This window comes from Thunnus maccoyii, chromosome 7 (genome assembly GCF_910596095.1).
Source record: "Thunnus maccoyii chromosome 7, fThuMac1.1, whole genome shotgun sequence".
Taxonomy (NCBI): Eukaryota; Metazoa; Chordata; class Actinopteri; order Scombriformes; family Scombridae; genus Thunnus; species Thunnus maccoyii.
This window is the reverse complement of record NC_056539.1, coordinates 1,865,540-2,153,897: the sequence shown is the minus strand read 5'-3', so window position 1 is coordinate 2,153,897 and position 288,358 is coordinate 1,865,540. Positions and strand designations below refer to the sequence as shown.

General features: G+C 39.2%; 6 protein-coding genes and 1 long non-coding RNA gene across 26 annotated transcripts; 3 read left to right on the top strand and 4 right to left on the bottom strand.

Annotated features, from left to right (window-relative positions):
• The first annotated feature begins 44,854 nt into the window (after positions 1-44,854).
• Positions 44,855-55,044, top strand: LOC121900556 (aquaporin-4-like). The gene is made up of 5 exons (XM_042416977.1): positions 44,855-44,943; positions 50,062-50,515; positions 51,934-52,098; positions 53,530-53,610; positions 54,569-55,044. Exons 1-5 carry the CDS (start codon positions 44,909-44,911, stop codon positions 54,821-54,823), a joined length of 990 nt encoding a protein of 329 aa, XP_042272911.1. The 5' UTR covers positions 44,855-44,908; the 3' UTR covers positions 54,824-55,044.
• Positions 55,045-59,948: 4,904 nt separating this feature from the next.
• On the bottom strand, positions 59,949-75,552 carry LOC121899877. The gene is made up of 3 exons (XR_006096811.1): positions 75,407-75,552; positions 73,065-73,187; positions 59,949-60,154 (listed from the first exon to the last, which is right to left on the bottom strand). It is a non-coding gene; the product is annotated as an uncharacterized LOC121899877 (long non-coding RNA).
• On the top strand, positions 67,423-91,936 carry LOC121899876. Of its 11 annotated transcripts, XR_006096809.1 has the most exons (8): positions 67,423-70,866; positions 79,887-80,080; positions 83,213-83,357; positions 84,017-84,054; positions 84,383-84,509; positions 84,663-84,831; positions 85,002-85,135; positions 86,690-86,776. XR_006096809.1 is itself a non-coding variant. In XM_042415624.1 (6 exons), exons 1-6 carry the CDS (start codon positions 68,974-68,976, stop codon positions 91,082-91,084), a joined length of 2,790 nt encoding a protein of 929 aa, XP_042271558.1. In that variant the 5' UTR covers positions 67,423-68,973; the 3' UTR covers positions 91,085-91,936. The 11 variants fall into 11 exon arrangements, 7 of the variants coding, with proteins under 7 accessions (XP_042271558.1, XP_042271561.1, XP_042271560.1 ...); XR_006096808.1 differs by lacking the exons at positions 84,017-84,054; positions 84,383-84,509; positions 84,663-84,831; positions 85,002-85,135 and adding exons at positions 88,485-88,659; positions 90,006-90,065; positions 90,952-91,016 and having other exon boundaries at positions 86,690-86,995; XR_006096807.1 differs by lacking the exons at positions 84,017-84,054; positions 84,383-84,509; positions 84,663-84,831; positions 85,002-85,135 and adding exons at positions 88,485-88,663; positions 90,006-90,065; positions 90,952-91,016 and having other exon boundaries at positions 86,690-86,995.
• A 1,733-nt stretch (positions 91,937-93,669) lies between these two features.
• taf4b (TAF4B RNA polymerase II, TATA box binding protein (TBP)-associated factor) lies at positions 93,670-110,946 on the bottom strand. Of its 5 annotated transcripts, none has more exons than XM_042416219.1 (16): positions 110,718-110,946; positions 109,598-110,062; positions 109,248-109,369; positions 107,968-108,093; positions 107,634-107,762; positions 106,957-107,082; positions 106,583-106,672; positions 105,857-105,988; positions 105,470-105,602; positions 104,076-104,160; positions 103,776-103,936; positions 103,290-103,420; positions 98,595-98,720; positions 98,296-98,352; positions 96,065-96,172; positions 93,670-94,234 (listed from the first exon to the last, which is right to left on the bottom strand). In XM_042416219.1, exons 2-16 carry the CDS (start codon positions 110,052-110,054, stop codon positions 94,109-94,111), a joined length of 2,109 nt encoding a protein of 702 aa, XP_042272153.1. In that variant the 5' UTR covers positions 110,055-110,062; positions 110,718-110,946; the 3' UTR covers positions 93,670-94,108. The 5 variants fall into 5 exon arrangements, with proteins under 5 accessions (XP_042272153.1, XP_042272155.1, XP_042272156.1 ...); XM_042416221.1 differs by having other exon boundaries at positions 106,957-107,079; positions 110,718-110,945; XM_042416222.1 differs by having other exon boundaries at positions 107,968-108,075; positions 110,718-110,945.
• A 2,098-nt stretch (positions 110,947-113,044) lies between these two features.
• On the bottom strand, positions 113,045-118,712 carry ddx10 (DEAD (Asp-Glu-Ala-Asp) box polypeptide 10). Its single transcript, XM_042416217.1, has 2 exons — positions 117,134-118,712; positions 113,045-115,166 (listed from the first exon to the last, which is right to left on the bottom strand). The coding sequence occupies exons 1-2, from the start codon at positions 118,484-118,486 to the stop codon at positions 113,985-113,987; spliced, it is 2,535 nt and encodes an 844-aa protein (XP_042272151.1). The 5' UTR covers positions 118,487-118,712; the 3' UTR covers positions 113,045-113,984.
• Positions 118,713-120,976: 2,264 nt separating this feature from the next.
• On the top strand, positions 120,977-233,983 carry szt2 (SZT2 subunit of KICSTOR complex). Of its 6 annotated transcripts, none has more exons than XM_042417808.1 (75): positions 120,977-121,192; positions 121,985-122,110; positions 122,487-122,660; positions 123,191-123,361; positions 123,641-123,763; positions 125,448-125,610; positions 126,843-126,949; positions 127,121-127,331; positions 128,471-128,641; positions 128,776-129,007; positions 129,226-129,355; positions 130,811-130,956; positions 131,158-131,310; positions 131,483-131,597; positions 131,851-132,056; positions 133,141-133,377; positions 134,120-134,198; positions 134,408-134,496; positions 135,482-135,650; positions 135,808-135,925; positions 136,699-136,812; positions 136,931-137,134; positions 137,320-137,414; positions 139,045-139,183; positions 139,291-139,614; positions 141,241-141,448; positions 142,011-142,058; positions 143,711-143,838; positions 144,696-144,963; positions 146,093-146,264; positions 146,458-146,550; positions 146,983-147,061; positions 148,262-148,552; positions 148,823-148,958; positions 149,939-150,055; positions 150,168-150,237; positions 150,489-150,674; positions 151,395-151,625; positions 152,427-152,682; positions 154,511-154,585; positions 156,114-156,252; positions 156,545-156,680; positions 156,906-157,026; positions 157,242-157,394; positions 160,384-160,486; positions 162,303-162,417; positions 163,378-163,465; positions 167,749-167,867; positions 168,145-168,309; positions 170,117-170,201; positions 181,215-181,394; positions 185,329-185,520; positions 186,163-186,362; positions 188,722-188,888; positions 189,952-190,049; positions 190,211-190,343; positions 191,575-191,705; positions 192,945-192,992; positions 194,852-194,973; positions 196,136-196,321; positions 202,321-202,576; positions 202,683-202,762; positions 204,265-204,390; positions 205,537-205,739; positions 206,179-206,275; positions 207,702-207,782; positions 208,953-209,027; positions 216,842-216,907; positions 220,186-220,399; positions 224,153-224,330; positions 224,423-224,545; positions 227,106-227,631; positions 228,421-228,531; positions 229,668-229,736; positions 229,828-233,983. In XM_042417808.1, exons 1-75 carry the CDS (start codon positions 121,169-121,171, stop codon positions 229,969-229,971), a joined length of 11,208 nt encoding a protein of 3,735 aa, XP_042273742.1. In that variant the 5' UTR covers positions 120,977-121,168; the 3' UTR covers positions 229,972-233,983. The 6 variants fall into 6 exon arrangements, with proteins under 6 accessions (XP_042273742.1, XP_042273743.1, XP_042273745.1 ...); XM_042417809.1 differs by having other exon boundaries at positions 137,317-137,414; positions 192,948-192,992; XM_042417807.1 differs by having other exon boundaries at positions 120,978-121,192; positions 137,317-137,414.
• Positions 233,984-234,924: 941 nt separating this feature from the next.
• On the bottom strand, positions 234,925-244,216 carry hyi (hydroxypyruvate isomerase). The gene is made up of 8 exons (XM_042417814.1): positions 243,742-244,216; positions 243,410-243,521; positions 242,050-242,164; positions 239,713-239,791; positions 238,570-238,619; positions 238,419-238,488; positions 235,289-235,423; positions 234,925-235,206 (listed from the first exon to the last, which is right to left on the bottom strand). The coding sequence occupies exons 1-8, from the start codon at positions 243,938-243,940 to the stop codon at positions 235,151-235,153; spliced, it is 816 nt and encodes a 271-aa protein (XP_042273748.1). The 5' UTR covers positions 243,941-244,216; the 3' UTR covers positions 234,925-235,150.
• Between the last annotated feature and the right edge of the window lie 44,142 nt (positions 244,217-288,358).

The following is a 288,358-nucleotide window of genomic DNA, read 5'->3' as shown; positions in this document are numbered from 1 at the left end:
AATGAGAGCACATAATCACACAGCTGTATTTGTTGTTACAGCATGACAGTTCCTCTAATTTGAAATGACCATTTTTGGGCTGCTTTGCTTTCTACTTGAAGGCTACAGGCCAATATTCAATTTGTAACTCTAACATTCTAATGCAGGTTGTGTGCTTAAATAATGAAACACATAAAGTTTCTGTTCAATTGTTAATGTTTATAAAAAAGTTTTTAAATAAAGGAGTGTGTCCTGAATAGGATTGCTGGTTTTGCCATGCTATCAAGGTATTGAGAGTAGTAGAACTTCAGAGGTAATTGCACTATAGTAATGTTGGTACGGGTAGGAGTGCGTTTTGGTTTTTAGTAATAATTCATACATGTAACATATAACCTTTTTCACTGTAACATGTCAAAATGTCTTCTGTAAAAAAGGCCACGGCTATGTCTGAAATCACTCCCTGTTTACTATGGTGCTCTATATTTACCATTTTCCATTTTACTTGCCTATACAAATTCTGTGTGTGAAATCTATGCCCTATATTTCTCTAAAAAAATTCCCACAATATAACAAAAATGTATGTAGTGAGTAAAAACTTTCTGCTAACAATCCCACAATGTAATGCAGTATGTGAAATCTCAATTTACTGTGCATTATGGAATAAACTATTGTGAACTTTGCTGATTTGAACACAGCGGCTAAACAAGATTGATTTTGGTGACCTTTCACTATAGTGGGATTGTTTATATCCCCTGTAATTTCATTCAGAAACAGATTTCACATGGGATATGCAGTACTCAATATATGAAAGATAAAAGCCACATAATGTGCTCTTTCTTTTTTGCCTCTTGGCCTTTAGGCTGGCCTTGCAACTTGCTTTGAAGCTGGTAGAGGCTTGGAGGGTTTTCTGATGCCCAATCTGCAATGTTATAAATAGTAAGGGACTTTTTGAGTGTATCTTTATAGTGCTTGCTATAAATTGCAGCTTGCAGCATATCACGTCTAAAAGCACTGCTATGTATCACAGAGATAATGTGTATTATTTATTGATTTGTTGATCTATTTAGTATTGTTAAAATCTGAATAATATTTTAGATTAAAAAAAACGATGAATAAAATGTCATTTTAGATTGCATGATCGATTTAAAAGATCCAACTAGTGGCTAAATTGTTTCCAGATCGATCTTCTTTAATTTCAAATGAACATGACATGACCTGAAAAAGACCCATAGTGATCGTAATGTTGTCATGTCCATGTGGAATTAAAGATTTCAGAACAATTTAGCAGTGTGCAGATACTCTTTTGTTCTTTTGTGATTTTTTTGTTACTCAGCACCTGCAAAAATGCACATAAAGTTGCCCAGTGTTGAGATGGACATATCAACATTTAAACAAAACTGGTTTACATCCTTGCTAGCAACACTGTAAGGCTGTACTTTAGCACAGTGGTGCTTTGAGCTGAATGTTAATGGATGCTAACAAGCGCACAATAACAATGCTAACATGCTGATGTTTAGCAGGTATAATTTATCATGTTAGTACGCCAACATTTTTAAATTAGCACTAAACGCAAAGTACAAGTGAGGCTGATAGGAATGCCATTAGTTTTGCAGGTATTTAATCATTAATGGAAGTATTGGACAAACTGAATTTTAAATGAAAAGTCAGTGGATCAGCAAAATGATTCATCTTATGGAGACCATGAATGACTGTACCAAATATCATGGCAATCCATCCAGTACTTGTTGTACTTGAGATATTTCAATCTGGACTGAAGTGGTTGACTGACCAACCAACATTAAACCAACATTGCCATCCATAGAGCCCTGTCGCTAGCATGGCTAAATGGTAAATGGTAAGAATGGTAAATAGACTGCATTTATATAGCACCTTGCTGTTCTTCTGACCACTCAAAGCACTTTTATACTACAAGCCACATTCATACACACATTCACACACTAATGGCACAGGCTGCCATTCAAAGTGCCTGCTCATCAGGAGGATTTTTCTAATCAGTCATACACATATTCACACACCAATGGCACAGCCTTTGGGAGCAATTTGGGGTTCAGTATCTGGCCCAAGGACACATATGTGGACTAGATGAGCCGGGAATCAGACTGCTGATTTTCCAATTAGTGGATGACCCATTCTACCTCCTGAGCCACAGCCCGTCCTTGTAAAAACACTTAGAAAAACAAAAGAACAAAAGGAGCTGGAACACACTCTAAGCAAATGAGATCCAAATATACTGTAGGAGAGTCCAGACAAATTGGTTACCATTCATTGTCCAGTTTAGAGTATATGTCTGATAAGTTATCCAGTTCTGGGCCAGTTGGAAAAAACTAAATGGCTCTCATGGTTTGCAGAAAACTGCCATTTCAATATTACAGCAGTAAGATTTCTCTCTTGAAACAGAAAAAAATAGTTTTTTTTTTTCTCTGTAGCAGTGGTAAACATAAAGTGTGAACAAATATATCGAAGTGCCTGCAGTGAAATTCACTGGGACTGGTCTGCTCATGGGAAACAAAAAAGGCCGGGCTGCCTCCTGACCAAAATGCAATGTTCTCAAAGTAAAAAAAACAATGTGTTATATGATGAAGCCACATTTAAGTCAGTGATGTGTTATACCTGGATTGTCAGACTGTCTCTCAGATCCTCCTAGTTTCTGTCTAGTCCCACCAAATTCTTGTACAGATGTGTGACAGACAGGTGGTGTGACTGACTAAAATGCTGGTTTTGGTCCTTAAACTCCTTGCTTGCAGTTTGAGGTGTCCAATCAACAATCAGTTTTAAATACATTTCTTTATATGCATGGCATATAGAGATTGTGGGAAAATGCATTTTGGGCCACAGAATTTTTTTTTTTTTTTTAAATGGCCACTGGGACAAACTCACAGCAAGATGGACTTGCTGCGCAGTATTCAGCTCTGTTAATACATCTATAGTCCTGAGTCTTTTTAAAAACGATACAATTTTTTTTGACAAGCATGCTATCAAATCCCTCCACATGCCACAATCGTTGAGCAGGAAACAGAAGAGGTTTTGTAACACACACATACACAAGACAAGTATTTTAACATAAAAATGAACTAAATCACAACTCCCCCGCAAACACCCACACATACATGTACATACACATTTAGTGAATTAAATAATGCATCCTTACAATCTGGAATAAAGATATACTGCCTGCCATCCTCACTCAGTCTTCATCAACAGAGCAAACTCAAAGCACACAGTAGTGCAAAAACATGTCAACAGAATCAGAATCAGACTCATATATATCAGTAATATCCATGCAGGATATATGCAAGATCAGGATGTATGCAAGATGGCAAAAAGCACACACACACACGCGCACACACACACACACACACACACACACACACACACACACACACACACACACACACACACATACAGTTAAGAGCATGCTAAAGGACATGCTGTAGACTGGACTTGTGTTGATGTGTTAATGGAGGTCACCAGCCACATCGATCTGTTTGTCTCCTACACCTCATCTACCAAGTCTTTTTTTGAGTGTTGTTTTGTGTGTGTTAGAGAGAGGTTGAGTGTGTATGTGTGTGTATGTGTGTGTGTGTGTGTGTGTTAGGATTTGTTAGTGCCAGGAGGGAGCTCTAACCCTTGTTCAATTTAATCAATGAATCAGTCTCATAGTCATAAATTCTTGTCCCAAACAGTGACGTCTGTTTACTGCAGCTCAAAGAAACAACCGAACACTTTTAGGATAAATGAAGACATTTATTAATAACTAAACGTCTTGAGGATACATGATAAAGCATAAGATAATATACAGAAAATAATAAATAAAAAGAAAGTAAAATAAATAAATAAGGTCTATAAATGGTAATAAAAATAGTACAGAAAATTATTCAGCAAGAGTGGAAGTGTGTTACTCGAGGCTTAACTTATTGCAACAGGGAATGCTAAGGGAAAGCTCAGCTTCTTTAAAGAGATGATCTTTCAATTTTAATGTTATTGGACATCAACCCTTGATCACAAAGCCATGTTATGCCTTACTGTTGAGGTGTTTCGTTGTGGTAGAGGTGTCATCTCGGCAGGTCCAGCGTTGTTTGATGCAGCATCACTGGTGGTGTCCATAGATCCAGAGGTGTTGAACACCGGTAAAAGGAGTCAAGCCGTTCCAGGCTGCTCTGAAAGAGTCTGAAAGAGGATTCAGGCTTTGGTTGGCTTAACTTGAGTTGAGTGTGGAATAAAGTTTAATCTGACTACGCTCAAATCTTCAGTGGTGTCTACTTCAAAATAAAATACTGTACATGTTTACTTCAAAATTAAAATACTGTACGTGGAAATACAAGACTTAATGTTACTAATAATCCAAAAACAAATTAACTTGTTGCAATAAAAGATTAAATACGGATATACTTGTTTGAAAAATAAATAAAAGAGATGGCTTAAGAATTTTTTTCTTGGAGGCCAGCTCAAAGAGGAATCTCTTTGAGGCTGTTTTTGTACGTCAGGAGGAGTTTTTGGGATGTTCTAAAGGGTTTTGCACTGAATTATTGATGAATATTCAATTTCTTTGTTCTAGAGGCTTTAGGTGTGGCTGGTGATTTGCAGCCTGCGTCTCCTGAAGTAAAGGAATTTTGGGGAAGTCTAATTCTGAGTTTTACATACAAAAATCACACTTCAAGTCACTGTTGCCTAGTATTTCACATTAAAGCTGTAAATACATTCTTTTCATAATGTTCAAGCATTCATGATATTTTCTGATTAATAACAGTCATGCAGCTTGCATTATATTTGTAAAACCATTCAAGACAACAGTTAAGCAGTTAACATATGATTCATGATAAGTCAGTTCTTCTAATAACATGACAACTTCATATTAACACTTACTATAGTGAAAGGAAATAAAGTTAGGCAACACTTATGTGATCAGATTACTTTCAGAGACATATTCAAATATAAGTTGACATAACTTACTTCATAATATAAAAGCATTCAACGTGACTATTGTTTAACAATAAAAGAAAACTTTAAACTGAAATCCTTCAAACATTATATCTTTACTTATTACTTCAGAAAATTCACTCTTTCAATACAACTACTTGTCTAATTTAACTACCAAAGTACGATTGAGATTAATAGATCAAAAGTTAAACACTCGGGTGATTTTAAAATACAAATACATAGTTACATTAACTCTTAACATAAGGGAATTTATTTATTTATCGTCACTAGAGGGCAGTATTGTTACATGTATTACAAAGGTAATAAAATCAAAGTCCTATATCTCTTTAGTAGATAGTCACACAACTATGAAAGTTATACCATTCCTCTTGTATTTACACAACAAATAACATTACATAACTTGTATAATGATTAGACATCTAATTTACATGAATTTCAGGTTTGACTCAGATTTTCAGGGAGGCTTCACAAAGTGCTCAGGAATAAGATAAGAGAGTCTGTGTTCCATCTAATGTGGGAGTTGTTTTTCTCTGGTCCAAGTGGCCTTAAGGTCAGTTGATGCTTTTAGTTCAGGCCATAATTCAAATTGTTTGTCAGAAATTGTTCCTCAGGAGGTCTTTCTGAGTCTGTTGAGCATCACTGATCAACCCCTACTTTGGAATCCAGACGAGTCTGTCTCTTTCTTCTTCTTAGGAATCAAAGATTAGTTAACACAATTACTCCTACAGTGTTTTGTTCTATACATGCTTTGCATCAATGCGTTGTGTGTTTATTTGAGAAACAGGACTGCATATGTTATCAAAGAAATTGAGAACAATTGCCAAACAGCTTGATCAATAGTTCAACTACACTAAAAAAGTCCAAAGCACCTAGTGGCAGCTCCAGGCTGCAGTGTTCATTACAGCCACAATAAGCAAGAGTTGGATGAAACAAACAACAATGTGCTCATCTAAAATCTGTACCAGTAATGGGCTAAAACGTTTGACACTAAGATGACTCCACAGACAAGGTCATTCAGTTATCAGGATTCTGAGTAGCGTCAATGTGCTCAGTAAATGTATTTGCTCATGTGTGGTAGTACTCTTTGTTGATTGCTGCCTGGTTGCTATCCCTCACAATGATGATGGCAAATGGAGCTTCCATTGACAAACATCCCCCTGCCTGTACTTCTGCCTCACTTCAACCAAGCCATTGCTGGCTGCCAAGCCTCTACCTCTCAGTCCAAGGGCCACCATAAGATGAAGCGCAGTTGTTGTGGAGTAGATCTGGTGACCAGACCTCGCTGAGCAGGGCCAATGATATTAGTGGTTGTTGAGCCTTAATAGTGATAAGTTAAGGAATGTTTAAAATCTGCAGAATAGTGTAGGTAAAGGCTTAAGGTGCTTTCAGAAAGTGAGCTGCTGCCTGTCAGTATCAGTGTTCTGTGTTTTGAATCAACCCCGCTGCCGGCTGCTTCCATTCCTACCAGCCTATACACCAGAGCCCAGTTCTATCTACCTAGCATAATCTAATCAATGCAGCTAAATAGAGCAAGATGTAGCTTAAAAAATATATACATAGCATATAAACTATCATAAACTCTGAGTACAAAGTGCTCCACAATGCGGTATGCATTACAGTCAGTCATATGTCTCTTAGAATGGATCATGTTAACTATTCGCAAAATCTCGCAGTGCCATGTTCTGGTGTGATGGCTTTAGATGAATGGAGAGACCAACTAATATAAAAAAATAATGATCACATAATGTGAAATGTTATTTTGGGACCTGCTGCCATCGGAGAGCCTACAACCTGAACCATTCTTTATTACGTTTTACTTTAATATCAACATGCACCATCTTGATTTCTTTTGGGAACATGAATTGTCTGTCTGTTTGCATGAATGCCTGTCTCACAGCCTTCCAATCTACCCTCCTGTTGATGTGTGTGTGTAAATGAATTATATATGACTTGATAGATTGAGCAGTATTTGCCCTTAAGGAAACCGTGTAGGTGAAGCTCTCCCCTTGCTGCTAACTTCTAAGCGGTTTAATTAAAACAGTGGAAATATCAGCCCAGTTCCCCTCCACAGAGATGCCCAGCGGGGGGTTAAAAGCACCGGAATCAAAAGCTGTCAGCCAATCACACACATCCCACTCAGAAAACCACACATTGGATCAATTACATTATGCTGAAGTACTAATTACCACCGGCATGGGAATAATCAACCAATTAACTCAACGCAGTGTCAGAACCCCATGACGCCTTCAAGCTGAGATAAACAATTCATACACAGCTTCTGAGCCGAGACTTTTACCTGCACACAGCAGGTCACATGATAAAGGCTGAGCAGCTGGTGCTGAAACCTCATAGAGACCATGTCTGTCACATTTATGAAGGTTAACTGGAGAACTGGCTGGTGTAAATGTCTGCTATGAATATCTAACTGCCGGGCTAGATATATATAAAAAAAAAAAAAAGAATTAAAAAACTTGGAAAAGTCTCAAACACATAATGGTGTAGACCATGAGAAGCATGTAAAACCAAATCCTGGAACCATTGTCAGTATATATTTTAAGAGGGGGGAGTAAGAAGAAATTAACAACTACATGTTTTAGCTAATGCTATCTTTACACTTCAAGAACAAGAACTCTTTGTCTCTGACTCTTTGTCAGATGTTCGAATCAGGAATGCCGATTCCATTTCAAAGGCAACTCCTTCAAAGTGCATATTGCAAGACTGACTATGTCATAGGGAGTTGACATGGCTGTTCCTTTTAAAAGAGATGCAGCCTTATTTGACATGAAATGGTTTGTCCTCTCTGACCCTCAGTATCCCACAGTCCATTTAGCACTTGTTACTTCAGTCAGAGACAGTCTTGTCAAGACACTGGTCATTTGAAGCAAATGGTTACACAGATAGATTTGACCAAAGGGCTTTGCTCTTTAAGGGAGAAGCAACAAGGATACTGCTGGGAAAACCAATCCCCTTGCATAAACACACTATAGAACAAATTCAGGTTGACCATCAGACCTTAGCAAGTTGACCTAAAACATAGTACATAGAGGGGGAGTTTCAGGTTGTGGAGCAACAAACGCAGCTGGCATGATGGTATCAACAGAGTGCAATACACACCATCAGCAAATAATGTATCAAAACACCTACACCCATTGTTTTCTATGCAACCCCTACACAAAGGTAGCGTCTTGTCAGCCAATGCAAGATTACCAATTGGGCAAAGAAAGCAACTGCCCTGGAGGCACAGACCACCAGGATTAGCTATAGCACAATAAAAACTGAATTGCCCCCTGCATTATTAACATTTTTAACATTTAATCTTGAGGCTCTTTTGAAGGGGCTTTGTGTCAAACTGTAGATTTAATACCTTTAAAGGGGACATATTATGCTTTTGGGGATATTCTGTAATTTATATATTGTTATGATGTTGGATGTCCATGTCAAGTTCCAAAACATGAGGTGAATGTATGTAAAAATGCTCCATTAAGACAAAGCAGGCAATCCATTCAATAGTTACTATTTTAGTCTGGACCAAAGTGGTGGAATGACCAGCAGACATTGTTATTCCTATAGAGCCATGCCAGTAGTGTGGCTAAAAACTGCACAAAAAATACAATAAAACATGCACATAAGTCAAATATTACAGAATACACAAAACATATGCATCTGTGTTTATATTGGTATTGTTCAGTAATACTGGTCTAGAATATTGAGTTGTATGAAAAGGCTGTTTTCCACCTATAAATCAATCAGCTTCAAAATTGCACGCATTCAGTGTCAGCTTGCTCAACAATGGCAGAATGTCAAATATCTGTCGAGTTGAGAACAAAATCACAGTCAATAAGATGAAGGGCCACTTCCATGACTGTTTGCAAAGTGCTGCTTCCCCAGGCAGTAGTATTGACGAACACAGCAGCCTCTGTGGGAGGACAAATAATCTTAGCTTAATATGGGCTGATAATGTGCTTCAATGGCTTGCACTTCACAGTTATCCTTGTCATATTCGAGGATAGGGGACTGCAGAAGTAAATTATTTGAGGTAATTCCAATGCATTTAGCTGACAGGGACACAGCAGGATGTTCACTTGCTGAATGAACACTTCAGACAGTGTTGCTATGCTGCCTCACAGCTTGTGTTTCAACTTAAGACCAAAGAAATTACTTGGTTTAAGAGAAGTCATGGCCAATGCAAGCCTTAAAGGATATGTTCACTGTTTTTTTGTAAACGTCTGGTCAGTCTGCATTCACTTACAGGTGCAGTTTGTAGGATTTAGTGGCATCTAGTGGAACGGACTTGGCAGAAATTGAATATAATATTCATAAGTATGTTTATAATCACCTGAAAATAAGAATTGTTGTGTTTGTGTTACCTTATTCAGTTGGTTGCAATCTGCAACCTCACCGCTAGATGCCACTAAATCCTACACTGGTCCTTTAATGGTAAAAATGGGTGCAATACTTGCAATACCATAGCTATGATATATTATCAAGAAATATATAGACATCATCTCAGCAAAACAGACAGACCATATCCATCCAGGCTTTACCGATTCCCAACCAGGGGTACCTGTACCCCAGGGGGTTCTTCTGCACTTGCCTGTGGATATGAGGAAAGATTGTACCTCAACTAATTCCAAAGAAAAGTAGAAAATACATTTGATTTTAAAATATCCACATATTGAGTCAGCTGTAACACCTGAACACTGCATGTTGTGATTCAGTGGAAAAACTAATTAACAAGAGAGAAGGGAAGTCTAAACAGTTAACTAAAAGTATTGAATAAAGTGTTGAAATAGTTACCTAAACATAATGGATGAATAGTTGAAATAAAAGATAAATGGTTGATACCGTAATTATATAAAAGTAATGGATAAATTCAGCTTCTGCCACTCCAGGTGGTGGTACCACACTTGAGAAATCTGACCAAACATTGGCAGTTGAACTGTATGAACATTATTGTAACAACTAGTGCAGAGCCCATTCACAACGTGCCTGAGAAGAATTGCATATATATGTATAAATTGACAAACATTTCAATTAAAATGATGAGGATTTAATAAATTAAATGGTTTTAATCCAAGCAGAAGCTTCACCAGTGGGACTAAACTGAGGTTGAACCATAGAAGCAACCACATATATATGTATTAATTGACAATCGTATCAAATAAAATGACATGGACTTAATCAATTAAAGAGGTACTGCACACTAAAGCATGTTTTTTGAGCTGTTAACTAAATTATATGACTGGTATGATGAAACACATCAATGCTGGTGTTAATACTGACACTTACACCAAATTTATAAAAATCTGCATTTCATTGGTTGAAAATGGCTCAACCTGTCATCTGCTGTTTAAAATCAGCCCTGAAAAGGCGGGGCCAATGCTGACGCAGAGTCGACCGTCTGGGAGTTCTCTATGTCATGAAATTTATATAAATGGTAGAATGGTAACACCCACCTCCCCCAACCCTGTGCTCATTTTCATATATATGCTGATTGAGAGAGACAGTTTTAGCTTCAGGAGCTAACAGTCGCTGCAGTGGACAACTTCTGCTCCGCCGTAGACAGCTTCAGCTGACAGGACTTGTCCACTGCGGAGCCTTAATGCCAGTTTCAGTGAAGCTGCATTGTAGCAGACAGGTTCAGCTGACAGGTCCACCGCTGGAGCAACTCTGTCTGCTGCAGAGCAGTGGTGCAGAGCTGCGGTCGGACAGGTTCAGTAACGGCTCCAGTTAAGCCACGATATAACGTTTAAAAAAACATTTTCCGAGCTGATAACTGCAGGAACAGACAGCTCTGTAGTTAAAGAGCTACAGGACAAAATGCGAAATGACTTCTGGCCTGTTTAAATGTCGTTGCACCGTTTGTGTTCCTCTCATTATTATTATATATCGCTGCAGCAACTTCTGCTCCTCTTAGCTGTTCCCCCCTCAGTTCCTCCTCAGCTCTCCGTTCACTCGCCCTCTCTCTCTCTTTTTCTTTTGTCTTTTTTAAAATGAGTCGGGAAACCCAACTCTTTATTTCTGTCATTCACAGGCTTTCTCTCTCTCAGAGAAAGCTTTCCACCACTGTCTCTCCTCACCAGCGCTGTCTCTCTGTCACTCAATCTTGCTCTCAGTTTGCTCACCCTCTCTCCCTCTTTTTTTCTCGTCTTTTTTAAAACGAGTCAGGAAACTCACAACAAAGCCTAACTTATTTTTTAACATTATCAAAGAGAGATGTCGTCCCCTCCTCTCTCTCATGGCAGGGTTGTACAGCTCTGACCATGACATGCAGTAGCAGAGCCCAGAAGCCCCGCCCGCTGCCGCACAGCAGAGTGGCTGACACTTCACTCGTTTATTTCAAGTTTATTAATATTAAACATGTCACGTGTCCAAATTGCACCAAAATTTGACAGTGCACTCCCTTCTAGCCCCAGCAATGCACCTGCCAAGTGTTAAGTATATCAGATTAACAGTTCTTGAGATATGCGAAGGACAAACATACATACACAGACAGACAGACAGAGATTCCTTGCTTTATACAGAGAGATATCCACTTCTAATGAATAGTGTTATTCAATGTCCATTTTAAAATCAATTCAAATGAATACATTTAGAACATGTCAGGTGGTGTCATCTGAGATCATCTGACAGAACTAAAAAGGCTGGGACACCTCTTCTATTAGTAGAATCATACTGTGAGCTGTCATCACCTCCACAGCACCATGTTTACAGTAAACTGTGCTGAACAGCAAACACATATCAGCAGCAAACACTACAGATGGGTGTGGTGGGGACATTAAATCCAGCTGAATAACCAGATCAATAACTATTCAGCCATTGTGGCAGGCTCTGCAGGTGTCAGTTTCTGTCTGTCAGTTTGTCAGCTTGATGGTTAGTCAGCTTTGGCGATCTTAACTTTCCATCAGACCCAATTTTTAATTGGTCTAATACCTTGGACCAAATATCTGTAAAACTAATGACATTCCCATCAGCCTCAGTTGTATCTTGTATCTCTCTATATAAGGCAAGGAAGCTCTGTCTCTCTCTGTCTGTCTGTCTGTCTGTATGTATATATGTATGTATATATGTTCTTCACATATTTTGACAACCATTCATCTGATCTACTTCATACCAGGCAGATGTCTTGCTGGGGATGGAAGGAAATGCAGTGTCAAGTGTGAAGTTGTTTGGAGGAGCGGTTCTCAAGAAACTTATAAAAATACCTCATAAACAACGTTGCCTCTGCTTCTTCTTCTGCCTGTGGAGAACCATTCCTCTGATCGACTTCACACAGTGGGTGTATTGCTGGGGACCCAAGGACGTACAGTGTCAAATTTGTTGCAATTTGGAAATGCAACACATTTAATATTAATAAACTTTGAATAAACAAGTGAACAGCGAGCCACTCAGCTCCATGTCTGAGTGCAGCGGGGGCTGTTTGATATAAACACTGTCACATCACAGCAGGGCGGGGTTTCTGGCCTCTGACTCGACTTCACACCTGGCGGGTGTACTGCTGAGGACCCACGAAAGTGCAGTGTCGAGTGTGAAGTTGTTTGGATAAGCGACATGTTTAATAAACTTTGAATAAACAAGCTAACAGCAACCCACTCAGCTCCGTGTCTGAGTGCAGCGGGGGCTGTTTGATATAAACACCGTCACATCACAGCAGGGCAGGGCTTCTCGGCTCAAAGGCACGCACCCTGCTCAGTTAAGCTGTGAAAGAGAAGAACGAGCATATACAGGAGAAAAAAACAGGTGGAGGCAGTAAAACTAGCCAAAAGGAGTGCATACATGTTTGATTGGCAACAGAATCAACCAATTGAAGGCCATAAACTGCTTCTACAGTTCACCCTCAGTGTAGAAGTGTATGTCTGAATTTAAACTTAATTTATTAATTCCTTATCATTTTAATTGATACATTTGTCTATTGATACACACATGTGCAGTTTTTGAGAAATCGGCCCATGCCGAACATGAACATCTTGAATGGGCACTGCAGTAGTTCAGTGCTAATTAGCAAATACTGCCATGTTAACATGCTAAACTTATAACATATTATACATGCTAAACATCAGCATTGTCATTATCAGCAAGTTAACATTTATGTTATCACAGTGTTCCAGGTTTGGGAGAAAAGGCACAAACAAATACTTTATAAAATGTTTTTTTGTGAAATTTAATAACTTTAGTGTTTAAATTCACATATCACTTAATTTATAGTACTGAAATATTTTACTTTGAAAACTTCAAAAGCTTTATTTCCAGTACAATTTTTTAAGTACCCCAAATACAGGAACTACAACCAATTTTTTTCAAATTCAAATAAGTGCAATTTGGATCTAAAAATTCAACTCAAAAAAATGTGGTTTCTCAAATTGGCTTGGTCAAATTCAGACAGCAAAAAAGTTATGAGGTTCAGACCTGAACATCGGGGATACTATGGATAAGCAATGGCACTTGGATAGAACTGATCTATTACGTTATGCTGCTCATTAATTTCCAGGAACAAAACAATGCACCACTGGTCACCTCCATGTGACCGGTGGCAATAAGATATTCTCAAAACCAGAGCATTGGATGATTCAGTATAGTGGGCATTGTGCTGCTGCTTTTAAGGCCCAGATCAGACAGAACACTTTTTAGCAGCCTGGCTTTTTGTAATTTCTTTCAATGAGAGTAAAGCTTTTTTCTTGTTTTCGAAGGAGGAATTAATTAAAACTGATGGCTATAACATTAACCTATTGTAACCGTATTGCTGAATTTTCAAGCAGACTTTCGTGTTTTTGTGTTGAGAAACGTTAAGGATATCAGATCAATAAAAGAAAACTTTAACATGAGAATTGACAGTGGGTAAAAGCCTTCGAAACAGTGGGTCCTTCTACTCTCAGTTCTCCAATGGGACTGATGCTCAAGGTGTATTAGCGCAGCAAGTGACTTAACATTGGAGTCAATGGACGGCTGGAGCAGTTGCTCTTGGAATCTCAAATTGCAGTGGATGGGTTTAGTTGAAAGCCTGGAGCAGCTCATGCGGATACCAAAGGGCACCTTGTGCATCTGTATGAGATGGAAAGGGAAGGAGTGTGACAAAGTGTCGGTATTTGACAACCTAGGAATGAGAACAGGTTGGATCAAATTCTTTTACTGTTCTGCATCTGTGTGAAAATCATACTAAAAATAATAGGACACTTCCCAGTTATAATGACATACTGTGAAAATTAATTCTCTCACTATAGCAGATCTGCATAGCACCTATGCTCATGAGCTGGTGAGATTTCTTGGAGCAAGGTAGAAATCTGGTACCCTGATATACCACACCGCTCACACGCCCTGCATTCAAGATCTAAGAAGGTCAGCAGGAAAGCTAATTAACTTCTATAGACAGTTATAGGCCAGTGTTTGCAGTGTGAATGGAGATGATCAGCCGGGTGCCCATAACCATCTTACCTATGGTGCAGGAAATTAACCTTCTCATTCGCCTGAGGTGAGGGATTTAGAAGTGGAATAGGTTTAAAAAAGAGAGTTCCATGTTTGCGAGACAAAGCACAAACTTTTACCACTGTCAGCATGTTTCACATACCATACCTTACATATACACTCACTTGCCACTTCATTAGGTGCACCTGTGCAATCTAATGCAAACCAATTCAACAGTTCTGCCATAAATTCTACTTTTATGAAGCTTAAACATTTTCTGTGTTTGTTGACATTGTCAGAAAGGTGATAATTCTACTTTATGTTAATTATTGTTGTAGTGGGTAATGGTGGTGTATTGGAGTGCATTATATTAAAAAATGTTCCTAATATTTTGCATCCCTCATGTATGTTAATGGAGTGTACAAAATATTAGGAACAGATGTGTCTGCGGCAGGAGTAAGAAACGAGAAACGAACGAGTACTTGGTTATTAGTCCAGATCGGACCTCAATTCATTCACCACATAGTTGCTAGCAACTGTTGATTTTGCTCATCCGCATCTAAGCATGCAACAGCTAAACGAGCTATTTAGCTCAAACTTGCAGAGTATGTCTAGTACTTGGGTCAAATTGAAGTTGGATCAACAGAATTTGCTTGTAACCATACTCAGGTGCGGACAAGAACAGACAACTGCCCTTTACAGAAGCGGGTCTCAGTGTTGCTGTTTTGGTCCGCACCAGTACAGTTGCTGTGTTCAGATCTGCTCAAATGAATCATACCAAGAGGAAAACCAACCAGAGTCTTATTCAACTGGACTAAACGAGGCAGGTTTGAAAAGGCCCTTACACTATTTCTTGCACTGGATATACTGGCCTTGATGTAATCCTTCAATCATTGGCAGGCTTAAGATACAGAGTAATGTAACCATGATTACCTCAGTCTGATTCAATCAGAGAACCTTTGCCAGATGTCACCCAACCTGAAATTGTCTGCTGTGGCCCACAGGTCAAGAGGACCTCCCCTCACTCCCGATGGCCAGTCCATCCCTGCTGCTGCCAACTGTGACCATAATGAAAGTAGGCTTTTTGTTGTTGTTGGTATTTGATGCCACTCAAAGCAGAGGGAGACATGCAGTGGGAATATAGTCACAGTTCCACTAATTTCACTTCCGCTTACAGCTTTAAATTGTTTAATTTGAATACCTTTAGAAGAAGAAAAACTATCCAGTATTTCATAAGAATAATAATAATTTGACCCCTTAGATGGGTCCTGGTTGAAAACCACTGGGATGCATTAAGACCCCTGGCTTAGACCAGCAGTTGGCAATAAAGTTGCTGTAGTAGTCTTTCTATTAGTGGGTGGCCTCCTGTCCTTGCTGTGTAGAAATGAATAAAGAAACTGTCTGGCTTCTTGCTGTGCAGAGGCTGCTTGTTCCTTATGTCAAGGAATGTGTGTCTGCAGTGTCTTGGTTATTTAAAAGGACAATCAGTATCAGGAGTGTTTCATCAATATAAAAGCCTTATTATATATAAATATAGAATATAAGGTCTCTCATATAGTGATGGATTACTCATGGAAAGCTGAGTGAATGGTGAGCTCCCCATTTCTGCTCTGAAAGGTTCAATTCATCAGTCAAGAGCTGTCAAACATATTTCTCAGCAACAGCAATGGAGGTTTGGAAATAGGAGTAGACTGCCATTTTATGACCTATTTCTTCCAGATGATCACAGATGAGACACACTGACAGACATGCAGAGGATATGATGGCAGAATATCAAGAAAGCCCAAACAAACATACATTCAGTAATAACCATTTAAGTTAATAGAAAGGAATGTATACTTACTGTATGGTATCCTTAAGATTATCACACAATAGTCTTCTCACTGGCATTTTTGTAGCAATAGCCACTGTGTATTTACATCATGTAACTGTTTCACTGAAGGCTATTTTCCATAGTTGGTGGCACTGTTGCAATCCCATGAAATATTCAAATTGGAATTTACTGGAAGTTAAAGAAAATACAAGTGCACATGTTGAATGTGAAACAAGAGAAGAGCTGAGGGCTACCCTGCTGGCGCTAACAGTATCTTTGTTATTATTTCTGTATATTAAGCAGCTAAATGCTATGTAGCATTTACACAGTATTGACAGAATAGTAATTCCAGATTGGGAGTGTTCTCGCGTTATTCCAACCCTCAACACTGCCTTTATTTAAATATCCAAAATTAAGTACTTTTGTTGCATTATATCTTTGTAGCAGTTTGTTAAAAAAATTAAACCAGACACAAATAAACTGTGTAGTTCCTCTTAAATAGGTTGAATCAATCATGTTAATATCTATTTCAATATTCGATGTAACTGCCAGCAATGGTAGCTTCGCTGACATGACCAGTTTTCTTGTCTAAATACGAAGAGAATACTGCATCAGCCATTTTTCTCACATATAGGCTAACCAGCTAGAATTAACTAGTAATAGAGATTAGTAACTACTAAACTACTTGTTCATGTGGGTTACTCTCTGCTTCATCATTTGATGTATACATTGTTTTAAATTAACTTTTATTCATCATTTATTCTTCATTTTTACTGGGTAGTATACATGCTATTTTATAGCAACATCCTGTTAACAGAATAGACAGTAATTAATAGAACAGAAGGCCCAGGCTCAATTACAGCAGTCACAGGCAGGTACAGGTCTATTGAGAATTATTGAGAACAGTATATTATATAATGCATTAAATGATAAATATAAATGACAACATAATAATGTTAAACAATAGCAGATTTACCTGCAAGTTGAATATTGAATGGATTTATCATGCTGACAGCTGCTCCAACCTCCTCTCCTCCAGGTCCTCCTTCTCTCCAGCACTGTCTCCCTTGTTTGTTAGCTTGTGTGTTTCATGTTACTTCTCTTGTACTTTGCGTAAGACATCATCACACTGCTCCTTTGCAGTCACCGACTGTATAGTTCATTAGCTGATTTTTTTGTACCTGCCTGCCTAGCTGCATGTTAAATATATGTTAAAATGATGCCTCTAATTAAGTGCCCAAGTAAAGCATGCACAATAACTGGGTCCTATACTGGTAAACCTAAATGGAATGCAGACATTATTTATGTCTTTAGTTACAGTTACACCTGTAGTCTAAATGTCTTGTGTGACATGTTTTTGTTTGGATGGACTTGACGCTCACACTGGTCTGAACCTCACTGTGTGAATGTTTCCAAAGTAGGGATGTGCAGCGAGCCCAGTATCTGTATTTGTATCTGTATTTGTTGAGGCAGCAAAATTATTTGTATTTGTATTTATATTTGTATGTGAATAAAAGTGGAAAGAGGCTTCAAAATCCTGTTTGTTTGTTTTTTTTTATTACGCTTTTAATTTTAGAAAATTAAAGTGTTACAATAAGTGTTAATGAATAAACTACCTTATGAAGGAGGTCCCCACACCAGGTCTCGAACTGGAGTCTCCCAGATCATGGACAACTGCGTGACTACTGAGATAAAACTTTACTCATCGCCTCATTGCAGACAGACCTCTACCTATTTATACACCCATAACACAGAGACAGCACACCATGTAACGTGTAGGGAAGAACTTCAAAGAAGGTTCTTGCTTTTCACTTTTCATTTATTGCCTATTTTCACAACCTAACTTTGTGGAAAGGAGAAGGGGAACAACAGGTTATGGAGAGTCCCTTGGTAGCATGTCGCGTGTGTCAAAATAAGGAAAATGTGTGTCATGTAGCAGGTGGATGTGACTCCCCTTGTTGAGACCTGCTGATAGACATAAAAGTGGAGCAGAGGACAGAGACTGAGATAGCGATGTAACCAACCTGCGTGCCGGTATTTTACATGGGCTTTTTTTTCTTCCTGATAACAAATATTTTTTTTAATATTTGTATGAAACAAATATTGATAAAAAAAATTAAAAAAAACACACAATCTGTGCTTTGCTGGATAATGTATTTGTCTTCGGGCACACCACTATTCCAAAGTAAAAAAAAGTCTAAAGGCCTGTCATGAAAAGGGTCAGCACTAGGTAGTCTTCAGTTGTTTGTCAGATTGTCTTTTGAGAATGTTGAACCTGTTTGACTGTGGATGACCTCTGTTTGCTAGCATTCTTGTCAGAGTTAAGTTTCAATTAAATCTTTAAATGCACTTGCTTTAACTCTATATGTGGATGTCCATCCACCCTTTTTTATGCATTTTTTTCAAATTGCGCATAAAAAAAAACGTGAATGGAAACGCTTGTAATCTGATAAAAGTAGAAATATCACATAAAAAGTTTTGTGGATGAGGTGGAAAAGTTGATGTATCAATAAAAGCAAAATGCAACAAAGTGCAATGGAAACAGATTTAGCAAATAAATTATGACATACATGAGTCATGTGACTAAAAGGGGACATATTATGCTTTTCTGATTTTCTGTTATTTATATACTGTTATCATGTCAGAAGCTAAACATGGTCAGAGTTCTAAATCTTGAGGTTAACATATGTAGAAATGCACCCTGCAAGTCAAAAGTCAGGGCTCAACCTGCCCTGACGCTTCGATTGCAAGATTTTTTTCTACCTTGTCAACAAGCTGACGTCGGCTTGCCGTGCATACCCATGAATGACCATCCGTTCCGTAGCCTTGGTTGTTAAGGTTGTTGCTAAGGTGTTTCCATGTGTTGTTCGCGTTGTCGACTCTCATATTTGCGATTGGATTTTATTTCCAACATGTACAGATGTAGAGAAGTTGACATTTCAAGTAAAGAGCAAGAAAAAGTAGTGAAATCCTGCTGCCATTGTTTAGTTTGTTTCATAGTTTGTGGACATAGCCTCCGCAGTCAGCAGCTATCCACTGAGGGGCAGCTTCCAAGAGCTGGCCAATCAGAACAGAGTGGGCTCCTTGGGTCAGGGACCTGAAAGAGACAGGAGCTAAAACAGCCTGTTTCAGACAGAGGCTGAACTGAGGGGCTGCATAAAGGACCAGTACAAGATAAATAAGGAGTCTTTTGGAGACAATAACACTCCTCAAATTAATACAAGAAACAAACATAAATGTAATATTTCCATCAGTTCTCTAATCTCTGAAATTTTCTGAAGAATTTTCTTTTGCTGATATCCTGGAAATTTGGTTAAAATTTGTGCTAAATTTGGATGGAAACCTAGCTATAGACATTTAATACAGGATTCATTAAATATATGTCTTTGAAGGTAAAAACCATTTGGCATTTTGATAAAGAGACATTAAACTTAGGGCTAAACAGTTAAAATGTGCTTTGGTCCTTTGTGCTTTGGTAAGAGTTAAAGTTGTGTTCAAGATGTCCATCTTGTTCTGACAAAGGTACACCACGTTCTCTTCCCCTGTTGCTGTTATTCACAAGCAGGTTATAAAGGTGCGGGTCTGGAGAGTGTTCAGGTTGGTGACATTAGTGAGGAATCTCTGCTGCTGGCAGATGATGTTGTCCTTGTAGCTTCATCAGACTGTAAGGACACTGAGTGTACCACTCAGTACATCATACAGCATTGTTACCAGGATTGCATCAGTACTTGATCATTACCTTACCAGCACTCACTATATTTGTGTCCCCTGAAGTACGGGAGAGTATCATCCCACCAAACTGATAAATAGCTACTGAGTTTTAGTGGCCAGCAGTGGTCAGGTTGAGGGTCAGCAGCTCTAAATCCAGGCCAAAAAAGAGGACCAGTAATTGTAAGGTAAACTGTTTGCAGCTGCTACAAGTAGGTTGGTTCAGGCGTCTCTGTGTAAAGTGGAGGGAGGGAAGGTAGGAGAATTGTGAGATTGATCGCTTTAAGGCTAGCAGCAGTAATGTGGACACTGCATTACATTGTGGTGGTGAAGAGAGCTACAGAGTAAAGCCCTCAATTTACTGGTCAATCTTCATTTTCAACCCTCACCCATGGTCACAAGATTTAGATGGAGACTAAAAGAATACAAGTAGCTGAGATGAGGTTCCTCTGCAGGGCATCCGGCCTCACTCTGCTTGATAGAGAGACAGGTGCATGTTTATACATAGAGGCGAAGAAGCTTCAGGTCTGCAGATGGAAAAAGTCATATTGTATTGAGTGTGATTTCTGTATTCATTCTCTTCTTTTACTCTGTATCCTTGTTTATCACCCTCACACCTCATTTCTCTATCTGTCCTTCATCATCCAAAGCCAATTCCTTTGGGACCGTCTTCCAAGGCAATCAAAAAGCAGTCATATGTGGTGGGAATTTGTGGCTTTTGGTTTCGGCCAGTCACATCATCATAGTCAGACATCAAGAATGAGAGAGATGTCTTTTCCCTAGAGGGCTTCAGTAGTCACTAACTGTTCTCACTTTAAAAGGAGACAGAGCCAGCGCTGTGACTCTGAATATTTCAAATAAACTCAATTTTCTTCCAAAGCATATAACACATACTAGCATTATAACTTAACCATTGTAACTATCAAAATATGTTTAGACACATCAGTTTCTCTCAAACAACTGAAAGCTTTCTGGTAATCCATAAAATAGTACTGACAAAGAACAAAATACATTTTGACTGTTCTTGTTGGGGCTGGGATGCCTGTTGCCATTTGTTTTTTTGGTTGCAGGCTGCAGTAGGCCAAAATAGCTGCATGATCAAAAATAAGCAGTGACATAACTAGCGGACACTAGCATATGTCTAATTATAAATGATTACCCTACGGTAACAAAAGGCTAATTCTATCTAATTAGCATGAAAAAGCAGTTATGACAAGGTCACAAAATAAATAACTGTGTGGTCATAGAGCACCAAAATATTAAAATAATTACACCTTTTTTGCATTCAGCAAATATCCATAGCCTAGAGACCAAATCAGACATCAGGGACTATAGTAGGGGAGAACATGGTAAATAGAGCCAGTGGGTAAAATGAGCCACCCCTTTTATCTAGGTAACCATAAGAAAAAGTAATCATGTGACCACAGATTAAGAAAGTATAGTTCACATTACTCAATCCATCTTGGACTCAAGCACATGGAGAGAGTGGTCAGCAAAACAGTGCAAATAAAATGATTTTTGTCATGCCAAGTGAATTCATCATGTTACTAAAGTTATTAGTCTTGTATCCTAATTAAAAAAGATAAGTTTTGGACATTATTACATGTTAATTTAAGTCAGGGTAAGCTACAAAACAAGGTCATAAACTTAGCATAACCGTGGATCTGAACCACTGTGTGAAACAGTTTTGTCAAAATGGAGGTTGTCTGGTAAAACGTGCCAGTGATGTTGGGGCAAGTTGAGTCAATGGCTCAATTTACCCCCAAAAATTATTTTCTGATATTCTAGAGACTAGAGTCAATATTCATGTTAATGTTTGATCACTGTTACAAGTGTTACAATGTTGATGAATAAATACCTAATTGTTGACTAATGTTAAATTTAAGCCACAAACAAACATGCTGTACATATAGACAGGTGACAAATTAAAGGAAAAGCCGACATAAAGTGTCTTAGTAAGGTGTTGGGCCACCACATGCTGCCAGAACAGCTTCAATACACCTTGGCATTGATTCTACAGTCTCTGAACTCTTCTGGAGAGATGAACATCATTCTTCAAAAAGATATTTCCTCATTTGGTGTTTTGATGATGGTGGTGGAGAGCGCTGTCTAACACATAGATTCAAAATCTCCCATAGGTGTTCAGTTGGTTTGAGATCTGGTGACTGTGAAGGTCATAGCATATGATTCACATCATTTTCATACTCATCAAACCATTCAGTGACCCCTTGTACCCTATGAATGGGGGCATTGTCATCCTGGAAGAGACTACTCCCATCAGGATAGAAATGTTTGATTATAGGATAAAGGTGATCACTCACAACAACTTTGTATTGATTAGCAGTGATCCTTCCCTCTAAGGGGACAATTGGACCCAAACCATGCCAGCAAAATGCCCCTCACAGCATAACAGAGCCCCCAGACCCCCTCACTGTAGGGGTCAAGCACTCAGACCTGGACCAGTTTTTCCTTTAATTTGTCACCTGTCTGTATACACAAAAGCACATTTACACACACATTCTTTCTGTGGCTAACACACAAAGATCACAGTTTAATCTTTACTGAAAGTGTTTAGGTAACATGTTGAACAACAGGACACAAGCATATGGTTTTACTTAAAAGTACAAGTTTTTGTCTTTGTTAATTTTTTAAATTTAATTTTTAATTTGTTATTTTTAATTTTATAATTAATTTGTTTGATTTTGTGTAATTTTTATATCAGTATATAATGGCAACACTATTTACCCCATCCCCACGCTCATTTTACCCCTAACTTGGGGTAAGTTGCGCCATTGGGCTAACTTTTTTTGATGGGTAATTGTTCTTAAACCATAATAACTAGATGACTTGTTTTCATTTCCATGGTTACACAACAACCTGAGGTATATATAGTAACTATTATTTGAAACAAATACACTTTCATTTTGCAGTAAAATCATCATTACCCCGTTCTCCCCTATTGTTCAGTTGATTAACCCAGTTATGATTATGGAAGCTATATTAACTGGTACTGAAATAATTAACTAGATCGTTTTAACTACAGGGTTATGGATACAAATTGGTTTGATTGATTTATGTTAATGTGCAATAAAAAAAACACAAAGTTGCACTGCTGTCGCGTTACCTCTAGTACAACGAGGTATTTATTTTAATTTTTTTGATTTTAATTTTAATTTTAAACAGTTTATACTCATTTTTTACACATTTCTATATAGTTAACCTGTTGGAGGGCCGTGTAGCTGTGCGTAGAAAGAAAAAGAAAAATAGACCAGCCGCATAAAAATAGAGATGAGCTGCGCGATGCCCACACAGGTGCACGCATCTTCCGAGGTTAGTGTAGTAGCTTCAGTTGCTCATAATGTACACATTTTGCTGCAGCAGATGTGTCACACTAGGTCCATGCATGGCGTATTTAGGCCATAAGGAAGCAGAGAAATAAGTTCACGCTCAACTTGACTGCTCACTAATAAATAAATAATAAACTACTAATGAACAACTAATAATAAACAACTAATAAATAAATTGACTATTCCTGAGCAAATTATTAGTTTTCTCCATGAATGCTTTGGACAGAGTCTGCACTTGTTATGAATCAGAGGCCCTTGTTGACATGGTCTTTTCTTCTCTCCGGTGCTGGATGTGGAAAGGTCAAGGCTTGGTGAGCATTCTGTATACTGTCGCCTGTTTGATGGTATTTATCTACTGTTCCTTTTTTGCATATCACAGGATAACATCACTGACTTCAGCTTATGTTGGTTTTGTGTAAAGAGCACAGTGACATTTTTATCACAAGAACTGCAGTCAGTCAGTCAACAAAGGCAGTGGGAGAAGGTAAGCAGAGGTCTGGCAGAATAAATGTATGCTCTCATATACATACATACACAAGATCACATTCAGTGTCTGTGATAGTAATAGTGAGAACAGATAACATTCAGAAAGATATTTCTTTATCTCAGTACAGAGCCTTGAGAATGTCTATGTAATTCTCCAAATCCTTTTTTACCTCTTAATGATTTGAAGGCTGACCATGGAGAGCTGAAATCCCTCTGCAGTTTGGAGGATGGATGGCATTAAATGTTTGCATGAAGGTCTCTTCTAGCCTTAGACCAGCGCCTGCAGGTCTAACTAATTTCATAAACAGCTCTATGATGAGTTGATGAATATTAAAGATTTGAGATATATGTCTAGGAAGCATTTTCAGGGGAACGGTAACGCTTTGAAGACTGATCTGCCATAAATAGATACATATATAAATAAATAGATAGATGTGAACATAGAGACTGTGGGACTTTTGATCTTTTGATTAAATATGACAAGTGTTTGATACCTTTTGTGACTGAATGACAATTTGATTACCTTGATGATCAGACAAAACTGCCATTTTGTTTCAGTTCATTAATTGAGACTTACAATGTGTTCATGTTGGTAGCAGTTGCTAGAAGCAGGTAACTTAGTGTTTTTCACAATAATTGAAAAAAATATGTTGATTTAAGAGTTGCTTGTGGCCATTTTCTTGTCACTATTTTTATGAATGTAGCTAGGTAGTTAGCAAGCTATATAGACAGATAATTTCCCCATCCTTAATCCCACCCTGCAAAGTTCTGATTGACTGATTGTTTCAGCCACCCAGAGCTCCTAATGAGCACAACATCAGACCAATATGAATCACTGAACAAATCAGAGATGTGGGTGGTGATTCCAAAATATGGAACCAACTTCAATTTTAGCTACAGTAGCAATTCTTTTTCAGTGTATGCATTTAATTGATCAACAACACTACCGAGATGACAGGAATGAAGGGAAAGATGGGGAATAACACGCAACAAAGGCTCCCAGTCAGATGCTAATTGGGGACATTGTGGTTCATTGCCAACATTACACTTCAAAACCCCTTCATACTGATTCAACAATGTCTCCATCACTAGGTAAGATATCATGTAGAAAAAGCAGAAAAAATGTATGCAACTTTGTGACTTCCTTGGATTTGTCAGTGTAGATGACTTCCAAGTGAATGCACCTTACTCGAATCAGACATTTTGACCCACCAAACACAGATGTAACTAATAACATTAATGATGGCTGGATACCATTCAGGTGTGTAAGTTCTGTCAGTGTGTGGTCTTGGCATTGTGCGTGCTGACTCACTGTCATGGCTTACTGGGATATTTCAATGGAGCAGAGACATAATAAAAGGGGCACCTCACCATTTTTACAAAAAAAGGTTAGTTTACTCATCAACTCAGCCAATGAAAACAGTTGTATATTATCTTCTGTGTCTCTGAAGGAGTTTGAGAAAAAACTCTAATGTTATTGAAAATAGTGATGCCATCAGGGTTATATCTGTTTGGGATTGGAGAAATTTAGTACAGAAAGCCTAGGGGTGTGGAGTTCTGAAAGATGTGGGCATTTACTGGCATGGAGGATTTAATGAAAGGATACTACATCATTGCTTGCATTATGGGAAATGTAGGATCCAATGTTTCTGCAGTTTGACTACTAGGGACTAAAAGTCAGGATATTTTGGCCTCAGCTGCTTCAATTTTAATCATACTTTTTTAGTCTGTCTCTTGTGAGTCCCCCAACGTTATGGAAGAGCAATACTAAATCACTGTATTACCAGAGGAGTCATTTTAACACCTATTCTTTTTTTGGCAAATATATCTTTAGCCCTTAGGTACTTATTTTTGGTTTTAGCTCATCATAAAACCACAAATAATATTTTCTTTTCAGTCCTTTCCTGCATCCATTGTTTAGATTCTGTTATTCCTTTGAATATGTTGAAGAAACAAAGACAGGAAGTCCCACCACTGAGAAGCCCTGACCATCAAACCCCAGTAATCTTTAGTCATGACTCGGGATTTACGAACAACCAAGAGTCCCCTGCTCACATTTTCAATTTATGTGGAAATATAGCTGACTTAATGGAAAGGTTAATAGAAGAGTCAATAGTGATACGATTAGGGGGCTGTACAGCTTAATGAAAGCCTTTTGATAATTTCCTTATAATTTCAACTCATTTTGGTTACATCAGTCTCTTTAATGTAGAATAAAGTCTTCATTATTATACCATCAAAATGTCAAGCAAGTTCCCCCACTAATTTGTGGTAAGTGCTCTGTCACTGGTGGGTTCCACTGATTTCAGCTGCCTATCATAGTCTGCTTGGGTTATTAAATTGTTTCCAAAGGAATAAAGATTGACCTCCTCTGTGAGTTCAGTGTTACATGAAGCCTCTTCCTTCAGTAAATCAATCGCTAGTTTATTTCTTTCAATCAGGGAAGATTATTTTTGATACTTCTGTTAGGAGAACAGGGTTTTTTCATAAATGAAAGTTTATGGGTAGTAGTAGCCATTAGCTAATGGCTATTGAACTTGCTCCTTCAAACTAATCAATATATAAATAGTCAAAGAAAATTTTGAAAAAGCAGCTCATTGTGGAACTATTTTCAAGGAACAGTGTTGAGTTTCTGAACTCTAGTAGCGCTATGGAGCATTTTTTTTATGAATGAATGAATACATTTTTGAATTGTGTTATATCATCTAAAATGATCCATCCCACATGGGATTACATACCACGGAATAATACACATATAAATAACAACTGCCAGTGATTGACATTCATGTTCCAAACAGAACAGCACAGACTGTAGGTAGTATTGAGAAAAACATGCCTTACACAGAAAATACAAACAAAGAAAAAAAACTATAAACACTACCTATATAAGACATTTTTTCTTAATAATTTATGAGTAGGTTCCATTTAGTTTTTCTCACACACACACACAAGGAAACACATGCACATCCACATATATACAGTCCTGCCAATGGTTTCCAGTGAGCTACAGATGGCTGTAATACACCAATAAATGCATCAATTGACCAACAAAAGCATGGAAGAATACTGCTAGCTAATAAACATGGATGTACACAATATAGGATTTAAATACCTGATAAAAATGTTTTATGAGGAGAGAAATACATTGAGTAAGACTGAATGTAAACATAATGTTTGTTTGTTTGCTTGGAGGATCATCTGGCAATAAATTTAAACCTTGCTCACCCATTGCAGCAATGCAGTGTGATGCCATACAACAACATGTTGCATTGGCCAATCAAATTCTGTTTACATCACAATTGTTGAGACAGAGGATTCAGCGGTCATCAATAAATCTGCATGTCACAATATGCACTTTAAGTGTGTAATGTAATGGGGCACAGCAGTCTGTGACATTATCACTCACCAGCCACTCTACGTTTCTGGAGAGCAGTTTTTAATTTGTCCTTGTGCTCTAAAAGAGATTCACAGTAGAGGAAACGAAGACCGCAGATGGCGAGGATCAGCTTCACCTCCGATCATTTTCTGTATTCAAACAAGCAGAAGATGAAGTGTATGTTTTATGAGTTCATGTCAATCAAACAGACACCTGGCATTCCATTTATAAGTGTTTGCTCCAGACGCTTGAGATTTGCATAAAGCTGAGCTGAGCTCTACATTTGACAAATCCCCTACACTGTTACACTTGCAAATTTGTGACGTTCCCACAGTCCTTTATGAACTTTCTACCACTGTCTGTGTGCAAATGAATGAGGGGTGGAACTATGGAAATTTCCTGAATGCCATTTGCTCTGTCAATTTCTAAAACTTTTACATGGTTTTGGGATGTGTGTATTACCTCTGCCAATGAAACTATGCAGTTTTTAACTTTGACATTGACCTAGTATCTAAGTAGACTAACCAATAAATGTCACAGGTTGACATGGAGCTTTAGTGAAAGTTCACTCAAGAAGACTGTCTTTTAAATACTCAGGTCTGTAGTTTATTTCTCAATCATCTGTCATTCCCATCCCCCATGCATGCTCACTCATAATTTCCTGGCTATCATTGCATGGGGCGTCAACTGAGTTGTCAGCTGTTCACATCAGCTGGTCACATCTGTCCAATAGCACGGTGACACACCTTCATTGTCAGCCTATCATCTTGCGACTTGCGACTTTTTAAATGTTTTCTCCCTCTCTGCTTTTACTGCTTTAATGTTGCTATTATGTGTGTGTGCTGCATACGTACTGCTCATCATGCTTGCTTCCTTTACTGCTGATGCTGCCATTCATATAAAATTCCAAAGCAAACTCGCTGCCCATCAGCCTGATCGTGCTGCTGTGGTCCTCAGGAGATGGCAGGGATCCTGCTTCAGTCATCAAGCTAAGTTTTGCTGCTTGTGCTTACATGTTTATCCAAACATAGCCTGTATGTTAAAGCTCTGCTCAGTCAACATGAGCGTTTCGCTGTCAGTGGAAACTAAGTGTGTAAATATTAAGCATTGTGTGTTCTGGTACTATTTAACACCTGGATTTTGTAGGCTGCTTCACTGTCTGTCATCAAACTTTTAATTTTCCTCTCTTTAGTATCAGCCAAGATCAACATCAACATTTAGGCAGCAGCATTAGCCAGCACATTTTACCACATTTTGCCAGTAAAATGCAATAAAGTCACATGGCAGATTACATCAGCTGTTGCTAATTAACATAATACTGTGAGTAAGATGCTGACTAATGCAGTTTACTAGTCTGTTGTCAGATTTCATTTGCGCTGCGTGATGAGCAGCTTGTGTCAAGCCAAAGATCATCTGTGAGGCAAGATGCTCTATTCACCCCATTTATTGTTATTTGTTTGCTGTCTGCATTAGACTGCATGCCCTCATAGTTCAACAACTCCAGCAGAGTGAGGAGTTTTCTTTAGTGAATCAATCTGGTCGATTTCAGAAAGTGAACACATCTCTGTTCAAATGTATTTCAGTTCATGCATTAGTAAGTGACTGCATCACGATTCAAAGACTCTCCAGTGAGTAGGCTGAGTAACCCTTCACCTCACCGTATCACTGCCAAATTCTCTTCAGTTTTTACAACAGTAAGTGAACACATCACTGTGCAAACATATTTCAGTTCAGTTCATGCATTTCAGTACACACATCAGTAAATCAATACTTCACCATTCAAAGGCATTTGAGTATGTTCATCATGTATTTATGTATGCTGCCCTGCAGGCATTTTTATGGCATTTTATGTGGTGCCTGGGCCCTGTCACCATCCAATCTAAGTTGCGCATGCGCGAGCAGGTCTGCCATCTTGGACAAACCACATGCTGTCACTACAGGATTTGAGTCTATCACACATCCTGATTTTGCCAAGTGATTGTTGTCCTGAGGCCAACATTTTGTATGAAATGTTGAAAAGAACAATAACTGCCTCAGCCAATCAACAGTGGTGATGTCATCACAGAGAGCCCTGCTGCAGATGCTTGCAAAAATTTAAAAAAAAGAAAGAAAGAAAGAAAAAGGTAAAAAGAGCTGTGCAAAGATGCACAAATTACAAGGTGAGACCAACATTAAAGTTTCTGCTACTACAGCTTTATTATTATGAGGATATTAAAATTCATACTTGCCTTTTAGATTAGCATTTTGCCACCATGGAAGTAAGCCAACATTGGCTTGGAAAGGTGAGCTAACAGTTAGTTGGTAGTTGGTACCAGCTAAAACTGACGAGCATTGCTATCTTTCTGGCTCAACAAAACAATCTGAAAGTAATATTTAGATGTTGATATTTTTAAAGCATACCTAGCTAAAATTTAGCTAAATTAATGATTATCATTTCACAAGATTTAGTACAGAGTTGACCATGTTCATGCTCTTAGATACTTACCTCTGTATACTAAACATAGTCATTTTTTGGTCCTTGCAGTTTCACTCCGTTTCACTTCTTCAAGTGCCTTGAATCTGTATTAAAAAATTTGGAGTTTGATGGCTCATCCTGACCTTTGTGTTTTGCAAATGGAGTTGGCTAGCTGCCTAATTGTTGTCTCTTCACCTTAAGAAGGACAGTATACTAAGTTTCTCAGTAAGCAAACACATCTCAGTTCAAATGTATCTCAGTACATTCATCAGTAAGTGACGAGTGTAATTTATGACATTCATTAGCAGTGAATGCTTCACTGTTCATATGGCCCAATGTTCAGCTCAATCTGATTGTCTTCAGTAGTAGCTATGTTAAATGCATTGCTTCAAAGAGTTGTGACATGCAGTCATTATCAAAGCCATCCCATATAGCACTGCACAAGGTTATTGCTCAGCAGCTAAGTGTATGATAATTCTGTGGCTTTTGCTGCTGACCATGTCACTCAGTCACTATATTAAGGGGAGCAACTACTAGTGATTCATTCAGCATCAATGGTGTCTGAGTCTTTCAGCTTTCAATATCTGTTTTTGAGATTCATTCAGGTCATTTGTCTGAATAGGTGCAGTAACACAGCAGTATAAAAGATCTATCAAGAGCTTCCTTTCAACAACTGGGTCAATGGTCATCCTCAGCCTATGCTTCTAATGTGTGTCCTGATGACTCTGCAATAATTGAAGCTCAAAGTTCTCTTAGCCTTGACAGCTATGGTAAGCAATTGCATATAGTTGGTGGCTGGTGGTTTTGTTTTGTCTTGCCTATTATTTAGCTACACTCTTAATTATAATTTCAGGTCACTGCTGACCTCTTTTGGAAGGTCTGCTCAATTTCAGTTCATTGATGACTATTACTGCCTAAGCCTTATATTTACTATGAAGTCATTCCTTAAGACTAGCCATTGCTGGCTAAGGCCCATACATTGCAAAAAGGTTGTGCTAGCTAAATTCAAATTGTTAGCTGTTCAGGTCATTGTGACCATTAGCCATTGCTGGCTGTAATGGAGACTTTTAGTCTTTCAATAAACTGCTTTATGATTCATGTGTTTATACTTAGATATATATGTACAGTGGAAACTTTTTCTTTTGCAGGAGTGTTATCAGAATAGAAACTGGTGGCCTGACCTTCAAACTTAGCTGTTGCTGGCTAAGTTTTTTTCTATTCATTTGTAGTGCACTGTTGACTTTTTTTATATATATATAATCACTAAACACCTATGCTGTAAAAACTTTACTGCATAGTGCTTGTTATTACATTTCATCTTCTGTCCAATAGCATGGTGACACACCTTTATTGTCAGGCTTTCATCTTATGACTGTCTTTTTAAATATGTTTTCTCCCTCTCTGCCTTTAGTGCTTTAATGTTGCTGTTATGCGCGTCCCACCACCTCCCCATCACTACCCAGTCTTCTCACCTTATCAGTCTCATCAGCCACCACCACCACCAGTGTCTGGACTCCACTGGAGGATTTATCTTGCTGTTGCTCAGAACTGATGTCCCTCAATTCAAAATTTCCCTGTAGAGTCTAAGCGCCAAAGACTTTTGACAAGACTTAATCATCAGTATCATCTGTATAAAAAACAATTATCTTTCCCTCATGCACTAGGCTCTCCTGAGTGAAATGTAAGTTGTCAGGTGACATAGCAAGACATGATACAAAGCAAAACTGGATCAAGTAAGAAACATTTTCACATTTGAAATATCAATTTATATGGTAATATGAGGTTAAAATTAAAGTTATCAAGTGAGTTCCACACTAATCACATTTTTCTTTATCAGTAATATGCTGATGATACCCAGCTCTATCTGTCCCTCTCACCTGACAACCCAACTGTCTCAGCGTGGATCTTAGCCTATCCATGTAGAAATATGGATATTTCATGAATGCCACCTACAGCTCAATCTCTCTAAGACTGAACTCCTGATGATCCCAGCCATTCCTTGTGTTCAGCATAATATCAGTATCCAGCTCAGCTCCTCCTCGTTCTCTCCAACAAAATCTGCTAAAAATGTGGACATTGTGATTGATGACCAACTAACTTTCAAGCACGTTACATCTGGTAATGTCGCTTTGCACTACATAACATCAGAGAGATCATGCCTTATCTGAGTCAGTATGCTGTGCAACTCCTTGTACAGGCAGTGGTCATCTCCCATCTTGACTACTGTAACACTACATTCAGGTTTATACACTTTCTCCTTCCCTCCGATCTGCAAACAAACAACAACTAGTCCCACCGTCACTAAGAGGCAGAACGAGTTGCTGAGCTAGATTCAGTCAGCAGAATTCATCTCTGTCTTCAAAAATCACTTGAAGACCTTTCTTTTCCAAGAGCACTTATTCACTTAATACACCCTTTCTCCGTCTGTCATTTACTATGCACTTGTATGTTACTTCATGCTCCTGCAGCCTTGTATCAGGTGGAACACGGAATGAAAAAGTGTTGAATAAGTGAGACACTTATCCATGAAGGCTTCTTCTTGATCTACTGTAGTTTGGATTGTTCCTCATTTGTACGTCTCTTTGGATGACAGCATCTGCCAAATGAATAAATGTAATATTTCAAAGGTCATAATTTAACTTTCACGCTAGCTTATTTCACTGATTCTTGTAGACATTGGACAGTTGCAACTAAATTTACTGCATGGGTCAGTGCTATAGCTAATACAAGCTGGTTTGTTGCTTAGTCTCCTTAGCTCTAAAGTCTTGGCGACATCAATAAGGAAATAAAGTATATATTATATGTTAGTTCAGTAAATCTGCAGCAGTCAGCATGGCACTGCTTCCTACAGCAGATCTGAAAGTTACGTTTTTACTGACTTTTACTTACTTATCGAAGGTACAGATCATGTTGGTGTAAACACTGATGATGTATGAAGATGAGCAGAAAGTAGTTGACGTAGTTGCAAAGCAGCAACTTGAGTGCAAAACTTTCATCTATTGATTGCTAACTCAGAGGAAACTCATGGATCCTCCAGACACCTTCTATAATCATTTTTTAAGTCTGTCAGAATAAGACTGATGAGTGGTACACTAATGAGCTCACCTTTAGAAATTAGGGAAACTCACCAACCCACACTTTGTCATGTAGTTTGGTAAAGGTGCCTCCTGTCATGTAACTAGGCCAAGAACCCCACAGAAACTGAAATACTGAAGGCACATATTTTACTTGGTGTTTTTAGACTTTACCCTTGTCCTGTGAGGACCAGTGGTGGAAAAGTATTCATATCCTTTACTTAAATAAAAGTACAAATACAGCAATATAAAAATACTCCATTACAAGTAAAAATCCTGCATGAAAAATCCTAGTTAAGTAAAAGTACATAAGTAGGCTGTTATGCGCTTGATGTAGTATTGCAGTAAAAGTAGTGGTTTGGTCCTTCTGACTGATGTATTATTATATGTCACATCATGAGATAAGTAATACTGAAGCATCAGTGTGTTTACCTTGTGAAGTAGCTGGATTCGCAAGATCACAAGAGTGTGTGCATGTACATACGGCAGAGGGAGGGGGGGACTGACTGGGAGTGAGAGATGCTTTGCTGAAACATGGTGCGTTAGAGATCTTTTATGTAATTAGGAGAAGTGTAAGCTAGAAAAAAGACCTGTCATAGTGTCACACCACGAGCATGCGCGTTAGCATGCAGGCGTGAGCACCAGGATGTTGACTACAGCTTATTTAATGACCACAGGTGTCACTAATGAGAAGGAATTTCTGATTCCTACATATAGAACCTTTAATCATACATTTCTCTTTAAAAAAAAAAAAGTTTGTTTGTTTTTTGCTAAAATGCTTAGTTTTTTAATTACTTTATTTTTGATATCCAATAATATTTCATATAAAACGCAGAATAAATTTGATGTAAATCTGTTTTGAATTAATGGCAGCAGATTTTTTAAATATTTTTTCAAATATTGTCTCTTCTTTGTTATATTCTACCAAGGCTAGGCTACAGGCTACTGCAGAAATGGAAATAAAATGTAAAAGTGGTGCACATCACAGACACAGATTTCCATTATAATGACAGGCCTTTTTTCCCAGACACTGTCAGGGTAAATTTTACATTGCTTGCCTCATTACTGATTAGACTGTAATAAAATCATTATTATGTTCTGTCCAATTGTCTGTACGCATTTGTACAGTTGGGGTATAATGTTCCATAGTAGCATAAATCCAACAATCACTGTGAGAACACATGGCTTGTATTTTTAAAGGTGTATTGTGAGTGATGTTGATGTCCTCATGCTTGCACATTTCTGAATGAAATCAGACTATATCAGACAGACAGACAGTTGTAATTTCAGCTGTGGTGCACAATAATTACACAGCTTGTACAAAATAAACCCGCACCTCGCTATCTGTACATTGTGTGCATATGTGTGTGAGTGTGTGTATTTCCAATACAAAACATCCAATTCATACATATACTTGTAAACATATCAAAGTACCAACCCACCCCACCCCCAAACACATACACTACAACTACACACACACACACACACACACACACACACTTCACTTGAACACACACAGGAGTGCAACGCAGAGAAAAATACCCAAATTCCCAAGGAGAAATTTGCACACGTTCATATTCAGGAGAGGAGGAAATGATCAGGCTGTGGAAATGTCAGAATCAATCAGCCAATCCTGGACAAGAACAGAAACCCCCATGGTCTGTGAGGCTGACAAGAATGAGAGAGAGTAAGAGAGGGAGAAACAGAGAGAAATAATTGCCTCAGCATAGTTGAAAAGATTTTTTTTTTTCAGAAAATCACAGATAAAGAGAGAGATTGTAATTACCTTAGCTGAGTTTGAAAGTGAGAAAGAGACAAAGCAAAAGCGAGAGAGAGAGAATAATACTGAGACCTCTTACTATGTGACTGTGTTTCTGTTTAGCAGTACTCTACTGCCCTCCGCTGGACTGATTCACTCCTGATAGAACTCCACAAAAGCCAAATCAACTTCTTCAAGTGTGTGGATCTCTACTGGAGGGATGAACAGCATTCTAGCAAAAGATATTTTGTTATTATGCTTTTATTTGTTGTTTTAATGATGGTGGTGGTGATTATTCTGAAATCTCTCATAGGTGATCAATAGGTGATCAATTGAGATCTGCTGACTGTGACAGCCATAGCATATGATTCACATCTTTTTCATACTCATCAAACCATTTAGTGAAGCCTTGGGCCCTGTGGATAACAGCATTGTCATTCCCACAGCATAAAGATGATCACTCTGAATTGATTTGCAGTGACAGTATGCTTCATTTCAAGGAAAATGTACATTATTCATAATTTCCCTAGAAGTCTCTGGGAAATAACCATGTAATTTCAAAATAAAATAGACTTCCAATTAATTCTGATATTGCAAACATGTAAAACATGTCTACAGGAAACATACAATTTGATGTATATGAAGAATAACGATTCCAATAATAAATAATGAATGAATGATGAACTGAGAAAATAGATTATATAAACTCAACACAACTAACCTACCTAACTAAAATACCAGCTTCAGGCACTTGTCTCTATTTTCCCTATAATAAGCACCTAATTACATACCTCTTTCTAGCAAGCTTTAAAGAAATGATTAGGGAAATGATTGGAGAATGGAGGAGTTGACTTTTCCTCCATTTAGTTTTAAGTACTTTTACAAGTGGAATAGAAAATAACTCTTGTGCTTCCATTTCCTCAGAGAATCAGAACAAAGACATTTGCATACAGTCTTTTACTAGTGGTGGGGCATTGCAAGCTTGTAAACAGGGTGCAAGAGAACAAGTGGACCCAAACCATACCAGGAAAATGCCCTCAACAGCATGAAAGAGCCACCAGGTGCCCTCACTGTAGGGATCAAACATTCATGCCAGATATGCACAGATCAATTTTTGTGACTGAAGCCATCCATCTCCCAGTAATGTAACTAATAATAAGTAATGAAACTGTGCAACCAAGACAGGAGTATGGTATGAACCACTGTCCTCTGGTCAGATCTAACATTGCTGTCCCTGTAAAAGGGTTGAGATCTTAATGCATATACTGTGAAGCATTCCTGCTCCTCAACTCATTATCATGAGTTACTAACCACAATCAACCCTGCATGTTTAATTATAACACACTCCAACTCCACTTTATTTTCTGCTGTTCATTCTCACCATACATACATTCTCCATACAACCAATTTGACAACTCAAGAACAATAATGAAAAAGTATGGATGGCAGTCATGATAAGAGCTGGTGAAATGCTCTAAATGTTAAGGATGAGAGCTTCAACGCTTCCTCTCCTGTTCAGTCAGGTGTCACGGCACAGGGAGGACTGCTAAAATGAGCTACTAACAGGCCATCTCATAGGCTAAATGCCAATCAACAAGATGCAGGCCTTATCCGAACCTGAACCTAATTTGTGTTTTGTTTGGTTGTCAATCTCAAGAGGGCAGGTCTTATTAATATGAGCTGGCCACTAGGCAAGAGACACTAGGGCTGAATCCAAATGTCCTCCCTCTGGTCATGTGGATTGACTCCTAGTGGACTTCAGTTGTGCGTACTGTGACATGTTCACCGTCATCACATCAAATCTGCAAGGGGGGTTGCCCAGGAAGGGATATAATGTGCTCTGAGACAGGACTACAGACCTGTGTTTCCATGGAGATTAATTAAAATTTATGATGCTGTAACTCATTTTAAAGTGTTTTTCTGAATAGATCTTAATGGTTTGATTTTGGCAACTTTTGCATTATATGTGCAGGTCTGCTGCTTTACACAGTTCAGTGTGATTCATCCTTTGAACGGCTAAACACTGCTAATGTTAGTCCATATTGACATTAAATCCTCAGCTGAGGACCTTCACATTGTGGATGGACAAACACCAACCTTTGCCCATCTAGTTTAGTAGATAATAATAAACAAATCCACATTATTAAGCCTATAGGAATATTATTCTGCGTATATTACCTGACTCCATCAATTAACTTGTAAGCTACAACAAAAATGAAAAAGCAAATATCATCAAAAATAAACATTTTACATAGCCTATTATCATTATTATTTTAATTACGGATAATAATAATAATAATAATTAGTATTATTATTTTCTTTTACATCATCACTTCCATATTGCTGCAGGATTATGGATAATTTTCTGAGTGAAGTCTGGTGAAGTCTGTACCCCAAGCAGACTCTCTGGAAGTCTGCAGAAAGTCCGCTTGAGGCCCCTTGTGGACTTGATGAATTGTGGGTTTGGACAGACAAAACAAAACAGTAGAGGTTATGAAGGAAGCTTCTGGAAAGTTTTTACACAGAAGTCTGCAGTGCAGATGTATGATGATAGAGCAGAAAACCACTGGACTACAGGACAGACTGTTCATTGAGTCATAACTGGTGAGGTTTAAAGCTTTCAACACAACCATCTAGTTTGAGAAAGTATTTTCCCAAGCACTCAATATCTGGGGATCTCTTGGTAACTGCCAAAGTACCCTAATGGGACACTGTCATGCTTCATTTCTGCCTTAGTGTCACACCAGATTGGCCCTCTGATTAGCCTGACCGCCCCTGAGGTGCAGCTGTTACCCAAACCCTGCTCATGGAAAAGATCCATTTTCATCCCTGTCCCTCACAGACTCCATGCAGCCACTTGAGACCAGTCCCGTGATATGATGGACTATAACTACTCAGACAAGAAAAATGACACGCATCAGCCAGATGTTGGTACTGCAACATACCGTTTTACATTTTGGCCAGACAGGAGGAAATCCTCTTGACTGAAGTGATGGGAGGGATGCTGGGCCAAAAATGAAAATGAAAATAACAAACAAAAAAAGAAGGATGCCCCAAGACTTGAAAACATCTTTTCTGCAGACCTCCTCTGGATCTTTGGATCATTTTTCTACAGGGAGTTGCTGCCCTTTAGCCACAAGAGCATTAGCGAGGTCGACCACTGATGTTGGGTGATAAGGTCTGGCTTGCAGTCAGTGTTGTCTGTGCAGGCCAGTGAAGTTCTTAAAGTTTTTTCTTGTGTTGAGGACATCTTTGAATAAACTACACAGATTGAAAAATGCAAGTGAGCTGTAGAGTGCATACCATGAGTCTCTCAAAGATATTAAAGAAACATAGAACAAAGTTCTCATGAGAGTTTTGTATTATTCATTTCCAAAATTACAGGAATTATCCTCTGCAGACCATGAATACCCACACTAAATTTTAGCTGTTTTGCACTGAACTAAGGTGTTGGATGGACAGTTCAACTAGTCATCACCATCTATATGCCCCCTTTACTGCTTGATGTTGGAAAAGACCTTGAATAATTAGATTCCTTACCCTTCCTTGCCCTTCCAGGATATGTAGCATGTTGTGACTACTTGTGGTCACAGTCAGGCTGAGCTGTTGTAAACTTGTTACTGTTGTGTAACTGACCTGTATCTGATGGGCACACATGGCTTCTCATATCATCTTTGCTGTTTAGTGAAAACAGCAGAAACACCGCAAGACAAAAGCAATACAACACACATTAGAAGTCGCTGCTCCTGGAGCAGCCTGAGGGCTGAGACTGGTGAGTGCAAAATACAGATAACCATCTCTGAAGAATCAATGGGAAAATAAGGGAAGGTATGAAACATCCATTCTTAGGTTGTTTTCCTTTGTTTCTGTGTTTCTTGTATGTTTACCTTCTAACTATTTGAGTTTGTAGGTTATATATTTATAATCATTATTTTGTACCAGAAAACACTGGTTGTGATCAGTTATACTCTCCTCAGAATAGAATCAGTCTGCAGACAGGCTGCGCTCATATTTACACTAATGCTGAGGTATGATCATGATACTTTCTTAACAATCACTTTTCCACACAATATCATCATCAACAATTTACAGCTGAAAGAAAAATAATGAATAAAATAATTCTTACGTTTATAAAGATGGCTAGTATAATTAAGTACTTAAAAATCATGAATGAAACGTGACAAAAATGTCTAAACTATTAAGGATTGTAAATTATCGGTCACAAGGAACCAGCATCTGTCCTTCAAACATTTTTTTCTTACATTTAATCAATAAAATAGAATTAATGAGTGAGATACTTGTGACCTTTCCCTTTATATTTACATCAAAATCCTATAAATAATTAAGGTAACTTGACTTTACTTGACTGTTTAACTAGATTTTTGACATTTTTAAACTGGATTTTAAAAATGTAGTTTTGTTTGTTTGTGTGTTTGTTTGTTTTGTTTTGGATTTTTTTATTGTTTTTTTTTTTTTTCTTTGTCAAAGTGAAAACCTACTAAATCTGTGAAACCAAACCAGCAAAAGAAAAAGATGGGACCACTGTTTCCTGATGATAAATAATAAAACAGAAAAAACAAAGTCTGTCAGCAGACAGGTTACATAAGCCACCACTTAGTTTTAGACAGTGGTCTCATTGTCCCAAGTTTTTTTATTTATTTATTTGTTAATTAACTTTTTGTTCCCATCAACTCACTCACACTTTGCTGTCAGCGCTGTATGTCTGCAAACTGATATTGTGTAATACTTATATAACAGATAGGATGAGGGGTGTATAAGATTGTGTGTGTGTTGTTTGTATGATGTGAGAGGGGGTCTGCTGCTCTGTCAGCTTGCATGAAGAAGCATAAACACTGGCAGCTTTGTGCTTCAGCGGTGTGTCAGTATTTATCCAGGAGGACTGGGGAGGGGGGCTGGGGGGGGGATTGAGGCTCCTCTAGTGAACAATAATACTGACAACATGCAGAGCAGGCTCGCTGGTATACAATCTGCTGTGTTTCTTCTGATAACTGTGTACATGCAGTTCTGACAGGTTGCTTTGCTGTTTCTAAAGTGGGTCTGCACCATTATTAGTACATGCTAATTGAGTATAAGTATATACGGTCCATAATGACGGAGAGAAAAGAGCCTTTATGTTTGCTGCTCCCTCTGAGCGGAACATGTTTCAGTTGGACATAAAAGGTAAAGAATTCATCTCCTACTGTGCAACATTTGGAGGTGAGGGGATCTATGGTAGCTGTTTTCAGCCTTGTGAATCTAGAGTTGCGAAGTGAGTGCAGCTATTTCCAGCTAAAAGGTTTCTGGAATTAAAAATCCCAATCATTTTTCGTGAATGCATAAAACTCTCTTGGTTAAATCATTAGTACAAAAGCTGGACAACTGTGTTAGAAAATATCTGGTTCTTTCATAAAAAGTCAAAGGTACAAGACTGCATAAGTAAAAATTTGGGGGGGGGGGAGTTATCTATGGTGCCAAAGGTGCATTTCAGCAAGAAACAGCCAATCAATGAGTTTAAAATTCTGTCATGTATGTCGCTAACAGCAAGCAGAAGATACAGTAAAGATTACAGTGTTGAGGAAACTAATTTTACAATCTACAGAGTGACTCAGTTTACTTTTAATTTCTAGGACGAGGACTGTCAGCAGCTGTTTGACATCCTGGAGTTAGCATTAGCATTAGCCTGCTGCAGAGCCTCAATGGAAACTGAAGCAAAGTGCATCAAATTGTTCGTTTATCCACAGGAAGCTGTACTTTTGAGGGTCGTCTTTCTCTGTATTTTCCTTTTTCTTGTTGCATGTCAATATTGGCTCAGTGTGTTTCTGTAAAGATTATTGCACTTCTTGTATTAACTATGATAACTTTATTTAATGTGTTTGCTGTGTGTTTGTTTATATATAATTTATCACTAGGATTAGCTTAACATGTAGAACAGACACTTCCACTTCTGTCCTGACATTGAACATACGGCTATTTCACAAACAGCTGACCACCTAGTCTCAGAATGCAGACAGCAGGTAGCAGCAGACGCACAGTGACCTGTGATTATTTACAGGTCGTTGCAAATAATCACATAAAGTCCTCCAAAACAGAAGCAGACTGTATCAGACACTGCTGGTATAACATTGCTTTATATAGCATAACTACTGTATTTGCTCCGGAGAAAATGTGTATGGAGGGGATACACATACGTTGTTTTTGTAACGACCGCCTACATAAACTGCTGATATTGATCAATTTTACATTGTCTTTCTGATCTTATGTCTGTTTTTAATCCTTGATTATTGATTTCAGATTTTCCTCATTGTTACAGAGTGCTACTGAATATAATGTCTTCCACATAGAGATGCACAGAAATATAAAATACACTACTTTTATACTTTTATAGAAGCATTTATAAACTGGATCACTGAGTTCTAAATCAAATCACGTCACTTGAACTGAGACTGGCGTTTGATGCCGTTCTTTCAAATATAGTCTGCAATGAATCCAGATAGCTGCCACAAAACTGTGTGCCAGTGCACACAGTCCAGAGGTGTTCATTTCAAGTTCCTCACAGATGTTTCTGTGTTTTGATTAACTTTGTGAGCTCCACTCTGCAGCAGGTGACCTGCTGGGATCTTACAGGTCCACAAAGACTCCACAAACAAACAAAACAAGAAAAAGCAGAAGCGAGCTGGGACTGAAAATATTCTGTAGGTATATAAATGCATATAAAGATTTAAATTTTCCTGGCTTATGAGCAGGTTTATGATGTAATTTTTCATTACAATTTTTTTATAATACTGTTACTTTTTTTTTTTTTACATTTTATGCCTTAAATCTTGACACTGCAGAGCTGCTGTGATGCTGTAAAGAACCCTTTCCAAAAAGGTTCTCTGTAGACTAAAATGTAGCTTAAATGGTTCTTCTTTCAACCTTGATGGCGCTAATCCTCTAAGATATTTTGAAAAAATCTCTGCACACCTTCGTGTGTGACAAGTGTGATGGAGGAAAGTACAACTTAAAAACAATGAGAAGAAGTCCCGTACACTGTCTCATTTACTGCTGAATTAGGTATATGGGCAGCATCACAACACTTTGAACTTACATTACATAAAGAAATACTTACATAAATTAGAAAGATACAAAATCACACAATATAACAATGACAATAAATCTTAAGCAACATCCATGTAACCCAAAAGCTCTCCAAGGGCCAAAAAAATAGAAAAAAACATGTAAAATAATAGCAAACATTATTCAAGGACACAGTAATCAATATTTCCACAAAAAAAACTCTCTGATGAAGACATATCTGATGACTAGTGAAGGACTATCCTTTATACCACAAATATATTTGGCTTAAAAGTGGATCTGTGTAGATGTTTTAGGCAAATTAAACAAAGATTTTTTTCAGATAACACACTTACCTCACTGTCAAGACTACATCATATACCCCATTTAAGCCTAAGAACACTTTCTGTGCTAATGCAACAAACTCTTCAATAAATACATTTTGTAGAATTGTGGAGCCGGAGGTCATAAAAATGCATGAAAACCCCTATTATTTCTCTGAGAATCAATTTAAAGGTGAAAAAATGTCATTAAAAGAGTTGACAACTGATCAAGATATTGTGATCAAACCTGCTGACAAAGGAGGCGTGATCTGTATACAAGACAGAAAAATATAAACCAGAAATCTCATCCCAGTTGCCTAATGAGTCCTGCTTAAAAAACTTCCTTTAGATCCTACATTGTCACTTCTAAAAGAGATCCACACTTTCCTAGTTGGATTTCTAAATCTGAGTTTGACTTTCCTTTTTTTCAACATCCAGTGTTTTATACACTCCCTAAACCACACCAATCATTAACAAATCCCCCGAGTCATCCCATAGTGGCACAAATAAATTCACGACTAGCTCCTTTTTCAGAATTTGTTGATTTCTTTATTAAACCAGCTGTGCAGACACTGCCAGTCTATAAAAGACTCTACAGACTTCATAAATAAAATCTCTTCTGTAACTGATCTCCCTGAGAATGCTCTTCTACTTCTACGCTCTTCTACATTAGATGTGGCTAGTCTCTATACAAATATACCACATGATGAAGGCTTACAATCGTTAAGTTTTAACTGAAACCAAGCAGAAAATCTCTCTGACCAGTTTATCATTGTCTTGACCACCTTTGTCGTGAAGTACAATTATCTCAGTTTTGACAATGATCTCTGGGACAAGTACAGGCTCAATCTGTGCTCCTAACTATGCCAATTTATACATGGGATTTTTTGAAAGAATTTTTACTTTCCACCCACATAAAAATAGGCATCTTCCCAAAATATTACCGATTCATTGATGACATTTTCTGCATCTTTCAAGGTCATCCAGAGGAGTTGAATCATTTTGTGCATTTGCTAAATGGCTTCAAAAACAATATTCAGTTTACCTTAGAGTTTGTCAGAGAGAAAATACATTTTCTTGAAATGTGGGTTATGATTAATAATGAGGGGCTGTCTACTTTGCTATACTGTAAAGAAACTGATAGAAATACCCTGTTATTGGCTACTAGTGCACATCTCACTCCACTTAAGAAGGGTCTGCCCAAAAGCCAGTTTTACAGGCTGAGGAGATTATGTCAGACCATGCAAGACTACAGAATTTCTCTCACAGGGATATCCCTTTGATTGGATAGAACAAGCATATAACTCAGAACTAGAGAAATCTCACTTCGACCTGTTAAGCAAGAGCCAGAAAAAAAGAAACAATTTTCAGCTACATGTATAACCACCTATTCTCCTTAATGTCATTTTATAAGGTCAGTTTTTATGAAACACTGGCACATATTAAAATCAGACCCTGAGCTATCTCTATTTTTTAACAATGTACTTTTGTTTATATGCATACGTGGGCGAAATTGAAGAGATCATTTAGTTCATACAAATTTATCCCATTAGAGAACTCAGAACAGCTGGGTGCAACAAACTCTTTTATGTCCTCTTGCAAACATTAATTACCAATGTGGGAACTGTGCTCAGTACCACAACACTGTCAAAATGGCAAATTTTTATCTCCCCCTCACAGGAAAAAAGTTTCCTATCAAGAGTGTCATCACATGCACGTTCACTCATGTCATATATATGATATGCTGCCCATGTGGTCTTGCTTATAGGCTAATGGTAAAACTACCAGAAAATTAAAACAAAGAATATGCAAAGAATATATATTCTGATTATTCACATTATTATCCTTGTCTTCCAAGGGACCAAACGATGAACTTCTTCTTTAAGTTATGTTGTAACTTTTAGAGATTTGAATATTTTTCTTAAAGGTCAGTCACGTTGAATGCTACATTTATTATAGAAATAGCCTACCTACCCCAGTTGGTGTATTCTGGAGCTAGGTATTAACAAAAAAGTATAAATTAGTCTTCCCTTTTCTGCAATGCCTTTATTAATATTCACATGTATTCAAATCCCTTACAGTGTTTTTTGAACAACATATGGATTGATTAATTCTATTGGTCCTATACCTAGCCTACATAATGTTTCTTTTACTATGGATGTTACTGTATAGATTCACTGATGAATTGGCATTCATGCCCTTAGTGTTATTTATTTATACTATTGTACATCTTTGACTAGCAACTATCTAATGCCATCTTTTTGACAAATTGAGACTTTTTCCCCCCTAACTTACCTTCCCTTTTGACTTTTCATAGCATGAATTTAATACGTTTGATAAAACTCTAAGATTTTCTAATGTTGAGGTTTTGTCTTGAATCAATGTGACTAATCAAATTACCACACAGTGAATCTGTATTCTGTATCTGTATTCTAGCACAGAAAAACTACACACATTGCCTACAGAGAGTGGGAGGAGATGGGGTGTACTGGACTTGGCAGTCCATTTTCTTTAAATTCTCTCATAGGATAGTGGGCGGTGAAGAGGCAGACAGGAAGCATGGGGAGAGAGAGATGGGTATGATATGCAACTAAAGTCCCTGGCTGGAACTGAACCAGAGACATGCGCAGTAGCTATTCGGCTACCTGGTGCTGCCAAAATCGATAGAATTAAAGTTTTTTAAATTATCAAACTCTGTTATAGAACCATCACAGACCTTGGGCTTCAAGTTACAATTGTATTTTATTGGCTTATCTTTTATTCATTTATTACAGGGACGATGTATATTAATTAGTGATTATGTGCCAGTGTTCTGGTCTGTATAATCTCTGGACATACAGTATGTTACATAACAACCCTAAAGAAAAATGTAAGATTAAAATGAAATCTTGATTAATCATTTAAAAGTCAAAACGAACTTGACAAATGCCAAATTAGTCACTTGCGTAACTAGCTTATTGTTCTAGTCTGACAATAACAAAAATCTAATAATTCGACTAGTATGATTTATCTATCCATTACGTGGGTGAGTCCATGCTGATCTACATTTTTCTGCTGCTCCTTTTATTCCCAACTGATCCCATACAGGTCTGACCAGGATAAACCAGACCCTAACCATAAACACACACGAGCGCACACGCTATAAAAGCCAGTAACCGCCTCCGTGCTGGTGGAGTCATGACGGAGAGCGGCGGGGCTCTGGAGCGCCTGAGGTGAGTACATGCGTAAAGACGCACAGTAGCTGGAAACTGGACTTTAGAGCAGAAGCTTCAACACGGTATGGAGAGGTGTGTTTCGGACTGGATTTAGCTAGTTGTTTTTAACAATAAGCCTGTATACTAATTTCATCATTGATTTGTTGAAAAAACGTGTCTTTAATTGATTCTTTATCTAATAGTTAATGACACTGAACAAATAAGTTTGCAAGTCTTATCACGGTTGATTTAATGATGTGAATAATATCAGATGAAGGGAGTGAATGAGGAACCAAGCCTTTTGTTGCGAATATGACTTTTTTTTCTTAATTACATTACAATTATGGTGAAGGGAAAAACGTAGGTTGCATAATCGCTGTGTGGTTTGAACATTATGAGCTGCAGAATAGTTTGGTTATTTTCTCTTCTTATTGACAAGATCTGCAAAAGGAGAAGACTCTTAGTCATATGCTGACTGATCTATTCTCATGTTGATACCTTTTATTTGTGTGGAGACTTACTACAGGGAATGTTTATACCACAAGTCACTGTAGATTTCAGCACAAACAGCCACGATGAATCAGAGACTGTATTTTAAAACACTTCAAGTATTGACTTAAAGCTGTTAACCTTTTCTGACTTTTTAAATATAACCCTGCCTGTATTGACCTCATAACAGAAAGATGCAGGTTACCTGACCACCTGTACTACTGTTACTACTACTGTTCTTACTGTTCTCTTTCTACTACTGCTTGTGCTTCTGCTATTAGTATGTGTAAAATATATTACTCATATAGCATGTCAATACAGTTAAAAAGTATTTATAACTGCAGATACATTAAAATGTGAGCAATAAATGAACATGTAGCAAATGAATGACAGCCAATTACAAAGAAGAAAATGTATACAGTATGTATACTGTAGTTCAAGTATAAATAAGTCTTAAAAAGTGTAAGTGGCTTTGTTTTTGTGCTCTCATGCATGCACTACAAACCTGACAAGGGCCCCAACACAGTTATTGTATGAAATTCTTGGACTTGCGATGGTGTGACATTGTTCCCAGTTGAATCAAAGGGACAAAGAAAGCACTATAATCTGCAATAAACTGAGTCCAAGGCTGTTGGAAGAGACAGAAAGGATCGTGTGTCTTATAGCATTTATCAAAAAATTTACATATCTTCTTGAGAAGTAAAGATTGATGACTGATGTGATATTATTATGTGGTCATTTATAGGATAAATTGAAATACATAAATATGTTATCAACCTCAGTGTAAATAAGTCTAAAATTAGTTTATGGTCATTCATCTTGAATGCTACCTATGTTTCTGTGTTTATTTGATTATGTTCAGGGTCAGATTAACCCTCGAGGGGGCTCAAGGACAAAAGTGAGATGTGGGCACCTACTCAGCACCCGTTTCTTCCACTCTGCGCATTTTGAGTCCTGTCCTTCAAAAAAAGATGATCAGGATTAGTCGTTAATGCGAGTGCCCCAAAACAAGATATATGTACGCTGAAGTGACAAAAGTCCTCTAGCTGCCGTAGTAATTATGATGGGAGCAAAAAGGAAAATTAGATGATGTTATTATAGAGCAACAAGGTTAGTATAGGGAGGAGGTTGGGGTGGGTGGATGGGTCAACAAAACATCAGACTTTTACACAAGAGATCACTGTTCCGTTCTTATCTCCAACCACTAGTCAAGACTGCTTTTTACAAACTATGACCACCCATTATCCACTAACCTTAACCACGTGGTTATTATTGTAACCATGATGATGACAGTTTCCTAACCTTAACAAAATACTGATTTTAACCCAAACCATGATCTTTCTCTAACCCTAACCAAGTGTTTTTTATGCCTAAACCTAACCTTAACCAAAGCGTTGTCACATCATAAAACATATTTATTTTTTAACAGTGATGTGTAACTGTTCTGGAAGGCTCAGATAAATGATGTCATCCTAATAGTAGGGGCGCCACATCAGAAAACTTGTACAGTAGTGACTGAACTGTGAATGAAGGAAATTTAAAATGAGCAAAAATACCCTGGGGTTTGTAAAGGGTTAGATCAAACAAAACTCTTTTGGAATTAAGAATTGTTTTGGAAGCCATGTTAACAAGGCAGGATTGGAAAGTAAGCAACTGCCTAACCATGTAATTAACTGAAAAAAATTATAAACAGTGTGTTTGCTCATACAGTCTAGCATCTAGCATTTTATTAAATATTGTTCTTACTGGCTAATGCATGGAGAGAGGAAAAAATGGGGGGTCAATAAGGGCCCACGACTTGTTTTTATCCCAGGGCCCTCTAGCAGTTTAATCCAGGCTGTCAACTTCACTAGATTTGCTGTAAGTGAACAATAATAACTTTGATTCAGTGGTTGTCTACATGAGAACTGTACAACACTTCCCTTAGCCACAGACCTACTTGAAATCATAACTCATGATTTAAATCATGATCACAGTTCAGCTAAAAGGCAACACGCGTGTGAAATTGTACAAAATCATGGTGTCACGATTCGATTCAGAATTAAGTTTTGTTTCAAAAATCTATTTGCAATTTCATATATAGAGAAGGGGGGACTATTTTCAGGCACTTACTCCAGTGCACTGTATAACTATAATGAATTGCAACAAGAAATATAGCTAGCAGTTAAGCTAGCTGGTCTAGATGACGATCACTGTCTGACCAAACAAGACAAAGACAGAAAAGTGTGTGAGAAGATGTATCTATTTTATTTTCAAAAGTGAACTCCATTCATGTGGAAGCATGTTACAGTCGCCTGCCTGTATATGAATAATGAAACACCTCTGGCTCACTGTCTTTTGTAGAAACAGCAGCTCAGTATGATGGGAAAAAATAGTACTGTTAGTAACATTAAGGGCCATATTTTCCTGAAATAGGGCATAGGTGCAGATCCAGGTCTTAATTCCTGGCACGTGGCACGTTTGGCTGTGACCAACATATTTTTGCAATTTTCCCAACCATCAGCACTGGTGCACTCTGGACTCAGCCAGGCGCAACGCGGAGGAGAGAGTGAATAGATTATCAGTGGGAGGAATGCATTATGTGCAGGTGGAGTCAGGACGGACTTCAATAATGATGATCACATTAGCTCCTCTCATTCCCTTTAAACACAGCAACAGCTGAAACGAGGGAGAGAGGCTGAGTGAGAAAGAGGAATGAGTTCACCCCTGAAGTTCCAAATAATATTTGGGGTGTCATTCAGGACACCCTAAATATTAATATTCATCAATCCATATATGCTGACAATGGCAGAATGAAAATGAAGCTGATGTGCTTTCATGTGTGCTGCTGCTTATTTTGTGCAAACAATTAATAAAGGACAATAAATCCTTTTAAAACTCCGCAATTGTACTCCTCCATATTTGAAAGTCCTCATTTATATATATATACAATATAGTATATACAATATCCTTAAATAAACAGATACAAAATCAGGTTTAGAAATTTGCTGGTTAGTGTTTGAAAAGCGCACAAGTTCTGTCACTGTTTCCTCCAAATATTTAAATGATGAATGAAGGTATCCACGCTGTGCCAACTGTGCATAAAGTAAGCAGGACTGTGTTTAAACCTATTTTAAAATGATTTCATGAACTTGTTTTATTTGTTCATGGATTTATTCAGGATGTTGATGTAGGCCTACTCTGTTTAGGAAGGAGTGTGCACGGCACAGGACCTCAAGCTGTCAGAGGCTATTTTACACACTGATTACATGGATACTAGGGATGTGCAGAGAGCCCAGTATTTGTATCTATATTTGTATAGGCAGCAAAATTATTTGTATTTCTGTTCAAATAAAAGTGGAAAGAGGCTTGGAAATCCTGATTTTGTTTTTTATTACGCTTTTAATTTTAGAAAATTAAAGTGTTACAGTAAGTGTTCATGAATAAACTACCTTATGAAGGAGGTCCCCACACTGGGTCTCAAACTGGAGTCTCCCAGATCATACACGACTGCTGACTACTGAGCTAAAACTTTACTCATTGCCTCATTGCAGACAGACCTCTACCTATTTATACACCCATAACACAGAGACAGCACACCGTGTAACTTGTAGGGAAAAACTTCAAAAGCGATTATTGCTTTGCACTTTTCACTTCGCATGTGTCAGTAGTTCAGCTTTATCTCTGGGGAACACCTCCAACTCTGAGAGTGATGTCCGAATAAGGAAATGTGCGTCATGTAGCAGGTGGATGTGACTCCCCTCGTTGAGACCTGCTGATAGATGTAACAGTGGAGCAGAGGAGAGAGACTGAGATAGCGATGTAACCGACCTGCACGCTGGTATTTGACATGTTTTTGTTTTTTTTTCCTGAAAACAAATAATTTTTAAAAATATTTGTACGAAATAAATACTCGTCAAAAACCCACTATTTGTGCTTTGCCGATAACAAATTTGTATTCTGGCACACCCCGTAATGGACACCTCCACACACAGACGTGATTACTGCAATATTTGGAGAGTTGATTGTAAGTGGCAAAACTAAAAACTCACTGTAATGATCCTCATGACATGACAGAAAAAATAATTTAATTCTCTAAACTGAGTTTGAGCTTTTATGTAATAAAACTGTCTGGACCGTTTTAATGGAGCTCAGGACGCATCCTGAGGACCGCTGCATTGCTTCAAATTATTTTATTGTTAAACTTGAAATCTGTGAGTAACAGTTTTCCAGTCTGATGTGTAGAAAATACAGAACATTAATTAATGTAGATCCTGAACGATCCTGTCGCCACGTGGGAAGATTGAAATAATTAATAAAGTTTCCTCTGCTGTGCCATCTGTGTGTAAAATGACTGTCTCTTAAATCAGAGACTACAGCTGTTTAATGGACATGGTATATATCCGCCATTCTACAAGTTGTTGTGGGAAACGGAATACGACAGAACATATTTCTGAACTCTGGATCACCAGATAACGTTCATGTGGATGATTTTATTGGCAAGAATCTTCCATAAAAATTGTGTTTTGACTCTCATGTCAATCTGCAGTAAATGAAAAAAAAGTGTAGGAAACTGAAATGGGCAAAACTTAATATAAATGAAAGGTGTTTTGTGATTTTGGAGATTTTCTCTTCTCATTCCTTTTTTTCCTCCCTCTTCCTCTTCAGGAGGTGTTGCTTCCCCTGCCGTAGACCTCACTGTCAGTTCTGGCCTCCTTGTTGCACTGGAGACAAAGTCATGACTGCCTTCAAGGGCATCTGGACTCAGGAGTTCTGGCGCTGTGTGGGGGCCGAGTTCTTCGCCATGCTCCTCTTCGTCCTGCTCAGCCTTGGTTCCACCATCAACTGGGGGGCTGTTGAGGAGGATCCCCCTCCCCGTGATCTGGTGCTCATCTCGCTCTGCTTTGGCCTGAGTATTGCCACAATGGTGCAGTGCTTTGGCCACATCAGTGGTGCTCATATCAACCCAGCAGTCACGGCAGCCATGGTGGTGACCAGGAAGCTCAGTCTGGCCAAAGCAGTCTTTTACCTGTTGGCCCAGTGTGTAGGTGCCATAGTGGGAGCCGCCATTCTGTTCGGGATCACCCCCGCCTCTGTGAGGGGGGGTATGGGGGTCACCATGGTAAGAGGAGAATGCATGTGTTTGACTTTATTTTAAAACATTATCATAGATTATTTCACAGTAATGCTGTCACCTTATTCATTCCTCTGTGATGGCAGATATTTATTTATTAGTTATATCATAATACTCTCTCTAAAGTCCCCCTCCACTCTAAAATGTGTTTATTCTTGTTCCTTCATTTGAATGTTTAAGCTTCACTGTGCAGAATGATGGATGTGCAGAGTTTGTTTTCACATTCATCTGCTGAAAGTGGAAGGTTTCTCTGAGTTCATTGAAAATCTGATTTAAGGGGTGGGCCTATGAGCATGATTGGTGACATCACAACTAGTTTTGAAGCCAGTCCTGATCCAATATTCAACACAAATGTGATATGGAAACTTGAAGCCTCCAGTGCACACACAGTACACCGTGAATGGACTCTCGTGTCCAGCAGTTAAACTTCTGAAATGACATAGATTTGCATATTCATAGACTCTGTAATTTTGAATAAGGTAGGAGTAGATGCTATTTTTAAGAGTTTGACATGGTACAGACACACATTATTTTGTACATCTTAATAAATTTCTGGAGGTGACTGAGCCCTGATCCTAATTTCCAAAATAAATTCACTATTACTATTCTACACTATTCTTGCCTGGAGAAGGAGAAACTAAAAAAAGCGATTAATAGGATTACTTCCAAGCAAACACTTGCCATGAATCTAGTTTACCATCAATCAGCAACAGAGATTACTGGATAAAGACTTATTCTGTAATCTTGAAGTAGAATTTAGTGTAGAAAAGACTGTCTGGGGATGCCAAGGTATCCTTATAGTTATACTGGACACATGCCACATAACTGTCACCACATCATCTGTTTGATTCTGGCTCCAGACCCTTGTTGTCCAAAAATGCAGAAAAATATATCTTAAAAAACGAAAGACTGTGTGCCTTTGCCAAAGTGGCTTGTAGAAATCACATTTACAGGTTATAGCCTTAAGCCAGAAAAATGCTGGAAAAAGCTGATAACTTGCCTGGAGCTATGAATGAATAAATATGTTGTAGTAATGTATTATAATAGAATATAATATAATTGAGTTGATTAGTTCAGAAGAATTTTCTTATGAATCTTGTTGTTTCTTGCTCCCATTGCTTCTCATCCAGCTGGTTTTCTATGGATTTACTGAAGAGGGTAAATATGTCAAAAGTCTTAAAATCAACATGATAAAGTTTTCTTGATGTCACAAAGACCCCATTTCCACCTAGTATTAACATGTTATACCTATCTGGATGTGTTCCAGACGTGGTCCCACTGATCCCATATACGTTCAGATTACAATACGTTCTATGTGTGTTATAACCAGATACAGATCACATACTAGGAGTATTATTATTATGTATTTTTGTGCTGCTCATATTACTTTTGTATTTCCAATACAGGTGAACACGAGCATCTCAGTGGGAAACGCGCTGGTTGTAGAACTTTTCATCACCTTCCAGCTGGTCTTCACTGTGTTCGCTACCTGTGACCACAAACGTAGTGATCTAAAGGGTTCATCTGCTCTGGCCATCGGTCTGTCTGTTTGTATTGGCCACCTGTTTGCTGTAAGTACCCACTTGTCCAGCTGTTACTATACATAGATACATAGAAATCAATAATAAAGCTGTAAAGAGGAAGGGTGTTCAATATCAAAACCATCCATCACTGACACAAATGACTCAAAACACTACACTCACACAGCAATCACAACAGCCCTGCAATAAACACTATTCAGTTTAGGTTGAGATTGTCTTAGAAAAAACATGTTTCTAACTAGCAAAGTGGGTCTTGCGTCTCCACTTGCTGGTTTGGTTCATGTATGTGCAGCAGTGCAAGGTGCAAAAAGGCTGAGTGAAGGTGAATATCGATCAGAGGGTGTGGTGATTAATAAATACACTCTCAGCCAGTCACATTACTGGTCTCATAGCTCTGAAACAGCTGAGCCAATCACAGTGAAGTATGACATTGACAGATCAACAAATGGAAAGAAGCTTATTCATATTTTTTTGTCTGAGTTGCAGAGCAGTATGACATGAACACGTAGCACCATAAATCTGCAGCCAGAGAGAGATGGTGTGGGGTTTTTAACAGTTCATTAGTACAATGACGATAGAAAGAGTGGACAGTCGTGTGTAATGGCAATGCACTCCTGCTGCCTTCAGATGCTGCAGAGATTTAATGTTAAAGTTCACTTAAAGTTACAGAGACGCTTTTCATACAGTATAAAGCAGCTGTTGACAGCAGATACTGTAAGAATCATCCACATTCATTCATAGATAAATGCAGACTGATTTACTGATGTGTTATTTTTGATACCGATTTAAATGCATCTCTACTGAGTGAGGATTGTTCAATGAAATTAGTTTAATTACATTTTGAGCATTATTCTGTTATTGCTGAGCATTTGCATCAGCAGCAGAATGATGTTGCACCAGAAACAAATGTGGTTCTGAGACGTTCTAAGAAGTTCTAGCACCCAGTTTTCACCAAAATACGAGAAACTTGTTTTGTGCTGCTTCATTTGAATTAACAACATTACTGCCTTTACTTTCTGAGAGATAACAGATAGCAGACATTATTAGACCAAAGACTTTAAAATAGGAGACTGCTGTTTGCTGTCCATTTCCTACCCATAGTCAAAATTGGTTTCTTTGACCAAGCAGTTCCTCTTTTATCCCTGAATGATGAAGTTTCTAAGTAATTATTTTAACCCATTTTAAGCATGATCTTTGTTCAGACCTTAACAAGTAGTTTTGGTGGCTAAACTTAACCAGACCTTAACCATAGTGTTGTCACATGATACAACTCTAATATGAATATTTTCAAAATGATTTGGGAAGGCACTGACACCATTTCTACCTGTCCACAGGGGCATCAGATCAGGAAAGGCTTAGCTGGATTATTTTGGAAGGCAATTACAAAAACCATGTTTTTGCTTTAGTTTGGAGGACTTGTTGCAACAATCTACTATTTACTGAATGTCTCACTGTCTTCAGATTCCCTACACTGGAGCCAGTATGAACCCGGCCCGATCCTTCGGCCCAGCCATGATCACATGGTGCTGGGAGAACCACTGGGTAACAAAATTTTTATTTTATTTCATTAAAAAGCTAGACACTATCAGTATACATCATGTATAGCTGTGCAAAGATTGCTTTATACCATACACAGAACCTAAACTTCTGGATCCAACAGGGTCTGAGTTATTCAAAATCAGAAAGGTTTTTTTTGCCTAAAACACTTAACAGGAGATACATTTCATATAATGCAGTACTCATGGTGGATTCTCCCCATTTTGAACAGTTGTTCAATGTCAATTTTCTGTTTGGCGAATCATTGATAAGTTTCAGTTGTCTACAGGTGTCTCTGTGTTCCACCAATAACAAAACAGAGTAAGAGTTCTCTCTGAGTCACTTTCAACAACCAATATTTCTACAGAATCTCTGAGAATCTTTGAGATGACTCTTCACTGCTGGTATCCTGACATGTCATTAGTATTGTGTGTTTTCTTTCTGTGTTCACTCGGCTTTGATATTGTTTCTTGTTTGGATTTTGATCTTTGAGATTGTAGTTGTCTCATCTCCATCTTGTGTCATTTTCACATGGCATTGTCTGCTTTCACATGGGCTTCAAAAATATCTCTGTGGACAGTTTTCTGTGTCTGTTTCATTTCCTGTGCCCTCTCTTTCTTGCTGTGGTTGAACTGGATGTCACTGCTGTTTCTCAGTTTTGGCCAGTATGATATGGATTGCCAGAAAGACCAGCTGTGGTACATGTTATCAGTAAGATGGCGCCACTCTAGTGGCAGCTTGTTGCAGCAGCTCCTCTTAACTTGGCTGCTGTAACACTTTAATATACCATGAACTTCACAATTTAACAGAACTTTATGTGAGATCTATAAAAAAAAATCAGTTCACCACCAAGAACCATCAGCCTCCAGACAAACAGGACAGAAGAAAATCTGAGGAGAAACACTTGACTGGTCACCAAAAATATATATGTGTGTGTGTGTGTGTGTGTGTGTGTGTGTTTCAGGTGTACTGGGTAGGTCCAACACTGGGTGGGGCTCTGGCTGCTGCTCTTTATGAATACCTGTTCTGTCCAAACCCAGAGCTGAAGAAACGCTACTCGGAGGCCTTCATCAAGACACCTTTCACTGCAACTAAACACCGGCAGGATTCAGTCACTGCTCAGGAACCTCTTTTCACTGTCATGGACGTGGAGAGAGCTGAGAGGAAGGAAAGAGAGAGAGAGAGGGAGGTATCAGAGGAGGTGTTGTCCTCTGTGTGACTAGAGAGAGACCGATGTTCAGACTGCTGATCAACAGTCCATTCTGAAGGAGACGGACTTCCTGTAGACTGGCACAGCAAACACTGACGAATGATGGAAGGAAGAAGGAAAAGAAATGCAAATGTATTTAATGTGTAACAAGACTAACAGAAATATTTGGGGTCCTTCTTGTGTTTGTCCTTATTTGGTAAAGGGCAGCACCAAGGTTTTGTGCCATTAAATGGAAGAAAAAGCTAAAAACTGTGTTCATGCAGTTTTCAGGGTGTTGCTGTTTAGAGGGGGGAATGGAAATGCATACAAATAGCCGCCGCACCTACAGTAAATGCATCACTGACAATGGGACCTTGCTGAAAGTGAGGAAATTGTGTCTAAAATTCAACGCACTGCAGCAATTTTTCAATGGAGACAGAGAGAATATTGGGAGAAGAAAGAGTGAGTAACGATAAGACAACTTTTTTCTGTCTTCAGCAATAGTTCAGACAATGAAAACACTTTTGTGACAACAGTACAGAATATTGGGACAAACTGAATGATTCATTATAAAGTAACTTTCAAGAGCTGCCCTTTCAGCACCACAACACAAAACAAAAGAGCAGCAATGTACCACTGTTATTCTTACATGATTTAACCTTTCTGATTCCCTTGAATATGTATATTTCCTGATGTTTAATGGCTCACAGCAGGCTCAGTCTGGTGTGTTATGATTGAAAAAGACTCATTAAGTATACAACATTAACTTATCATAACTCCAGGAGGCCTTTTTAATTTAACCACTGATCTTTTTTTTGTGCCGACAACATTAAGATATTGACCTAGTAATTCTGGATATATAGCCATTATTGTAGGTCAGTATGTGTCCTCTCTTCAACCAATAATTTGTGGTCCATAGCCGTGCTGCAGCCCTGTTGTAGATCCTTACTACTACTGAAATGTTAAGTTTAGCCTGAGGAGGGAGGCAGAGAAAAGGTCTTTTTGCATGCTAACATAATTTGGTATGTTGTGACATCAGGCAAATGTTATGATCACAGGTTACCAAGCTAATATTTAGCCTGTAACATTTAGGATGCTACATAGTAGGGGTGTGCCCGAATACAAATACATTATTCGGCAAAGCACAAATAGTGGGTTTTATATGAATATTTATTTCATACAAATATTTAAAAAATTATTTGTTGAGGGTATTCCCCAGAGATAAAGCTGAGCTACTGACACAAGCAAAGTGCTCCCAAGGGACTCTCCATAACCTGTTGTTCCCCTTCTCCTTTCCACAAAGTTAGGTTGTAAAAAATAGGCAATAAATGAAAAGTGCAAAGCAATAATTGCCTTTGAAGTTCCTCCCTACACATTACACGGTGTGCTGTCTCTGTGTTATGGGTGTATAAATAGGTAGAGGTCTGTCTGCATGAGGTGATGAGTGAAGTTTTAGCTCAGTAGTCAGCGCAGTCATCTATGATCTGAGAGACTCCAGTTCAAGACCTGGTGTGGGGACCTCCTTCATAAGGTAGTTTATTCATGAACACTTATTGTAACACTTTAATTTTCTAAAATCGAAAGTGTCATCAAAACAAAAACAGGATTTAAGCCTCTTTCCACTTTTATTCAAATACAAATACAGACACAAATAATTTTGCTGCCTCAACAAATACAGACACAAATACAAATACTGGGATCTCTGCACATCCCGCTTACATAGTATGTTAGCAAATTGAGGCTAATTATTATGTAATTACTTATGTATCATTTCATGAGCTAAAGTGTTGGACCAGTGGAAAATTTTAATATCCAATACTTGTTTGGATATTTTTTTCTTGACTGGCAATAAATTGGCACAACCAGCACCTGCCCAGCACAGCGCTCTGTCGGAGTTTCACTTGGGTGGTTATGCTGCTGGTACTCCCAGGCACTGTACAACTGGCAGTCCTCAACTTTGACCACTGCATGACCACCTGCCATAGTCAACAGTCAAATCTCTTCTCCTTAACTAGAAGAGTACAAGACACACACTGAGTTGTATATTAGCTTATACTTCTGCTCTTTATTGAAGTTTTCAATAAGATCCTATAATATTATTGTCAAAGGATATGACAAAAGTCCGTGAACATATGCAGCGTAGATTGTCTATATGTATTATATTGAAATTTCTAAGTTATGCTTTGAAAAGCATGATCAGCCATTACTGATGTTGAGATCTGGATCTGGAACAGATGTATTATTGTCCTCTATTGGTAAAAACACAACAAGTAGTTACCATTTTGTTACCATAAAGCCGAATTAAGTATGAAATAGTGACATAAATGTGAACATTACTAAATCATTGCTACATTTTGGTTTGATGTATGTATCACAACTGAGGATACTGTAAAGCAGGGCTAGAATAAATAGACAATGCTCACAAAACCAACAAAGCAGATAACTATAATGAAGGTGTTGCTTATACCATTAAACTTTATATTGATAAGAAAAGATATTTACAAAATAACTGTAAATAATGACTTACAGTCCCAGGTTTGTTTTGGGTCATCATTTTGCTGCAGGATGAACACCTGATCAGCTGGGAGTAGACCAGAGGGGACTGCATGGCTCTGCGGGATGCTGTGGAAGCACTTTTGGACCAGGCAGCCAGTCGCTCTGTGCAAGTCACCAACTCTGGATCCAGCAAAAGAGTCCAGACCATCACACTACATCCTCCAAGCTTTTATACAGACTGAGGGTATGGAGGCCTACAGTTGTAGAGACACCTGTAGGAACTGTTTGTATCAATTTTCAAGGCTTCATTTACTTCCGTTTCTGCAGAAAAACTGTTGAAAAAGAGTTGTTTACACATTACTTGATCCCTAAATTTTATAACTCTGAAATTTACATTATTTTTCAGATTTTGGTAACCTAAATGTTGTTTTAGCTCTGGCAGTTTACTGATTACCTTTCCACCATTTAAGGTTAATCACTGGATTTGAACAGCTTACATAGAATGCAGATTTGTGGATTTTTTCTGCCATCTCTGACATTAACACTGAGTTAGGAGGAGATCTGTTCATGGACAGTATGGAGATCTTTTTATGGTTGTCTGTGAAGTGAAATCACTTTTTTATTGCGTATATGTAGTTTTTTTAATGGTTGATAATGTAAGAAATGTGTATATTGTGTAAATACAGTCAGATGTTTAGCTCTCTACAGAACATACTACAGTGTATCTACATGAACCAGTCATAAAAATGTAGCAGGAAAGCTTTGGTGGACTTTATTTCTGTCAGCACATCTTGTTTTTTGGTTGAATATAGATGTATTTCAGTGTGGTTATGATTTGGCAGATTGCTGTCCATATGAATACATGTTAGTGTTTGAGGATAAACTGAAAAGTGTTAAAGTGAGGATATAAACATATAAAATGTGCTGCAGATCCACAGAGTTTTGTTGCTTGTTTGTGTTTGAGTGAGAGAGTATTCAGGTCATTTGAAGACTATAGTCACTGAATGCTTTTTGTGTGAAAACAATGCAGATATGTCACAGTTTGATCCATAATTGTTGCTGTTGTGTTGAGAGTGTGAAGACTTTTGAAAATGTAAACTCAGTGTTGAACCACACAGGTAACCAGTTGTAAAAAACTGTATTGAAACTGAAAAATGTTACACATCTTTTTCATCTTTGTGATGCTCTAAATAAACTAAATAATGTGTATCATGCAAGCTAACATTTAATCTCAAAACTCAAGAACAAATTACATTAAATAAATACATATATGAATGAATAAATGCATGTTCCTGTGTTTTTGTTAGGCTAACTTCTTAAACTGACCAAACATGAATAATAACTTTAATTTCTACACACAAGTTGCACAGTGTTTCATGGTCAAATTTAATAACAGAATGAACACATGCTAGAACAGGAACAGCAGGAGTCGGGTTTGTTAGTTAAACTTTTTTTATTCAGGAAGACGGGAGAGACCTTAGAAGCAGTCAAATTATACAACATCAAAATGGCTCAGAGATGGTAATTCAGAGCACTTATGTGAGCATGTTCCACTAATGGATATGGCAAGGTTTAAGTGCAGGTGAAATTCCCTCATAATCTGTGAAAACATCCATCACACATATCTGTATGTGCTTCTGTCAACCAGCAGGTGTCACTAACAACCTATCTTGCTATGGTCCAAGAGAAAGAAAAACCAGCTGTCTGTGTGTGTGTGTGTGTGTGTGTGTGTGTGTGTGTGTGTGTGTGTGTGTGTGTGTGTGTGTGTGTACTGCAGTTCCAGTAGAGCTTCCATACTCCCTTGGCTATTTATTAAAATTTTAATCCTAATCGCTCCATTTAAATTAATTGGAGAGAATGAATAAAACAAACTCATTAAAACTGCACTGACCAGTCACACATTAAGCACTGAACAGTGTTATCAATCATAATGCCTCAGAACCTTTTATGTGTTTGTGTTGTTGTTTCTGTTCTTTGTCACTGGCATAGTGAATAAATTGGATCAACTTAACTGTGCATAATTTGAAACACCTTCTGCTGTTGCTGACATTTCTTATTCTCATTGCATAAAAGTCAAATATTTGGGCTGACCCACTTAAATTGCAGATATGGCTAAAAATATGTTTGTTCATATCTTATCCAGTTTTTGAATATGCTGTGTTTGTATATATTAATTAATATGAGTATGAACAATATGAATTACAGCTATGCAGCTCACGGGGTTAATGACGCATCACATGCAATTTTCATTTTGTTTTACAAAATATTTTTTAAAAGACGTGGGCATTTACCAGGAAGATAGACACTATTGAGTTGCATTATGGGAAATGTGGAAATGTAGGATCTAGTGTTTTTGGAGCTTTACCCAGGGACTAAAAGTCAGAATATCTCAGTGTCTTCTTCTTCAGTTCTGACCACTCTGTTTTCATCTGTCTCTTGTGAGTTCCCTAATTTAATGAAAGTGCAATGCTAAATTGCTGGAATATCCCTTTAATGTAAATCAAAAACTATGGCTGCATTCATATCTATTGTTGCCACTACATATATCATAATACTCTGTAAGAGCTGTCTGTGTTATAACTTCAGATTGGACAGGAAATATAAAACAGTTACATTCTGTGAGGTGCTGTAAAGACAAACAGTATGAGATTTATTACCACTCAACATCTCAGAGTTAAAGGTGAGGTCTTGTCAAGGCTCAGTTTATACTTCCTTTAGCTGCAGTATTTAAATTTATAAAAGTAATGATAAATATCATAAGAATATAAATGGAGTCTAGACACTGGTGCTGTTCAGCCAGCAGGTGGTTGATGGAAAGTCTCTGGACATCCTGGAGGTCATGGTGGTAATGGGAAGGAGGTGGGTCTAAAAGACAGAATGACCAGATTGTAATTATATTTAACCCTTCAACACATGTTTTAAGACATTTAAATATTAACTTATAATTAACTTATTAGAAATTCTTCTTCTTATCTCTTCCTTCTATCTAATGTAAAAATCCAGAATGTATGAATATGTAAATATTGTTTCATTTCAAAAGTTTCACTGCTGGACAAAAGATGTCTCTGACGTCACTGTAAAGTCCATTCTCAGTGTTTGTGCACTGGAGGCTTCAAGTTTCCACATCACACTTGTGTAAGTTGCATACTGGACCACGACTGGCTCCAAACTAGTTGTGATGTCACAAATCATGATTGTAGGTACACATGTTGAACTCAGATTTAAGGTGAGCACAGAGACACTTTCATCCTTCAGCAGATGGATGTGAAAACAAACTCTGCACATAAATCATTCTGCACAGAGAAGAGAACAACATCCAACTGAAGGAACAAGAAGAAAAATTGATTTTTGAGTGAAGGGGGACTTTATAGAACAGCATCCAAGGACTGATTGGCTCAAGTAACACAGGCATAAAGGTTTTGCTCAGATGAAGTGACAGAAATGTGAATGCAGGGATTTTGATAGGTTTGGAAAGCAGAAGTTTACTCTTGTTAATACTATGCTAAGTTTACTAGCAATATTATTTTCATTATATGTATAGATTAATGGTTCTCCAAAAACCCAAGATATTAATATAACCCTCTCACTGCATATACATGTTGTGTCAACATCACATCCGCTGGTCTGCGCAAGGACAGGTATACAGTTTTGACTTTAACCTGTTCTCCTCTTTTATGACCAGATCAAGAGCCACTACTTGCAGATTGCAGATTACACCCTCCTTTATTCAAAACACACACACGCACGCTGAAATCCTACCCAGCTCCATTCTTTTGTCTTTTGTATTTGGGTGAGATTTCAATGTGTTGCTTCAAGCCACCCGGTTGTTTGGCAGGTTATTAATAATGTATCATAGATCCAGTTAAGACAAAGTGACAGCTTGCTTTCTGCACAGATACAGGCGATGCTTATGGATGCACATATCAGGAGCTACAGAACAAACTCCTGCTGTTCTGGCCTCAACATGGAGAACATGGAGGCATGTAGTTTAAAATATCACTGTGACCTAATGAGAGTGCCACAGTGATTACATAAAAACAGGCATATGAAAGTGAACAGGGACTACATTAACTTATTATAGCAGTGAGCTGTTTTACAAGCAAAAAGGAAAGCAAAGAAAAAAGAAACTGATCTAATCAATGTAGCTCCAACAGGATGAAACTAAATAACTATTTGTCCAAATCAAATGGACCTAGAACGTCATGCTTTGGTTTGTCTGTCAGTTGGTTCATCAGAAACTGAGAATGTACATGGTTGTTAATACTATTTTGGGACTGTTCAGATCACAACTCAGATCTGATCTTCAGTCTTAGTGATCACACTCTCAACACCTCATATCGAATAAAGGTTAGTCATCTGTTCCCTCTACCCCTGTGAATCCCTTTCATACCAAAGTTGAAATGTTCAAATTTTTGCAGTATGAAATTGAAATTTTTCTATAACAAAGCTAACATGCAGATGTATAGACCCCTCATGCACTACGGGTCAAGAGTACTTTTTGTCCTCCCTCTAAAGCCTGCATTCAAACATTTTGTAAACTGGTCAAAAGGAACTGATGAAATGTTTGAAATAAGACAAAAAGGTTGACAGCTGTGGAAAGAACCACACTGAGGACGATAAGTGAAATGAAAGATATAGTGATCAAACCAGCTGATAAAGGTGGCGGGCTTGTTCTGATAGATAAAAGGTCATGTGATACATTCTCAACTTGCAGATGAAGTTTTTTACATTGGACTCAAAGGTGATCCTTGCAATGAATTCAAAAAAGAGATTGATTCTTTTCTGTCTTACTACTTAAGTAAGGGTTATATCTCCCAATCTGACATGAGATTTTTGATCAACGACTTTGTACAGTATGTCCTCCATAAGGTTGAGTAGTGGATGACTTTCCTCTGTCTTACCATTGGTTTGATTTGTGCAACTGTTTTGTGAACATATGCAAATGCCCATGCCGTTACTATGTAAGACAAGCCATGGGTCAGCCAATATAAAAATATGAGTACTTCAGTTGTAAGTCCCCAGCCATTATCTTCCCTGGGCAGTGACGTAAGAAAGGAGTTGATGGATGCTCGTGTTAAACAAAAATCCAGTTGAAGATCCCTGTAGTCATCAAAATAGATTTGTAAAAGAGGCATGTGAAGGATCAGTAAGGCATCAGAAATAATTAATAGTAGTAATAGTTATCAGTGTAATTTCTTTCATAATTTGGTCTGCACCCATTCTGCATTTCCTTCAATTATTATACTCTTTCAGTCAAAGTTGGCTTTTTGTTGGAATAGACTGTGTAAGTGTCGCTTGTGTCATTATTTGTCTTTTATGCCTGGGTGAGTTTACATCCACTCTCTGCCCAGGTACCTGCTTATGACCTCAATTAGCACAACATTACCTGAAAGTCCCTCTGCAGTGTTTGTGTCAACATGAAGTCTTAAGTTGTTTGTCTGTGTTTTCTCTGCTAACATCTTTGAAGATCTATGGTTTTCATTTGCAGCTGGAAAATATTGAGAAATGCTGCTACTGTAATTAGGAGAAACATGTTGAATGCAGCTTGTAAAATGTCCCAGTATGTTCTGATAAACCTCTACACTCTTACAGTCTTAACAGGCACTTGGGCTACAGCTACTTGCAAATATTGCAAGTGTGGATATTGTGACAGACGTCATATGTCTGATTGGCTATTCTTTCTCTGAGCATACATCATGTAATCACTTGAGAACTGCTCTTAAAAGTTCACACTCAGCCAACAACTATTTTACTCTTTACAATCCCCTCCAGACATGTATTAAGATATATATAAATACTCTGCTTCTCCCTCATAAAAAATCCACAATCTTAAAAGAAATATAATATAATATAATATAATATAAAACAAATATATTTCACTGTCAATGTTGAAATGCAGGGCACAAGATGTCTCCTTCTTCACTGTAAAGTCCATTCTCAGTGTTTGTGCACTGGAGGCTTCAAGTTTCCGCATCACACTTGTGTAAATTGCATACTGGACCAGGATTGGCTCCAAACTAGTTGTGATGTCACAAATCCTGCTCGTAGGAGCTTAAAATCAGAATTTCAGTGAGCACGGAGAAACTTTCCACTTGCAGCAGATGGATATGAAAATAAACTCTGCAAATACATCATTCCGCATAGTGAAGCTCATTCAACTGCAGGAACAAGAAAAAAATTATTTTTCAGTGGAGGAGGACTTTAAGTTGGTACTTTGCAGCATTTTTAAATTTTCATTAAAAGTTTGATCTTCAATTTAGGTGCCGTGGTGTTTGAGTTCAACAATAAAACAATAAAAGCAGAATTTGGTGATCAGCAACTGTATTATGAAGGAAATATTCACTTGACCAGATGATACACATTAAAATAGATAAGTATGGATATTAGCACTCATTTTCCTATTGAGAGAACTCTGCCTTGTTCCACTGTTTATCTTCAAGTATAGAAGAATGAATTTTGCTGCAGGAGACATTGATAGTTCAAAGCGCTCCTGATGCCTCTGTTATAGCCTGGTTTTTTCTGAATATAAATATCTCCAATAAAAATGCCAGTAGAGCTAACAATGTGTAGCCTCTGTGTAGAGCAGAGCTTGATGTTCACACATGAACCTGATGTTTGATGTTGATGTTATTCATGTATTGTCATTAGTGGAGCAACTCAGCCATTTAGATTGTATATATGCAGCAGGTCCAGCTGCATCACCATAGTAAGCATGTTTTTATTCTGCGAAATGTTCATTGTGTATTTAATTGGTACAAATCCTGCTAACAAAAGCATTGTTTTTATGAATGATTTTTTGTCATGTTTGTCACTCAAAGCACTTGATTAAAGGACGGGTTCAGAATTTTTCAAGTTTGTCTTAAACCAACAGTCAGGAGCCCAAATGAACATTGAAACCTGTTTTTCTTGCTGTAATCATTCCTCCTGTTCATACTGACCATTAGAAGATTCCCTCATAATGCACTTACAATGTAAGTGATGGAGGACAAAATCCACAGTCCTCCTTCTGTGCAACAATGTATTTAAAAGTTTATCTGAAGCTAATATGAAGCTTCAGCGTCCAAATGAGTCAAATCAAGTAGATATCTTTCAACGTTACAGTCTTTTTAGTGCCAAAGTCCCTCTTTTTGTTACTATACTTCCACCGCAGCTCAACAGGGAAACACTGTCCAAGGAAACACAAAGAGGGAATTTGATGATAAAAAGACTGTAACTTGATATGACAAACTCAGACTGGTGAAGCCTCATATAAGCTTCACATCAACTTTGAAATGCATTTTTGCGCAAAATGACGTGTAGACAAACTTTGGATTTTCCATCACTTACATTGAAAGCACATTTGAAGGAGATCTTTTAATATTCAGTATGAACAGGAGGAATGATTACAGAGAGGAAAACGTATTTCACTGTTCATATGGACACCTGACTGTTGTTTTAAGACACACTTGACATTTTTGTTATCTTGGTTAAAAGCCCAACACTGACTTAAAGCATGAGACCAGCAGGCACTTGCTAGTAAACCTGCTGACCATCAATTTCATACAAGCTTATTTGCCAGTTTGACCGTTTACCAAGTGCAGGCAAAGATGTTGCTCCAGAAGCTCTTCCTCCAAAAATCTGTTTGTAGAACTAAAACTGATTTGCATTGCCAGGAAAAACAAAATCACTGATTTATGTTGCCTGCTTTTTGTGAAGTGTGTAAAACATGTTTTAGATTTGGCTGCTAATATCTGCAAGTGCAGTTCATACTTCAATTTTTAACCTCATTCAGCCTCCGCCTACACTCAACTTCTCATCCAACACACACACACACACACAAACACACTTCAGTGTAACAACACTCTTACTTATGTCTTATATCACCCCACTAAACTAATTATCCTCAGATGCATGTACACACACATATACACATACACTGGTGAAATAGCTTGCTCAAAATGAACTCATAAGCAAACGTGTACACACACATCTCCTCATCCCCTGCGAGGTTGGTGCTGATCCTCGTCTGTTCCAGCTATTACACCTTGGTGTTAATTTCTTCAGGTTTTTTGACAAGCCTCCAAGCTAAAGCTTGTTCTTTGTGTAAGTGCTTTTTCTGAACTTCTCCCTATCTCTGCAGATTAGTCAGGGAGCAAATTACCTGCCTGCACAAAAAAGCGCAGTCCTACACATTTTGCTGTGCTTGGTGTACAGATCTCCTTTTGAAGACAGGCCATGTTATTTCCCCCAGCCCTGCAGCGGTCCTGGCATCATAAAATTAAATTTAAAAAACTGCACATGCACTCCGGGTGCTCTTATCAGCGTCTGCACAAACTGCATACAAATCAGGCCAAGATCACACACCACAGCAAAGGTCTCCACGTAAAAGGCTGGCTAATTGCTAATTGGGTAGTGAGGTCTGAAAAAGGCTCTGCTAACGAGAATTAAAATGCGGGGGCGCTTCATGCCTGTGAAGTGTCTCCGGCTTCCTGGTGACATGCCCGGGAGCAGAAACACACTGACAAAACGCCACTGCCACAGTAGGACTTTGAGAGGCTGCTGCCTCGGCTCTGTCTACACAGCCTCTCTATACATCACATAATGGCTAAAACCTGTCAAATGACTTTTGCTTTTCAGTGGCACTGACATGCAATCATCACACTGAAATGTGATGTGTACACTGCACCAGATGAAGACTAGGCTTAAGCTCCATCTTCAGCTGCATTTACAATATACAGACAGATATCTATTCCTACATGTTGTCTCTGCATTTACACCTATGAGTTAAACATCTGTTTTATGACTGTCTGATTGCTTTTAAACAATTTCTAAATGACAACTAAAATGACTAAATGACAATGGGACAATGGGCCCCTGGGCATAAACACATAAAACGCCCCACCTCCTACATCACATTGTCACTTTTTCACTGACTGTAATGTCAATGTCAAACTGAAAGTAGACTTCATTTCTGCTTAGACAGTATATACTGTATATGTTTGGGGTTTTGATTTACTTGTGTATTTATTTGGTCAAAACTGTTATCATCAAAGCAAAGAAATTAAAATTGTATTAATTATTCTGGAGTGATAGCACCCTACAACCCGAGTACCGGTTATTTGATTGTTGATGGGAACTAGTTCATAATATAATTTCCGATTCCAACAGCCATGTAGGCAGTTAACCAGCTGGGGGCCGACGTTGTTCTCCATTGACCCATTTTTAATCTGAGTGCTCCCTCTTTGCTCCCTGTTGTGATCCAAATCACAGGGTGATGGTCAAAGTGCTTAGGTTACAGGACTAACTATTGGTGTGAGATTTGACAGTCTGACCAATTATCATCACCATAACTGCACCCATGAGAGAAAGACAGCCAGTGCTAGCCAGACTTCTTCCTCTCTATAATGTGGGACGAACACAGCAGGAGGAACATTGTGTGTGTAGGAGATAACATGAACAAAAATAACATTTAGTTGGAATCTGTGCTAATGTTTTCAAGCTAGGCTAACTAGCTTCCACTTTCCATACTTATTAGCAGGATGTTGATTGCAATAAAGGAACAGAATGCCGAAATTTGTAATGACTGATAACCAATGCTTGTTGAAAAACGGAAAAATGCCTCATATTAACATTCTTAGGCTGCACAGTATGACATTCTCAGTCAGTATCACACAATAATTTACAGCACATCTCTCAGCAATGCCAGCTCTCATATGTCAGTCAACCGCTGACATGAGGAACAATTAAAGTTTGCCTTTTTATTGACTGTAATTGCGACCTTTCCATAAACTTAACCAGGTGTCTTAGTTGCCTAACCCTAACCATAGTTTGACCATAGTTTATTTTCCATACGCACAGCCGTTCCCTAACCATACTGTATATCTGCTCTGCTCAGGTATTAGAATGAAAAATGCAAGACATTTTAAAACATTGGTCCTGGACATAAAAAACATAAAGATCAAGGGTTTAGAAGAATTGTCCATTATGATCATTCTTGTCTGGCACTGGAGTTGTGTATAGTACATGCATGTCTCTTAATACTCAACAATTGTAGCTAATAAATGTCTTTAAACAAACTTGTCTTCACTTTAAATCCAACATTTTTTCTGAGCAGCTTCTCTTTTCAATGTCTTATGAATTTGTTCCACCTCGTTTCAGAAATGTTTAAATCTCTTGTGCTTTACATTTTTATGAAGTACAGCGTAATAAGGTTATATAACAATGATCGTCACCACTGTGACTATCACAAGCAGCAGACATAATAGTGTAAAGTGAGATAATAAGTTGATGTAGTCCAAACAGCAATGAGGGCAGTGCATGGGGTGCAGACTGTATATCAAGGTCATGTTTGCCCAGGGGAGGAACCAGTGCTTTTAGCTGGGAGCAGCCATAGAGCATGATGGGATACTATATTAAGAAGCTGCTAAAATAACCTCTAATATAACTGCACATCAGAAAAGGGTGTCTTAGACACAAAGGATCAATGTTACTGTCCTCCAGCACTAATGCTCAAATGATGCACCAAAATACAGCCATTCAGAAAAAAACAAAACAAAAAAACACTCAGTATGTGTCTGTACTGTGTTAGACTATTACTAATATGTCTGACATGTTCTTAATGTGTATGCTAACTGTAATGTAAATCAATGCTCTATAATGTATTGACACATTAAAATTTATTTAGAAGGAAGTACTATTACCAAAATCAGTTTGGGAAATTGTGATATATTCTTCTTATGGGATTATCTCTACAGGGAGTTAACGGGGAACTCAACCAATTTAGAATTACATTCCCATTAGGGTGGGGGACTTCTGCTAAAAAAAAAAAAAAAAAAAAGGCTCAAAACTGATTCAGCAAGAGGCCAAAAATTCTGCATCCTAAACTTCCCATAATGCAACTTCATAAAGTTTCTTGTTAGACTCTCCAGGCACGGTGGGTTTCAAAATCTACGCCGCAAGTGAGACTATCTTCCAGCTCACTATCCTATGAATTACATTGATGATTCCGCACCTCAAAATTTATGTCCAATGCCAGCGTCCAGTACCAATACAGCGTGTAGCCTGTGTAGCTTTCATGCAGGAGACCACAGTTAGCATCAGGTTACACTAGTTGATTTAAGCACAGATATTGTAGAAAGTAAGAATTTTTAGAATGTAGGCACTGGACGTAAAAAAAAAAAGCCAGGGCCCCTGGGGGTCTGAGACCTCGAGACGCTTAGCAGCTTCCCCCATGTGGGGTCCTAACCCAAAGGTTGAAAAACTCTAAAATCTCAGAAAAATAAATGTTTTATGAGATGTGGTGCATGTTTCATGTTGTGCATGTGCAACAACTGCAGCTCATGAAGTTTCCTCTTATTTATGACAAATCTAGTGAGCACAAGAGCAGAAAAGATTCAACATAACAATCGTAAAATATGTGTACATGTGTGATGATTTGATGGCAGTGCAGTAATGATTGTTTGCATTCTCCCTCTCCTTTAAATCCCTCTTTTACAAAGTACACTGATGTACAAGTTGAGATGCTAGATGGTAAATCCATCTAAACTCCCTCTCATACTTTACTCTCAGAATGGATTTGTATTATCTATTTTGACTGACAAGGTTAATTATATATTTATATAGCTACTATAACATATCAAGTGTCAAACTGATTTAAGTTACAATAAAAGGATTTAAAAGTCCAGATAATTGCAGTTGTTTGGCTCATGATGATACTGGAGGTCACATTCCTGCAGTCCTGTTCTTCACCACATCAGTGTACATGCTGCTGGTCCAATATGCAGTCCAATACTGCAGCCTGTCTGAGAGGGAGCGCGCTTCCAAATTCTCCCTCCCGCTGCGCTCGTTCCCTACACCTTAAAAAAGTGCGTGCACGGCTGAAGGTCACTAAAACACAAAAGGCTTTCAGCGCTGCGGTCCAATATAGCGCATGCGCGCTGCCGGAGGACTGCTTCACAGACCGCAATATGGCGAGAATGCCTGCCAGCGGAGACAAGGAGCAGGAGCAGATGAGCTGCCCCGAAAGGAGCAGGGATGAGGAGGAGGAAGAGGAGGAGGGGGAGGAAGAAGATGAGGACGAGATCCAGGAGGTCCAGATCACCGGGGAGGAGGAGGACGAGGAGTCCGATAAAGATGGTGTGGAGCTGGAGTGGGAGTCAGGGAGCACAGTGCTGGACCCCAGCGGTTCCGCTGCGGAGACAGCAGCGGTCGTTATGCGGAGTATGGACCAAGGAGAAGAGGAGGGAGAGGCGGACCCCTTCAGCAGCAGCATCCCCGCTGGGCTTGAGTCTCACCTGGAGGGAGACCTTCAGCGCTCAGAGCGGAACAGGCTGAGCGAGAACACCCGCTTGGCCACCCGGTATGCAGTGAGGATCTTCAGGGAGTATCTCAGTGAGAAAGCCCAAAGTCCAGACTTTGAAACTCTGGACAAGGAGGCGCTCTGCGCGGTGCTGCGCTCCTTTTACGCGGAGGCGCGCTCCAAAAGTGGACAGTTGTACAGCAAGTCGTCCCTCATCAGCATCCGGAGCTCACTAAACCGGTACCTGAACGAGCCGCCCTACTGCCGCACCTTGGACCTCACCAAGGACCCAGAGCTACGCAGCGCCAACCTGACCCTGGCTGCGGTCATACGGAGGCTGGAGGAGCAGGGCGCCGGTCCAGTGGTGCAGAAACAAGCCATCACGCGCTCGGACCTACGGAAACTGTACGAGTCCTCAGTGTTCAACACCGATACTCCGTTCGGACTGCTCAACAAAGTCTGGTTCGAGACCTGTATGTATTTCTGCACCAGGGGCCGGGAGAACCAGCGGGAGCTGGAGGAGGACTCGTTCGGCCTGGCCGTAGATGAGGACGGGAGAAAGTTCGTCTATTTTAAAGCTCTTGGACCCTATCACAAGTCCCGCTCCGCCGCCTGGACCAAGAAGCGTCCGGACGCAGATGAGGACACCTTGCCGCGGATGTACGAGACAGGCACGGAGCTGTGTCCGTACGCCAGCTTCGTCCGGTACGTGTCGAAACGGAACCCGCTCTGCAGGGCGTTCTTCCAGCGGCCCCGGGACCACTGCTGCGCGAGCGACGTGACGTGGTACGAGAACAAAGCCATCGGAAAGAACCTGTTGGGCACGAGGATGCAGATGTTGTCGCGTGCTGCCAAGCTCTCCAAGACCTACACCAACCACTGCATCGGCGCCGTCTCCATAGCAACGCTCAACAGCATCGTGGGCGCTACGGGCTCCAAGCCGACGACGACGCTCTACGTTGCCTCGGAAACGGTCAACGGCCACGCGCAGTCCCACCTTCAGCTGGTGATCCCGTACCTCCGCCGGGTCACCAGCGCTGAGGACGTGAAGCCGCCGCGGGCAACGACAGCAACAGCAGCAACAACCATAAACACGTCAACAACGACAACAGCAGTGAGGAGATTGAGCTCCGAGGACCACCCGGGGGCTCCCCTCTCCAAGAAGCTGTGCGTGCGCCCCGGGACACCCGCGGAGTCTCCTGTGGAGCGGAGCGAGAGCGACCCGCTGCCTGCGAGAGCAACGGAGTCCCATATTCATACACAGTCCGCCGTCCGGTCTCCGGTCACCGTTCCCACACAGGTAACACAGTAGCCTCTACATCTGATCAAGTCTGATCCGGAGTGGTATCTTCAGTAGTCCGCCTGCGTGTGGAGCTCATGCGTAAAATGCGCCGCCAGCTACAAAGGAAAAAATGCTGCCGAGGTGTATGCATAGCCTACAGTGTAGATACAGAGTCCATTCGAACATGTTGTATCAAGTCAAGTTAACTTTATTTATATAGATTAAAATCATAAATATAGATAGACCCTCATTTCAAATAAGAAGAAAAACTCCTCAAAAAAGAAACTCAGAAAACCCCCTTAACGGGAAAAAGCGAGAAACCAGGCGGGACCCCTCTTCCCGATGCGTCCTAGTATAAAGTTGTGAAGAAGTCCACTTGATAACCTTCTGAAGATGTAGGCTGCTATATCAGAAAGTGATCTATACCTTAACCACATCCCCTACACACACACACACACACACACACACACACACACACACACACACACACACACACACACACACACACACACACGCCTCCTTTAGAAATAACTAACTGAATAAAGCATGCTAAGTATTTAGGACTGAAATACGGCCTTTATATGAACTAAAAATCTATTTTTGACTCAGAAACACTGTCCTTCACTGTCTTAGCCTGATCAATGTTCAATTGTATGTGTAAAGTAAAGTTACATATTTTCACCGGTAAATCAAAATATAGATGTAATAGTTGTTTTCTGGGGAAAAAAAGGAATTTTATATTAGTATCCTAGTTGTTTCTGCTTTAGTGGTGGAAGAAGCAGGCCTACTCAGCTCTTACTCTTTTATAATAAAAACAGCAATATTTTAGATATTTTAGAAATACATGCAAAGTCATGCATCCAAAATGTAAATTCAAGTAATAAGCTTAAAAGTATTAGCATCAAAATACATGTAAAGTACCAAGAGAAAAATTACTCATTTTTGCAAAGTGGCCCATTTCAAAATTATATACATGATGTTATTGGATTATAATTTGATGTGTAAGTGTGACTTTAATGTTGTAGTTGATAAAGGTTTGGAAAATTTGAACTACTTTGCAGCAGCAGCTGCTAGAGCGTTAATGTTTTTCACGTTGACAGAAATATGCAGATATGTGTGTGTTTCTATAACTTGACCAATACTGAATCTTTAAGCAGATGCCAATGGATATTTGATATTGATGTATTGACCAATATTCATTTCTTTACACAAACACATACCATAAACATATTTGATAGAGATGCCTAAATTTGGTTATTTAAGAACTGTAACCAAGATCTGAAGTGAGTGGAACATTTTACAGTGTAAAAATAATAATTTATCAGCCCAGTCAATCTATCTGTCAGACTCTAATTGTTTCTCTAAGTCGACTAACAACAAGCTTGCACAGCTCTGTTATGTATCTCACTGACATGTGCTGCCATATTTGTAGCAGTTTTTATGACACTATTTTTCTGGCTGTGGTACAGAAAGGTGGCATCCCCATTTTTAATCCCACCTACAAAACTCTGATTGACTCAGTTGTTTCTCCAGCTGTCAATGTGCTCAACAGCAGAACTCTTTGAATTACTCAACACATCAGAGATCTGAGTGGTGATTCAGAAGTTATCCCGGCTATCCCTATAACTGACAACTAGAAAACTCCATGAATGCCGACAAGCACAATAGCAAGATCGTTGAGCTGTAGGGAACCAAACAAGACCAAACTACACCAAATAATATTCTGACACAATAATCATTGAAATACATCGTGTAAACACCTAGGAGATACTGAAGAGCAGGACAAGCAGCATTGATTTCTCATAGGGACTGTCTCTCTGTTGCCATGGGTAACTACCTGCTGATGAATTTACCCACCATGCACTACGGTAATGGCCCAGGGTAAAGAGTGCTTGTTCATCTACACACACACACACACACACACACACAAATCTGGGTGTGTATGTATCAGATATGAGACATTGAGCGCAGCTTTACAGTTTGTCTGCCTGTTCTGTGATTATTGAACCTCAGTTTAGTCACTGTACACTCACTATGTACACATTCTGTGTTTCAGCAGTGAATTGTTCCACATCCAATTGAAACAATACTAAACAACAAACAAAAAACCCAAAAAACTTTAATATAATTAGAAATGAACATAAATAGATATGCTGTCTTAAATTCATGTGCAGATCCAGTATAATTAATTGTGATAATATACAAATCAAAGACACCTGTTCAAAGATGGTCTCTGGTGTCAAATGTGAATGTCCTCCTTGATCCATCTTCGGTCGTCCACTGACTCCTGGTTGATGACCTCTCATCTCTTCACAGTGGATGTTGTGAATGGCTTTGTTCTGTTGTTCACAGACAGACAGAGTCCTTATAGTGTTCCCCACAGCTGTCATATGTGATGTCATGATCCTCATCATCCCCTCCTTGTACCTGTCTGTTAGAGTGCCTCCCAGCAACCCTGTCCTCTAGGAATTATTTTTATATACCACTCATTCTTTTTGAAAGAATGATAATGCTGCCTGAATTGCAAATCTAACCGCCTCAAACTTCATTCATCCAAACCTCCATAAAACTTTTGAATAGCACCAAGACAGATATGAATGTACCATACAGATTTTTAAACCATTGCCATTTTAAGATCTGATGTTTTGTATTTTATGGCATTTCTTACAAAGTTTTTAGTCTTGTTCAAGAGCAAGAGATTCAAGAGCTTTTTATTGTCACGCTCATGCTATTGTCAAGCTCAAGTTCCAATTAGAGTATGAAATAAATATTGACAATTATAAAAAAGCAGAGAGAGAAGAGAAAGATAAGAGACAAGATAAAAAAATATATATACTTTATATACAAATATACATTATATTGCACATTGGTGCGGAAGTGCGGTATTACACATAAGTGATAAAACATTGTGACGAATTCATTGTCACCATGATGTGAGCACTTCTTACCAGACACATGTGCTACCTGTGCTATATCTGCTGCTAGTCTTTTTGTACATCTATGTATTTTATTTATTTAGTACATCGTTTACCTTGTTATCTTTGTATGAGCTGTTCTTTTGCACTAGATGTTTGTCTGATAGATGTTGTTTAGATGTTATGAGCAGTCTGCCTGCTCTCATGGTCCAAAACAAATTTCTCCTTGGGGACAACAAAAGCTTGTTAAGGGAGTGGCAGGAGATGGACCTAAATGAAGGGCAGAGGAGCAGCAGAAACTGAAGAATAACTATTTAGCCTCGAGAGCAAACACAGAACAAAGGATCCAACAAGACTGAACTAAAACACAGGACTGAATTACTAACTGAACTAGCGAGGAGATGAGGTGCAGGTGGGGAGATGGGTAGAGAAACTCAAGTGAGGGGAATGAGGAGATGAAACAGGAGAAGGTTGGTGACAAAGGCTGGGCTGCTCTGGAGGTCTGCAATGTTTCCTGTCTAGAGGACAAGAAGGGCAGCTGGCACCAGAAGATTCAGCTGCAGGTCGAGGCAGGGTGCAGGACAGGCAGACCGCTGGAGTGCAGAGCAAGAAGGGGGCAGCTGGAGATGTGACTGCGCACCAGTGAAGATGGCTGACTGATGATCTGGGAAGTCTGGCTGTAGGTCAGCAGAGAATGCCAACTGGAGGTCTGACTGAGCATCAGCGAAGACAGCCGACTGATGGTCTAGAAAGTCTGGCTGTGGGTCAGCGGAGACTGCCAACTGGAGGTCTGGCTGGGTGTTAGCAGGGACTGTTGACTGGGGGTCTGATAGTACATTGGCAGAGGCGGCTGACTGCTGAAGGTCTTGGAGGAAGTCAGCGGAGGCAGCCGACTGCTGAAGGTCTAGGAGGTTGGCAAGGTGCAGCTGACGACACGGAGTCCAGCAGGTGAGCAAGTGAGGCTGCTGAAGCACAACCACAGGAGACTCAGGAATAGGGGATTGTTGCAGCTCAGGAATAAAGGGGCTGTTGCAGCCCAGCAGAAACAGGAGCTTGCTTCAGCCCAGCGCGGACAGACTGGACCTCAGTAGTGGTGCTGAGCAGCAGAGACTCTGTTGCACTGGACTGCTGAGCAAGCCAGAGGTTTCGGGAGCCATGGGGACCATGCTTCCTTTTGAAGACTCCTCTGTACCCCATGAAAATGATAAGGCGAGTCACTTTAAAGGGTGACCTCTGGATGTCATGGTGGCTGGCAGGCCCAAAGCTAGCAGACTGGGAGACAGGCTGCTCTAGGGAGGAGCTGGGAGACTCTGCTGGAATGATGGACTTGGGAGGAACAGGATTTAAATTGTATTTCCACCTGAAGAATGCCACTTATTGGGCAATTTCAGGGTCCTTCTTCCAGTAAACAGCAAGGGACTTAAGGAAGCTTGGTTCTTCGTTTAAAAAAAAAACATCCTGTGTAACTCCAAAACTCCAGGGCTGGTGAATGTCTGCTGAGTCCATTTCTGGCCAGTTCATTATTGTCATGAATGAGGATGGAACAGACGGGTGGAGGACCCAAATACAGACACACGAGACAGGCAGGTGAAAGTGAAATAAGAAGGTAAATTAATGCAAAAGTAAACAAAACTCAGGCTTACAGGTAGCAATGAGAGCTAGTCCAAAACAGGTACCCAGTTCAAAGTAGCAAGGCAGATAGGCAGGTGATAAACAGGCACAAAGGTTCAAACCACAGAAACAGCAGGAACAGATAAAGTCCAGGATCAGATAGGATCAGGATGGCTAGAGAGCAAGTGTCCCATAAAGCAACTTAGTGAGGAGCTGATGGGGGAATGGGCAGCAGGTGCAGACAATTACTGAGTGGTGACAAGTGTGTAGATGGGGGAAAGAGGTAAAGTCCAAGGGCATCTGGTGGACAGCTTGAAGATGGCAAGTCTGGGGAATTGGTGGGAAAAAATGGCATGGGAGAAGTGAGCAGGGGCTGAAAACAGACAGAGAGCATTGCAGAGGGCTGGGGATGAGAGAATGTGGCTGCAGAGGGACTGAGGAGCAGATAGTTACTGGATCATGACAAAGCTATCTTATTCATCAACATAATGAAGAAATGTTTATCATGAACATTTCTGTCAAGTTGCAAAATGTTCATACTGAACATATCTGCAAAACTTGAAAAAGTCAGTGAGTTGAAGGACAAGACACAACATGTTACTCACTTTATTAACATTTAATCAGTGATTTTGTTTCCTGAACCTGACTCCAGGTGGGACTCAGGATTTGAAACCCAGCCTCTGGTTCCTGCACTTTGTACTTTATGCTTTGTATACAGGAGATGAGGTTGGCCTCACACGCTGCACCTCCCTCTCTCCATCCTCCTCCTCACTGACAACACGTTGCACTCTGTGTGGGAGAGTCCTCACTGCTCACTGTTGATGTTGTGTAAATTGTGACTATAGTGAAAGTTGAGATTTTGGTTGATGTGAGTGGATTCTGTATAAACCGTGGTTTTTATGCTCCTTCACATCAACACAGGTGCCTTTGTCTCTGTTAATCATCTTATCTCTTGCATCTTTTATAACAATGTTCAACACTATCATACCAGAGTTTTAGCTGCTTCATCCCATTTGGTTTAAAAGTCAGCTGACCAGAAATCCTAATAATTCAAAAGAATTTAATAAATCTTCTCAGTTTTTTGTTGTTGTTTTTTTTTTTTTTACGATTGGTTCTATGTATGGTTCAGTACAAGTCCACATCTTCAAACTCTTCACACAGTCAACTTTACCAACACACCGCTGGACACATCAGCTCCAGCAGACACAAACTCAACAACTCATGTGTCAGTCAGACACACTGAGATAAAAACACTAACAACAGGCAACACATGATGATCTTTTTATGGCCGTCTGTGAAGTGAAATCACTTTTTTATTATGTATATGTTGTTTTTTGATGGTTGACAATGTAATGAATATGTATTGTGTAAATACAGTCAGATGTGTAACTCTCTACAGAACATACTACAGTGTTTCTACAGGAACCAGTCATAGAAATGCAGCAGGAAAGCTTTAAGTGGACTATATTTCTGACACTACATCTTGTTTTTTGGTTGAATATAGATGTATTTCAGTGTGGTTGTGATTTGGCAGATTGCTGTCCATATGAATACATGTTTGTGTTTGAAGATAAACTGAAGACTGTTGAAGTGAGGATGTAAATATTTGTACATTGGAGTTTTCAGATTTACTATCAAGTCACAGACTTGAGATTAGGGCTCCTGAGACTTGTTTATTATTGAACAGAAGAAAATGAAATACAACTAAAAGGTATGACAAGAGCAGTTTGGAGCAGAAAGAAAGAAAACTGCAGAACGGTGAAGAAGAGAGCTGAGTGAGAGCCCAGGGGACCTTTGTTCCCAGCTTGTCAGGCACTGGCCTCCTACAGAGCTGCCAATTGCCTCTTTCTGAGCTTAATGTGTTGCTTCATGCCAGGCACCTGGCATTGTTAAGTAGCCTACAAGGCAATCTGGGATAGCTTGTGCTCTGGCAGAGCAAAGTCATATGCATGTGCCTGACAGACTGTCCTTGTGTTTTTTCGCTTCCTGTCAGGCTTCTGGCATTGTCTGCCATTCCTGAGGCTGCCTGGCAGCTATGATTCTAAATCATCAGCACTTCTCCAAAACTTCACCTAGTGGGTAAGGCCTGGCAGCCAGATGACAGGATGCCAGAAGCAACACTTGGAGTCACTTACCCAACATACGGGAACAATACTCCCCGGGGCCTGACAAATATATAACTTTTGATCAACTTCTATATCATCACGGCTTAATGTATGTTGTTTCAAGCATATTAAGCACTCTGATGTTTGCTAGTAGTAGGATACTTAAGGCTGCATTCACTGATTTTTTGTGACTTAACTAACAGTTGTTTACAGAAGAGCATTAGCATTCTTTTGGAGTTGTGTTTGTGTCCACTCACTCTCCTTTTAGCTTTGTTTTAGTCTCCACCAACTCCTGAGAAAAATACCTGTCTTTTTAAATGCTAATGCTCCATAATATAGTATACAGTGCTGTGCACTGGTACTAGTGTACGATGTTACCCACAGTGGTGGAAGAAGTATTCAGATCCTTTACTTAAGTAAAAGTACCAATACAGCAGTGTAAAAATACTCCATTACAAGTAAAAGTCCTGCATGAAAAATCCTACTTCAGTAAAAGTACATAAGTATTATGAGCTTGATGTAGTTAAAGTATTGCAGTAAAAGTAGTGGTTTGGACCCTCTGACTGATATATTATTATATATGACATCATTAGATTATTAATAGTGAAGCATCAGTGTTAGAGCAGCATGTTACTGTTGTAGCTGCTGGAGGTGGAGCTAGTTTACACTACTTTATATACAGTTAGCTAGTTTAGTCCAGTGGTACCCAACCTAGGGGTCGGGCCCCTCCAAAGGGTCACCAGATAAATCCGAGGGGTAGTGAGATGATTAATGGGAGAGGAAAGAAGAAGTTCTGATACTATTGCTGAACAATCAATCCAAATATTTATGAATATGAGAGGTTTAGAGGGAAAAATCACTATTTGGTGGAGCTGTTAACAACTCATAGACATCTGAAATGTGACCCTTCTGCTTTTTGTAAGACATCAAAAGCCAGAAAAGTTAGAAACCACTGGTTTCATCTTTAACAATGTGTTGTATTTTAAAAGCTTGTTATATTATCCATTGTGTCAAATCTTCATCTGAACTAAAGTAAGTAAAGCTGTTAAATAAATGTAGTGGAGGCGTTCCCCAGTAATCCACTGCTTAAGACACATTCACATAACCACAACGTCTATGGTTGATTCCAGCAGTGGACCGTTGTTGCATGTCACCTCTCCCTTGTTTTCTACTACTGTTGCTGTAATATAGACTTAAAATGCCTAAAATAGATACTAAAAAAATGAATGTAATGGAGTAGAAAGTGCAATATTTCTGTCATGATGTTTCCTGATGTTTCCCACCACAAGGAAAGCTTTTACACACTATGTTCACCAGTTAGTCACTCATTTCATTTTAAGTTAATGCTAACAGTGGCTTTCACTTGCTGCAGCAGGTGATATTAGCAGTAAAGCAACATAACATAACAATTGTGAGTGAACAGTGTGCTTTTGTAGTTCATTATGACCAGTAGAGTGAGATTTTCTGTCATGACAATTTCATGATAATCTCCATATATTTTTATGAATATCACATCAATATTTTAAGCTCCACTTTGTAATTCTGACTTGAAATGTACAGCTTTTGGGAAAATAAGGTGTAAAAGTAAACTATATGTTTCAATGTGTCAGAAACATATTCAATCAACAATCTCACTAGGTTTTAGTTACAGATTGTGAACATTTATTACACTACCACTTAGTTATATGCAAATGTTGAAAGGTAGATCTAATTAGATTCAATAAGGGATTTGAAAGGATGTGACACTGGATTCTGATTTGATGATTTTATAAAATGCTATTGAAACCCAAATCTAAAAAGTAGGTTTATCAGAGCAAGACTGATGAGAGCTGTGAGACAAAACATTCAAGAGTCAGGGAGTAAAACCATAACAATGAGCTGAGAGATGCTGAAATGCTCCGTAGAGCTGCAGGAAACTGCAGTCGTGTTAATGTAATGAGCAGTGGACAGAGCACAGAGCAAAACATCTTATTAGTGAGGAGGTCAAAGATACAGCAATAAGAAAACACATTTTTCATTAATGAGATTCATTTCTTTTCGTTCAGAATTTAGTTGAATCTTGAAACCTTTAGCTACAACGTTGCAAGAATTTTCAATCTGACACACAGAGGGTTCCTTTTTTTAAACTTAGCATCTCAACCACGTCGGTGTAAGGATAATGTAGTCTATATTTAAAACTTTGTGTGCAGTCTAACACTAGCTGATGCAGGTCTAAAATAAGTGAAATATTTCTTACATGATGATATTTATTGGACATTTAAATGTCTGATTAACCTCTGTTGACACTATTGCTACTATTACAACTATACTTCTACTTTCATACTGGTACGACCACTACTCTCTCTGTGTGTGTGTGTGTGTGTGTGTGTGTGTGTGTGTGTGTGTGTGTGTGTGTTTGGTGTCCCAGGACAGCCGTGGAAGCAGCAGCAGCAGCATGACAAGTCAGCGGCTGGTCTCTGTGTCTCCTGTGTCTCCACTGAGCTCAGCCGGCATCCCCACCCCCGCACAGCTCACCAAAACCAACGCACCTGTCCACATCGATGTAGGAGGACACATGTTTACCAGCAGCCTGGCCACCCTTACCAAATACCCTGAATCACGGTGAGAGACACTCACCCACTAGGAAAAAACATTCCCTAAAGATACCATCTTCTTTTCTTCATGTATCCATGAAAACACACAAAACATCTCTTTAAAATGAAAGTGCTTGGTAGTCTGGGAAAAGGTAAAAACTAAACCCCTTAAAAAGCCTTTAATTAGCAAATTAAGTAGGTTTTAAGTGATACATGACTTTCCCCTTAATTTACATATTATTTAAAATACTTGAAAAATCCATTAGTTTTCAGTTTATGGCATTATTGAGGTTGTGATTTGGTTTGCCTTAGAGTCTGAAATATTTAGGTGAAAATTTATGATATTTTAAGGGATTTTTACTCAGTATTCAGGTACATAAGAGCAAGATTTGGGGTACATTCATGGATAGATTCATGCATTCTAATATATTAAGGGCTTTCTGCACAGACTAAAGGACTTAAAATCTTTAGTTCAAGTCTGTCTTAAAACAACAGTCAGGAGCACAAATGAAAATTTGTTTTTTCTTGCTGTAATCATTCCTCCTGTGACCATTAGAAGATCCCTTCATAATGCACTTGCAATGTAAGTGATGGGGGACAAAATCCACAGTCCTCCTTCAGTGCAAAAATGTATTTAAAAGTTCATCTGAAGCTAATATGAAGCTTCAGCGTCCAAATGAGTCAAATCAAGTCTTTCAATGTTAGTCTTTTTAGTTTCCAAGTCCCTCTTTTTGTTACTATACTTCCTATGCTGCTCAACAGGGAAACACTGTCTGAGGAAACACAAAGAGGGAATTTGATGCTAAAAAGACTGTAAATGTGTCAGATATCCACTTGATAAGACTAACTCAGACTGCTGAAGCCTCATATAAGCTTCAGATAAACTTTTAAATGCACTTTTGCACAAAATGACACACATTTAAAAATGACAGCTTTGTCAGCAGTTCTCCTCGGTACACATGCACACAGTTTTTCAGGTACTTGGCAGGTTGGTTGTTCCTGCATCTTGGAGAAGTTGCCACAGTTCTTCTGTGGATTTAGGCGTCTCAGCTGCTTCTGTCTCTTCTTGTAATCCCAGACTGACTCCATGATGCTGAGATCAGCACTCTGTGGGAGCCAGACCATCTGTTGCAGGACTCCTTGTTCCTCTTGTTGCTGAAGATAGTTCTTAATGACTGTCTGGATGTTTGAGGTCGCTGTCTGCTGCAAAATAAATTTGGGACCAATCACATGCCTCCCTGATGGTGTTGCATAATAGATAAGAATCTAAACCTCTAAAGTACCTAAAACTTTTAACCAGGACTGTAAATGTAAATTTAAGGTAAAAATGAATGCATTTACCTTCATGCTGAACCACACACACAACACTTTATATATTTTTCTGTTAGAAACCAGCACAGTTTCTCTTTGCTGATATAATTAGTCCATCTGATAGATGTTCTCATGACTCACTGGTCATGAGAACATCGATGCTTCTGTGTTTTAATAACTGACTCTGTGGCCTTTTTGGGTGACTGTTTGTGCCCACATGTTGCTTTGAAAACTTAAATATAGTACAGGTGATTGTTAGAGTACTTTAAAGCTGCCAGATGGCATTCAGCATGTCTGCCATGTTAAACTGATTGTGAAAGTGTTTTCATTAAATCCAGTAAGTGCTGCGGGCCCACTGACTTTAACCACTTCAAAGCTTTGCACATGCAATGTTTCTCATTCTGCCTCATACAAATCTGCGCTTGACTCTGACTGTGTAACATTTGAAAGAAGAAATAACACATTCTTAAATAGTAATAAATTACAGTGTTTCTCAGTTCAGCACACCCAATGTTTTCTGTGGCTACAATCTTACTTGGTCTGGTATGACCAGTAGCTTATGGTGGCTAATGTTAGCTAATGTTAGTCAGTTAGCTGACTTTATGACTCTGCTTGTCGTACTGTTACACTATGTGTCAAGTGTAATTACCACTTGTGGCCACAGTGAACACCGTTTAGAGAAAATTAATCTAGTATAGGTTTGCATTTTTTAGCGATCAAAAACTTGTTCAGTGTACATGTATATATGTGGTCAAGTATTTTCTTAAGATATATTTGAAAAAAAATCTGGACCTTTCCTTTAAAGCCACTATGCATTTCAACAAATCCTCCAAATTAAATCCAAATTGTTTAACTATGTGACACGAGAACGACACAAAGGAGCATTTTCTAATCTGGTGACCTATTGGCAGTAATCGGCAGGACATTATTTGTCTGTGCTTTCCAAAACCATTACTAATCACTGTTAAAAAGTAATAAAGTTTTATGATGTGACAACACTATGGTTAACAGGGTTAAGGGTAGGGGATGATCAAAATTTTAGTTTTTAAAAAATTGTGCCGACTCACAGTTGGAAATGTGACACTCGCGGTTGAAAACAACGGTCTCCTGTGGCAAAGTCCACTGTTGGGTTATTCCAACCACCCGACCCACCGCCTCCAAATGAGGAAATTTATCCACATATATATACGTCTTCTGAACTGCACCACTGCTCCGGGTCATAATTACTATAGCCGCTAGATGGCATCTGTCACTCAAATGTAATTATATGTCCTTTTTGGGCGAGTGGCATTACGACCAATTAGGTTGTTTTTCTTGGGAGGGCAGTCTCATGCATTTACAGTTCAGTAGTTTTCAGTCCATTGTGACAAACCTAAGCAAAGCGAAGAAAGGTACCCAAATGACTTCCTATCAGAGTACTTCTACTATCCACTGATGTCAAAATACAACAGTGGATGATGGTAAATGGTAAATGGACTGTACTTGTATAGCACCTTTCTAGTCTTCCGACCACTCAAATCGCTTTTACACTACGAATCACATCCACCCATTCATACACATTCATACGCCCTTGTGAAGTAATGGCTGCTGCACAGTGCTACAATGATAGAAAACATTTGCGTGTTATAAACATGTCATCTCTATTACTACATGGAAATAAGGTTGAACATCCTATTCATCCTGTGTTTTTATTAAATCCATCTCCCCGTACTTTTCAGCTGTCAACAATGGCATATGTGACTTAACGTTCAGCTGCTGCACTGTATTGTAGGACATCTGTGGGCAGCAGACATGACAGCCTCACCAACATTTGGTCGGTATTTCTCTCTTTGTCCGTGGTCTGTGGCAGGATCGGCCGTCTGTTTGATGGAACGGAGCCCATTGTGTTGGACAGTCTAAAGCAGCACTACTTCATCGATCGAGATGGCCCCATGTTCCGCTACATACTCAACTTCCTCCGGACCTCGAAACTCCTCATCCCAGATGACTTCAAAGTGAGTGTCTGTCTAGAGCTTTGATCAGGTACTACCACAGTATATCACTAAAATGTGTCTGAACAGTCCCAAACCACAGAGAAAGCAATAAATAGATCACTTTTCAAGACTGTTTGTCAGAAGAGAGATTATAACAGTCCAGACATATTATAACCACTTAAGTATAATGTTACACTTCCCCCTATGACACTGAGCCCTGTTCACATTCACACAGTTGCACACATTCACAGCTTAGCAGTTGGGGCTTGAGAGACGTTTCACCTCAGTGGTGGTAATGAGGAAGGGGCACGCACTGTTCTTTCTTGTTGTAGAAAAATGAAAATTACTGCAGTTAATGGGCCTCATGCAAGAACTACTCGCACAGAGTCAGACTGGCCATTGGGAGCACTGAGAGAAATCCCGATGGGTTGGTCGCTATGTGGGCCACATGAGCATTATGTGGGCTGCTCGAGCGGCCCATTATACAAAAACAAGAGTGAGAGAGATGTGTTGCACCCCCCCTGTTCACCATATTATCATCATCATGGCTGCCAATTTAATGAAAGGTGTTTTGGATTTTATGATTTTTATTGCCATATTTAGGTGCATCAACTTCTATACTACAGCAGTTGCTAAGAAACTTATCTCACTCTGACATCTGCCTCTGTGTCTCTCTGCAGGTCTCTGTGCAGTCTCATCTTGTGTTGCAGCTGACAGTGTAACATCACCTGTAGACTATAATATTCTCCTCTAATATCTCTGTGATTGTTACATGACCACCTCTCATATTAGTCATGGACCACTTTGCTTGATGTTTTTTAGCATCTAACTTCACATCAAAGTGTTCCCTCTTTGTTTCTGTCACACTACAGTGAGGCTCTACGTTGTTGTATCGATATTTTCTAATTGTTTCGTGTCCCTTACTACTGACACTCCTTAACTTAAAGGAACACCGATTTTCAACCTTATCTCTAGCTATCTGAATTAAGGATAAAGTGTGGAAAACAACAAAAGTTGTTAATGTTCTCTGTGTCTCTGGGGCACAGCTGCAAAATCTGTTGTTCTTCCGGCCACCAGCGCCATCATTTGACATGTACAGTGAGGTAGTTGGGGGCAAGGAAGAACTACAGCAACACCTTTTTGCTGTAGTGGTGCCTTCAAGGACAGTCAAAGGTGGGTCTCCCAAAATACTCTCAACCATGTTACACTAGCGATAGGGAAAGCAGACACTAAAATATCATACTACTTAAATACTTTAAAATATCAGCATATTTTAAAGAAAACTAGTTTCATGATACGCAACCAAATATCGTGCTGTGGAATCAGACACAACAGAGTATGGAGGAGGAAGCAACTTTGGGAGCTGTAACAGTGGCAGCTGAAAGAGAGGTGCTGCAGCCAGAGTGGCTTTGCAGCATGAACCGGTGCCCAGTGAGGATTGTCAGAAAGAATGGAGACAGACTGAAAACTCTGCACTTCAACAACGTTTGCAGTGGTAAACCTGACTTTATTTTCTGACAGAATATTAGACTTTGCCAACTCTGAATACAAAACAGCACAACAGCGACTGTGTTACCTGTGATTTATAATCTGCATCTAAATGGAGCACAATCTGGTCTGGCTTCTCGTTGTCCAAAACGATAAAGAAACAGCATATGGTTGCAGGTTTTCACTCCTTCATCCATGATTGTTTCCCAAACAAAGCTGAAATGGAGACAGCAGACTGGGAGGTTTTTTGACTATCCATCAGCACCGGCAGCTCTTGCAGCATTCTGGCCAATGTAACATTAAAGCTCTCGGTAAGTTGCATTGATCCAGATAATTGACTCCTGCGCACCATTTGTTTTATGATCCTTGCACACCGGTATGATAAACCCAGACTTGATGAGGAAAAACATTTTGTAAATTAGCCTCAGTGAAGTGCTCGTACTTTGCTGTACTCACCGGCTGTGTTCCGTTAACACACGATCAGTAGTGGATTGGGCGTAATATACGCAGTGCATTCTGGTTCTTGTAGGATTCCCCCCTTAAGAGCAATACGGGGAATGTACAGCTTTTTCCCAGTTTTCTCTAGTTATAGGGCACCAACTAAAAAAATAATTGCATATTTTTACTACATACGAAATATGTTTTTACTCTTTGGTAACGTTTTTTTGAATGAAACCTGCCCACAAACCAAGCAGAACATGTAGTCTAATATGGATGTTTTAAGGGTGTTGGTTATGCTAACAATCACATCTCAAGAACATGCACCTCTTCATGGGAACGGGTGACATCTATCAGGCTGAAATGAGTGATTTACAACAAGTTCGGGCAGTTAAGAGAGTTTTTTGAATCCGACTTCAAACACTCGTATGAGCAAACCTCACAGAGGAAATAAGAGTTTTAGGATAAAAATACAAAAATGTTCTTGCATGAGGCCAAATGTGTTGCTTTCAGCCTTTTACCCAGATCCACTGGGGGCAAAAATGAAATATAGTGGCTCTAACTATGTATTCAGTCAGCTGCTACCTAAGGTTTAGAATCACAGTTGTTTTCAATATCATTATGAACCAGTCATTTTTATCTCAGTCGAACATTTACTGATTGATTGCCGATGTATTATTTGTTTTGGGCATAAACACAAGTGTGCAGGCATCAATAACACATTCTTTGCCTTGGAAAACAGGTCTTTCCTCAACGTTTATACCACTGTAAGACAATCCTGTTTTTTGTTCTCCACAGATGATCAACATATATGATAGATGACCTGATATATATACTACTTTCCAAAAACCACAACATACATTACATTAAATTGTTCTGTGAAGTTTAATAATTAGGGCATTCAATATTCCTATTTCATTCCCTTAAAAAAGCTAGTGCAGACAACAAGACTTTCAAAAATTTCTGAATCACTGTATTGCTCACACTGCAAGACATATTATGTCCCATACTGTTGTCATGGGGATGCACAGAGCAGATTCTGTAATGACTTAGCTAAATTTAGTCATTTGTACCCTCAAATTATGAATATGTTGAATACATGATTGAACAAATTAACTAAAGGTTACCTCCGTGTTACAAATGGTCAAACGATGGTGATTGTTTCCAGTAAAATATGGCAGATGTGGACATGTCACTGCTGAGAGGGGAGACTCAGTACTCTTCATCTCTGAGCTACTGTGCTTTGTTTATCTATCTTCACTAAAGGTCTTTGTGTGTTTCTGTATGTATGTCTGTGTGTTATGTGCTATACAAGCATTTCTATGCATCTATGTGTAACTGTGCAAGTAACACTGTCTTTTTTACAAGCTTCTGTCATGTATGCATGTCTCTGAGCTTGTCTTCATGTGTGTGGTGTGTGTTTTCAGGAGTACTCCCTACTGTATGAGGAGGCCAGTTTCTTCCAGCTGGCTCCCCTGCAGGCTGAGCTGGAGCGCTGGAGGACTGAGCGTGAACGTGGGCGCGTGTGTCGGGAGAGCGAGTGTGTTGTGGTTCATGTGGCTCCAGAGCTGGGCGAGAGGATCAGCGTGAGCGCCCTCCCCGCCGTGATCGAGGAGGTTTTCCCTGAGGTCATAGACGTCATGTGCAATTCCCTAAACACCAGCTGGAACCACAACTCCACACATGTCATTTGCTTCCCACTCAACAGCTACTGCCACCTCAACTCTGTCCAGGTACAAGACACATGCAGGGTTTATTCTTAAAGTGGACATATTCTGCACATTTACAGGTCTTTATTTTAACCTAGGGCTCTACTGGAATATTTTTGCATGGTTTACAGTTCAAAAATCCTTATTTATCTTATACTGGCCCTTTATGCAGCCCCTCAGTTCAGTCTCTTTCTGAAACAGGCCATTTTAGCCCCTGTCTCTTTAAGGCCCGCCTCCCATGATCCCATTCTATTCAGATTGGTCTGTTTCCAGAAGCTGTGTCTTGACTTCTGGCTGCTCAGGAGGTTTAAGTGCAACAAACCATGAAACAAACTATAGTAGCAAGATTTCACTACTTTTTCTCATTCTTTACTCGAAATGTCAATTTCTCAAAGACATCCGTACATGTTCAAGCCAGATTCCAATCCGAAATATGTGAGTGGACAACATGAACAACACAAAAATCTTAGCAACCACCTTAGCAACCAAGGCTACGGAGTAGACCACCATTTGTGGGCATGTACAAAGTAGAAAAAAACAAAGCGTTCTGAGCAGGCTGAAGCCCTGGCTTTTGACTTGCAGGGAGCATTTCTACCTATGTTCCCCTCACATTTTGGAACTCTGACCATATTTAACATCCAACATCATAACAGGATAAAAATAACAGAATACCAGAAAAAGCATAATATGGTCCCTTTAAACTCAACACCAGGGTTTGTAAGGCCTATAATGGTAAAGCATGGACGTTCTTCTTATTGATCTACTAAAAATCATGAAATAGTATTTCAGTCCTCATTTAAAGACTCCAAAGTAATAAATCTCCTCAAATGCATTTTGATGAGAGCAGAGTTCCTCTGCAGCCATTCAAGGGGGGAAGTGGGTGCGTAGCAGTTTTGCAGCAGCTCTGTGTCATCCCCATCATTGTTCCAAGGTCCATTGGAAGCATTTCATAATTGACGCTCAAGCAGTCTGTTGTTCAGCAGAAATATTTCCAATATTGCTCAGTTTGAACATGTTTGCAGCTCATTTATCATCAATGTAGTAATAGACTCTGTGGTCATACTTTACTCGTTTCAATTACTGTACGTGACATGCCATGTTTACTTTGTAATAGTATTTCTTAAATAGTGTATATAGCAAAAGGAAGCATTCCCTCTGCTTCACAGACATCAGAGGAGTGAAGTAAGCAAAATAAAAACTAATTTTGCTATATGTACATTAAAGATATACTCAATAACAAATGACATGCATCAGTAAATAGTGAAGTCATGTCAACTGACAAAACATTTCGATGTTTAAATACATTCGCAAGTGAAGTTCACGTTTCATGCATGTCCAAATAATTGCACCATCAAGAGGAAAAGTTAGTGAATCAGTCTTTAGAGGTAATATTTGGAAGAGTCAATATTAGGCTGAAGGAACATACTAAAAATGATGACAGTCAAACAAATAACATTCTTCAGTAGAGATAAATTGATGGCTGACGCATTTCATTATTGTATGTTTGTCTCAGGAAATCTCAGTCAGACAGAGATGCAGTATAGAGGAACAGAAGACTCCTGAGGGCAAACTGAGATATTGTCACCATGTTCACTTCAGTAGGAAGGGAGGGAGAGAAACTAATGGACTACTGTTAGTAACACACTAACACACAAAAGAACCGCAGACTACATCATTCAATCACATGTGTAGGTAATGAAATGATGAGTGATCCTTACTCTTTCACATTTTTGTTCATCCCACGTAACAATCAAAACCATTTAATTTTATTTTGTGTCGTGCCATTGTAATTCATCTTTTGCAGATAATGTAGTGATTCAAACTGTCCATTAGGTGGAGCTGTTAAGTCCGGTGAAACTTGTATCTGTTTACACGTGTACTCATAGTTTTTACATAGAATCATGTTGAAAATAAAACAGTGCAGTGCACAATGTTTTTTCTTAGGATGGAGGGGATGTGGGCAAAATGCTTTTGCCTGTCTGACATTGCTCAACAGGGATTTATTTTAATGTATTGCATGTTTGTGAAAAAAAAACAAACAAAAAGTCCAACACACCATCCACCACTTTTACTCATTTTATTAATGTTTCAGTCCTCAGACCTTCATCAAGTAGAATTCATACAAACAGCATCACAATCATATTTATGTAAATATAAACATAGCCTGGGGGGAAAAAAAACAGCATTCAGAGGGCGCCAGCAGCACTTCTGCAGCACTTCTACACCAACTTACCACCAATTTACCTAATGTACTCCATGTCCTAATGTAATTCAAAATTCATCAGTTTTAACAATATTGTTCTCACCAAAGTAATTGCTGACTTCTTGGAAGAGCTGTTTCCTCTAAGAAATGTGCCAGTAGTTTTGAGACATTGCTTCTAGCAGGCTTGTTTGAATTACAGCCACCATTATGGATGGTTTTTCCTGCTGTCCTTGGAGAGGACATTTTGCCAGCTGTGCCTATATGGATATTATGTTCATCTGAAAACCTGTTTTTGAATTTTTGAGTGAGTCACATCTGTATTGGTGGGCTCTACTGGCATTCACCTTAAAGGATAAGTCTGGTGATATTCTATATTTTTCTTCTTCTCAACAAATCCCACATGCAGACCCAAACCAACAATGAATTGATCCACTAGCAAGTATTATGTGTGTGTAACAAAGCCTGATACGGCCCAGACAGTAAGTATTTGGACAGTTTTACACATTTTGTTCAATTTGAAATTAAATAATGGATAATACATTAAAGTCTCAGCTTTAATTTGAGCAGATTTACTTCAGTATCTCCCTATATAAAGCAAGGAATCTCTGTCTTTCTGTCTGTCTGTCTGTCTGTCCATCGGTATGTATGTATGTTTGTCCTTCGCATATCTTGAGAACTGTTCATCCAATCTACTTCACACTTGGTGGGTGGATTGCTGGGGAAACAAGGAAGTACAATGTCTGTGTGAAGTTGGATGAGAAATATATAAAAATACCTCATGAATAACATTGCTTCTACAATGTTGATTTGCCTCTTCTTCTGCATGTGGAGTCAACGAACGGAAATACGGACAGCACCACTCTGCCATTGCAGCCCACATTGTGGTCAGAGGTGGGATTACACCCATAGTGATAAGAACTACCATAGAGAATGAAGTAATTTTGAACGGGCACTGCACTAGTATTATTAATTACAATAATTATGTTTGAACCACTAAACTTTGGACATTATGTGTGAAAAGGGCTATATTTCCCACACAGTTCTGTCTATATTGATGTAAACCTACTCAAATTAAAGCTGAGACTTGGTGCTTTATTTTATTTCAAAATACAAGCCACACTGTTGCACTGGCTGACATGTCCCTTCATTACCATGGACACACACACTATAGTTTATTTCGACTCAGTCTCACACACACCATCCTGCTGCCAGAAATACTCCAGCAGGATAGTGTGTGTACACCAAACATGTATTCACCCGCTGCTGAAAACAGTCCCCAACAGATGCACTATTTCCTCCTGTATGGAGTAATGGTTGTTTAAAAACTACAGTAACCAGCTGTTTGAGGAAATGACTGAATCTTTAAAAAAAAACTGAAACTATATATTTGTGAGTTTTTAAAAAAAAAAGATTTACATCTTAAGTTGGAACCAATGGGTTTTGAGTCAGAAAGTATTGAGGGACGGACCAACACATTGTTGGTCTTGGTCTTTTCTTGGGAACTGCTGACAACACCAACAATATTGAATATTGCCAACCATATTCTTTAACTTGGTGCATTTCTGTCACAGTGTCTATTTTGCTTCTATCACTGAAGGATGGTAAAGTCACTGACTTTCATATTCTACAGTGTCTTTAAATGTATCCAGAAAATATTAAATGACTTCCATCCCTCTGCTAAGCAGCACTCCATTGGAGAATGTGAATGTCATGCTCGAAGGCTTCTTGTCATGCCTCACTCTTGTGTTGTTGCTGTTTGGTTTGTGTGTGACTGCAGGTGTTGGAGCGCTTGCAGCAGAGAGGGTTCTGGATCACAGGTTCATGTGGTGGCGGTGTGGACTCTTCTCAATTTAGTGAATACATTCTACGAAGAGAGGGCCGAGGCAGCTGGCAGCCCCCCACCCTCATAAGAATCAAACAGGAACTGTTGGACTGAACTCAGAGGAAGGCACAGAACTTTAATATTGTGACATATCCACTCGTATCAGACTTAAACTGTTCTCTGCAAGTATGTGGACAGTTTCCTCAAAAAAAGAACATCACTTTGTCACTGAAGAATCCAACTAATCAGACATGAATACATGTTATCTTGTAAAGCTGTAGTAAATATCAGCTACACAGGTAACTAAAATGTCAGTCTGTCTACTTTGCTTCTTCATAAGATAAATCCATTACCACAAGGATCGGGGGGTGGAGAGGGGAGCAAAAGGAGTTATGGGAAATGCGGTCTATACTTTGAGAAATGCTAGCATTAACGTTTCCATTGGAGTGAGATGACGCTACCAGTCATCACCCCCATGGTCTCAGGTAGTGAGTGGTTGAAACCTACTGACCACATGTTCAGGCTGGAAGGTCCAGATGTGAAATGCATCTGTCACATTATACTGATATTTACTACATGGTGCAAAAACAGAATTTCACCTCTTATAACAGAGAGAAATTAAGCTATTCTTGAAAACTGACCGGTCGCTACAGTTCAAAATCTACATAGCTTTAACAAGACTTTTTATGTATCTTAAAGCAGTATTCACAGATTTTTTTGGCCACTTGGGGGCACCGTAACAAGCTGTAAACACAACATTGATATATTATCACCTTATAAAGTTAATATGACAAATGTGTAAGCAAAACAGTTGTCTATGTACACATCCAGCAGCCACATAGCAGTGTTAACATTGAATTCAGTTGAATTTGTGTCCACCTGATGAATGTAACTCCAATATTCACTCTCCTTTTAGCTCTAGTTTGGTCTCCACCAACTCACCGACCAAAAATATCTGTCTCTGTAGCTGCTAAATGCTCCACTATGTTCACCAGCTAGTCTAACGGTGTCTGTCTGCTGTTTGGTGCTGAGCAGATAGTGTTTTCTGTGGCTCTTGAGGAGCTTTGTCAAGTGAGAAAATTACTGAAGTCCCATCACCTGGCTTTGGCTTTGAGTTTCAACATTTTTAACAGAAAGCCTGCTACAACAAACGCAATACTACATTTGACCTGAAATATCTTCAGAACTTTGTCTCCATTTCACCTTTACGTACTACATTACCTGGTTCTTTTTAGGAAGCTTTCTAGGAAATAATCCAACTCGTGAAAAAAAGCATTACAATGTATTGCCCAATATGAAGTTTAAGTTTTGTTTCAAAGCCCTCTACTTCTCTTTGTACTTGCAGGAAAAAAAATCTCAAAAGAGAAATACTGAATGCTTTGTTTACTTTTGTTGTCCTAAAAGTACTAAAAGTAACATTTTAATATACTATATATACAAGATTAATCCCCCCACGTTGCCAAAACCCCCAGATTCTCAGAGGAAATACAGCATGACCTCAGTGTCCTCAACAGCAGCTACAGCCCTGTTGTCCCATACCGGGGGCTACACGTCAGGATATCTCTGCCACTGCTGCACCACTCTTACTCATTTTTGAAAGTCAATCACAATACACGTAACTTTGTAGAGGCACAGTACTAGATCACTTGACTACCCCTTTAAAGGCAGACAGTCAAACTAATACCAGATTTTTATTGAGCACAAATGTCCTACATTTCTCATTTTTCCTCTGCAATAAGCAGGGACTGAGGTCTGTAGGCAGCACATCAACAGCACACACTGCTATTTACCTTTCAGACTTCATTCAGAGGTATACTTTACGAGCACAATATTGAAAACAATCCATTTAATGCCAAGACTACTGGTTGTATGTACTGTAAATGTTGTATAAGTACTGTATATGTTCAATTCAATTCACAATGTATAGATTATGGAGGCATGAGCCTTATTTGCATGTAGTATTGCATTGTTTTGTAGTAGTTGCACAGACCATCGTTTACTTTTACCAGGAGCAAATCTGTCATGTTTACATTTGGTAAAGTAAAAATTCTAGCAAAATCACAGAGTCCCTGTGAAAAAACAACTTTTATTAATTTCAGCCTTAAATTTATTTTCAGCATGTAATTTGTATTCTTGGAGGCACAATTACTCTTTTCACTTCTGTCTTGGAAAAGAAGCAAAGGTGGAATCTACACAAGAAGGTGTGGATGTGTTATTCATGCAAACTGAAATCTGTTCAGATATGTTTTACAGGACAAGTTGGCAGATATCTGTAAAGATGCATGACACAGCAACCCAAGCCAACATTATTTATTATGTTTCTTATTTGTTTTGCTTTATTCTTGTGAGATAATTTAATGATGAATAAATAAGAAAATTTAAGTAAGGCTAAAGGCTAAATGAAGTAACATGATGACCATGTTTACAATGGTCACCATCTTAGTTTATTAGCATGCTAACATTTGCCGACATGCAAGTAAGCACTATACATAAGTAAGTAGTTGAGGCTGATGGGAATGTGAATAGTGTTGCAGGTACTTGGTGATAAATCTCAGAATGACTGAGAAAGTGCAGAAAAGTCTCTAAAAAAGCTCTAACAGACAGCCTGTCATGGAAATACCTGATCTGACAGCTGTTTGCATTGTGGGAAGAAGAGAATCATTGGATGCTAAATAACTCAAACTTTTTTTTTTTTAATGGTCAAACAATAAACAAGCAGATGAAGGAAAACAAACCTAAATCCAACTGAGAACTCAACACTTACTGCCTTTACTCAACAATTCAACTAACAGCAGTGTTCACTAGAAGCACTTATCTACTATCTTTATAATCCTGCTCCTGGAAATCTTTCTTTTTAAAGAAACAAACATCAAAACCAAAATCAGGAGTGCTATTAGAGACCAGCACCAGTCTTCCAAACAACATAAGACATTTATATATTATAGGAGATTATTATTCTATTAATCTATTTATAGATATAGATGTTTTATACAGAACTGACACAAAGTGCAAAAAAATAATTTTAAGGTAAATTTTAAGAAAATAAAATAGGGCACTTTGGATATTTTAAACACAAAACAAAGATGATTATTATTATTAGAGCAGCAGGTTATCAGAGCATTGCTTTGTACAGAGTGAGGGAGTGGCGTAGAAAGTGATCCTGCTCCATACACACCAGCAGATCCCTCAGCATGATCCGAGTCACTCTGTGAACACCCTGCCTGGGCAGCAGAGACACCTGAGACACACACACACACACACACACACACACACACACACACACACACACACACACACACACAGTATTAAAATGACATTGTCTTCGGCTATACATTTATGTAATAAATAAGCAATAATCTACATCAATTGTCACGCTTTCCAACATAGTCCATACTTCAACGATTCAATTTAGAACTACTGTTAAATCAAACTTCTACCTTAACAGACAAAATCTTTTGCCAAATGTTCAGACTAGGTCTGTAACCAACACTTGTTTTCATTATCAATTAATCTGTCAATTGTTTGGACTATAAAATATCAGAAAATGATGAAAGATGTTTCCCAAAGCTGAAGGTGACGTCCTCAAACGTCATTTTGTCCCTACCAACAGTCCACAACCCAAAGATATTCACTTTACTGTCATGAAGGTCTAAAATAAACCAGAAAATATTCACATTTAAGAAGCTGGAATCAGAGAGTTTGGCCATTTTTTCCTTAAAAATTGATTGGAAACAATCGATTATCAAAATTGTTGGCAATTAATGTAATAGTTGGCAGCTAATCAGTTAATTGATTGATTGTTGCAGCTCTAGTTCAAACATCAGAGGTTTTGAGTGTGAAAGTTCATTCTTCATTGTGAACAGTAGTTGGACAGAGTCAAGGTCAATCTTTCACAGAGGGAGATTCAAGTGAGATGTGGTTGAAAGCCCTGGGAAGAGCTAGTAAGTGGACCTCGAAATAAATCTTTTTTTCCCTAAAAAAACAGCAACATTATGTTTCTTTTGTAACAAAGAAAATGTTCTGTATACTCAACCGCTCCCAAAAATCTAGCCCTTGAATTATTATGATTTAAAACAATGTCAAAAAGATTATTACAGTTATAGTGAAATATTAGAATTTATTCCTGGACAAAAGTTCTGTTTGACAGCTGCCCCAAAGACCTGTTCTCATAGAGCTCCTATCTGAGCATGTGCAGTAACACATGCTAAAGAATAAAAAAAAAAAACTCCAAACACTCTGCCATCACTCCTCCATACTTCCTGTCATGAGCCACTGCTGTGCCAGCTGAGGTAAAGCCTGTGAAGAGGTAAAGGAAGCCCTGTGGCTGTGAGAGGAAAGACAGAGAGAGAGAGAGAGAGAGAGAGAGAGAGAGAGAGAGAGAGAGAGAGAGAGAGAGGGGCGGCAGGCATGCAGCTAGCTGGCTCCACTGGGTAATGGAGTTCAAAGGCAGTGAGAAGTGTGTGCAGTTAACGGAGCGCCCTCATCTTTAAACCTACAGCCTGCAGGGCCACCACTTAAACACACAGAGAATTAAAGAGTCAATGAAGTAAACTAACAGTCTCACACATGCTTGCTGTGCTGAGCTGAGCTGCAGGCTTCCTCTGTCTGCGTTAGCACTTGATCTGAACTCTTATGATGCCAGGAGGAGGAGAGGCTGGGATTTACAAATCACTCCGTCTACATGATTGTGAAACTGTGATCAGATTTTAAAACTGTGTTGAAAATGTTTCGATATTATTATGGGTTTCAGTTACAATTGTTTCTAAATGCTGTTTCAGAGGTGTTTCCATCCACAGAAGAACAAGACATGAGATGAACTGAATACATGGCAACACAGATGCTGAGTATGGGCTAGGGCTAGAGTTAAGGCTTTAAAATGTTCTCAATGCAAAAAAGGCCACAGATAGAAAAAGAAATAAAGAGTAGAAATCAAGAGGACCCCCGACAAGAAAACACTGACACATATACATGTTTTGAAAACTGAAATGTGCCATTATAAACAGACCTTGTTGTAACCCTAGTATGAACAGGTTTATCATACAGGAGCCTAACCAGCGCTCAGACCAACCTGGCTCTCCGTCTGCTCCAGAGGTCTCTTCTTGCGAGGCCCGATGGCAGCCAGCGCAGTGAGGTTGGCCTCTTGCTGCTGCAGCTGAGCTGCTTCTATCTGTTGCAGCTGAAAAGAGGAGAGACACGGTGGGTTTTAGTTTTAGTAAATCACTAGTTTGACACTGGCTAGTACTAGCTGGCAAAACCTACAATATGAAGAAACTGACCAATTTGTAATAAACCAGAATAAAACAAGTTCACAAGATGTATTCTGTCTCCTTCAGCTTTCTCATAACTTCCCCAGTATGAGGGATCAGAGTTCATTGAATCACAAATCAATGGTTTGTTTGAGCTGCATTTCACTGAAGGCTACAACTCTAACCTGAGAAACAAGCCTCAATTCAAATCATTTCCAATTAGCACCACACCTACTCAAACTTTGAGCATGTGTGTGTGTGTGTGTGTGCGTACAGACTTGGCAGCGTGTGTGTGTGTGTGTGTGTGTGTGTGTGTGTGTGTGTGTGTGTGTGAGCATGTAAACTGCCATGTAAATGAACAGATTTCATAGCTGTGGAGAGACCGCTGGGAGCGTGATGGCTGGGAGCAACACAGCAGCCTGAGAAGGAAAACAACCTTGTGAGGCGTTACCGGCTCCTTAAATAGCCACGTTGCTACCGGTGCCTTTCATCTCCCCTCACACTTCTCCCTGCCCTGCTGGCAGAAAACATCACACACACTATCGCATTACTAAATGAACAATTAGCATGAAAAATGGCAGGGATTAAAAGAGTTCCAAAACAGAACTTCTTGGGAGTTTACTCTGGCCCACAGAACAGAGAAATATTAAATATCCACAGATTTTTCACTACTGTGGAAAATAAAGATTATGGCGACCAAGGGTGTTGGGGGGGCTCCTGTGTGGGTCTGAATGAATGTAAATGACAGTGGAAACACTGAATTTTACATTGAAACTGACAAAGAATTTGTATTTTATGTGGATTGGTAATGTCTGAGCAACACCCGATCCACTTCATGTCTGCATCGGTGCAGATAGTGATCCAACAGATCAAATCATCTCTACTTTCCCGCAGACAGTCAGTCTAATGGATGTCTAAGAAATCAGATTCTGATTTGAAAACTAAAGAAACACGTCAGGAATCCTGGAAACATTGTCAATTTTCTATTGCATAGTTCACAAACCTGAAGGAAGACATCATTCTCCACAGTACAAGACTTTATATTGTATTTTAAAAGATTTTTTTCTTCCCAAATATAATATTATTAACAGCATTAATATCAAAATCAAACTGCACATGCATGAACAAAACAAAAATACAGTAACAGTGGTTCAGCATTAGTTAGTCTTGATGTACAGAACAGTTAGTCGACCAGCTGATCAACAGGAGCCAATCTACAACTATGTTTACAGTAAACTGATCGTCTGAATCATTTTAAAAGCTGCAGAGTGTTCTCTAATTCCAGGGCACAAACATAAAATACTCACTTATCCTCTCAGATTTGTATGATAAACTGATTATTTTGGATCAGACAAAAACAAGATCTCAGAAGACAACACTGTGGGCTGTTGAAAACCACACCAGGCTTCCCCTGTACAAGACCTTCTGATACACATAAAACAATATAAGCACATGACACCATCATGCTGTTCTGTTCTCTGCTCCCAATTAGGTAATCTGTGCCAAAATGTCCACTTATGAAATAAAGTCTGCACTGTATATATGGCATTCTGAAGTGGTAATTATACTGATGTGAACTATCCAACCAGAATCAGTTTCTGAATAAATCTGATGGTAGAAATGAGCCCTGCAGTTAAACAACCATGTTTCATTTTGTAACACCTAGTTTTAATAGGAGCCTGGAGAGTGACATCATCTAAATGTTGTTGATTGGTCCATCATCTGTCAGGCTCATTTGATTATCAATGGATGCTTTTGTAGTGAATAATGGATTCATGACAACACACTCTGGATGAAGCAAGTCCATACTTTAGTTGATTGTTTAGTTATTAAGCCTGCACATAAACCGTATGGTTGAGTCTTCCAGCTGTTACCAGCTTCCACATATACAACTCAAAACAGCTGTTTTAAGCAAATAAGCTAAAACAAGCCAAGTATACAGAGTGAAAGCACCAAACAGCCAAAATAAGGGAGTGTCTGGTGGAGAAAGTTTACCATCTGGCAGCTTAAGATACAGACATTTTTCTCAGACTGAAAACACACACATACACACCTCTTTGGCCCGCTGCTTGAGCTGCTGATGCTGTGGATCCTCAGTGTGTGAGCGACTCTGTGAGTCCAAAACACACAGATGTGCTGTTATTATGCAGCGTTTTCATACTTAAACACAGGCAGAGATGAGGTGTCCACAGACAGTCAGGGTACCTTTATAATATATTTATTTAGATAATCAGCTAATAGTGGTTTCATACTAAATGTATCTGAGTGTATATAATTTCCTTGTTTCTGATGAAGACTATGGTTTTAGTGTCATTTCAGTCAAACTGAGAAGAGTGCTGCTGTCTAGCTCACCCTGGCCAAACGCAACAGTCTCTCTTTCTCCTCTTTCTCCTTCCTCTTCCTCTTTAAACTCTCCACTTCCTCCAGGAACCGAAGCTGAGAGCGAACATCACTCACTTTGGTGTTCCACAGGTCCTCCTGTTGGGTCACACACACACACACACACACACACACACACACACACACACACACACCGGGGAAGAACTAGAAGTTCATCTGAACACAATGCAAGGACACAAAACCTCATAACGGTACATATCATACACATATTATTGTTAATTACAACCCATCAAAAATAGGAGTATAAAAAACAAAAAGAAAAAAACTTATCTATATATAAACACAAATTTGGACAAATTGAGTCCAGATATTGCAAATAGGGACCTCAAGATTCTTCCCACTTATGTTGAAGATGATGAAGAACCAAAACAAGTTCATGCAACCACTTTGTGAAGCACAGTAGAGTTGATGTCTTCCAGTTTTTGAGTGTTTTTTTGCTAGTACCATGCCCATCAATGAAGCTGTTTGGATGTGTGAAGGGAGAGTTAAAGAGTCCTCTGAGCATCCAAAGAGAACCAAGTCCTTGTCAGGAGAGAGAGTCCTGTGGTAAACACCAGCAAAATAAATACATTCTTGACCAGAATGGATGAATTATTGAATAGTCCCAAAATAAATGAATCAATGTACCATCATATGATTTACATTTATCACAGAATGGAGACATGGAGGGGTAAAATGTATGTAATATGACCTCAGAATAATGAAAACGGTGAATCACTTTGAGCTGAATTAACTTGTGTCTACTGTTTATTGAACAGTAAGTTTGGGAGCAATTTGAGGTTTATCACATGATTCAAAATGTTTTTGTCTCATCTTTAGTAACAGACTACTACATTCCCCTCCAAGGACAGAGTAATATTCAGATTTTAATTTCAGAATCTTGTTATAGTCAGACTGTAGTGGAGATGTTTTATTTGTTTTACATGAATAATTTCTTGTTCAGTTTCTTTCAGTTTTTTAAATGTTGCTTTTTTTCCTTGAGGTCTCAAAAGAAATAATATAATCCTCTCATGGTAACTAAGTATTTCCCAGAGAATAGAGAGTCTGAAACGCTTCCATTGTCATTCATCTCTAAAAGATTTCTGAGATATTTGGTCACGTACTCTTTAAAACCTGATGTTGATAGTAGTTAAATCTACAATGATATTCTGGTTTGGAAAAGGAGGACTGTAGCTGCTGCTCAGAGATCAATACACTGTGATAATGTGCGTTGCTAATATTAGAGACTTGACTAATAGTAGTAGTGTGTGTGAGCGTCAAAACGTGCATGTGTGTACATGCAAGTGGGTTAGTAGAGAGGAGAGGGTGAAAACACCGAAGAACAAAAGATCTCAACGATCGTGAGGAGAAGTGGCGCTTGCTTTTATTTTCACAGAGATGTGGCATGGAGATGTCCTTATTCACCAGCCATGGACTGATTTCAACAAATAAAATACAACCCATGGTGCCATACACGATGACGAGCTAACACGAAGCAGTCCAAGCAGTTGGACAAGCACAAATCAGTGTCTCATGCAAGTTTGTCTCATGCTTCAAAATAAATGTAGAAAAGAGTGTTCTTCTCCTTCATAGGCCTATTTATAGACAGGCCAGAGTGAGGCTGATTGGAGAAAGGTCAGAGGCACTCACAGACTGTTTAGCCTTCTGTCACAGGGGGATATTTGTGTCTCTCAGGCTTTGCCAAAGGTTGTTGGACTGATGGCCTCAGCCCTGGTGGTGGTTCCTATGGGACGCTTGCACATGAAGGGAATGCAGCGTTGGGTGGCTTCTAACAGGCTAGACCTGCGCTGTCATGGCCCTCACAGGGTCAATCCCACAGCATGGGCTTCCTGACTCAGGGAGTCAGCAGTGAAAAGCTTTCTCTGAGAGAGACAGAGACGACCATCAAACACTTTTCGTCCTCTCCACTTCCTCCTTTTCATTCATGCATTACATCCAACAAAAGCAGCAGTAAATACAAAGAACAACAGGACAAATCTGTGTTCTGTTTTGCTCATGTGTGAATGCTGAGTTTTAAGCACGGCAGCTGAGCGGCACGCAAGAGAGCGCGGCAGAGCGAGGAGAGGGAGCGGTGGAAAGATTTCTCTGAAACAGAAAGCCTGCAAATGACAGTGTTTTCACATCACCTTTTAGTATCAGCTCAGCTTGAGAAAAGTTTTTCACATGGCATGCTATAAAAAGAGAAAAATAGACAGCAAAAACAGAGCTTTTAAATCAAGAATGGACAGACTCTTAGGCTACTTCCCACGGGCAGTTCAAAACCAGTATGTCTCATTTAAGCACTAATATTTTGAGCAAATATACCCACTCAAATGATCTGAACTGAAGCCACAAAAAATAAATGATCCAACGGGCTAATATGATCAATCCACTTTATTTTAGGATGCACATTTTTTCAAAATCTCTTTGTTATGTATTTCATTTTAAATGCAGCCCTCACTGTCGACAGGTAGCCTCTGAACTTCTATCCACCAGGGCCTGCAATGAAATTGCCTCTTTCTTCACTGACAAAATTCAGAAAATTAGACAAGCAGTCAGTGCCGACATATCAGGTACAGGGTATGTGTTGTCCTTCAGTCCAATTAAATCAATTCAAGTAGTATGACACCATTTTATCCAATTAACAATAAACATTATACAACATCTGAAATCCTTGCTTTGTCAGAAATGTTTCTAACCGCATGGCCTCAGATCTTCTACAAATTGTCAACATGTCTCTTTGCTCAGGTGTCATCCCACAGGCCCTGAAAACTGCCGTCATCAAGCCACTCTTAAAGAAAAATCTAGACATGTCACTAATGAACAATTATAGGCCCATATCAAACCTCCTGTTTTTAAGTAAAATGACTGAAATAGCTGTTTCTCAACAGCTGAACAACTTCTTGGCACTAAACAACTGTTTTGATGTCCTCCAGTGAGGATTTCGACCACACCACAGCACTGAGACTGCTCTTGTTAAGATTTAATGACATCCACTTAAACACAGACAGTGACAGAATTTCAGTCTCAGTATTACTGGATCTCAGTGCTGCATTCAACACAGTTGACAACACATTACTAGACCGACTGGAAAACTGGGTGGGACTTTCTGGCACAGCACTTAAGTGGTTTGAATCCTACTTAACTTTGAATCCTACTGTCTATATGTGTCTGAGTGGACAAAAATGAGCTGGGAGTTCCCCAAGGCTCCATTCTGGGGCCTCTTTTGTTCAACATCTACATGCTTCCACTGGCTCAGATTATAGAAAATAAAATATGTTACCATAATTATGCAGATGACACACAAATTTACATAACCATATCACCAGGGGACTATGGTCCAATGCAAGCACTGAGTAAGTGCACTGAGCAAATCAATGATTGGATGTGCTAGAATTTTCTTCAATTAAACAAAGATAAAACTGAAGTAATTGTTTTTGGAGCCAAGGAGGAACGATTAAAAGTTAGCACTCAGCTCTAATCGGTAATGTTAAAACCACAAACCAAGCCAGAAATCTTGGTGTAGTCTCAGACCTGAATTTCAACAGCTACATTAAGACAACTACAAAGTCAGCCTACTGTCACCTAAAGAATATATAAAGGATTAAGGAACTTACATCTCAGCAGGATTTGGAAAAACATGTACATGCATTTATCTTCAGTAGACTCAACCACTCTAATGGTCTTTACAGGTCTCCTTAAAAAGTCGATCAGACAGTAGCAGCTGATTCAGAACGCTGCTGCTCGAGTCCTCACTAAGACCAAAAAAGTGGATCATGTCACTCCAGCTCTAAGATCTTTACACTGGCTCACTGTCTGTCAAAGAATTGACTTTAAAATACTGCTATTGGTTTATAAAACGCTGAATGTTTAAGGGCCAAAATAAATTTCTGATCTGCTGCTACATTATGAACCATCCAGACCTCTCAGGTTGTCTGGGACAGGTCTGCTTTCTGTCCCCAGAATCAAAACTAAACATGGAGAAGCAGTGTTTAGTTTTTATGTTCCATATATCCGGAAACAAACTCCCAGAAAACTGCAGGTCTGCTGCAATTCATGCACTGCATTTAAAGTTCTTTTAAATCAAGACTGAAGACTTTTGTTACTCTAGAGTGTAACTTTTATTCTTGTATTTCATCTCTCTAATCCAATTTTAGCTTGTTTTTATTATGGTGTTTTTCTTTTGCACTTTATCTCAATGCTTTAAATGTTTTATGTAAAGCATCTTGAATTGCCTTGTTGCTGAAATGTGCTATATAAATTAACTTGCCTTGCCTTTTCCACAGTGTCATTTTATTGTTGGAGGAGCTGATAACATCACAGAACAGAAAAGATGCCTAGCTGTCTGTCCAAACTGGACTAAATGATGTTGAGTTTAAGTTTTGTAGATAATACACATTATTTTAATGACATTTGATGACTATATGTTCAACAAATTACTTTTTCTAGAGGATCCCCTGGACAGTTTTTTTTTTGGCAAAAGCACATCTAAAGTGAAATCTTTATAAGCATTTCTGTGTTACACATCGGTGTACAAGTAAGGTGCCACTGCAGTGATGGTGGCTTTTCTACTTACGCCTACAACCCTGATTCATCTATGGAAATTGTGGTTAAAAGACAAAAGCAGCAAAATTGTAGACACTGACTATCAGTGCTGAGCTGCTGTACCTTCAGGGCTGCCTTGCGGTGTTCTGCCATCACAGTGAGCTTCTCCAGCATCCCGCGCAGACACTCCTGAGTAGCATGAGAAACCAGAGCTACCACCTCAGGACCAACATCAGTCACCCCCAGTGCCTGTCCTAACACAAGACACAATCCTCTTATATCACAGGAGGAGTCACACAACAGCTCAGCTTATCTACAGGTATTTCACTGAATTCACACTGAATTTCTTTAACTCATTACTAAAATAGGTGGTTGTACAATGAATTCATTTAAATATACATTTATAAATAAGTCTCCAAGTCTGACATCAGCAGGGTTATTTTTTGAGACTTGATAAAGCTCCTCTACAGAAGTGTTTTGTTGGAGTGGTACTCCCTTTGACTAGTAAACGGATCTCCATATGTAAAATCAGTGGCGTGACCCTTTAGTGCTTCATAGTGAAAATATTGAATGCAATCTTTACGCTCTGCCTCTGTATGGCTGTTGTACCTGTGTGAAGGATTCGGCTGAGCACTGGGTTAGGAGAGAGGAAGGGCTGATCCTGACATGACTGCACCACAGAGCCAACCATGGTGGTCAGGATCTGTGCATTCTCCTCTCTCAGGTTGACTCCAGCCATGGAGGCGACATCATTAATGTCATCATCTTCTCTGGGAAACACACACGAGTTCATGTCAGTAAGCTTACAACTATGACTGAATGCTAGTGAGATTCACTGAACTGTTTAACTACAAACCACACACAATTAAATTTGAGTCTACTAAGTGAGTAAAAGACTGTATGTATTACTTGTAAGATCCTGAACTGTCCTTGAATGCAAATTTGGTGGAGCATGGTGGATCCTGGGCAAAAGGCTGCTTCATAGATAAAGTTCCTATAAGAAGAGAAACATACAAAGTTGTTTGGACGGTGGCTTTTCATTTAGTGAAGTGTGTGTCTGAGTTGGTCTACTTTAGAAGATAAGAAATGAATATCTGCTGAAATTGTGTGACAACAAGCCTCTGTGAAGGACTAACTAAAGCCCCATTGGGACAGGATTTATTTCTCTAGAGGAGAGGGGGTGATTCTCACATTGTACTGCTGGTCAGTGATTTAATCCAGTCCAGAACAGGTATGTGGGTAATTTTTCACCCCACCCCAATAATAATTACAGCCAAAATGACCTAATGTTTTTCACTGAATGCCCTGGTCCTCTTGTGATTTGAATCCTGTCCAGAGGGACATCCTTGTATTTAAAAGTGGATCTCTCTTTCTCCATGCCAAAAGCTGCCTGTTGTTTTGGTTTTCTTTTCTTTTTTTTTTAAATCAGCTTAAAAGTCTGCTGAATTAGCTATTAGCAGTTCCTGTTTGCAGTGTAGCCATGGATGTACAGACAACTATCACTGGATTACTTTTATACTGAAGAAAACTTAAAGATGTGATCATTCTCAGGCAAGTTCTGCAGGCTGTTTTTTCTCTGATTTCTAAGTAGATTTATGGAGGTTTACTGGCGATGGACATCAGAGATAATGATATCCTCAGGTAAGTCACACTGAGTGATATGAATGAGTGTTTAATTACGATTTGTTTTGAGTTTGGACTCCAGAGAACAATTTGTGACTCTTCTTCACCTCACACAGTATCTTTCTTTAAAGAAATGAGATGTTCTTTCCTCTGAAGCATCATGTGAAGCGACATCCCTTTCTGATGACGGCTGGATCAGCTGTCAGTCAGCTTTAACAGCTGTAGAGACTTCTGATGGAGTTTGTGTGCACTGTGCTAATACTAACAAAAAGGTGCACATTTATCACTGCCAGAGCAGTTGTTTTCTCTCTGCAGCCTGTTACCTGTTTGACAAACCCCTGCACATGAATAAAAACCTGCATTCTGTATTTGCTCATAGACACAGGAACCATTTCAACTGGCAGAATGTGTTTATATTAACTAGTAATTATTTGCATCTGTATTTATTGATATTCTGATTGTGAATTCATGATTTAATTACTGGAATATTCTCAGGGTGTCTTTTGAACAGAGCAGGAATAAGTGCTTTGGGATGGCCTTCATGGTGGCGGACCAGGTGGTGGATGTAATGTAGTCTGGCCAATTCGATGGCAATGTCTTCTATGTGCATTTATACCTGCATGGCATGAATGTGCATTTTTCATGATGCAGATAAAATAAAAATGTGATTTTCACATTACCTGTGAAGTGTTTCCCTGTCTGGATCACTGTGTGTTTGGGTGTGGGCCTGCTGCTCTTGGATATGTATGCTCTGGACTGGGCTAACATAGTCAGCCCAGGTCTCACAGTCGCTCCTCTAGGCTGCTGCATCATCTGCAAGCATTCAGTGTCATTCACAATCATGGTATCACTTATATAGATGACAACCAGCCCCTCAACCATCGTTCACCTGAAGAGCTCAGCCTTTAATCAACCTTGTTAAATGCACTTCAGATGTCTGTGAATGGATGACTAATTTCTTTACAGTAAAATAAGGGACAAAAAGGTTTATAGGGAAAAAGACATGCTTTTATATTGAAAAATGTACACTGCTCATCACATCAAACAATCACAAAACATCTGTTTACCTGCTGGCTAGCCTTGAGGGTTTTTCCTGTGTCAGTGGACTGCTTCATGGTGGGATTGCGGGTAGAAGTTGAAGCCTGTTGGATAAATAACTGGGGGTCTGCAGTAAGGCGGCGCACTGCAGGAAGACTTTTCTAGCAGCAATAGGAGAAGATGAGGGGAAAGAAGTTATGTCAAATTTATTTCTGGCACCATATAACAACAAAATTCAGTCCAATTTAGTCACCGAAATGACAAAAGAGCCCTGACAAAACCATGACAGCAAACTCAGGAGCAAGTATGATCAATACATGATTCATTTGCCAGGTGAGAGGTCGCAACACATGATATGCATTGAGTAGAAATGACCAAATGTTAATAGTCTTAAGTTTTGAGCTACAATGGTAGAATGTTTGAGTATGTCCACATTAATCAGTTTGTAAACACACCCTCATATCTTCATTTCAGCCCAAAATGATGTTTTTTTCTCTCCCCAAATGGAGCTTTTCCACAACAGTTTCCAAAGTATTTAATCTTAAAGCACCGGCTTGGTGTTTCATTGTATACAGGGAAAATTTAACTTTTACAAAACAATCATTTAAGCTGCAAAGTGGAAAAAAACTGGAAAACATGTACAGAGAACAACTACATCACTAATTTGGCTGCATTAAAACACAGTATAGTACATGAATAAAATCTTTCCAGACCATGAAGAGGTCACAATTATGTGTATTTGAACCACTTTTCACCTTGAGGAAAGGCACCAAGCAGGGCTGTGGTGTTGACTTCAACTCCTGATAGAGTTGTTCTGTAAACTCCTCTGCTTCTACCTTCCCTTCCTGCAAGGTTAGAAAAGCTACAATTACTTCACAAAGCACATTTAATACATCAGTACATTAGATATTACCTGGAACATTAAGTTTAAAAAAGGAATGAATACTAAAAAGGATTTATTGTGAAGCTTTTTAAGGCCTTCAATTAAGATCTTTTAGTGTATTTTCATGGATTGTAACGAGATATTTAACAGACAAATTACAGCACTGACTTGTTTTTATAACTAACTGTAAAATACAGAGCCACAAAGTGAGAGCAGCTTGTGTGATGATGGAGAGGGGAGACATACCAGCAGACTCCTGACCAGTCCTCTCACGTTGTTAGCCATGTTGGCTGACTTGGAGTCACTGGAGGCCAGCTTGATCAGAGTCACCAGGAAGTTTTTGCACTTCTTCACACTTTCAAGGGTCTCCTGCTGATGGAATGTTGATAAAAGTCAACTTGTCCCCCTTTTTCTCCCTTTGCTCCTTTTTTGAAATTTTTAAAAATCATTCTTCTTTTCTTTTATATACTCATACACAAATGCAAGAGTATAGAGTATGTTTTTTATGTGTCATCCCTGTACACCTGTCTTATTTTGTCTGCTCCTACTTTTACTAGTTGTAAAAGCATTTTCACAACTTTCTTGACTTAGGAAATAACTCCCATCTCAGCCAATGTTTAGGAGAGCTACAGAGGACTCCTAACAGCAAGTCATCCACAACTAAGCATGCTGGGTATGTTCAGGTGTTGGGGGAGGGTCAAATCTATTATTTGGACTGGGTGTATTTTAACAAAGCAGTAGCAGAGCAGTAGCAAGGCTTGCTATCAACAGCTACTATATAAGGCTACCTGTAGAAGGGTGATAGGGTTGTTGGTGTCCTGCCTCCATGTTTACCTGGCCGAGTGCTGCAGTTTCAGACTTTTCTTAGCAAAGTGAAATGTAACCGGAGGCAGCAGGTCAAAGCTGGACCAAGTTGGACTCACCTGACTAAATGTGAGTGGTGGCTCCTTTTTGGTTTCTGTGATGGCTGCCTGAAAGTGAGGCTGGCCCCCCTGATCAGCCACAGCACTGAGGGTCTGGACCACAGCTGGTTTAGGAGCTACACCAATCACCTGAACAATACACACAATACAATACAACACTACAAACAGCAGCAGATACAACTCACCAACACTCTCACATTTTCTGTTTATTCCGTCATCATTATCATTATTTATGACAGGTGAAGTTACTAACAATTCTCATGACCAAACACTTCATGAGTAGTGAAGTCTGGATGTGTTGCTGTCAGTGACTGATGTGACGCAGCTCTGGTACCTTCACCACAGCTGTCTTCTGGACTGATGCAGGCTGGAAGCTGGAAGGGGCCGTCATTCTGATCACAGTCACCTTCTCGTTGCTTTTACTTGCAGGTGCTGCAGATAGCTGTTCCACACATGACAGCTGGTTATGACCGCAGATGGATATAAACACTGATGATGGTGTCTCTACTGATGCTTTTTGCCTACATAACAATCTGTATACTCTATACATCAAAAAACACTTGATGCTTCACTTCATGACTAAGTCACATGTGCTGTTTTCTCAGGCTTTGTCTGACATTTCACATGAACTCATTTTATCATACACAGCACTTGAGGACTTAAAGGTCTTGAGAACTTCTCAAAAGTTCTGGACACAGAGCGCCCCCACTATACGGTTACTGCTCAACGTCTCTGGTTTGATTCCAGCAAGGGACTTTTGTTGCATGTCATACTCATCTCTCTCCCTTTGTTTCCTGTCTGCCTCTTGACTAATGACTGTCAAATAAAGACAAAAATGCCCCCCACCCAAAAAAAAGAAGTTTCACAGGCTTATCAGGTTTTACATTTTCCATTTTTTCTTGATGCTAGCAGCACCTCATACTGAATGATGCTGACTTGCTCACATACTGATATGTGTAATTTTATTTAATTTACAGTGGGTTTGCAACCAGATCCTTCATCTTTGCTATGTTTAGACATCATTTAAAGGGAATTTTTACTGTCAATCTATTAAAAATGTCCATAATGACAAAGTGAAAATGTGCCTTTTTAGGTTTTTGCAAGACAATTTAAAGTGAAATACAAAAACACCTGCTTCACTGCAGGTGAGGTCACACTTAAAGCAACACTTGGACAGTATAATGCATTTCAAGTAAATGTCCCTGTGATAAACATACACTTTGAGAAGCTGTTAACTGATCCCTTGATTGGTCATTTTTGTGGCTGTAATTTGTGGTTGTGTTGTATTGGGTCATATTGTATAGTAGGTGTACCTAATAACTTTAATACAATCTAATAAAACACAATCTGTCTCTTGCCACACTGTATGGTAACTTAACTATCTACACTTCTATGCTTACTTCATTCATATCGACTGTAGATTTTGATCTCAAACTTTGTCACAGCAGGTTGTTGTACAGCCAATCAAATAAATAAAAAGAATCAAAACACAACCTGTATCAAACCAGATGTCCTTTACAGACACTGAATCAGCTTACTGTCAAATAAATGGTAAAAGGAAGGCCCCACATTCCTCCACTCCAGTATTAACTGAAAGCAGCAGCAGACACACACCTGCGGGGTCAGTATTCTGGCCGCTTGACCGCTGCCAGCTCTCGGGCCCTGCTGAGCCTGTGCCAAAGCCTGCTGGGATACCAGCATCAGCTGACCCCTGTCACTGCGGATCAGCATCATACCTGCCACAACCAGTACCAAATCACTTACTACTGTGTTTACTTGATGACTTGCCCTGAAAAGTAAAATTATTAAGCAAAGGACATGCTTGTGGAGAAAATATAGACAGTAACAGACAACACATACTGTCGAGTGAACATAATAACCAGTTTTCAAGCTGAAACACAGGCAAGATAAGTAAACATGAACATCACCAATCAGGACTATAAACAGTGCCTGTTGCTGCTCACCTGGTGGTATCTGGATATTGGCTGGGAGCTGTGTGGAAGCAGTCTGTGGCAGTCGAGGGGCCACAGCTACCGGCTGTGGAGTGGCAGCCCTCGGTACAGTTATCATCACCGTCCTCCCTGGAGTTGTGGTCAGGTTCATGGAGGCCACCTGGCTCACAGCTGCTTTAGTTACCTGTGGTGGCCCATCGGCACTCGCTCTTCCTGGGGTGGCCACCTTAGCTGCCACCATAACAGAGGGAGAGGTCTGAGGGCCTGGGGCTGTAATTGTGGAGGAGGCAGGTTGGTGGCTCAGGCCAGCGGGGGTGTCTTCAGGTGTCTTTGAAACCCCTGCAGCAGTGAGGGGTCCACACTTGACTGGGACCTGTATTATCTTTACATGAATAGCTGCGTCTCCTTCCCCTGTTGTCCTACAGGACTCCAGCTTTTGAGTTTCAACAACCACTTTATTTGTAGCCATAATTATTTCTAAATGGAAGAAAAATGTGATTTTATACATAATCCAAAACCAACAGTTCGTTTGTTTCCCATTTGCTAACATTACAACGTAGACTAACCCATGCTAGGTCTTTATGTGATTTACATTGAAAACATTGCATTAAAAGTCCACAAAGTAAACACAAAGTCTCGTTAAAGGTGAGCAGTTCCACAATCCCGCTTACCTCTGATATTAACTGTTACTCAGCAATTTAGCTACTCCAGTTAAGTAACTTTAAACCTTGAAATTTACCCCCAGCTTTAGCTACATACATGTTGGTGAAAGACTAATTACAGGTAAGTTATTGCTAATGCTAGTTGACAAGCGGGAAAGATTTAGTATTCATTCTATAATTTGACCTTTTTTTTCATTTGTTTGATGCCTGCTACTTATGTTTCCCTATTTTGAAGGCAAAGTGACATGTCATAACGCAGGCTAGCATCAACAAAGACAACATGAACATTAACGTACATGATGTGTATCGTTGTCTGAATTTGAATGGATATCATTCTTCTTATTATTATTATTAATATTTTATAGGAAGATAACGACTTTCCAAGTGAATTATCGTAAGAGTAACATTCTGTAAAATGGATGTAAATCTTTGATAACCCTGCCAAATCCACAGCGGGCTCATGAGCTCACCTGTTAGGTGTTTTACTGGCTGCGTGAGAGCCGCGTGCGGCCACAAACTTTCATACGGACGCGGTGCTGCGTTTGGGGCACACGGGAAACATGGGCACCATGATAGGCTACGACTGGAGAAGTTGTGAGTTGAATCTGTGTCAAAATGATGTTAATTGAAAAAAAAAAGAATTTCCGAAGAGGGTTTAACACTATTTATACACGTGGTCATGGTAATTCACCAGCAGAGGGCACAAATGCGTCGTTTTACCGTTCACGCTCCTCAGCACTTAAAAAAACTTATGCTGGTAATGAAGAGGTTATTTTACCTGCAGAAAGTATAAAATCAAATGAACTTTACAGTTGTTATATGCAAATTTTATGAAGGATATTGAGTGATGTGTCAAAATAAACAGATAAAAAAGCTGCTTTGAAATCAAATTGCAAAGTCGAAACTATTCTAATTCCCATATAAAGCTTCATGATCTTACACATTACAATACAATCGTCATTTCATTTTTTTTTAACCTGACTGAGTGAACCGCACAAGAACTCCACTGTGCATGTACCTTGTGCCTGTGCAAATGGCAATAAAGTCTCTTGAATCCTGACAGTGGATTATGTCTCTGAGGTCCTCCTAAGTCCCTTTCATTTCAGTTTTTATATACGGAATTAAGACAGGAGCTAGGATACAAAGAAAAAGAGAACAATTTATTTTCTTTCTTCTCTTCTTTTCTTCCTTCTTACTCAGATTTTATAATGCTCAGTGATTCTAATGTTGTCTAGAGTCATGATCTCTTTGATGATGATGATGATGATGATGATGATGATGATGATTTAGGACTATGCTGGTTTTAGGGCCTACAATATATTCATATAATTCTTTTGTTTTTGTAGATTTAATGTTTTTCTTCCCCTTTTCTCTAAACTGCTTAAATGGGCCTCTGCTGTCAAATGATTCTTGTATGTCACTATGCTCATGTTGAATAAAAACTGGTCAAAACTGGCCTGTTTTTGACGAGTTTTTAAACTGACTTCAGTGAGCACACAGGATGATGGGTGCTGCTTTAATTTAGGATCTTTTCATTTAGAGGCTTCACATAAAAAAACATGACCTACTGTCAAAATTTGCATGTACATATGTGCTACTGATACCTAGGTTCAAAACTAAGAGAGGTGGCAAATATTATCAACATATTTTCGTTTATTTTCCACTCAAATTCACTCATAAGAAAACTAACTGAATATGAGGAACTTCCATAAGTAGCATTCAATGTAACCTTGTAAATATAAGTGTTCATGTTATTGTGTATAAACCATGTATATATTATTAGACCCTGTGATTATTTGGGCAGTGTGTTGTGACTGAAATATCCCAGGTTTGATTTTGGCAGCAGACACACACACCTGCCTCTGTTAGCATCCCAAATGTGCCATTACTATCTGCTGTTGGAATAAGGCCTCAGTATGGCTCAAAGTTCTTGTCTAATGTGGAATACTGGAGGGGTCTGCATCTGACCTATTTTTGTAACACTTCAAAAAGAGACCATATGACAACCACCCCAACTTTACACAGTGATCGGCCAAGTGTGCAAGTTCTCTCAAGATCTTTTCCCATCCTTTAAACAAGTACCTCTCTCTGATGTTTTTGTGAATTCAACACCATGAACACCTTCAAGAAGAGTTTGTACGATTCACTGTGTCAAGATTCCAAAGACACCCAAAAGACAGAGTTGTTAGAGAGAGATGGGAGCCAGTGAGGCCATTCAGAACAGGTAGAAACACTGATTACACTGTGTACACTGACATTGATGAAAGTGGAGTTTGTTGACCAGAAATCTACAACCAGCTGTAGGGAAGTGTAGTCTGGTGATAATGGTCTGTGGGCACATGAGTGTGAGTGACCCTTTTCACATTAGTCATCAGTTGTTGATATAAGATTATTGATTAGAGCAGCTTTACTGCATTTGCATGTTTTAGTTAGTTGACTAAAAGCTACATTTCCTTTGCATCACTACCAGGCAATTTGCAAGTATGCTGTAGTGCTTTGAATGTCTGATTACTGTATTGTTCCACCCTGTCAGGTTTCCATATACTATGAGACACTTAAAAGTTGCATGAATGAGGAAATCCATCACAGTGAACATCATACAGACTTTCCTTTGTGCCTCACTATTGTCACAACCAAACATAAAACAGTTGCTGCTGTAATAACTTTCCAGAGTTGTAAAATCTTGTCTGAACACCCCTCAGACCAGCGGCTCCAAACCTGAGAGTTGCGTCCTCAAAAGGTCACAAGATAAATCTGAGGGGTAACATGATGATTAAACAAACAAGACAACAAAACATTTCTTTTACAAAAAATTACATTTATTTCCATATAATTTTTGCCTTCTGAATATGTTTACCACTTCCGGCCTCTAAAAAGCCTTCTAATGACACAATCTGGTGTTCACAATGAGTGAATGCCTGTGAGAAGGGATCACAAGTAGACACTTTCATTAGTCAGTGGCTCTCAATTGGTTTAGTAGGTGACCATTGACTAGCTGTGTCCTTAATTCCACACTACACAGTAAGAAAAGATAGTTTGTGTATCTGCATTGCATCACAAGTTGCTGTTAATATACATAAAATTAATGTATTTTGCTGTTTAAAGAACAGAAAAGAACAAGATATGCACATATTTCAAAACCTGCAAGAGAAAACACTTTTTTCTTAAAGATATACTTTTCCGCTTTTTACAGCTGTTTGTTCACATATAGAATTTGTATACATGTTTCTACCTGTGAGTAGTTCCTTAATAATAGTTGTGCATTGCATTGTGGGACAACAGTAAATTAATCAGGCACTCTACCGACTGCTCAGCCTGTGAGAAGTGTTGCATAATGTCTTCTGTGGCTCTGGAGGAGCTTAGTCAACAATATAACCCTGATGATGTCATCTGATGGTGATGTCACTGGGGGGGTTTCCTCAGCTTGGGTTTGGATGCTGCTACTTTTTAAACAGAAACTCTGCGTTACAAACTGGTGGTGTTCAGTTTGAAAGATGTGGGTGTTTATCACGCTGGGAGAATCTAAAATAAAAAGATGCTATTGGTTGCATTATGGGAAATGTAGGATCCAGCAAGAAGCCAAAAGTCAGGATATCTCAGCCCATTCTTATTATCCGTCTCTTGTGAGATACAAAAACTCTGCTTCTGTGTTTGGACATTTCCTGAATTAAATACTGACTTTGTTGTTGGAATTTTATTTAACTGATGAGTTCATGATGTCTGTAGACGTCCAAACTCTACCTTCCTCCTCCCAGCAGCTGCAAGACTAACTCCTCGTCTTCAGCCAGAGAGAGACCAGTGTCCAGGGCTGTGTGCTCATCTTCCTGCTGCCTCACTTTCTTCCTCTTCCCTGCTGGGAGCTCCTCCTCTTCCTCGTCGCTGCTTTCACTGCTGTGGTGCCGTTTAGCTAACCTGGCTTGATGACCACCATCATCATCCTCCTCCTCCTCAGAGCGCTGTTTATCAGGATCCGGCAGGGTGCTAGGGTCAAACTCGTCTTCGCTGTGATTTGCCAGGTATGCCACCACCTCATCCTCCTCCTCCTCATCAGATTTCTGTCCATGCTGCTTGCTGGCCTCCCTCCTGGCTGCCTTTGCCTTCAGCCTCTTCTCTCTGTGTTTGGCCTTCACCTTGCGGCTGTACTCCTGCTTGTCAAACTCCTGGTCTTCTCGTTTCAGCCTCTCCCGGGCCTTCTCCACGTTGATACCTGAAACCTCCTCTTCCTCCTCCTCCTCCTTCTCCTTACCAGTCGCTGAGCGCTGGACTGGTGGCCACAGCTGCACAGCCTCTCCCTTTTCACTGAAAGTCACTTTGGTGTTGACCTGGAAGTTTCTCTTGAGGACTTTTTTGGCCTCTGTGAACTTTGTCTCTTTCTCAGTTTTCTTTTGGGCATCCTCATCCGGCTCCTCAGAACTCTCTTGGTCCCCTGTCAGATTGAAGACGTCCTTTCTTTTGACTGTCAACAGGTCCAAGTCTTTTAGATCATCATCATCATCATCATCATCCTCGCTTAGGAGTAGTGTCTTGGACTGATCCTCCTCTTCCTCATCATCAGCTGAATCTTCTGACTCTGAGCTCTGACTTTCCTGGTGAGAAGGCTCTCCTCTCAGCTGAGACTTGAAGCTCCTCAGCTCCTCCTCCTCCTCAGACTGCTCTTCCTCTCGTTGCTCTTCTTTCTCAGCTCTCTGTGCCTGAGCTTTATTTAAGAAGCGCACCCTGGGGGCCAAAGCCAGGCCCAGAGAGACCGCATACTCATGAATCTGCAGTTTAAAGACATCAAACACATCTTTGTTCTTCATCAGGTAGACAGAGCGCAGGTAGGAGACGAAACACCTCTGGGCTCGCTCCTTCTGCTCCTTCTCCTGGGCCAGGAAGGCCTCCAGCTTCTGCTGAACACTCTGCAGTTTATCCGGGTTCACCTGGAATCAATCAAACCATAACAGTCAATACAGATGTCGTCTACTGTTCTGCTGCTGTGAACAATACTCACAGCTGTGTGTTTGTGTTGTAGTTAAAGTACCTTACAGAGTTTCTGACCACTATGCTACGGAGGACTGTTTTCAAGAGCGGGTCCCATTCTGTTTGACACTCCTGCTCTACTAGTACTAGGGCTGCAACTCATGATCATTTCATTATCAACTAATCTGTTGATTATTTTCTTGATTAATCTACTGGTCTTTGGTCTATAAAAGGTCCAAAAGTGGTGAAAATTGTAGATCATTGTTTCCCAACGACCTTAAATGTCCATAACTTTTTAAAGGAAAGCTTCACAATTTTTCCAGTGTGCCTTAAAACAACAGTCAGAAAGAGGTTTTCCTCGCTGTAATCATTCCTCCTGTTCATACTGGCTATTAAGACATCAAATTATTATTAAAAGATTGTATTCATTCACACTGTCAGAATCCTTTAATTAAAGGTTGTTTGTGGATGACATCAACATGTGTGATGTGTTATCTGAAATAAGCAATGGGAAGAATATAATACATAAAAAAAAACAAGAAAATCTGCTCCCCATTATATATTAATGGCATAGAATCATGTACTGACTATAAAGAGAAAATACTCCACAGTGAAGTCATGGTGCCCACTAGTGGCCAAACACACTAAATGCAACAATTAAATGCACCGGTGAATTACCCGATACACAATTAATACTAATATCTTGGAAATCTATTACATGAATGTGAAAGTAAGAAATATTACAAAGGTTCAGACTAGTATGACATGAAGTGCACTAACATTAATAGAAATTCACAAATCAATAAGAGATAATTAACTCAAATATTAAATATAGACAACATACAGAATATTAACTATGACACATATACAACATAAAATAAGATAATTAATGTGTTCCTGACACATTATCTCCCTGGTTATATCAGATTTAATCTGCAAGAGCGCCGAGTGCTGCGTCATGTCGTCCTGTGCTAGCATAAACCTATGAGGCTACAACACAGGGTTTTATACAATAAAAGACTAAATAAACCAGGAAATATTTACATTTTAGAAGCTAGAATCAGAGAATTTCTTTCTTTCTTTTTTTTTTCTTTAAACTCCAAATGATGAACCAATTATCAAAATTGCAATCAATGTTCTGTTGATCGACTACTCAATTAATTGCTGAAGCCCTGACTAGTACACACACAAGGATATACATTTAAACTGGGTGGGTGGCATCATACGCATTCATGCTGATGGTTTCATGATATTTCACTGATTGACAGTTGGTGGTAGTAACGTACCAAACAACAAAGTTGTATACATCCAAAGGCAAGGAAGAAGACTGGATGTAAACAACACAGGCACGCACACGTGTACATAACACGGGTTTGAGTGTAAACAAAATTGATGCAGCGGAAAATAAATAGATAAAAATAACCAACATAACATCATGGCTGTATTCCATTTACATGTGCAGGTTTCAGGGCTCTCGTATTGGTTTGCTGGGAACCTTTAATGGAACAGAGCCTTAGATGTAATTGGACACTTGGCTACTCAATGTTTGTTGGACAGCTGTGTGTCATTTCAACATAAGTTCACCACAAGAGAGCTCACAAGTGGCTCAGAGCTGACTGAGAGTTGAGACTTCAATTGAGGTGGAGTCACCTGTCAATGAGGAGCAAAGAGGTGACCATGCAAGAAGATAATGAGGCAGGAAAACTGCTTCATAAGTGATGAGACTGCATATTCTCATATGTTATTTCTCCTTCCTGTGTAAAGTCATACTTGAATCTCTCGAATCAAAACAAGATCTGTCAGCAGTATTTTTCATAAAACTTCATAAACTGAGTTTTCTGATCTCTGTGTGTATGATCAGTGCTTTGCGTGAACTTGTAGTGTGATGCTGTGGATGACACACACAGACAGACACATGAGGGCTCACCTGGATCTTATTGATGGGCACCTTCTTCTCCTGCAGCTGGGCGACCATGCCCTTCTCCTCCGAGGGCAGCAGCAGCAGCAGGGCCTCTCCCCCCTCCTTGTACCTGGCTGTCCGCCCCACCCTGTGGATGTAGGTGTCTGCGTCCTCCGGACAGTCGAACTGCAGCACCCAGTTGACAGCAGGGAAGTCCAAGCCTCTGGCGGCGATGTCCGTGGCGAACAACACAGCGTTCTGCTTTCTGAGAAAGTCGTTGTAGACCTCCACCCTCTTCATCTGCTGCTGTTTGCCGTGCAGGGCAAGGACCGGTATGCCAGGTCTGAGGCGGCAAAAGGTCCGGAACAGGTACTGTACCTCCTTGCAGCAGGCGAAGAAGACTATGGTCTTCTTCTGCAGGTGGCTCCTGATGAACGAGTAGAGCATGTTAACCTTCTGATGGAGCTCACACAGCACGTAGCTCTGCTCCAGGGTGGCTGGGGTGCTGAACTTGGCCTTCTCATGAACCCACACGTACTCCGGGTCTTTCAGGCTGAGCCGAGCCAGGTCTTTAACAGACTTGGTCTGCGTGGCGGAGAACAGCAGCGTCTGACGCGACGTGGGGAGGTTCTCCACGATGGCGTTGAGTGTATCCGCGAAGCCCATGTCCAGGATGCGGTCGGCTTCGTCCAGCACCAGCATGTGGAGGTCGGAGGCGTGGAAGGCGGCTGTTTCGTCCATGTGCTGCAGCAGGCGGCCCGGGGTGCAGATGACGATGTTGGTGCGGTGGATCTTCTCCGCCTCGCTCTTCAGCTCCTTGCCGCCGATGATGAGACCAGCGGAGAACTCGTGGTTCTTCCCCACTTTGCGGAGGACTTCGAAGGTCTGGTAGGCGAGCTCTCTGGTGGGGGAGATGATGAGAGCGCCGAGGCCGTCCATGGAGGTCCACTGCTGGCGGTACAGGCACTCCAGAACCGGGATAAGGAAAGCTAAAGTCTTCCCGGAGCCGGTTTTGGCCGCGCCGAGTACATCCTTCCCCTGTAGAGCGAAGCCGACAGTCTGCCTCTGGATCTCGGTGGGCTGTCTGTACTGAGCCGCCTGTAGCCCCAGCAGGGTTTTCTTGGAGATGGGAAAGTCTGAAAACTTTACGGCTTCCTTGCTGTTGATGTCTGCGTACCTGCTCACGAGCCTCTGGATGTCATCGCGTTCTACCTGCCACTGCGGCCTCTGCGTCTGCGCCCTCTGTCGCTTCACTCGAGCTTTGGTCTTGTTGTATTTTTTCTTCCACTTCTCGAAGTTTTTGACGGGGTCGGAGGGGTCTTTGAGTTTCGCCGGTTTTGGTTTCTTACCTACGGAGTTTGAGCCTTTTTTCTCCATCATTCAAAACGAGCGGAGCAAGAAGAGAGCGTTAAACACACGCAAGTTACAGCTGCTTGTAAACACATGGGGAGGACAGCTCACCGTCGCACTCAAGATGACGTAAGACTGTTCTTCGTCCTTATTGTTTATTGGCGGTTAGCAAACAGCTTTGTGGGACATTACCGCCACCTTCTGGACAGGAGGGTGGTTCAGAACAGTTACTGTATTATTGCCTCCCAACCTTTTCCCTATTCCCACCAAATGAGGGAATATCTTTTTGAAGAATGGTGTTCCTCAGCTTTGGCATTGATTCTACAAGTCTCTTGAACTCTTCTGGAGGGATGAACACCATTCTTCAAAAAGATATTCCCTCATTTGGTGTTTTGGTGATGGTGGTGGAGAGTGCTGCCTTACATGTCAGTCCAAAATCTCTCATAGGTGTTTAGTTGGGTTGAGATCTGGTGACTGTGCAGGCCATAGCATCTGATTCACATCATTTTCATACTAATCAAACTATCCAGTGACCCCTCATGCCCTATGAATTGGGGCATTGTCATCTTGGAACTGGTTCTGTTTTATAATATGACAATTTCATTCAGAAATGTGATTTGAGCTTTTCACTTAGACATTTCACCTCTGTTGAAAAGGCGGTCCCTTCTTGTAAAAGGAGCAAACTCAAGGGTTGCAGCTACTTCCACCTCTCACAACTGATACCTTCAAATCCACTGACGAGAGATGTGATAATCAAATCATCAGAGGAGCAGGGGCTAAAGAACTATGAGTGCTGTCAATATATTAAAGAAATACAAACCATATCCTGTGTTGTCTTTATCACCCGTTAAAGATTTAAAGTTTCTGAATGAGAAATACCCTTGCAATGAATTCCTCCATAAATATTTCAATTTGGATTGTAATTTATGTGTGTTGCAAAAATTATATTGAATCAGCCGTACTTGAGTGATTTATTGGATGTCAGATGGAATAGATTATTAACACACAAACAGCTATCACAAAGGGATGTTTTCCTCTTCTAGTTTTAAAAAAGTCATAACAGAGATTGATTTTAAGATGGATAATGATATATAATTGTAATTGGTTTTGGAGAATTAGGTCTAATTTCAAGTTCTAATAAATGTATATTTTGAAAAAAAAGGGGGATCACTGGGTTAATATATAAAATATGCATTGTATTTTAAAAGCTTAGCATATGTTGTTGTATGTAAAGTCTTAATCTGAAATGTAACTAACTAAACTATGGTTGTCAGATAAATGTAGTTCTGTAAAAAGAACAATATATGTACTGAAATATAAAGGAGCTCAAATAATTTGTGTTGTACAGTACTTGAGGTCATATTACATACATTTTACCCCTCCATGTCTCCAATCTGTGATAAATGTAAATCAAATGATGGTACATTGATGCATTTATTGTGGGACTATTCAATAATTCATCCATTCTGGTCAAGAATGTATTTATTTTGCTGGTGTTTACCACAGGACTCTCTCTCTCCTGACAAGGACTTGGTTCTCTTTGGATGCTCAGAGGACTCTTTAACTCTCCCTTCACACATCCAAACAGCTTCATTGATGGGCATGGTACTAGCAAAAAAACTCTCAAAGACTGGAAGACATCAACTCTACTGTGCTTGCATGAACTTGTTTTGGTTACTCACATGGAGAATCTGTGATTCAATCATTTAAAATGTCAACATAAATGACTGTATTTGTATCCATATATATTAATTTTGATGGGCTTTAAAGTAACCACATGTAATGATATATGATATGTACTGTTGTGATGTTTTGTGTCCCTGATGCATGGTTAAGATGAACTACCTCTCAGTTACTTCTATCCCTCTCCCCATGGTGTGTGTTTAGGTTTTGTAAGTTTTGGGCATTGATTTTTGTGTGGTTTATATGTTGGTATGAAAAATCTGTTAATAAAAATAATACTCAAAATGAAAAAAAAAAAAAAAAGTACAGCATTTGAGTAAATTTACTCCACTATTGTACTTAAGTAGGATTTCAAATCAAGGACTTTTACTTGTATTTTACTTAAGTAAAGTGTGAACACTGTCTGTTACCATCAAAAAGAAGAAAACAAAATGAAAATGTTGTCTTCAAAGGCTTATTCCCTCATTCAACCAATCTAAAAGATTATGGGTTGGGGTTGTAGGGAACACAAAACGAGTTTTTACCGAGTGGATTGAACTCTGAGACTGTGGGGATGAGTTACACACTCACACACACACACACTGAAACACCCGAACCCTCCTCGACTCTCGTTACCCGGAACTCCCATACACAACAAGACTGAACCATTTTCTCTTCAGTTGAGAGCATGGATGTATAATAAAAGCTCTTATAATACATCCATGGTTGACAGTGGATTTCAGTTGCTCCGCGCCATTAAATTTTGTGTATGTGACGCGGGTTTTCTACCCGGAAGTTATTGTACACAAAACATTATGATTGGTTCTTATCTACGCTAGTCTAACACGTTTTATTTTGAAGGCTAGTACCGGAAGAAGTAGGTGTTTTCATCCTGTGGAAGCTAACACGGCTCTACGAAAAACATGAACCTGATCATAAGACAAGCTAGATGATAAACAAATATTAGGATAGATTTCTTTGCACAAACCGAAGAGAATATCGGTCATCTGTGGGTCGCTAACATCCTGCAGGCCTTATGCTACTCAAGGCATGGCAGAGAGACAGGACAATGAGGTAATATGAGCTTCACTCTGTCACACAAATATAATTCATTTACATGTTTGTCCAAACAGTCATAAGTTGAGGAAGTCCTGTTTAAAGTGCACTATCATTTAAAACAGTCGCTGGAGTAGCGCTGACACCTGTGGACGATAACAAGCCTGCCGTCAGCAGCTAGCACTAACTGTCCGGCTGACTTCATGTGCAGGCACATTCAGGTTTGGGGGGATTTTGTTGCATATTTCTGACCTGTCAGCATGCTCAGCGATATGCAGATGAAAGGCAGCAGACCATGCAATATTTAAACTACGTCAATTATTGAGTTGATTGCATTTACTTGTTCACCGAAAAATATTTATTTTAGCTATTACATTTTTACAAAACATTTAGGTCTTCTGATAAACAGTGGACCGGGTCCTCACTTCCTTTTTAGTGTCCTAGAATGTTCAAACAGTACAAAGGTACTGTAGTCGTCATCTACAGACGGCCTGATCCAGATCTGTCAACAAGAACTATTGCTCTGTTTACCATATATTTATTGTAATATCTTTTAAAACACTACAAAACAATGATTATAATTTTATTGTAATTAATATTGTTCCCAGTACTTTATTCACTCTTCAGAGGAACATGCCATCCACTGTTGTGTATATGCTGTAGGAGTCCATACATTTCTTGTCAGGTCTTTTACCAGCTGAGAAATGATGGTGCTGTCACACAGTCATGAGTTTCATTGTTGTAGGTTTTGTTTAAAGGGGGCAGAACTCTTTACATTCCACTTGCATGTATTGTGTTTGTCATCATAAGGTGGAGGAGGCTGACCAGATCTACCTTTTGATGAAGGAGGAGTATCGGATCTCCAGGAATGTGCGTCTGGCCTGGTTCCTTGGTAAACTTAACCAAGTCATCTGGCCTGCCTCAAAGCCTGAACTGGTGAGTTAACTCTGTCTCTACCTTTTCCTGTTTACATGGAGGCCCAGGAGCATCTTTCAGCATTCTTTTCAACAATTCATTCACAGTTTGTTCTTAAGTTTATCCTGTTGATTTCATCTTGTAGTACCTTGCTGCATTAAATTTCAAGAAAAATTTCAAATTTGACATAGTGGCTTTAATATTAACATTAAAATAATGTTAAGGTAGACAAACGTGACTCTTTACAGCTTCAAATAGCCCTCTTAAAAAGTTCTTAAAAAATGTCATGCTGGAGCCTGTAAAATGTTTGTCTGATAGTCAGAGAAAGCTTAGACCTTCATAAATATTTAAAATGATTTGTTACTGACGCCATGTTTGACTCTCATTTCATTTCCAGCTGAACTCAGAGAATGAATTAGACTTACTGAGCATCCTACCTAAAGGATGGCAGCCGGATTTCTCCCCCACCATGTACCCCTACATGTTGATGCCGTCCACCCGGGCAACCTTCCTAGCCCGGAGGTACCGCTTCATCATCGAGCTGGACCTCAGCCCCTCCACAGGGATCGTGGTAAGACTTAAACACAGTTAAGCGGTTGGTAGCTTGTTTCCTGAATGAATTTGACTGACACAAATAAGCTTCAGTCACAAACCATTAATTTAGTTTCAGTTATTTAATTTGTATGGTGTTCTTCATGCTGGCTCAGACATTCATGTGCCCAGCGGATTGAGTTGTTATCATCAGGTCAACATTTTACTAAACCTGATAAATAAACATCAGCATCTTAGACATGACATCAGCGTTTGGCTCAAAGCACCACTGTGCCTAAATGCAGTCTCACAGAGCTGCTAGGATGGCTGTAGACTCTTAAAAGCTGAACTCAATATCAACCTCAATAATTCATTTGGGATGGGGCTTTTTTCCAGTCAAAGCCATTCAGGGTTAGGGTCATTGAAAAATGACAATATGCAGAAGTACATAACTGTTAATGCATAATACTGCAGGACTCTTGGTTAATACTGCTACAGCTGTTATGACTGTATGGCAGGATGCAATTCCCAGTTTGTTTTTGAGGTTATGTTTTGTTTTCTGTTTTCCAGGATGACAGCACAGGAGAGATGATCTTCGATGAAGTGTTTCATGCCTTGTCGAGGTGTCTGGCTGGTCTGGCTCAACCATTCAAAGTCCCTGGAACTGATCAACTTTTCAAACCTAAGATCTTCGTCACCATCTTGGCATATTCATCAATTATTGGCCTCAGTTCCCATCAGGTCATTAGTCTACATTTCATCCTGTTTTTTTACAATTACTTGAATATATTTCCCAAAAGCCCCCCAGCACAACATGCATCCTTATCTAGATCTATGCATTTAAACTTGACCATTTAAACTAACCATTTAACTTTACGTTAGCCATTGTTTTCTATGCATGGCAGGTTATTCTGATTGCAGATTCCTAATACTGACATATGTTGTATTTTTTGCCAAGTGTTGCATAAAGCTGCTGTAGATGTAGTTCAAGTCCTCTGACAGGCTTTATTCCTTGTGCAGGTATTGGTGCAGGGTTGTCAGCTTGAAAGAACAGATCTTGATGAGTTCCTGCATCACATCTATCAGCAGCTCAGAGCAGTGGAGAGCAACATCGCAGAAGTCCTACATCAGCAGCATGAACAGGCAAGTGCATATGGACATATCTTTATGTTATTTTGATATCTAATGTCAGATCTCATTAAAACAAACCCTAGCTCTTTTATTTCAAAAGTAATGTGAAACTCTCTCATATGAATCCTTATCAATATCGATATTATCAGTGTCAGTCTGTCCATCATCTTATAGAATAGGGCTGGCAATATTCTGTATTTTTCTTATTGTCAACAAATTCCATGAAAAGACCAAACCAACAATGAATTGATCTACCAACAAGTATTGTGTGTGCATGAAAGCCTGATATATCTTATTCCTCTGTGTCATTGAGCTCCGTTGTCCAAAAACTATTAAAAACACATCAGTGAATCACACTGCTGCACTGGTGGACATGTTTATTTTAACTCAGTCCCACACACACTGTCCTGCTGCCAGTAATACTCACTACATCCACCAAATGTGGATTCATCTGCTGCTGAAAATAGTCCCCAAGAAATGCGCTATTTATTCCTGTTTGAGTAACAGTTGCTAAAAAGTACAGTGACCAGCTGTTTTAGGAAATTACTAAGCTTTGGTTTCATGTTTTATAGTTAATGGAGAGTTTAGAAGCTACTGCAGGTAAGATGGAATGAGTCTAAGGGATAAATCTTCGAGTTCTGGGATGACAGAAATCAAATTTGAGCCTCCAGTAGGTGTAGTAAGCCTAAATAAATGAAACGTACTGTTATGTCACCTATGATGGGAGCTGACCACTTGATGACCCAAGAGATATACATATAGTGATCTAATGAACTCAGGTTAGCTGGCTAGTGAATGATGCTGCCTGATCCTGCCATACTGTTATTTTGTGTTATTCTGTGGGCAGTGAGACGGCAGAAAAAATGTCTGACTGACAACATGTGGAACCATGGCTGGTGAAGGAGGCAGCATGTAGATAGAAGAAGCCCTGTGATATCTAACTTGCTTATGGTGTTTTTTCATTACAAGGACAATCTGTAACTGAGCTTGTATCCATTATTGTGGGTTCTACTTTTGTTTCCACTGTCCTCTGTCTGCTTTGGAGACAAGTTCTGGAAGCTAAATTTTGGCACCCTTCAGGAGGTGGTACTAAATTAAGTACCACCTCCTGAACTAAAGTTCCAGGTACTTGCGGGGGGAGGGCCAATGGGGCGGTGGGGGGTTTGCTCATAGGGCTGTCACCTGTGATGATCAAGCCCATGTCACTTTATCTGAGGCATGTTGCCTTTTTAATAACGTACTGTACATCTGATCCTTCCAATCCTGGTTTGTGAAATACAGTGGAAAAGCAAGAGAGAACCAATTACCTTTTGTCCTACAAGTTCCCCAAAGTCCTGGGAAAACACCATCAGAGAGCCAACAGACAACTTGATGGGAATTTCCACAATGTTATTTTATTCTACAGTACTTAACATTGATTAGACATGCCAGGTTTTCAAGTCCATCTCATCAAAACAGAGGGAGGTACCACCTTGTGGCTCAATTCAGTATTACAACAGAACAAAGGTTATAATTTGATACTTCAAGACTGCATCTTCTTTATGAACCTTGCAAATATGTGAAGTTGTGCCAGAACCCCTACTTGTCATTTATAAGCTGGCATAAAGCAGTGCAACATCAAATTTTGTGAATGTGTTAGTCTTAAATGTTGATGAAAATGGTACACCGATATATTTATTTTGTCCTTCACCTTTAGTCTGTGGAGGCGGTGCAAAGCTCAGGTCTCCATAATACAAACCTGGACGACCAGCCCCACAGGAAGCAGGGAGTATCCATGGTGTCAGCTGATATGGGACTGGTCAGCATGGTCCGCCAGGGCATCCTGGCTCTTCAGTTGCTGCCACCAAACTCCAGTGCTGGTAGGTTTGTCTTTATTAGCTAAGATGTCATCTAGTTTCTCGACCTAGAGGTTAGGAGTTTTTCACAGTGTTACTTCCACCTTCCAACTACATCCACACTATCTTCAGCATCTGATTTCTTCCTCATGACAACCTCACTGGTTTTGTCCACCAACAGGGTTTCGATTTACCACTATGACAAGTACAGAACACCATCTGGCTGCAGCTATTTGCTGCTGCTTTTATATCAAAGTGCTTGAAAAGCTTTCATAATGACTTCAACCTCCAACCAAGGTATGCTCTAGAGGTGCCTTCTAGGCACACTCTACCAGGCAAATCCAGCAAGCCCTCGTTATGGTTTTGGATCCACCAGGCATGTCTGGCAGCTTCATCTGCCATCTGATCCATCAATCCAAAGAAGACAGCTCAGCCCCTTTATTCACCCATATCTAGAGCATATGTCTTTAGGTCTGCCATGTAACAGCTACAACACATTTATTTTCAGACATGTTTGGACAACACATCGTATGAGATGGAATGTAGATGATGTATTCAAGATGTACTTAAAGGGAAACTTCAGCATTTGTCAACCTGAACCCTATTTTCCCATCTTTTTGTGTCTAAGTCACTAATGAGTCTAGAAAGATGAGAACTCCTGCAACACTTGTAGTATGAGGAACAACTTAGTATGAGGAACTAAAGTTGTTCCTCATACTACAAGTGTTGCGGGAGTTCTCATCTTTCTAGACTTATTTCCCTTCTCTGTGCACCTTAGAAGTAGGTGAAGTTGTGCCAGAGACCCTCATTCTGCATGAAAGTGACTATTGAGGACAACAATTTTTGAAATTGGTCTAATATTGAGTGAGAGTGCTTCTGCCAGCAACAGCAAAACGGGCTGCAATAGTGCCCCGTCCATGTATGCCCAATAATAGTGCTTGTTTTTGCCACTGAGAGGCTCAGATTTTTATTATTAGTGTCTGACAACATTATGGAAAGGACCATACAGAGAAATAAAATGTTTTTATTTACCTTTCGCTTGATCCAGTCTGTTTGTTATTGTGTCTAACCAAGTGTCCCTCAGGTCTTGTTCTGAAATCTCTGAAGAGTTGAGTTGTTGAAATCAGCAAAGTACTCAGCCATGACTTTGAAAATCTTCTAGATAACACCAAGTTACGCTTCCTGTACTCCAACACAACAAACTCCTCTCTCCAACTCTGTCATGGACTTAGTACTTTAACTTCTGTCTGTTCCAGGTATCATTATAATCACAGATGGAGTGACAAGTGTTCCTGATGTAGCAGTGTGTGAAACCTTGCTCAACCAGCTCAGGAGTGGAACCATTGCTTGCTCCTTTGTGCAGGTACGTATGTGCATGTCAACATACTCAATAACTCCACATAAAGAACTGTCATGGTAGAGGGAATCTGGGACAAACATGATTCCATAATCTTGATCCATAATGGTTCAGGCATCTTGAGAGCTAATATGAGTCTCTGACTACTTGTCTTTCCATTGTGTCTGTCCCTTTCAGGTGGGTGGGGCATACTCCTATGACTGCAGCTTTGGTTACATCCCCAATGTGGAGCTCATGAAGTTCATCTCATTAGCCACCTTTGGCTCATACCTGCCGAGCTGTCCTGAACTGGACCTGGACAGCCAAGAGATGAATGCCTACCACAAGGCCTTCTTAACCTACTCCTTCCTCAAGACCCCTGAGTCCATGAACTCAGAGTACTTCTGTGGTGAGACAACAACATATATTAACAAGTGTTGACAAGTGTTGAATACATGAAATCTGTAGGTTTTTACTTTATAGAAATAAACCCTTGATTTAAGAAAAAGCTATCTATTTTGAATGAATGTTATCTCTGAAATGGCTGCGTTTACAAAGTGGCCTATTTTATTGTAAAGCTAGTTTGAAATTTGAATTGTAAAATTTGACATTAACATTTATTTTGGTCTGTACTTAATTGCACAAACATTTTGGCAAACAACAACAACAAAATAGGTAGCTATTTCCAATAAAATAACACAGCAGAAATCAGTCCAACACAATTTTAATTTAAAAACATTCAATTTTATACAGTATTGCAATAGCCTCTGGCACACTGCATTAAAAATGTGGTTTCCAGCATAACTTATCATTTATAAGTACTCCCAAAAAAATTATTTCAGATATTTTCAATTTTAACATAATTTATCATAAGTTTGCTTTGTGAAATTGTTGTGAAATTACCAAAGACGATGAGTTGAATCTAAAATCAAACCTTCAGTTTCTTCTCCTCAGAATCCAAAAGTTGTTTCAAATTCTTAGAACAAATGTGTCGTACATGCAAATAAAATCCATTTTTGGAAACCATACAAATATAATTTATGTGCAAAATAAACAATAATGAGCCTTACACTATTCTTCAATAATTTTGAATGAAAGTTATTTATTTGAACTTACTGCCACCTACTATCTAGTTACCAGTTACCTACCTGCCTATTAATGATAGTTCATTACCATCATTTTGAGTTGGAATGAATGTCAATTTCTTTGTTTATAAATTCTTCAAATATGACCCATGTAGATCAGCTGAGGGAAGGAAGGAAGCCTACTTTAGTAAAAGTGCTGCTATTTCTTAAATTGATTTTTAAAACACATTTATATGACAAGACTTTTGAAAAAGTGGACGTTTCCTTTTTTATTCTTTTTTGAATTTAGTTTTATCACTTTCTGGAATTTTTTTTACCTCTGGACCTCAGTGACATTATATTCCTGGATGCAAATACCATACAACACAAGTTTATTGGTGTTAATGATGATTATGGTGGTTATCATGGTAATGGTGAAAATGACATAAATAGGTGTACTCACTTACTACTTACTGTTTTGTAGTTTCCCAGCACAAGTTGTTCAATGAGCACCTGGTGTCAGCCAGTGGTAACCCAGCCCTGGTCATGAGGAGGAAGAAGCACACAGAGAAGGAAGTCCATGCTCATTTAATCAGCGTGGTATCTGTACGACTGAGAGAGGGCTACACCATCAGAGAGATCAGCCTCACCAAAGGTAAACCTCTGTCTTTGCAGAAATTCCTGATATGTCAAGAGCCTGAGAGAAAATACTTCCACAGCATAATGCAGCATTGGGCCTTTGTCCTCATGAAGAATGAAACATTTGGTTTCTTATTGTTTGGTCTCAAGGTGGGACTCAGCTAGAGGTGAAGCTGGTGCTGCTATGGAAACACAACATGCATATTGAGTACCTGGCAGCCGCCTCCTGGCCGCTGGACCTCGCCAAGCGAACCACCAGGGTGGAGGTGACGATGGAGGGAAGCTACGACATCCTGCACGACATCAGCTGCACACAGAGGAAACCCATCACCAGCCCGTACCGCACCTCCGTCATCCGCCGCTTCTGGAACACACTGCAGAGGTACTACACCTGTCTACAACAAGTGTGATTTTCAGGAAATTAAACACAAGTAGAGACTGTGTAGAACATAAAATAATGATGATACATTTGATGAATTAATCTAGAAACACTTCAATCATCATGAATTATCTGTAAACTGAGAAATAGCCTGAGGTGTTGCTGTTCTTTTAATCTTGGATGTAGTGTTACCTAACTACATGTGCTGTGTGTCCTTCCAGTATCAACCAGACTGATCAGATGTTGGTGCACCTCCAGTCGTTCAATTCAATTCCTGAGAACTACATGATTCCTGAGAGCACCAAAAATGGAGTTCCTTTGTTCTACATCCCTCCTGGCTCTACTACTCCGGTACTGTATGCACTTCTACCTGAGTATTATTTTTAACCCAGGCCTGGTTGGGGGCCAGACGGGCTGGTCCAAGAGAACAAAATACTCTGCTGGATATAATATATGTTATAAAATTAATATATGCAAGGCTCTTTGCTTTCAGATTAAAATATTCATTTGTTTTTAAAAGTAGTATCTCAACTGAAGCAGATTTTTATGTGGCTTTTATTTTGCCATAAATCAAAAATGTGCAGCTTTTCCTGCTTCCAGAGAACATTGTTCAACCCAGTATCCTGCCCTCAAGTCCCTCAAAGTCAAGTTTTTGTGTAATAATTGTTTTTGTCATTTGAATTTTAAAAACAAACAAATACAGAAAATTCCCAAGTTTCCTCTTTTTAAAAAATAATTTAAAATCATGATGCCCATTCATGTGGAGTACAAGTCATGGTACTGTATATAATAGTAATAATGATAATAATAATAATGATGATAGTAATAATAATAAAGAAAGTACTACTACTGCTACGACTAATAATAATACATTTATTTGCATAGCACAATTAATACAAAGATCACAGCTCAAAATGTTTTACATGCAAATGACAGTTGAATAAGATTCGTAATGTTATATTTTATATTGGTGAATTTGTTCCTTTTGAAACATACAAAAGCTATAATTTATACCGTTGCTCGGCTTATACGCATAGGATTTCAATTTTATATCTTTTGCAGTTATTTTTTAAAATAAAGTAAAGGGGAAATAAATGTAGGGAAACCAGTTTCAGTATCATGTTGAACCAGAATATTTTCTTGTGGGAAAATAAGGATTATGATACTCTTGATTATAAGTAATGATTATGATACTCAACAGTCACCAACAGAAAACAGTGTTTTGATTTTTTTCAGTCTTCTCAGATACCAAAGGCTTTTCAGATATAGTGTTAGAGCCAAGCTGCCTTTTTCTACAGCTATACTGAAGCCTTTTCATTCATAAAGTGTGCCTCTTTGGTATTATTTTTATGAAAAAGTGCAGAATCGTGCACAGAAAATGAGCATAAAACTTCAGATAACTGCCACTAAAATCAGTCCAAAATTGAGTGTATAGTGCACTGATGAAGCTTACAGCTTGAACATGCAAGAAACTGAATGAGCCACTGCAAAACCAAGTCAAGAGAGAAAGACAACTTGCCAAAGTCAAAGATGGTACTTCTAAGACTTTAATGTAGCAGTATTAAAAGTAGCATTAAAGGCTCACTAAAAAACTTTTGTCAAGCAAATGTGTTATCTGTAATCCACTGAGAGGACTTTGCTGGACTCTCCTCTCTAAAATCAAGGGTGTAATTCTATAAAGAAGCCAGATACCTACTGTAACCATACCCATTAAATACCAGACCGGAAAGGAAAGGTTTGATATTAAAGTTAATAACAGAAATAAAGATGTAATGAGTGCATTTCTTCACTCTCCTCTTTCTGCAGGTTCTGTCCTTGCAGCACAGTGGATCCAAAGACTCTTCTCAGTCTCAGTTTGCTTCCTACTGGAAGCCCATCCTCTCTATGGATGCCAACTTCTGGCAGAGATGGCTGCACATGCATCGCATCGCCATCATCCTTGAACATGACATGTGAGATATTTATGGTTGTATTTTCTGCTTTATTTTTTATGGAGGAATTAAAATTGTGTTATGCAAAGCCTGCACCAAGTAACAGCTTCACTGCCATCAACTAGACTAGAAATAAGAGGGTAATAACCTTTTAAAAAGCTACCTATGTGTTTTGATATGTGTTGGTATGTGTCATCACATGTATCATTTTAATCTCCACAGGCCTGTACCCAAACACCTGCACACAGCTGGAAACAATGGACGTTACAGCACTATTCAGTGTCGTATCTCCCACACTGCCCTCACGTCTCTGCTGAGGGACTGGAGCAGCTTCGTGCTGGTGGAGGGCTACTCATATGTTAAACTCATATACAGGTTAGACAGCTTCACTCTGTTCAGGTGGGACCAGGGGGAAACAAATCCCTTAGGTCACAACACAGTGTGCACATCTCTCTCATTAAATTTTATCTCTGCGTCAAAGTGTTTTGTTTTTTTTTCTTAATTTCTGAGATTTACAGTGAGATTTCATAGAGTTTTGTCTCCACAGTTCATCTGACCAGCCTCCCACATCCTTCTACCTGGTCCGTCTCATCTCTAAGACACCCTGCATGGTGCTGCGTCTGGGTTTCCCTATCGGAACACCAGCCCATGTTAGAAACAAGGTATAAGAGTCAAACAGACTGTACGGGGGGGGCGTGGATACAGAACCATAGGATCATGGATACTTGTGCAATCCAAGCTAATATCTGTGCAGCTTATCCTGCCAGTGTGTCACCTGCCACTGTCAGAGAGGTGTAGGTTCCTTCCTGTTGGTCATGTAGTATGTGATGAAAACAGTATTCAAGTTTTGGAGCAGAGCACTGTTCTTATTGAAAGATAATGAGCTGCATCGTGATATTTTTTGCTTTTCTTCAGATTGTGGATGAGCTGCGAGAACAGATCCTCAAACTTCGCTTCCCTCATCGCGTTCAGAACAAAGAGGCCACACCCAAGACCAAGAGGAAGATTGTTGGACATCCATCACCATCCAAATCTCCCTCCATCCCTGCTCCCAAACCTGCGCTGTCTGACAGACCTTGTGTGGTGGTGCTCAACAAGCCTCTCGAGAAGCTGCTCATAAGGTCAGTGCATGTGATCACAAGTCACCAAAACTGCACAACAGCTAAACGAATAGGATTGAATTCCTCGGATTTCTCGCCAAAATCCGCTTCTGTTTATCAGGAAAAATACCTGCGGGAACCAGAGATTCGTAGCTTGTGTGTGCTTGTGTATGTGTGTGTGTGTACACCTGTGTACTGAACACTATGAACTGAAAGCAAGACACCTTCTCCAAACCTCATTAAAGGTCATATTTTATACTCCTTTTCAACAAGTTAATATAGGTCTCTGAGGTCCCCAAACCACGTCTTTGAAGTTTTTTGCAGAAAATACCACTGAGATTATGCATTCTAGCCTCTGTACCCGTGTTTTAGTCCTGTTCTCCATGCAAATGAGCTGCTGCTCCCCGCACCCCACTTTGGAACTGGGTGTGGCTTTCTGGCCATGATACAATGCAAGCTCTTATAATACATCCATGCCACAACAGGAGAGACTGAGGGCTGTTGACAGTATTCATATTCATACTGGAACTACAACGGAGCTGCAGTAGCATCACTAAGACTAATATTACAGTAACACTAAGTGTATCTGTAGGGACCAGACTGGACATATTAGCCTCGGCTTGGCTTAACACACACTACCACAGCGGGCCACTACAGCTTTATGGTCTGAGTAAGTTAGCTGCTGGATGCTAATCAACGTTGCCAAGCAAAGGAATTCCTGCTGTTTGACCAGTTCTTTTTCACATGTGTGTCATTACCTTCATCACACACATACAACAGTTTTCCGGTCGCTGAGGGGATATTTCCATCAAAATTAAATCAAAATCTCCCCTCCCAGTTTCACAGATTTTGAGGTAAATTAATGTCATAATGTATGAATTTTCTGCAGTTCTGTGGATTAAAATCAAATTTTATTTATGGTGAGAAATCCCAGGGAAAGAGGGATATAATCCCAGGAGGTGATGATTTTAAGATTATGGGAAATCCTTCAATCGTATAACCAAACCAAGGCAACTTGTTGTTGAGTGATCCGTATAGAGACCTGTATCTTTCGTGTGTGTGAGGAGCTCTGCCAGCTAAACAATCTGAATGAAATGATTTTCAGGTATGAGAAGCTGCCGTTGGACTTCAGGACTCCCTTCATTTTCAACATGGAGAACTTTCCGCAGCCTTCCAACAGCGCAGTGCCCCTCAGCATGGCAGCCAACCGCACAGCCTCGTCCACCCTGGCCTCCTTGTCCCGTTACTTCCTGCACCAGCGCTGGGTGTGGGCCGTGCAGAGCAGCCAAGGCCCGGCAGTCGCCATGCAAGCTGTGGCTCACATCCTGTCCATGCTCTCTGAGTGAGTTCATACACTTTGTTATCTCGTGCTTTATTTTGTTGTTCACATATTCCGAGGATTTTATTAGCTATAAAAACCCCTATAAATCTGTACACATCATTATAAGAACTGCTATTTACAAATACTATGTATATGGTGATGATCTCATTTTCTCATGTAGGATTTTTATAATAAATTCCATCAGTACAGCAGAGTCTCTTTTTTAACACAAATACTGTTTAGCCTACATTCACCAATAGTTTCCAAATTCCTGCAGATGTTTTTACATTAAAAGCCTTCAAGCATCTCAGAGGGTATGATCCCTCCCTTTCCTGTTAGGCTTTCAGTTTAAAACATCTGCAGGAAGTGTTGAGCTTCATTGACTTAACAGCGCACTAGAAAAACAGCAAAGTAGAAGTGATTGAAAATAGTATTTGTGTTTAAAAGAGGAAGTGGTGATTATTACAGACTTGTGTTGTTGTATTGATGGCAACAGTGTTTTGGAAATGTACATAATAGTGAATTTACAGTGTGAGTTGTTATTGTACAGGTAATGCGACATGCTTAAATAACAGTTTAACACTGACAATTCCCAGCAAAACAATTCTAGAAAATAAGATTTCAGAATAATAGCTGTTTCAGTGCTGTCTGGCAAAACTGATAAATGCTTTAAGACGTAACAGCTGCGTCAGTTTCATGTGAGATAAGCAGCTTTATGGAATGTTAATTGCTTGCCTGAAACTCTCTCTTGATGTCTGCATAGAATCCGCATATCAGAAGGCTTTCACTTCGCTGCCAGTGGAGAGGGCATCGTCAACATGGTGATAGAGCTGCCGATGAAGGTAAAGAACGGCAGGGAAATGTCATTTAACAGCAAATGTACACTTAAATCACAGGTGAGCACAACTCACTTGTTTTGTTTTTATGTTTTCTATATGCAGCATCTGGTGAGTTTTATTGTCAGTACTGTAATTTTTATATACACATGAAGCGTGTGTGGTATGGCTTGTGGTCCTAAATTGGTTCCACTGAATTGAATTTCTGTCCTCAGGGCATCTCAGCTGACACAGACAGAGAGAGTCACTCTTGTATTGTTCAGTACATCCTGTTCCCACCTCACTCCACCTCCACTAAAGACAGGTAAGACTGCCAGGAATCATCTGTATAGAAGAATGCTTGACTTTAAAAATGAAGGACTTCAGCACAGCACAAAAAATCACAGGGTGATCAGCCAAAACATTGAACCTGGCTCAATATTTGCTACACATTACATATTACAGATGACTTTCTAAGTACTGCATTTCCACTGTCCGGAGTTGTAAAATCCCTCCTCTTAGTAGACTGAATTTCTGTGCAGTGTTTTAGTGTCTGATAAGCCTCAAAGTCATGGTCCGTTACTCAAACTGGACTTCTTGGATTCCATATTTCATTGTGTCACTGGTACTTGAAGCAAAACACCCTCACCATGTATTTCCATAATGGAACGCTGTTTTCAGTGTGAATGCCACCACAAAATGATCCGCTCCTGTATGTCCTCATACTTTGAGCGTACGTACAGGGGAAGGTGAGGTAGGAATCTGCATGCATTGTTTTGTTAGATAATCAGACTGAATTGACTTTTCACTTTATTCAGCCTGACACTGTGTTCATGTTAACCATTTTCCTGTTTGGATGTGGGGTTGTTTTTGTTTTCTATTTTGTGCTTTACTCTAACCAATCAGCAGAGTGATATCCCACCAACATCATTTTCACTTCCAGGGTTAGCTGTTGCTAGGAGTGGGTAATATTTTTCATGCTGTTCATAGTAATGTGTGGATTTAAGAGTTGTTATTTCTAAAAGATAACTGTACAGTTTTGCTGATCTTATCAGTTTTTGTGACCGTTTTTCTGTTGCTGTTTTTCATGGATGTGGCTAGTTAGTTATCAGTGTAGTAGGAGGACGTCCCAGTGCTTAATCACACCCACAAAGTCCTGATTGTTTGCCCTGGTTGACTGTTATGAGAAGTTACTCATAATTATTTGAAGTCCCCTGCCTCTAAAAATATTTCTTACAGGGTATTTTGTGCAGGCACAGTAATAGCACATTTTTCAGTCTGGTTGTCTTTTGTCTGTAATGGGACTCCAGCTTCTCCACTGATGATGACAATGACACCGAGGTAGAGGCTGTCGACATGGACACAGAGCTGAACCTTGTGACGGAGTGCTGGGTGGAACCACAGAGCGGCACCGTGATGAACTGCATGGACCAGCATCGCCACTTCCAGGGCCTCAAGTACCAGGAGATCCCTCAAGCAGTGTGTATTACCAGTTTTTACATTAGCAGCTAGTTCCTGACAGAGTCGCACAGTGTTTATGTCAGTAGGGAAGGTCAGGTGGTTTGCGACCCGAATATCTGTTGTTTCCCAGCTCACATCAGATTGTGTGTAATAGTGGCCTCCTGTGCTGTTGTAGATCTTCCCCAGGGATTTGACCTGTATGTCCACCATGATGACCTTTGAGTATTTAAGCCAACTGTGTCAGAATAAGGACCAGGTCTGCTCACTGCCAGCTGGACTCAAGGATGTGAGAGGTAATAAAACCATTTAGAAAATCAGATTTCATACATCCATAATAATTCATAATAATCATTTTCCACAGCAATGGAAAATGATTATTTTGAATGACAATAACAAAGTCAGGCCATACTCACTACTTTGTTGCTCTGAGTTTCTCTTCCTTGTTCTCAAATTTTCACTCATTTCCATTTTGTTGTCAATTCAACACTTCCTGCACAGATGTTTCACATTAAAAGTCTCCTAGTGGCTCAGTTGGCATAGTCCCTCTCTTTTCTTACTGGATTTTAATGTGAAAAATCTTAACAACTGTCCAAGGGACAGCAGTAGAAAATGACTCTTTTGGCTAACACTGGCACATTTGTCGTGATGTTGAATATTAGGCATTGTCCCTGTAAAAAAAAATAAAAAATGAAAATGTACAGGAAGTGTCAGGTTTCATTGACAGCAGCCTAACAGTAATAGAAAAAAACAGCAGTGTGGAACAGATTGGAAATGATGAGTGAATGAAAACAGTATTTGAGTGCTGTAGATTTGAATTTACTATATGAGTCATTATAGCGCTGGTCATTCCACCTCTCCTCAATGTTTGTTTTCTCTGCCTTAATTTGCTCCTGCTGGCTATTATTTGAATACTGGCTTTTATTTCTTTTTTTACCTTTACCTTTTTTATTTTTTGAGAATTTACCATTAACGTACTGTATATTTTAACCTGTTCCTGGCTGTTTGTATATAATGTGAAATTTGTGTCAATTTGAATTGATGGATATGTTTTCCTCTGTGGGTTCAGGAGAGGCTCTGTCTTCTGAGGACAGCATTCATATGGTTCCCTTCCAGTTTGATCTCATTCAGCTGCTCCCAAAATGCCAGCAGGTTGAACTCTTCTTCCTCACATTCAGCACAGGTACTGTACTCATAAGGTCCAGCACATTGTACTTCAATAATGAGAAGAATGTACCGTACATCAATCTTAAAGACACAGAATTTCTGTAGCAATTCACAATAACATAAATTTGTTACAGCAATGGAGAATGAGGAACAGATCCACAGCTCCCCCTGTCTGCCCAATGAGCTCCTGCTCAGCCTCTTCCACAGCAGCCTGGAGCACGAGCTCAGTGACAGAGAGATCCCGCTAGCTGACAGCGACCACGTCACATTTATGCACCACATCTTGGAGCGAGAACGGGACGGCCATGTCGCTCCTTTCTCCTTACCTGTTATTAAAGGTACGTACATGTCTCTGCATCTCCTCTCCCCTGGTATCCTAGGTTGACTTTCGCCTGAACAGACCTGCAAGGCTGTTAAGTGATGACATGAACCCTCTGGTGTCTCATTTTATGAGATACAGACATGATAAATCACTGTCTCCTCTAATCTAACATTATTTCTGCCTGTCGTGTTTTGTAAGAAGAGTGTGTGAAGCCTCCAGACAGACAGGACACTATGACGTCATTCCACACCACTGGCAGCAGTAAAGAGGTGATGGGATCCACCAGCACTTTACAGGTAATCCCATCCACAACACAAACTTAGTAGTAAGTCAGTGCTACATGTTGTGTAGTGATGTGTGGCCGTTTCAATTAATTGAATAAGGCTTTTTTTTCTTTTACATTTTCAGCACATGAAAATCTTGTGTACATGTATCAATTTCTGTGCATATAAGTGTTTTTTTTTCATTAACTATGTAGTCAAAAGTATGTAGACACCCCAGTCCACACCAAACTAGGCAATTGTATTCTTTTGGTCTTTGATCCGTTGTTGTTAAGGTTTGTTTGTATAATGACTAGGGATGCACAACCTATATCACTGGCTGATATGTTATTGGCCAATATGTAAGAAAATAAAATTATTGTTATTGTCCCAATAATGTAATTTCAGCTGACAGTTACTGCTGATAATATGGTTCTAAGTTATGAACAAGCTAAAAATAAACACTAATTGTATGTAACACTTGAGCGTAATTAGCTATGTTGCTTAAAATTAATTGACTTCTTGTAGACTTTAAGGCTGAGACCAACCAGATCTCTTCTCTACCAGCAGTATCTGTCCAGCAGAGGGAGGATAAATGATGCCACAGGGCTGTAAGCCAGTTTATTGTAAAACATGCACCCTCTCTAAAGTTTAAGTTTAGTTTAAGGGCTTTAGGTAACCATTAATCAATCCAACAGTATTTTAAGTTATTTTGAGGGTTTTTGTAGCTTATTGGTTTTTAATCAGGAGATAAGGTCTGATGTTAATTAGTCTACATATTAAAAGGTTAACTTGTTAGAAACAAATTTATGATAAATAAATGTATTCTTTATTGTAGGGATAGTGAAGGCTCTGAACCTGGATGTTAGAAAAATAAACGTGTCAATCTGAAAATATATATTTATTGTCATATTCAAATTTTTGCGTTTGTAATGATAATATAATGGGACACAAATGTAAATATCTGCTTGTTATCGCCTTAAAATTCCATATCTGCGCATCTCTAATAATGACACCCGTTGTTCACATTAGGAGGCGGATGGGTTTACATTATCATAATAATATAGGTACTTATTCATCTTAAACAGTTAAAATTTGAATGATAATCTTGGCCGTTTCCTCATTTGTATTGTACATTAAACTTTGGTTGAGAATCTAAAAGGACACCCTGGTATTCACACTCATACGTCATCCATTTCTTTTGATCAATATCTATTACAGTATAACTCTATCACACAGTTTTCTCATTAATGAATCACATTGAAAGTGTTTTTGTATAATTTAGTGTGAAATAGTTCTCTTCAACTCAAAGGGGGTCACTAACCAATTGATTAGTTAAGTTCTCCAGACTGATGAGTTTCTACTGATACATAAATGATTTTGTCATCTGCATACATCTGACACTTCACCACCGTGCAGCTTTCTGGTAGATCATATACAAGCATAAGAGCAAGGGTCCCAATATTGAGCATTGTTGTAAACACATTGTGCAGTTTTGAGGTGGTGACTTCACACAATTTATTCAACTCACTGCTGCCGACATTGTAAGTGTAAACTAGAGAGAAAAACTAAGTTGTTTGAGTTTAGTATTTGTTCACAGTACCAAAGGTTTTTTTTAAAGAACAGTAGTTCATGTGTGTTTCTGCTTCCGCTCTGTCTTTGTCAGAGTTTCAGTAATGCAGACCTTGTGGATGAAGAGCCTTTGCTGGGGGAGAGGAGTTGCTCTATGCCACAGTGGAGATGCTATGCCAAATACATCAGCTCCCAGCAGATCCTCCTCACCTTCCTCCCTGCTACCTTCACAGGTACACCTCTTCTACACCCTTTTTGGAATGTGGTTCTTGGATTTTAAACCACATTTCAAAAGGTTGCAAAAACAGTTGGCCAAAATTAGATTCTGTTTGTTTTGCAGATGTTCTGATGTTGATGGCCTCAGGGTTGGAAACAGAGCCTCAGAGTAACATCAGCACACAGGAAGATGACACTCTGACTCCCAGCAACAAGTCGCAGGCTGACTCCCTGTCTGGCTCCACCAGTGGGCTGGAGAGGTCTGAGTCTGGCCTCAGTCTAGCTATTAAGCTGCGAAGGAGCTCCAGCAGTGGACACTTCACTTCCAGGTCCCCTTTGCTCTCACCAAGGTCTGAGGGTCAGACTGGGCCTGCTGACTCCCTGACTCTAGACCAGGACAGCTGGGATAGCAGGGTGTCTGAGACAGAGACCGGGACCCCAGGCTCAGGTCAGTCCAGGGTTGTTGTCAAAACCACACTGGTCCAGTCCAGTCAATTCCAAGACAAGGTCTAGTCAAACATTAGTTTATTTATGGATAGCTTATTTATTAAAATTACATATTTATTACACATTATTTAACTCCAAGCAGATATTGGGGATCTATAAAATATTTGACTCAATAATTTCATACCAAGAACAATCATTGCTACATGAAAGGAATCAGACACAATGATGCAGTTACTTGTTGTTAACATTGTCCCTTGCTCTGCATTGTGGCTGCTGGAGCTAATGTTAGCATCACAGATGGACAGGACAAGTTGCTTCACAGAATAATATGCCTAAGATAGTGATATTATGTGCTTAAAAGAGAAATTTCAACAACAGTTCAATAGCCACCTGCCATTCACTCAACAACTAGCTAGCTAGCTAGCCACTGCTAGCTACCGGTCTGACAATAACTGTGTAATGTGATTGGCAAGATCTTTAAGCTCACATATCTGTTGGTCCTTAAGTAAAATATACAATTAATTCTGTACTTCTCTGAATATAAAACTAATTCAAAATAGTGTTTCTTTCTAAAATAAAACATCTTTGACAGGGCCATATGGTTAATTAGCTACAACTGAGTAAATTTGCTGGTAAGAATAGTCATATTGGTCACAGTGGCCAATTAGAACAGTCACCTCTTTCAGCTTGGTAGACATTAATGATGATACAAAAATGTTCAGCCCTAACAACGAGTTTTTATAAAACTGCATTAATTGGTTTTTTTGGCCACTTGGGAACAGTGCAACAATTTTAAAACACAATATCTGACATATTAGTCACCATATATAGTTGTTATGGCAAATTTGTCAGCCAACAGTTACCTCTTTTATCCAGTAGACACAGAACAACATTATTATTTATCTAGAGTTGTCTCTTTAGCTGTTAAATTCTCAACTATGTTTACCAGCTAGTCTCTAACTTTGTCTGTCTGCTGTTTTTGGAAAGGTAGCTTAACAGTAAATGTACAGGCAGTAAAACCAAAGACACTGAAACGCTCTTTAGTGCTAAGGGGAAATGCAGAGTTGGGTAGATTTGCAATTGTAATGTGAAAGTTTTTTTTTTTTTTGGACATCGTATACCTTTTATTAGAGAGCCCATAGTAAAAAAAAAAAAATACAGGAAATGATGAGAGAGACAGATGTGGGCAACAAATGTCCCTGACTGAATACAAATTAAGTTCATGGCCGCCCCATAATTAATATTATTAATATAAAATTATCAATGCAGTTTTAAGTTAAATTAAATCAGGATAAGTTAAGTAAGGGTAACTTAAAGTTAACGTTATCTGGCTAACTTGTTAATCCTAATTAGTGAAAGCCCCTGTAATGCAGTTTTTAATTGCTATGTGTAAACAGAGCCCTCTGGACACACCTACTGTAGAACTTAAATTAACAAAAAGGGTTTTTAAATTCTATAATTTTTGGATTTATTATCAGCTTTCTTAATTTTCCTCAGATCGAGCATGCAAAGTCAAATGCAGTGAGGACGCTGCCTGTCATCTTGGCAGTAGACATGTACAGAAAGTGTACTTGTGTATTTCTTCACTAATAGTCTCTCTTTTTTCTGATGTTGGTAACTTTTCTAGATCTGGGTGAAAAAGAGGGAGTCCAGTTCTCTGAACCTCAGAAGGCAGATTTCCACATCAGCTTCAGCAGGCAGGTTTCCCAGCAGAGCACCAATGACAGCAGCCAATTTAAGTGTCCAGTCTATGTCTACAACTGCTCCCTGGAACACCTGAAGGAGCAACTCGTACACCCCAGCTCGAGCCGCCAACCCAGGGACATCTTCTTCAGGTACTGACACACCTACATGAAGGACAGAGATGATAGAAACATAGCTGGGTATTCATGTGAAAAGGTCTCTCAGGAAGATAATCAGGATGATGAGATTATAGATTTGGATCATTAAGGTTTTTCACTTTCCATACATCACATGTCATTCAAACAGTAGGCCTGTTATGTGGCAGAGCCTTACTCTATGACCAGCTCTACAATACTTAAGATCCCCAGGGGAGTTGTGCAATGAGGAATTATCAGCAACATCTCAGGTGTGCTAAAATGGTTTAGATAATCTGGATAAACTGTTGGCTTGTGTACAACCCGTCCGACTGCCTGATTGCTCATGTCACTTACCCTGTCTCAGCAATTATTTTGGTGAATAGAATATTATTCTGATAGACATTACAGACACAAATAGTATAAAACAAAGATTATGCAATTTAATAAACCTGAATTATCCTTCAACATAATTTCCACACTACTGTATGACATAACTCACCCTTGAATTTTGTCAGAAGTAAGCTGCAGTGCAGTTGTTAACATGTGTGTCTCTGGTTGTCTTCATGGTTGAGAATAGACCTCAAGATGCTGAATCCTGGGAGATGTATCAGCAGATGAAGTACAGGTAGCACTGCTTGATTCTGTCTCTGCTCTCCTTCCCTCTCTGCTGAGGTGCTGCTCAGCTTTTATTTGACGCCTCTGAGAACTTAGGACGCGCTTGTCTTCTATAGTATGGGAAAGTGTTGCTTTTCTAATACTTTAGGCTCCAAAGCAATCTTCCCTTCCCAGGCCCATCTGTCCTTCCTCCTCAGGCTTGTGTCGCTTCATACACACAGTAGGTGCAGTGCTTTCACACAACTGAACACAACGCAGAGCTCCCTCTTCACACCTTAAAGTCCTTAAAGCCCAAATTCACTGAAAGAATGTGTAAGATCTGGTAAGACTCTCCAATGAAATATCATTGTCTAGACTCCCAACAGGTGTACCAGGTGGACTGTGGGTATATTATAATATACTGTATATTAATGAAACCGTAGAATTTCCTTGAAATCATAACAATTTAATTTTAAGGTATGGGGCAGATTATTGTTTCAGCATCATATCATATGCGTCCTGTTGTTGATGCACTTGATACACCTGCAGCAGTATCAAATTTTCTTGTGAATCATCAGCACAGGGGGAACCTATCTTCTCTGCACGTACAGTATTTTAATATTATGCTTTCTTGCAGATCTGTCTTTTGTCAGTTTATGGCAGATAGTTCATTGACACGTGATGATGGTGGCCGACATGTATAGAGTTTGGAGTGTGCCACCAGAAACATTATAGACTTTTACAGTCTTGAATCACAAATAATTAATAATCTGCTATTCTAAAGTTATTTGTATGCAATTAAATAATGAATATTAAATTCAAAGTTGTTCAAAATGTTAAAGCTGGAAACCAAATAAATTGAGATAAAAATGAGAAGAAACATAAGTGAATAGAGTAACAGTTTGAGGATCTTTTTTTTTTTTTTGAGTTCTACAAATCATCATTTAAATACAAACTTATTTTCATTGTGTATAATAGCTTTGTTAAATGTATACATTTATCAACTCATTGCAATTAAACACTCTAAAGCAATCATTTTGTTAGCGGCACTCTCCAGACTCCATACATCTGCACAAGTTGCATTGGTTGTTAAAGAGGTCCAAAAGTAAAATGTGTGTGTTGTAGCATTAAACATTTAGACCAGAAATGCACTGCTAATGCTCTGTTTATTGTACTACAGTCAATATAACTGTGCTTGCTGCAGCTTTGCAGGTGACTGTGTATGTTGCAGCAGTATGTCTTGAGTGAATTCTCGACACCTTATTGTAACATGAACAATATACACTTGCTGGAAAAGCCCAACTGTTGGTGATCACGGTCTTTTTCACCTGTTTCATGTCTCTGCCTCCCCTTTGTCCTGAGAAATAAATGATTTTGAATCTGACTCTTTAAACGCATGATGTGGACATTCAGCTGTCCCTCACAGGCTTGTTGGCTTCTTTGACTTTGCTTACTGTAGAGGAGATCTGGGCTAAAGCTGCATAAGTGCTTATGCAAAATTATATTGAATGGAATTGTCTGCATTTATAACTGGCATTGTAAGAGTTTGTGTATGAACATGAGTCTAATGGAAGATATGAAATGAACTCTCATGTGGGTCCAGCAGGTCCTTCATTAGGCTTGGAGACTGAGCATGTTTATTTCCTGTCTCTGTGTGTTTGCTGTGTGGTTGTCCTTTGCCAGGTCACTGTCTCAGGACCGCAGCAGTCCGTCCCCTTGGACCGACCTCCTGGCTCAGCCTCACAAACACAAGGATCTGGCCAACTACTGCAGCCTGCTTCAGGAGCATTACCACCAGAGCTACGTCAAAGGTGACCTCCCTCTTCACCACCCTCCACCAACATGCACTCAGAAGAAATTAGGTTTGCTCAGGAATTATGAAGTAAACTTCAAAAGTTATCATCTCACTGTGAGGGCAAATTTAAAATTGTGCATTCTCTACAACTTCAACTTTACTTTGGGCATAATGCGTGCATGGCTGTATTTGTCTTGTCAACAAATCCCTTGAAAGGACCAAAACCAACAATGTGTTTGTTCTTTCTCAATACTCTTTGATTTTCCTACCCTGTCTGTAGCTCTCAGCTCCAAGTCTATTGGTTCTGACTGAAGAGGTAAACCTTGAATACGCCTCACAAATATATAGTATCAGTTTCTTAAAAGGCTCAGTAATTTCCTGAAACAGCTGATCACTGTAGTTTAGTGTACTGTCAGGACGGTGTGTGAGGGATTGAGTCAAAATAAACTTCATTGCGTGTGTTCATTTCATTCAGTGCAACAATGTGGCTCGTTGATGTGTTTTTAATAGTTTTTGGTCAACAATGGAGCTGAATGGCACTGAAGAATAAGGTATATCTGTAATCTAGTGGGAAACTGTTCCAGAGTCTAGGAGTAAATATTTCCTGTAATGTACCCCAAGGTTCCATCCTGGGCCCCATCCTTTTCTGTCTATACATGCTTCCATTAGGCTTTATCATCCATTTGTAAGCTTCAACAATCCATTAACAAGGTCTGGGGAAGCTTTCTTTATGTGTCCTAAAAAAAACAGCAAGACTTACTTTTTTAAGTGTGTTGTAATGTGTTGTTTTTTTTTTTTTAAATCCAACGAAGGTCAGTGGCTTACTGTCTTGTCTAACATCTGTGTCATTGATGTTGTCCCTGTGGCCCTCAGGTGTGTACCGGAGCCTGCAGCAGTCCTACAACATCAGCTCCCAAGATGTCCTAATGGCCATGGACTACTGTGAAGAATCCCTGCAGGAGATCGACATCACTTCATTCCTGCAGACCCTCTGTGGACACATCAGGGTCTTTAGGGAGCATGGTGAGGCTCCAGGATGGGGAGGGAATCCAAAACCTTCAAGGAGCCTTGCCACTTTCATCATTGGAGAGGTTGAGGAGGACCGACCTGATGACAGGACTGCTATGGCCTCCTCTTCCAGGTAGGTCCAACGAGTCATTATGATCAGGTTAAAGAGAATGAAAGAGTATATTGTATGTTAGAGTGTGAGTATACTATGTTAATGACAGCATACTAACAGACTAACAGAATAACAGTAGAGAATTAAACACAACATTGTAACTTATGTACCTGTTCATGTGCAGCTTTGTACATGCTCATCAAGAGACCAGAGATGTACACGCTTAACTGATGATCGATTGATCTTCAGTTATAGTCAAGTCAATCAAATTACAGAAAATGTAATGATTTAAACTGAAATAGATGACTTGGCAGTTATTTGTTTCTTATAAAAAGTTATTGTGGATATAAGGAATTGTTAAAAATGTGCATTTCTGCAACACAGTTGTTACCTCACTTTATTAATAAACTTAAGAAAGTAAGACAGATAAATTCACTAGAGCGTATTATTCATTACCTATTCAATATTTATTTATATTAACAACTGGTAAAATGATATTATGTAATGTGAAATGTGTTGCTTGTAGTGATAAACTCAGAGAATTATCACTAACACGCAACTTCACTGTTTTAGTTCCATTTTACTGAAGCAGGCAGCTGTTTTCAGTGAAAAAGCTCTAATAAACCAGGTGTACACTACCTGCCCAGCACCAAAGTGACAAAGACATAGTGGAGCATTTAGGAGCTAAAGAACCAGATATTCTTCTCAGGAGATGGTAGAGACCAAAACAGCTAAAAGGAGGGAACTTATTTGGACTAACATTTATCAGGTGGAAACAAGCAAATGAATGTTGCTCTGTTTCTGCTGGATGTGTAAATAAGCAAATGTTTGCTAACGTGTCAGCTATATCCATTTATAGTTGATTGTAATCATATGATTATAATATGATAATATGTCAGTGTTGTGTTAACAGGTTGTTCCACTGCCCCCATGTGGCCAAAAAACATCAATTAATGATACTTTAAAAGGCAGAAATTTCATGACCATATCTGATGGCTGATTTCTTTCCATACAGCAATATCATCACAGTGAATGCTTTGAATTCACAGAGTTTTACAGTCATTTATATATTTCAGCCACTTTCCTTTCATGTTCACTTTTCTTGAATGACACAATTATTTACTATATGTTGTGGCATATCTGGCAACAGTATTGAAATGGAGGATACCAGTGAAGCTGAATCTAGAGGAAAGTCCTCTGCTCCTACATCTCCACTGATCCTGGATGAGTCCAAGACTGCTAAGATCCCAGAGTTCCCTCTGACGCTGCTCCGGACACAGCCCAAGTGTGAAGTGTATCCTGATGTGCACAAAATAATACAGGTATTGTCCTTGAGTCTCACAGGTGAAAACGGTTGTGATATATTACTTTGCTCTTCATCTCATATTTTTGAAGTAAAAGTTGTTATTCTTTTTTAATTATATTATTACTCTTGTAATTAGTAAGTATACTAGCTAATATTTACAAGGTGAAGCTGATGTCATTAAATTTTGAAAGCAATTTTCCATTCAACAGGATAAATTCATGGAGATTGTGTCTCAGTATTTCAAAACTGTGCCCTCCAATCCACATTACTTCTTCTACTGCCCGCCGTCATCCAAGAGAGAGGTGAGTTGACAAAGTTGTGCTTTGCATTTTCCACTGTTTTGGCTTTTGTCCAGTTTGACCTTCATCTCTAACCTTAATATTTCATTATCCCATAATAGAATTACACATCAGAAATTACGTAGAGAAAAGGCGAATATTCTAGTAAAATCATTGTCTGGGGTCAAAATAAAGTCAGGGAAAAAAACAACATGCTAAGGAGTTTGTATTTCTTCAACCAAATAAACATCAGGAAAAATGTGTAATGATAAAATAAAGGAGGATAGAAACAACCCAGAATGCTGCTCAGGACAGGAAAGAGATAAATGGCTGTTGTCCTGTTAGGAGTTAGGGGATTTCTTCATATGGAAAACAATCAGAGCATCAGCTCCAGCAAGAGAAGAGAAACCACGCTCACGTGTGATTTGATATTTGTACTGTGGTTTGTCTCTTAAGGAAGACTCAGAGGATGGTGAGATGGAGAGGAGACCCAGTGAGGAGCTGGTGTCAGAAGCTGAGCCAGCTACTGAGGATGGTGAGGTTCAGTTAAAAATTAAAAATGAAAACATTTCAAAATTTCAAAATTCAGGCAATGTGTCCATATTGCACATTTTACTGTGCATTACAGTTAGTAGAAATGCTGATGCAAAGTCAGAATTATTCAGCAAATTACTTCATGGAGCAGTAAGAAACTTTACAATGTTATATCGCTGTTAGAATTTTATTGATATTATTTATGAAGATTATATCCATTACATTGACCATTGCAGAAAGAGAAGCCTGGATCAGATTTCAGATAACTAATTTCACTTAACATCAAATTATGTTAACAGTTCAAATAAAGGCAGTTTAGGTATAAGGTTAAGTCAAGTCAGATTCAGTTAAGTTGAGCTAGTTTAGATAAAAAAAAGTTAAGTTATGCCAGGTTAGGTTTGGTCATGTTAAGTTTAAGTACTTAAGATAAACAGTTGAAATGCCAGATAAGGTTATAGTAAATTAGATTAATTTAGGTTAACAGGTTAAGTCAGATTAAATTTATAGTTAGGTAAATTAGGTTAGTTAAAGTCAGGTCAAGTTAAGTTAACAAGTTAAGGTAAGTCAGGTTAGGTTTATTCAGGTTAAGTAATATCTGATTAAGTTAAACCGAGTCAGATTAATTTAAGTTTAAAGGTTCTGATAAACTGGGTTAAGTTAGGTTAACAGGTGATATTAAGTAAGGTTAGGTTAAGTTAAGCCAGGTTAAGTTTATTCAAGTTAAGCTAAATTAGGTTAGTTTAAGTCAGGTTAAGTTGGGTAATGTTAACAAATTAAGATAAATCAGGTTAGGTTAACAGGTGAAATTAAGCAATGTTAGGTTAAGTCAGGTTTAAGCTGCTATAATCAATATATAATTTTAAAGAGACACTCCACTGTTTTACACATGACACATGGACACAAATTTGAAATGAATGCTCATGTTGCTCCATGTCTGCCAGATGTTTAAAGAGGCAGTTGTTTGCTGAAACGTTCACAATATCAACTTTATAAGGAGATAACGTGTGTTTACAGTTTATCATGCTTGTGTCCACGAGTGGCCGAAAACTCAATTTTTGCAAGTCAGGTTAAATTAGTTTAAAGTTAGCTGGCCTATCCTGATCTGTGAAATACTCCTTAGATTTTATGATAACCCATAGTTGAGAGACACTGCCACTCATTTGGTAATATGATAAGGACCAGTTTATTTCTTTGTGTGTAGAACATGTGTCAGGGTGCTGCATTATGACGGAGAGTGACACTGATTTGGTGGTGGAGTATGAGGAGCATCCAGGCACCAGGTCTCAGGGGGACGGCGAAGACCAGTCCCTGTCAGACTCCAACACTGTCAACCAGGACCAGGACTCCTTTAGCATCCTGGATGGAGACTCCCTGCTGGAGCAGGAGGGGCCACAGCTAGACATGCCACCGCTTTTTGTTCATGTCACTTGTTCTGTCAATATGAAAAGCTGCCATGGCTCCATGCCCATACAAACACTGCCTACTTGCCTTGGTGAGTACACTGTATTTATTGTGTTAGTGTGCCAGTGAAAATTCTACTTTTAATAGCAGTTTGCTTACAATTTGACAAAAGCCAACTGTTGGAATGCTCATTCGGATTTTGAATAAAATGTGACAGCCATAGTGTGTCTCTCTGTGCATGTAAATGTAATAAAATATAGCTGTTTTCCCAACTTTTCAGTTTCCATCTTCCCTTTATTAAAATTAGTATTACTTTGGCCCCTGAAACTGTAACTTTCTAATTTCAATATTTTAATTTCAGGTGAGATTATTTCCTGCCTGGAGAATGCTGAGACCTTACAGTCTGTGGATTTGAATGAGCTCTCAGTCACGTTAGATATTTTTGTCCTGACACTACCTCTGGAGATTGAAGTCATGGCTGATTTCCATCACAACAGGTGAGTCAAAGTGAGCAGAGAGACACAGCCAAGCTGGTTTGCATGAAAAGAGGATTTATGAGACATCGCACCTTTGTTGATTTTGTAAAAAAAATCGTATTGCCTAATTTTCACGGTACCTTCTTAAAGGGACATATTCTGCACATTTCCTGGTATATAAATATATACCAGGAAATGTGCAGAATATGTATATATATATATATATATTTATATTCTGGGGCTCTACTGGAATATCTGCATGATTTAAAAAGAGTTAAAATCTCCTTGTTTATCTTATACTGGCCCTTTATGAAGCCCTTCAGTTCAGCCTCTGTCTGAAACAGGCCGTTTTAGCCCCTGTCTCTTTAAGGCCCCCCTCCTGATGTGCCCGCTCTGGTCTGATTGGTTAGCTGGAAGTCGGCTGTGAAGCAGTTTCAGGATGCTCAGGAGGCTACGTCAACAAGCCATGAAACAACATATAGTAGCAGGATTACATTACTTTTTCCTGTTCTTTACTCAACTTCTCAATCCATCTGTACATGTTTGAGCCAAAATGAGATCCGAAATATAAGTAGACAATGGAACAACCTTAGCAACAAAGGTTATGGAATGGATGGCCATTTATGGGCATGCGCGACGAGCCGACATCAGCTAGTTGGCAAGGTAGAAAAAAACTTTGCAAACGAAGCATTCAGGGCAGGTTGAAGCCTTAGCTTTTGACTTGTAGGCAGCATTTTTGCATCACCTAAAGTTTTGGAACATGGAACATCTTTAACATAGGTATCCAACATCATAACAGTATATAAATAACAGAAAACCACAAAAAGAATGATATGTCCCCTTCAGTGATTTGCAGTCTTCTGTTTAAATGATGTCAGTATATAGAATGCGCTATGTTGATATTGTATGTGGCTCAGCACTTAAGAGTTTGGTCTTTATAATGAGTCTGAATGATGAAATCATGGTATGACAGTGTTAACTTGAATCTCCTTTGTGTGCAGGTATACGTCAGAGAGCAGTGTGTCTCTGAATCGTTCCCCAGGACAGCCCTCCTCTTATAGGTCTGATGAGGAGATGATGGCAGTGTTGGACAGTCTGAGGGGAGGTGGTGTGGATGGGTCAGTTTGTTAAACATGTCTGTTCTACAGGACAATATTAAGTTGGACGTTCTCTGATTGTCTCAATATAAATGTCTGTTGTTCTGGTACCTGATGCTTTGTCTTCCATCAGGGTCTCTGGTGAACCCTTGTCCAAACTACCAGTTCCTCACAAGTTAGCAATTCTAGCCACCATGGACGAGGTGAGTCTTATGTTTTGTCCCAATTCTACACCACGTACCCAGAGCCAGAGTTACCGTAACGCATATTTGTAATGAAACATCACAGCCTCTAGTGGTTGCTAGCGAGCTTTTGACATTTACTCCTCACTGAAAACTGACTCACTTCTTCTGACAGCTGCTGTGCACACACAACAATGATGAGCTTTTCTTGGTTTTCTTATCTTTCTGTGTGTGTGTGTGTGTGTGTGTGTGTGTACGTGTATGTGTCTTAGATTCGCTGGCTGCTGGAGGATGAGATCGTTTCTGCCCTGCGTCACTCTCGGGTCATCAGCTCAGCCACACTGCTCAAAGTAGCAGAGCATGTTTTGCGCTCCAGTGGTCGACCACACTGTCACTGTGAAGATGTCCCACTGCAGTTTGTCTTTGGGCCTGAGCAGTCTCTGGAAAAATTCAAAGAGGCAAGGACACACACACACACACACACACACACACACACACACACATTACTCCAGGAATGTTCTCATTAAAACTGGAAATGAAGCAAAGAGGTTGTTTTTTTTTTATTAATTTTGTGTACTGATTACTCTAAGCTTCTTCTGATTATCTTTTAATAAATACACCAAATCCACAATTTCATTGTCAGTTCTTATTCACACTTTCATACAGTATTTATTGCCTACTATAAAATCTCAAATAGTACTTATTTGCCTCAAATATAGAGAGAACCTTTAGAACATTACCATCATATCCTTAGAATACTTTCTACAAAATACAATATTTCATCTTAACTTACCAATTAGTGAAAAGTAGAATCTCCATTTTTTTTAAATACAAAAAGCAAATTTCTGCACATTTTGAACATTTTTTTTTACCTGTCCTTTATTTGTTTGTGCCAGTTTTTATTGTTTAAATTTAATTTTCTGTTATATTCACTGAACAATCTGGATTTGCAGTATTATTTTCACAGGAAAAATTGCGTCTGTGTTGTGTAACTGGATTATCTCAGTTGTTTTTTGGAACTTTCAACTTTATCTCATAGTCTTCTTAAGCAAATGCAGCTGGCTCAGGTATTGTCATATAACTTTTGCAACTTAAAAATAGAATGACTTATCTTTATGTTTCTCAGTACAGAAAACACAGTTGTATTAATAGTTTTCGGATAACGTCTGATCCTACAGGAGTTCCGCAGAATGGCGTTTTCTGGCTACGTGCTGAATGGAGAACAGGACAATTTCTACTACATGTCTTTGAGCAGACTGCACCCTCAGAGGATACGTGCCACCAAGAGTCTGTCAGAGGGCACCGCAGACCCCCCACAACACATCAGCTCCTGCAGTGCTGGAGCACAGGTGGAGGACGCCATAGTAGAGAGTGAAGCAAAGGCTCAGACCACAGAGGCAGAGAGCGAGGTCAGACACTAAATATCACAGTCACATGCAGAATAACAACACAATTACAACACACTTCATCTCCGCTTTGTGTCATGATTCCCAGTTTTTAGTTTTACTTCCATTGTGGTGACGTTCAGGAAGCTCATCCACTCTCACCTGATTGCCAGGTGTTGATTTTAGCAAAAACTAATATTAACTTGTTTCATTGGTTAATCCATCCATTTTCTGAACTGAAAAAAAATGTAATATAATCTGAATAATTCTAGGACATTTCATCCCCACTGGTTTTCCATCATTCTTTCATATTTTTGACCGTATAATGGTGAAACGGGTGTTAAATCGCTCTCTATTCAGTATTAAAAAGTCTTGAATTGAACTTGGTGAACCCTGTGATTGGTTATGGCAAAACAAAACAAAATAATCCCCTCTCGCAACAAGAAATGTGCTCACATGAACAGAATGTCAGACTAAATGAATGAAGTGAAACAAAATGGTAATGGAGACATTTGCCGCTGCAGTGTGAACATGGGGTTTGTTGCCTAGTTTTGTTGTCTTTATTCACCAGAATCTAATGATAATCACAGAAAAAATGACATTGTTCTGTGTCCTCTTGTCATGTTGCCATATGAATTATCAAGTACAATTTGTTGTGTCTTGATGAATACACATTTATTCACTTTATATTCATAATCTGCAAGATCCTTGTATCATATATTTTTGCCAGTATGTCCAGTCCAGTCCAATAGTTTGTTGATGAAGTTTGGAAATGAAATATGTTTCTGTGTAAAATTAAACATATTTTACTTGAACTCTTTCCAGCTGCAGGGTGAGGAGAAGTCCATCAGCGTTGCTGCTGACACCCCTGCTGACACGTCCGCAGAGCTCAGTGAGCCGATCAGAGCCATGAAGCCTGAGGCAGAAGACACCGGCTCTCAGAGCTCAGTCAGCATGGTAGGAGTAACACCTCAGTCAGGTACCCCCCAGCTCCAGACTGAGCGCTGCACAGAGGCCACCTCACCCCCCAAGACTCCATCCAGTGTCAGCCTGGCTGAGTCCATGCAGTCAGCCACTCACAGTAAGTCTGCCACACACACTGTGTACCTGAACTTCTGTTTATGAAACTTAACTAATCAGATATAGGCAGGCGTAAAATCTTAAAATCAATTTTAAAACATTAAAAGGGCTGCTGTAATGTGGTTGCTTCTCTTAGAATGTGTTAAAGTCTTGCAGCAGCATTTTGTATTAGTTGCAGTCTTTGGATGTTTTGCCTGCTCAGACTAAAAATAAATTCTGTTTTAATATTCAAAATGTCAGACCTCTCTGGGACCAGCTTCGATTTGCTGCTTTTCTGTTTTATGTTATTGCTGATTGAATATTTATAGGTTTTGGACTGTTGGCTGAACAAATCAAACTATTTAAACGTCATCTTGGGCTCTAGGAAACTGTTATGGATCATTTTCACTATATGCTGAAACTTTATACACTAACTTTCAGTTACAAAGTTCATTCAAACTTTGAAATGTTCCACATCTTTCATACATTCAATATATTATTTAACTTTCAAATCTCATCAAAACTTTTCAAAATATTCAACTTTGTTTGAACCTTAGTTATAATGGAAGTCAATTAGAAAAACATTCAAACCCACTCATCTTCAACCTCTTTCAAATTATTCATTCATTATCATTATTCACGTAGAAACTTCATTCAAGCTTTAAACCGGTCACAACACTTGGGACTTTCCCACTATAAATCAACATTTTCATATCATTCATACTTTTTACACACTTGCAGTTCAAGTTCTATGAAATTTGGACACTTTCAGATTTTATCATGGCTTTGTATTGCGCGAAATGTTCAAACCCAGAATGTCCAATTTGTATATCAAAATGTAGACAAATTTGTCCTCTCTCACCCAATGTTACTTCCATTGAAATAGGACTCACAGTTTTTGAATAAATAGCCTAAAAGGGCAGCGAGTGCTGTCTAAGAATCCCATTGACTAAAATGTTGTCTGAGCTCTGAAACTCCTTGTCAAAAACAGAGATGATGGTGAGATATATTTCATCACAGCTCCTTTATTTTAAATTATACGGACACATATCATACATCAGACTCGCCATTGAAATCTTGGGTTGCTCACACTGAAATCTTTTTTTTTTTGATGTGAGTTTTAGTTTTGCCCTGTCAGCATAACAACCTGTGACTCAGTCTCTGGTCATAAACTTACACACCTGTCTGTGACTGGCTAATTCGATGGTTAAATTCTCAGTCTACACACACACACACACACACACACACACACACTCACACAGTGTGAGTGTTTGGCTGCCATCTTATATCAAAGAATTACATTGTCTCATGTCTTTTTATGGAGAGTTTATTGTCACTTTGCCTTTAGTTAAAGGGATCCCACCTCCACCACAACAAATCCATACAGGAAATCACTTTTTACCTTTTGAAAGACTGGGCATTATTATTATTGTAAGTCACATTATGTTGTCACGTAGGCTGTCATTACATTGGGACTGTACTCAAATGGCAGGTTCCACATTTAATCTGATAAGTTTTTGTTTTTAAAAATATTCAATACACTATCATCAAAGTTTTTTCACTAATGCACTTTACCTATTATATATCATTCCTATTGATATTCTAAATTTCCATTATGCGTCTCTAACATGACAAGTGACACTTAGCACTGACAGATTTTCACCTCCTGCTCTCTCCTCAACCCTTGTTTCAACACTGATGTGTAGTTTTCTAAGGGCAGGCAGGAAGAAAGGCTGTGAGCGTGTGTGTGTAATCTGGCAGAGCTCTACTCTGTTTCAGGCTTTGATTTGTGACAGAGATCCTGCTGAGGCTGGAACTCCTGACAGAAATGTCAATTTGTCTTTCCCCAGGCTGTAGCAAGCTTAGGCCGAGTCGAGTCCAGAGTGTTGTCTCCAGCCAAGGCAGCCTTGACTCAGACATGCAGGGTAAGTGCTGCACTAGGGTAAATTATTTGTCGCTTTTTTAAAACATAATACACACCTACAGTATGAACGCCACCTACACAATGTAGGTTTACTCCCATATTGATAGAAATTCTGGTCTGAAGTGTGAAGTTTTCACAGTTTAAGTGCACATAACCAGATGGTCATTGTGTTATCAAGCTCAAAGACATTATCATCTATTTCTTCTAGCTGTTAAGTCTGTGAATATTGTAGTCTGTGAATGTAATAAAACATTTTACTGAGTTACAAAATGTAATTCAACATGAACTCACCAGCATAGCTGGCACTGAGCAACACCATACAGCTGCAAGCACACAGTTCCAATATAGTCAATCGCAGGATCTCAGGATAAACAGCTCCATCTTGTGGATAGTTACATCATTACATTTTCTGTAAGTGATGGAAAAACGGAAAAGATCCTGTCCTGACATGTTTTAGATAGGGCTTTGTGATATGACGATATGTATCATGTGATCATAGAAAAACATCTATTGTTTCATATTATGCCCTATCGTTTATTTTGTTGTGTCGCAAATCACACTCTTTACAGCAATATTTTTTGTCATTTTGAGTAGGGCTGGATCGATGTTGCTGATGGCCAACAGTCATTGATCACTGAGCCTCTACCATCATAACATCATGATTTCACCCCCCTCTCCCCCCACCAAAGATTTTATTGCATGAACAGTAATGTGACAAGTGTAATTGTCATCAACTCAAGTACTTTACCTGGCTCACTGCCTGTCTCTCCTCTGTTCTGTCTCTGTCTGTCCTCTGAGACTCTGTCCTCAGTGGAGAGCAGAGGAGAGGAGAGAAACTGACAGGACCATAAATGACAGCAAAGAAATGACAGTAGAGACTGTGTTTATTTATGTTATTTACCTCATTTATATGCATTAATTTGATTTCAGCTTGGTGTGAGAGTCTACTGCTTTTTGCTGTCACTTATGGTCATGCTACTCTCCTTTGCGTTTCAGCAAGGGTGGGGCTGAGCCCTCCGTATAATCCAAATCTGACATGAATATAGAAGGGACAATATGCAATTAATCCATTGTGTACATTCATGACCATGAACAATAAGAGCCAACAATTGGGCTTGGACAAGTGACTGCAATCTTGATAAACACAAAGCTCAGACTGTGAAATACAGAACTGTATCATCTGCATAAAATGAAATTGTGTTTGGAATGCTTTAGTATCAGCACTCCAAACTCTACTTTTCAGTTGTTTCTTCTTAGTTAGTTGATTATTATTATATCATTCACACAAAAATAAATATGCATCCCTAGTAGTGAACCTCATGGAACACCACTGATTATACTACTTTATACTCTATCAATTATAACCTTAACTTACATCGATACATCGGGCCACAGAGATGAGAAACTGTTGTTCTTTTATGTCTCTTACCAAGATTGCAATAATGATAAGCATGGTTATAGTGATGAAGGTAATGGGAATGATGATGCCATGACACTGCTTTTTGTTATTCTACCCTCTGTGTTTGAAGGTTATGATGGTGGCAGCAGTGACTCTGAGTGTGAGAGCCCCACCCTGGACGAACAGGAATGTCAGTCCCCGCTGATGCCAGACTTCTGGCTGATTGTTAAGATCCACCAGGATAGAGTGAAGGTCTACTCCCATTCTAGGTCAGTCAAGTTCCAGGAAATACCTGACAGAGTAGAATGTCAGTTCCAACGCATATTCTTGTTCTTTCAATTTTCCAGTCATTACATTACCAATCATCACTGATTTAAAAAAAAGTTGTGATGAACATCTCCTTGCTGAGTTTATGTAGGAAGCTTCATTTAAAACTCCACCATGGGTAATCAGGTCCCAGTCAAACTTTCAGCACAGTTCCAAGGACCCATCCTCAAATGCTTGATGTTTGAATGTGCAAATTGGATTTTGTGTATTTAAGATTTGTCACATTTTTTGCAGGAGTTTCACAGCAGGAAAAGAAGTGAGTGCTGAGGAGTTGGAAAAGAAGGAGGAAGAGCAGGAGCTGCCTGAATACTTACAACTGCATCAGATGGTTGTCAGGAAGATCGGGGAAATCTGCAGAATTGTCAATCAGGTAGATTCTGCAGCACCCAACAAACCAAAAACACTTCAGTACCAATAGGTTAGAGCATGAAGATGTATACATTAAAATAGGCAAGACAACAGGAAATAAAGTGGGCCAAACTTTTTTATATGGTATAAATACATCCATATATCAGCATTATCCTCTGTACATTATACTTAATGCTTGGGAGATGCTTACTCTGCTGGCTGTTCATTGTATGTGTGTACTTTGTAGCGTATGCTGCTGCAGGACTTGCATGACAGCCATGTGTGTAACTCTCTGCTTGTGGCTGAGAGTGAGGAAGACATCTGGAAGAACGAGTCTCTGTACAGGCAGAGGCTCAACACCTCCGATGGTAAGTCTTCAAAGACATCCACACCACACTTCACCCAAGTTACAAACACTGAACAACAGTGCGATGTAGTCATGGTATTTTTGGTTTTATTTGTCCATATTTTGAGATATCCATCTCCACTGAGATTTTTGCCTCCACTCTTATACAAGGGGGTGGAGGTGAATGGAATATCTGCCTCCTCTCATTTTTATTTTCCTTTCATCTGGACCACACAGATTACAACACAGATGAGAGCTACCAGGCTAGAGACTACCTGGCAGCCACCATGCAGTTTATTCCAGGGCATTTTGCCTGTGACGTGGTGTGGAGCACAATCATCCACATTCACCCACGTCTCAAGATGGGACCCAACATGGGGGTGTCCAGAGGTGAGTGGCTAACCTGACAGCTTTTTTATATTAAAAAACATGTTTTTATATACAGGCTGACACCCACAATGACAGAAGGGAGATTTAAAAAGGAGAATTACAAATACACTACATATTTCTCGCCCTGTTTTAATCATTAGTATATTCAGAAGAAATAAATCAATACATAAATACATACACACAGGAGAAAAGAGATAAAAGCTATTATTGCATCCATTGTTACAAGAGAGCCATCCTGATCATCACAAGGAATCTGTTACACATTTAAGGCACATTTTGATAAATAACATGGAAAACCAGAAAAAAAAATAGAATTGTAAACAGACGTTTGAGGTTATCTCACCTAACGTGAGAAATGTGTGGAGCCCAGGAGGTGTGAGGGACAAAGTAAAGTAGTTTGCAAGATTCAGTAATTCAGTCTCTCAATTTAATAGTTTGTGCACACAAATTACTGATTCATACCCTCAATTTAATGTCATTTTATATATTTTGCCTCCTCCACTCTTGTTTAGGGAATCAAACACATTTTCTGTGCTGCATTCAGTCAGCTGATTCCGTCTCTCACTCTCATGCCAACAGAGAGGAGGCCACACTTTGATGAGAAATGTCTGATAGCTGTATGGGTTAATAAGGCTGCCTCCACACACAGGACCACTTCTGAAAGTCAGGGTGTTTTCCACATTCTAGCTCAGTGATTGGTCCATGCTCATTACAGAAAACTTAAAAGCCGCAATTTTCGTGGCTTTAATTGGCAGAGTTGGAAACCCTAAATGTTGGAATAAGTGTCTTCTTCATTGTCTTCTTCAAACGTCCACGCAACTGAATGTGCAGTTCCAAAGGTGTTTGCTGCCCACTATAAGAGTGGAGGAGGCAAAATAAATGACATTAAATTGAAAGCACAAAGTGCTAAATTGTATGCACAAATTATTAATTTGAGAGCACCAATTATTAAATTGGGCACACAAATGAGTTTCTTTTCTTCTTCTTCTTCCTGACACCTCTGTACAAATGTGAATAAAAAGGGAGAAAATAAAAGCCCAGGTAAATATTCATGTACAGTGCATATGAAAAAGTTTTCCACATTTTGTTACGTTTCAGACTAATTTCTTAAAATGGATTCAATTCATTTTCATCAATCTACACACAATACTCCACAATGACAAAGCAAGCCATGAGGTCTAGAGAATTGTCTCCAGACCTGCGAGACAGGATTGTATCAAGGCACAGATCTGGGGGAGGATACAAGAAAATTTCTGCAGCATTGAAAATGCCAAAGTGCGCGGTAGCTTACATCATTCTCAAATGGAAGTTTGGAACCACCAACATTATTCCTAGATCTTCGCCAAACTGAGCAATCGGGGACAGGATTAAGTGCCTTGTACAAGGGCACTGCAAGACTTGGTTCATTCACACCCACAAATCTCTGCTTTATTTATTTATTTGACACTTAAGTCACTTTAGTCCTGTAGTTTCCTAATAATGACAAAGTGCCTTGGTCAGACAGGTAACTAAGAACCCAGTGGTCACTATGAATAAGATCCAGAGTTCCTTTGTGGAGTTGGGTGAACCTTACAGAAGGACTACTATCAGTGCAGCACCCCAGCAATCAGGTCCTTATGGTAGAATGGCCAGACAGTAGCCATTCCTCACTAAAAGGCACATGACAGCCCGCTGGGTGTTTGCCAAAAGGTTCTTGAAGGACTCTCATACCATGAGAAGCAAAATCCTCTGGTCTGATGAAACAAAGATTGAACCATTTGGCCATAATTCCCAATGGCATGTGTGGAGGAAACCAGACACTGAGCATCACCTCATTGATACCATCCCTACAGTCAAACATGGTGGTGCCAGCATCATGCTGTAGGGATTTTTTTGCAGGGACTGAGAGACTAGTCTGAATAGTGGGAAAGATGGATGCAGAAAAATATAGAGCAATCCTGAATGAAAACCTTTTCCATAGTGCTCAGGATCTCATGCTGGGGTGAAGGTTTACGTTTCAACAAAACAGCAACCCGAACACAGGAGTGGCTTCAGGAAAACTCTGTGAAAGTCCTGGACTCTGTGAGACTCTCCAGAGATACTCTGTGTGTATCTTTGGAGAGATCTGAAAATAGCTGTGCACCGACACTCCCCATCAAACCTGGTTGAGCTTGAATGATTCTGCCAAGAAGAATGTGAGAAACTTCCAAAAGAAAGGTGTGCCAAGCTTGTAGGATTATTTCCAAGACTTGAGACTGTCATTGCAGCCAAAGGTGCTTTAACCAAGTACTACGTGAAGGGTCTGAATACTTATGTAAAAGTTGTTTTAATAACTTTTAGCACTCCAAAAACCTGTTTTTGCTTTGACATTGTGAAGTATTTTGTGTAGATTGATGAGAAAACAATGAATTGAATCCATTTTAAGATGAGTCTGAAACACTTGAAAGGATCTGAAAACTTTCTGCATGCACTGTATTATTGGAAAATATATTCTGTGTGCATGTTGAAATGCTTAATGATCAGCTGACCTGCTATGCAGCAATAAAATGACTCCCAAGGTTATGTGAATAATTAATTCCAATGTAGTAACTAGAAGTTTAGCTGTGCAACATTGTATTTTTCCCCATAATTAGTTCCACATTACATAGTCCATTCCAGAAGAAATTTCTTTGGTAGGAAATTATTAGGAAACTACAGGACTAAAGTGACTTAAGTGTCAAATAAATAAATAAAGCAGAGATTTGTGGGTGTGAATGAACCAAGTCTTGCAGTGCCCTTGTACAAGGCACTTAATCCTAAATGGGTCTTGGGAAGTGGACGGTACTCAGGAGTGTGGTGGCATTCTGCAACCTAGTGTGCAGTTGTGGTAAGCTTTGCAAAGCTTTTACCGTGATTATATGCTCATTACAGACATTATTGCCAAGCAGCTTTTAGCTACATTGCTCATATTGTCCATAGTCACATCAGTTAACCACTTCTCAATTTTGTGTTCTTTGTCCTTTTATTGTAGCAATCCAGGCCCTGCGCTCTGTGCTGAACTCTTTCTGCGTGGTCAACAGGAAGAACATGTTTGTCTACCAGGAGCGGACAACTAAATCAGTTTTCTACCTCAGGTTAGACTTTCTCATCATCATTCAATCTTTGTGTCTTCACTTGGAGGACTGTGGCAACACAGCTCATCTGTAAACTTTGGGGAGATTTTTCCATCAGTCCACTTCAGGAAAAATTCACCCACAGATGTTCTTAAGGCAGCAATATAGTAGAAAGGAAATCAAAGTTGGTGGAAATTGAACTGATGTCAAACATAGCATTGCAAGTAAACATCATTTTATGCTGTGCCAGAGGGTGGAGCTTTCGTATCACATTGTCAACTGTGAGATTGGAGGGAGCACTTCTGTGTCCCCACAGTCCTTGCTTACATCATTTCACAACTTCAACAAGCCTGAGTTAAAAATGATTCATCATTGAAGAGAAAGCAGAGGAAAGAGCAAAGAAAAGATGATTACTGTCTATAACCATGCAAACCGATCAAGCCACACTCTCGATCAATTTTAAGTTATGTATTCTGGTTGCTGTTGCTGTCATGAAGCATAAAGCATTAGGCTACCTGTTAAACCAGGCTTACTTCAGTAAATCAAGTTATTTTCAGGGAATTCTGTTTCATAATCCAGGTTTAAATATGTCTTGCCTAAATTACCATGGCATGAATACAAGCATAGTGCTCCAGCAAGCTGAGCTAACAGAGGAGTTCAGTGGTGTCAATGAGTCTAGACTCACTCTTAATAGTTCTTAAATCAGGCTTGACTTAGTCTGATCACATTAGCTCTGAGTTGGCTTTATGGAACAGTTTAGTCCTGGTTCAGTTTGTGAGCTTATTCAAGCCATACTTTTTACAGTGAGCCTTGCTTTTCTGAGCTTCATGAAACATCCCTCTGGTGTATTACAGTCACAGTGAAATCAAAATTGGAGTGTCTTTGGTTCGAGAGGGATTTAAATCAAATCCTACAGAGTTTTTGCAAGTTCAAGATTTTTGATAGAAAAAATTATTTTTGACTAATATTTAGCATGTAACAAGAGATAAATGAATAATTAACACAGGGACAAAGGATTAGAACTTGGGAAACGCATTTTTAATTGTGGGGCAATGAAGAAAGAAGGGGCAGTGAACAACACTTTCTCAAACAGCTGGCCAAGCTGTACACTGCAGCCATCAAAGCCCATGACCATTTTACTTTCCGTAAACATGACACAATGCTTTTATTAGCTTGTAAGATAACATTAGTCTTTGATGTTCAGTTTCTGAGCATTAATTACTGACTAAGTAGGGCTGGGCAGTATATTGATATCGTTATATGAGACTAGATATCTTAGATTTCGGATAGTTGTATCGTGATATGGCATAATTGTTGTCTTTTCCTGGTTTTAAAGGCTGCATTACAGTAAAGAGATGTAATTTTCTGAACCCACCAGACTGTTCTAGCTGTTCTATTATTTGCCTTTACCTACTTAGTCATTACATCCACATGATTATTATTATTATCATTATTATTATTATTATTATAAAATATACTACAATATTGTTGCAAAATCAACATCGAGGTATTTGGTCAAAAATATTGTGATATTTGATTTTGTCCGTATCACCCAGCCCTATGACTAAGTGTTGTAATTTATGTCATTGGTGTACACACTTTCCAGCAAACTTTCTTGGAATCATTAGTATATGAGTCAGAATGCCTTTTAAGGTAGAACAGATAGAAAACACTGCTGACAGAGAAGAAAGATAAGAGGGAAAAGGAGATTGACAAAGGAGCTCATTTGATATAAATTGCAGAAGATGGATTTATTTCATAGTACATGTTTCATAGTACATGCTAGTTCCATCAAAAAGACATCAACTTCCTTTCCTGCTCCCTGTGTTCTTTACAGACTTTGTGAAACGTCACTAACAGGGAAGTACTCTGACGTGGATGGCAACCTCCACACAACTCGCTCCATTGGGCTCGCCAGAAGTCAAGAGCCCCTGTTTTCTGAGGACCTCATGGTAAATGAACAAATGCAATGTATATAAATGTTTTGACTAAACTATGTTTTTCATATTTGATATTGGCATGTGAATTGTGGTTGACCATGGCATCCTTCAACATAAGCAAACAACCAAAACACTGAGGGGACCTTAAAGACTGGGAAATATTACTTGGACTTGCCCCTTAAAAATTAAATATGACTTGGACTTGCCCTTAAAGACTTTAGACTTGACTTAATGCTGACACTGATTAAGAAAATAGGTTTTTAGGGCCATTAATAAAAGTTTTTAAGATAAAAAAACTTGGAGAAGCTGTGTGTAGCCAAAGGTACAGAGGATTCACAGGACAGATAGGTGGAATGTTTTTCCGATGACTGTAATTGTAGCCCTTGTGCTTCTCTGCAGCTTATCTGATGTGGAGATAAAACTGGCCTGCCTGTTACAGTATTTTGTCGATAAGGCAGGAAACCATTGCATTTTCACCTGTATCCCTCTCAGATTCATTCTAGCAGGGGGGTAGGAGGGTTTTGCCAGCACTCACAGACAGCAACAGAAATAATTCTCAACATACTGTATATATTTCCAGGCCATCCTGTGCCCATGGTAACATAAACATTAAGTCCTGTCTGCCAAGACTGTTGAATTGAACTTTCCTTACTTTTGTTAACATATGTTGAAATGTCTATTAAAATATTGTTTCCTTGCTCTTCTTGACTCCAGTGAAGTAGAACAATCCACTAGTGAATAAGCAAGAGTAGGGCAGGAAAAGGGGATTGGTATGTACTTGCTAGAATGTATGATCTCATCAGTGGATCAGATGTACCAAGTTTTTGCACAAATGCTGAACACAGAGGTCAAACTTCTCTAAAATCTGCTTAGTTGTCTGTCAAAGGTCAGTCGATGTAATATCTCTCAATCTGGATTCATGGTGTAGTGTTTGTGCCAAATCATTGACTTCTTTGGTGTCTCTCCCATCAGGGCTCCAGGTCTTCTCTAGAGGGCTCTCGGCCTGTTGGACAAGTGGATAAACACATCCTGCTACTGGTGCATGGAGTGGGAAACGCTGGTAAGAGCTGAGAAATATCAAGTGCTGATAATAATTCAAAATTTCAAAGTTAGCCGAAATGATTCATAATAAAATGGTGGAGTGGAGTAGTCGTGATAAATCCAAGGTAAAACCAGTATTTTGACAGCAAATTTTGATTCAGTTTTAGTCATATTTTAGCAATCTGATTTGTTTCAGTTTTAGTCTAGTTTTAGTCGACTAAATATCATGAGACTAAATATTACTTAGATTAAAAATATTCAAGTGGAAAAAAACAAAGATACACCACCAGCAGACAATCCCAGCATCAGTCTCATATTCATGTGATTATTGACTGTCATGTAAAAGAATAATAACATAACAAAATAGCTCACCGCAGGTTATCATCAATTTCAGACTCGGAGTCACTTTCCATCATGGGGTAGTCTTCCTCACAGCTGGTTTCTTCTCCTTCTGTTGTGATGTGTTTAAATGCTGCCACTATATTACTCCCATTTTCTGTTATTACTGTAAGGATCTTCTCCTTTGGTATGTCCCACTCTTGCATATATTTGTCCACACATGCCTTGATTGACTGTGCAGTGTGTAGGTGGGCTACTTAGTCAAGGGCCAACAATATGTGTTTGGGTTTATTTTGTTCAACGCAAAAGTATCGTGAACTTATAGCAATGAATGAAGCTGTCAGTCCTTTTTTTGTCTACAAGTCAATGCCAACATATACTAAATGGGCAGCAGCCAGTTTCATTTTTAATTTTTGTCTCTCATCATCTAATGTTTGTCAATCAGATTGCTTATTTTAGTTTTCTTTGGAACAGTCAGCTTCATATCTACTGTCTCCATCATTTGAAAAAAGTCATCATCTTCAGTTGTTGTGACCGGAAATCTGTGTGCCCAATCCATTTTGCTATGGCCTCTTCCTTGGTCTCTTGTTATTTAGGGTCACTTTTGTACTTTGATGCACTTAGAAAAGCTGTTGAAATATTCTACTGGGATGCACCTCTATTTTAAGGCAACGTTTCAATCTGTAAGATCTCCCTCAGGCAAATGTGGAAGAGAAACATTCATTTCTTCTAGAGGTGGTAATCAAATCGTTATCACCTGCTGGTCAGCAAGCAGCAGGGAGAACAAACACCACATGATGGTGGTCACAAGAATGTATATAATAGGAATACTTGGATGTTGAAAGGTGAAAGATTTGTTTTGGCAAGAGATGTCTCTTCATCTCAAATTAGGGTACATATGACTGGTCAAAAACATGCAAAAATACAACATCGCTGAGGTGTTCATATGGATGGGACTAACATTAACAGATGGCCACAGGGAAAAAATAACCTTAAGTAAAAATGTAAGGTTAAATGGGTTCCACCAAAAGATTTTACACTGATAAAAGAAGCAACCATTTAAATACAGAATACAACATCTTACAATAGGTTCCTAACCTTTCTGGCTTGGGACCCCTCGCAACAAAGCAATGTTTACTTTTGACCCCCTTATCACAAGTTGCATAGAGTCACTGCTTTTTGCTAACAACTGAGTGGGTGTTTCCATTTGAAAAACCTGGAAAGAAACGCAGGTGGAGACGTCCTTTGAGTTTAGTGCTAATTTGCATTTTAGCATGCTAACATGCTGAACTAAAATGTTGAACATGGTCATCATTACTATACTAATAACATCAGCAGGTTAACATTGTCATTGTGAACATATTGCGTCACTAATAGAAGTATTTAGCTCAAAGTACCCTTTGGACCTCAACTTCTATCTGTCTTACAATTTGTTTTTCTTTACTAGCGTGGCTGTAGACTGTTAGCACCGTTTATAAGTCGCTATGGAGAAATTGGGGTGTTTGCAGTCGTATAGAAAAAATACAGCAGTATAAAGATGAAATACATTTATATTTAACATGACTCTGCATGTGATTAATTCACAAGTTGACATTTCACAGTGGTATTTACATGGTCACCCTCTATCTGCGGATAATTTGTGAACAAATTTGCTCAGTCCAGAGGGAGAAAGCAGAGGGAGGCAGATCATGCATGAATGACAAAGCATCTCTCAATAACTCCCTAACTGCCTTCGGCTAATCGGGTTGCTTGTGGTGTTATGGGATGAGGCATTTTGGAGCTGGATGGCAGTCAACACAAATTTAGGCTTGAAGCAGTGCTCTGTGCTCCTCGGTGGAATGAGCTGGTGACTGATGCTACTCCACTGCACTGTCAGCGTGGTGACGAGGGGGTGGAAAACAGCCAGAGTTGGAGACAGTTTTGCTAACATCCCCCACTGCACCTTTGCTCTCACCGATTGTGGCTCGATCCAGTGACAGAGCAGACATTTGTCAGCTACTTCCCAGACATCTTTTGTGAAAAAGTGTCCTGTTAAGTTGGAAAGAGAGTACCATGTTTAATTCAAATTACAGATACAGTTTTTCATATGTCATTTCACTTATTTGCATGTGTGTTTTGACTAACTGAGATAAATGTGAAATAATACTGCACACATGGTCTTTCTAGCCCTTTGGTGGCAAGAAAACCAGGATGCCTCATAGTTTTTCTTCACTGAGCTGAAACTGGGGAAATTTGCCTAATTTGCTTATTAATTCTAATAAAGATTGGTATGAAGCTGGGTTACTCAGAATACAGATAAAGCTTGGATCTGGTCCAGTCTGGACTGCGAATCAGTTCAGACTGGACTTTGTCACTTATTACTATAGCCCAGCCAATACTGGCTAATATCAGTATTTGAGATTTTAAAGGATGAGATTGACCAAACCCAATAGTGTGTTTATCCGTTTCTCAATACTTTCTGACTTCCCTACCCTGTCTGTGGCTCTGAGCCCATTGGTTCCTACTGAAGAGGTAAATATAACAATATATATTTGTTGCTACTGTTCCAGACCTCAACCTAATATAAAATTCATATGTGGAACCCTTTTAATAAAATAAAATGTAAGTACCCGTGGTGTAAAGATAAGCTGCCGCAGGCTGCTGTTCCTCCTGTGGACGTCTTGATGGCACTGTTGTACTGGGAGTGTTTCCCTATCTTGCACAGGCTGGGATTACATCAGCGGTTTCTCAGAAACACAACTCATTAAAATCTTTCCTCTGCTACCCCCACTCACTATACTTTGAACTCACCATCTTTATTTCGCTACATCGTTGGATAGCTGTATAAACCCCCTCCTTGAAGCTTGTGTGTGTATGTGTGTGTGTGTGTGTGTGTGTGTGTGTGTGTGTGTGTGTGTGTGTGTGTGTGTGTGTGTGTGTGTGTTTTTGTAAAGCGCCAAGACACCATAAAGGTCTCTTATGTTGGCAGAAGTTAGATGACTACACAGTACTTATTTTATCCCTATGAGCCATTAATTAATCATATACACAAACAATTATCAAATTGTTGCTTCTTGCAATTATATAGAATGTGCTTTTTACAAGGACTGTAGTGTCTTAATATTCAAGAATAACATATAGTAACCTGAAACAGACATGAAATGCAAAAAGCCTGAATTGTGTATGCACTTGTTGCCATGGAGGGTGCTAGATGAATCTACAGCTGCAGTTTGTTTGAGCTCACTATCAACTTTCTGATGGTGCTCATGGTTTGCATCTTTTTGTGTTTGGTGTCAGAAATAAAAACAGAAACAGAGAGCCTGAAAATGTCAAGGTTCACACAAGACTGGGCAAGCATACTGAGCCTCAGTATGCTTTAAACAAACAAGCTCACAGGTTGAACATGTTGTCCGGTCCCTTCTTCATGCAAAAGTGGTTATATCTTTTCCACTCAGAGGGCTAGGTTGAAGTCTTCTGCCTCCTAGCCCCAGTTTGTGCCTCACATGTATTAGCATTACATTCAAGTCACAGAGCTAAGCATCCATTTCTCTAGAAGATAAATACCCAGCAATGTTTGAAAAACCCAGAAGGTTGCATAACAACACTGCTGTTATGAGGACATTTCCAGAATCTTCAAAGACTCTTCTAATCATCTGGATAAAAGAATATTCAGTCCGCTGCAAGATTAAAAAAAAATAATAATAAAAAATTTAACCCTTTTCCCAAGTCCAGACTCCTTTATCCCTTATCTAAACAAAGATGGTAGCTGGTAGCTACCAGGATAGGAAAGAGTTGTAAGCATCGCCGGCTTTTAGCAAACATCACAGAGTATTTCCATCAGAAACTGTGTTTCAGAAGCTGTTAGACTTCATTTGAAGTATACATTGGGCTTTAATCATTAAAACGCAATCACACTGGGATGCACTAGCTGGAATGTATGTGCAGCATTAAGGTGAAACAGATGTTTTGTCACTTTGTGTCCAGGTCCAGAGATCACAGACGAGCTGGTCAAGGTGCTGCGCAAGCGCCTGGATGAGACCACCTTGGACATCATCACTGTCATGCTTGTCAGGAACTGTAAGCTGACGCCAGCTGATGTGGAGGTAAATGGCTCTTTTCCTTCAACTTACTAAGTTTTTGTGCATCAATTGGTACAAAAAATACTTTAATTCTCAGAATGCAGTGTGTGTTTCTGGGTGTTTTCGTGTGACTGGTCTGTAGTTCTGTGTACATGGACCTGTGTAATTCACTGAATAAAATGCTGACACTTTGAGAATCATGGGTTTCATTCCAACTGGGACAACTCAGGAAACACTTGTATGCACTATGGTACTGAAAATTGCTTTGGATAAAAGCCCTCACCGAATGTTGTCTGGTCAGTTCATCCAACCATCAGGCACTCCAGCCACTGAGGTGATGAACTTCAGCCTTCCCCAGTACTGTTTTCCCTGGCTGTCTGCCGTGGCTCACTACCTCAGACAGAACCTCCTCATCTTCCTGCATGTGCCCAAGTACACTGACAGCAACACAGCACACCACTTCAAGGTATGATCTAGACTAACTTCTTCATAACATAATGTGTTGAGTATAATGTGTAGACAAAGACCTGTTCCTTGGTTGACCTTGGTGAAAAATTCCACTTTTTTACAACTTTGGTCTCAATTAAGTCGTTTCAGTCATCATTTCTACCACTTTGTGCTTACCAAATCAATTACTGAGATCTGGGAACATGGTGAAGTTGCTACAGTACAACAGGGCAAAAACGTGTAGTCAGATAATCAGAAACAACCTCAGGGTTTGTTAACAACTGTCTGATCATCTGACTGCTCATGTTTCTTGACTCGTCTGGCGTATATTTAGCAATGATACTGTGTCTCAGCAATTAATTTTGATAGTACCATGTTAAAATAGGGCCAACACTACGAAAATAAGACCAGATTATTTCTTTAAGGCTATTATCTGTAGGATTTGAAAATTTTAGGGTTGGGATTAAGGATAAACCTAACCTTATGTAACAGAAATAATAACAGAGCAATAACATAATAACAGAGCAATAATTTCCAAAGTGACCACCAGCAAATTTATTAGGGGACCCAGATATAGCGATTGAGACCATAATGACTTGCTGAAAAAATGTATTGACTTAGTATTTCATGAGAGAAGTTGATGCTTTTTGAATGGGAGTCTATTGGAGCCAGAGATTTTTTGGAGCCGGCATCTAGTGCACTTTAAGGTACTTCTGCATTGGCTTCAATTTCAAGCCGTGGTTGTTGCCGCTTGGTTATTTATCGCTAGCCTCTGTTTTAGACACTCTGGCTCTCCATTCCTGCAAAGGTTAGCAATGGCAAGATGGTTGGCCTTTTGTTAATAGCACAAAATTGCCTGTCAAAGTTCACCAAAGAGGAACTGCATGTGTAGGATTTGTTCAGATTTACTTTTCCTCTGCGCTATTCACAGCCATTCCATTGAAATGGGTTGATTTTGCCGTTTTAATTGCTGGTATGACTAAGGAATTGTTTGAATTTTTTGGAAGTTTGCTATTCGCTCCCATTCTCATTTTGTGTGCTTTAACTATGGAGCGCCAGGAGTTGATTAGCTTAGGTTAGCGTAAAGAGTGGAGGCAGGGGGAAATGGCTAACCTGGCTCTGTCCGAAGTACAAAGTATGCCTATATCAGCACCTCTAAAGCCCACTAATTCATTATATCTGGTTTGTTCAAGCCATACATTTTACTATGCTAAACTAAGGTCTTGCTCTCAATGTCTCTAAAAACACATACATACTTCCCAGGATACCTATCCCACCTCGGCATTAGGGACCACTATGTGCCATTTTGTAAGTTTCAAAGTAAATAAACATTTCAAATATATCTGTAGCCCATTTGTCAAGTTCAGCCGCTATCTAATCACATATCACAGGAGGATTTGTGACGGTTCAGACTCACACAAAATCCTAGAAACTATTGCTGCTTACTCACTGTCTTAGCAACAATGAAAATATCTGGCTAATTAAAACCTGGAGTAAACAACCAGTCTTAGTTTTCCAAGTCCTCCAACTACTTTGAATGATTCGTTAAACTTGTAAAAGTTAGTCATTGCTGTTTGAAAACCAAAAATGCCACCCTGCACTGATAGATGACAGTTTGACATATGCAAGTGCCCCATAAACAGCTCTGTTTAAAGTGATCTGGATTAAAAATGAATAAATCCTAGATATGAGAGGCTCCCGGCTCTGCGAAACTGTGGCAGAAACTAAAATCATTTTGACAAGTCTCATTGTGATGTATGAAATAAATGCTGACTTGTGTGGTTTGAGCTTCCAGTGGCTGATTTGCTCTCCTGTTCTGTCTGCAGCACTACTTTCATTTGAGCAGTGACTTGGCTGACGGTGATATCTACCTCTACAATAAACCTGGAGGCCAGGGGACCGGAGGCAAAGGTAATCACATTCCCCCAGACCAGCAAACCCTCAGTCCGTGTGTGTGTGTGTGTACAAACGCATGTGACGATAACACATAACACTTGTTTATTATCTTGTCAGAATAATTTCGGAAATGATAAATGCTTTTCTTTGTTATACATCACTGCAATCTTTAGAAAGTGAGTATCTTTGAGTTTTAGAGACTGTTGGTTGGACAAAACAAGCAATTTATTCCAATTTTTGGTCTTTTCATAGACTAAACAGGTATCAAAAATAATTGATAGATCATTCACAGTGAAATTGATCAATAAAGAAAGCCCATGTTTTTCTACAGTTTATGACAAATACTAATGAGAACCTGGACATGCTGGTTTGCCTAACAAGTGTTTTCCAGTATTTTTGTGCTGGTTGACACAGTTGCAGTAGTAAAATGCTGCTTACTGTTGCTGTCTTTGTTGTGATGTGATGTCACGTCTGCATCTGCAGCACAGCAAGTAACCTCCGAAAATACCTGCAACTCGTATTTAGTATCAACTCCTGAGCAGAGTCCTGATTTAGCTTCAGGAATTCAAAAGCAGAACCTGTGACGATGACAATATGTGGTAAAAAAAAAAAAAGGCTAAAGTATCCATGTGCAAAACTATTTTAAAAAACTAACTTATATACTAAAAGATAAAAAATTTTGGGACTCTATAAATGATGTTAAAGATTTGGATGTGGTGGAGTAAACAGAGGAATGTTTGTTTTTCTTCATTGTATGAGCCTTGTTTCTTCTTCTCTTTCTTTTTTGTGGAGTGGATTATCAGCGTTAAATAAGTGGAGCTTTTTTTAAAAAATAAAATAAAAAAAATATTGGAAAAAAATCAAAAACTAAATCATCAGCATGTTATGAGGACAGGAAATGGAGCTCCCCAGATCACAAGAGGCAAGAGTTTGAAAAAACATCAACACTAAAACCATGTTCATCTTGTCTTGTCATGTTAGTCTTTGTTTTTTAGATGAGTTGTCTTCGTTTACGTTTTTATGAGCATATCATTGATTGGAAACATTGTTGTAACCTCAAGTTTTGGCTTAGTTGTAGAGTTTTTCTTTGACTCTTCTTTCAGGTTGTTGAGCTTCTGATTTGGAGGATAAAGTTCAGAACACATTTTCCTCTGCCTGTCTGGCATAACAGAAACTACTACACAGTCTTCTCTTCATCCCTATTCACACAACGCTAATTTCTTTGATGAGCATCAGCGCAATTATTATCCTGAGGCGGCTTTCTCTTTCTCCCTCTCATTGTGCACCAAACCTCATGCTTATGTTTGCAACCAGTGTTCCACTCAGTGTTATTTTCAGGCTTTTGCATTTAGATTTCCAACCTAATTTCCTCTCTAACCAGAGTTGACCTGCCTGTTGCAGAAAAGCATCTCGACTGTCTTGTTGAATATGTTTGGTTAGTTGAAACAACAAACATGCCATTTAGCTTTGCAGAGAAACTGCAGGCTGCTGCCCAATCACTCATGAATGCTAGGTGGACTGTCAGTACTTGGAAGTATATAATCTCACACTTAGAAATCAGTTTACTCAGTGTTAAAACTGCCTTGTCTTGCAGGCTTTTATGCAAATCACATTCAAATGCAACTATTTTCTCTTTGTGGTCCCTTTCCATACATCTCCCTTAAAGACTTAAGTGATCAATTGCATTTCAGATGGCAATATTTTCTCATTTATCAATACGCTAACGTCATCTACTGGCATTTGAAGTCTGTTGAAGGGGAGTTCTGCTGCAGGAATTAACTCAGTGACTGAAAGGGCACCTGGTTCAATGTGAAAATGTGGAAGGCGAATTATTATCTCTGCCATTCTTCAACAGCTCCTATCAAAGGGCAACTAATTATGGATGTAAATGATGAGTTTACTGAATTAAAACTCTCATCTATAATTGCTCATATTTTTGTAATAAATTACTTTGCATTGCCATTTTAACTTAACATTAGGCTCTTAATCACAGTGCTACATTTTGATTTGCAGAAGACGTTATCCTGACTGGCTAAAGCAGGTTTGTTCCATTAAACAGCAATAAATAAAATGTATACAATCGAGCTGTTGTTTACTTACAGTGCAGTTAAAGTATTAGTCACATGACTGGGACTGACTTTGGACTTCACTTGATAAAACCTAAAAAAAGACTTGCAACTCAACACCAGACACCAGTAACTTGTGACTTGTAAGTGTGCAGAAAGTCAACTTTTCAATTTTTTTTATGACAACCGACGTACTTGAAATCAATCTGACAGCAGCCAATCACAGCATGCAAGCAGGAGGGAAAGCTGCTGACCAGTGGAATAGAATAGATTAGATAGAATATTTATATACAACTTTTCAAAACTGGGGTTACATAGTGCAAACACAAAAGAATATACTTCACTCAAAGACAGCAGTTATTGATAAAATGTTGTTGACCTTTTTTAAACTGTAAACAATGGATGATCTGTTCTACCTGTTGGAACGTTAAGAATGACCAATGTTAACTCAATAATGACTTAACTGAATAACTGTCTTGATGTGTTTCTCAAAGTTCAAGTGGGGGTTAAAAATTGCCCTGAAGTTTCTAGAAGCCATCTTTAAGACGGCAGACAAGTGGCCTAAGTGCTGATGATAGATTTCCAGGGTCTGACTGGGGAAAATGAGAAGAACTTCAGTTATGTTGTGATTGAGCTGTAGCAAACTATGAGACATCCCATCACTTCCACCAATACAATTATGTAAAGTAGACAGATTAGAAAGTTCCCCAGGTTTCACAAACGCATAAAGCTGGACATCATCAGCATGACACAGCCAGATTTACATATAATGTTTTCTAAAGGGGACTATAACTTTCAGATTAGGGCTGGGTGATGTCACCTAAAATCAGTATCACTGTTAAGTGTCTCATTTACTTTGGAAATGATCAATGAAATGACATCTTATTAAATACACCTGTGCACAACATTGTCCGTCCTCACAGTGGAGCTCTTACTAATGATTTGTACCGAAAAACAGAGAATCACACATATTCAGTAGTTACCAACACGTTTAGGTGTTTATCTACATTTGCAGTAAAATACACTTTTAGTGTATTTATCTTTTTAACTTGTTAACTTTTTGAAGCATCTTTTAAAGTATCTTGAAAAGACCCATAAATAAACTATATTATTATTAATTCAAAATAAGTCTTACTACTACTGGCAGGCCTCCCCGCATGTACGTTCAAATCTCTGCAGATGAACCAGAACGCGGCGGCACAGCTGATCTCCAACCAGCCCAAAACAGCACATGTCACCCTGCATGCACCAGTTGCTGCCCACATCAAAGTCAAGACCCTGACACTGATGCTTACTAAACAGCAAGTAAAACAGCTCCCACCTACCTGAACTCCTTCATTCAGGTCTACACTCCTTCTGACTCACTATGCTCTGCCAATAAAAGGCGCCTGGTACCACAACAGGGCCTTAAGTCACTAGCTACACTCTTCTCCTCTGTAGTTCCCCGGTGGTGGAACAAGTGATCAAACTCTGTTTGATCTGCAGAGTCCCTCTCAATCTTTAAGAAAAGACTAAAGACTCAGCTCTCTCATGAACACCTCTGCACCTGATGGACTGAAGGTAGAGAAAAAACAAAAATACAAAGAAAAAAAAACTGCTTCTATGCAATCTATGTACTCTATGCATTGCCTCTGTAAACCGCCTGTTGCCATCTACTTCCTATTGGACTCAAACTCAGCTTTATGCAACTTACTGGTGTTGTTCTCTCCTGACTAGATCCCTGCTTGTGTTGTATCAGCTCTCAGATATATGTCGCTTTGGATAAAAGTGTCTGCTAAATGAAAGTGTAAATTGTAAAAATTGCACTATAAATAGATTTGAATAATTATTTCATTATCCCGTTAGCTAGATCTTGTATAGTATGCTACAGTATAGTATAGAGTGCACAGTGACATTATTTAAAAGACAATTGTGTAACAGACTGCTGTGTCAGAAACAACAAAACTGCAAGACTTCTTTACAGATACAGGGCTAGGTTGTAGCAGTTAACTGCAGTAAACAAAACTGGGGGATTGGGCTCGGTTGTTGAAGAGCTGCAGCGTTTGTTTATAGCTCCTAATGAACATTCATGTTACATTCACCGCATTGCTTACTGCTAACCTGACTCTGCTTTGACGTCCAGCACACCTGCTTGTCCTGAGTGCAGCCTCACCATGTTCATCTGTCTCTTCCCCACACACGCCTCACACACTCCGCTCTGAACACTCCCAAAGAAGCTGCGCTTCTCTGCTATTTTCATCTAGCTTAATATTGACCTGTATTGTGTTGACTGAAGCCCAAGAGCCCATATGACTGACATGACATCATTTTTTTCTGTACCAGCTTCTTCTCATCTACACCCGCCACTAGCTGTATTTCTTCAACTCTTGAGTGATTTTGTCTATTTCTGACACTTGTGGAACAATGCTGACTGGATTTATGGAATAAACGCACACAGCAAACTCTGACTGATAGTGTACCTATAGGGTTAGATTTGTTGTTGTACTGTCAAGGGGTATGTGTATGAAGGCAGCATGTCTTATCAAGCATGTCAATGTGACAAAACTTTGGTCTGTATGAGAGTCATAATGACGGTTTTGGTTACTTTTCAATGAATTTCCCATCTTTAATTCAGATATTAAAACTACCTGTGGTCAACCAAAAAGAGAGGTCAGCATGCAAAACATGTCAGATAGAGACGCAACAACTTCCAGCTTTGTTTGACATTTAAGGCTTCCTGAGGAACAGTAAGTTGAGTCCAACATTAATGTTCTTTGGCCAGATATGGCTTTGCAAACACGAACTCAATGAAACCTCAACACAGTCCGGTAACTAAATCTTTGTGTACAACACAATCCTGTGGTTGAACTAATCCAGGCTAACAAACTGTTACCAGACTAAAATAATTTCATCCAGTTTATTTGATTCTTTGAAAGCACTTTGAGGATTGATTTGTTAGCCCTGGATGAATTGGTCTTGAATAACCAAAGCAAAATGAGTGAAACCATGATCAGCATTTATATTATCAGCTGAGTGCTGATTGTGTGATTGCTGTTACACGAGGTAGGTGTGTTGAGTGTCATTTTGTGTCCCTGCATTGTTACTGATGTTGTTCTGTTCTGTATTGTGCTCTTTCCACGCTTCTGTGAGTGATGTTGCTATGAAAATGAAACCTTATCAAAACATCTCCAAATTGGAAAAGAAATCTCAAAAAGCTGTCTCTTCTTAAATCATAATTATATTTATATAAGGAAGTTCGTATAAAAATGTAAAATGAGTTCATATACAGTATGTAGTTCAACCTTTAACGTCTTGGTCACGATCCAGCTAACTGTCAATAAGCCTGCACTTTAGCGGGTTTGGGCTTAAGGACTTGTTGCTATGACAACAGTTCCAGATGAATTTTAAACCAGCTTCAAAGAAACCAAAGAACCATGTCAAATGGTCAAAAGTCTAATCTGGATAACTTGGTTATCCATGTACAAAGAACGGAGCCCTGGTAACCTAAAGATTCTCCTTTCAAATCAGTTATCAATGTCAAATATTACCAATCTGTCACTGATGTTCCTAATTCCATAATGACTTGTTTAGGACTTGAATAATTAACTTCAAGACCAGGACGTAATGGTCTACTCTTGAGACTTTGTACTTATTGGACTTGACTTAGGACTTTGATTACTTTAGAGTTTTAAGTTTCTCTAGTAGATTAGGATTGTGGTGGTATTGGGCTAGTACCAAATGTGGGTGACAAAAGATTAATAAAAGCAACAACAGACCCCATAACATTGTTCTCCAAATGTAAAAAAAAAAACCCAAAAAGTTAGTTAACTGCATGTTTGAATGTGGTTTTGGGTGTTTTTACTGCAGTGGAATTGAAGTAACAACTAACAACTGCAAATACAATTCTACTTCCTGTCCTCCCGGGAGCTCTTTGGGGAGTCCTACCTTTAGTTGTTTGTCAAATTGTAATCACTGTGGCTGATATGAGTTCCTTGTATTGTTCCTTGCTCCTGTTTTCATTCGACTTGCTGTCTAACGACTTTTTAATTGCCGTGCGGAGAAGCTCTCACTCCATCTCATTAATTTTAGCAGCTGTGGAACAAGGTGCTTAAGTTATATGGTGTTACCTGATCCCTGACCAGTGTGTGAAATAACTCTCAGCGGCAGACAGCTGAGACGGTGTTGTAGCAAACGGCACTCTCACGTGTGTTTCCTGTCAGCTAATTAACGAAGTGTTTTCTAATGACTCATTGCTGCTCTGTGCACTTAAATGTTTTTCACTGAATCCTTGCTTGTGGGTACATTTAAACTGGTGAGAATATCATTCTTTTATAAAGGCCAGTGTAATTGCAGATCCTGACAGTGACAGGACAGGAGACATGTGCATGTGATGACTTGAGGATAGAATGATGGAATAGATGATAGCTTACAGTGTAGTGGTTCTCAATTATTGCAGCACACTTTAAGTGCAACTAAAATCACAGCCATCTTCAGTCAAAATCATCTAATTTTTAAATTTAGTATTAATATTTTTTATTGAAAAGAAGAAAAGAACATCTTTGCTGATAAATCAGAAATTCTATTTCCCCTCTAAGCCTCTGAGTGATGTTTAAATGACAGCTGAGCAGACAGGGCCAGGGAGAGATAATGGGAACACACATACACTGTTAACTATAACGTACAAGCTAAGGACAGGCAGTGTTTTATTAGTTTATTAATCATTAAGCATCTAAACTGACTTATGTTGTAATTTTCCTATTTTTTTAAGCCATTCGGTGTGTTACAGCTGACAAGCTATGTAATTAGCTATATAGCTTTTAAACTGACATTAGCGTGTTTTCCCTGGTGAACGTTTGGTAGCTTGTTCAGCAAGTCAAGATCTTACACAAGAAGCGCTCAACCTTGTAGCTAATGCTGCTAAGATGTTAGCTCTAGGTGGCCAACATACTCCTAGTGAGCTCCATGTACACATAATTCTCTGATCTTTGTCACTGCATTATTTCCCATGTGGACAACCACATTTTTGTCATTTTCCCTCAAAATAAATTGAAGGAATGTGCCTTTTTCTGTATGAACATCGCTAAAACATAGACGCACAAACTGCAGAAACACTCAAGCAGTCAATTTTGCTCAAGTAAAACAAGCTGAAAATTCACTTTGTGTTCAGTCTGACAGACAAACTTACTAGTGATTCCTTTATAATGGGAATCACTGCCCCAGCTCAGCAAAGAAATACTGTCCATTGACCCCCCCCAAAGCAAATAGTGATTCAGATTTTAAAAGTGTCAAACATTACCTTTATATGCAGAATTTGAATATTTTTGTCTTTGGTAGATTTCTTTTTTATGAGTTAGACCTTTTGCTATCAGAATAAGATGCTATATTAAGATAATAAATCTACACATAGTATTCTGCTCTGTAATAGATGACTGTCAATCACATGCATTGGCTTAAATGCCTGGTGATTTCAGAATAATGGTTTCAGATTTTTACTCATAAAACAAATTGATGGTCCATGACCATAATAATGCTTCAAGTTTATCCATTCACTCTCTACTTGGCTTTTCTATGCTTGGGGAAAAAGGAAGGGAAACATTGTAGAAAAGTCATTAGTGTATTGCAGGTGTAAAACACATATCTAGCTATGGGACATTTAGAGGTTCACCTGCATGTCTTTGTTTAAGTAAATCACAGCACATGGAAGATACCAGCACAAACACATCCAGACCTCATACAGGAACGACCTGTGAAGGTTTGAACCTACGACCCCCTTACTATGAATTGCCACCACTGCTTTGATAGTGGTGTTAAATTGGATTGGGAGTGAATAAATGCTATTGGTGCATCCCTAATGCTATTCTCTGGGTGTCTCTAATGTTGGCCCAGGTACCATGTCGGAGCTGGTTCAGCAACTCTTCCCACCTTCTCAGTTTAAAGGTACCGCCACATGTATCATGTCTTCTGCTGTCTCCTTTACAACCTGTCGCAACCATTGTGTTGACTGAAGCCCATGCTGCTGCTGGCCCTGTGTGCTCTGCTGTTGGCCTTTTTTTTATCTTCATGGCATTTCTTTGCTGTACTGCACATACTCATCTTTGATTTGCTCTTAGATTTTGCATAGACCTTTAAGGTGCATGAAGTGTGGTGTTATTGTTTTTTGAGGCAGTGTTTCTGTACTGTTGAGCTTACTGTAGAATTGTCCTCGACTGGCTTTTGTCACACTGAACCCTGTTACAAAATGTATCCCATTAGACAATGAGGCTTGTTTAATATGAACCGCTATAATCACTATAATTAAACCCCTAATGCAGGATTAAATATGTTACCCTAAAAGAACCTAAATGATTGCCTCCACATGTAGATTATTTTTGTTTTTGGTATAGAGCAGCAATTTATGATTTCTAAAATGTAGAGGGTAGGGTTTTTTTTTAGGGGGTGGGCATGAGGGCAAGCCTTTTTTGATTCATCAACCTAATATGAAAATGTCACCCTGTGTTCATATACTGTATAGGAATGGGCCAGAGTTAAATTCAGATTGATAGAGCGACTCTTTGCTGGATGGCGCCAGCCTTGAGTCACATATTGAGTTCCATCACTTTCCTTATACCTATTAAGGCTGTGTTGTAGCAATAATTGGCCTCATTTCCCAAGCTGACATGGTCAACCATCATGAGCAACCAGTTATTAAGGCAGCATGTGATGAATGGAGCATGCTCAGCTTTAGTTGCATTGACTCAACTCAATCTGTCAAGAAAAGTAGCCATCCTCGGATAGAAAACAACAAAAAAAACATTGGGCCTGATTCACTAATATGTGCGTAGAAATGTTCTTACCATCGGATTCATGACATGACGATTTGCTTGTTAGTGAATCAGAATCATTCTAAATTGACAGGCACGTGCCCGCTATTGGAAATTAGCATTCTACCACACCCCCATTTCTCTATATAAGGAAAGCTCTATTGGAGTGGTGCAGCAGTGGAGAGAGCTGTCACTCATTGCAAAGAGGGCTGTGATGGAAAAGTGTAGAAGCCAGAAACGCAGATTTGACTGGTAAACATGTCATTGACACAACCATTTGGAGCCTGATCGTGAATCCTGTATACAGCCTGTATACCTGTTCCACCACTACCACACAGCATGTCAGTAACAAAATAAAAAGTTGGTAAATGTGTAGATCTGTGGAATTGATCTAAATAAATCTCTACTGCTGCACTAGGTGCTCATCGTGTTTCGTCTCTGTTCACAACAGACCATGATGTAGTGAAAGCAGAGCATCCTCCCTGCACCACTACTGAACTGTCAGGCTGTGAGGACACTGAACAGGCTGCTGGTTAACCAGCTGCATATATCACAACCACATCTGATGCTCTCACATTCCAATTTGGAAATTCCGATATATAAGCTATTGTCATCTAAAAGTGGGAACAAGACATTTTTAATATATTAATAGAAAAGATTTGTGCGTACACACTGTTTGTGAATGAGCCCCAATGTCCTTGTAAGCAGCTTACACAATATTTAATGTTCATTTTTAGATTCAGATTCACTTTGATACAACTCAGCTTGAGCTATCAAATAAAGTCGTGGCACCAACAAGGCCATTCAGAGATTCATTGTGTTGCATTCCTCACCGTTTGTAAATACATAAGCACTTCTACAGTAAGGAATCCCCGAGATCAGTGGGTTTGCTCATGAGGGCAACTTAAATTTACAATGGCTGATATCCAGCTGGCTTGACAGGCAGTTTAATTTAAATGCCATGTCTCTTTCAGTTGTCCATTCATCAACCTTGCTTGTTTAGTTCTACTAGTATTACAAATAGCCACTAATTTTGCAACATTCTGTTTTCATTCCCACACCGTTCTCTTACCTAACACAACTTTACCTACCCCTGTGAACCCTACCATTGCCATAGCAAAGACCAGATACTCAGTTGTCCAGCCACCATTACTGTTGTGCCACTCTCTAGTGTGACCATGCACTAAGACTACTATTACATGATTGGCTCTGCAGAACTCCTTTAGAATTGTAGCATATTCTGATCTCATTTGAGCTTTTTATCTTGGAAAAATGCTGACGTGCTGGTGATGATGCTGCATCTTCCAGTAGCAGACTTTCCCAGTTGCAAGTCATTTTCCGAGGAATCTTGAATGCACTATTACAGTAATTTGAAGTGTTAATAATGTGTGTGCAGTCTTGATTTGTATGGCATTTTGTGCTACTAATTGTTAATTTCCACTACTGGGAAATTTCCCTTTCAAGTACATTTTCTTCTTTTTATCTAAAAGATTCTTTTAGTGACCAGAGCTACAGGGCAGCTTTCTTTTAATCGTGAATGGATATATGATGTGGTCATTTTGGTGTTTATAGTAACACTCATGTGGCTGAAATATATATATATATATATGATAATGATTAATTTAGTATTGAAAATTGACATCCCTGTTTTGTTTGAAATGGCAAAACTGAATATATATGTATTTCTGAATGCATCTGTGTCTCCTGCTTGTTCGGTCAAACATCCGGCCTGCTCCATGCATGGTGCTGCTTAGTCACTGTGTGCAATAATAGCTGGTACCATGTCAAAGCTAACACATCCAGCAGTACCGTCTCATACAGGTCACACATACATTGCACTGAAGCTTGTGCCGAGCACTGCTTAATGTGACTAAAAACATAAAAGATAGAAGTCAAGACTCAAGTCATTCACTGTATCATTATGTTCCATGTCAAAAGAGAGGCATTTGTTAGAAAATATTATATTTCTTAGGTATACAAATGGATATTTGCCTAATAACCTCAAGGCTATATGAAAATTGGTCCACCATCAGTGATTTTTGTATAACTGCCAAGGAAGCAAAGTCATTTGTGACTTGGGAGAAAGTAGAAATTGAAAACCTAATGAGCCGACTCGATTTCAGTTTTTGTAATGCTCTGTAAAAGTTTGTTAGTTATTTTAATATGTTTCCTTGCTCTTTCAGGTATTGCCTGCATCGCCCTCTCATTTGTGGACGCCACTGGTCGGCCCCTTCAGGTCCCAGCTCAGGACTGTGCCACGCTGCAGAGATCAGAGAACTGCGCCATCGCCCTTCATCCGGACCATTTTGATGAGCTGACCACTGTGGTTAAAGTGGACTCCATCAATGTCAGCTCATGTACAGGTAAACACAACACTGAGCAGCTGTTGCTAGCTTGTGATATAGCTGATGCTAGCTAAATAGAGGGTAAGGGTTTGGGTTAGATGGAGAGATTGTCACACAGAGGAAGTGACAAAACAAAGGTAAAGACAATCTAATGTACTTGAAAGGCAAAAGAATTCTGAAAAGCAGCAAGCAAGTGCTCCATTCAGATAAAAATTGACTTTTTTTACTCCCTAGTTCTTAAGTAAAAAACTAAAACCACTGGCCAGCTTGGTAAACATGAACATCCTCATTCTGTTGACATGAGGGTCATGAATGAATGGGGCTTTGAAGCAATAATGGCCTTGAAAGTCAGACAACACAAGAGAAAGCAAAATGAAGGGCCAAAAATGCTCCCGATAATCAAGAGTAGAGCCTGACCAATACCAGATTTTTTGGGGCTGATGCCGATACCAATATTAAGGAGTAAAAAAATTCTGATATTGATATATCGGCCAATAATCTAATATATACAGAATATATACATAAACACACATTTATTCAATGATCCCTGAGATGTGCTTATCAAACACTTGTGACAAAGATATGTAATGGAGGCATGATATTTAACACTTTAGCAATTAACTTTATCAAATAAAATGACATCAGTGCACTGAAAAAGGAAACTTCACTGGGAATTTAATAATAATAAATAACTATAAATAAAAAAAAAAACACAGAACAAAAAAAAGATGTATATTAAACTTGAATTAAGAAAAAGGATCAAATCTACATAAAATGCTGCCTATATAACTTTAAAAAAAAATAAAAAAAATATTGGCGCATACCGGACTACATATACACCGATATCAATATATCTGTGAGAGGCCAATATTTGCTATTAATATCAGTTGACCAACATATTGCTCTGGCTCTAATTCAGAGTAGCTTTTTTCTTCTTCACCCTGTGTGCATTTGTTTTCATTGACTTGTGGCATTTTCACATATGAATACAATTACCATCCCTAACGATAAGGCAAAGTACTATAAAGTAAACTTTATTGAAGCCAGAGAAATTAAAGGGTCACAGCAGAAAAGTACAAAAAGCAGTTGAATAATACAGAAAGATACAGTATGCAATACAAAGCATAATAATTAAACTATCTAGTGACCACATGAGTGAAAATGAGAAGACAACAATGTAAAAAAAACAGTATTGCATTTGAATACAAGTGGAAAAAGGTGATGACATGAAGTGCAGCATATGTGGTTAGTGACAGAGTAGAAATTAAAAACAATAATTCAGTTTATGATTACTGTGAGTCAAATGTGGTCTGGATGTTCCAGTTGCATTTTTCCTTTTCCAGATAAGCGGATACAGATCACATGTTGCCAGGTAAAAATGGAGTCTTGTAGTCTCCCAGTCCAAGATGAGATTACGACCAGGGGTTATTTTCTCAGACTCGACAGACAAGATTCTCCTGACGCTGAGATGACGTTATACAACTGTTGTCAGTCAGCAGTACTCTCCATTACTATTAAACTGAATTTGATGTGCAAAAAATTAGTTCCCCTTTCCAGTTGGTTGACAAAGTAATTTTGCTACTGAAAATGAGCAGGACTGTGGGGCTTTTTGGCCGAGCGTTGCCTATCTGTCATTTTCAGTTTCACACTGTCCTTTACCCTGCTGAGAATCATATCAACATTGGATTTGATTATGTTACAAGGTTACAGCAAGTCCCAGGAGTCATTTTCTTGTATAAACTGCGCAAATTAAAAAGGGATTCATTACACTCATAAACGTCAAGCTATGTCATGGGTAACAGTCCAGCTATTAAATTTAAAATCTAAATAATAAATGCCCCTAAAATTGAGCGAGTAAATCTTTCTTGCTAATGTATACAGCTCTGTAATATGAAGAGATTTTTGTTCCTGGAGGATGAATTTGTCAATGTGACACTGCATCACAGTGCCATAAATCAAAATTAAGTCTTAGTTTTAGGTTATTATTAATATAATTGTGTTTTTAAATTAGTCCTACTCTGCTGTTGTTGAAAAAACAACTGACAAATAAGATTCCAGCTGTTTGGTTTTGGGCCTTAAAATAAATCCATCCTCAAATGAATGAATTAAAACTTAACTGTGCAGTGCCAATCATAATGCATCTCCCAATCTGTGCTTTTTTTTTATTATTTAAAGAAATGTTAACGAAAGGTTACCCAAAATATTAAAATTGTACATGGTGTGGAATTTTGATGAAACACTGTAGTTGCCAATAGGATCCATCTACTTCCTGATGTAAATTCTATCACATGCTGTGGACAGACTGAAGTGAATGAAGGAAGCAGCAGAGGATAGGCAGGAAGACAGAGTTTGCATTGGTGCTGGACCACAGACGTGGCAACGGCAATTGCTTATCATGTCCAGTCTCTCACTTCTGTCATTATCATGAATATTATTTTTCATCATCCCTCCAAAGATAAGATAAGAGAGGGAAGTGTAGATGATCACTGGATTGTACTTTCTATGTGGTATGTAATATGAAGTGTCTGTGTACTGTGTTTTTAAACATCAGTATATCATACTCAGAATAATCATCATAGATCATTCTCAAAGAAATGACACCATGTTGGAGATTATTAATAGCCTCTAGTCAGTCTGTGGTACATGTAGTGCTGCTGACCAATTATTAAGACTGCATTTCCCATAAATCCTGCTTTTTCCTTGGGCAAATTGAATGCTGGTCGTTGCCTCTCAACAATATAATATGTGCCAAGTCAACCACTCATTTTCATTTTAAAGGGGGACATATGCTTTTTCTGTTTGTTTTTTTTTTGTTTGTTTGTTTTGGGTTTTTTTGCTGCTCTAAATGCTTCATTTGCAACAGTTTTTTCTACCTTGCCAACGAGCTGACATCAGCTTGTCATGCATGCCCATAAATGGCCATCTGTTCCATAGTCTTGGTTGCTAAGGTTTTTCCATGTCTTGTTGTGTTGTCCACTCGCATATTTCGGATCGGATTCTGGCTTGAATGTGTACAGATGTATTTGAGAAGTTAACATTTCGACCATTGACCAAGTTGACCATTTAGAACAGAGTGGGCTCATCGGGCGGGCTAAAGAAACAGGAGCTAATACGGCCTGTTTCAGACAGAAGCTGAACTGAGGGGCTGCATTAAAGGGCCAGTATAAGATAAATAAATGCAAGGATATTCCAGTAGAGCCACAGATTAATAATATAGACCTGTAAATGTGCAGAATATGTCCTCTTTGATGTCTAATACCCTTTTTACACCAAAATTAGCGCATATATGCAGGTTTTTTAAACGCGGGTAAACCTGCTAAAAATAGGTGATTGACTGCTTTCCCGTTGCCAGTAGACAAGTTTGTCTCTCTGTTTTTTTTGGGTTTTTTTGGTGTGTCATGTTTGATGTCACAGTTAGCATCTAGTTAGCATGGCTAGTATCGTTAGCATAGCTGTGCCGTGCTGTGTGTAGCCCATAAAAATAAGGTGTAGCTGCAGGTCTCCAATTTAACAGCAATGTGCTGGACAGGTGACAAGTGTGTCAACCGAAAAACGTCAAAGCACAGATATAAAGTCACACAGCTGACTGACTGTTAGCCTAGCATGCTAATACTACATGAACATATGGATCAGGCCATGAATTTATATATGGATGAGACCATATGTTTACAGACATCCTCAGATAGAAACAGATGAAAGAGCAGCCGGAAATGGGGTGAAAATTTGCGTGTCCACCCGGATGTCATGTTTTCATCAATGCCGATGGGAGCTGGAGCCGATAAATACCCATGACTACTTCAGAGTCATTTGACCCATGAATGAATGCCGATTGTACCCTTTCCCACTGAAGGATTTTTCTCTAGTGGGAAAGGGGCTTAATAGTACTAAGTCAAAGACAGAGAGTACTGAAACATAACAAACATTGTGTGTGCTTGTGCTGGTCTTCTAACAGAGCCACAGCTGTATGTGCGGTTTGACATCTGGGAGCAAGGCAACGTCAGCCCCTTACAACTGAGTGATAAACTGCAGGGGGCACTCCGCCATGCGCTCTGTGACGTCGTCATGGAGCTCAGAGTCTTGCCCAATCCCCTTTGTCTAGGTGTCCCCTGCCACACAACCAAATCTCAGAAGGAAGAAGCTAAAGGTGAGACCATCAATAAATGCTTATTTGTTTATCATTACTCTATGCTATGTGTACTGTTTACCTGTTGGCTATCAAACTGCAGGGAATGAGGGAATGGACATTGTATAGCATTGAGCAATCCAAAATAAGCAACACCTTCCAGTTTAACTTAATCCAGAACACAATCTCAAACTGTTGCTGCTAAATGAACCACTGAGTTGAATCAACTCCTCTCTCAGAAAGTGAAGCGACATTGTACCAGATTGCATTGAGTTGTCTGGGTATTCATCATATTAATTGTGCCCCATGTGGACCACATTACAGTGAAAATAGTTTCATAATTAACTGGTATTATATAGTTAGAAGTATGTGTTTAATCAAAGGAAATAAAAGTCTTTTATAGACATTTGATTGTGAAAATGAATATTCAATTGTAAAAAAATAGCTGTATTGTTGTATGTGATGTGTTTTCAAGTTTGTGTGTGTCATGTTTGTTGCTGTTATGGTCCATGGTCCCATCTCACAGAACAATGTCCTTCCTCTCTAAAAATGTGTCCGTCTAAACCAGAGTCATACAAGCCTAAAGCTGAGACCTGAAGACATCTTAACTGTTCTGTTGCAAATCACAGATATAAATGATGTCTTTCTACAATGTGTCTACAGGACTGTTGATTCCTTTACCTGAGGTGAAAGAGGTGAAAGATAGTCCCAGGCAGCGTAGTGGCTCACGGGTATTTAAAACCAGCCCCTCACCCATCACCTTAACCCAGTCTGTAGGGAGCACCCCCATAACGGGGACCAGCACACCCGAGTCCACTACACCCACTGGAAGGAGCACCCGCCGGAGCTTCTGGGACATACTGGTCAGTTCACCTACAGGTTGAAGGCTTTCACTATGGAAGTCACACAGTGTTGTAAATGGGTAATAGCACTGGGTTGAAGTAATACTAATGTTTTTTCTTCTGATTTGCTTACTGAAATAACTCAACTTAAACCACAGTGTTTTCTGTAAATTTCTAACATTCTTCATCTGTTCTTCATTAATAGCTTAATAACAACAGACTAAAATATCTTGAACAATTAAACATCTTTTTTTTAGATTGCAGTTAGGCTTTAACTCAGTAACTAAGTTAAACAATTTAGGGGCATAGTATTTTTTTTCAGAAATAACATTAAAGTACAGATTCACAATTTTTCAACTGTCTTAAAACAACAGTCAGGTGTACATATGAACAGTGAAAGAGGTTTTCCTCACTGTAATCATTCCTCCTGTTCATACTGGCTATTAAAAGATCTCCTTCAAATGTGCTTTCAATGTAAGTGATGGAGGCCAAAATCCACAGTGTGTCCACACAGTCACTTCATGCAAAAATCCATTTAAAAGTAGATGTGAAGCTTATATGAGTCTTCAGCAGTCTGAGTTAGTCATATCAAGTGGATATCTGACACATTTACAGTCATTTTAGCATCAAATTCCCTCTTTGTGTTTCCTCAGACAGTGTTTCCCTGTTGAGCTGCGGTGGAAGTATAGTAACAAAAAGAGGAACTTTGGCACTAAAAAGACTGTAACATTGAAAGATATCTAGTTGATTTGACTCTGGACGCTGAAGCTTCATATTAGCTTCAGATAAACTTTTAAATACATTTAAACACATTTAAACAGAAGGAGAACTGTGGATATTGTCCTCCATCACTTACATTGTAAGTGCATTATGAAGAGATCTTCTAATGGCCAGTGTGAACAGGAGGAATGATTACAGCAAGAAAAACCTGTTTCAGTGTTCATTTAGGTTCCTGAATGTTGTTTTAAGACAGACTTGAACAATTGTGAACCTGTCCTTGAATTTCTTCTGATGTGTATATTAATAAAAGTCATGAAATAACTGCTTAAAATGACTTAACCTTGGTGCAGCAAAGATTTTATACAGCACTCACTTCCTCGCCTGAGCGGTGCTTTTGTGTGTGTGTGTGTGTGAACACAACATGGCAGTTCTTTGATACACATGCTGACAGGCAGTCACTGAATGGAAGCATACTTTGGGTAACCAGACAAACTACTGATTTTTTACTTAATTTTATTAGTGGCGCTACAGACAGCGGTCATCTTTTACGTTTTATGCTGGCTAGTTTCACCTGAGTGATTTAGCCAGTTAACATAGCCAGTCATCTGATGGCAGACAGGATAAACTTTAAGCAAAATATAATTCTTTCAGTTCAGCATTTGACCCTGTGTTAACTTTGTTCACTGAGACAGAGAAGAAAATGAAAAATGTAAAACAGACAAAGCTGAGCTTTGAGACGGGAGGAAATGTGAGACAAGGTGAATGAGAGAAAGAGAGAAGGTGATGGAAATGACAGGGAGAGCAGCAGGTGCTGCACACTGTACTGCACACAATGCAATCTCAAGCAAAAGAATGAAATAAAGAACATTATCTATTTTTACTAAATTATTTTTATCACATGGTCAGGAGACACAAGTGAGGAGTCACAAAGAAGGTGACAGGCAGTGAACACAGGATGAGAGAGGAGCAAAGAGTTGAGGATGGACAGAGAAATGACAGACATACATATATACATGGATCCTGTCCTCTCTTGAGATGATCTCCATTGCCCTCTCCATGAATAAAAATAAAAATGTGATGATGTCAAATCCACAGAGAAGTAATTGATCATTTTATTAGATTGATTGTAATGAAAACAGTCTATGGTTATTATAGTAGCACACTCCAGACTCCATACGATAGAATATACTGTAGGTCCACCTTCATTACCAGTTTCCATTATTATGCAGATGAAACCCTGCTGTATTGTCCAAAACACAAAACCCACGGAGAGCTGTCATTCAGAGCTGGCTGTTTAAGATAAAACTAAAATTATTGTCCTAGGTAGAAGATGGAAATGCAAATTAATTAATCAGACACCCTAATTCATGAGCCTGTAACATGGTCAACCACTGCTAAAACCCTGGAAACTCTAATCCAGTTTATGATGTGATAAATTATTCCAAATTTCCAAACAAACATCAACAAAAACAACAAAATACAACTCACAAAACAGCAAAACTGAGTCTTACCCTGGTTACATTTTTGACTTTATAACTCCACATGAACTGGTGCACCACATGAGATCCTCATATTAAGTCTTGCTGGTTGTTTCTACTATACACAGAGCTTATGTTGGGTATTTTTGACAGAATAAATATGTTCTCTCCCATCCTTGCAGAGTAAGCCAGACTCATCAGAGCTAGGGAGCCCAAAAACAACTGATGACATAGTGCAAGAAAAAGGAGAGGAGGGCCGAGCAGCACGACGAAGACACAAGACAGAGAGCGTGAAGCAGCAGTGGAGCCAGGAGAAAGCTATGGCTGTGGAGCTGGAGCAAGCCCAGAGGTGTGAAAAACCTTATCAGGGTTGAATATCACTGAAATATCACTGTGTGAATAATACCACGTCACTGAAGTCTTACTAATGAATACAGATTGGACTGAAATCACAAAAAGGTACTTCCTTTTTTCAATTAAAAGTCATGACGGAGTTTCAAATTTTAATAATTTTAAAATAGCAGGCAGCTGTTTGCAGTGAAAAAGCTCTAAAACCCACTGTACACTACCTACCCAGCACCAAACAGCAGACAGGCACAGCTAGCGACTAGCTGGTGAACATAGTGGAGCATTATGTTGCTCTGTTTCTGCCACACTGTGTTAGTAGGCAAATGTTTATCATATCAACTTCACAAGGTAATAAAATGCTAATAGTGTTCACAGCTTGTTGCGCTGCCCCCAGCAATTATTCAGTTATTGCAGGTTTAAGTTTAGAAAGTGCTACAGCTGTTTAGCTAAAAAGCTATTTTGCCTGCAAACTGATTGCAGTGCAGTTTTTCCCTGGCGGACACTTGTTTGATAGCTTGTTCAGCAAGCTGAGTTGGAACACAAGCCATCTGTACTGTACTATTTTGTGCATATTTGTTATGTTCTATATATGAAGTTAATATACAGACTAATAATTTTAAAAAATTCAGAGGCTCTCTCTGTGTTGTATCACAGTATCTGCACAGATGGGGCGTTGTCATGACACCAACCAGTATAAAATATGAATTTCTTTCTCATGAGAACAGATTTTTTCCTCAAAAGTTAGAGCAGGACATGTCATTTACAGAGCAGGTGTGTATGCTGTAGCAGAAAAAAAATGCAGTTTCATCTTAGTCGGACTAAAATGATGCTTAAATCAGCTTAAAATAATAAGAACAAATTGCTAACATACTGTAAGTGAAAACTTACCCCAGCACATTATATAAATAACTTTGTACCATGGGTTAGTTTCCTCTGGAGCACTGTTATTGACAGGGACCAACATGCCTTTAAACCACCACAGCTGTGGTCTTTAGTGCTGCATGCACCTGTAGAAACGTCCTTTCATGGAGTATGTGTTTTCATTTGTATTTGTGGCTATGTAGGAGGCAGGTGTCTCAGTTGGAGGAGGGAGATGTGGGCACTCTGCACCCCATCTACCAGGTTACCTGCCAGCCGTGGATCACTTTCATGGCTAAACTTGGTAAGTTTCATTTCATTCTCCTCAATTACTGTATATTATGATGGGAAAATGAGTTTGGGACAGAATGCATTTTCTGATGATGAGGTTTTATATTCTGTGAGTTGAAGAACCTCATTCTCTGTATCTGTGCTTTTCTATTCCTGCTGGGCTCTGGGTAACAGGCTGCTCCTCCATTCAGCAGTGCACGGCTGAAATTGCTTCGCACTTCCTGCTGCCTTCCATTTTGACAGAGATTGTCAATTTGGTCAGTTCTCTGGCCAGTGATACAACAGTAAAGGCATTTGAAAAGACAAGGTGAGTTTTTGTCACTTTTCAGAACTGTAATGATTACATTTTTTGTTCTAAATAGCAAAATTCAGTCTCTTGCATTGCACTATCACACACAATGTACTTAACAACAAGAACACTTGTGCACTAATAGCACTTTACCCTCACTGATGGCTGATGGCTGTTCTCAATTAAAGAGATGGCAGAGATTTTTCACTGATAAACATAATAAAAATGTCCCAAGAAAGTCTTTAGACACAGACTAATATTTTATCTTGTATTTTCTTTATACTTTTTGTCTACATCATTCCCACAGACTGGATGATAGCTTCAGATCACATATTAAAAGTCCAGTATGTAGAATTTAGTGGCATCTGGTGGAACGGGCTTGGCAGAAATGGAATATAATATTCATAAGTATGTTTTAATGAGTGTATAATCACCTAACACTAAGAATCAATGTGTTTTTGTTACCTTAGAATGAGCCCTTTATATATTCATAGGGAGCAGGTCCTCTTCCACAGAGCCCTCCATGTTGCACCGCCACATTTCTACAGTAGCCCAGAATGGACAAACCAAACACTGGCTCTAGAGAGGGCCTTTTGCATTTTTTGTGGCCACTGTAGGTTTGCCTCCACGGATGGAGGGGAGGGGTATTCAGTTGGTTGCAATCTGCAACCTCACTGCAAGATGGCACTAAATCCTACACACTGGTCCTTTAACAGTCCAGTTTTCTTTTGGCATACTCATCTAAGTGATTGAACAATATACTACAATAGTTAGTCATGTTTAGCTCTTTAATTCCTTGATTGTTGCCAGACAGATAATAACAATGAAGTTTTGGACTGCAATCATGATTAATGCACATACATGTGGTGCAGGGGCAGAATTCGTACACACTAAGAATACCGCTGCTGTAGAGATAAACTGTTTGATTCCTGGCTGTGTTAAGCATTCCAACATACACAAGTGCTTGTCTGGTGGGAAGCCAGTGGGGGATTACACCCTTATTGCTGCACTAGTGATGCGTGCTGGTTTGTCAAGGTGGTACATGTCCATCAACAGTCCTCCAGATTTCAAAAACGGGTGTAATTGTCAAAAACTCAAGTATGGTGGATCTCTATTATAGCTTACAGAGAGGGTTTGTTTCAGCCCTTCATTCTTCCACATGTACAGTACAGTGTACAGTATTGTGTCACAGCTGTGTGATGTTGCTAAACCTCAATAATGGTTTTCTCCATTTCTTAAACCTTTTTAGATGTCCCCCATCTGGAAACATCTTTGTACCATTCCCTCTTGCCCAGAACCTCAGCCAGCCTCCTGATGCTACAAGGAGCTTCATTCTCATTGGACGGAACTTCCATCAGTGGCACTGTAGCACAGAGCAAGGTAACTGCTTAAGACAGTGTCTCTAAGCATTCATAGCAGTCACCTACAATGTCAGTACTCATGCTCTGCACTGCTTATTAAACTATATATAGTAGGCACACCACAACAATGATTATCAATCCATATTGCAACATTGTAGTCAGTTTTACCTCTTTTTTCTATCTTAGTCAAAGGTGACTGGGGCAGCAAATTAATGACCTGGGTGACTGGAAATATTCATGGACATATTCTAACAATTACTTAGTTCAACAAGATTGTTTCCTTCACCTACAGTATGTTTTTGCCCTGTTTTCTGGCTGTCAGCAGAAGGTCTCTTATCAACACAGTTCAATGAAATTTCAAGGACTGTACTGAACAATGAGCTTTAACTACATACTACAGTACCCATGAGCCTTTTTGGCTGTTGACATGAAACTTTATTGTTCAAATCCTAACAAAAAAAAAAAAAAAAAAAATGTTGAAGAATTTATCTAAAATCTGTCCAAAATCCAAAAGTGAACTGTTTAAAATGACTGAGTCCCATTGGTTCTACAATAACGCAGCTTTTAACTGCAACTGCTGTTTGTGGCGCAGCAGCACATTTTTAAGCTGAGTGACTGAAGCACAAAGCACTCTGGGACATGTAACTGACTTCTATCAGTAAAATTGTTTGGGTTTGTTTGTTTTTTGTCCTTGGATTTATTTTCAATTTATAAGAATTTAGTCCAAGTGTTGCTCCACCAGCCAGTCACAGTGAACAAATAAATGAATAGGAGTTTAACTTTTGGAACCCAAGACAGCTGATAAATCCCACTTCTCTCCTAGAATTTTGTTTGTAACTATGATATGCGACCCCCAGGTCCAAATATTCTTGCCAGTATACTATAAACTTAATACAATAGGAATTATGTCAACGAGATAGTGTTGTTGCCCCAATAGCATCTAGTTGAAGTATTGATTAATGTCTATATCAATGTATGACAGTACTTTGAGACATTGTATCAGCAGCATGTTGCTAACACCTGTTGTAACCTCATGTGTAGTGTAGAGTAAGAGGTCCAAGCATGAGTGTTTTGTCTCAAAGCTTTCAGTATGCTCTCCTTGCTGCTGCTCTTTGATTCTGTGTTTCTCTGTCATGCTACCAGCTGTCTAACATACCTGTGTTATTTTGCAAGTGTCTGCTTACATCAGTTTGTGTCGAGCTGTGTGTTTCACTCTCCATGCTGCCTTGCTGTTTGTACCATCTCTGTTTGCCTACAGAAGACAGTTCAGATGAGGAAAACACGCCAGTGCTAAATAGGTTCACACGTAAGTTTGCCTTTCAGCTTAACACATTGGTGCTGATGGGATGTTTTGCTGGGTTTTTAAGGAAATGTAGTGATAAATACATTTTTGAAACATTTATCTATTAAATATATGTATTTCTTAAACAATGCAGCTTAAAAATGGATAAAAGAAGAAATATCATGTAACATGGTGCACCGTGTACACTGCATGGTTTACCTGCTCTGAGGAGACGGGGGGCAGATGGAGGACAAGTTTCCATCCAAATGTAGCACAAATGTTAAACAAATTTCCACTACTGATATGTGAATACAAGTTTGTTGCGCTAATTCTGTTGTCTTGGTTAATCTTTTGTGAGGGGAAAAACTCTGTAAGACCACTTTATGACTGTGGCGAGTGGACTGAGTGTTTCTGTAGTTCCTACAATACCAACAGAGCGATACGTCTTCTCTAGTAAAACCATCAGCAGTCACTTTCAGGAGTCGCATTCTCCCAGTTAAACATTTCTTCATATCATATGAATAATTTAAGCTGATCAACTCAATAGATTATAATAACACACAAGGTGTGCCAGAGTCAGTACACTGACTTTCAATGATCAGATTTTACATATTTAATCAACATTTCTCATCTTATTCTAATATAAATAAACATTCCCTGAGGATTTATCAAGTTTATCTTATCTCAAGCCTAGTCTCACAGGTATTTTTGTTTTTTTTCCTCCTTGGTTCTCAAAAAAAATCCCATCCACACAAGCACTATTTAAAAAAAAAAAATCTCTGTCTAAATGAAAATGCAAAAACACTGTCAAGAGCATGCAATATAATTCTAACCCTAAACCCATGTTGGCCAATCAGAAGCCTGAAATAAACCTATTTCTGGTAGACTACCTGCAATGGTGCATTCTGATGCCTCTGTTCCTCAATATAGTGGAGGAGTAACTGAACATTTATGTGTAAACTTAGCCAGATTAGAACCAGCAGTATTTTGGCCACATCCACCATTGCACGAAATGTCACCTCATGTAAACAAAAGAGATAATGGCGCATACTCTGACAGCAAAATGCATAGAAAAAGCTATATTATCAGAAATACCCATATACGTGTGGACTAACGTTAGGCCTCGTTCTCAGGTTGTAGCTGTAGTTTATGAACATTAATTAGGCTGCCACTCAAAACTCTCATTCAACACATCTTAACTAAATCTGAGAATTGTAGTCATTTACAACTTTAGTTTCTTGCATACAAGTTAGTAAGTTGAGTGTGATCACCACTATACCAAACCTCAGCATGCCTCATTGCATGTCACTTTACCAGCAGAGAGCTGCACTTTGTGCTGCATGCCTGCATGAAAATAGAGCCCAATCAGCTTATTTAAAACAATGAAAAATAATAAAATACGCTAAAGTAATTCAATGAAATAAAACAAAAATAAAAATCAAGGGTATATGAATAACTTTGTTGAAGCAGGCCTTAAATCTTCTGAAACTTGGAATACTACTTGATCTATTTGAGTCTGGCAATGACAATACCTCATCATTCTGGTTCCTTCCTCCTGAAGAGTAATGTCTGTAACATAGATACTACAATCTGAATAATATCTGTAACATATTACTGTGGAATACAAATAGTTAACACTCTCCATGTTTCCTCTCTTCCACTGATTGTATAACTGTACAAATGAAACTTAACTACATCTAAAAAGTTGATCCTATGCTAGGGTTCTGTGCATTGACTGTAATCCTGTAGTTTGGTGAAGAACAGGTAAAAGAATGTCCTGAGCGTCAGTAGGGGTCTGTGTTAAAGGTATTGCCACAGCATGTTACATGGCTTTGATTCACATTACCTTGCCATTTCACTGAGTTTCCCTCTCTTCTGCCCAGCTCATAAGGGCTTCCAGCGCTTCGAGGCTCTGGAGCAGAGTGATTGGTTCAGTCCCAGCCAGGCCGGGGCAGGGCTGGCTCCCCGCCAGAGGTTCCTCTTCATCAGCATCCTGGACAAAAAGGTGACTTGGCGTGTGAAAGCCTTGGAATTGTGACTTTTCCCTTAGGCCAACCAGAGAACAAGTCAGAGCTCTAACAAACAGGAATTTATAAGTTCCTGTTTGTATGCAACTGTGAGCAGTGAATCACACTTGTGTTATATGTAGAAGTAGAATTAGACATTTGCTCTCTTTAATGGTCCATTAAAGGGCTGCTTCAGCCATAATACCATACTGTTTTCTCTCACTTACCTCCTAGTGGTGAGGTCTGTGGACTATACAATAATTATAACATTGTATACATAGTTTTTTTACATTTTGCATTGATTTACTAATCTAAATATAGTACACAAGATTGTACCTCATTTGTATATAACTGGACAAAAGTCTGTGCCAGTAAATAAATAAATGTAAATGTAATGGAGTTGTATTCTGAGAACATTTTACAACATTTTAAGTGTAATATACATTTTCAGTGTTGTGAACACTACAAACTCCATTTGATTTACCTGCTTTATAAGGGAGTTGAGGTAGAAATCTCCTTTTGTAATTTGGTTGAACCAACCCTAGCAGCACATTCTATCATCTTTATAGTGTATTATATGTGTGCTCAAATGAAATGATTATGTATTAGTAAAATCTTTTTGCCATTTGTTAAACATATATTGCTCAGGCTTTACAGTACACTTACAGTATGCATGGTTTCACCTCTCAAACAGCATTGTTGTGCTCATAAGAAAAGATGATGTCTGTATGTATGTACTTTATACTCAGTGAACTTATCCTGGTTAAAACAACAACTTTAAAAGATGGATGGTAAAATGGTAAATGTACTGCACTCATATAGGGCTTTTCTAGTCTTCCAACCACTCAAGCACTTTTACACTACAAGCCACATTCACCCATTCACACACACTCTCACACACTGATGGCAGCAAGCTACCACACAGGGTGCTATTGCAGACAGCGAGAGACATTTGGGGTTCAGTATCTTGCCCAAGGACACTACAACATGTGGACTGGAGGAGCCGGGAATCGAACCGCTGGTCTTCCGATTAGTGGAAGACCCGCTCTACCTCCTGAGCCACAACCGTTCAGGAAATAGAGGATAAATAACAATTCAGAATGATAAATTTAGGCATCCTGCAAGTGTTTTTGACTTGTTGTTGCCCTCTCTGTGTGCTAGGTGACTCTGTACAGCTATAACTGGTCTGTGGACCTGGGCGCCTCTCTGAATCGTGAGCTGGTCCGCCTTGTTAAGTGGCAGAATGCGAGGGCTCATGTTGTCCACTGCCTGCTCAGCCAGAAGATGGGCCTCTTCCATCACCACTGCTTCTCTGATGCACCCATCCACGAAATGGACTCCAAGCAGGTAATAGGACTGACACATTCGTTAATGTGGAGCATCACCAGCAAGTCAACAGCATGAAAAGCCTTCAAAAGTGTGGCACGTTTAGCAGGTTGTTTGTCTGTTTGATGTGGTTGAATTCAGTGGTCACTTGACTGTTCAAGCTCCATTCAGGGTTTTTGTTGCGTCTCTGTCCTGCTCTTTATTAATTTGGGGAAGATTACCTAAGATAGATTTGCCAAACACATTGGTTATGTTTGAAAGATGAATTTTGACATTATTACATTATACATTACTATGTACATTACCATAATTAGATATTTATCTGGGTTCTTACTTTCAAATAAGTTAGCCAACCAGCTCACGGAGTAGAAGATAAAATCTGCTAGTAAGAATTGTCCTTTCAACTGACAAAATCAACAGTCGCCGGCTGTCTTAAATCAAGGACACATTATGCAAGAACCACTCGTACAGGCAGAGCATGTACAAATGATTTAAGACAACTTGTGGAATTCACCAACTTTCTGTTAGGTGTGAATAAAATTTCTGAGTGGTCCAGGCCTGTTGTACAAGTCATGAACAGATGTCTGTTTTTCCGTGTTTTTCGGATTGGAATTTGAATTCTTTTTATACAACTGATCACCACAAATCAAGACATTATAATTTAACTGGAAAATAAACTCAGCATTGAGGTTAGTAGAATAAAAAAATGAAGAATTCCGAAGTGTGTTTTAAATGAAATCAAGGTGTCGCAGTAACAGGCACCAAAATGTGAACAAGCTTGTTTTAGAAACTGACCACAACACCATGCACCCCTTAACTATCCACGTTTCCTGTTTGGTTGACTGCAGGAACAGTGATAAGTGAGTGTCAAGAGAGAAAAAACTCAACATTAAAATGGTTGTATTTGGATGACACTATCAATATAATGTTATGACAGAATGCATTTACAAAAGGATATTCTTCCTGTATAACTTTAAAGGTCACAGCTGTTTAACAGAAACAGGTGCTGCAACATCTGATTTTGCCCTTTTCTCCACCACCAGATAATTAATACTAAAGCAGGAGAAATTTATGTTTTTGGAAGACATCCTGATAAGGAGTCAAGCTTCACAGTTTGTCATAGTTCCAATTCTAGGGTAGACATTTACTAGATTTTTCCGGGAACAGAAAATAATACCCGAGAAACACTTTTATGACAAAAATAAAAGCAGTGTCACCATCATTTGCTCCCTTCAGAATATATAAGCTGCTTTAACACCTTATTATTGTCACTGAAAGGCAGCTTCCTGTTTCAAACTGCCATTCACTATGACTACATATGGTGGTGGCTGGGAGCTGCTGGGGGAGGGAGGATGGCCTGCTAGTTCAGGTGGAATCAGACTGTCAGGACAGCATCTGGATTTACACTGTTGCAGGAGGTAGCGGGTCCCGGGGCAGATTTCATGCAGCTGTTGTGTCCTGGGGAGGAATTGGTGTGACTTCCCACATAAATAATGTAAATACCTGTTACTCCACCAGCGTGACATACGGTTCACATGGTGTTTATGTGATGCATTGTTTCTAGCTACAGTAATGATGTTTCTACAGCAGCTATATCTACACGCTCTTCCATTGTTGCTACTTGTAGCATGGCACAGCATTTCTAGGCACAGTGAAATGCTACCCAGGGCATGATGTTTACCCTTAGCAATGATATTTCTGTCTGACTATCACCATGTGTGTGCAGACTATAAACTACAGTAACCAGAATTCCTTGCATACTGTATATGATAAAGAGCTCAAGACCTGAAGCCACATCTAGGCAGGCCTGTTCCACCAGTAACTCAATAAAAACTCTGTATTTCATCGGTCTTTCTGAAAAATTGAAACGTGTTTCACTATTCATATTTAAGATAATGACAGACCTTGATATTAGAAGTTATACCCTTCAGAATCTCTCTATATAAAGCCTGTCTGTCTGTCTATATATATGTATGTTTGTCCTTCACATATCTCAAGAACCGTTCATTTGTTCCACTTCACTCTTGGTGGGTGTATTGTTGGGGACATAGTTGTGAGAGCAGTTTGGTGCAATTTGGACACGCAACACATTCAATATTAATAAACTTGGAATAAACAAGTCAGAGCCTCTCTGCTCTGCAGCAGCCGGGCAGGGCTTCTGGGCTCAGTCATGATCAGAGCTGTACAACCTGTCATGAGAGATACGAGAGGATGGCATCTCTTTTTGTTTTATAACATCAAAAATTAGGCTTTGTCGTGGGTTTCCTGACTCATTTTAAAAAAGAAAAAGAGAGAGAGAGAGGGCGGGCGAACTGGACGTACAAGCTAGCGTCAGAGAGAACAGTGGCGAGTTTTCTCTGAGAGAGAAACCCGTGAATAATAGAAATACGTTATTTTCTGATTGTTTCACAGCAATTATGTTCTAAATCACAAATAGACACAAGTTTGTGTTCTTACTAATGTCTGAGGTTTTCTCACCTTTAAAACAGAACACACAAATTCTGGTTCTTGTAACTGTGAACTTACACTGTATGAAGTTATTAGTAAGGTGCACAACCTTTTGGAAACACTGCACTGCACAGACTGCATTTCCTCATCCACCGAAGACTGGATTAAGATTGAATCAATTCCAGGTGAAAAAAGTGCTCCAATTGTCATTCAGTAGAAATACTGTCAGGCAGAGGCTGTCACCAACCACCCCCCCCCCCCCCACCCCCCTCCAATCTTCCTGTCACCTGCAGCTCCATCAGAGCTTGTTTCTGCTTTATTCAGGCTTGTTTTCTGTTTCGAGCATCTCAGCAAAACTGCTGGGCCTCCTGTATTAAATATGGAGCTGTGGATCAGTATTCGACTGATGGTCTCGGCGGCACAAACCAAAACAAGATTTTTAAGCCATGTGACTAAGCATTTTTATTCTTCTTGATTATTACCACTCTATATTACCTGCCTTGTTATGCTGCCATGATCATATCCTGGAAATACAACCCTGTCACATCAACAGCCTTGTTTTTCAAAACGAAACACTTAACTACCTCAGTGCAATCTAGCCCCTGTCAGTTTCCATTTATCCTCCTGGATTATTTATGAGCAGCTCTGGCATAGAGAGGTCCGGATAGGAACGTTTTCACATTCTGTTGTTTTTTTAAGTGTGCTGCCAGTTGCAAACTGTTTGCTAAGCATCCTGTCTTCCTTCACACTCCTACTCCTCCACTCATCTATCCTCACATCATGAGTCAGCTGTCATATAAACCTCTCAGCCTCTCTATTCCCATTGGTGAGTAAGAGAACAGTGGAGCAGAAAAACTTCCAACTTCAAGCTCAGTGATTTTCATTTCCACAGCCACTGGTCAAAAGCTAGAAAGCCTGACGTGGTGTTAAAGAGCATAGGAGCATTTACATGTATGTAAGAATTTGCAGTAAGAGCAGTTTCTCCTACTATGTCAAGTTTTTTAAGGTGCGTTGCTGTTTAGGATGGAGAAAGTTTGAGAATTTGTGACTAAAAGGTTGCCGTATCCAGTCATCGAACAGGCTGGGAAAATGAGGAAAAGTCTTCTCTCCCTCAGCAACATTTTTTTTCCCCCATCACTATTATAACACCCATGCCAAGTATGAGACCACCGCGCTGTAGGTTTTCCTTATCTCATGGAAGTAATAGGCTCCCACTGTTTCTAAAAAATCCATTAAAAGCATCTGGCAGAGACACATTGCTGCTTTTCCCCAAGATAATACATCATTTTAAATAACACATCAATTTATATATGTCATCTATAATATGATTTTATATTATCACAATCATCGCTGTTGCATCAGAAGTAGTTATATTCGGCCAGAATTGCATGTGGAGATACAGTTGTACAGATAGACATCACTTTTCATGCTGTTTAATTTAATGTACAGCACTGAACTCGGTCCCATTAAATTCATTAGATTAATATAAGTGGTATTAGGAAAGCAGGCGCTGCAGCACAACTGCTGTGAATGTTCTTCCAGTACTGAGCAGCTTACATGATGAATGTGGGGAAATTATGAATTAGAAGAAGGGTGTTAAAGAAGGCTAAGTGGGGAACCCAGACCCTCACACCTTGATACAGGCAGAACATTAGCACAGTAGTCCTTCAACATAGTACTGAGTGTAAGTCGCCCATGTTTTCACAATACTCAACATACAAAACAGAAGAAAACTGACTTGAAGCATGAAGACACATGTGTATTGTTATCCCTGGTTGTTGGACTGATTGCATCAGTACTACAAAGACATGCAAAAAGCACATTATTCTTGATCCCCTTGGAATGTGATGGCAATCTAACATGTTTTCAAGTCTGAATAAGTCACTTTTATGTAAAAGTCACAATAGCCATCTAACTAGGTCAGACCTAGTAGCATTTCTGTAACATTTAAACACAGCAGCAGCAGTCTGAATTACACATCATCTAATGTAGAGACTAGTGCAGCACCATGTTAAATACACAGAGAGAATAGAAAAAAGCTAAGACCACTGTAATACATTTCTCACTAGCATCTGCTACTGTATACTCAGTGAAAATAATATCAGTTGAATAAACTCTTAAACACATTGAATGAGCCAGTTTGACATTGCTTAGTCTTTGACGTCTCCCCTTGTGGAGCGACTGCGGAGGTTAAAAAAAAAAACCCTCATACAACCACAGTAAAAATCACAATACCTTCTATTTTCAACTTTCCAAATAACACACGTGTAAATATCCTTTCATGTTTGAATAAAGTTGTAAGGAATATTTATGTAAAAGCCACTTATGCCTGAATGACAGAAAAGCCATCCTTTTCACAGCTTTATGAAGCCAGCAATGTTATATTATAAAATATTCCATGTCTGAAAAAGGGCTTTGAAGAGAGATCAGGGAGGGAGTATGTTGTAGCCAAGAGGAGGCTGTGACAGCAGGCTTTTCACCCCGCCTTTGAGTGAGGCCATTTGGGACAAGTAGAAACACTTTTGCCTTCAGACATGGTTGGACAGCACTTTGTATGACCTAGTTTGTTTGAAGCATGCTGAGGACTTCAGATAGGCAATTATATACTGTGTAGACCGTTCTCTCTGTCATTGTTCCAGCTCTGTCTTGAAAAGGGTCCCTGAGTCACAATAAAAAATTTTTAAACCATTGTTATTGTAATATTGTGTTCAGGTGTTGCATATTCCTAAATTAATTTGTGTTCAATCAAATGATAATGGAAGAAAACCGGGGGCCAGGTAGTGTTTAGCACAGGATACAGAGAAATGTAGCAAGCGGTGTTGTTCCTACACTGTTGTGTGTAACTGGCTGGAGTGGGGGATTTATTAGAGCAGCATTTTACAGCAGAGAATGATAGCAAATGCCCTTTCAGTCTTCCCCCTACAGCCAATTACAAAACAAGCTGAAAGAATAGAAAGAACCAAACTTTTCCTTTCCCTCCGATGGCCCCACTCTTCATCACTGCATCACTAATGAGTGCGGACAGAAGGCAGAGTCAGAGCAGCAGAAAATTTGCCTGAACAGAGCTTCATCTGTCATGGTCCTGATGAGAAGCAGAGGGAGCACCAGTGCACAGTTTGACCCTCTAGCCTGTGGGCATGGTGCAGCCAGCCCTGCCACACTGGGGCATCTGGGCCCTGAGCTGCTTCGCTGAACAAACTCGCCCAAAAGTTCCTCTCAACAGCAACCGGGGCTCACGGACAGAGCTCTGGGAATTTCAAATAATTATCAACACTTTGCTTTTTTATTATCTATTAAATATACAGTGCAGTGAATATATCATATACCATGGACCCCGTTATTAAATAAATAAAAGCCTCTATTCTCCACCCCATTGGACCACCTTAGGCCTGTGGTCACTGCTGACTTTACGTATTAAAGCTGAGCATGCAGAGATTAATTGCTCTATGACAGGGAATGTTTCTGATGCTTCAGAAGCTCAAGACTTGTACATTATTGTCTGTCTATCACTGTCTGTATATTATTTTGCAGTGATTGTTGCTCCCATTTGTGATTCTCTTGTTTTTTTCCAGGACCCCAACCCATTTCTCAGCCCCTCCATGGAGCCTGATGCACTGCTGCGTAGCGCAGTTCCTCCTCTGCCCAGTAAAGAGCAGGGAAGGCTGAGTAGCTCTGTCCGAAGTCTCGCTCCACTCCACTTCCCCTCTGAGCTGCTGCCCTTTGACGAGGCTCTGAGGGACATCTGCACCATCCGACCCCTGATGGAGGGGGATGTGGTGGCCCGGCATGGGGGCCAGCTCTTGGAGATAAAAGCAGCTGAGCGTAGAGGTCAATAATGCTACTACTATTAATAGTAATAATAATGATATCATTTTTTTTTCTCTGAAGTCTGCACTGTACAGTAGAATGAAGGTCTTTGTCTTTGTGCTGACAGAACTGGAGAAACAGATGAAGATAGAGAACCTGTTTGTGACGTGGCAGCAGAGGTCCGCACAGTCCAACATGCCCATCTCAGTAAGTACCTCTGTCATCAGCTCTGACAGCCACATGCAGCCACATCCCAAAAAATATCTGTTTGTATGGTTGTAACTTAAATACAGTATTGTAATAGTTGAATGCTATTTCCACATTGCAGGAGAAAGTGGACCGAATCTGATATTTGACTTCAGTGTTTTTATTAACAATGTGAACAGATCACATTAAGTCTGACATATCCATTCTAATTTGAGCAGTTTAATGCAAGACAAAAGCAAACTCATTCATTTCAGATTACAACTACTGCTTCACTCACTTTACTGTCATTTTTATGACTCAGCTTGAGGAAAGATGAAGACGTGTTCTGGAGCTGTTGAGCAGAGCAACAGGGAGGACTTAACAGAGTTATCTGGAATGTTGCTTCATTGCAAGAAAAATACAAAGTACTGTAACTGAACTGTTTGCAATAATAAAAAGATATTGCTAAAGAAGGACAGAGGAGAATGTGGCTACAACACCAACACAGTTAAGCATGAGAGTGTTCAAATAAACCCCTGAACAAACAAGCCACAGTACGATATCCTAATTTTGACAACAGTCATCATCCTGGCTCCTTCTGTGAAACATTTTGGAGTTCACTGTTAAAAAGTGAGATTGTGCATGTGCTTTTAAACACTGTTTGTCAGGGTTGAGTGAGGAGTAAGGTAACAATAAGGTGACAATCCCTCTAAGCATGTATCCGGCCACTGGTTCACTTTTATAACACTTAACACTAAAATGTATTTTATGCAAACGCCAGATATCAGCCTTTGTACTTGCAGCACATGATAGCAACATATATATTTAATAATTTCAGTTTCATTACAATATTATGGTCACGCATGAACACCAAAGGTATTGAAATTTGGCATGGAATTGTACTTTTGCTCATGGGTCAATTCAAAGATTTGACAAAATGGTATTGGACATTTTAAAAGACATGATGTGAACAATCTAACGACAAATTGGATCTGACCAGCAAGTCGGAATTGAGCATTAAATTCCTGTACTGTGAACGTAGCATAACATCAAATACAGCTAATAGGACTTGACAGAACCTGAGGGAGTGGTGCCTCTCACTACTTTATGGCTTTGAGAAGCTACAATTACAGTTCACTCCTCAGGGAAATCATTTAGTATTGCCTTGTTTCAAAGTGGGGAATATCCGGGCTAATTAAAAAGGTTTCTGTCTGCCACAGCCACATCTCAAGAGAGGTTACATGGTGGCATTAAATTTATGAATTTGATATTTCAACAGACACCCACACAGCACTCTGACTCAAGCACATCTAGAAGGGGTCTGCAGTCTTACCTGGATCCAGCAGGTGCTAGCAGCCATTTCCACTGGCACTTGGTTTCAGACTGATTTCCATGCCACAGGATGAAGCACAGCTTGGCGCGGGCTTTCCACTTAATTATCTATCAGATGTGAGCTGAACACAAAGTTCTTATAGTCATGTGTTTCACCATCCTCCCACTCCCCTCTGTACCTTCACCAACAGCTGGCAGATTTGGAGACCCTGAAGCACTCATCCAGACTGGTCCACTACTGCGCCACCCCTCTCCTCTTTGACCCTATCTTCCGCAAGCAGATCCAAGAGGAGCTGATAATCCAGCCTCCAGTGAAGGTACACCTGCCGTCTCACTCAAAAGGACAGTTACAGGAAGAAGAGCTTGTGTCTTGGGTTCTTCTGTTTCAAGATTACGTTTGCCACAGTAATATACATTGACATACTTTCTACTTTTCACTTTCTGCACTGTATGTACAAAAGTTCAACCAAATACAAACAATAATACAATTTGAGATAGTTGCACACTTAATTGAGATTAGCTCCTTATCTGTTTAAACCCCACTTTATGATTTCAAGTGATGATAGGGGGATACTTTATCTGACAATTATATCCTCATGTAGTCTTAAAGGATGGGTTCACAATTTTTCAAGTCTGTCTTAAAACAACAAGTCAGGTGCCCAAATGAACACTGAAATAGGTTTTTTCTGTAATGTAAGTGATGGTGGACAAAATCCACAGTCCTCATTCTGTGTAAAAATGTATTTAAATGTTTATCTGAAGCTAATATGAAGCTCAAGTAGATATCTTTCAACGTTAGTCTTTTTAGTGCCAAAGTCCCTCTTTTTGTTACTATACTTCCACCACAGCTCAACTGAGGAAACACAAAGAGGGAATTTGATGCTAAAAAGACTGTAAATGTGTCAGATATCCACTTGATATGACTAACTCAGACTGATGAAGCCTCATACAAGCTTCACATCAACTTTGAAATGACTGTATGGACACACTGTGGATTTTGGCTCCATCATTTACATTGAAAGCACATTTGAAGGATCTTTTAATATCCAGTATGAACAGGAGGAATGATTACAGTGAGGAAAACCTCTTTCACTGTTCATATGGATACCTGACTGTTGTTTTAAGTCACACTTCAAAAATTCTCAACCTATCCTTCAACAATGAAAGTCATTGGAATGTACCCATCCATCAATTTTCTGCTGTTGATCTGGTTGTGCGTCATGTCAGCAGCAGAGTAACCCAGACGCCCTCTTCCTCAGTCATGACCATAGATATACAGTCTAGACCATAGGTTAGTGTGTATATTGACTCATAAATCAAGAGCTCAAATTCACCATGACAATATCTGCACCACTGCTATTGCCGCACCAGTCCGCCTGTTGAGATAAAAGTCCTCCATCGCTTGGGGTAGACACAAACTCAAACTGTTGTGTAAATGAAATTGTGATTTGTGTGTGTGCCAGAAACGACATCGCTCCAGTGACTCCACAGCGTCAGGTCGGGACCGGAGCTACAGCACAGACTCAGCTGACATGCTGCCCAGCCGGCTGAAGGAGGAACCCTGGCTGCTTGAGATTTCCGGCACTTTCCTCCAGCAGTACGTGCAGTACCTGCAGAGCATGGGCTTCATTCTGGTCCAGGTCCGGCCTCAGTCCCCAGCTCGCAGGTCTGTATCTCCAAGAAAAGTTGTGACCGCTGTTTCTTTTTGTCAGTTGTTTCTCTTCTGTGTTGTCATATGTTATAATCAGTTATGGTGGTTTCCTCTGCCCACATCAGGCTGAAGTACAACCTATATCTCTATTTCTGCTTCTATTCCAGTGCTTTAGTCTCATCTCTTCCTTCAATATGAGCATTAGTCATCATATGTGTGTTGATCCTCTTCTGACCTCCGACCTCGGAGCGCTGCCGCCCCATGGCTGATGTAGCCGGAGCAGATGCGGGGCAGATGCCTGTCCTGCTTGCCTGTCACTTTTTAGGCTCAGAATGTGTGACTCACTCTGTGTTTTGTCTTGCGGGTTGGCTACACCGTGTTGGTGGTCCAGCAGCCCTTGAGCTCAGACCTGACTGACCCTTGCTCTCCACCCCATCCCCCCCATCTCTTACAGCATCGCCCGGGCTCGTGCTGCCATGCTGAGCTCCATGTCATCAGAAGGGAGGATGTCTTTTTCTTATGTGAAGCAGAAGAGCGAGGACAGCCCTAAGGTTAGTGTTCACCCTGAAGATGCAAGTTTTTCTCGAAACACACACACACACACATACACTACTGGAGATTGAGCCAGCCTGTGTGAACTTAACAATGGCCCTAATAAATTTAAAATGTCTGGTTCAAACTAAATTCTAACTGTTGACAAAAAACTGTGCTACAACCCTTCCTTTGTTCCCTGAAATGTTTTATTCTGAATATATTTTCTACAAGCTGAAATTATATTGAAAGCACATTTGAAGGGGATCTTTTAATAGCCGGTATAATAACCAAGAGGAATGATTACAGAGAGGAAAACCTCCTTCATTGTTCACATGGACACCTGACTGTTGATTTAAGACACACTTGAAAAGAAGATATCCTTTAAGAGATCAATTCCTAATGCACTTCTAATGTCCTCGTTTTGTGGAAAAATGCATTTAAAAGTTTATCTGAAGCTCATATGAGGCTTCAATCGTCTGAGTTAGAGGATATCTTCAAAAGTTAGTCTTTTTAGTCTAAAATTGCCTCTTTGTGTTTCCTCACACAGTGTTTCCCTGTTGAGCTGTGGTTGAAGTATAATAACAAAAAGAAGGAAATTTGTACTAAAAAGGCTGTAACTTGATTTGACTCATTTGGACGCTGAAGCTTCATATTAGTTCCAGATAAACTTTTAAATACATTTTTGCACAGAAGGAGGACTGTGGATATTGTCCACCATCACTTAATTGTAAGTGCATTATGAAAGGATCTTCTAATGGTCGGTATGAACAGGAGGAATGATTACAGCAAGAAAAACAGGTTTCAAAGTTCATTTGGACACCTGACTGTTGTTTTAAGACGGACTTTAAGAATTGTGAACCCGTCCTCTTTAGAAGCAGAGCAGCAGTACTGCCACAAGCATGTGTTTTAAATGGAGGTGAGGCAGACTGTACAGACTGAAGGCTGATGAGAGTCAAAGCCAAAAGCAGGAAATCATAGATGCACTGATAACTTGTCTTTATTTGACCGCATGCACTGGAAACTGGCATGTTTCTGTCCACTCCGCAATTTCCCAGTAAACAGGATTTATAATACTGAATAAAATGTTGCAGTTTGAATGTGTTTGGTGTGGTGTTACTGAAGTAAGACTTCTGTGCTCATTGCCTTGTAGGGCAGTCAAGAAACACAGTGTATTTTTTTGTCAGGCAGTGGTAACCTTTTCATTGCTGCTAACATCAGAGAGTAGAGGCTTGGAGTAGAAGTTCTTTGTTCTTTGTGGAACACAGATAACAACTTTACCACTCACAAAAGTGGCCTAAGGTCTACTTTCTCTTTAAAGAAATTAAAGAACAGCAAAAAAATGTCAGCATCCTGAGTTCAAAAGCAGCTGCAGCTGCCTTCACACACCTACAGTATACCAGACAAACTGTAATTGTAAGATTGTTCTGTAAATGAACTTTGCAGACTACAGCATCTGGCACCACAGCATATCACCTGCAGAGGGCACTGCCAGGGGGCATCGTGTTGATGGAGCTGGCTTTTCAGGTAGGTTTAGGATCATGAAGCACACTCACATATCACAATGCTCATTACATAAAAACACTTTTCTGAAGTATACCACAGATTTTTATATTGACCTTCTACGTTCCAAACAGCTGCTGGTGTCAGTGTTTGTATCAAAGCCAACTTAACACATCCTTTCAAAATGGTCAACGGTCCTAAAAGTGGTTTAAAGTGTAGCACAATGTGACAGTAAATAACAAAGCATATTATTTAACAGGGACAGTACACTGTGCACGGATTGCAACAGACAACATTACTTGTCAACTAACCACCATAATGTAATAATCTGAAGCATAATTCAAATCCAGTCCAACAGAATCAGACTTTTTCAAACTGTTTCATAGTACGAGTCCAGTCTTAAACACTGGCCAATGTAAGCAGTATAGATTGGCTCATTTTCAAACTAGATATAATATCTAGAACATCTTCAGTTAGTGTCTGACTGTTAAATCCCCTGACTGAAAAAGAAATTTTGATTGAAATTTACAAAGTCATGTTGAATATAACAGTCCCTTCTATTAGAGGCTACTTTTGACCTTGAGCCAGCACTACAGATTGTAACAAACTGCTTAAGCGGTGGTGGAGCAAATGTCACTGTGATGGATTTCCTACCTCAGGCAAGTTTCAACACTCTATTAGTTGATTTTCATGTTGCACGAAAATTAAGGGTAACCACTGGACACCTGCAATGTAGAATTCAGATTGTTACGTGGTCAACACACACACAAACACACATAGACACACCACACACACACACACATATATATATACATATATATACATATATAGATATATATGCAACCTTATTATTCCAAGAAAAACATTACAGTCAGATTCTTGGTGTCTGTTCACTGTTAGAACATTAATTAGCTGCTGTATGATGAGTGGGAAATAAACTCTTTTGACCTTTTAACAGAATGTTTGTTCAGATGGGGTTTAGGTCATAAAATTGGTCTGAATTTCCATTTAAAAGGTCTTAAAATTGCATCTATGAAACCTGCAGCTACCCTGCTTGAACAATCAGAGTAAACCTTCTCCACTCACTCTATTTAATGTACCATCTTCCCCATGGACAGCTTTATTTATGGGCCAACCACACAGTAATAATGATTTGTTTGTTAAATAACCATCCAACTGCTTCCTCTCTCCCAGGGGTGTTACTTCTGTGTGAAGCAGTATGCACTGGAGTGTTCCCGAATCCCCATGGGCCAGACAGTCAACTCCCAGGTAAATGCCTGACAGAGGTCTGCACTGCTGTGTGGATACAGAACTCTAAGTCATGCCTTTTCTTCTGTGGGGTTTTGTAGGGACTGACAGCATGAAAGAGAGGATAAAAGAATGTGAAAGGATAAGAGAGAGTCCACACAATAATGTTACAGGAAATGAAATATAGAATGATTTAAATGTCTCTATCTTGCATGTGGGTGGACAGGTGTACTGATCTCCTTTTGTACTTGTGCTTTCACAAAGTAGGGTCCAGACACTTCCAGGGGCCCTGGAAGGGGTTCTTTTTTTATTTCAGGACTAGACTTTTCTTATAGCAAGATACTTTGACACTATCAAAGTGCAGCCAAAAAGAAAAGACAGTCCCTGACAGATGCTGGTCAGGATAAGAGGTGCATAGAAATAAATTTCTAACAAATGTCTTTCTGCTCTGTCAAAACTCATAGTAAGTTATAGTATAGAATCTGCTCTAAGCAGTCATTGCTGTAGTGTTGGTTTATTTTGTCTCTGTCATCAGTGCTGTGATATCATTCCTGTGGGTTTGTTTTGGTCTAGGTCTTTGTTAATGATCAATGATGTGGTGTTTTTACACTGAACTTTCCAGAGAGTACTGATCAGTCAAACAGTATTGAATAATAGTGTGTGATGTCTGTCTTTGGGTTTCTGTTGATGAAGTTTGGTGCTCTTGTCTTTGTCTGTCGTGGTGGAGCTTTTTTCCTCATAGTAACTACAGTTATCAAAGGAAAAGGCTGGTGTTGTTCTATATTTTCCTTACTGTTAACAAATCCCGTAAAAATATCAAAAACAACAATATATTAGTTCGCCTCTCCATGCTTTCTGACTTCCTAGTCTGTCTGTGACTCTCAGCCCCAAGTCCATGGGTAGTAGTTGGAACTAAGATATAAATCTTTAAAAATTGCACACAAATATATAGTTTCATTTTTTAGAAGGGTCAGTAATTTTCTTAAATAGCTGGACACTGTAGTTTTTAGCAAATATCACTCAAACAGGAGGAAATAGTGCAAATCATTAATATATGATAAAAATAACAGATGTAGCATGATAATTCATCCAGGTCCTGAAAGTGTGTGATAAATATAAAATTATAATGAATTAGGTATTTCCTCACCTTAATTTTCAATGATTTGTTGACCTCAAAATCTATGTATATACTGGCATAAAACTGTAAGACTGTGTTCTTGGACCTGGGTGTATACCCGCTCCAGTGCCTGGAGGTATTTTTTGTTTTCGGTTGAGGCCCTTTCAAAATGTAACCGCCTGTGAAGTTGAAATCCTGATACCCTCCAAGAGTGATTCTTCATCTGGAAAGAAAATAACTTTGCTTCAGTACTTTCACTATCCAGGGTGTTATTCACACCATGTCACTTTTCAAACTTCATTGGGTTTTCCAATCCGAACTGTTTCATGCCGTGCATTCCCAGAGATGTACTGCTGCAGGAAAAAAAAAGAAGACAAACATGCAAAGCTGCCTGGTCTCTGAGAGTTCTGTTTCACTTTTACTTGGAAAGATAATGTTAAAAAATGATAAAGTAATGTTTTTTTTTTATGGGCATCGGTACAGAAACAGAACACTGTATTCATGTCTCCAGACAGTGGAATTTTGTGTACTGTATATATGTATATTAAAGGTATAGGAAGCATAAAATCATTCATTTATAACAAAATAGGTGTTGTTTATGTTGTTCAGCCATCAGAGTAGTCATCAGTTTTCGTTGATCATGGATAATTAATTGCTCCCATGTTATTTCTTAAATTTTCCTATCTTTATGTTCTGGTTTGGACACTGAGTTTTAAAACACTCACACTGAGACAAAGGTCTAGAACAGATCTTTTCCCTAGTTGTCTCCCCTGATGATTGATAGTCATTCAACTAATTAGTGTTGAGAGAACGCTGACATGACCTTTTGTGAAATGTTTGCAGTGCAAGGAGAAGTAACTTGTATACTTGGCTTATTTTTGACCATAGAAGCCAGGTCACAGCATTTTAAACTGTGAAAATTCACAGTGAAATCTGTTCATGTCAAAGGAATCACATAAATTACTGGATTCACTTTTGAGGGAAAAGTAAATCCATGCAAATTTTTCATGTCAAGTTCAACTTTAGTAAACTTTAACATGCAAATTCGCGCTATTGACCAACAGCGAATCGTCTTGACAGGGGTGACCTTTGAGAGAATGGAGAGCTATTCAAAAGTGAAGAAGCTATTGTAGCCTCTTAACTGTGTTGCACCATCCACTCTTACTTAACTCTCCTCTGTTGGTGTATAAACTGCTCCACAGAGGAGACATGATTTTAAGATGGTTATGAGACAGAAGTGGATGGTACAAATGTGTCTCGAATAAACTTTTTGACCTTATTGTCCCATTAACAACTAATCTAACTAGCTAGCTCGAAGGGCTATCATAACTGACTCGTGCTAGCATGTTCCAGACTGACTAGTGTTTTATTAACAGAACAACATATACATACAATTTATGTATAATATGTACTGTTTTTATAAAGATATCTGTATATAAAAAGCTACAGTAGTTCACCAAGCATCTGTGAGAGCAGATCATCAATTTTCTAGCACATCTATTTTGTGAAGATGCACAGATTACTTTCATGGTGCCACTTTCACCAACACAACAGGAGCTTATTCAAAATGAGCTCGAGCTGAATACAAAACAAACCAGGCCAGAACCAGACCGACTTTGTTATTCCCACCGTCTTCCCAATTTTATTTACCTTCAAATATATTAGTATGTTTAAAGAGAGCTCGCACAAAGTTCAACACTACTGTGTTCTATATGTTAAACTGCAATTTTTGCGTTCTGTGCATAAACAGAAATGCAATTTCTCACATCTCTGATTATGCATTTTTGAAGGAGCTCAGGCTTTTCAGTCATAACTCAAATCCCATCTGCCAACACCCCACAGGTTAGCTGTCTTGCTTTCAGTCCTGGTTCTATATCAGGTGAACATCACTCACTGTTTGCCATCTCTCCCACTTGTGACTGATCCATTTTCAGATTTGAGGACCAGTGTACTTTGATGTGACAGAGAGAGAGAGATGTCTTCAAAGATGTCATGGTGTTTCTTTCCCTGTAGTGTTGCCAGAATGTCTACAAAGTGATATAAGAGGTCGACTATCATAAAAGTGTCAATGGCTTTATGCACAACCTGATGGCAAAGGGTTTAAGTGGTGAGAAGGGAAGGAAGAATGCATTTATTTCAGCTGTTGTGTTAGCTGAGGATGCCACAGGTCCTTAAATATCCTGAAAAAAGTCTGGAAATGGACTAATTAGGCCTAAATAAACAGTGAATTAAATGAATTGTCTTACAAACAAATTGAATTGTCTTTCTGAAACCCAGAGATATACGTATGTGAGAGAGGGATTTATATTTGCAGTTAGTGTTTATCTGTTTTCCATGTATCCAAGTCAGAGGCCATGTTAGAGTGGGAGTTTTAATTGGATGCTGTTTCCAGTAATCCTCAATCGCCCTAATGTGGACATCTTTGCTTTGCCCACAGTTCAGATGCTATCAATGCTCTCGTGTGCCATACGAAACAATATGTAGCAGTTCAGTAATTAAATAATACTAATTCATTTATGGGTCAACAATACAATTTACAATATGATGATGAAATGACAGCATAAATATAAATGTTAGTAAAACAATCATCTATCAACATATTGGAGTGGATGAAATGAGTTTTGGTATGAGGAGCTCAGAGCACATTTTTGCCCTCAAATCGGTGATTGGAACAGAAATTAAGCCAAAACAAGAAAATAATGTTTTTTGCTTGTTTGTCTAAAAAAAAATATCTCAGAAGCTAAACGTTGCTGGATAGTTTCCTCTTTCCTGTCAAGTTGATAACTAGAGTTTTTAGTTTTGCTATGCTGCTCGACATAATGAGCTCAGGATTTATCAGGACAGCTGCTTTACTCCAAACAGTTTCAACCTGGACTGTGTGTGTAACAGCTGACCTATTGGATGTGTAGAAGAACACAGAACATTCATTAACATTAGATCCTGACTGATCCTGTCGGCATGTTGGGAGATTTAAATAATTAATGAAGTTACACTGCTGCTGTGCCTCGTGTGTAAATGCGCTCCCAATGGAGAGATGCAGCTGCGGGGAGATCGCTGCATATAACTTTATATTTGTTATATACAGTAAGATAAGTGTAGAGCGGGGAAGTGAGATCTGATCACAAGTGGTCACTCAAGACGCATGTGGAGACACATGTTAATGCCAGGTGTAAACGAGGCCACTGAAAGTTTTGACCTCTATTTTCTTGTCACTGAATGCATAACGTAATAGGAGAGTCTCCCAGAAATTGATGGATGTAGATGAGGAGTGTCTATGTAGCACAGCAACTACTGGTATAACGGTGTAACAGTTAAGTTTACCAAAGAACAAGCCTCTATTTGTCACACTGATGTTAGGCTTTAACTGTACCAAAAAGTTTGGATGAGCCCCCATTTATCACAAACTGGCTCAGAGTCAGACAGCCACAAGAGGCAATGATTGAAGTCCAAGCAGATTGTGAGCATTTGGATGCTTGTTTCTAATTTAATTGACAAGAAGCGAAACTCTTGTTTTTTAAAAATAATTCATTGTGGTCGTCACCCTATGCTGATGCTCTGTTGAGGTTTATAAATCTACTTTCAAAAACATTTGATGTAGTTTATGATCTTCAGTGAAGACACATTTCACATGACTACATTTATTGCTGTTTTGGTAAAAATTGATTGGCTTGTTAAATTGAAACAGATTGATGTATCAAGATTTCTTTAACAACTTAATATCAGTGAAGTCTGTAGATGATCTGACTATGTTTGAGGACAATTAGCCCAGTGGTTTCTGATGAGATGTTGAAAATATAATTTTGAGAAAATTGAGAAAAAATCGTAAAAATTTGACATTTTTAGAGCAGAAGACCCGATGCAGATGACTCTAGGCCAAACCATTTTGGAGATCATTGCGAAAACGTAAATTTGATTATTACAGCATCACCTTGAGGTCAGTATGTGTCATTATTTATGCCTGAGTAGTGGGTGGAATTTGCAATCCACCTGCCAATTTTGATGTTTCTAGGTCTTTTAGCAGAGAAAAATAATAGCAAGAGGAAATTTTCACAAGGTCACAGTAGGCAACCTTCGACTTAATATGACCTCAGTAAGCACTTGAAAACATACCACATGCATGAATTGCTACATTGTTGGCAAGTAGGACTTGGCCACCTGGGTATTGTAATCCTGGGCTTTGTATCCACAGAGAAGGTGACTTACTGACTGCACCACTGGGGAGACATGGTTTCCACACACCTTCTCACAACTTGACACAATGACATGACATGTGCAAAATGGATATTTTTGTCTTTTTAAATGTAAAATGCATACAACAGTCAAAATGTTGGTGATTGAATTCTGAAAAAAATCACACATCATTCTGCTGGTTTCAGGTGTGTTGTCAAATATTTTGGTTAAGTTTGATCAAACATTTGGCGAAATAGGAAATGATGTGCATACAGTACTAATTACAGTCAGACACAGAATGTCACTGCGGACTCATGGTTTGATATATCTGAACACCATTTGAAACGTGATATCTAGGATCCAAAGAATGTCAATCATGGTAGCACATGAATGAAGACTTGTGGAGATATAGATGTTAATTGATTTTGTTCAGATTTCTGAACTGATTATAGGTTGCAGTGAGACAAACTTTTGTGTTGAAAAAATGTCAGCTCTGTAGGACGTATGGTGAAATTTAAATGATTTTTGGAAGTTTTGACTGCAAAATTGATGAAAATGCTTATAACAAACAAACAATAAGAAACCACCCCCCTTTTCACCAGTCATGACCGAACTTTATACAATGAATTGTACATGACAGTAGAACATGTGGAAAAAATTTCAATCAAATCAGCATAGCTAATCATGAGATATAAACTTTTGTATTTGTGGTGCCCCCTAGTGGCAGAATATCCCAGGGCTGCGCAGCCAATTTTGATTTATGAGTGTTTATGTAAAATTGAACTTAAAGACACAGGTTTAAAAATATGTAATTTCAAAAGCACGTGGAATATCAAAAACCTGAAAATCCTCCAAATTTGATGCTGATTGGTCAAAATTTGTAGGAGGAGTAACGAAAAAAACAGATTTGGACCTAATTCAAAATGGCGGAAATTCTATCAAGGAACAAATGGGAGTGGCTTATATGGATATATTCCTCTGGACCCACAGCATCCAGGAAATCATTTTGACTTACGGGACTTACAGTTCAAAGTTGTAGGCTAAAACATAAAGTTTGTTGTGTGTGTGTATATATATATATATATATAAATTTATATTATGCATATTATATATATATATATATTTTAGTTTGGGTTTTTTTGTTTGCTGTTTTGTTTTTTTTTTGCTTTTTTGTTTTTTTGTTAGAGAAGTGGGTGAGATTTCCAACATATCTGCCAAGCTTTAGAACTATAGCTGTTTCTGAGACCCAGATACTTTTAGGGCACAAGAAGAAGAAAAATAATCCTAATAGATACAACAGGTTTCCAGCAGTGATAACTATGTGAGTTAGTTAGGTCAGTAATGAATGCGGTGTGTGTGATGCATGCAAACAAAACACAAAACCTGAACTGAACTGGTTTCTCGAAAGCCTGGGAGGAAGAGAAGAGAAAGAGATTAACGATGAAGCCTAGGCTAAACTACTCAGGTACAGATAGTTTCCTGATGTCCTCTCCAACTCTGCCTATTTAATTGGTTCCTGAGCCAAGAAGCCAAACCAGTTACACAAGCAGAAGGCAGAGAGGAAGGGAAGTCACAAATACAAGGTAGTCTTTTAAACAGATACTGTGATCAGCCTTTTCTGCAGTAGTTGCCTTCTGTATGTCCACAGGACAGGTACATGAAAGAGGAGACACTGCTCATCTTCATTACATCACCTCACACGTTTAAATGTTTGACCAAATTGTAAAACACTTCTGTCCTGCATTTAACTATTTACATGTGTGTGGATCCATATTTTTCTTCTTTCCACCTCAGAACCGATGTCCTAAACCACACAGCACAGATGGAGTCTTTTCTTTATTTACCTCAGTAGAAAAAGTTCATTGTTGTCAGTCCCTGTTGTTTTCTGGACCTACTCTCCTTCACATCATGCTTTGTCAGAGAAGTGATAGTGATCTGTTTCATCCATGCAGTGTTTAGAACTGAGAAATAAATGTGGAGTGGAAAAATGACCATGACTGAGCAATGAGTCAAGCTTTAGCTAAAGTCACTGGCATTGTCAACATTTTTGTGATTGCTTCAAACTTAAAGGCCCTCCTCTGCCTTCACATGCAGGATGTGTAATGTTAGTATCAACAGTGGCTTTATCTTTAGCTTACTGCAGCAAATTAATGGTGCAGGAAAGAAAGCAATTAGGCCTCTGCTGTGACAGTCTCCTGGTAAATACTGATAAATAAGACAGTACTATGCACAGTTGGATTCTCCTGTCACCACCACTACGTTCATGTAGCAGAAACATTTAAATATATACAGGCATTGATGTTTTACACATAAACTACCGTAAATCTGGTGATATTTGCTCACAACAGACATTAATTTCTTATATTGACTTCTGAGCACACAGGTCTATTGTGTGTCTCATGGGATTTGTGTAGTATGGAGAGGCTTTTAGAAACCATTTTCCAATTTATGATTGTAGTATTCCCTCAGTCTTCCATTCTCCTACCTGTCCATCTGTCTGTGTGTCTGTGTGTCTGCCTAGTCCCACCTCATGTCATCTCTCCATCAGGGCAGCCTCCTCACCAAACCTCGTTGCAAGCCGTTTCCAGATGCCACCCCAGTATCTGACTGTGCGGTATGTCCCAGCCATTCTCAAAGGAGGGGTGTCTCACTACAATCAGGCTTCACCCCTCCCCGCCGCTCTGCTTGCTGCCATCAGTCCTGGTCTCTTCCTTTCCAAATCTACATGTCTGTCCTTTTTGTCTCTTCGGGGATGGATGGATTTCAGTGTCTAATGAAGTGTGCATTCAAACCTGTGGGAGCTACGGCTCCCACGACATAGAGCTTGACTGTTACAGTTAATAGTAACTACCAGGTGTAGATGGATTTAGTTACACTTGGGCAAAGGTTGAGTATTTTGAGGTTCAGGCCTGAGTCAAGCTCCTTTTGTAATTTCTTTTTCCTTCTTGACTTTCAACAAGCTGTCTGTCTCCGTGCTTGCTGGTTTGGGTGTCGTTGGTATCTCTGCTTGTGATTCGCTAAGTGCCCGTGCCATTTCTTTGATAATCTTACAGTGTTTCCCTCTTGCATCTTTAATAGCTCGGGGATTGACTGGAGCCAGAACTTTCTCCCAGGGCTTTTTCCACTGTCAGCTTCATATCGCTTTGGTTTTAAAGGGTCAGTCATTCAAAAAACGCGGGTCTGAAAACTGCTGTTGCTCTGCCAGCTGTAGAGGATCGTATTAACAGACTGGACAATTGGATTGGATTTTCTGGCTCTGAATCTGTGTAATTCATATTTATTTTAATAACTGCATATGTGCAAAGAGTTCCCCAAGGTTCCATTGTTGGGCCTCATCTGTTCAAACTTGACACGCTCCCACTAACTTAAAGTAGGCCACACAATTGTATCTATGCCATAATATGTGCAGAAGGTACTAAACTTAACATAGCTGTAGTTTCAATCAGTGATTGGAAGAGAAGAAAGATTAAAAGTCAGTGCTCACCTTGAACCCCTTTCACTTAGTCAGAAATCCTAGTCGTTAACACATAAAGACCTATCACCTTTAAAATATGGTGAAAACTGAAGGACGTATGACTGAGAAATCTCAATTTTTATTTCTATAGCGCCATATCACAACAAAAGTCATGCATAAAAATAACCAATCTGACAAGGGCAACAGACCCACACGGCTATATGGGCCAGCTGATTAACTGTAGCTTTAATGTCAATACACACATTGCAGTCAGCTTACCAGCATGTTACACTGCAGCATCTCAAAATAATAAATGATCTGTCTTACTGGTTAGTAGATGAACTTCACCTTTTCCCAATATCGGCCAGATTAACGTGGCTGTTAAACACAAAACATCCAAACAGTTATAATGCAGAAAAAGAACCTTGTACAAGCATGATTGCACGGCTCTTTAAGAGTTGTGGAGGAAGGCTGGATGTTTTTATCTGGTGTCACAACAAGGTCAGAATATTTCCACAATGCGGTAACCTTCCCTAAATCACTGGCGATGTTAAGAAGTTCCTCTTTTGGAAGTTTTTGCTTTATTTCATCTATTACCGACCACTTGCTCGCCAAGCTACTGCAACGCAGCGGCTATGCTCTGTTTCTCGTCCCACTTCCCAGCCGGCATTGCATATCTACTTGCAACACATGACACACATCATCACAGGTGATCGGCAGAGAAAGAAAGAGATCACTTTCTTATTCAGTTAGATCTGAAATTAATTTAGTTTTTGCTAAAAAAAAAAAAAATAAAAATAAAAAAAAAAAGCCTGAATTGAATGTGACCCGTTGTCGGGACCTGACGGGTACAGGTCCGGTTGCTGACCTGAAGTCCACACAACACCTTTTGTAGGCTGGAATACTATTTTGGTGCCTTCATATGACTGTCCAGAAACACTCAGCTGCAGCTCATTTACAACTCTGCCACCAGAGTTCTGTAAGCAACACATTATTACCGGCCTCAAATCACTGCACCAGCTACCAGTGTGTCAAAGGACCGATTTTAAAACACTATTATTAAATACTACTATTACTATATATACTGTGTATATATATATATATATCACATCATAGACATAATGATATAGTGTTTGCATGTTTATAAAATACATGTTGAATTATTTGTTTTCCAGGACATGAGTATGCAGAGGTACAACCTCGAAGTAAAACCATTTTTAATTTTCCCGTCATGACTAATCTTGTGCTTTTTTCCAATCAACTTGCTTTGCGTATTTTCTTCCTCTTGGATGACCCCAATGATTACAGCTTTTCCCGTCTACGTAGCCACTGTCATTAATTGAAGTTCCACTGAGCCAGGCTGACAGGAGACGAGCCGCAGCCCTGCGACTCAACCTAACAATTTTCTCTTGTCAAAGTTACACGGGGTGTTTAATTAGCTAGAACATGAACCGTTTGGGATTACAGGTTAGGGAATAATAAATGTAAGCTTGATAGTCAAGAGGACACACATAGGAAAATTTTGTGCCTCCGAGCTAAAGAGCCTGCTATCTATGGAGTCATAGATAGCAGGCTAAGAGGTCACACTTAATTTGTCTGCCAGACTGCAGGAACACCAGTGGGGAGAGAAAAGTTAATGTTCATCTTTTTCATTCGTCTGTACCAAAAGAATATTTCTCTTATCTCTGCGGAGTGGATGGTGATGAAAGTCGCCTACCCTTTTGCTAGTGTTACAACAGTCTGGACAAGTGCTGAGGCAGGAAAAGGTGTGAGACACTGACACATGGATGAAAGTTTCTGCTGGATAAAGAGAGCTTTTTTTTTTTCCTCGCCTCTTTGATTTGATAAAGCCTATTTGTATATGTTCCAGGCAAATGGTCCAGATGAAAGTAAATGCAGGAGTAGCATTTAGCTCTCCCTGTAAACTCTTACTGCGCTGTAATTAACTGTGCGCTGTAGCCTCGCGGTGAAGCCATTTGCATTTGTAATGAATGCTTTTGTCAGTCCCCTTTTGATGTTTGAATTTAATTAAATAAGATACTATTATGAATCCGATTGATATCAAAGTTGCTTACAAAAGGCTCTCACCAAGGAGTAATGGGAGTAACAGGAGCAGCAGGGCCTTAAGGTGCACAGCAAAAAGCAGGTGAGGCAGGGAGCAGCTGTAACGGCAGGGTGTTCCTCTTCAAATGCAAAACAGGTTCATTAATGGATGATTACACAGATAACCGTTCAGGGAAAGCCTCATCTGCCAGTTTCTGTTGATTTTCCAGAGCGCTTGATGTAATGAAAATGATCAGACTTGAGTTGGAGTCAGAGCATCCCCTGCAGCTGAGAAAATCCATGTTAGTTGTGGCTTCTTTTGCCCCGGAGACAAACTGTGATTATCAGCTAGTCATGCTGTGCTACTAACAACTGTGTCCACCCCTCTGTTTTAGCTTTCCATGCTCTTCACTGAGGAATGTGATAAGGTACGGGACCTGATGCACGTTCACTCCTTCAGCTACGACTTCCACCTGCGAGTAGTTCACCAGTACTTAGTTGGCTGCCACATGACGCTGCGCCAGGGCTACCAGCTCACTGACTTCTTGGATGACTTCATCTCCCATCATCCAGATATTCCCAAGTTTGGCCGCAACCACGTCTTTCAAGGTGACTTGGGTGTAAATTCATATTTTATATCAGTACATGATCAATTTTGGGCATGCACACAAGTTCTAGAGGAACTGCCCTACAACTTTAGTTTCGCTGGACATCTAGAATGACCAGCAGTGGGCACATTCACTAAAGGTATGCTCTGGAAAGAGAAAACTGTATTATCCAAACAACTACATCTTAAAGGACAGGTTCACAGTTTTTCAAGTCTGTCTTAAAACAATAGTAAGGTGTCTAAATCAACATCGAAACAGGGTTTCCTTGCCATCATCATTCCCCCTGTTCATACTGACCATTAGAAGATCCCTTCATAATGCACTTACAATGTAAGTGATGGAGGACAAAATCCACAGTCCTCCTTCTGTGCAAAAATGTATTTAAAAGTTTATCTGAAGCTAATATGAAGCTTCAGCGTCCAAATGAGTCAGATCAAGTAGATAAATTTCAACGTTACAGTCTTTTTAATGCCAAAGTCCCTCTTTTTGTTTCTATACTTCCACCACAGCTCAACAGGGAAACACTGTCCGAGGAAACACAAAGAGGGAATTTGATGCTAAAAAGACTGTAAATGTGTCAGATATCCACTTGATATGACAAACTCAGACTGCTGAAGCCTCATATAAGCTTCACATCAATCTTTTAATGGCCAGTATGAACAGGAGGAATGATTACAGTGAGGAAAAATTGTGAACCTGTCCTTTAATACTATGTGATTAAGTGAGCCTAATTCACAAACAAGGTGCAACCACAACTTCCCTAAGTAATTGTTTTGCTCAATGTTATGAATAAATTTGTCCGTTCAACATGGCTGCTATTCTTGCAAGATACAGATATATAGTCAGCAGTGAGTAAGGTAACCAAGGACATACATTCATCTCAGATTTTCAGATCTGCTCCCTTCATGTCACCATGAAGAGGATACTTGTCTGTGCAGTGGCTTTGTCAAAGATTCATTTGCAACCACCACATGGTTTGTGTAGATCTCTTTGTGTTCTTGAAAAAAGAAGAAACTGCTCTGCTGCCTTGGCCCTATCAACTGAAGTGTTCAAATTATGCAATCAGCTTTTGTAATCTAACAGAATCTGGAATACTGGACACAGACTGAACAGGATGTTGCTTTTAACCTGTGACTACGTTGCCATGTTCCTGATTTAGGAGTAAGATTTGGTTTGGAACTGGTTTATTACAACCTGGGTTTATTTTTATAGCCCTGGCCATCAGCCAATATACTCTGGAAAGTAATAGCTGAGATGTGGGAACACAGTGGCATCGCTAATAGTAGGTCCAGCAGTCAAGAAACACAAGCAGTCAGAAGATCTAAACCACTTGATCTGGAAGTCAAACTGAAAGTGAGTGCAGCTGAAATGTCAGTAAATATACCTCACTGCACAAGAAAACCTACCAGAATGCTCACAACTACGAACAAAGTTGAAGCAGAAAGTGAGTCTAAACTGTGAAGGACAGTTTGGGTAATAAGCACTAATCCTGGTGAGCAAAATCTTACCCTAACATAGATGATAGAATTGAGGGGCAGAACTATGAAAATAACATCCAACTTGTAATAAACCACAGAGTAACTACACCCAGAGTAACAATCCTACTTCACTGCCATGTAGTGGTTGCTACACACTCTCTCTCACAATATACAGTTGCTGGACACTTAATCACTACTGGGTCCACACGTGAACCTCCTTTAGCTGCAATCATGGGAGAGGTCAGAGGTTTGATTGACTTCTACCTTTCAACCTATAGAGACCAGTGCAGCAGAGTTTTTCCTCCATACAAGATTTGGTGCAAAAATGCTTTTCAACTGACCTTTAAAAGACCTTTCATGGCTGTTCCACATCCAAGCTTAGTTATACCACAAACAACACTGAAACTGTCTCTGGCAAAAAGTAGAATCCGCACACTATTCTCTGCCCCCGCTATGTCTTATTTATTAATTTATTCACTGTTGCTGTGCAACATTTTGATCAATCGGATCTTCTGCAGACACAAACATCACATTATACACATGTCTCAACATGATGGCAAGTGATCGATCTGCAGAAGACAGTGAAGTGATCATTGAGAACAGGTGTCACAATTGGAATACAACAGAACAGAGAGACAGGACCCTTCCACAAATACAATAAAATATATAAATGAAAGGGAAAAGAATTAATACATTTATACAAAAATGAATAAATAAGAAAATAATAATAAAACTAGAAATACCACCTAGTGGTTGTATGCCTTCGCCAACCAGTCGAGTTGCAGTTTACATTCCATGTCTGTCCATATAATATTTATCATGAGGACTTTGAGGGAATTTAATAAAAGGTATTAAGTGTATTTTCCTTGTATGTGTTTACATGCTTGGCCAATAAAGCTGATTCTGACAGAACACAAAGTTGTAGCCATGATAGTAGACAATGATTCAGATATGGATGTTGCTGCAAAGAAGCTACAAATCGTAAAACGTGGATGCTTCACACACATCTTCAACCAGGCAGCGCAGAAGATCTAAACAATCACCACAGTTACAAGGTGGGAACCAAGATGAGTGTCACAAATTCAGTATCAGACCAAATGTGAAATCAACAGAAGGGGTTCTGTTCCTGAGTTATGACGTTGAATAATGGCCAGAAAAATGTTTTTGCAGAACATTATGATGTCACAGTGACCTTGACCTTTGACCACCAAATTCTGATCAGTTTATCCTTGAGTCCAAGTGGATGTTTGTGCCAAATTTGAAGAAATTCCCTCAAGGCCAAAAAACATAATGCCTCTGGCCACAGCTGTCACCAGCGCAAAGGCATAACAATAGAAATTTTAAATATATATTTTTAGAGAAGTTTTTTGTTTTTTAAATAATAGTTTACCAAAAAGGTTTCACATTCTAAATTGAGAACTTTTCAGCATAATGTGTCAAGATAGTATAAATGTAAAAAAGCCTCTCTCCTCAATAAGATATTATTGATGTCATCCCGTCTTCTAGTTCAGTTCAGTTCTTTTTTGTTCCACAAGAAGAAATTCTTTTATAAGCAAAGCAGCGTAAAAACACAAATACCCGAAACAAACACAATAAAAACACAGTAAGACAATTAAAAGTGCTGCTGCTATGCACGGAATTCAAAATAAAGGATGATAAAAAAGTAAAATGCTAAGCTGTGTGAGGAACCAAGAGGCACTTTATAATGATTTAGAATGAATACACTTGGACATGCTCTATGCCATTGTGTTCAGGCAAATGGGCTGCCAGTGGCTTTTTGAGCTCATTTGTATGCGCACTGCCTCTGTGCAATGCTGTGGTTTTCAAACATAAGCTGGTCATCATTGGCTTTTCATGTGTGACTATATGACATTGTTTGTGTTACAGGTGATTATTCCTGTCATCTTTAAATACTCTGTTGGTGGACTAATGTCACTTTTACATGTAACTGCTTTAAGTTAGTGAATTTGAGCTATCACCTGCACTGTACATCAAGCATCTCCTCCAGCCGGTCTTCCTCTCTCTACTGCTCACTGTCAGCAAAAAGAGAATTTCATTAAAAAATCTTTAGAGAAAATCTTTCAAATTGCTTCACTGCACAGAAAAGAGATGAGTTAAATCCTAACTGCGAGATTCATTTTCCTCTTTGCATTAGGTGTCATTGAAGAGATAACAGATAGATACAGTATTTGGGCTTTAAGCCTCTGTGGGTGGGCAGGAAGAACTGGGATATACTGTGATTATCTTTCTGAGAGTCTCTGATCCTTGTACATCAGGGAGCTTTTCCATCTCCACTGGGATGATAACTGCTCACCAGCTCTACAATTACATCACTGACCACGCCAGCACTTACGGCATGAAGCCCCTCCGCATGTCTAAGGCTGCAGTCACCACTGACAACAAGAAAGGGACGTCTGACCTGCATGAGTACGCACTTGTGGCTCTGTGGAATAGGTAAAAAATACTTCTGAAGAACACAATAGAATTCTTCTTGCATCAAATGCTTTATTTGAACTTTTCCTTTCCTTTTTTCTGCCTTGCTTTAGTTCGGGCTCTTACAAGGATCTGGAGGGCCTGCACCACCATGATGACTTTGATGTGTCCCTGGTGGTGTGCCATAATGCCGCTCCATTTGAGGAGCAGTCAGACGGGGAGAGGCATTTGCTGAGGTAAGGAGGACTACATTAAAGACTGCATCAAGTGTAAAATAATAATAAGCTAACTGGTGAGAGCAGAGTGCAGCACTACTGTTATGCCGTGGCTCTCACCACAGGTCAAATCAGTTTTATTCATATCGCACCCAAATCACAACAGAAATTATTTCAGGGCACTTTTCACATAGAGCAGGTCTAGACCATACTCTTTAAGTACAGTCTAGAGACTCAACATTCCCCTGTGAGCAGCACTTGGTGACAGCAGCAAGGAAAAGCTCCACTTTAACAGGAAGAAACCTCTAGCAGAACCAGACTCTAGGTGGGCAGCCATCTGCCTTGACCAGTTGGGTTGAGAGAGAAAAGAGGGAGGGGGAGAGGGGAGAGAGACACAGAGAAGCACAGCAACAACAGTACAAACAATAACAACAACAATAATCATAGAAATATGACTAATAATAATGATAGTGGTAGTAGTGGTCATCAAGCTGGACCAAGGGGACAGCAGGCAGTCTGCATCCGAAGGTCATCTGCTAGATGATAAAGCACAAAACTAAGGGGAAGATGCCAAGTTAGTAACATGCATTAATGGTACATAAATGCATACAGATGGAGAGGAAGAGGAAGAGAGAGGAGCTGAGTGCACCATGGGAAGTCACCCAACAGTCTAGGCCTATAGCAGCATAACTAGGAGCTGGTCCAAGGCAAGCCTGGTTGGCCCTAACTATAAGCTTTATCAAAAAGGAAAGTTTTAAACTGAAGGCTCTGCTTCTCATTATACATTTGGAGTAAGTAAGCCTGCATTCTGGGAGAGAAGTGTTCTAGTGGGATAATAGGGTACTATGAGCTCTTTAAGATTTGATGGTGCCTGACCATTAAGGGCTTTGTAGGTGAGAAGGATTTTAAATTATATTCTGGATTTTACTGGAAGCCAATGCAGCGAAGCTAAAATGGGAGATATATGATCTCTTTTTCTAGTTTTTGTCAGTACACTTGCAGCTGCATTCTGGACCAGCTGGAGAGTCTTTAGAGACTTGTTAGGGGAGCTTGATAATAAGAAATTGTAATAATCCAGCCTGGAAGTAACAAATGCGTGGACTAGTTTTCCTGCATCTTTTTGAGACAGGATGTGCCTGTTTTTTGCAATGTAACGCAAGTGAAAAAAGGCAGCACTTGAAATTTGTTTTATGTGGGAGTTGAAGGACATGTCCTGATCAAAAATAAACCAGATTCCTTAGGGTGGTGCAGGAGGCCAGGGTAATGCCATCTAGAGTAGCTATATCATTAGATCATGTGTTTCTAAGGTGTTTAGGGCCAAACAGTGAGTGGGTTCAATTACACTCTGAGAAATTCCGGGAATGACTCTTTAGTTCTGTTTTTATAATCATTTACTGTGTATTTTTCAAATTGTCAGCACCCAGTTGTTTTGCTCAGCGCTGAAAAAATGAGTTGATTAGTCCATTTGTTAATTGACAGAAAATTAAGACACATAATAAGCAAGATGTCAAAGATTTGCTGGTTCCAGCTTCTCACTTGTGATTACTTAGTGTTTTTCTCAGACCAAACAAGCAATTAGAATACATCACTGTAGATAGTTTTTTTCAAAACTTAGTTGGCTGAATGATCAATTAATTTAAATAAATACTGACTTGACAATGAAAATAATTATTAATAGCAGCGCCAGGTTTGTTGTTGATATTAATTCTGCTAAGTGATTGTGCTAAGTATATCTTTTTTATTTTATAATACAAAATAATATTAAAAATTAGCTGATATAATGTTCTTATCACATACATACTGTATAGATATCAGCATATTTTTCAGCCAATAAGTAACAAGAAACAGTGATACAGAAATACCAAAGATATGTTAAATGTAAGTGAGAAACTTTTTGTTTGTCCATGAATATACAAGATCGATATCGACCAATGTATTGCCATCGCATTTTTTAAGACGCTGAAATATTGTTGAAACAATCAGTATAGACTTCAAAAATCCAATATTAGTCAGGATATATTCTACAATAATAAAAGTTTTAATTCATAAGAAATGAAACACATCTTTGTTCAGTTCAGTACACTCAGGGCCTTTCCTATAACAGACTCACCTGGTCTGGTGTGACCATTAGCTTATGGTGGCTAATGTTCGCAAACTTAAAATAGACATTGCTGTCTAAGTGACATCAGTCTGCTGCCTCTACTTCTGCCTCTGTTACACTACGTTTCAGCGTTTTATCACAAAAGTAAAATAAGAAATAAACACGCCAACCTCATCAAGAGACATCCTTGTTTCCTGCTTGTGGTCTCAATCATGCCAACTCATGATGTCACTATCAAGAAAAGTGGAGGGAAATTAAGTTCCATTGTTCTATAATGACCACCTGAGCCACAGTGACATAGTCTTGCTTTAAATGAATGCTAGATAGTTAGGATAGCCAGTCATGACAAATGAATTTTCATGTATTTATTTATCCTTCCTCTGTATCTGTCTGTACAAGGCCGGCCCATTAGTCGGTTTGGCTCTAATCCTGCAATTGAAATGAATGTTCTTCTAAACTCTCATATACCTGTATGTGTAGGTTACGCTTCTATGTGATCATGACCAGTCAGAGAGAGCTCTTCCCCCGCCTCACTGCAGACATGCGGCGTTTCAAGAAGCTTCCTCAGATCCACCGTGACCCCACTGAGCTGGGTGGCCGTCTCCCTCCAGATCGAGCGGAGGCCGGCGGGTCGCGCGGCACTGAGCACGACCTCTGGGAGGAAACACCATCTGAAGCTGCAGCTGCTTCAGCCCCGAGCGACGGAAATGAGTTTTACCCTCTGGTGGGGGTGGCGGGGGGTGGAGCAGAGGCTCAGGGGCTGCTCTACCCCTCCCCTCTTTTCCCTCTGCTCAACAACGAGGTGGCGACAGCCCGCAGACAGATCCAGGTGAGCGTGGAGCAGGCCATGGGTCACTGCCGCAGGGATAACCTGTGGAGGAGGCTGTTCCATGGGGAGCACCTGGCCCTGGACAAGCTGAAGCTCACCAAGCTGTCGTTCAGCGAGCTGGAGGAGCTGCTGGAGGCTGTGCAGAGCCGCTCAGTGGGGGAGATCGACCCACAACTGGTAAGTCTCCCACTTTAACCCACCTGCCAAAATTAACCTTTGGGTGTACCTTTCAAGGCCTGGTCAATTGTTGGAGAATATTTAAAGAGTAATCGTGGTTTATTATAAAATGGGTCTTATTTTTGTATTTCTGGTCATCATTCCTGTTGGTTATAAAAACATTGTAGTCACCAAGTTTATCGCTCGGATCTGGGAACACAATGAGATCAGACAACTTTGACCTACTGTACTTGGCTTCAGAGGTGGGACTCACTCAAGTCACTAGTAAGTCTCAAGTCTTGAGCAAGTCAGGACCAATTCCCAAACTTTGTGTTTCAAGTCCTAAACAAGTCATTATCGGTCTCTCTGTTGGTCAGCACTGCCAGTTACAGTACATCTTTCCCTCCTGATGTGCCACGTGATTGGCACCTGCCTGATTGATTAAAAGTACATCCGTTGCACTCGCTGCACACATTTTAATAATATATCTTTTAATCTTGTGGCTTGTGGATGTTATCAAGTCATTCGAAGTCCAAAAGTCCAAGTAAGGTTACATTAAGTTAATGGTGTTACAATCAAAGTGGAGTTGCAAGTTTATCAAGTTGAGTTTGAAGTTAGATTTGTGAATCAAGTCCTCACCTCGCAGTTCAAACATGTAGAAAACACAAGTGAATAAAGGAAAGGGCTGCAAAACAAGTGTTTCTTTTATATATTGTTGAGCTGTAACTGAACTACAGGCAGGTTGTTTTCAGTGTTGGTTTCTAATAAATAGAATACAGGTTGTTGTAATGGCACTGTGGTGTATTACAGGATTGTTTCCTGACCATGAGTCCAGCCTGGTACCAGAGTCTGATCAAAGTCCTGCTGAACCGCTTCCCTCAGAGCTGCAGACACTTTGATGACAACGGAATCCAGTATCTTGTGAGAACATGTTTTTATTTCCATTCTCTTTTCAAATGAACCCTGGATGAGCTAGTGCTAGAGCTAACCCTGGTCAAAGGTGATGTGTTAATAGTGCTTTCTGGTATTCATGGGGTAGAGACTGGACCAAGAAGAGAGGGAAGAGTTATTTAACTGTAAGAACATAGTCTGTTTAAAACTGAGAGCTCAGTGTTTCAATGGAAGGACTCTAGAGGGATTATTTTTTATCATGAAGGGGATTATTATGGAATTCTTTGCAGTTTATAAGACTCTTCATTCAATATGTAAATGAGAAAGCTGGAGATTAAAAGAATTTGCCAAATTTTTACAGATTGACAAACTGATGACCACAGTCTGAACTCACTTCTTGCAGTCATCCATTTTCTTGTCTTTGCAATCAGTTTCAGTCAACTAAAAGTTATGTTTATATGTGTAACTGTGCAGTGAATGTTTGCTACATCAGTTTGGGATTCACCCACTGGACTGTCAACAAAAGTTTTCTGAATACACTACAACCCTGATTTAATAGCTTTGTCTGGAGACTTTTCATCACGACCACTGAGACACATGGGTACTGTAGTATTTTGTGCCACTCAACATACCAAAGTACTTCAAAAAGTACATCACTACACTACTGTGTTTTAGAACTCTGGATGTACTTTCCTTCAGGAAGCCATTGGTTTCCATTCATTTCCATAAAATCTGAAATCTATCTAATCTAACACACTTGAAACTTGCTTGAGTTGTGTAATCCATCACAATTAACTTCAAGTGTTCAGTGTTGTTCGGTGCTGCAATGCTATTTCTGAGTATAAGTGACTCTAACAGTGTGGTTCATTGATGTGTTTTCAATCATTTTTGGACAACAATGGAGCTCTATGGCACAGAGGAATAAGATATATCAGACTTTGATTTTTTCAGGAGACACCCTTATTTCTGAGTTAGTGAATATTGTGATTCACAGCAGCTTTGCCCATTTTGCTACTTTTCGGTCTGTACTTAGTGTCTGTATTTTAACATTTTCACATGTGAAAAAAAACAATGTGCAAGCATTCAGTCTTTCAGCTTATGTAAAACATGGTACAGAAAATCAAAAGGCTTTGAAAAATGTCCAATACTGCATCATCTTGTTTCAGGCTGTTTTGAACCAGAAGTTCACGGACTGCTTTGTTTTGGTCTTTCTGGATACCCAAGCTGGAAAAACAGTGAGTCATTAAACGGGCATGATATACGTATTATTATATAATTATTGTTATGCCGACATCTCAGCAATGTTTTCTTCACATTTTCCTCCAGAGCCTAAAGGTTGTGTTTCGGGAGCCACTGCCATCACAGCCCCAGGCCAGCAGCAGTCCTCCTCCCCAGCTGGTGTCCATGTACCATCACCTGGAGTCTGTCATCAACACAGCCTGCTATAACCTCTGGACAGGACTGTTATAGAACTGAGCACTGTCAGTGTCAGTGCTGGACTGACCTCCAGCTCATGTCCATGTGATTATGAGCGATTTGAGAAAAGATGTTTGCCAGTATGCTGTCATTAAGCTTCCCCACAGCCACACCACTGACCTCTGACTGAGAGCACCATCGAGAACAGCATCATATTGGACAGTGATATTATTTATGCAATTCCCTTTTAGCACCCTGGACACACAAGGTAGGATTCCTCAATCATTTGTACCCGACCTGGAAAGACCTGAGACAGATCTGTCCATTAAAAGCAACAAAAAAAACAGACCCAAACTTGAAAAGACCAGCTTGACATGACTGAACGTCTCAAAGGAAATGTTACCCAATGCAGTTCAAAAATCAAAAAAAAAATTAAATGAAAGGTTTATATATCACCATTTGCTGATGCTCCCAGTTTTTTTAAGATAATGTAGAGATCTTGCATCCGTTTAAGAGCTTTTAACAGGTTCACTTTCATTGGTGGGTTTACTTCAGCATTACAGAGGTCTGATATTTCTGTCTTGAAATAGTGCAGCTTTTACATAACATTCAGAAATGTGTAAAAATCCTTTTAGTGAAGTTCACTAATGTTAGTGTCTTCAGCAACATAACACTCATAACATGTGTCCAAACAGAACATGATGAAATTTTAGATGTGGCATAATTGCATTGAAAGTCAAGGGAAAGACGTGAGTAGGCATAAACCATGGATGTATTTAAGAGAACTGGATACTGTGTTACAAGATGGTAAGTAAGTAAAGTTTATTTAATATAGCACCTTTCACAGAGCAATGTCACAAGGTGCTTTACAAGAGTAAAATTGTTAAAAAATAAGACCATAAAAATAGTAAAAAGAAACAAACAATAAAACATAGGCAACAGACCTTAAAAATACACAGTTGCAAACACAAGACAGTACAAGGTGAGACAAAGGCCAGTTTGAATAAATGAGTCTTCAGCTGTTTTTCAAGGCATCAGAGACTGCAGATCGTATCTCTATGGGAAGAGTGTTCCACAGTGCCAGAGCCACCACTTCAAAGACACCAACACCTTTTGTTTTCAGTCAAGAGCGAGGAACAACCAGTAAGCCCTGGTCAGAAGACCGAAGTGACCAAATGGTGATATAAGGATGGAGCAGATCACAGATGTACAAGGGTGCCTGACCATATAGGGCTCTATATGTGAAAACAAGAACCTTAAAATGAATCCTAAACATGATGGGAAGCCAAAGGGAATTGCAGCAGTCTACCCGGGATGATTTAAAAGAGTGAGTGATCATCTCTAGCTCAGGTTGTGATACAACAGACCTGAGTTTGGCAATGTTTCTTAAATGGAAGAGACATGTACGGGTCAACGATTTGATATGATGATCGAAGTACACAGCCTAATATATCTGTGAAATATAACACAGAGATAAGGCTGTACAGCTGAAGAAAGGCACCCAATACACTGAGCAACCTTGGAAGCTATGCTATATGAAGCAATGAAATGGACCTCAGTCTTATCTGCGTTTATCTGTAAAAAATTGTTAGCCATCCAGTCCTTAATGGCAGTCAGACAATTGTACAAAACAGTCAGTTTGTCAGTCTCATCAAGCTTAAAAGAGAGATACAGCTGAATATCATCAGCGTAACAGTGATATGAGATACCTTTTATATTAGCTAATATTATGACCTAAGGGAAGCATATACAAAGTAAATAATATAGGACCTAAGATAGAACCCTGAGGCACACCACAGGAAAGAGCAGCGGTTTCAGACATGTAAGGACCAAGTGACAGAAAAACTATCTGAGAGACAGGAGGAGAACCAGTCCAGGGCGGTTCCAGAGACACCCACCCACTGCCTAAGCCTTTCAATGAAGATGCTGTGACCTACAGTATCAAAACCTGCACTATGATCCAGCAGCACCAAAACAGAGCATTCACCCACATCAGAAAACATCATCATGTCATTGGAGACTCAGAGAAGAGCTGTTTCAGTGGAATGCTTCTGGTGGAAACCAGATTGGAATTATCTAAAATGTTGTGTGCAGTCAAGACAGCAGTGCGGTGTTTGGCAACAGCTTTCTCTGAAAATTTTTGCGATAAAAGGCAGCTTAGATGTAGGCCTAAAGTTTCTGGGGATGGATCAATCTAAATGAAAAGACAGTTCCAGGCAAGGTTGTGATGTTGTTGCACCTGAGTAGTTCCTGCCACCACAAACTACCTCAGACCAGGATGGTTGCGTCTGGAGGTTGGTCTGATAAGATGTGGAGGTAAGAACTGGGGACTTGGATCTGGCTCACGTGCGAGCCCACTTGGCACCCCGCTGGACTTTAACCAGCACCGATGGAATGACAGCACGTGGTTCCACGGCTCCCACAGCAATAGTGATGCTTGACACCATCACATGAGATAGTCCATTCTCCACAGCTACCAGGCTCTCCACTCTGGCATCAGGTTTGGTACCAGCTCCAGCACTGGTCGCTGCTAGCCATGGTGGGTGGTGGCAGAGCCCTAGACCGCGACCCGCAACAGCCAGGAGGAGGGGGACAGAGCAGAGGTCTCCTCCTCTCCAAGACAACTGGACTTGGTGACTAAAACCCTTAAAAATCTGTGTTTCTCTGTTTGCAGACTGCAGATGACAAGAGTGTCAGCACTATGAGCAGTTCATGGTTAAAAGATAAAGATAAAAAACCACCAAGATCTAAAAAGTGTCATACAGGTGTGGCTTAAAATGGATAAAAAGTCACTTTCTGACAGAGCTTCTGGCGGGCAAACAGACGCTGACGCATGTGTGAATGAGAAAAGAATGAGACTGAATGAGATTTATTCAGCTCTCCGCTGTCTTATCATGAGCATAATGCTCCCCAGCTGATGGATCAATGTCCTGGAGAACTCTGACACATATCTGATGACCTGATGGACAAGGAAACATTTAGGTTTGAATCCAGTGAAGAAGCCGTCAGCAAGTCTGACTGATTCTGATTCTCCATGTTGAAATGCAACACAACTCATTAGCAGCCAACAATTAACACTTCAGGATTTTATGTAACATAACTGCACAAGTTTCATTCTCCACAGCTTGATAAATAGGTCTGAGTTATTATTGGATCTTGTGCCTTCTGATATCCTTTTGTTAGCTATTCATACCACATCAGTGTTTTTATGAGTGCGACAGCTGAGATGTCAGTCTGCAGAGTGGGAAGGCTTTTATGTTACATTGTCAAAAGTGTCAAACTCGCTACCCACTTGAACCCCACTGCCATATCTGGTGCCCTGAAGTGCCTTTCTTAGTTTGTTTTTCCTTTTTTTTTTTATTTAACTCCCAAGTCTGTGCAGTGATACTGTATGTGTTGTTGTTTCATCGCCTCTGCAAAGATCTATGGAAACACACACTCCTGATGTTATGCAGTGAAAGTGCCTGAGTCAGTTTGGGAAAATGTAACTAAAATTGCCTTTCATAAGAAAGAAAATGAGTCATATTAACTTTGATGATTTGCATAATGGCTTGCCACATGTCATCAGCGACAAGTGTTTCCAAAGCATGTTGAGGATGATGAGTTTGGCTTGTTGTGTTCTGAAACAGTGTGGCTGGTAATCATAGCTTATTTTATATGAGGGCATAAAAGCCAGCCTGATACAGGAGTGTAACATCACCGTTAGAAACATACATTAAGGCTTGATATCCATTGAAATACCTTCATTAATGACACACTCAGCCTTAGATTTCTACACATTTTGACTGGAAGGAAACAAAAACGTGAATGTGGAGCTTCTTTGTGGATGTAAGGTAAAGAAATGTTGAGCAAAGCAGCATTCTGAGTCCTCCAAGAATTCACCCTGAATGTGAAACACTGGATATTCATCATGCAAAATGTGAAGTTTAAGAAGTTAGCCCTTAGCATTTTGACACTGTAATATAAACACTGCACTGACTCTTAACTGTATAATGTATATTATGTATATACAGGACACTTTATATAGTATGTGAAATGCTAAATAAACCAGTAGCATGAAAGACAATCTGACTCATTTTCTACATTAACACAGAGAAGAATTCAGTTCTCTGAAGATTTTAAGGTGAACACAAACATAAACTCATTTTCAGATACAGATACAAATGACTGAATATTATTATCGATATATGATTTTAGACATTTTTTGCAAGTTAAGGAGAAATCAAGATCTTTTAGTGTAATTATCACAATTTAATTTTCACAGTAAACGGTTTTATGTATACATGATAAAATAGGCTACGTAGTAAAATAAAAACAGTATATTTCATATATTACCTAGTACAATATAATCGAATACATTTAACTATATTTAAATGTATTAGATGTGGTTGCATATGTATAATTTATATCTATGATGTAAACACTTGGAACAAGTTTGAGTCAGTTTCATAGATTATATAAAATGTATCTAATAACTGATTACTGAACTCTTGACCTCTGAAAAAAATGTGTTTTAAGAGTGTTTTGAATTTGCTTTGAGGGATTTGAGCAGGTTTTCTTTTATAAATATCAATATAAGCATTTATCAAGTAAGATAGTTCCCTTGGTATAAATTAGATAGATTAGATAGATTCTTTATTATCATTGTATTAATACACAATGAAATATAGTTTGGCAGCAATCCTCAGTGTAGCAGCTTGGATAAAACCAAATAATAATCATTGTTTATCATCTAAGATAAACAAATCAATCATTTGACTTTGTTCAAAGAACCAAGTCACCTGAATGACAATTAACAGGATGCCTTCAGCTGAATGAGCCTGAATGAGCCCAGGTTGACAATAATTGGAAGGGACACAATAACATGAACACCTGTACTGTAATCCAATCAACGGCCCTGCAAGACGTCCTATGTGAGACTCTTAATACAACGTTTTTGTTGATTCAACTCTTGTCACTGAAATGTTGACTGCACTTAAGATGCACCAGACATTCTGCTCCTTAAGATAAAATGTATATTATTATTTTATTTTTTTATTTCATACCAACAACATCAAGCATGAAATAAGCTTAAAAATACATGAAAAAAGCTCAATTTTCAAACTTGTGCACAGGTTAAACAATTTTGACAAATACATCTGCTTATGTCACTTTGGAAGAAAATGTAAGGCCACTGGAATCTTTCCAAGTCCAAGGAAAGAGAAAAAAACTTCACAGAAGTGTAGACTGATCTTCACTTGCTGTGTGTCCAGTAATTTTTAAGCCAGCCGAGACTCTCATTTGTGGCTCCTAGAGCAAACGGGGGAGGATTATTAATATGTATTTTTTCCAAACAGGTCCCGTTGTTAATGGACAGAAAAAGACCACTCACCTAGTGGCTTGTATTCACAGCCAATGTGTCCCTGGTAGCTGAGCTTCTCCAGAGTGTCGAACAGGTAGCTGTAGTTGATCTCTCCTTCACTGTCAGGCTCGTTCCTGCCTGGAACCTGAGCGATCTGAACATGACCTGAGAGAGACCACAACACTCCACCTCACACTGATGCCCGCTGCTATTTTTCCATTTTTATTAGGAGCCTTGACTGAGCATGCTGTTCAGTCAACACCCTGCCTCACATCATTATAGCTCCACACATTAATATCCCACACAATCTGAGACACACAATCTGGTTCCACCAAATCCTGGATGACTTCCCTAACTAAATGTACGGTATTTAGTTCAGTCCCAATTTATGTGTGAGACATTCACATGAAACCAAGCAGATTGTTTCTATTGCTTCTTGCAAACTAAATATGGATTTTTTTTTAAGGAAAAAATAAATTAAGCAACTCAACTACTCAGAGAAACAAGGTTATTTCAGTAATCGGAGAAGGTGTTCTCATGCACTGTAGTAACCTGGTTACTGTAGACAGGCAGACAGATAGAGACAAGTTCTTCTTCACAGCGCAGAAGAGTCTGATTTTAACAAATACTGAAATGTTCAGGAGTGGAAATTTGCATACGTTTTAGTCAGACTTTAGTCAGATTCTGGATGGGATTATTTTAAATACAGGGATGCATTGCTCCATGCAATGATCTCTCCTTTCATCCAACCGTTCTGCTGTTACTTTTTCTATCTGCAGTCTTCTGTCCTGCACATGCATACTTGTAAAAGGATTACAAACCTGGTTACATGTATACATGACAGAGGAATCTGTGTTCTGCAGGAGAAATCTACCTGAGGAAATCAAGTTGCTCTAATCCCCTACCCCGATTACAGAACCTAGGGGCCTGTGCCATGAAGCGAGATTAGTGGGTTAGTCGGCTCTCTTTGGGCTTAACTCAGGTTATCTGATATCACAAAGCTGGTGACACTTATAATGGGGATAAATTGCCATGGCAACCTATGCTGAACAGCTAAACTGCTCCGGGGCACGTTAACTTCAGAGGACTGGATCAAAACCTGCCAACACCCCAACCACTGACCAATCAGATCACTAGAAAGAGTCATCATTCAGGATGACCTTACATGGACAAAAGTCCAGAGTTTGTGACAAGTAATAAAGAGCAATATAGCCTACTGTATATTAAAAAAGTAAAAAAAAATAAAAAAGTAACACCTACATTATTATTACAGATAGACTGTAGGATTAGCATGCTAGGCTAACAGTCCATCAGCTGCGTGACTTTATATCCGTGCCGTGACGTCTTTCAGAGCACACAAACACAGTAAACACACCCATCACCTGCCCAGCACAGTGCTGTTAAACCAGAGACACTGCAGCCACATCTTATTTTTAAACAGTCTGTGGGCTACGCACGGCACGGCTATGCTAACGATGCTAACAAGGTGCTAGCCGCCGTGCAGGCTGGTAAAATGGATCCGTCATGCCTCTTTGTATCTTTGTATTGGCGCTCCTGTCAGTGTCGGAGCCTCCGAGTGAGACGCTTGGGTCGGTAAATGTGTTTTTAAAACTTATTTTATTATTACTCTGCTTACTTAATTTATTGTTACTTTTTTATTATAGAGAAATTATGAACTGATTGATCTAACGTGAATAACGTGAATAAGATGAAGCAACTAGTTCAGTCCCCAACCCCACTATGCGTATTAACCTATAGCCCGACGCGCTTAACTGGTTAACTGCTTAACTGTTACCTACTGTAACCAATTAACAGCTAACTGTTGACGTCCCTATTTATGACACTAAACACATAATGATGATTTTGGCTGCATTTTAATTGTGCAAAGTTTATTTATCTCCAGAGTGACAGATGACAGTGTGGATGATTTTACACTCTGATTCCATCACTGCAGCTCAGAATAACATGAGACAACTGTGTGATGATAAGTGGAAATAAAAACAAAAGATTGTCTTTTATTAGAAAAATAATCCACAAACTGTTAATTGGCTCCATGATTATAAATACAACATTTGGGTCAGATAGACCTCATCAGTCATTAACTACTTGCTTCAGTAGCAGAAACAGTCTGGCGTTACTTTTAAGGTGTTTTTTATGTGTATCACATATTTAGAAATGTTCATCCAACTAAAAACAAACAAAAAAAAATCTCACTCTGTAATTAAGTCATATATAATAATTCCTACATGTATTTTAAGACTTAGCCTACTTTTACTATTTGGAAATGATTTCTAGTGTTTCTACATCTTCTTACTCTGTTGTATGATTATATTGTTTACATTTCACTTTGTTGAATATGACTTTTTGCTGTCACTAAAACAGAAGTTTCCTACAGGTATTATATGAAGTACTTCATTCATGGTTCTGATGATGTTGCTCGTAATTAACAACCCCGCCTTTTTCACATGAACATGCTTGTGGCTGGAAAACCAAGAGTTGACTGAGCTGCTTGATACCCAGCTTTGTGATACCAGTTATCCTGGAGGCTCAGTGAAGCAGGTAACCCAAAGAAAGCCAGACTAAGTTGAACTTGCTTCTTGATAAAGACCATTCTTTCTTACATTTTTGAAACATAAAAGGCAAAAAGCAAAAATATATTGATCACTTCTAGAAATGAAATAGAACACAAGAAGAATTGGTCTCATCCGTGGTTTGCATTGGTCCTCTGTGAAATCTGCACACATTCAGTTTTCATCCTTTCTGTTTCTGACAAGCTGTGGAACAGCACGAGACTAATGACTTTGTTGTAATTTTCCAGTCTGTATTCACTCTTGCTTTGGTGAAAAAAGTCTGAAAATACATTTGTCTGTTTCCATGAAGTGACTCATTCATAGAATTTCCAGATTTTCTCTCAGAGTACCAGGATATTCCACTCAGTGTTGTGGGATGTTTGAAAGTGTTAGGCGCCCAGTACAACCACAGGCCTCTACTGAGAGTCAGTGAGGCTGATGGAGCTCAGTGTCTGGCTCAAAGGCACACAGGCAGTTGTGAACGACATTCTGTATTCAGTCGTAAAAAAATTCACTGTTTCTACTGGGCGGGTTTTGTCAGTCCATTCATCCAGCCATAAATGGAGAATCATATCTCAGATCTTACTCACCAATCAGTGGGAAATACTTGTGGATGTTTTGTGTCAGGTTCCCATCCATTATTTGCCAGTGAAAGACGTCCTGAAACAGTTCACATGTCTGTTAACGCATCATGTTGCTCTGTCAATTTTCAAGTAAACACAAACTTTCTGAAGCACCCACCATCTGCAGTTTGATGTTTGGCTTTCCAACCTTCTCCAGTATCGCAGCCGCTACACATGAAAAAACACAAACAGCTGAGAAACAACTCACACAACACACAGACAGACTGCTCTCTAGATAAAACACTATCCCTCACATGACGTCATGGCATGTGTTCTTATATAATAACTTTTTATCATTTTAATTTGATTTATTAACACATTAATTTGAAAAATACTGATTCTCTGAATATATGACATGCATGCATTATTGGTAAAATTCTTTCAGAGCTTCAAGACAATCTCATCCACACTTCTAGCTTTTCAATAGTTGGGATTGTTAATCGGCACTCAGCAAGATTTTACGTAAGAAACCTGCCATCTTAACCATAGTTGCAACGATTAGTTGATTTATCAATCAAAAAACTTAATCAGCAACTATTTTGATCCTAGATTCTTAATTTGGGGCATCTTTTAATCAAAGATGCCAAAGATTTGATGGTTCCAGGTTCTCATAATGTGAGAATTTTCTACATTTCTTTCTCTTAAATTATACTATTAATATAGTGAATTAAATATTTTGGGGTTTTGGACAGTTTGTTGGACAAAGCAACACATTTAATGACATCACCTTGTGCTCTAGGATATTGTGATGAGCATTTTTCATTGTTTTCTAATGTTTTACAGACCAAACAACTGATTAATAGAAAAAAAAAAAATCTTCAGATTAATCAATAATGAAGGTAATTGTTTGTTGCTGCCCTAGTCTTAACATCATGAATCACAGGTTGGTTCTACAACAGAGCAGGGTGTCACATCCATACTATTACAGAGATACAGCAGATTGAAGTCATGTGTTGGTATATAGCATGAAGAAAAGTCCAAACTCTAAAACTGACGCATGAAATCCAAACTGTCTAAACAGCAGTGAGTGAAGCTCAGTCCAAACACCACGCAGCAGTGTTTACTGATGTAACCTGACATTTGACACCTCAAACTGTGTAGGTGAAAGGTAACTGTGCACTTTCCATCCTTATCAAACACTGGCTGCATGTGCACTAAACCACTGCCACATCAATAATAGATCATAAAAGACAGAGTGTTTAAATACTTGTAAAGGAGTGTCAGCAGTGAAGCCTCAGCTCAGCGGCACTCTGTGTCTTACCCTGATGAGGTGAGTCCAGAAAATATGTGGGATCTGTGATCCTCGTGTTGATTGGTTCAATCAAACCAGTGATTCCTTCCTGTGGGGAACAGTGACAACATCATAAAAAAGATCATGAATACATTAGAAAGACTTTTTGAACAGAATTGGTGCTGGATTACTTTGACACATCAAGGTTAAACTGATCTAATCAGAGACACATTATACATACAGGGCAACTACATGTAACATGTAACACTACACTGCAGACAAATGCAATCATAAATGACTATTTTATTAACACATTGTATCCTTTTAAAAGATGCCTAAACAATCCCGGTGTTTATCTTTAAAGGAAGAGTCAAAACTACAACATGTTATTTAATTCTTACAATGTGACTGCTGCTACAACCCATGACTACAAACCAACAAGTACAACATGAAATGACACAGAATACATTTCCTTATTGCCATTTATGAGTTAAGTTTAGGGGGAAAACATACTTTCTGTTTGATACATGTATGGCACACACAAACCATGCTGCATTTTCAATAATCAGAGCTACAGATGGATGACGTGAACTAATGATGTGTCTTTGCTTTAATACATGGTTTTCTATTCACTAGGACTGCCACCTAATAGTTGACCAACCATTAGTTGATGAGAAGAGTCTTAGTTGACTGAGTTTTCATTGGTCATTTAGTCACAGTAAAAAAAATTCCTCAAACTCCATTCAAGAGCTGCTCCTTGCCAAAATTAGGTCAAAACCTACTATACAGCCGGACCGTGTATGAAACGTTTGACTGATCTGGATAGGGCTCGTGCAATAGGGCAATTTCAAGCTGGTGTTCCGCAAAAAAAGTTGTGGCATTATTTGGAGTGAGCCCTAGTACCATCTCCAAAGTGAAGGCCAAGTTCCATATAACGGGGGATGTCAGAGACAGGCCGCGAAGTGGGCGTCCCAAGAAGACGACACCCCAAGAAGACCGTTTCCTCACCCTGTCAGCACTTAGGTACCGTTACTGTAGGCTGTCTTCTACAGATTTGCAGTCAAGGTTTGCATGACGATATGGCCGACCACTTTCTGCCAAGACAATCCGGAACAGACTGCACGCAGCCAATCTCCGGTCTCATAGGGCTGCCAGGAAGCCTGCCATGACTGCCCTTCACCGTCAGGCCCGTTTGCGCTGGTGTCAGCAACACGTGCACTGGAACCTGAACATGTGGAGGAACGTTATTTTCAGCAAGTGTGAGTCCAGATTCTGCAACCGGTGGCAATCCCATATCTCCACAGTCTGGGACTGAACTCTATCCTCCAAGATGACAATGCTTGCCCCCACCGAGTGGGGTTTACCAGAGACTACCTCCAGAATTTGGGAGTGGAGAGGATGGAATGGCCTTCCAGCAGTCCTGACCTCAACCCCATTGAACACTTGTGGGATCAGCTTGAGCGTGCTTTTCGTGCCAGAGAGACCAACACAACCACGTTGGCTGACTTGCGACAAATGCTGGTTGAAGAATGGGATTCCATCCCACAGCAGTGTGTGACCAGGCTGGTGACCAGCATGAGGAGCAGGTGCCAGGCTGTTGTGGCTGTGTATGGTTCTTCCACACGCTACTGAGGCTCCTGTTTGTTAAATGAATAAATTGTTAAATTGCCAATATGTCTTGTTTCTTCAAACTTCAATCATCCAATCCACCAAACACCAAACAAGAGTCAATGGCAGAATAAGCTGTTTGGCATTGGCAGAGAAGATTTGGCAAATTTTTCATGGGCACAACCCACATACTCAGCTCTGCTGCTCATCCCATAAAATGCATGTTCCTTACAAATGTGGCACCATTTAAAGGGGAAATAAACAGGCTTTACAACGGTATAAGATTTATTGCCAAGAGGCATTGTTACAACAAAGAAATAATCTACCTAACACAAATTTCCTTGTTTTTTGTGCTAAGTTTATATATGTCTGAAAATAAGGAAAAGTGTAATAGGTCCCCTTTAAACATATCTTAGAATATTGCAATCATTGCTTAATATGCACAAATGATTAATTCATGAGACCAATTAAATAATTTGAAAGCAGAATGATGCTCATGGATTCGTTTTTTCCCCTGACACTTTCCAGGCTCTGAACATACCTGCTTTCATATTTCTCATTCTACCCTTGTAAATATCAGTTGAATCATATTTAAATCATCTCCATTCAGATTTATGTAGATTGTACTATTTCTTTGCAGTATCTCAGTATATGTCTGCCTGTTGCTGTGACAAACCAGTTTCACTACATGTGAAACTACACTACCCATGTGCTGCTGAGTTGGTTGGAGTGGCATGTGGGTCAGAAAACATCACCTACCTTTGAGAGGATGCCAGCAGCATAGCTTAGGTTCTGCACAAAGATGGTCTCCATTTCCTTGGCAATGGCCGCTCTGTGTGAGCCCACAGGAATCCTACCAGCCATCAGGTGGATCCTGGTGATGGAATATGAAAAGGATGACACGTCATGTAACATAACATGTAACACACAATTACATATAAATTCAACATATAGGGGCTTATAAACATCACTTTACTGAGGTACAGTATGCTTTCACTGGTATATACATTTTAATTTTAGCACAGTAATGTTTGTTTTGTTTTCTGAGTCTGTTTCTATGTGTGCATCATGGGGATTTTAATTTGCTGACCAGTACAACCATAGTCTTCAACTGGTCATCACTGTGAGGCTCTGCATTTCTGACCAACAATCTAAACCCACAGCTGAACTCTCATCCCCTGGAAATACATTTCACTTGACAAGCATGCACTAACAGCTTTACAGTGGCTGCTTTGGTAGACAATAAAGATCGCATCACTGCCACACATTTTAATGGGGGCTCAGTCTCTTCCCAAGCCTCTTCTTTTGTTACTATATTAATGGAGATAACATAACATGACATGTTCACCAGCTAGTCTCTAACTGTGTCTGTCTGCTGTTTGGTGCTGAGCAGGTAGTGTACAGTGGGTTCAACAGAGCTTTTTCATTGAACACTGCTGCCTGCTGCTACTGGAAACCAGGTTGATGAGAGCTGTGAGACTGAATCAAAAGTAAATTTGCAGGCCAAGAAAACAAAACAATGAGCTGAAATACACTAAAAAGCTCAGTAGAGCTGAGGAATACTGCAGAGCTGATGAGTTTTCTCTGTGGGTTGGTTGCTACGACTGACACCTTTCACATTAGTCATTTTATCTATTGATAATCTTTAAAAATAGCAATAGTAGTAATACAGTTTTTACAGGTCTCTCTTAATAGTTGATCAGACAACTGTAGCATGTTAAGGTCGTTGTCGATAGTCAACAAGAAAGTGGACTTCATGAGGTTACTGTTCCAAGCATTCAGTTTCTATGCACCACATACCTGGAACGAACTCCCACAAACTTTGTGTCTTCTCCGACTCTCTCATCCTGTGTTTCTTTTATACTTTGTCTTAATGTCTTTTTATGTGTTATTCAAAGCACTCTGAATTGCCTTGTTGTTTAAAGTTATAACTTGCCTTTAGTATGCACAGGTACATTTGTCAGACTTCGCACTTTAGCTTTTAGTGTGGGGAGTTAGAGGCCAGACAGTGAGAATGTTATCTGCTGCTATCTTTACTCTGTGTGTGTGTGTGTGTGTGTGTGTGTGTGTGTGTGTGTGTGTGTGTGTGTGTGTGTGTGGTTGTTTGCATGTGCCTCACCTTTTGCAGTCCAAAGCTTTTGCATACTTCAAAGCCAGTTCCAGACCCTGTTTGAACTCTGTCTGTCTTCCAGGAACTGCACCAAGACCAAGATCACCTGCCTTCAAATCTCCTGCAACACACACACACACACGCACACGCACACATTACCATCACCATCCCCTAATAATTATCATTAACAGTTTTAATATTAGAGGTGTCTGGTTGAAACGAACAGCTGCTGACTGATCTGTCCTCATGCCAGTACAGATGGACAGGCTGGCAGGCAGGCAGACACACACAGACTGACAGACTGACAGACAGGCAGACACACAGGCGGACAGGTCACGTACCAGGCGGGGTATTGATGAGGACCACCTCCACTCCTGTAGCCTCCCGGACTCTCTGGAGCTCCTGCAGGTCCGAGTCATACAGCCAGGCGGCCTCCACAGCCTGAAAGCCGGCCGAGGCAGCCGCGTATATTCTCTGGCTGAAGTCTGGAAGCTCCGTGAACAGCCAGGAAATATTCGCACAGAACTTGAGCGGAGGCATTCTGGTTTGAGTCCTCTGTGCTGGACTTTGACCTGCTAACGTGAGTCTGTGGCTGTGCTGGAGACCTTCGTTAAGCTAGTTACAGTTAGCTAGCCCGAGCGGAAGACAGAACTGTGGATATAATGTTACCGTCACCAGAAAAAAACAGCACGTCTGTTCGGTTTTATGACAGAAAGAATGATAAAATGTTATCAAAATAAATGTACAACCATATATATTCAACTGCTTTAGTAAAAAGTTAAACAAGGGCAGCACACAACCAGTTCGTTCGTTAATTTATTTCATAGTGCTTTACAAAGCGTTTTATATTGAAAATATCAACAGAAGTACTGACCATAGTGGAGAGGATTTGTTATGGTCACATGACTAATGCATGCTTCCTGGTTCGGTAAACTGCAGTGATGGAAGAGGGACTCCCTATAAACTTCAGTTGAACTAGTCGCTCCCCATAGACAATGAATGAGTGGATTTTGTCATCAGTCAGTTTGTGTACGGCGGGGCTGCATTAACATGTAGGGGAGAACGGGGTAACATGAGCTACTTTTTACATTGTACGATTTTACTGCAAAATAAAAGTGTATTTGTTTCAAATAATAGTTACTATATATACCTCAGGTTGTTGTGTACCCATGGAAATTAAAACAAGTTATCTAATTATCTATATCTAATTATTACTATCTTTCAAAATTTTGAAAAAAACTTAATTCATGCTGTAGATTGCATCCACTGATTGTCCTAACGTTTTAATCAGGCAGTTTTATTCTGAAGTGGCAGATAGAAGAACACAAAATATGCATTATGCACGCAAGTGATAAAATTATTAAAAACAGAAATTACATGACAAATGAACTTGTTGCTTCCTTGTCTCCAAAATCCACTACAACTCATCATTATCTGTGAAAGTTCAGTAACAACAGACAACATACAGTCATGAAGCAGAAAGCAGGTCAGCTAGGATCATTGGCATTGGAAGTAGGGGGGCCAAGGGCCAAAGAGGTTCTCTATGAATCGCAGAAAACTTCCTGGGTCTCGTTTGTGTTCATGTCAACAGTAACAGTGAACACAACAGCTGTGAGTGTGGTGCCAAAGTTTTGGGTCCGTCCTGTAGGTCCTGTGGGCTGCCACTACATCAGCCCTGCATGTTTTGAGCCGAGAGGCATATTTCTGCTGCTCAAAACTTGTATTTGTATTTTAATATAACAGAGTGGAACTTAACGTGGGGGGGGGGGGGTAATGTATTCTCTCAAGTGAATACTTTACACTTCCGTAATTTTGACATGAAGAACTGCAGACAGTGAATTCCATTGTCAAGAACACTGGCATCTACATTTTATTTACAGTTCAGTTTCTCTTATGTTACAGTATAATCATTGTGTTGTCACATGACATCCAGGTTCTTACTAATTATTTTTCCTTTACTCTTAACCCTCTGATGCACAACATATTCAAAAATGACCTGCATTCATTTTCAATATTATTTGACACATAGCTGATTGTTAATATCTTTCACATACACCATCAGTGTGGTGTATGTGAAAGATATTAGAATGATGCGACAATTTGTTCTTTTTAGTCAACGTCACATGTTGGAACTGTCTCCTAATGGACAACAGTTTATGCATCCACCCAGCACTTCTGTGCAGCATCATGAGATGTAGTGTGCATTATCAGACACACTTGAAGAGCAATTTGGAGTAAAGCTGAATGGAATTACTGTACATATATGACTCTTTAAATAAATAAATGTTGGTTAAATTCTGTTTGAAAGTTGGATTTTATGGATAAACAGATTTTTGATCTGTGCCCTGATACTTGACCTTGACAGTCCTTGGTCAGTTGCCTCAGATTCGATTTAAGTGGTCTTCTCTACAATTATAACACATTTTAAGAGTCTAAAAGCCAGTCTAGCACCGCAATAGATCATGTCCTTACACCTTGCAGTAGTTTGTTGACACTGATTGACCAACTGACCTGATGTTCCATCCTTCACATCTATCACATGTTAACTAGATCAGGGACCAACCTTTTACATTTCGCTGGTAAATAACAGTGACAGGGTGATGTCAGTGTGCCTCCCTGGTGTGGACGTATGTGCTCAGACATCCACCTGTTGTTAATGAAGCCAGCAGCAGGCCAGATGGCAGGTTTCCATGTGAGGGCAGGAAACTGATGAGCAGACCACCCAGTCCTCATATGTGTGTACACTAACGAGCCTATAATGGGCTGAAAGATCTGAGGTAGGATATTATATTGTTTTCTTTTTTTTGAGGCTGATGTTATACTGACAGCTACCAAATGCTGATGGATGTCTCACCTACTGCACAAGGAAATTAGGATAGTACAGGTCACATGAGGGAAACACAATTCAGTGTTTCAAGGTGAGCTTTTCTGCTTTGAGGTATTATTGTATCATACATCGAGACATATTTAACCTAGAGTCACTATGAAACCAGAATCCCCTTAAAAACTCATAATTCATCTTTAATAATAACTTTGAAAACATATCAAATAGCTTTATCTAAATTAAGGTGCTTGGTATTGTAGGAGGACAACTGCTTGTTCTTTAACTGTGTTAACTAATCTTTGATTCCTAAGAAGAAGAGACAGACTTTCCAAATTCCAAAGTTGGTAAGAGTGGACCCCCAGCCTGCAGAACTGACCTTTGTAACCTTCTAAGTGGGTATTGATCAATGAGTCTCAACAGACTTAAAAAGACCCCATAAGAGACCATTTCTGACCAAACATCCAAGAATTATGGCCTGAAAGCATAAAACTGATCCTAAGGCCACGTGGACCAAAGAAAGACCAAACAACTCCCACCTTAGATGGAACACAGACTCTCTTATCTCACCAGACCAACTCTAACTAACATTCTTGAGGACTTTTTGTGAAGCCTCCCTGCAAATCTGAGCCAAACCTGAAATTCATGTATATTAAATGTCTAATCATTATGCAAGTTATGTAATGTTATTTGTCATGTAAATACAAGAAGAATGGTATAACTTTCATAGTTGTGTGACTATCTACTAAGTTTAAACTTTGATTTTATTACGTTTTTACTACATGTAACAATACTGCCCTCAAGAGTTAAATTCCCTTATGTCAAGAGTTAATGAATGTTTGTTAAACATGTATATGTATATTAAAATCACCCAAGTATTTAATTTTTGATCTATCAACCTCAGACAGTCATATTTTGGTAATTAAATTAGATAAGTAGTTGTATCAAAAGAGTGTATTGAAAGAGAGAATTTTCTGTAGTAGTAGGAATGATATAGATACAATGTTTGAAGATATATTGTTTGAAGGGTTTCAGTTTGAAGTCTTCTTTTATTATCAAACAATAGTCATATTGAATGTTTATCTTATGAAGTAAGAGTTGTGTTGAATTCATATTTGAATATGTTTCTGAAGGTTAATCTAATCATATAAGTGTTAAAATTAATCATATATGGATAAGCATATTAGATAGGAAGTCACCTTAAATGATTGAAGTAACAGAAGTAATGAAAAAACTATGTTGAATTTATATTTGTTTCTGAATGTTGTGTTAACCTCACAGAATTGCTGCTTTAACTATTTTATTCACTGTAAGACCGATAAAAACGATAGCTGAAACCTGTATTCCATTATTTGTGTAAAAATGACAAAAATACCAGTAATGTTGGGAACCAGGGCCTTGTGAGAAGGGAGAGGAACAACCTTTTCACACTCTCAGTTGATTCAGCAGGCACTGCCATGAAGTTATTAAACTGTGCCCCTCTAAATTGTTAGCATGATTCCCATTCAGACTGTGTCATGAACAATTCTTTAATATCAGGCCTTGCAAAGTCTTAAATCTATCATACCTCACCACAACAGAGCTGGGAAGATAAGTCAGTTAATTCCAGATAACAGCATGTCTTTCATGTTGGCCATCAATAAGTTAGCGTCTGAACAGTATAATAAGCAATCATCTTCACACTGGAGAGTGTGATAAGGAGGAATTTTCAGCGCAGTACATGTTGATATTTTGCATATAGGCTCAGTGTTTAAGTCTTCAATGTAAAAGGACTTATAATAATTTAATTCCCAAAACAGTTGATCAAAAAAAAAGACTGTGTATGTTATCAGGTAGAGGATGTAAGATTTCTCCTTATCTGTGCGTGTTTGGCAGGTATGGTGCAGGGATTACATGCAGTTAATTATGTTTTTAATGAACAATGCGACAAACTAAACATACTTGACCACATCATGTCTGATGCCTGTCACAGAGGATATGTGTGTTTTCAATGTTGGTGTTTTAAAGATAAGCTGAGCTCTTGTTTGAATTAGAATGAAGGTCAATCAAAAGGTACAGGTGCACTGTATGTACAGGGAACCAAATGCAATTTAGTGCTGAGAAATACAACATACACCATAAACAGTATGGCTTGAGAAAACGTACATGTGAAATGTAAACTTTCATGTGAAATGTAAACTTTCACATGTGTAGATTATTTCACATGTAAACTGAAACATTTCACTTGTGATCAGAAACATTCAATGTGTGATGTTGCAATTTCACATGTGAACCAAAGGTTCATATTTGGAAATCAGTTTTATCAGTTTTAATAATCCCATGTGAGAGTGCAACCATGTGGAAAACATAATTTCACATGTGAAGTAAAACATCTTGTGTCACTTTAATTTCGCATGTGATTAGACGTGTTTTTTAGCTTTACATACATGTGAATGCAAACTTTTATATGTGAAAATGATCATTTCCGATGTAAACTGAAACATCTCACAGAGGTCATTTTGATTTCACATAAACTCAAATTTCTCAAATGAAAACCACACATGCCCCTTGCAATTAACATATGATAAAAATGCTCAGCGACTGAGTACACTGATCTCCATTGTTTGTCTGGGGAGCTCCTTCTCCTTTGTTTTTATTCTGAAGTAATTTAACTGTTTAAGTTTTATTTCCTCTCAAAATAGAGTTTACAAGAGTGAAGTTATTTCAACGTCTGGATCCTCTACAGTCATCTAGAAAATGCATTTTTTTAAGCAGAGTTAGACATACTAATTTCAATTTAAAATAATTGGCAACACAAGTTGTGCATTTAGAAGGTCTATTGATTGTGCCATTTGTGCTGTGATCTTAATGATTTTATTTTAATATGGGAAATGACATGACCTTTTTGACGTATATTAACCTATTTAAATATCCCCCATTATTCATAATTTATAAATGAACATATTTTTTAACAGTTGGTATTTCACCTCAGTGTGAGTGTTGGGCATAGAGCTACGGGCAAAACCGGTTTGTAGGACACAAAGAAGACGAAAGACAAGGTGATGTCATCATAGGTTTAACTAATTAACTAATCAGGTATTTCATCAAAGTAGTTACTCCTCTAACATTCAGACTCGGAATTGTTGTTGCATTATTAAATTTGTTGCCAGTTTACACATTTATAAAAATGTAAGGTAGTGATCTGCTACACAAGACAAGTTTGCTAACACTAGCTCGCTAACACGCTACCGCTAATGTGAGCTTTTGGTTTTTAAAAGACCGTACTTAAAACTTGAAAATCATGATATGTATTAAATACACAGCCACTACAATGCTGATATGTGGGTTTCAGCTTTAATGCATCTCATCTGCATCTAAGTGCATCTGGTAGCGCACTATAGCCGGACACACTGCACAGAAGCACTGGGCTGATGGATAAACTGTTGTTTGCTTGGCAATAGTTCCAGCATATAACTCCCCCTAAAACCATAACATTGCATATTTCAGTGGAAGTTTTTGTCTTTTGAAGTCTTGTCATTTGAAGCTTTTTGCTAAGGTGTAAGATCCAATATATTCAGCAACAGTAGTGCTATGCCCTAAATATGTATGGACATGAAACCAGACCCCCTTTTTGTTTTTTTCTTTTGTTTGAAACACATGAAGTTGATAATGCTTTAATTTTTTTTTCTTGAAATTTTTTCAGGGATGTTTTTGACATGACTGTATGTGAATATTTAATTATGGAGTCTACATTTGCTGCAGACTCCTTTGGACTGATTGGGTAAGAGTTTAGTAAGAGAAGAGTTATCAAGGTGCTGTGTATGAGTGAGAGGAGCAGAGACAGGCCTCAGCCCTACAACACCCAATGTTATGTAGGTTTGAATTTACTCATTAAAAATGTTGTTGTAATTGGGTCAGTTTCATAAATGATAAAGGATTCATACATTATTCAAGTTAGAATTCTGTCATCTGATTCAGAGGATACTAAACAGAACAATATGTCTTTTTTTTTAACATTTTCAAAAGGAGCTTTCTATTGTAACCATTAATGATGTCATCAATCAGAATATTCCATTATAAGCCTTAACTAGCCTTTCTTGAGTATTCACAGTAGTATAGAGAATATTGTATATTCAACCTGCAGCTGATCCCAGCTCTAAATGTACTGTCCAATGGCCTGGTGTACTTTCTGAAATCCTTTTTCTCTTCTTTCTGTGTTAATGTCTTTGTGTGGGAGTACTTAGCTGCTGCCCAGGGATCAAACGCTCATAGATTCTTATAAGAAACTGAGATACAAAGACAAACTCAGTGTTGCAAGCCCAATGTTCCTTTGAATCATGCAGCTTTAAGAATTTAAACTAGGGAAATGAGTCTCATTTCTTAAAATGCTTAAAATACCACAAATATTCTATCATTGCTTAATCAAGCACAATGAGTCTTGCTGAGAGAAAAAATAATGGATCAGTAAGTGATCAGTAGACAACATCTCATTCTTATGAGAAAACAAGCACAATATGTGTCATTTAATTGAACATCATAATTATGTTGGAAGACTGCAAGTCTAATTATGCTCGCAAAGAATGAGTTTATATAATGTGTTGTCTGAGCAAAAGTGTTTATAGTTGTTCCAAACATCCACAGTCAAAATCTCACAGAGTGGAGGGACATGCAATTATAAATACAGGGAGGTGTCATCACTTTCAAAAATTTACAGAAACTGACTGTCACAGCCCCACAGATCATAGTTTTGTTACAATAATAACCATGTGGTTAAAGAATTTAGATGGATATTTTCTATATTTCTCTTATTGTCAACAAATCTCATGTGCAGAGCCAAACCAACAATGAACTGATATACTTACAAGTATTGTGTGTGTATCTAGAGCCTGATATATCCTCAGTGTCGCAGAGCTCAGTTGTTGTCCAAAACCTATTAAAAACACATCAGTGAGCAACACTGCTGCACTGGATGACGTGTTTCTTCATCTCTGAAGACAGTGATTACTGTAGGTTGTTTAGAAATGGCTCCAAAGAATAAAGACAGCAATAAGATAGTAACCCTGAGGTGTGAGGTTACGATACACAGCTTCGTTAGCTACATATCACAACCTCTTGATTTTGTACTACTGTTACAGTCCGGCTCTGAGACCATAGCAAATGAGGAAAACACATACGAGGGATTAACTAAAACAAAGGAATTTTATTTAACAGAGATTCATTTTGTTCAACCAAGATAATAAGAAATGTTAGTTTTAACAGATAAGGTTTTCAGATGGAGCTATTGCCAGACTAATAAAGGAAATGCTAAATTAACTATACGGAAAATCAAAACTCCAACACAACATGAAGTGGTGCAAGAGGATAGGGAGTCTCCTGGCTGCCAGCATGGGGCAGCTCTTTTATAAATCTATTGGGAGACTGGTCAGCTACCTCCACTTCCCTGATGGCCTCTAGCTCCACCCAACCAGGAATCTGTAACACTGAAAAACTGAAACACAGACACACAACGCAGTAAAACCACAACACAAACAAGCCCTGGCAGAGGTCCTGGTGCCAATTCAATTTCAATTCAATTCAATTCAGTTTTATTTATATAGCGCCAAATCACAACAAAAGTCATCTCAGGGCACTTTTCACATAGAGCAGGTCTAGATCATACTCTTTAATTTACAGAGACCCAACAATTCCCCCATGACAAAGCACCTGGCGACAGCGGTAAGGAAAACCTCCCCTTTAACAGGAAGAAACTTCAAGCAGAACCCCTCTCTAGGTCATCGCACTATAATTATAAATTTCTCAAAGAACTTCAGTATAAAGTTAAGAGGTTGTGTTATGTAACACAACAAGTGAGTGAAGCTCTGTAAACAGAACCACGTTACCGCACATGTGCAGCGGCGGGGTACTATCTTATTGCTATTTTTACAGTGCGGCCCCACTGGTACTTGATACCTAATGGTGTTCAAACGGTGTTCACATCAAGACAGCCAATCGAACTGCAACACCAGAGACTTTCTGAACAGTTATGCAGGGCAGACATGAGTTTATATGATTTGGTCGCATACAGCTTGAGAGCAGCTGCACCATAATACGAGGCAAAAATGTGCTTCTTTGTGTTTGGTGCACACACCATTACTCTTTGGTGCTGTCATATCATGTCTTGAACACTTTATATATATATATATATATATATATATATATATACTGTATACTATTATATAAAAGAAAATGTTTATTTAGATGCCCCTATGAACCTTTTTTTGTTGGGAAAACCAATAGGGATGAGTAAACATGAAGTGCAAATAGGAATAGTGGTGTTAAGTCTTTGCTATTCAGACACTTAAATGGATATAAGCATGGAGTCATCTTTTGCTTCAAAACTCTTTCACCTTACTCAAAGGCACAACCTGTTGACAGAAGCCATACAACACATCCACAAATATTAATACGACATAAAATACTAAATTATGAACACTGGATCCTGGAAAACATGTTAGATCAGTACATCCTGGAATATAAACATTACCTGCACAGAAATTAATTTCAAATTAATCTGTTCAGTGAATTAAATCAATCAACAGTTAACAGATGGAAATTCCCCAAATAATGAACATAAACAATCTTGTAAACATCAATTGACCTCTCACGCATGGAATTATTTGAGATTTGTTTTAAAATGTCAACCATGCACATAGCACAAATACACTACGCTGGGCCTGAGCATGAACAAATGTACACTATTAGTCAAAGTTTGAGTACATCTGCTATCATGCCTTACCAGGACTTTTTCTGTTTTTTGGACTCTTTGTATTTTTGTTCTTTTGACTTCCTTGGTTTTTGTTATCCTTCTGATGCCCTCAGACTTTTTCTGTTTTTAGTTGGACTTTTTGAGGGACTCTTTCATTTCTTTTTTGTGTTGCATTTGTTTCCTGGTTTTGGTTTTCTATGTTCCCTTGTGGGTTCCTCCTGTGTTTTTTGTGTCACCAGTTTGTTTACTTTAGTTCCTGTTTTATTTTGAAATATTTCCTCCTTGTGTCTGGTCACTTTACTTCCTGTGTTTGATTATTTCATGTGTCTCACCTGTGTCTCGTTTCCCTCACCTGTGTTTCATTTGCAATCACTCCCTGTGTATTTATAGTCCAGTTTTCAGTTTGGTCTTTGTCGAGTTGTCTGCTTTTGTTCTGCCTTCGTACTGTGTATGCTCTGAGTTTTTTTTCCCTGTGTTTATGGTCTTTGTTCCTGTTCCCAGTGTCTCTTGTGATTTTTGAGTTCTTTCATTAAATATTCAGCGTCGTATCCAACCTGCCTGCCATCTCTGCATTTGGGTCCACCTGCTCCATTCACCCACCTTTGTGACATCTGCTTGATACTTGGTTATTCATTAAATCAGCTATGATGATGTTTCACCACTAATTTACCAGTCTCAATTAAATTTTGATACCTCCATGATCAATATACACAAATGAGACTGAGGACAACTATGTACAAGAAAATCAGTGCTGTGAGAAAACCTGCATGGTTCTCTGACAGCTTATTTGAGAGGAATTTTGCTCTTCTCTCCTTCTGAATGGCAAACCTTTCAATGACCCCTTTTTTTTTTTTTATTAAAGTCAGGAATGTCCCTGACAAGTTTCTTTTCCATGGAGCGCACAGTCACAGCATTAGGGTGATCCTGTCATGATGTTTCTCAGTAAGGTCTTGGTCCTCTTCAAAGTAAAGTTACACCTCCTGGATTCAGCTGTTGTCATGGGTGTGGTGATGAAGATCTTGAGAGTCTCTGTGAAAGTGCTCTGAAGGTTGTTCTCTATAAAAAAAACTGGTACAGAGGCACTGCACCACTGCAAGCCTTGAACTCACTGTTCTCAGAGATGAGGGATAGTTCTGTTTTGAGCTTGGCCTTGTTCAACATGGGGTCATCCTCCACTGTTGTTTCAAGGGCTGTATCAGGGAACTTCACACTGTGTTGTGAGAATAACTCTTCATGCAACAGTGTTGTGCTGATGAGAAGCATCGGGGTGGTATCACATACCTGTAAGAGGTACATAATCAGCTTAAATTGGCAATAAAGCTATTTTGATGAAAGTGATTCTGACTGAACACATGCTTATGTCCAAGTCAAGTATATGACTACTAAGGTTTTAACACCATTATTCCTAATCGCACTTTACAGTATGTTTACTTCTCCTGAACTCCATATTGTTTTCTCCAACAGAACAAGGTCTACAGGGGGATTGGTTAGATTCTGGCAAATGTTCACTGAATATGAGATGGATTCTTTTGAAAATATTTCTAAACATAACACACCAAATAATCAGTTTTATAGATACTTGCAAATTGGAAGTTATTTAAAAAGTAAACAGATAAAAGACAGACAGAATACTCATCCCCTTTTGAAATATGTCATGAACAATTACAATGGAAAATTCAAAAATACAATGGGCTAGTTGTATACAATCTTGCAAGGGAAAGAAGACTCAACAATCGGTACTATAAAGACAAAATAGGAAGAAGAGTTAAGAAGACAAATAACAGATGAAGAATGGAAACAGATGTTTAATGAAATTCACAGAACTATTAATTCCTTATTTTGGAGAGAACTTGCTTGGAAAATAAATATGAGATATTTCTTCACCCCAGAAATTATTTCTGAATATAAGAAGAAGATTAAGCTCTCGGTGCTGAAGGAGCTGTGGTGAAAGTCTTTTATTCATGCAAATTATTAAATACATTTTGGTTAGAAATATTTAATTTTTAGTTCATAGAAGAGAATTTTAAAATCCTCAGTATTTAAAAGTAGAGCATATTATACTGGGAAAACCTCCAACTGGTGTTAGTCAAAATGAAAATGATTTATTCAGAATCCTGAGAATCTCAGCACTGAAGAAAATAACAAAAGAGTGGAGAAAAACAAACTTCCAGATTTAACAAAATGGAAAAGTATGATTCAAGAAGTGGACATTATGGAGTATGTGACTCACAAAGTAAGGAATATGGAAGATGTGTGTGAAAAGGTGAACTTCAGATGATTAGAAATTATAACTACATCATCAGAATGTACCAGAAGGTCAGTCACCAGCACATCCTCTCTTTTCAGAACAGACAGAAAACTATGATATTGAATATCTGAACACTTCCTGTAATTAGCATGTATGCTTGGGCGTGCATACACACATATATACAGTATATGTCTGTGTGAACATATATGTATGGGTAAAAGCATATGTAAACATATATATGTGTGTGAATGTATTTAATGTACATAAATGTGTGCAGTAGCCAACCTGTTCGTTAGATCTCCCTCCTTTTTGTTTCTTTTTTTGTTTCTTTTTTCGTTTGTTTTGTTTGTTTATTTCTTTAATTTAAATTTTTGATTGCAGATTTTCTTCATCATGAATTGCAAATTTGGGAACATCTAAGGTGCATATATGAAAATAGTTTTGAAAAAAATGAAGCATAAAAAATGGTGTACTGGGGCATTTCAATAAATGAACCACAAATTTGCTGTTACCTGTGAGGATGCCTTATAAACTGAATTTCTTATTTATGTGTGTGGATGACAAATAAATCATCATGCTGCTTGTGACTGCTCTCTCATAAACCTGGAATCTTCCAAGTGAACAAAAATATGAATGCAATTATAAATTTCAGACTGTCTGCTGCATCATTCGACTGAAGTCAGCAATATGCCATCCTGTGCACTGTGTCTGTTACATCACAATTTACCTCTGTAGCCAGACTCTGTTCTTCTGGTTGTCCGAGGAGCCAGTCTCGTCATGCCAGCTCAAGGCCAACTCAAAAGCCCCACAAAACCTCACACAATCAATTATTTTGGATACAATGTGCCTGTTTTTATCTTTCTCTTCATTGTGTTTCCTCACTGCGACCCTGTGGCCGTCATCCAGCTGGACAGCAATGTTCACTCTGCCTAATATGGCTAGCTTGACAGAATTATCTATGTGTGCTCTGATGTTCTCATGTTTCCTTACTTTCTCAGACAGGTGCTTCACATCCCTCACTCCTGTAACTGTCCATACTGCAGCTGTCCCTGTTGTTCTATAGAGCAAGCACTGAAAGCATAATAAGGCATTAGCATGAAGCCTTGCGTGTACTGCTTCTTTTTTTTTTTGCTATCCTGCTGTCTGATTGTGAGGTAAGGTTAATCTGGGCCCAGCTCTTTTACCTGTAGTTCCTCTGCCTAAGTTCTTCTCTCAAACGGATCTTGGAGGAGAGTTAGGTTTTGGTTTTGGCGGAGTAGTGATCGCACTCACCATTGTCATGTCGTTAAAATGACGCCTGTATAGACTAGTCCTGACTATTTAATTGCCCTAAACTGAATGTTTAGGGCAATTAAATCAAATAATCGCCCTTTTCGGATTTGAGGACACTGATTGGCTAAATTTTATGTCATATGTTCATATCTTGAATCAGCAATTGGCTAAGCTGCTACACAGACCCGCCTCCTGTGGGTGATTCTCCAGTGCCCCAGAGATGTTTGAGACATGTGGACAAATGGAGGGGATGTGCAGGAAAAGCACATATTTTGCACATATTATTATTATTTATTTATTGATAGCTCAAGGGGGGAGGTACCGCCCTAGTGTTTTCTATTGGCCAGCTGCCCCTGATAACAATCACTACCATGGGGCTCTGGAAAGTGCATCAGCAATCACATATTCTTTCCCTTTAATGTGGCGTTTGCCTGGAGAAATAAGGACCACCTAACAAGCCTCTGATATGGACAACACAGTGAGTTCAGAAATGTCAGAGGGCTGTGGTCTGTATAAACAACCACAGGTCCTGAACATACTCAAAATACTGTAATGTGCTCCATGTGGGAAGACCAAGAATCAGAGTAAATGACGTCATCCAAATATCCTGCACAACTATCTAAATCGGCAACAAGTTTATCCATTAAATGTTGGAACGTAGTGGGTACATTTTGCAGACTGAAAGGCATGACAATGTAAGAATATAGCCCAGATGGAGTAATGGAACCTCCAATTTCATGCACTAGTTTTGACTAAGGCACCTGCTAATAATCTTTCAAAAGATCAAACTTGATAAATTTAGCATCACCAACTTGATTGATGCAGTCATCAATAAAAGGCAGAGAATATGAGTCAGGTTTAGTCATGCTATTGACCTTCCTAAAATCAGAGCAAAAAAAAGCATTGTTATCTGATTTTTGTACAAACAAATAAGGTGAAGCCCAGCTTGATAACGATGGCTCAACAATTCCATTTTTCAGCATATAATTAATTTCCAAATCCAGAAACTTACACTTCTCTGGATTGATTCGATAAAGTCGCTATTCAATAGGCTTTGCTTCTCCTACGTCAATATTGTGCTCAATCATATGTGTACCCCCATGGACCCCCCATGAGTTGTGTCCTTAATAAAATCTGAATTGAATCGAACTGAATTGAATTGAACTGAATTGTACAAGATGGAATGTCTCCAAACAAGCTGGGATAAGTACATATTAGCTCGACCAACTCTGTTTGCTGCGGCTTGGACAAATCACCCAGAATACCATTTGGATTCTGAAGTACCTCAGAGTACAAAGCAGAATCATGATTAGGAAAACCATTTTCATCAGATGCTCCACTATGAGATGACTGTTACTAACACACACAGGATGAGCACATCTACTGATGCTCTCTGCTCTTGAGGTGTTCAAATGGCTGGCCGGAATGGGATACAAAAGGACCCCTTTTATTGTTTGATTGGGTTTACACATTACCTGACATGTGTGGCATGTCTTGATGTAAGCTGCAATGCCTTTTTTAACACAGGGCCAAACAAAATGCCTTAGAATATGATCATATGTAGGGTGACTAGACATCCCGAAAAATTCAGCTCAGTCCCGAATTATGAGCAGATGTCCTGAATCCAGAATCCTGTCCTGTTTGTCCCAAAAATTAACGGTTAAGATAATAGTAATAGATAATATGAACAAGTTAAAATGAGAGCTGCCTGTATGCTGTAAGGCTTGACTTGACTTGAGACTTGAAGGTAAAAATACTGAGGAGACCTGACTTGGTGACACAGTAATATCTTGTATCTTTTGGAGTGCTGCCAAATTGTCATGAATAATTAATAACATATAACAGAGATATGGCAACGAGCTGCTGCTGTCACCTGAATAAAATGTAGACGACTCTAAATTGAAACGAGAGAAGCCTTCCATTAAATTATCAATTAGGCTAGTCTACATGAATTAGTAGCTCAATAGTTTTTTTTTTACTCTGGATCCATGAATATATTCTAATCAAATCACTTATTTAGGCTATAATTCCCGTTTTTAGTTATTAAAAAAAGTCCTGTTTGTTTTTGTAAAATATGTAAGAGTATTATTGATGTGTTTTCACTTGTGTATTGCACTGATTAGGCTATGATAAATAACGGTTTGTTGATGTCATTCAACCTGTTTTAAAGCAGATGATGGAGAGTGCAGCCAACACTGCAGGTGGACTTTGTGATAAAAATATCTAAAAAATGTCTTTGTAAGCTTCATATCATCCTCAGAGCCAATCTATTTATCTCTTTTTTATCCATCTGTGCAAACTGATCTTTATAATATTAATAACAAATTATCAGTTGGAGTCTGATGTTACTCCAAATTATTTTATACATTTTAATCCTTCCGACATTTAAAATTAAGCCACTCGTTTGAGTCATTGTCATTGGTACTACTAGGTATACTTAAACTATACCAGGTATAAACATTGTGAGTCAACTGAACTCAGGAATACTAGATTTGTTTCCAGTGAGGTACTATTGAGCTTATATAGTGACTTTCTGAGGTAAATGTTACTGTTGCTGCTCTAGAAGCAATATGTAGTTATTTTTGAAATATATATGACTTGTAATCCTGTTCTGAATGTATTCTTTTTAAAATGAACTGAAGTTGCAGTCGTGAGGTAAAGGGTAGTTGCAGGCAGTCATGGAGAAGTGCAGACAGATGTGACACTGCACTGATGAAATAAATAAAATGAAATTAATTTTATGTAACGGATAATGATTTATACACTGTTACATACAACACAGTTATTGTGTTTCTTTTTCCTAATAATACATTTTAGTGTTGAGCTTTGACTTTCACATGTTTCACTGTTCGTTGACACTGAATGTAATGTACTGGAGGTCACACCCACAATGACCACGCCCACCCCAACTCCCCTGTCCCGATTTTCCCCCCATTCTCATCTGGTCACCCCAGTCATATGTCTTTCTGACGCCCATATGAACCGACTCATTATAAGAGACATGCAAGGCCTCCAGCCTCCAGGAGCCTGTAACACTGAAACACAGATACACAACACAGTAACACCACAACACAAACCAGCCCTGTTTTTAATAGTTTTATCAGGCTATAGGTTATATAAAATATATCAGGCTTTAGGAGTGGCTATACTGGGAGTGAGCCCCTGATTATATCTCAAACTTGGACATAAAAAAGTGGAACATTTTGCACAATAACCTTCAATGATCTTCAGAAAGGACTCTGTAGAAGAGGTGACAGCATTGATCAGCAAGAACAGGAAAGAAAATATCATCTTTAGATATATTTTTCAAATCAAAACAACTACTACCTGCTGTTACCAATATTCAAAAGGAGATACAGCACTAAAGAAGCAAACAGAAGAGTTATTTTATGAAAACAAGAAGAAAACTTAAAGGATCCTTGCTGGTTATGTAATCCACACGTGCTGGAGCCTCTCTACGCACCCTGGACTCTAGAAGGCATGGACCTATCCAGTCGCCTCTCTTTCAGCTGTGCTAAATTTGTGCACTTCTGTGAACTTTTTATGAATAATATTGGACATTATTGGACAATTATAACATATGGGTACGAGTCACTTATCAAGACAGGGAAATGGACTCTGCTACCTGGTCGAGGTTTTCAAATATAAACATTGGAGTAAACATCGAGGAAAAGGTGGAGAAGATAAACACCAGCGGCGATCCCAACATCATGGACAAGTAAGACCACCTCTACATCCATCTCAACATTGAAGGAAACACCAGGGTAAACGTGGAGGGATTAAACACAAGCTACGGTCCTGGCCACATGGATCTTCTGGGGACCCTAACTGCCTAGATGGCGACCTTTTCTCCGCGCTGTGGTCAAGACGACATTCCAGGTGCACTGAGCCGGTGCTGAGGGGCTTAAGAGGAGCTTCTAACCTCGTGCCATTGGGATCCTGGATGGGATTGCTGCCTAGGACTGTCCTGCAAGGCTGTTTATCGTACCACAGAGCATGTCTGTCAAAAACTGCATCAAGTTCAAAGCAGTTTTTCATCAGCAAAAAGACCTGGGCTGTGTTTCATGGAATGCTTTTTGGACTACTGTTGGTACTGCTGTATTGCCTGTACGTGTCTGTCTGGCCAGAGCAATCAACATTGATGGAAAACAGCTGGACCACCACACACTCCTTAGAATTGGGCCCGAGACAAACGCTGGCTCAAGGCCTGGACCAGTGACCCCTGGAGCGCTGCAGAACTTAAGGGTGTGTGGGACTCCTCTGGTGCTAGTGATGAGTAAGTATCAACTTTCTGAGCCAGGCTTCGCCCTTAACAGACTAAACTTTGTTAACACCAGACATGATGTCTCAATGAATAACTTTTCGCCACTGGGCTGTGGAGACCTTGATAGGTCCAGTTTCTCTCTCACAAAACCTGCTGCTGACACCACTGTGTGTCGAAACCCTGCAGTGAGGAGGCAGAAGTTATTCAAAACCTTCCAAACTGTCAATCATGCAAAAGTCTTATGGGACCTGAAGCTGAAACTGAGGGGGCTATTTAGTTGACATTTTAACATAAGAAGCATTACTGCAAAGAGCAATCAGCTAATTCATCTTCTGTCTGACTCAAATTTGGACTTTCTCTGTCTGACTGAAACATGGTTGAAACAAACAACTCCTGTGAGTGTGTTCACGGTGCCCGGATACCAATGTTTCAGAAGAGACAGACCTGATGGAAGAGGAGGAGGGGTGCTTTTTTATGTGACATCAAATGTGAACGTGTGGTTTACAATGCGGGTAACACGTTAGAATATGTTGGGATAAAACCGATCTTGTCCCAACAAATGTCTTTTAACATCATAGGTGTCTATAGGCCACCTTCTGCAGATGACACTTTCTATGATCAATTGATCATTGCAAATCGATACAAAGTTGCTCTGAGTTATCACCGTTATGTTTCTATGATGAAACATTTCTATCCTGATGGGAATGGTTTCTTCCAGAATGACAATGCCCCAATTCACAGGGCACGAGGGCTCACTGAATGGATTGATGAGTATGAAAATTATGTGAATCATATGCTATGGCCTTTGCAGTTACCAGATCTTAACTCAATTGAACACCTATGGGAGATCTGGACTGAAGTGTTAGACAGCGCTCTCCATCACCATCATCAAAACATCAAATGAGGGAATATCTTTTGGAAGAATGGTGTTCCTCAGACTTGGCATTGATTCTGCAAGTATCTAGAACTCCTCTGGAGGGATGAACACCATTCTTTAAAAAGATCTTATAAAGATATATTGCAGTGACCCTTCCCTCTAATGGGACAAGTGGACCCAAACCGCGCCAGCAAAATGCCCCCCAAAGCATAACAGAGCCACTAGATCCCCTCACTGTAGGGGTCAAGCATTCAGGCCTGTACTGGTTTCTCCTTTAATTTGTCACCTGTCTATATGTTCTTTTAGGGCACTTTTTCTTGTGAGGACAGTCTCCTGTTGAAACATACTGGCTCCTTAAAGCCCCTCTAGTGGCCTCTAAAAGCTTTAAAGTTTAAGACATCCCACAATACAAAAGCATTGGGCCAAAAAATGTAGTTTATCCTGAAGGTGCCATGAGAGAAAAAGCCACAGAATCATCAAAGTCAAGGGGCCGAGGTGTATGTTTAAGTCATTCAGTCAAGATGGCAAAGCATCATTACAGAATCATTTTAGAAAGAACTCATACATTCTCACTGTTGCATCAGGAGCTTCTGAAAGTTAAAGCATTCTGGTATTCTTTATCATTTATTTGCATATACAGGGACACATCCTCTGTATTTTAATCATGATTGTTAATATTAGATTTTTAGTGTCATTAGTCATAAACATAAACATAAGCAATATGATGTAGATGTGCAATGAAACCCAGCAGGAGACATCTGTGGTTAGTACAGTTGCCACAGTTAGCAGAAGAAGCAGGTGCTCTGAGGAGTCTGTATTACTGCATTCATGTGATGATAGGTGTTGTTGAAAAAAGGCTAAAAGTCGATGTACATGCTTGAAAACGTTGCATGAGTAAAAACACTGTCAGCACTTGAAATGAGCCTCCTTACCAGCATCCTGGGAGCTGATGATAGGGCAATTTTGCCAACATTTCCAAAAGCCTCTACCTGGCAATAACACATACTTACCATGATAGTGATATCTTGAAAATAAAACCTCACTGACATGAACTCAGAGAGCTCTCGCTGTGTAGGCCCAGCAGCGCTCCTCATTTATGGGCACAAATGATGTCTTATGATCTTAAGCATCTCTTTGTACTACAGAGAAAGACTATCATTCCAGTACAGCAGTGCCCAGTGTTCTTTAAACAACTCCTCTGCTGTAATCCTGCAATCTTAAGAAAAGCATTTTACATGAGTGGACCTGCACAGATGGGCTTTTTCTTTTTCTGTTTCACTCTGAAAGTAATTAATGCTCTTTCAAGATCCATCTGTCATACAGAACCAAACTCTGAATGTAGTATTACAGTATGCAACCAAACCATGCAAACAATGGAAGAGGATAAAACAATGGTGGCTCTATAAATGAGATGTCAGTAGACCATAGGAGGACAGTGTGACAAACAGAATTACAGATAATTGTTTTGTAAATTTAAGAGGTTTAAACAGGTTTTACTTTTTTAGTTTCTGACCGTTACTGAATTATTGAGGCAGATTCTGATATTGATTATTTGAAAGTTTTGTAACTGTATGTATTTGGCAGTTGTAAGGATTGTCATATAGAATTCTAGAAACTTGTGTAATGACATTTATTGTTGGCAAATGGCTCATGGACATATGCGCCATAGGAAATATGTGTGATAACTTAATATCTGCAGAGTTAATATCAGCCCAGATAATTTATTGTTGGGCTGTAGTTAAGGTGCACATGGATTACTAAATATGTTATATACATACACATTATATATTATGAAAAATAAGCAGTTCTGTTCCCTAAAAGTGCTTCACCTGCAAAAATGAAACAAAGTTACATCAAAGCCCAGTAGTCAGGGGCTCTCCATGGCACAGGCCACATAGACGGTCACCTGGGGTGCAAAATGAGTGGGATGTTGTTTATTTATTTTTTGTACTTTTTTTTCAACAGGTGTGCTCATATACAGCTTTTGGAAATACACACTTATTCTCCCTTCTTAAAGGGGACCTATTATGTTTTTTGTTAATTTGAGACACATATATAATGTCGGATGTTCATATTGGAAGTGGCCGATGTGTCAAACGTGCGGCTACAGACTGCTCTGAATTCTCGGCTGCCGACATTTTTTTCTGTCGGCTCATGACAGATTTCTTTATATGGTCATCTGTTCGCCAATTCACTGCTCCACCACGCTAACATTATGGCGTTTGTCCATTGTTTTGGGGGTAGCTACGCCGAGCCATTACTGGAATCAAGCTGGCATATGCTCATTTAGAGAAGAAGGCTTTTCATTTCAAAGGGTCCTTTCACCCAAATTACAAAAAAATACATTTTTACTTTCAACAGTTTCATAGGAGCTACATCCTCAGTAGAAAGTAGTTCCAGTGTTGACAGTGTGTTCTGTAGATTATCTAGTGTAACAGAAACACTGCGTCTGGAAAAAGATGCTGCTGTTGCTGCTGCTGTTATCAACCATTCACCTCCATCTAATTGGGGTGGAGGCAGAAACTAATATATATCAAAACCTGATATCACACAGCACCTTAACTGACAGCCCCGCACACAGGATACTAACTTGTTCGTACAAATTATCTGATTCCTGAGATATCATCTGGTATTATCAAGATTATAAATTGTGCAGAGCAGATACTAATTTGCAGGAGAGGTACTAAAACCTGATATCAAAGAAACCCTCAAGTGCCAAAAGATGTCATTTTTTCATCTCGTAAGCACAAGATAATAACATTTGTGAACAAGATAATAACTTGTGTGCACTTGTACAGACAAGTTATTATCACACAGGGTTCTGTGTGATATGTATATGTAGAATATATCAAAATCTGAACAAATCAAACCAAACCTATCTATATTGCTAGACACCATTTGAGGTAATTAAGAAAAATATTTTTTGTAATTCAGTGAACTGACCTTTTTAAGTGCTTATAATGTTCGGTATACATCACAAACTTTGATATGTACCATACAACTGCTGTTAATTGAAACCCTATTATATGTAATCCAGAGGTTAACTGAAACCAATGTTGTCAAACACATGCTCCTGGATCCTCTCCAGACCAAAGTGTGCTTTGTGTAATTTCTTAAAACAAAAGGCTCAGTGTCACCAGAGGTTTTAGCTAGACTTTCTAGACTTCCAAATACGTCATTTTGGTTTCTATTATCAGCAGAATAAACCTGCTTTAAAGAATGAAGAAACAAGATGTCACCTTTCAGACAAATGCATTTTTCGTCACAATCAAATCAGATTTGTTGAGGGTCAGAGATGAGCTGCTTCTCAAGCAGAACTTTTCTCTGCTGACTGTGAAATGAAATGTGCTTCTCCCCTCTTGCTAAACTCAGTGTGTGATAGAGTTTGTGGTGTGTTGGCAGAATGCTAATCCTCTTGGGTCGTGTGGCACTGAGCCTCCAGAGGCGCTTACTGCTTCACTTTACAGTGTAACCTGCTTCTGTCAGGATATTTATATTTCAGTTTGGCTTTATTTAACGAGGGGAGTTAACCTCTTCAAACCACTGTTTTCCAGGGATTTGCTAATACTGTATCCGAGGGATTGGCGGAGTTTGGCCGTGGATTAAGGAATCATAACAATATTTCAAGGCCACATCTTTATTTATCAAGACCAAATACTGCTGTGTTAGCACAAGATATACCATGTATTGTACATTCATTTTGATTCATTTGATTGCATGACACAAAGGAAATCATTCATTTTCATTACACTGTGCCTTCACTGTCATTATGATCTCTGCAGGATTAAATGTGCACATGTTTTTATAATGTGTACTTGAATTATTTCTGACAGCATGTCTCTGCATTGACATTATACAAGGGGAAATATTGAATTTAATATATAATACTGCTTATACAGTATTTGATAGGTGAATTGCTACTTTTATGGACCCATGCAGTTTTCTGAGTGGCTGGTTAATGGTTCCTGTTAGAATATAATCCCAACCAACAGAGACAGTGATAATTTACATACATGTAGCTGAAATCCATCCATCCATGGCCAGATCAGTGTTTTTGAAGGGTGAGCTTCAGGAGGGGGAGAGAGAGAGAGACTCACTTAGGCTATTATCATCTCTAATACTTAGAAATATGATTTAAAAAAATAAACCGGATGTGGAGAATTGATCTGGCACAGAATCCACTCACAAGAATCCCATGAGCCATCATACATAAAAACCAACAAGTCCTCCAAATTAAACAACTAAATAGGTTGTTTGACCATGCACTCCAGAATGACCCATGGGAGTGTTTTCTAATCAGGCACCTCTATCAGCAGTAATCAGCAGGACAACATAATTTGTCTGTGCTTTCTAAAACCGTTTCAAATCACTATTAAAAAATAATGATGTTTTATGGTGTGACAATGCTGTGGTTAAGGTCTGGTTAGATTTAGGCACAAAAACCACTTGGTTAAGGTTAGGGAGAGATCATGGTTTGGGTTAAAATAATCACTTGAAACATGTTGTGGGTTAAAGTTACTACTTCCTTAAAGTTAGGCAACCTTCATTGTCATGGCAACAGTAAATACCACCACACCACTCCAGTCGTAGTCACGGTTTTTAAAAAACTGTCATCACTCGCAGTTAAAAATGTGACAGTTACAGTTTGAAACAGGAAGCACTTTTTGTCACTTTTTGTCATCTATCTATCTAGCCATCCACCCAACCTGCCACCTCCAAATAAGGAAATTTGTCACCTTTCATAGATGTCATCTGAACTGCGTCACTTCTCCAGGTCATAATTACTATGGCTGCTAGATGGCATCAGACACTCAAATGTAACTATAGGTCATTTTTGGCAACTGACATTATGACCTATAGTTTTGTTTTTCATAAAAAACACCATGACCATCATCAGATAATAAAGTTTCTTACGCTTTTAAAATGTCCAATAACAGGACATTTGATTTTAAATAAATTTGATGTATTTCTCATTTCATTCATTGCAGGATTAGCTCCCCCTGCAGTTCCGCTCAGCTCTACAGAGCATCGTAGCATCTCTCAGTCAATTGTTTTGGTTTTACACCCCATGACGTCATTGTTTTGGTGCAGCCATTTTTTAAAAAAAGCTCTCAAAGTTGGGGACTATCTGGTGAGAAAAGCAGAACATTTAGCAGCTAGGGAGCCAGATACTTTTCTCAGGAGATCTGAACTGAACTGAACTGAACAGAACTGAGACCAAACCAGAATACATTCATCAGGTAGACACACCCATAACTCCAAATGAATGCTAATGTTGCTCTGTGTCCGCTGGATGTGTAAATAGGAAACTGTTTTAGAATGATATAATGATTAAAACACTTTTGTTGTTTGTTTTGTCATTAACTAAGCAAAAATTCACTGTTGCTTTGTACTATGTGCTCATGTTTGGTACTGTAGTTGGTCATTTGTTGGCAAATTTAGGATGTGATACAGTATTTTACCCTTTTTTATATGTTACACAAGATAGATTGTGTCATTGTGTCAAAGTAGTTCACCTTTGAAGCACACTTCTCTGCTTCACAGTGAAATCATCAACAGTTGAGAGGTTAAATATGAAATTGGTTATATCTGGCTTTCTAAAACAGGTGATTGACCCTTCTGAATCACCACCTACTTGACTGCTTCACTTGTAGACAATTTGTAGAACATACAGCACAGTGGACTCTTTGAAACTGTAGTATTTCTACCTTGTAGTGCAGTGAACTCTCAGGGCTCTCCTGCAGCCAGAGCATGCCAGTGTAAATGACATAACAGCAGCTAAATTACCATTATCAGCTGTTGTTAGAGGTGCAACTATATTAGCATTTGCATACATTAGACTAAGTCAGCAGGGCTGCTTGCTCAGAGATAATGAAGCCACTGGTGACTGTGGACACCTGTAAAGGCAAGTGACATCCTAAAACAGCTCACCTATCTGACACTTCAGCACTACATTTTAAATGGAAATCTGCCTCTGATGACATTTTCAGCTGAAGGACAAATATTGTCCCATTGAATATCTGGCGGAACTACAAGCCACTCTAAAAACTCACTGTACACTACCTGCTCAGCACCTAACAGCAAACAGACACAGTTAGTGACTGGCTGGTGAAAAGAGTGGAGCATTTAACAGCTAAGGAGCCAGATATTTTTCTCAGGAGTTAAGTTTATTACAAATTGTATCTGATTTTCTCAATTTTGGCCATTTTGTCGGTTATGATAACTTACCAAAGTTATCTGCAACATCACAAAATCACAGTCAAATGGGACAAAAAAGTCAGTCAGTCGATCAGACAGGTTGTAAACAAGCCAACACTTTATCCAGGTGATTTAAACCACTTTATTTGGACATCAAACTGTGTTCACACCTGAAATGTCAGTAATAATCCCTCATTGCACAGGAAGACTCTGCACACAGCTACAATGTGTACAGCAGGTCAAAGTTGCAGCAGGCTTCAGTCTGTGAACTGTGATGGATGTTTGCAATGGACAGTTTGGGACATGATTTTACTGTTCACTTTTGTAACCAGTCTGGAAGAGGAATTCAGCTCTTGCTTTTTACCATCATATACCAACCTTTACACAGATTTCTGTGAGCTCCATGTTTGGTTACATTAAGCCTTTAAAACACTAGTGTAAAGGCTGGCTTGAAGGTTGTCTGCAGTTGAAGTGATAATTTCTATATATCTTTCAAATTATTCCAATGACATGACTTTTTATTTGTTGAAAAATGAGACAATCCTGTTTAAAATTGGTGCAGTCCTTGTGTTGCTTTCAGCCCATTCATTGCATCTTTTTTATATATTGTACTACCACTAGAGGGCGCCAAACGTTGGACATTTTAAAATTCTACGTATAGTGGCTTTATGTACAATTTTGAGGCAGTTGTACTTGAGTATTTCCATTTGATGCTACTTTTGACAGCTTCAGTTACCTTTCAGATAAAGATTTGACACAATGGATAATACGACACAGTTTTAAAATACAACACATTGTTAAAGATGAAACCAGTGGTTTCCAACCTTTTTGGCTTTTGATGTCTTACAAAAAGGAGTGTGTAGTCGGGGTCACATTTCACATGTCTATGAGTTGTTAAAAGCTCCACCAAATAGTGATTTTTCCCTCTAAACCTCTCACATGGTTTCATTTCAATAAATGATAGTAGTCATTTTAGCCCACTGGACTAAACTAGAAAACTGTATATAAAGTAGTGTAAACTAGCTCCACCTCCAGCAGCTACAACAGTAACATGCTGCTCTAACACTGATGCTTCAGTATCAGTAATCTAATGATGTCATATATAGTAATTTATTAGTCAGAGGGACCAAACCACTACTTTTACTGTAATACTTTAACTACATCAAGCTGATAATACTTTTACTTGTACTTTTACTGAAGTATGATTTTTCATGCAGGACTTTTACTTGTAATAGAGTTTTTTTTTCTTTTTTACATTGCTGTATTGGCACTTTTACTTAAGTAAAGGATCTGAGTACTTCTTTCACCATTGCACACAGTAAATGACTGACACCTGAGAGTTACACTTCTTGGAGCACATATATATAGCTGCAGTATAGCTGCTGTAAAACATCCACTGTTGATTTTCTCTAGTCTGTTGAATAATTTATTTCAATTGTTGGATTAACCATACATTGGCCAGAATGTAGGTGTATTTACATATTTATTACAGAATCACTTGAATCCATAGCTTCAGTTGGAAACTAAATTCCTGGCGCAATAAAGAGGCCACTTTATTTCTTCATTTATAGGCACAGAGCTGATGATATAACAAACTAGGCTACAAAGCAGCATGACAGAAAACTCTGCCAACATCCATTCACTGACTTAAGTCATGAAAGTGAAATTTTGGCACAACAAATACAAGCTCACATAACATGTTGATCTTCTGTCTCTTCATAGACGTATGAGTTAAAGAAGTATATTTCAAAGCCTCACAGTGGCATGCAGATTTGCTCAAAATGCACCCAGTGGAATCAGTTAATCTGAATACAATGGCGCACACTCAGCTGGTGAACACTGGCCTAAATAATGCAGTATTTCCATGGAGACTGTACACATACATAGATATACCTTCGTCTGCCTCACATTTTGGAAGAAACAGCTGTTTGTCAAGTGAACATCTTTTGTCTGTATCTGTGCTCACACACAGCAAAGCTTTGCCACAGGTTTTATTAGGACAAATTGTTTTTACTCTCTGCTGCTATGTATTGTATGTACTGTGAGTAAACACACAGTAAACGTCTGTCTGTTTTCATCTGTTCTAAAGAAGCTTTTTTGAAAAGTTCAATAAGGAAGATCTTTTCTCCATTTTTATTCAGCTGGTGAATTTTTCTTTTGCTGATATCTTTACCACCCTGTCAAAGCTCCACTTATTCATGAATGTCCTTTTGACATCAAACATCATTACAAACCTGTGTAACACTTTGCAATACAGCACACAAAATTGTGAGTAGTTACTAGGGAACAAGTAAGAAATTAATCAGGAACAACCTGGTAAATGACAAATTGCTAACAAGTAGAATAACTCTGATTCGAGGACTATATAGTAGACAATGAAGAGTTACTGGAGAACAGACTTAGAGGAACTATATTAATTAGTGTCAATGCTGATTCAGCATTCACACTATTGTTATTCTAAGCTTTATTGTGTTCTTCTAAGCTTTATTGTATTAGAGCTAAACAGCAGCCTATACTCCTCTGTATACTTAAGCTCATTTAAGTCCTTGCTCTAAAACTCACAATTGAAGTTCTTTCATTTCTTAGTCTATATTTTGCATCCTTCATCCCTTTCCCATTTTTCCAACTATTCATACTGCTTCATGCATTTTCAACTCTATCTGTTGATTCATACTCCATTCACAACTTAAAATGTTACACATCTTTCATACATTAGCAGTTTTATTCAACTTTTAGATCCCATTCATTCTTTTTGAAAATAGTCAACACAGCTGATTACTTACTTATGCCTATCTCCCCTTTTTAATGGAGCATAGCCTGTTGACCACAGTCTGCCAGAGTCTTCTATCCTGGGCTTTCCTCTCCAGCTGTTTCCATGTCAGCCTACTTTGCTTGATGTCCGTCTCGAGGTCCCTGTGCCAGGTGTTTTTGGGCCAGCTTCTCTTTCTTGTGCCTTGGGGATATCATCTAAGGGCCTGCCTGGTGGTGCTGGTATTGTGTTTCTGATCCATCCCCATTCTCTTGATCTCCTCTTCCACACGTTGTTGGCCCGTTCTTGGCCAGAGATCATTGTTGCTTATGGTATCTGGCCAGTGGATGTTCAAGATCCCCCTCAGGCAGCTGTTGATGGGCGTTTGTACTTTCGTCATTGTTGTCTTGGTTGTCCTCCACATCTCTGATCAATAGAGTAGTATAGGCTTGATGTTGGAGCTGTTGAAGCCCTTGCGTTGCTGATTCTGGCTCTGATGTCTGCATCTGTGCCGCCCTGCCTGTCAGTGACACTGCCTAGGTAAGTGAAGGCTTCTACTTCCTCAAGTGCTGTTCCCCCAGGGTCACTAGATTGTCACGGGATATGTTGAGGACTTTAGCTCTCCCTTTATGGATGTTGAGGCCTACTTGTGATGAGGTGTGTGCCAGTACTCTTATCTTCTCCTGCATCTGCTGCCAAATGTGAAATAGCAAAGCAAGGTCGTCAGCGAAATCTAGGTCAACTAGCTGTGTCGTGAGTGTCCACTGGTGCCCTTTTCTCCTCTGTGCTGTTGTGGTCTTCATTATCCAATCGATAGTCAGGAGGAAAAGGTAAGGGAAAGTAAACAGCCTTGCTTGACACTGGTCTTCACTTGTAAGCTTCGAATGAGCTGTCCACCATGGATAATTCAGCAGGTCATCCCTGTGTAGGAGTTCCCGATCATGTTGACCAATTTTACTAGAATGCCATAGTATCGGACCAGTTTCCAGAGAGTGTTTCTGTCCGTACAGAGGTGTCCATGTCTGCCTTGAGTGCCTTCGCCTTCGCCAGCCTTTTTAATTTCCAGCTTGGTGGGCTTTCCACAGTTGATGGGCAAATCCGTCTCCGCAGGTTGAATGTCCGGAGCTTTAGAGTTCTTCAAAATGCTCTGCCCATCTCTCCTGATGAGTTCTAGTCCTGTGATTGTCTTCCCTTCCTTGTCTTTCACTGGTCACTCTGGCTGGCTTATCTTGCCAGACAGCTTCTTGATGGTGTAATACAGTTATTTCATGTTTCCTTTTGCTGCTGCCTATTCTGCTGCTTTAGTCATGCTGTTGTAGTTTCGCTTGTCCTTCTTGGTGCTTTTCTTTGCCTTTCCGTTGTCCTCTGTGTATTCTTGTTGAATTTTTGCCTTGGTTGCCCATGTACAACAGTTGTTAATCTCTGCCTTCTTCTGTCTCCTCTCTTCTATCTTGCGCAGTGTTTCTGCTGATATCCATTCTTTCTGCTGGCACTTCTTTAGTTCAATCACTTCATGACATGTTGTGATGGCCTCTCTTATCTTTTCCCATTGGTCTTGCATGTCTTCTTCACTGTTCTTTGCAAAACTTGGCATCTGTTCTTCAGATTCAGTGTGTATCCCTCGTGTATCCCTCCCTTTTCTGTGTGTCTTTTAAAAGGCAGACGTTGAACTTCTGTCTCTTTTTTAACCTGATTGAGATTTTCTAGTTTGACCCACCCATTACCGACTTTTCCAACTCATTCATACTCCTTAAGTTGCTGCTTCATCCAAATTAAAACCAGCGATCCAGTTTAGTGTCAGCCTTTCTACAGCCAGCATTCACATCGCAATTTCTTGAAATTGCCTGTTCTGTTGAATTAATTATGTATGTTATGCATGTTATTATTATGAGAATTATGTAATCAGAACGGTAACCCTTTATTTTGCAGGTCCTTAATTTCTGAGGCATTTCTTAGGTGGTTTCCTGGAAAGAACAATGTAGATTGGTAATAATTATAGAGAAATTAGGAATTTCTTTCAAAGACAAGCTCTATTTAGACCCAGGTAAGAATTCATTCATTATGCATCTCCTGTCAACATTTTTCCAACCGGTCATGGTATACTGAAGCACTTGTGAGTAGATGAGTATAGTCAGAGTGAAACAGAGAGTATAGTCTATCTTGTTCTTCAGTGAGGTTTAAGAATGTGAAGAGGGCCTCCAGCTTAAGGACAGGATCTTTTCTAGTGCTTGCTCGGAACTGTTTCTCTGTCTATCTGCTGGCAGATTACGGGTGGAAGGGTCACTTATGGCTGCTATGATTGGAATACAGTGTGACGTCTGAGCCACAGAAGTGTAATAGTTTTTAATGCTTTTCCAGCAGTGTGGACTCCATTTCATTTCTGTGCTGATAAGATTTGAGGGAACCTGGTCCTGTCTGGTAATTGCTTCTTCACTTCAAACCCAGCCTTTTCAGCAAGAAGCTATTGTTTCCTGGAGCCGTGTTCTTTAGGTGCCTGAATGTTTATGTTCTGAAAAAGATGATAAAGTCTGAAGTGCAGCACATTGCTGTTCTTTAGAATGGTTGGAAGATGGTTTTCTGTTCAGCTCAGGGTTTTTGGGGGGTTTGTTGTTTGTGGTACTGTTTCATAGAATTGCATTGTAAAGTTTGTTCACCAAACTTGGACAAAATAACAGAGGAATACAATATTTACTGCATGGCTTTTGCATTGTATATTCACATCATACATTACATCAGCAAAACAGAAATCTTTCTACACTATAATGCAATGAATAATTGATCCAATAATCTTTTCTGACACTTACTAACACTGTTGAAAACTTTATTGCAGTTATGAAGCTGTATTTGTGATTTCCTGTATATATTGATGTTTCTAATATTTTTGTCGTTCCTTATTGTATTTTTAAAAGAAAATCTTTATTTAATCAGGTAGTCTCATTGAGATAGAGATGTCTTTTTCAAGAGAGGTCTGAGAACAAGACACATTCATAATTCAGAGACACACACAATCAGCAGACAGAACAACACAACTAAGGCCAATCAACAATGAATTAATCAAAACAATTACAGGAATCATAAAAACCATCATATAACAAAGCTTTAAAATCTCCAAGGGGAATTAAATACTCCTGTTTGAGGGCAGTTTGCAGGTCATTCCATTTAAAAAGTGCATACTATCGAAACCAGTTCTGCCAACATTAGTGTGTACATGAGGGATATCTAAGGTTAAGTAGTTATTGAATCATGTACTGTAGTTACTGTAGTTATGAGGGAAGAAATGTAAGGTACTTTGGACGCTTCAACAGTAGAGTTTTATAGATGAATATCATGAGAACCTGGTGATACAGAGAACAATGATGATAAATTTGTCATTAGTGATAAAGCATAATGCACTATGATAAAAAAAGTATAGCTGACTGCACAATAGTTTTACAATTTGAAAAAGACAGACAGCCTTTAATTCTATACAGAAAGCCTAGTTCAATTCTTAATTATTGAGTTAAATGTTGAATATGAATCTTGAATGATAATCTGCTGTCAAGCCAAATTCCTAAGTATTTGTCTGACTCAGTAAGAGTCATGTGGGTACCATTTAAAGTTGTAATGTGACATCAGTCAGAGTCACTGCTGGAGGTGGAGAATACCATGTACTTGGTGTTTACTGCATTTAAAACTATTCTGTTATTAAGGAGTGATTAATTGGAAAGCATCGAAGACGAGTCAGAACCCAGGCTGGGGTGGAGCTGAGGGTATACAAAATTGTGTCGTCTGCAAAATAACTGACATTGAAGTATTGATTAGGAAGATTTATGTTATTTATGTATAATGCAAACAGCAGTGGAACAAGTATAGACCCCTGTGGCAACCCATTACTGATGTTTAGAGGGACTGACTGAGCACCATCAACAACAACAGTATGAGTGTACAGTACCAGTCAAAAGTTTGGACAGACTCTCATTCAAATGAATGGGAAGCTGTGTCCAAACTTTTGACTGGTACTGTGTGTGTAAATGCACATTAAAAGACAAGTTCACAATTTTTCAAGTCTGTCTTAAAACAACAGTCAGGTGCCCAAATGAACATTGCAATAGGTTTTTCTTGCCATAATCATTCTTCCTGTCCATACTGACTTTCACTGACAATTAGAGGATCCCCTCATAATGCATTTACAATGTAAGTGATGTGGGTCAAAATCCACACTCCCTCTGTGCAAAAATGTATTTTAAAGTTTATCTTTAAAGTTTATTCTATATGCTATTGTGTATGTACCAAATATACAATAGTATACATTCTTGGTGAATACAGTGTCATCATGACCAACATAAATGATGACCAAAACTACAAAAATAACACCCAAGTTGTTAAAAACTGGAACCATCCTTCAAGAATATGAGAAAAAGTGGCACAGGACTGTTTTTTACTGTCCTGATATATTCCGCTACATCAAACTTTTTACAAGTCCAAAAAGCAATCATCTGTATCAGACTTCAGTAGAAGTAGTCTTACTATCTTCTCCTTTCATCACCTCCACGTATACTTCACCTCATCTTAAGCAAGAGATTTTTTCCCCTATTTGTGTGAGGAAGGCTGATGACATGACATCCAAGGTTTCTTCCCCCAGCTTCCTTCGAGCTCTCCCCTACAGCCATTCACTGCCTTCTTGTGTCATCTCTCTGACACCGGCTCACAGTAAAGTCTGCTTGCTCTGCTCACATGTGCAGTTAATCTGCAGATCTCAGTCTCAACAAGAAGACTGTGCTGCTCTTTATTCTCAAGAAAAGCCTTTTCTTTTGCTAGACCTGTCTGACGAGATCAAGGTGATTTACACTCAGGCCACTAAGATTTTTGAAGTGCTCTCTGTTATTATTAAAATGCCTCCTCCTCTTTCCTTCTTCCTCCTTTGTGTCATGGTCTAATTTCACCATGTAATCACTGGTTCTTATTACAAAATCAAAAAAACGTCTTCTGAGTCTCTTTTTAACAGTGTTGGTCCCACTATTTTATCCCTTGTAAATAGCTGTGTTCCCTCCTGTCTTAAGCATGCGGTAGTGCACCCACTTCTCAAGATACCTAGCTTTGACCGTTTTGATTTTAATCATTTTAGACCCATCTCTAAATGACCATTTTTATTGAAAGTTTTAGAGAGGGTTGTTCATTTAAAGTTTGTTCCGTCTATAAATAATAATAACATCTTTGATGAATTTCAATCAGGTTTCAAATTATCTTCTGCTTTCAGCTGCCCTAGACCAGTTAAAATCTTACTTAGCAAACAGAACTTTCTTGGTTGTGATTGGTGATACCTCCTCTTGGGTGGCCCCTCTGACATATTGTGTTCCCAAGGCTCTGTGCTTGGCCCCCTCCTGTTTCATGTATACAGTATATGCTGCCTCTGGTACATGTAAGTCATACCCCCTAATTCAACACCATCGTTATGCAGATGACATGCAAATTTGAGACCAGTGAAGATGTCCCAAAACCTCCAGTTAAATGAAAATGAACCAGAAACAACTATCTTGTAGTTTGTAGCTTGTAACTTCAGTGTCCCATACACAGGTAGGAAATTTGTGTGTCCGTCTCTCATGTAACTTCACTGTCGCACATAAAGGTAGGAAATTTGTGTCCATCTCTCAGACTTTGTGAAACTTCATTGTTGAAAATATTCCTACACAAGTTTTTATTATTCATACAGAACATATTTCTACAGCTACAATAACTTTTTACACATGCAAATTATATCTGTGTGCACAAAACTTTTTCACACATGCACAAAATATTTCTACAGGTGCAAAACTTTATTACACATTCACAATGACCCTTATTTGATTCCATAATGGTGGTCCCTGTTGAGTTTACAGCGGTCTTAAGGTGAGGTGGAATTCTCATCTCTTCTTCCTGGAGTGCCCCTCCACCTGCTGCACCTCCCTCGGTCTATCCTCCTCCTCCCTTATATGATGTTATGCTCTTTGTCGAAGGATACTCACTAATATTCATGTTGTAAGTGATTCTTAGAGTTCAAATTCAGATATTGGACAGTGTGAAGGGGTTTTCTGTAACCTACACAGTGGTTTTTAAGGTCACAAGTTTAATTAATTGCATTAAGCATCATCTGACCGTCTGATCATCTGTGTGTGTGTTCCTGTTTAGACCTGAATAGTCACACTTGGGTGAAGCGTGCCATCAGAGAGAGATGTGATGAATTGTACAAATGGGGATGGCAGTGCAGACTTTGGAACAGTAAGAAACTTGTCAAAGACATCCATTTTGCAACATGATGTTACAAAAATTGTTATGGGGGAAAGGGTTTCAGGCACTTTGAAGCGCACTGATGCCTATATGCCCACATCAGCCTTCACATGATTACAGGTATTTAGGAATGGTAGCTAATCATTCTTCCTGTTCGCTAGTGAACTTGTGTTGGTGAGACTGTCGATATTTGAGCAGTGCAGTATGGTGAAAGTGTTGTCCATGTACTGGTACCAGATGTCAGGTGGGATAGGGGCTGTTGTAAAAGTAAAGGCCTGGACACTCCAGGATTTAAAATGATCAGACGTCATGGCAAATTCAGTTCTCAGGGACAAGGTTGCACCTTTGACCAATAGTAGGTTGTCTTGACAGTGCTGAACTTGGAGGGGATGGAGAGCTGGAGAGTCCAAAATGGAGGGAGCTATTGTAGCTTAGTTATTGTCCTGTTGGAAACTGAACTTAAGTAACGAGCTAAAAAGTTTGACCTTCACCATTTCCTCAGTGAGGATGCTGGTAAACTGTGCATTACAGAATACCAGTCTGTGAGAGAAGCACTTTCAAATCTTTGATTTTCACATATGTATCTTTTGTAGTCCATAAAGCTTTGGCACATCTTTTGCTGCCGGGTCTAACTGTTTCTGGAGTTCGTAGGAGATTATTTCCTTCTCCTTACATTCAACCTCAATACTCCTTCTGTCAGGCAATGATCTCATGTGTATCACCATGTTCATACAATACACAGTGTGACAGTTTCAGAACACATGCACTGCACACACCATTTGGGAGGTTGGGAGACAAATGTCCCATAAGCCTCTCCCAAATGGAGGATAACATATATTGGGAAACTAGTACATGAAGGGAAAGCAAAGCCTTCATGTGCGCTGCAACATGTATGTATAAACCCTTATCAGTCAAAACACACAGCTCACCATAAGTAAAGCTTCCTTGTTCTGTTTTATATTGATAGCGTGACTGTATAGTGTGTGTGTAGGGTTGTAGAAAAACAGATAATACCGCCACTGACACAGGGATGAAAGTACAGCTCATCAGTTGTTTCATTCTGCTTGGACTTTTTTAAACAGCGCTGATGAATGAGCGGGGAGGGACGCTAACACAACAGTTTGTGTGGGAGAACAGAAATAACATTTCAGCTGTGACCCTTAAGGCTGCTTGAAGGCCATGTTGACAGAATGATCTGAAACCAGTGAAGTGTGTCAGGCATGTCATCTATTGGCACTGCCACGTCGCTCCTCAAGAAGCAGTAAATAAGTGCATGTTCATTCCGACGCCACAGAGCTGCTCAGCTTGGACATTTGACATGGCACTAATATCCACAGATCCCTAGAAGGCTGTGTTAGAGTGTGTTCATTAAACATTCAGCTGATTGCTCTCACAACAGGCCTGCTTATGGGCAAGCGGACATTCACTTTTAAACAGACTGTGTCCTCTTCTCTTTGCATGTGAAATGAGATTGGGCATCCAGCTGATGGCTTGACAGTGTGTTCTCTGTGCAGCGCTGCCCGGGGACAGCAGAGGGAGGCTTCCATGGTCAGTGAAGCAAAATGAACACAGCCATGGTTGTTCAGTTCTGTGCACAGCTGTAAATTACATGTGTCACTTAGTCCTCAAAAAGAATGAGGTGTCACTGTTCATGGCTTTATGCTTCAGCTGCAGCTTCTAGCAGGTGGTCAGGCTCCCACCATTAGCTTAATATGACATACGACAGCATTAAATAAAATATAAAGACACAATAAAGCCTTATGCTCAAATCCTTTGCGGTCCTGCGTCATAAAATGGCAACAGAATACAACACAAAACCATAGCGCTAGTCGAGATGAAACAAATATACCATGGTAGACAGCCTACAAGTTCCATCTCTCTTCATGATATCAATCACACTACAAATGACTGAGAAACGATCTTTTCAAGGCCACTTAGAAATACACTCTGTAATGTGACCAATTATAGGCTTGGAAGAAGCAGCAGAATAAAGAAATGTGTTTTTACCCATCAAACTCCTTAAATGAAACAATTAAAGGACAAGTTCACAATTTTTCAAGTCTGTCTTAAAGCAACAGTCAGGTGTCCATATGAATATTGAAACTGAAAGGTTTTGCTTGCTGTAATTATTTCTCCTGTTCATACTAACCATTAGAAGATCTCTTCATAATTCACTTACAATGGAAGTGATGGGGGACAAAATCCACAGTCCTCCATCAGTACAAAAATGCATTTAAAAGTTTATCTGAAGCCAATATGAAGCTTCAGTCGTCCAAATGAGTCTTGTGGAGAGGGGCTGCCAGATGTAGTTAAACGTAGCCATTGATATCCTGTGAGTTTGGATGAAATCTGTTTCTATGAAAGCATCACGATCCCACCACTCCTGACTCTGACTCCGCATCCACACAGACCTCCGTACAGAAGTAGCAGCCATTACTCCACAAAAAAATTAAAAATTCTGCTGTCTTTCTCCTCGTCCTCAATATCATCTGCTCATGAATTCACTGGCTTCCACCGCACATCAACTTATAAATGAAACCATACCACTGACTTCAGTGGCCTCCATGTTTACTTCTGTATGACAGCATGCTGCGAGTGACGTCTTTGTTATTTTTCTTTTGTGCATGCGGGTCAGTTCAGGACTGTGACCAGTTCACACTGGAATCTGATATTGGCCACATTTAAAAAATAGTGTGAACAGCCAAATAATCACATCTGAGCAATAAATCCAAATTGAGCACTAAGGATTGCAGTGTGAACATAGATAAATCGACCATAAGTATACAACAAAAATATTTGATATGTAGGCTTTTTGGACAATGCATTTATTATCAATTTTTCAGTAGCATATTTTATAGTATGTACATTTACAGCAGTACATCTGAACATGAATATTACAGATTTAATAAATAACACATTGGCTTCTTGAACTTTTATTGCAAAAATATGAGATTAAAACTATAAAATCAGCGAGGTGCTGTGGTGCTCCAGCTGCAGTTTTGAAGGGCTGCTATATGTTTGTGAAACAACCAGACGTCACTGTGCTCACTGTGTTTAAAGCCTAGAAGCTTCAAATCTTATTTTCAGCAACAAACAGAAATAAAACCTCAAAGCTAAGGCTTCATTCGCCCATCACTCGCTTAAATAACAACCCAGACAAGAATTGTTAAAGTTCAGTCATTATTTATTGATTTAATCTCGAGTTTCTTCTGTTAAGATAGTGATGGTTGGGTGATGCTGAAGCTCTAAACCTTGTTTCACTCCAGTGAAGCGTGCTGTTTCAGTCATTTTTATTTATGGTATAGCATTTTGGTATGGCTCCAGTTTACTCTGGGTCTGGTGTATCTGAGTAGTGCTTGGACACATGCAGATCAAGCAAAACGATACATCATACTTTCTTGCACCCACCTCTTTTCTAACATGGTCAGTCATAGTGTTTATTTAGTGTGAGTTTTCAGTTTTCAGAAGCCTGATTGAAATTGAAACAGGGGTTGGCTGTTTGAGATCTATGTTGTTTACATGCACAGTTAGTATCCCAGTTATGACACACATTTGAGATGTGACATTAACATAACATGCATAGTAACCTGGTTATTCATGACCCTCCACACATGATCATAGCATTATCCAGCTTCTTTGACTCTCTGCCAGTCTCTGTCATTTCTGAGTTCTCTCACCAGTTGAGGAAGAATCCACTTTGGTTTCTTGCTGCTTTACGCTGCTGCATCTCATCTGTGTGCTGGAGCTGACCTCTCCATCTGAATACTAGTACAATAATTGTGTAGACAAGCTATAATCAACTCATCCTCCATGTTAAAGTGTCAAGCTTTGACTGTCACTAGTAGATTATCATGCTGTTTATTATGATATAGCTTGTGGTCAATGAGTATTTTGGCTCAGGGCTGTAGTGGTAAACCCTACTTGACCTCAGCTACACTTGTTGCTGCAAAAGTTGTGATTGATAGATACAAAAATAAATCACTCTGTATATTAAGAAACAATCTCAATTCACAGATTAATGTTTAGAATATAACACAATAACAAAACTGATGGGGAATTCATTTGTTTAAATGGTTTCACTTTTCACATGAAAAATCTGTATTTTGTGTGTCATATTAACTGAAACTGTTACTCTTTAATGTTAATATTGTATAATACTAGTGTTACTACCTGCATTTAAAGCTCTGTCAATCATTTTATAGCAGGATCTTGTGTTTTGAATTTTGTTAGTGGGGCTGCCCTTTTGTTTACATATCGATTACAGATTATGCCTTTAAAATCATGATGCAGAGCTGAAATTCATTGTGATAAAAGGTCCTCTAAAGAGTCGGATGTTAAGTTTTTTCAGTGAGTAGTTTTTGTTTTAATGGTTTTAGGCCTGTTTTGTGCTAGTGGAAATTAGCATTAGCATTAGCTTTATCACTGTTAACCATAGATTGTAAATGCTAACCAGGCTCGCAGTTAGCGCTATGGTCAGCTCCACCCTCTCATCCAAAAATCAAACATGGCAATGGTCAAATCCAAGATGGCGATGCTCAAATCGCCGTTCACAAACCAATGTGTGACGTCACAGTGACTACATCCATATTTTTTACAGTCTATGCTGGAAACACATGCAGCTGTTTACAATCAGTGAATTTCCCCTTTAATCTGCTGTAACAGCCTCTACCCTTCTGGTTTCAGGCTTTTGACCAGATGTTGGAACCAAGTGGCAACGACCACACATACCTTAAAATGCATATGCCACCGATGGCCCCTAAATGCTGGCTCCAGCTGATTCCCATTCATTTTCATTCATTCACACTCCAACGTGTCAACTTCTCTCTAGAAATTATATCAATATTTTTTTAACAAGTCATTATGGTCTCAATGGACCTTCTACACATAGATAAAAAGACCCTCTAAAAGTGTGCTGGTGGTCATTTTGGAAATGATTACTCCGTTAATAAGAACTGAAGAGTTATAGTAGCACTTTATGCCGTGTGGGTATTGATTGACAGTTGGCTCACCTGCTGCTCTCCCTGACTCCGGGACTCACACTGAGTTTGACTGTTGTTGCAATATTTCACCAAGTTTTATATTACTTTATTACAATACCTGCCCTGTGAGCACAATTTAGCTAAAGTAGCTAATATTAGCCTAAGTGTTCAACGCTCGGTGTACTCAGTAAGCTAGGGTTTGCTTGGGTCCAAGTTAGTGGGGCGTGTTACCAGAGCATGAAAGGCAACACCCCACGATCCTTATTTGGAAGTTCCTGGCTCCAAACAGAAAATATGGCGTCGGCCATAAGTGTTGCATATGTTGCAAGGTCATTTAATGAAAAAATAAAAAACACAGGAACCAGTGGGAGGTAGTCCAAAACTTGTTAAATAGTTCAAAGGGGCAAGGCAGGCAGGCAGGCAAGTAATAAACAGGCCAAAAGGTCGAAGGTGGCAGCAGGTGCAGACAATTACTGAGTGGAAACAGATGTATAGAAGGGGAAAGGAGGGAATGTCCGAGCGCGTCTGGAGGACAGCTTGAGAATGGCAGGTTTGGGGAGTTGGAAGAGACAACATGGCCAGGGAGAAGTAATTCGAGCTGGGGATGAGAGTGTGGCTGTAGAGAGGGACTTAGGGGCAAACTGTGACAATAAGCAGCAACTCTGCGCTTCAACCAATGGGTGATGTTACACCTCTCTATGTCCATCTTTATATACAGTCTATGCTTGGAACCTGGCTGCAGGGATTTGTTCCCATTCAGCTAAGAGTATTAGTGAGGTCCAACACTGATGTTGGGTGATAAGGCCTGGCTGGCAGTCAAAGGTGTTGTATGGGGTTGAGGTCAGAGCTCTGTGCAGGCCAGTCAAGTTCTTCCACACCAAACTGGGTAAAGCATATCTTTATTGAGCTGGCTTTGTGTACGGGGGATAATGTCATGTTTAAACAGGAATGGGATGAACACAAACTGTTGACACAAATTTGGAAGAACACTATAGTCTAAAGTGTCATTGTATACTGTAGCCAGGTCCAGAGCTGAAATGATTAGTTAATTGACAGAAAATTAATCGCCAACTATTTCGATAATTGATTAGATGTTTTGAGTATTTTTTTTAATAAAAAATATCGAAATCTTCTTCTTCCAGCTTGTAAAATGTGAATACTCTCTGGTTTCTTTTATTTTTCTACGACAGTAAACTGAACACCTTTAGGTTGTGGACAAAACAAGACATTCGAGGACATCACCTTGGGCTTTGGGAATCTGTAATCAACATTTTTTCACCATTTTCTGACATTTTATAGACCAAACAACTAATCAATGAATCAAGCAGCCCTTCCTAGGTCCAAACCAGGAAAACAGACCCAGATTGAAAGTACACTCAAGGACAGTATGATCAAAAACATCGTATAACTTAAAACTTAAACTAAGAGCTAAGAACTAAGAGTTAACTAGAGCGCATGGAAATGTACTCTGAGCAGCCCGAGTGTCAGCCATCCTCTGGTCATTTTACCCTGAGTCTGACTGTCACTGTTTCATGAAGAGTATTTCCTGGTCCCTCTTTAACTGAGCAGTAGTTCCAGCACGATCCTGTCAGGTTACTCTGACCCAGCTATAACACTTCCATCAACCACAAAGCTGGTTATTTGAGTCACCATGTTAGGAAGAGAAATGTGGTTGCATAACACATTGCCGTTTAAAGCTGTGGAAATGCAGCTGACACTAAATTCTTTCTGCCTGTCTCTCCTGAGCTCCCATTTGCTGGATTGTCACAAACCCAGGAGTGAAGTAAGACATCCCGCTATCCCTGCACTGTGTCGCAGACCTCGTAAAACAGTGGGCCACCTCTTTGACACTGTGCAGCTTTCTTATGAATTAAACCTGGTGAAAGTTATTTGCAAAAAACTTCTCTGAACTTCTCAAATCTTTATTTCCACATTTACAAAAACAAGTCTTATTCCACATATTAGTTTATTTTATTTAAGTTAAATATGACCTTTATTTATCCAAAATAGGACTCTAGTTTAAAAGGTATACTCTGCAGGATTTTCCTAAAAGAACAATGCATAGACTCATACAAAAATAATCCCTCTCAATCATCACTTGATCTACTAGAAGTGTGTTGTGGTGTATTTATCTGCAGAGACCCTACCCTCTGCCTGTATTTTCTTATTATTTTGCTGTGTTTGGGACGTTTCTGGGCATCAACCTTTGGGCAGTGGGTGTGTAGCCCCCAGCCAATAATAGCACGCAGGATGTGAGGTCAGGACTTGTAGCGCAGCGACCGTGGGGTATTCCATCAACGTATATTTAAAATTATGGTATAGGCTAACTTAAGAGAACCAACTTACCAATTTAGCATTACCAACTACATAATCGGCTACTCTTTGACGCATTTTCTCTTTCGCAGGGTCTGTTCAATTTACAAGCATCATCCAAAGTTAAAAATTAAGAAGTTGCAGTTGGAGATAAAAAAAACTGGAGAACGATACAAAACATTTGACAGAACTGTCTTTTGGGATTCTGTATCCTAAACAGCTTTACAGTTAGCCTGCCACAGAGCAGGATAGTTCTGCCTTATAATTTACCTTGGTTACTGAGCAGGAAATCATATAAGCCACAATAATGGAACGGAACTCTCACTTAAATTAGCGAGACTAATCAATATAAGCCAGGCTTCTCCTTTATCTGCCTTGATGGAACACCCCCCAGGTTACATTGCTGTGTTTTTATTTGATTCAGTGTTTCCCCTCTTCTCTGTCTCCCTGCTTTGCTTTGTGCACAGTGCTGCTATGCGCGGTATGCTGCTCCTCCACTGTCAGTGTGTCTGTTTGACTGACACACACACATGCAGAGCAGAGAGTGGGTGTGTGTATATGTGCTGTAGAATGTAACCGTTGTGAAATAATCAGAAAATAACTTTTTATTACTCTGATTCACAGCTTCCTGCTCGCCAGCACCGCTCACTCTCTTCATTTATTCTCTAGCTTACTCAACCACCGCTCTCTTTTTCTCTCTCTCTCTCTTTGCTCATTTAGCTGGGGAGGAGGGGCCAGCTTTGAATGCTGTGTGCTTATAAACACCAACTGACAAATCCTGCATAATATAAATTTAAGAAAAAATTCTTACTTCCATGTGCATCTTCCATGTGAAACTGTGGGTATAAATGCCATTGTGGTTTGAGCTTTTATCTTTGGAGCAAATATACAGCTGCTCTTAATACTGCCATGCTTTCTTCAGTGTACTACTGATAATTTACTGTCCCATTTCTTCTATCTTCCTGTGACAACACTCCTACTGCGACCTTAAAGACAACATACACTCTCACCTCTCAAATGACTCAGAACAGCAGTAGGCCATTACAGCCACTCGCTGGGATGCAGTACAGAAGGTTATGTCAAAAGGACAGTGACTGGTCCACTGTCTCACCCACAATTACCACCTCCCTGCCCATCTTATATTATTTGTTTTAGCTATTTGCATCTTTGGCAAGTATAGTAAATGTACATTTTGTCAGGGAGCAGTGGTGCAGAAACAGCATTTTATTTAGTAACAGTAGTATCATTACTCAAATACTATATTAAAAATTGTGGTAAGAAAATGCACACTAACTTAAGGGGTATCTTTCTCGCAGACTTTGCACAATGTTACAGGTTCTTGAGAAGGGAACAGATGTGACTTTTGGACCTGATCAACTGTCAAGGACAGTTTTAGTCTTTAGAGGAACAGAGAGCAGACAAATTATATACAGTCTGCACCAGCTCCTACACATTATACCTCACCATTTGTATAGATCAATTAGATCACCAAAAAAGCTACACATATAATATTTGAATAGTCAAAACCTTAATAATAATATGAAGTCAGCAAGTCTGCTCTCATGGTTCACTAAAGGCTGTATCTAAACTGCTGCCTCTGCTGAAAACGAACATGTGGAAAGAGCTTCTCAGCTGTGAAAATTAAGTGTTTGTTACCTATTCTAAGAAGAACTAGCTTGCATAAAGAATTCATGTAGGGTGTATGGGTGGAATGTAAGCAAAACACCAACAAGTTTAAATTTTGTTAAGTTGTGTGTGTGTGTGTGGTGTACTGGCAAGGATGTGGGGAGACTCTTACCTCTGCTCAGTCTTTCCTCTGGTTTTAACTGATTTTTGTGTTCACTTAATGTTTATAGTTACTGTCTAGTCTCCAAGGCATCGTGTTTACCCCTCTAACCATGGGGCCCTCAAATGCTGATGTGAGTTGGTCCTCCAATCAGTTGTTCTAAAAATGAACAAATGAAACAACAAAATGATCACATTCATTCTCCTTTCATCCTCTGACACTGTAAGCTTCCCTGCAGCACCACCCTCAGGACAAAATATCTGACATCTGTCATATCTGATCATTTGAATCTGATAAAGACATTTGCTGGGAACCTTAATGCTCCAAAGAGGATAATCCTCTTGTATTATACCCTGTTACCTTCAGGTCAGATATTACACCCCACCATTTCCACCACTACTAAAGGCTCTTTAAACATTATCAGCAGTATGAGCTGTGCAAGCTGCAAGCTGAAGGGGCAAAGTCTAGTGTAAGTTCTTTTTTTTTGCATGTCACATCCCTCTGTCTAACCCTGTTTCCTGACTCTGCACTTTCAAAAAGTATCAATTAAAGGCAAAAATGCCAGAAACTAATCTTAAAAATCTGGTTTGTGACAATGAAGGGAGTTCTACAATCAACACAAACACATTTACAGTATGTCAGCCTAGCCAATAACACATTATGGTAAATGGTAAAAGGACTCCACTTATATAGCGACTTTCTAGTCTTCTGACCACTCAAAGTGCTTTACACAACATGCCACATTCACCCATTCTCACACACATTCATACGCTGATGGCAGAGGCTGCCATGCAAGGTGCCAACCTGCTCATCAGGATAAGTCTCTAATCATTGACACACACTCACACACCAATGGCACAGCCTTGGGGAGCAATTCGGGGTTCAGTATCTTACCTAAGGACACTTCGGCATGTGAATTGGAGGAGTCGATCTTCCGATTAGTGGACGACCCACTCTATCTCCTGAGCCACAGCCGCCCATTCCATTCCATTATGATAGATTTTTTTTTTTTTTTTTTTTTTTTTACTTTACATCTGTATAGGAGGATAGTGAAAACACAAAAAGTCATCAGCAAATCCGAACAGATAAAAAATAATTTGAAATGTGAGGTGGACATGCTCCTAATCTAAAGAGGAGAAACATATACAATCAACTCCTAATTCAGCTGGTAAATGAAACCTATCTGAGTGGAAGAGAAACCAAACATTACGTATTCCCTTTTTTTTTTCCAAATAAGCACTGGGAAGATATGCAAGTAAATGTAATGTAGACCCCAGTTGTAACAAAAACTTAATTGCTAACTTGATACTGATATTAACCATGTACTTGATACATGATACTACCAAACATTTTTGGCTGGACTGCAGGGGCCAGCCCTATAAATGTGAATGTATCTGTCCCTGAGTCACTGACTCACTGACTGAATGATGAAGTTAAACCATTGGTCAGCTGATGCTTGGAGCAGCTAAGTATCCCAGAATGCATTTTGCACCAACCAGCAGCAATGGTGGAGATTTTGAGCCAGGCTAAAAGCTGTTGTAATTTTTACTGTAGGACTGTTAATATGTCGCTTTAAGAAATTTTCATATTTTTTCAGGTGAGAATGTAACCATTTAGATTCCCAATATGTGGACAGTTTATCCAAATAACACCTTATTGTAAATCTGCTCGGATGTTTTTGGATATGTGAGGAGCCGCTGGCCAGGTGAGACCAGCCGGTCATCTCAGCTGCTAGCAGCCCAACTCCATCCAATGAACTGATGCAGCTCTTTGTTGATTTACTGCTGGCTCTAATGTCTCTGTAGTATTTTGATATATGATTTAGTTGCTTTTGGAAGAGCTTTTGCGTTTGTCTCAGAGATTAAATTTAACAATTGTAGCTGCCACATTAGTTTGTTTGAATGTAAAGTGGGGCTATATGTACAGATATCACCATATTTCAGTAAATATAAATGTATTAAAATGAACAGATCAGTCTACAGTGCATTCATAAACTATTCAGAACCCCTCACTTTTTCACATTTTATGTTGCAGTGTTACGCTAAAATCATTTGAATTCACTTTTTCCTTCATCAGTCTACACTCAATACCCCATAATCACAAAGCAAAAACAGAATTTTAGAAAGTTTTGCAAATTTCTTAAAAAAGAAAAACTGAAATATCACATTGACATAAGTATTCAAAGCTGTGGCTATGGCACTTGAAATTTAGCTCAGGTGCCTCCCATTTCTCTTGATCATCTTTGAGATGTTTCTACACCTTGACTGGAGTCGATCTGTGGTAAATTCAATTGATTGGACATGATTTGGAAAGGAACACACCTGTCTATATACGGTCTCACAACTGACAATGCATATCAGAGCAAAAACCAAGCCATGAAGTCAGAGGAACTGCCTGCAGAGCTCAGAGGCAGGATTGTATCGAGGCACAGATCTGGGGAAGGCTACAAAAAAATTCTGCTGCATTAAATCTTCCCAATAGCAC

Excerpts from the sequence above, each read along its gene's own strand:
- LOC121900556 (XM_042416977.1), top strand. The coding sequence starts at position 44,909 with ATGACGGAGAGCGGCGGGGCTCTGGAGCGCCTGAG. Across the intron at positions 50,516-51,933 it reads GGGGTATGGGGGTCACCATG|GTGAACACGAGCATCTCAGT; the intron begins GTAAGAGGAGAA and ends TTTCCAATACAG. Across the intron at positions 53,611-54,568 it reads GGTGCTGGGAGAACCACTGG|GTGTACTGGGTAGGTCCAAC; the intron begins GTAACAAAATTT and ends TGTGTGTTTCAG.
- LOC121899876 (XM_042415624.1), top strand. The coding sequence starts at position 68,974 with ATGATGATACTGGAGGTCACATTCCTGCAGTCCTGTTCTTCACCACAT. Across the intron at positions 80,081-83,212 it reads ACCAAATACCCTGAATCACG|GATCGGCCGTCTGTTTGATG; the intron begins GTGAGAGACACT and ends GGTCTGTGGCAG. Across the intron at positions 83,358-86,689 it reads TCATCCCAGATGACTTCAAA|GAGTACTCCCTACTGTATGA; the intron begins GTGAGTGTCTGT and ends GTGTGTTTTCAG.
- taf4b (XM_042416219.1), bottom strand. The coding sequence starts at position 110,054 with ATGGCTACAAATAAAGTGGTTGTTGAAACTCAAAAGCTGGAGTCCTGT. Across the intron at positions 108,094-109,247 it reads CCAGAATACTGACCCCGCAG|CTGTCATGTGTGGAACAGCT; the intron begins GTGTGTGTCTGC and ends GGTCATAACCAG. Across the intron at positions 96,173-98,295 it reads TCAAGCAGCGGGCCAAAGAG|CTGCAACAGATAGAAGCAGC; the intron begins GTGTGTATGTGT and ends TCCTCTTTTCAG.
- ddx10 (XM_042416217.1), bottom strand. The coding sequence starts at position 118,486 with ATGATGGAGAAAAAAGGCTCAAACTCCGTAGGTAAGAAACCAAAACCG. Across the intron at positions 115,167-117,133 it reads TGCCCATCAATAAGATCCAG|GTGAACCCGGATAAACTGCA; the intron begins GTGAGCCCTCAT and ends GATTGATTCCAG.
- szt2 (XM_042417807.1), top strand. The coding sequence starts at position 121,169 with ATGGCAGAGAGACAGGACAATGAG. Across the intron at positions 130,957-131,157 it reads ATCATCCTTGAACATGACAT|GCCTGTACCCAAACACCTGC; the intron begins GTGAGATATTTA and ends TAATCTCCACAG. Across the intron at positions 150,238-150,488 it reads TTCTAGCCACCATGGACGAG|ATTCGCTGGCTGCTGGAGGA; the intron begins GTGAGTCTTATG and ends TATGTGTCTTAG.
- hyi (XM_042417814.1), bottom strand. The coding sequence starts at position 243,940 with ATGCCTCCGCTCAAGTTCTGTGCGAATATTTCCTGGCTGTTCACGGAG. Across the intron at positions 238,620-239,712 it reads TCTGGACTCACCTCATCAGG|CGGCTGCGATACTGGAGAAG; the intron begins GTAAGACACAGA and ends TTTCATGTGTAG. Across the intron at positions 235,207-235,288 it reads CTGTGAATACAAGCCACTAG|GAGCCACAAATGAGAGTCTC; the intron begins GTGAGTGGTCTT and ends CGTTTGCTCTAG.